The sequence below is a fragment of the Gallinula chloropus genome, assembly GCF_964237585.1.
Source record: "Gallinula chloropus genome assembly, chromosome: 2".
Lineage (NCBI taxonomy): Eukaryota > Metazoa > Chordata > Aves > Gruiformes > Rallidae > Gallinula > Gallinula chloropus.
In genome coordinates this window covers 134,728,466-135,016,823 of record NC_140086.1, presented here as the reverse complement: position 1 = coordinate 135,016,823, position 288,358 = coordinate 134,728,466, and the positions used below count along the sequence as shown (strand labels likewise).

Here is a 288,358-nt window from a genome sequence, read left to right as displayed (position 1 = left end):
TCCAAGTACAACTAACAGATCACTGACTAAATTCAGAAGTAGTGATTACTATACAGTCAGTAAGACTTGATAGGTAATGAGCAAATTTTGGCAAAAGAGAACTGGGGTAAGGCTTTGGATTATGATTTGGGGGACTGCACTGAACTTCAGTACACTGATTATTAGCAACTCCTTACTCAGTGTTGACAGCCAAATAAATAGTTAATTCTCAATTCTTTCTTTTTTCTTTTACTTTTTTTTTTTTCAGTCACAGGTACATAAATTCTCAGCTATTCACCAATAATTATTTACTTTAAAATCTGTGGGGTTTTCACTGCATGGCCAGGCATATGACCATTTGTGAAGCGGGAGTGATACTGAGAAAGACTCTTCTCGAATGTTTAATACGAGTAGCAGCTGCATAAAATCTGAGGAAATGTGAAATAAACCTACATCAAACTGAAAATGGGGAGCTTTGGATTGGTATTAGACTAATTAATTCAGGTATATTTACATGGTCTACAAATTCAGGACCTAATTTACCTTGCTGTACAGATCTTAGAGGATGTGGCATATACTAAGGTATTTGCAAGAGGACATTTATGTCCACAGTCTGAATTGCAACAGTGTGAAGAAGACCAGGTTAAGGAACATAGTCTAGGCCACGTTAGTATGCAGCGTAGGTGTATGTACACCTCACCAGACAGGCTAGTTGGCTGACAGTCAAGCCTTATTAGTTTGGGTGCAATACTACATTGAAGCAAATATCTCACTTTGAACATCCAAATATCTCTGAATCACTCTGTGTACCAGCTCTTCCTGAAATCCACTATGTAGAATGTTTACAAGCCTATTATACCCTCAGAATCTGGAAAAATCTAGATGTGCATCACTTTCCAAGAGCCACAGCCATTAAGCACGTCCTGACATTATGAGATGAAATCAAGTCAGTCCTTGCAAGAAAAAAGAAAAAGTAAATAGCATCAGTGCCCCTTTTTCTTGACACCTTTAATTACTCAATAAGTAGCCCCAAGTTAGAGGATTTAAAGGGTCCAGCTTTAAAGAATTTTTTGTCTCAGGTAACTAGAAATCAGTATAATTTTCTCATAGTACACATTAAGTAAATGATTCTGTACAAGAATTGACTGAAAGACAGAGATTTATTCCGTTCATATTTTCCTTGAGCTTACTAAGTACAAAATGCTTTAAAATTCTGGTAGGACAAAGTTATCAGCTAGTGGCAAAAGATCAATACTCTTTGCTTTGTAGATTATATCAACTCAGTTGGTAGAAAAAGGAACATAGCTAGCAGATCTAACATGAAAACTACTACCCAGTGACAGGTGATCAAACAGGAGGAAAATAACAGAGGACACTGGAAAATTCTTAAAAGCAACAAGAAATGTTCATCAAAGTTGAGAAAGTTGAATGAGTGGATTCATTCATGTATATTAGAATTATCATCACAAATGAGAGAAAGTCTGAAGCAGAAATCAAAACTAGAACTGCTTTTGAGATAGCAGCACTTGTAAAATTCAACAGAACCTGGCAGGAATATCTCAGATGCATCAAAGGTAAAACCCAGAATAATTTCGTATGCCATAGGCCTGAACATACAAGAAACATGGACTCCAGTGGTATGGATCAAATGACACATTCTGGTCTTTACATTTAAATTCCACCAAAGAAGTATATGAATAACGTGCACTTTATATGACTAACAACTCTATTAGAGTGAGTATTTCTGCAATAATTGTATCCCATGCATCTGCTAGCAATTGTAAAAAAGGACAGCAGCTCGGATGGCTTGGCCATGTGAGAGAGCAACAGGCCTTGCAAACACAGCATAGAATCACAGAGTCAGAATCACAGGGGTTGGAAGGGACCTTCAGAGATCATCAGGTCCAACCACTTGCCAAAGCAGTTCCCTAGGACATATTGCACAGGCAGGCATCCAGATGGGTCTTGAGTATCTCCAGAGCTGGAGACTCCATAACCCCCCTGGGCAGCCTGTCCCAGTGCTCTGTCACCCTCACTGTGTAAAAGTTCTTCCGCATGTTGGTGCAGAACTTCCTGTGCTCCAATGCTTCCTACGCACATCAAGGAAAAGACAAAAGGTACAGGAAAAAAGACGCCCCATGACCATACAAAAAAAAACATGTGTTAGGACAAGGAAATTAAAGACAATTGGACAATTTCTCCAGGCTACTAAGAACTACTTCACGGCCAAATAAGAACTTGACAGGAAAATATCTATCATCCTATCAGTCACAAAAAGAGATGGGAATGCTTTTCCATTGAAAGTAGCAGCTGCATGTCTAAATTCCTCTGACTTTAAAGTTTTAACACATTGAAACTGTTTACAAGATCTAGCATATTAAAAATGTACACTCTGGGTAGTTCCACTGGTACTCCATTCTGTGAAGGAGAATTAGGCTTAATGTTTCATCAGTCGTGCTTTTTAAGGTCATGTAAGGTGGTATTGCACCAGCATCAATCATTACTGATTGGATACAAGTGTAAATATTTATTGTGGCTTTTATGCTTTTTTAGATGTGACTTGATAAAAGAGGATGCTAGCACTTCAGGAATCTATTAGAAAATCCCTGTAAATAAGATAACCAGATTTGCATGATTTAGATCTAGTTTTAAATGTGGAGTGAATATATGGACTAAATTCTGTGCTGCATAGATGTATCCTTAATGATGTCAAAGAAAAGTTTCTCACTTGGACCTGCCTTCTTAATTCTACATAGGCATATGGATGACTGCAGCAAAATGTTGAACATAACTCTTATAATTTCTTTGTGTGTGGATTTTAGCACATAAATTAAATCCTAGTGAATTATTCACTGAGTTTATAATGGAATAATTCCACTCAAATCAATACAACTAAACAATATAACCCAATTGGGAATCTATCAAATGGTGTTCCTAGAGTCATTTTAACATGTTTTAGTTAAATAGTATCAAACCTCTTTTTTCCTTTTTTCTATTAGTGCAATGTTATCCTTCTGTTGTAAATCACACCAATTCAAAATGTTAGTTTTACAACATCCTGTTTCTGTGGTAGCAAGATGTTAGCCTTTCTATTGCTTTTTAAAGTTTGAGCATTTAATAGGAATAGAGATTAGCGTGTGTCTTTTCAATAACATGTTTTTGCATCCATCTGGTAGACTACCAGGCCATCTTTCTCCATAATGAGTGAAGCTCCACAGAGCTCTCAGGAGAGATTACTGCATAGCAGGAAGTTACAACCACTAGAACAATTCATCTAGCATGCTTCTTCTCCCCACCTTTCAGAGGATAGTTTGGCAGGTTCTGTGTATTGGTTTGGTTACATGAGGCAGCCTACAGGCAATCCATTAGCCAGGCATCCCATCAGGCCTTCAGGCACAAGGAGGAGAGTACAGTGTACTTTATATATGTACATGTACAATGGATCTGGGGAAGTACTGCAAATCCAACCATACCAGTAAGCACTGGATCTGATACATTTGTGCAGGTGAACTGGAATGTATATTTATCATGGTGAGATGAAGAGGCAGCATTGCTTTCAAGTTGCACTGCATGTCAGACAGCATTCAAACACCATTTAAGACTTTATGATATTTTTAAACCATACAGGAGCGGTCTAGCCTGTTCTCACTAAATTCTTCTGGGTTTTGTCATGCTACTGAGAGTAGAATTTGGCAAAAGGACTAAAACTTTTCTCAACAGTGAGGATAGTTTCCTAGGCTGCTACTGTTCTGTCTAAATTTCTAGTGCTCTGGTGAGTAGTATTCTGAGTCTGCATAAAACATTAGAAGAACAACTCCACCTGACAAGACTTCCCACATAAATAGCTTGAGTAAGTTATTTATGACCTCGCAGACTCCTGTCACGGGTAATGCCAGTGATTAGCTAAAATGATCCCTTGGTACTCTAGCAACAGGTCTGACTGACTAATAGGAAAGCACTCAAACCTATGTCATGGACATTGATTCTGTCACTTCAGAACAAGCTTTCACAGCTTCAAAGTATTCCCCATTGCCGCAGCACTGCCACTTTCTCCAGAAAATTGACTATCTCATGATTTACCCCTCTCAACAATGATCAGTCCCTTTGAGCCTCACCTGGACTGCCATATATATATGAACTTTTAAGATCACATTGTAGAGAAATAAGGAAATGAATGTACAAGCTACTAAATTCCTTTTAGCATTCAACAGGTATCCCAATGCTGGGCAGTCAAAAATCTCTGTTAAATAGAGCTTCCAAAGTTCTGAGACCCAGTATTAAGCTCTCACTACACATTGTCTCATAACCATCCTGCATACAATCTACCTACTATCCACGATGGGAGAAGCTCACATGACTGCAACCATCAATGCATAGAAAACCTGAAAAGGAAAATATAGCTTTAAATAAACAAGGAAATAAGTCATGCAAAACAAAGACTATATTCCCCATTGTTTGTACTGTCACCTGGATACAACTCTACAGCCAAGGGATTTTCATGTAAAATGCTAATGAATTTCCTAGGAACCTAGCTTCAACAAAACTGAAAAGCATCTGCTCAGTTTCAGTGAGACCTGAACACAATGGGTACCCTCTTGAGGACTCATCACTCCTTATACATATTTGGTATGGCTAAAAGAGAAGAAAAGCAAACCTGAAGGCATCAGCTAGACTACTAAATATTTTATGCACCTAGGCTGTTTTAAATCCCAAATTCTTGCTAAGTTATGAAAGAGACAATCTGTTAGTCTGACCTGCACTGAACATTTTCAGAGCTTATTGATATAAACATTCTCAAGAGTTATTGGCATCCACATTGGACCTACTCAGTAACTGGGGAACACTGCACCATAGGAAAGTTTCTCATCATGTCTAATCTATAAAAGTCCACCATCTCATCCCCCAATTAAACATCTGAAAACCACAAAACTACAATTGATAGTAAGAACCTACACATTTCTATTCCTAAAGAAAACATTATTTAGACACAGACCACACAAATAAAGCAGACTGCCAGGAAGTCAGAAAATCCAGCAGTGTATGATCTCAAAGGACCTTGAGCTACTGATGTTTTTGACAATATAAGAGCAGTCAGGTGCCAAGGCTCCACAGGACTAGTCGTATGTTGGATAGGTTCCATCTGGCTCCAAGCAAAAAGGCATTAACACTCAAACATCTGTATGTATAAAAATGAAATAAAGGATTTGCCAATACCCTGAATATGCCCAGTACAAAAATAGATTTAATTCATTTCTAAACAAGCCAGTAAGAGTCTATGCATAAGCCAGAAGACCAAAGGTATTTATGTACCTTCCTTTTTTAATAATGCGTACAAAGGTCCAACAGCTGGACCAAAGGAAAAGCTTTTTCTACATCTTTCTATTCCTCTTAAGGTCAGCCTGAGACATCTTCCATGCATTGTGAGATCGGTTATTTTGTCAAGAAAGTCCAAAGCAGCTACACTATGTCCTAAATATTTCTCAAGGAGAATTTTGACACATGTAGAGCACCACCACAACTGTTCAAAAAATGGGACCTTGTGGCAGGCAGTGTGAGGCAGATGAAATTTACCTCTTTTGAGAAATGCTGGACTGGTGGGGTTTTTTTGGCTTTTGACAGAGGAGGAAAAGCACAGAGCACAACAGGAAGTAAAGGCTCAGCAAGAGCTGGTCTGTGAACACCCTGGCTACAAATGCAAGAGTATAATAGCTTTTGACATCCTACCTACTTAATTTAGTTATGAACTGTACTCTATACAAAGGAGGAGGAAGAATAGTAGTGGTAGATTAGGGTATCGCTCTTCATTTTGGACAATCACAAGAAGCTATTATCTGACATGGAGCATAATATAGCAAACACTATGTCAGTTTATATGACATGACCTTGCAGTAAAAGCTACAAAAGGTAGGTTTTCTTTTCATACCCTGACCAGACAACACACCACTAATTGGGCCAGACAATTATGTTAATAATACAGCATGGGCCCATGATGTTCCAGAGATGTTGAGAGCCAGAGCATATAAAATTATCAGATGATGACTTATACCTAAGTTAAATACATCTAAGTGTAAAGGAAAGTGTCTATATTGTTTGTGAGCAGTTAGCCCAGTAGGACTGACAGGAAGCCCAAAAACAGAGCACATGGCATCCCAAAGAACAACTAAAGAAATTGCATTTGTATACCACAACCTACTTCCAAAGGACCCTGATTAAGAAATTCTTGGAGTTACTCAGGGCAGGGGCAGAAGTAAGTCAGGGGTTTTAGAGAAAGGGCTAAGCCACTGCAGAGATAACCATCTACTAAGTATTTTAATTTTTTCTGTTTCTAAACTTGTCTTTTCAGGTTTATACCTTCAGTGCTGTTACATAAATCTTTATTTTGTTTCAGTGCTAATGCCAGATACTGTTGAGGCAAGAAAATCGCTGTGAAATCATTTAAGCTGAAGGTGCAGTAAATCCACAGACTTGGCACAAACAAAAATATCTGTTCAGACTCCAACAGAACAGAATCCAGGAGCATATATCCGCAAACCAGAAGCTGGAATCTTTTTCCTAACAAACTGAGAGAAGGAAATAGGAAGGCAGCACACACTTTTTTTAGAAAGGGGGTCTTTACATTAACTTGGGTCTCTTCTGAAAGCTAAGTCAGTAGTAAGATGTCATAAGTATCCAGGCAATCCCCCAAGCATCACAGCTAAGAGCTGAGCTTGCACAAGTCTCTGTGAAAATGAGCAAAATGGCATAAAAAATTGAGCCCAAGAAAGCACACACACACACAAACACACACACACACACACACACACACACACACACACACACACACACACACACACACACACACACACACAAAATCACTAGAACAAAACTTTAGAGTGAAATGCAAATAGTTTGAACATTCCCGTTTCAGACAAACGAAACTTGTGCTTTTTCTGTAAGTAAATATGACTGGCTAAAAATTGTCACTATAATTTCTCTACCTAACAAACTATCAAGAGGTCCTGAGTTAGCCATCATAAGATGAAATGGATAGCTAAAGAACATGGTTATTGCGGCTTGTACTACTGCTACTGCTGCTCAGTCATGATTCTGATTCATATGTGCTGTTAACTGTAGACACACACTGAGACAGACAGTTTCTGTTCCCGAAAGATTAACATCTACATTATCTCCAACCTACTAAGGGCTCACTGGTGAAAGGGGCTGTAGAAATATTTTCCAAACCTCATTTCCAATCTGTTTCTTCATCAACAATGATCCCAACAATCAATGTTTCCACACCAGCTGAGCCAACTTTCATGTACTACTAGAAAATGTTTTAGCAACCTGATGGACCGTATTACTTATTTACCTTCAATGAGATTGCAATTAATTTCTGAAAAAAAAGGATACATTTAATAGTGTACTCAACCAGGCTTACAGTCACACAAATTATTAAATTAAGAACAACACAGAACTGCATTTTGGATAATTTCTCCCATTTCTGTAGATAATGCTCAACACAAATACTTAAAGTTAGCTCCCATCAATTCTACCCTCTCAGCCCATCTCCCACCACTGAACAAAGCACTTTTCTCCTAAAACACATCAGTGGTTATCACATCCTAGTACTGAATCAGTGAGAACCTTCCTTACTCCATGCACTCAGTTAAGAACACTTCAGCTTCCCAAACAAGTATATTGTCTTTGCTTCTGCTCACCTGTTCATCCTAGTGATTATAAATGGACAGTAGAAAAATTAAAAGCACAGGTCCCTTTCTCTCCTCACCAAGTGCAGAAGTGCTGCCTGAAACACCCTTAACCTCTAACTCTGTAGGTGCAATAACACACAAAAGACCACAGAGTAAAAAAGGCACTAACACCTCTTTGAGAAAGCACAAATGGGCATGGCCTTTTGGCAGCCAGGCCAGGTTTATTCCTGATTTTTGTGCTGCAGAGGAATGGGAAATACCTAACACTCTACTAGTTCAACTAATTCAGCTAGAAAAAAAGCTTTTATCCTACCACAAGCCCTACAACTCACTATCTTTCTAAAGTTTGTCTTAGACCACTGTCCACTTTATTTTTCATTAAAATATCCATTATGCCACACTTAAAAATGTGTTTTTACAATGATGTTCATAGTAGCTAAATACTATTATTATGCAAAAATTCACCAGCAATTTTTTTTTAATGGAAATACAGTATAAAATAATGGAAATGAAGACCAAAGGGACAGATAATCTTACAACATCTGTACATTGGCATCTTTTGTATCTATTATTTTATTGTACTTCATTTGTTACAGAAAGGAGGTAAATATGATAGGAAAATATTATTATTACAATTACAGTCACACCAAGGATGAGCTCTAATTGAAGCTAGAGTCATAGGCTTTCTGTGTGTGACTTCTATAGGGAAGTCATACAGTCCAAGGCCATTCAACACACATAATGCTGATGTTATTTTAAAATGTTGTTTTAATGTTATCCTTAATATCCCTTAATACATCCACTGGACAATAACAGACAAAGGTGACAAAAATCTTTGTAACAAAGACATTTATTGACACTGAGGCATACAGACTATACAACACTGCAGTCCCTACAGTGTTAATACATGTTTCTTGAAGCAAAAGTTCCTATCAGAAAAAAAACCCACCACCAAAAAATCCCAACCAAAAACCCACACTACTTTTGATTAGAACAGTTTAATCCTAATCCATTTTCTCTGATCTTGGCAGAGGATTTTTAGCAAGTAACTATATTTAAATAACTATCCAGAATTAATCCTTTTGGTTGCTCAAGGCATGAAAGGAAAGCAGTCAGAAACAAAGAATTCAGAAAAGTGTTGCAGCTGTTTCATAGAATTCACTATTTATAATTGAAAAGATTCTTCTTTTCTTCTCTTTTTCTTTTTTTTTTCTTTTTTTTTTTGTGTGTGTGATGTGAGAGTAACCTTCAACTGCCTTACTTGTCCTTTCTTTTTCACAATAGAAAATATCAAGAGAGGGACAGAGTAGATATAAAACATTTTCAGCATGAAGTTAAGTGTTTCTGACAGTTTACAGTGTGCAACATAATGCTGTATATAGAAAGAAGATTCTTTCTTCTGTATAGCTTGGGTTGATTTAATAATACCTGAAAAAAAACCTTTTCCCATTTTTTGTCCCAGCAGTAATTGGCTGAAAGTGCCAAGCTCATTCCTACTTTGTAAAAGTAGTGATTGTGTGTACTAAGAAGGAATTTGATGTGCAGCTCTAGCCCCCCTGACTCTACCTTCCTCTCATAATGCTTGGTGATTTCCAGATTCAAGAACTACCATGATCCATTCAATCTCAAGAACCACATCCAAAGTGTAAGTAAATATTTTTAGATCCATTTTAAAGAGCCAAAAATGGAGCCAAAAAATACAGAATATGCATAAATATGAGTTATGGTGAAATAGCATTATATTAAGTACATAAACTTTAGCATGCAAATGTCTTTGCTGTGTTCAAAGGCTAGGTCCTTATAGTAGGTTTTGAACAGGCAGAGTCCCAGGAAGCTAGTCTCTGTTCGCCAGATCTCTCGATGTGCAGTGTACACTTCTAAACATAGAAAAATACAGTTCAAAACATACAAAATAGAATGAGTAGTGTCGGGAGAAATACTTGGGTAATCCAGCTATACCACTGACTTCCGTGAATGGTATTCTACATAAGGACTTGTTGGCAGGAAAGAGAAGCTAAGGGTTTTTCATAGGTATTACTTTTCCAAGACTATAAAAATACAGCTGATCAAAGACTGGGAAGAAAAAGAATACTGCATAAATTAACTTTCAATTTTTATGCATACATAAATAGTATTTATCCATCCATAGGGTGACCTGCATTGGTACATGTATCCCATGATTACAGCATTTCAACAAATCACCAACAATCACATTTTTACGGTATCACTGCAATAAGGATATGCCTCTGTACATACCAGGAATCAAAAGCTTAAATCCAGAGAAAAGCAAATTGTTCAAGGTAACACAAGGAGTTGGGGACAAAGCAGATTTTTTTTTTTTCTAGCCTTAGATATGAAACGTTCCCTCTTGACCAAATAATACAGAAATCACTACCTTAGCTAAGAATTAATGAAATACAAAAGTTATTAAAAACTATTCTAAAAAATTAAGTGTCTGGAAGAAATACAAGTTCTAACAGCAAGCTCTTATGTCTTGGTTGTTCTCCATGACTTTAATCATGTTTCTTATTTCTACTGTTTTCTTGGTTTTCTGAATGCTGGGCATCAGAATTCTTTTATGATTAAGTTATGGCCTAGTCCTCATGTTCCTTTCCTTGCACACTTACGTAAATATTTAAACTGTGGGTAACACAACCCCCTTCATAAAAGATTCCATTTAATTCTTCCATCAGAATGTTTTCCTAGTCCGTGGGACATATTTCTTACATTTGCATTGTAAATTCCCCTCTCTGTGACAGGTTTTCCATTTTGTTCAATTTTATATCCTTTGTCCTAATTGTATGAGCAAAAGTCCAGATCAAATTCTAAAGCATTTCTTTAATTCAAAAGTAGGTAGTGTTCTCAAATTTCCAAAGTAGTCTCTGTAAGAGCTTGGACAGAGAAGAAGATTGGAAATCTTTAATTATTCTTTGTTTTGAAGCAGGATCTATGACATGCATGAGGGTAGGAAAATACCAGCTGGGAAGCCAGTTGCACTTTTACTTCATGGGCTACCCGATTAGATGGAGCATATAATTCAAAGTAATAACAAAATTGTCCAGGAAAAAAACCACAACCAAACTCATTGTGTGATAAGAAAAAAAATACAAATATTTCAAACATTTTCAATGTAAGCAGCATTTTTCCACTCTTCTGTTTATTATTTATATGTAGAATCTGAAAGCTCCCCCGTCCCTGATACTCCCCCGTTATTCAAATGCCATTTGTACCATCAGTCAGACTTCCAGCAGGTGGCTAAAAGAAGTTCAAGAAACATAGTCAGCAAGCACATGAAGAGGATGCACATGAAGAGGAAAAAAAAAATGTTCTTCCTGAGCCAAGTAGTTACCAAGATCTTGCACTGTTAAATGAAAACACTCTGCTTGTTCAACTGTCACTGCAAGGAAATTACATTATTTGTTTTACACACAATATAATCTTTAGGTCCCACAAAAACAGCAGAAAGAGACCAATGTAACAACTGAATATAGTGATACCTAAAGGAGCAGCTGTGAAAAAATATTTTTAAAAATGAGTAATTGTTAATACAAAGCTGCTAGATGCTTTGCCTGCCTACATTATTTAAATATGTACCATGAGTTTCAATCCATTATAGTTATAATAAAACACTGTCTCTCTACAGTTAAAAATTACACTCAGAAATATTTCTCCTATTTTTTTTTTTGCTTTCTTCAACCATATGACATTGTTAATGCAGGAGAAAAATAAATTCCAGAAACTAAAGTCATGCTTTGTAGTCTATTAAAGCCCAGCTGTCGGCCAGAGTTAAGGAAATGATTGTGCTGTTTGCGCCATTTCTAATTAATAATAACTAAGGATTAATAAAGCAATTTGGAAAAAGAATGTAACAGGTAAGGATTTATAAGGCAGATGAAAGTCATTTTATTGTAAATAATCGTGGATAAAATTAAATGGGAGCAAAGACATTTTATGGTGCAGAAAAAAAATGTTTAACACATTTTTCAAGCTCTGCTTCTCTTAGAAGCATGTTAATGGAGGTGGAGGTACTGAAAAGTTGCAATTTCATCCCTGACAAAAAGATAGTTAGCTCACAGACATCTGCAATGTTTAGCAGTTCTCTGCATTATTGCAAAAAGCATGAAAACTGATCTTATAGAAGAGCATTTCTCTATCTATTGTGTATTAAGCCCCTTAGGTTTCACAGCATGATGGCCAACTTCTAACCACACTGCTGAGAAACGCTTTGGAACTTGTAGGAACCACTCTCAGGAGCTGCCCTCCAGAACTCCTCTTGGCCCACTGCAACGTGTTTATTAGGTCTTCTAGCAAAAAAAAAAAAAAAAAAAAAAAGTACAGGTTACACTGGTACTGAATTCTTCTACCCATAAAAGAAGGAAAGATATATGCCTCCTAAGGCAGGTCAACTCACATATGAGCATGAAAATGTTCGGCTCTAGGGTGATGTGGCACAGCTGCCCTGACTGGAGCCCATCCTGCTCCACAGACCCCCAGGCTGCTGGTTTTCACATCCATACTCTAAACATGGGTCAAAAACCACAGTTTAGTTCTGGCCTGCCAGTCCATATGGCTTACACACAGCATCAGCACAACTTGGCTGCCTAAATTAAACTCACCTCACTTCACTGGCACAGAGCCAGACACTGCTCTCAGGCAACTCACAACTTGGCCTTCATGAGCTGTTTTCTGAGCCACCCTCAGACAGACTGACCTCCGCACCACTGGGCAAACCCAGCAGGCTGCCATAGTAGAGGGCTGAGGGATGCCCCATGTAGGGGGAAGGCCACGAACCACCCAGCTGGCTGCTACACTGGCGCAAGTGCCCCACTGCACTTCAAAACCTCTGAAGAAGCTCCTGCTGCCATTGTGCATGCAGGTGACAAAGAGAGTCAGAGGGGACACAGGTGTAAAGGGAAGCCAATTGGGAAGAGACGGGCTGATGCTGGCTCCAAGTCCCTGCCCTGGAGCAGCAGCCCGCAGCTGGAGGAGCTGCCCTGGCTTCATTGCAGCTGGACACAGGCTGCCCCAGGCCCTGGGAAAGCAGCTTCCCAAGACAGGAGTGATCACTCCAGGAGGGGAGCCAACCCCATCAGGTACAGAAGCTGGGGTCTTCAGGGTTGTGAGAGACTAATATTTCAAGGTCATATAAATTAGGAGCCTATACTGACAATATGTATAATACTCTGAGCCCAGCCACGTGCACAGTCTGTACTATGAACAGAGCATATGGGCAACATCCTTAGGTCACCTTCTTAATCTCTTTTCAACCTCAGAGATAGCACAAATTTGCAGTCCTGCACTCTCCTATCAGACCACAATTTCTTCTCACCCTCTTATGGTCTCTGGTCCACCAGAACAGTTATGGAACAGTGAAGGAGCCAGAACTTCCTTTGTAGTCACTCAAAAACCTGCAAATTTTGTTTGCAAAAGTGTGTAGTAGTTGGTGCCAGTAAGGCCTAGCTGGTAGTGCCCTCTGAAATGACAGGCATATCGTGGCCAGGAGTTCAGCCTGGATGAACTGTTACACTGCATATTTTTCTTAGGTAATATCTTCTTTCATGGCAGATACAGGCTTAATCATGTATTGCACTACTGGAAAAAATTCAGATATGTATTTGATAAGAAAAATACACACCCAACATTGTTTATAGAACAGAGTGCATGACATCACAGAGCTGCCTCAACTTAAAACCTCTGATTTCCTTCAGGATGAATAGTTCTATACCTTTCAGGACATCATGGGTACACACAGCTTTCACACCTTTGCCTAAATGCCACAAAATAGGTTCTAAAATAATTTATGCATTTCTCTGCCACATCTTGGAAATTAGACCATATTTTCCATTCAGTAAAGCTGTTCATTTTTAAACATATCTTCTTTTTTTTTTTTTTTTTTTTAATAATAAAAAAATATCTACTGACCACCAAGGAGGTTTGGGACATTTAATTCTTGTAACAGTCCTAGTTTCTTCAATGGTTTGCTTATATATTTATATACCTATACAAACACACACACGTACAGAATAATAGACCCTCGTAGCTAGGAGACTGCACAGTTCCAGTTTGAATAATAAAAACATAATGCCTCAGGAAGGATTAGCAGAAGAGTTTAGACTGGCTTTATCAGTATCTGTTCATTTGTCCACTGTGTAAAAGTGGGACACAGGTATTTGTTGCTACTAGTGTCAAATTTCTGGAATTACTTTCACCAGGAAGAGAAGCTTTGTATAATTTAAATGTGAATTTTTACACGTGATGAATCTTGGCCATGCACTGATAACAAAGAACCATGATAAATCTGCCAAGCTGTAAAACTTTTTCTTTTTTAACCTTGAAACCTACATTGAGGATATAAATTATTATTTAGGCTATTCCATTTTTCAGGGGTGTTTGTAATTGTGCTATAGTGATTTTTGCATTTTTCTTTTTCCTTGATTTTCATATTCACAAGGTAAATGCTTAGACTGTCAGCTGCTTGAGTTAATTCTTTGCAGGACAATAGGATGAGAATCAAAGCAAACAATTTCTTTCTTTGATTAGCCATATACCAAACACAGCTGTAGTTCTACCTTCTGATTATCTCTCCGCTTCAAATTCATTTGGAGGATAACTTGTGTTAATAACAGAATAGATTGCTTTGTGTAGATGCTACACATTTGGATACATTTTGTCTTTTAGAAACAGCTACTAACTCTTACCATAAAACTATCTAAATATCAGATACATGATTACAGGATGGGTTGGAAGGGAATAGTATGGTCAACTTAAGACTAATATTTGTCTTAGTAAATTTATAACCCTGTACACCGTCTTAAGTATATTTTAAAATGTAGGTCAAGTAAACTGTTTCTTAATCTTTATGTACTGGTTCACGGAACCTCAGAAAGGCAGAATCCAAGGTCGTAAGGGACCTCTGGAGGTCATTTTATGTAATCCCACTGCTTAAGGAGTGGCACCTATATGATCTCTAGATGGCTTTTGAATATCTCCAAGAATTAAGACCTCCAGTGTCTCAGGAAAACCTGTTTCAGTGTTCCATTACCCTGACAATATTTGGAGGTTAGCTCCAATATTTGAATATTGAATATTCAAATACAATATTGAATATTCGATATTGAATATTAACCAACTTCTTTGGGCCCAGCTTCCTTCCATGGCCTTAACCCAAGGAAGTCTTCAGAGAAGGTTGCTAAAGAGGCTAGAGTCTACTCTCTGAAGCCAAAGGTTGTGATCTTGCTTTTTTGCCATAGACTGTCCCCTCAGAATCCTGAACTCTGACATCTCTCTGGTCACTGCAGCCAAGGGTGCCTCCATACTTTTCCAATGATCCCTTCCTTGTCTGTGTGTATAAGATCCAGCACAGCAACTCTCCTCATTTGCTTCTCTATCACTTGGGTCAAGAATTTGTCACTGACTCTCTCCAGGAACCTCCTTCATTGCTTACACCCTGCTGTATCATTCCTTTAGCATAAGGAGCAAAACAGTCTCAACACAGAATAAAGGAAAAAAAAACTCTCTAATTTAATACACTACAGTACATACCCAGTGAAACCAGAGTTGGATAATAACAAGTGCAACCAGATCTTAAAGGACCTTTACCCCACCCATCCCTTCTTATCAGACTTCGCTCTAGTCATGGTTTCTCTCCCTTGGAATTTCTTGCCCCCCATTGTGGCACAGGGAGGGGAAAGGAATGGGGGAATGGGGGTTTTCAGTCAGTTCCTCACAAGTTGTTTTCCTTCTTAGCTGAGTGGGGGCATTCCATACACCCTTCCCCTGCTGCACCCTGGGGTCCCACCCATGGGAGACAGTCGTCCATGAACTACTCCAAAGTGAGTCCCTTCCCATGGGGCTTCAACTCTTCACCAACTGCCCCAGTGTGGGTCACTTCTACGGGGGGAAGTCTTAAAATCATAGAATGTCTCTCAGGCCCAAACTGCTCCAGTGTGGTCCTCCACTGAGTCACAAACTCCCAACACCCCCTCAGCAAACCTACTCCAGTGTGGATCGATATCTCTCTCTCTTGCTCGTCTCTGTGTGTGTCTCTCTGTGGGCTGCAAGTACTGTCAGGGGCTTGGTCCAGCGCAGGTCACAGCATCTTCTGTATGGCTCCACCTAATCCAGCATGGGGTTTCTCCATGGTCTGCAGGGGCATCTTTTCTCAGCACCTGGGGTACATCCTCACACCCTTTCACTGGCCTTGGTGTCTGCAGTTTCTTGTATCTTCTCACTCCCTTCCCTGGTGGCAAAATGCAGCTGTTTGTATTTTTTTTTCTCTCATACACGTGGTTCCCAGAGGTGCTGTGACCACCGCTGATGGGTTCAGCCTTGGTCAGCAAAAACTCTGGTCTTGAGCTGGCTGGTGTTTGCTCTGTTAGGCCTGCAGAGAGCTTCTGGCTGCTTCTTGCAGAAGCCACCCCCACATCCCCCCTTCTCCACCAGAATCCAGCCATGCAAAACCACAACAACTGAAGTTCCCCATGAGGGCCAGGGCCTGTGAAAATAAGCCTAGTCATAAATGTCTGCAGTAGACCTCACCCACTTACTCTCCCTGATTAGGTGGCCTTTAGGAGACACTCAGTATCACCCATATCGGTCTGTTTTTTTTTTCAGCTGGTTCATCATCAAACCTAAGGCAGAGCTCCATGTGTTCCAGACGTTGTACCACACAAAGACTGGCTTCCCCTCTTCTTCCTGGCCTGTCCCTCCTGAACAGTCTGTATCTTTCCCTTACAACACTCCAGTCATATGACCAATCCCACCAATCCTCTGTGATTCCAGCAGCAGGGTAGCCCTGCAACTGCACCCCAGATCCCCTCATGTTTATTCCCTGTACTGTGTGCATTAGTGTATATGCACTTCAGAGAGGCACCCCAGCTTGCTGATTTCCCAGAGAGGGTCTGCTGGTGGGGGTGTCCCCCCAAAAAGAGCACTTTCTTCCTTACATAGTGTCCTGGTTCTAGCCATGATGAAGTTAACCTCCCTAAGCAGCCAGCACAGCTGTGCTGAGCTGTTGGGACTGTTTTCTACACCACTTGACATCACACTTCCTTAAAAGGGGCCAGTGGGTGCAGCTCTGGGGTGGTTGGGTTGGTTGGTATGTTTTGTGGGTGTGGTACTCTGTGTTATTGCCTCTTGAGTTCAGTGCTCAGTGTTATTACTCCATGTGTGTATTCTGTCATGGGGCTCAGCAATTGTTACCCTTTTGAGGTGCTTGTCAGTTACTGTCCTTATCCCCCCACCTGTGGGGCTTTGTGTGTCTCCTCCTGGGGGGTGGGGGGGCACGGTGGGGAGGGCTGAGCAACACATGATGCTTAGCCGCTGTCTGGGTCTGAACCACGACAGTCCTTTTTTGTGACCAATGTGGGCTTGAAGAGTTGGGATGTGGGGTTTGAAGGGTTGGGATAGTGGTAGATTTGACCTGATTGCATTAAAAAAGAAAGCTGTGATAAATATCATATTATTCAAAGAGGTGCTGGTAGCAATGATGTTCTCTTTGAACACCTGGCTCTGGTATGTGAATCCACACCTGCTTTATGCAATCCCTGTTTTGCTTTTTATCACCTTGGGGGGAGGAGTCAGGATTCTAATTCTGTTGTACTGTATGATATCTACTTATGGAAAGGTATCATGGAAAAGCCAAAGGTCGCTCTGCTTAAACTCTGTCTTGTGGATTTAGTGTTCACCTCATTCCAGATCCTTTGCTTGTCTACCCTGACCCTCTTCCTCTCATGGGGCTGCTGTTAGTTCACTTTTGGTTTTCCCACCCTGTGTATATAGAGAAAAAAAAAAAATTTCAAATTACATAGAAAAGTTAAAACTGCCTGGGTTTTTTCTTTCTTTTCCTCATCTTGTTATTTTTTTATAATTCAACTAATTGTAATACAAAGTGTGCTTACCTGTACAGAGTAACTTTTAAAAGCAGTTATTATTTCAGCCTAACTTTGTTTCAGAAATCACCAAGAAAACAAAAATAGTAATAAAAGAAGCATCGTTAGCCAGTCACTTCGCTTACAAAACAGAATTATGGACCAGATGTTCAGATGGGCAAAGCAGAGAACCATTCAATTTATTTTACGTGAATATTTATATCCACGGACAGCAGTAGAGGTCCATGAATTTACAACAACCAAAGACTAGTCTGTTTTTTCCACCCTTTTCCTCCTTAGATCTTTCTTATTCTGCTCTCAGACCATTAAGGCAAATTTTGTCCAGCCCTTTCAAATGGCAATAAAGGTCAGTTGCTGATGGAATAATGACTGGTGCAAGAAAATGGTGAGGGTGCATGGTTTGCTCCATTAGGAAAATCCACAGGCCATGTTCTACCTTGGGGATGATTCTCCACGCAGCAGCAACAGGTAAAGTACTAAGGGTCTCCTGTTCAGTAGGAGCTCAAGGTCACTTTAGCTCAGGACACAGGCTAAAAAAATTCAGGATTTAAAACAGAAAATATATAAAGAAGTTATCCTTATATCATCCCTCCTTTGCTGTGAATGTGAACACTTGTGCAATTACCAATAGATTGATTCCACATGTGTCTATTGTTGACTTCTGCGACGAGGAAATATTACGCTTGGAGGAAGAAAGCAAAAGTCAGTACTTCACTGTGTTTAATAGATACACCAGGCACTGTAGAAATGCAGCTTTTCTTCAAGAATGCCACTTGAACTGCAAATTATACCACAACAAGATCCTTGTTTTAGTGGAAGAGAATACTTTTTGAGAAAGACTAAAGGATCGAGTCAAATACAGAACACATTTTTCTGTAAGAGAACTAGCTCATACCAATACATAGCTAAATAAGGAGCACGTAATAAACTCTCTTCATACAGGATTTTTAGAATTTCACTACAGTTGTTAATTGCTACAAAGATGTGCTTCAGTGTACAGAAGGTACTGTTTGCTGCAAGACATAGGGGAACAGGAATTAGAAATTTGAATCTTAACAGAGTGTGCTTGAAGAAAAATATAAAATTAGGTCTTTGTGATCTTTCCAATCTTGCCTGCATTCAAAATGACCAACTGATTTGAGCAACAGCACTGGGCTTCATTGAAATGTTGACTTGCATAAGATCTATTACATATGACCAATGGAAACAAAATTATCTTCATAATTTGCCAAGTGCATGAGGCCCTGGATAATTTTTGTTATGACTAAATATAGCTCCATAAAGAATGTGATGTAAATTGTTAAAGGTGAATTACTCAAAATGTAAACAAATTTCCAGAGAATCCCTTTGCATTGCGCTACTATACCAAAAGTGGGTTACCAAAAAAATGAATCCTTCCAGGTATTGCACGGCTTGTCTGTGGCATGCAATATGCTCTCAAGATAAGCATTTTTCAGATATAGCATTAGCAGTAAGGTCTGTGCTAAATTTATGCTGTTGGCCCAATTTCCACAAAGGTTTATTTTACAAAAGCTAGAACTCAGGTGCTGCTGTTCTACAATACTTTTATAACATTAATGTGGGTCACTGACATGATGACAGAAAACTATGATTTCATGTCAGCAGGGTTAAAATTTCAGGCTTGAATAAAATGTTTCAGTCAGAAGGGACAATACTGTCAATGAACAAAAAGACGTTTCCATTTATCTTATCTGACAGTAGAAAATACACAGTATAAAAAAGTACTACAGGAGCACTTGCTAGCACCATTACAACTAAAGAGGATGTTCACACCAGGAAATGTTTTAAGTATTTTACTTCTAACATGAATTCATTTCCCTTGCAATTACCTTTAAGGTATTCTGTCATTTTGGCTGCTTCCAGTTAACTGTTCATGCTAATGTAAGCTCTCCACTTCTCTTAGTCTATCTCAAAATTACGTTAAAATATGTGTTTTAGCACCATCAGAGACATTACTTGATGTATTCTGATGTCAGAATTAAGCCTTCACCTGTAAAAAAGTAGCATATAAATAAAAAGTATTTTAACTGGTTTTCCACTCTGAAATATTAAAAAAGCCTGTAGTTATCCTATCTTTGCTGAAGATTCAAAATAGAAACAAATATATACCTGGTAAAATGTGCAGAATTTTCAAACTTTGATCAGGGAAATTACTCCTAAATAAATCTTCATATATTCACCCATAGCAGCAAAATTAATAATATATTTTTACTGTATTACCTCTGTCCCAGTTTGATGGACACTTTTGTGGATGACTCCATTGCTTCTGGTTAAGAGCTGACATAAAGCTTGACTTCCTACTTTGTTACTCCATATTTGTACTCGCAGATTCAGAGTCACATAATAAAAAATAACACCATGAAGAATGAGGCTGGAAAAAAATGCTGGCAAAAATTAGGAACATACACCTTAAACTGTGTTTGCATTTTCCATTTAAATATTGATGGAAAAGTTTCCTAGCAGTCATACATTTGTCTTCCCTCACATATGTATTGTAAGCTGCTAGTTCAGGTAAAACAATTTACTCTAGGCACATTTCTACCCCCAACTAGAAAGTTAGCATGGGTTAACTAATATATGCTATGCTAATAGCATTGCTAACCAAAACCTTCATAAATCATATAAGATTTGGCTTAAAAGTTGTTAGGTTTAAAAAGTATAATGTGTGGACTGATTTTTTCATTCATTATTGGGTTTTGAGAATCAATACAACTTTCCTAAACTTTTTTTATATATTGTCAATTTACCTTTGCAGTGCTTACCATGCTCTCTCCCAAAAGAGGAACTGTTCTTGGCTTTTATGCAGACTGAATCCATGAAAGCAGAGGCACAGCCTACTAAAGTTAGATATTCTGCATTTCTGAGTTCTGTGGGTGTCCTGATTTTGGCTAGGACAGAGTAAATTTTCCCAAGGAGCCAGCACAGGTGAGCAGAGTTGGCCAAGGGTGTGTTCCACACCACATAACATCATGCTCCTTGTGAAAGGGGACTGAGTAGGGAGTGTGGCTTCACAACAGTGGGAGTGCGGACTGAGCATCCAGTCCATCATCTTGGTAAGGTGCTTTGTGTTACCGCTGTTTGTGTATTCTGTCACAGGTCCTGTTGTTGTTGTTGTTTCCCTCTGCCTGTGCCACCCCAGCAAACTGCCCTTACCCCACCCTGCAGTTTGCCTTGTCTGCCCGTTCTCCTCCCTGTCTTGATGGGTGATGGAAAGGGTAGTGAGGGGCATGTGGTGCTCAGCTACCTGCTGGGGCTGGACCAGGACAGTGGGAAAGCTTGGTCCCATTTGCATTACTGCTTTAGGAAAGAATTTAGATCTGAACCCAGCCTTGCAAAAAGCTACAGTAATGGTAATGTTGTTAATTAATGATGCTGGTGATGGTGGAAGGCAGAAGTTACTTGGTCTTCTTTTTTGCAGAGAGGTGACAGTGGCAGGCATGCAAGTTATTTTGGCCAAATGGAAATCGGACATATGACACCTTTCTGTGGGATTCATTAGTAGTACTAGTCCACGACCCATGAGAACAAACGTTAGCACAGAAGGGAAAAGAAAAGCTACAAAAATGGGCAAAAGATAATTTTTCAGCAGATCAGCTTCTGCTGGTAAATTCTTGATCCTGCCTTCACCTACACTTAGAGACATTTCTGTGGAGCTATCAGAGTATGACTGAAAGATATCCATGTTTCAGTACAAGTTCATTTTTGATACCTAGAGTAGGTTACTGGAAATGGTAGGAATGTCTTATTAACACATCTGATAGCTGCCAGGGACACCATTAAATCTCTTATACAAATGAAAAAGTGTGGAATTAATTGCAGAAAGCTCAGGTATGAATGGCAGTGAAGCCATTCAAGCTTGGCTTTAAGCCATGGCAATTTGGGATTCAGCTGCTGGGTAAGTACAAGCAGCCTCTTGCGTCAAGTGTGCTGAAATTTCACTGGTGAATGGAAAAACGCTGTCAAACCATGTCAAAACAACTCATGAAAAATTAGAACATTTCCTTGTGAAATGTTCTCGATTCAGCTGTTCTTAACTTTCTATTAAAGAAACTGTTACAAAATTGAAAAGAATTAAGTTCAAAACAAAGTTCTTGTTGACTTCATATGACCAGGTCTTTTCTAAATGCTTCCAAAACAAAGTATAGCATTGTCTACTGAACAATTTGTAAAAGAAATACCACTTCCATGGCAAACTCTGTATAGTGATTTTTACTACATTGGAGTCACACTTTAACAAATTCTCATTTTATGAAAAAAGTCTTTAGCACATCCCACAGAGCAGGTAAGAGACACGCTCCAGCTGTTCTGACAAGGTTATGTATTCATGAATCGCTGAGTCACTTTCAAAGATAAACCCCAATTCCCTGAAATCTGTAATTGAAGAGCTAACATGAGATCCATAGCAAGTGAGAAAAGACCAATCTGAACAACAAAGAAATAGACTGTAAACCTAATGCCGTTGTATGCAGCATAAATACTCAGATAGTTCAAGACAGTTCAACACCCTTTGGATATATTATGAAGTATATACCTGGTGAAGGTAAAGAGAAACAGTGTAGCTATCAGTGCTGAACAATACGAATTCTGGAGAGCTTGCACCAGCTAAACCACGATCAGCCCATCTGTAGTACCTTTTTTTCATTACTTCACAGAATATCGTCACATTTTAGATTAGCTTCATATTCAGTCCACTAACCATTTATATGCCTGATCATGACTTAGTCACGTTACCTGTCAGAAGTGGATAAATTGAACACATGCACTCCTTTGCTCTGAAAGAAAACTGAAGAAATCTGTAATGGTAATTCTATATTTGTTCTGGTAGAAATATGGTGGAAAATGAGGTGTTATTTTTCTGGTGGAAAATAACATGTCAAGTCCTGTGCTCCGAAATAGAAGAAAACTATTTCAATTTTTTAAATTAGAGATTTTTCAGTAGAAACATGATGAAGATTGCAAACTTTCAGCCATTTCTATTCCTTAAAAAAATCAAGATTCTGGAAAAGGTACATGTTTCAACCACTTGTTTTCTCAACGTGGAAATGCCCTGTGCCTTGGATTACAACGTCTTGGGGCCATGGCCACAAAACATGCTTTCTGATAACTTTGTGCATACTCTGCATGGGACTTCAAACTCAGTTGTCCCGACAGTATTTGGCAGATGAAGGAATGGAGATGGAAGGCTGTGGGAGTGAAAGGTAGTAGTCTTGTCTGAGTGCTCTTCCTGTGTAAGACTTCTACATCTCTTGGGCAAGTCTGATTGCCTCACACAAAACCTGCTTTAAGATGGGGCCACTGACCACTGACAATGCAACAGTAGTCTAAATAACTTTCATGAATCTATACAATTAAAGGATGGACTGCTTAGAGACTACTCATTTGTGACATGACCAATAAGTGGTTCAAAGCTAGCTGGTAGCAATAAATGGATTTTTGAAGGGCTAATATTGTGTTTCGCAGAAGAGCAAACAAGCAGAGAAAGAACTGAAGAGCATATAATTACAAGTGTCATAAAGACAAAATACAAGAGTAAACAAAAATTGAGATCAGATAGGTTTGCAATAAGCGTTGAACTAATCACGGCGCAAAATAAAGGTACAAGAGGTTCAGAGTTGTTTATTCAATAACATTTCTTCTCATGTACTCGAAAGCACAAGCACACAGATTACTTGTAATGTACTCCAGTGCACATGTGCAGAACCACTTTCACTTTGTCACTGCCACAGTACACATCACCCAGCCTCACTGAACCCTGAAAACCCAAATGCACTGGTGAGTCTGCAGAGTGACTCACCAGCACTTTTTAAAACTTTCTTCTCCCATAATTGTGTAAATTCAGACAGCTCAAGTCCTTCATGCATGTTCCTCCCTTATTTTTTTCCTTTATGTATTTTCCTTTGTCATTTATTCTTCAGTTTTCCACATTTCATCCAACACGTTCTGGTATTGCAGCCACCTGTCTTTTTAAAGAAGCAGATTTCCTCCTTACCTCATCTCTTAAAGCTTCCACATCATTCCAGTAAGGGTGATTTCCCTAAAGGCTATGTCAGACTGCAATCTAATTAGTCCAACAGGAACCCTGTCTTTGGGATTTTGACTGGCAGGTACTTTCAGATGTTGAGTTACCTCACTGATAGTCTTATACCAGTCTTATAGGTAACAATTTTCAACAGAAAATCATTGAGTACCTGTGGCAGTAGCAAAGACTAGGCCAGACCTTAGTCTGAGAATGGCCTGTGTGTTTTCTTTCAACACTTCAATATATGAGTCTGTTCTCCTGAGATCTGCAAGGGTGCAGCATATTCAACATACAGCTGTATACAAGGTAGAGAATTTGTATACATAATCCTCCAACCCTTATAAAAATATTTTTATTCCTTCTTTAAGTCTGATATGTTTCCATATTTCTACTTACTCTCATTTTGGTGTGACAATAGGAGACAATATATTAAAAGTTTCAGCTCTCAATTTTTTTCGGCAGGGTTAACCTTTAAAGCAGCTTAGTGACTAAATCCTCACTTTTGAGTGGGCAGAAGCATTAAGTACTAACATCTTATAGAAGATGTTGCTTCTCTTCACACGGGTACAAATCTGTCTACACTTCTGCCAAGTGCAGGAAAAAAGGGGTCTGTTTCATTCGTTTTATACTTGCTGATAGAATTCAATTGTTAGGCCTATACATGGTGGTAGATTTTCTATTTTCAGGGCAAGCACATGCAGTATATGTGCTTTCCATTTAGTAAAATGGATCATTAACAGTTGATGCAAAGTGGCATAACAGATATTACCGTTGTTCTTTTGCATCTAGTGCTGGGTTCAACAGGGGATTAAATCTCCTCATGTCCCACACATTAGTAACTGCTAAGGCTGACATTTATGAGGGTAGCATGAAGGATATTTCAGACTTCCAGATGAATGTCATTTCAGAAGACTGTGGATTGATGTTTACATGATCATATGGCAGCTAATTATTAAAATTAACTTCAATTATTTGTACAGATATCAAACCATTCATGACAAATAATAAGAAGATATGTATAATACATATGGAATAAATATAAAATGTATATAATATCAGTTAGGGTAGGTTTTCAGCAATAAACAAGATATTTCTATACTCTCAAGTGCAAATTCACAGTAGGCAAAATTATTATCTGCTACTTAGTCTAATATTTTTAAAGAACACAATCAATCCCAGTTTCTTCATGCAGAGGGAAAACATCTTTCTGCTTTCATAATGGAATGGAAAGTAATGATGCATTCAAACAAAGGCGTAATTCTTTCTTTTGGTGTTTATGATCAACTTCCATAAATACAGAAAAGCACTAAGCTCAGAGTATAATACATGAATCCTGCAGTAGCAGAGATGGAAGTGATTATATCTAAAGAGATATTAGCAAGTAAAAATGAATTGCCTGTTAAGCTATTGCTTCATGCTATATGGCTATATGTTACAATGATCAACTTGTGCAAAGTTTCTGCTGACATTAGTAATGGTATGTACCTACGTTGCAGACTCTGGGCGAAGTATTGCCACCAGCTCAGTGGACAGAGTTTAAAATTCACTCTTTGTTCTTGTTTGGTTTTCTACTTTCTCTGCTTTTCTAGCATTGGCCTGCCTCCTTGTATTCATCAAGCAGCACTATTGCCTGGTACATTTAATTTTCCTTCCAGCATCCCTGGTTTAGCTACTCAGCAAAAGGAATTTTGATTCCAGAACAGATCATTGTAAGTGATTTAGTTGTAATTCTGATTGTGGATATGCCAAGATGGAGACTGGACCTCCTGAATACTCAAGAGTCCCAGCTCTGTATTACAAAACTTGCAGTGAAGCTGAGCAGCCATGGGTCCATTTTCCGTGCTTAAAGAAGCTAGATTAGAGCTGCCTCTGGTGTAAGACTTCTGCTGATACTTCTTACAGACTGTGAACCTACTTGATGGCAGCTGGGCAGAAGATTGCCCTCATAGGGCAATTCCTTAAATAGGAATTCTTTGACTCACCATAAATAATATCTTTTTTTTTTTTTCATCACTCTTTGCTCGCTTCTTCCTTCTGATATTGTTTAACTCTGGAATAACAAAAGTGATACCCATATGAAGAGTTGTACTGCATTGTTCCTGTCATTTGATCTGGACACAAACCTTGTCATTTCATTATATTCATGTAGAGCAAAACCAGGAAAAAAAAAACCCAAATGTAGTCAGTAAGTTTTATGTATATAATGAGAAGAATATCAATCATGTCTCATGAAAGAAAGGAGGACACATGAGGGTCTGTTTAAGAGTTTGTTTATAAAGAAAGCCACCCAGCATAAATAGTAGACTCTTGACACTCTCCAAGTGACAAATGGACCACTTGTTTAAAAAAGGGCAAACAGAAACTGAAAGATGGCACAGAGAAATATGTTTTGATTTCCATGCTTACACCACCTAAAGTAAACTCTCACTGCTCTAACAACTTAAGAGGTAACACCGAAATTCCGACGAAGATGAGCATAGCTAAAGAGGAAGGAAACTTCAAAAGGACCTACAATTTTTTAAAGTCTTTAAAAACCAACAGTGCCATCTTGAAAATGTTTTGCTGTTATGGGCAGCAAACTTAGAGAATGCTGGCGGGGGTCATGGTATCAGAGTTGCTCAGACAAGTAAACGAACACATTTCTGCATTCCAAGAGGCTGCAGGGAACAGAAAAGCCTGCATAAGCTATTAGAGAATTACAGTAAACATGTCTTTTGATCACAAGGGCACATATTGCTATTGTGAGGTTAAGCACAACAGAAATAAAATCAAGGTGGGTTTTTTAAAACAGGCCAGTTGGGGAAAAATACCATTTTTCTACTAGAGCTGAGGCATTTTTTTCCACGAGAGGAGTTTGGTTGTAAACATTGCTGAAGTTTGGGGGGGGGGGGGCTTGTCTTGGGTTTTTTCCCCCAATAAAATTATTTTTCTAATTAAAACAAAAGGAAGACATAATAATAAATGTACTCAGATTTTACTCAGTCACTCAAAGACTAAACTCAAGTGACCGTAGCCACATCCAGTTTGGTGCAGTATGCTTTCACTACCATATTTTCCTAGCAATATTGTTCTTACAGGTGCCAAGGATGATATGGGCCAGACAATGTGTGGCATATTATGAACTATAAAGATTTCATTGGAAGTGTAGCCACAGGCAGTGGGGTTTTTACAGGTCTAGTGTCTCAATGTGGCCACTGCTGTAAGAGACAACAAGAAACATTTCTATAAATACATTAATAACAAAAGGAGGTGCAGGGAGAATGTCCCACCTTTATTGGATTGGGGGGGATGGGGGGCGGGGCGGGAGGGAGGAGGTGGGGGTGGAACAACCATTGTGATGAGGGACAAAGAAAAGGCTGAGGTGCTTAATTCCTTTTTTGCCTCAGTCTTTAGTAGTAAGACCAGTTGGTCTCCTGATACCCAGACCCCTGAGTGAAAAGATGGGGATGGGAAACAGACTGAAGCCCCCATAATCCAGGAGAATTTGTTAGTGACCTGCTCAGCTGCTTAGATCCGCACAAATCAATGGGTCTGGATAGGATACACCTGAGGGTACTGAGGGAGCTCGTGGTAGTGTTTGCCAAGCCATTCTTCCTCATTTACCAGCAGTCCTGGCTGACCTGGTTTGTCCTGCTTGACTGGAAGTTGACACACGTAACTCCCATCTACAAGAAGGTCCGGACAGGAGACCCAAGGAACTACAGGCCTGTCAGCCTGACTTCAGGGCTGGGGGAGGTGATGGAACAAATCATCTGGAGTACCACCACACAACACATGCAGGTAATCAAGTAATCAGGCCCAGTCAGCATGAGTTTATGAAAGGCAGATCATGCTTGACCAATCTGATCTTCTATGACAAGGTGACTTGCTTAGTGGATAAGGGGAAGGCTGTGGATGTTATCTACTTGGACTTCAGTAAAGCCTTTGACACTGTATGCCACAGCATCCTCCTGGAAAAACTAGTCGCTCATGGATTAGATGGGTATACTCCTCTCTAGGTTGAAAACTGGCTGGATGGCTGGGCCCAGAGGGTTGTGGTGAATGGAGTTAAATCCAGCTGGCAGCAGGTCACAAGTGGTTTTCCCCAGGGTCAGTGCTGGGGCCGGTTCTCTTTAATATCCTTATTAATGGTCTGGATGAGGGTATCAAGGGCAACCTCAGTAAATTTGCAGATGACAAGAAGTTTTGTGGAAGTGTTGATCTGCTGGAAGGCAGGAAGGCTCTACAGAGGGACCCTAGGCAATGTTACAAACTTGGGGCAAAGTGGCTGGAGAGCTCCCTGGAAGAAAAGGACCTGGACAACTGGCTGAACATGAGCCAGCAGTGTGCCAAGGTGGCCAAGGTCAGCAGCACCCTGGCCTGTATCAGGAATGGCGTGACTAGCAGGACTAGGGAAGTGATTGTTCCTTTATACTCAGCTCTGGTGAGGACGCACCTCAAGTACTGTGTCCAGTTTTGGGCCCTCACTACAAAAAGGATGTTGAAATGCTGAAGCACGTCCAGAGAAGGGTAATGAAGCTGGTGAAGGTTTTGGAGCACAGGTCCTGTGAGGATGGCTGAGGGAACTGGGGATTTTTAATCTTAAGAAAAGGAGCCTGAGGGGAGACCTTATTGCTCTCTACAACTACCTGCAAGGAGGGTGTAGAGAGGTGAGAGTCAGTCTCTTCTCTCAGGAAACAAGCAATAGGATAAGAGGAAATTCAATTTGCACCAGGGGAGATTTAGGTTAGATATCAGCAATAATTTCTTTACTGAAAGGGTAGTCAGGTATTGGAACAGGCTGCCCAGGGAGGTGATGGAGTCACTATCCCTGGAGGTATTTAAAAGGCATGTAGATGTTGTGCTTGAGGACATGGTCTAGAGGTGGACTAGGCACAGTTAGTTGTTGATATGACTTGGTGATCTTAAAGGTCTCTTCCAACCCAGGTGATTCTATGATTCTAAATTGTGTGCAGGTTCTAGATTTTTTCTTTGAGAAACAAAATGCTTTTTCCATTCCTTGTGTCTCTAGGGAAGAAAGGGATGTTTATCACAATTTTTACACATTCCTATGATTCTATAAAGGTTGGGATTTGGCTATTCTGTTAATGTATCAGCACAGATAAACCTGCAATCACTATTTGAAAGATATAAAAAAGAAACAGAAATCCTGACAGTTCAGTGGACTTGTTCAGGTTTTCACAGAAAGCCACAGTCTGTCCCTAAACCACAAACCAATCTATAACTCATGGGACTATCTTTACAACTTGAATCATGTTTACTTAGAAAACTAATAAGAATAACTGACGTTGAAAGTAAGGCTTCCAGTAAAAAGTATTTTAAATACAAAATGCTTACAGATACCTATGCAGTGAAACTGAGTCGATAATAACCTGTTGATTCTCAAGCTCAACAAGGGAAATTTAGAAAATCTTGTAGAGGAAAGCTCAGTAACATTTTCCAAGAATTTATGTAATTTTAAAATCTAAAGTATTTATCCTCATTCATCCCAAAACTAAAACAAAGTACTTTCCACTTTTTGAATATTCTCTATTACAGAAGGCATGGAGGAAAGGAAGAGGTCACATTAACAGAGTTTGATTTTTGTTGAGATTTAGAATTTCAGAGAGCTTTGCATTGTTGACATCTACATTTGAAATAGGTGAGGGCAGTTTGTGGAAAATTAGCTTACAGACCATAGCACGCAGATTTATTTTGGAATGCACTCTTTGGAAAACAAAATGAATTGTAACAGAAGCCTGAAAATCTTGCAGAGATTACGCTAAGGTTTTGAAAGTCCCCATGCTAATGAATGTTTGCTAAACCCTCTTTTATCTTCTATCTAAATATCTTTACAAGGAATTGGCTTTGCTTATTACTCCTACCACTACTACTACTGCTGGTAAGTTAGTGAAAGGTATGTTACATTCATCAAGAACTGAAAGGGTTGAATTCAGGAATAAGTGTAGGTTTACATGGCATGTACTTCAGGATTTACAGCACAATTGTCTTTTCAAGAACGGGTCACTTCGCAATACAACAGTTTTTCATTTATCTTGTGCTGAGTTACAATAGAGAGTGGACTCAAAGTTGATTAAAAATTAAACTGCGCTTTATTCAACATAATAGTACAGTGATGCGGCATAAATTGATCTGGCTTTTCCATTTCTCTCATCACAGGCTGCTCTCCAGTTTCTTTTCACATGCTGATATTCTTAAATGCCGGACACTTTCTGAGAATTTAAATGTTAAGGATTAGAAGAGATAATTGCTCCCAGGGCTAATGGCTACTATTACATGGAGCATGACTGGAACATTCTTCTGCTTCATTTGGTTCTCTGATATTCCCTTCCTGTACAGTCAGGAGGTCGCCTGCTGTACTCATATGGTATAGAAATACAGTGAAACTATTTCTTCCTCCATATATTTTGTAGAAATATGTGACAGAAATATATTTATATTGCATAGAAATGGCTGGGGTCTCGGTACATGAAACAGTCCAGAGTTGGACTTCACATTAATTCATCCCTAATGCAAGAAATAAATATATTTGATACAAAAGAAGACCTTCATCATTGCTTAAGCAATCACAGTTGCTTAAGCTACAGCATGCCGTAGATAAATAAGAATGACAATTAAGGCCACTTTCCCCCAGGATTAGGTAACCAGTGCAATTTCTCAGATGTAAACTTCTCAGAAGTCCAGCTGACTTCTTTCTGTCCTGCCCTTGCATTCAGGTTCTTTGATAGTTCTGTTCATTCTAAGCACTAGTTGGCATTTTCACTCACAACACATGTAAAGGTCTAACTCCAGAGACATCTTGTCCTGTTGCATCCTTATCTTCTGGAAATGTGATTGTATTATCTTGAATATGGCTTGTTTGTTCCTTGTCCCCATTTTCCTGAAGTATTGCTAAATATTAACATCAGATCTATTGCCTGTACCATCTTGCTACATAAACCAGCTCCCTGCCAGTGAGAATTTTCATGGGCCTTTGATTTTTTTTTTGAGGGGTTTTTTCATGGTGTGGTATCCATTTCCTGCCTCTTACTAAACAGCATTTCACCATTTTAAGTTTTCTACTTCACATTGTTATTAGGTTTTATATATTCTAATGGAAAATGAAGCTTAACTGATACTAATTTGTTCCTAATGTTTGAGAACAGTATCTTTTCTTCTATAAGAAGCACCTAACAGTATCTCTTCTCCTTATTACTTTCCTCTGCGGCTCTTTATCTCTAGAAATCATGCCACGACACACAGCAATTTCCAGGTAGCAAAGGAAGCAGTTAAAATAGATTACATTAAAGCACCCTAAGGTCCCAGAATATTCATGGTTAGCCCTATTTCTACTTCCCCTTTCCCAAGGCCTTGGATTTCAGGTCAGCTGTGCAACAATTTTTAAGGTCAAAACACTTGTAGCTTATTAAATGGAACCAGCTTCAAAGTGGAAAGGCCTGCAGATCACCCTTCTTCAGCATAACCTCTGCTAAAAAAAATCCCTTATAAAGTCAGAACTTTATAACAGAGCAGAGGAGAGGAGAGAAAGGAAGAATACATGTGACATTGTGACAGATCTCAGTATCCTCACTTAATGCACACAGTAGCGCAGTTGCGAAAATCATTGGCAACCAAAGTGTTGGTAAGTGTAAGTGACAGGATAGAGTAGAATTACATTTGAGTCAGTGGGAAAATGTAGATGGTAAAACAACAAGCAGAACAAAAAAACAACCCCCAAAACAACAATGTAGTTCCTTAAACACTGTAGTCTCTCACATGAACATTATTTTGTGTGATTCTCTGTGACATACTGTGTAGCTGCAGAATCTGTTTTGAGGCTTCTCTACTTCTCATGCTCTTTGCAATGCAGTTCATTTTCTACATGTTTTTCTTACTCCCCCATGCAGCTTCCCATTGTATGTACAATGAATTATGTTCTGGACCAGCCTGTCTTTGTCTGGCCTCTGGGACTCTCTTGGATGGCCTTATTCTGCACCATGCTTAGGCTTCTCAGTCGCTTTGACCTGTTCCTTTTACAGCTTAGTAACCTGTGCCATTTGGAAGGATTTATCTCGTTTATTTGGGGGTATCTGCATGGGAATAAGGTCAGGCATAGAATACTATTCATTTTTTGTATATTTTTATGATTTTGCATGTGGGCCATGGCTCTCCATCTGCCTAATGATTCAATTTTTCTTCCAAAGGCTTCATATAAGGAATTATTTATTTTATCGTCTTTTTAGGATCATCATATTCAGGAAGTCTTTGGCACTGATTATGGTGACTATGCAGAATTTGTGCTGTTCATTTCTTAGCCCTTCTTCTTCTTTCCTCCTTTTGAATAGTAAAGTCTTTGTTTCTTTTTCTCCATCTGTTTTTTCCACTCAATTTTTTCTGTATAATAGTTCACTTCTTTATTGTACCTTTTAAATCAGATTGAAAAATCAGCTTTGTTAGTGACCATTCTTTATTTCCATTTGTCTGGTCTGGATTTAATTCCAAATATGCTTCTGTTTTACATGACATGATCAAGGCCACACAGTCACTGAGCACCTGTCCTCATGAAACTCTGTTATCACTGGGCAAAAACTGCCTCATTGTACATTTGGTCTTGCAGAGGAATGTGGATTCCAACTGCTCTGGGTACCACAGGGTGCAGACATTAGGTAACACATCCCAATTCTGGCTGCAAGAGAAATAGTGATTTACGGTAAAGGAGGTATTTACATCAGGGAGCTGGTATTGGGCACAAATGCTAAGGTTTACCAAACCAGTAAAGAATGAGACAGGGCAAGGAGGGAAAGGAGAACAGAAAAAAATAAGGTTTGAAAAAAAGATCAGAAACTGTAGAAAGAGTCAGGACAGCTATGTGAGACAAACTTATCTGGTGTGTTAAGTCCCCAGAAGAGGAGAATGGGTTTCCCTAAAATAGTCTTCAGGTTGGAGTCTGTCAGTTCTAGAACTATACTGAAGAAACTAAAGGAATTTATTTTTAAGCTCTCCAAACCACGTTAACCTTCCCAAATTAATAAGCATATGTTCACATTTGAAAGCTTCCTAAATAATTCTCTGCCTCGGATAACTTAAACTACAGCACTGTAAAATGGCATTTGCAACGAGATCTGTGAATAGAAGTAACAGTGGAAGACAACATATACTGCATGGAGTGCTGCCATCTTTTGGTTATAACAGATTAGGATTGCTACAAGAGAGCTCTAAATATGTTAAAGCAAGATGAATACAATGTGAAAGCATAATATGTAAGCCAAGTGTTATTAAATACAATTACCGTTATTACTAAAATGACTAAATTTTGTATTAAAGACTCACTCTGAAATGTAAGATCGCTACTTAAAATAACAGTACATTTCATTTAGCCTCTCATTTTATTTATTTTTTAAAACCTTTTGCTCTTTCAAAGATCTGGATAAGGAGAACAGTCAAGGATTTCTTCTCATTTTGTTTCAGGGGAAGTTAAAATACCATTTAAAGCACATAGGAGATTACACTAGTTATTCATCTCTGCAAGTCCCTCTAAAACCAACAGATTGAAAGATAATATTGTAGTACCCGTATCATAAGTAGGCCTAATTTTACTTATATAATTCGCTATTTTTTTCAAGATTTTAAAAACTAGAATCTCTCCTTAAAACCGAGCTTAGAAGTGGATGGGGTGCTTTTTGTTTTTAAATGAGCGATCTATAATTTTATGATCAGTACTCCTTATTTTGATTTTTCTTTCAATTATTTAATGGTTCTTTACAGTTAAGTTTAAGATTCTGGATTCATGGCAAATACTCAAAGTTTAAAAGTGTGACTTGAAACGCAGAAATGTCGACAGCCAAATAAGATTTAAAACCAGGTTATTTTCTCTGAAGACTTTTGAATATTCAGGTTTATAAGTTTAAGATTTTAATCAATTGGAGGTGTATTTATTTTCCCTCAGAGTACTTTGCTTTTTTACTGTAGACTGACAGCTACAATGGGAAAAAAAGAAAAAAAAACAACAAAAAAGCCAAACCCAAACCCCATTGCCTGTTCTAGTGACTTTTTGTGGTGTTTTCCATGAAAAGCAGGTGTTTACTGTGCTAATGCTGATATTTCTCACTCAAAGTGGTTTATTCAGCTATTAAGAGAACCAGTGGAACACCATCTTGGCTTACGCTGTTTCTTCGAGGCATTTTTCAAGTTCCTCACTGATTTAGATTTCTTTTTCTTATATAAGTGTGTTTTCTTGGTGCAAAGACATTGGCATTCACTCTTCCATATTGTGCATGTTTTGTCATTTTCTGGTTCTGCTGATGCAGTGATATGTTTTCTGTCAAAGGCAGCTTGCAGGCACATTACACAACTCCCTGCTTGACAGGAACAGTGAGCTACAAGGATTTCCTGAGGAGAAAGTTCCCAACGCAGCCTGTGAGATTTCTCATCTCCCAACTACATTAATTACATTATCTCTCTGGAAGAACATTCTAAATGAAATCATTCACTGAAAGTCTTACACAGAGTCCGGCTGCCTGGACTTCTCTAATACTTCTGTCATCTATTAATAATTCACAGGAAGCCAACTCGTAGACTGCATACCCATTTTCTGCTCTCTCAATATCTGCCAGTCACGGGTAAGAAAAGATTTTCAACCTGGCAGCACTGGGGAGATAGACATTTACCAATTTCAAGTCTTAAAAAAATCTCAGGTCCAGCTTTAATAGAAAATAAAATTGGCTTTAAAAAAACCCCATGTATTTTAAAATAGATTTGTAGAATATTTTAGCTCTTCTTTATTTTGAAGTTTGCTTAGGTCATAGTTTCACAAGCTTTTTTATAACAAAGATGACAATAGTTTTACTTTGAAAGCAAATAAAAATGTGATTTTTACAGAGTCACACATCTCTGGAAGGTCGAGCTTTCAGAAGAGGAGATAAGAAAAACCATGAGAACTGGAATGAAATCATAAGAATTAACAACACTGATGCAGAAAGTTTCTTGATTTGAAAATACAGAGCAGTCTATTAGAACATAATAATGTAATATTTCCCATAAGAAAAAAGATCATATGTATCACTGCCCTCGATAGTTAAATAATATAGATGAAATTTCATATATACAAACCTCAAGCTATACCAAACAGGACTGGTTATTTTGTTTTATATATGTTTGCTTTCCACATTAATGCTATGAGGAAAAAATTAATTACGTCATCATTAGTAGTATAATTCTAGTCAAAAGACAAAGAGGCTAAACTCAGGTGTGGTGTAGTTGAATTTGTACTTACACTAGTTACAGATTTGGCTTATTATTTGTGTCAAGTGGCAAAAATACTTTTTGACCTTGTGATCAAAAGGAAAAACACCCGCAGTTTCCCTTTGAAAGAGAAAGGGGACTTGCAGCTCTTGGAGTTATCTTTCTTTATAGTTGCATCCTACAAACTTTGATTATTATAATGGGATTTTTGACTGAAGATTATAGTATTGGACCAATCACAGACCTAATTTAGCTTCAAATTGATACAACTCCATTGAAAACAATTCATTGTATCTATTTACACCAGAACTGATTTTGGCTCATTTCCTTTGAGAGACTGTATTTCCCTTTGGTTATTAGAATCGTGTTTCCCAAAGGTAGAGACATTATCATATTATTTGCACAAAGGAACAACATCAAATGCTGCATACATAAGGATGGAAAAATGTTTCAAAAGAGCTTCATGGTTCTTTCTTTAAGGACTCGGAGGAAGAAAGCATGCAACTGTGACCTTATATTCCAGTTTCTATGGGATGCTCCATTGAATGGAGAGTCACAGATTCCACTTAGCACATTTTCTCTCTGCTTCGTGTACTCAGCTAACATCTCTCCACAAATCCTCATTGAAAACAGCTCAAGAGTATAAGACGATAGCACCTGCAATCATAGTAGTACTTCAACGTGTTCTTAAAACTGCTACAGAAAAAAATGTGTTGGTGACTTTTGGAAAAAAACACAGTGTTTACTGTTACCATCATGTCACTGTAGGCATTCTTCTAAATCTTGAACTTGTCTTACAAATCTTTTTCTCTCTTCTTCAATGTCATGTTGCAGGTATTGTTTTCCTGTTTCCTATGGAGCTCAAATGGTTAAAACTCACAAAAGAGACATTAATGAGAGTAAGAGTGAGAATGCTGCAAAAATAGGAGTAATAAAAGGTGAAACTGAGTCCAGAGTAAGCATAAGTAACTTTTTGTTGTATTCCTGAGGATAGAATTGAAGAAAGAAGACTCTTTCTGAGGCTTGACAGGATTAATTTACTAACAAGTATCACCCTTTAGTACCTCAATACTTTTACTAGATAGTCTGAGAACCAGCACTGTTGGTGTTTGAATTAGTGAGCAGTTTCTACATACACAGCAGTCTTTACTGCTTTGGACTCTGGCATAGGAAGTTTGATATCCATTTAAAGTTAAGATTTTAATACGTTCAACTATTAAAAGACTTGCATTTAGACACAAAATGTTGTCCGTATGCCCCCCAAATACTCTTTAAGTGAGCTTTATACTCCTTGGTGCATCCCCTTCAGAATGTAAGGTCAGATTTCTGTGTTTTCTCTCCCCTGACAGTAAGAGTTTCTACTTAAGAAGTCACATGCATGTTCATCAGACATTTGAAAAATAAAGGCCTGGGATTTTTTGCCAAATACTTTTAAAGGATATTTTCAATTTTTTTATTAGGGTTTTAACATTGGGAGAGGGAGGGTTGTAGAGGTGGGGAAAAAAGATTAGTATAACTATGTGTAGTTCATAACCTACTTTAGGCACTGTTGCATTTCATAGCATAAAGAACATTTCAAGTAAAGACTATTTACATACTCTTTCAAACAATTTTTCCTCTCTTCCTTTTTAAAATGTTACTATATGTAAAAGTATTTTTTCTCAAGGTACAAGTCACAACATGTGCATACTGGGCTGGTTGACTAAGAATAAATGGACAGTTTTTGTATTAGCATTGATGGAATTAAGAAGGGTCTGTGCTCTTCAGTAGATTCATAAATTCTGGTGAACAAATGGTGAAATGGTTTAACAATGACATATAATAGACTAACAAACCAACCCAGTCTAGGGAGGACACAGGCTGACAGTGGTGATCATTTCATACTCTATTGCTTTCTATCTAGCTTTCCTCTGTGAAATCTGAAATACAAATTTCTTTCACGTTAACCCTCATAAATTGCATCAGGTCTAGTTCTTTTTTCAAGACTTCAAAGTCTTAATGAACGCAAATACCACTGACTTTATTATTGCAGTATTCAACTCTTTATTGAGTATTATTAGCAAATCATATTGAACCTCAATCCAAGAGCTAACCAGTAGGACAACAGAAAATTTCTCATTCTGCTAAGAATGAACATTTATTCCTGTTCTTTCCTGTCAACAACATCAGAATAATTTCTCCTTTCATCTGATGTTATCAAACATAATGAATGTCTACATGGGGTCTTTTCAGTTTTATTTTCTCTCTCTTCTCTCTCCAATTTCTAAATTAACCTGAATAATTTAATTTACCTCATTCACTTTCTCTGTACGATCTGATTATATTTTCTACTAATTTCTATATTTTCTCCTCTTTCCAAGAGGTTAATATCTCCCATTTTGAGAGCAGCAACAAAAGCTTCTGTCTGTATAGGAGTAAAGGCAACAGACTACATAGGTTGTATGTAGATACATAATACAGTGCACTAACTACAACCAAGAGAGAAAACTGGTTACTGCCAAAGTTGGTTCTATGTTGTTCATCCACTGTGCTGTGTTATGTAAATCCAAGTATGACCCATGAACTCTTGGGAAATGACTTGATGCTACACTTTCTATTGCCGTGTTAATATTCCAACTTAAAATACCAGCACCTGCTGGCCATGTAGACATATTATCTCATGTTAAATTATATTATATTTTGTGAAGTAAAAGCTTTACCAGGCTGTATTTCTTTCCTTTGTAAGACAAAATAAATAAAGGCAATTTATTTAAGTCCTTAACTAAGCAGGGGTTAACAAATATTAGAGAGAGCCTTAGGAGTAGTTTAATCATTTTTTTCTCCTTAGATTCTGAAATGTTTCATGCCTTTCGAATCTCTCCCTCCCTGTGTCTCTTTTTTTCTCCCTTTATCTGATTATTCATTAAGTAGATCTAGTAAAATATAGATTCATAACATTTATACACGTGTATATTTACATCTTTCTCTTTAATTTTTCAACACTGACCTATTCTAGAGATGGATGTTATACAGATCAGGGCCTTTTCTACCAGTGCCTTATTTCCTTTGTTTCTGATTTAGGATGTTTTGAATGACTATGCAATTTCCTTTGCTATATTAAAACTAGCCTTTTTTTTGCTAGCACAACCAAACAAAGGACAGTACAAGGGCATAGAAACCATCACGAAATGCCTTTTATTTCACAGCTCTTTTCATCTGCTCAACAAATAACAGAAACCATGGTTAATCATTGCATACTTCTGGTTCCCTGGGCACTCATGGAGCTCTCCATATGGTCTGTTCAAAATGGAGGCACTTGCATATATCAGATCTAAATTATGCAAAGAAATATGATCATATAGTGGAACAGAGTAATAATAGAAAAGATACCTGCTCAACAAAAACAGAAACCTAGCTAATAATCACTACATTTCCATCTCCCAAGGTGGGAGAACATTGTACTAAATACATAAATCTCCATTCTGACATTAATTTCATAATCTTTAAAACATATTCACTCTTGAGGTTTAAATATTGTTCCTTCATGCAAGAAACCCGGTAGCACAATAATTATTTTGTTTTCTTAATTCCTTTCTTTTTGTCTTATTCACCTTGATACAGCCAAGCTCCTCTAAGTCCTTTTCTTTTTCTTTACCATTTATTTTGCTTCCAATCCTTATTAGTATTTTCTTCATCCATTATTATTTTACCACTTGATTTTAATTAGCATCCCCTAAGATAAGTGAGCTTTCTAAGCAAGTACAGTATAGGATTATTTTCTACAGAGAAAAGTTCAAAATAATTTTGTTCAGTTACTACAGGTGTCACACTGAACAACCTATGGAGACACATGTCACCAGTAAGCAAAAGTGGTTTTGTTTAAACTTTTTTGCTTCAGCAGGTTTTGAGATGGTACATTACTATTATGAACCAGGGGTACTATTAAGCAAGGCAAGCAGGCCAGAGCAAATAAAAGAGTCCATTCCTATTTGGCAGTAGTAGGCCAGACTCTTGGCTGCTCTAAACTAGCATCAGAAAGGTGATCAGATCACTTACAGCTACACACAGGTACCAGGTATTGCTACCAAGGGCAAATAATAGATGCAATAACTGCTGGAGATTATCCTTTATTCCAAAAATATTAAATCTTCACACATACACACTTTGTCTCCCCCACCCCCCACCCCCCCCCCCCCCCAAAAAAAAAAGGTTACACGTTAAAGAATATTCTGACTGAAAATTCAGAAACCAAGAAATGCCAAAACTAAGTTTCCCTGTTAATTCATCCCATACATGTTGTGGGCCTTTGTTAAGGTTAGGTTGGATGGGGCTTTGGGCAACCTGGTCTAGTGAAGGGTGTCCCTGCTCATGGCAAGGGGTTGGAACTAGGCAATCTTTGAGGTCCCTGCCTGTCCTGGTTTTGCTCAGGATGGAGTTAAATTCGTTTGTAGCAGCGGATGGAATGCTGTGTTTGAGAGTTAAAATGAACGCAGTGCTAATAACACCCTGATGTTTTTAGTTGCTGACAGACAGTCAAGGATTTTCCCAGCTCTTCATGAGAAAGGAGGGGCGAAGCCAGGACAGGTGACCCAATTTACCAAAGAGAGTATTCCACGCCAGTTACATCCTGCCCAGGATATCTGGGGGCTGGTGGGAGGAGGAGCAGGGGCGGCTCCGGGACGCGCGGTTCTTGGGGGACAGTCGGGTTCTGGGGCGGCTCTGGGTGGCACGGCCTGAGTTGTGTGGTTTGGTGAGAAACTGCATTGTGTATCAACAGCTTCACATATTTTTGCTCTAAAGTCCTGTTAGTATTGTTATATTTTATTTTTCTGTTATCTTAGTAAACTATCCTCATTCCAACCCACGGGCCTTTTAGTTTCTTGGTTTTGGGGATATTTGCCCCTTCCTTTTCCCCTTCCCTTGCCTCTCACCCCCCCCTTCCCTCTTCCCCTGCTCTTTTCCTTTAAGGAGCAGGCAGCTGCATGGATCTTGGCTCTCAGCCGGGGTAAAACCACGACACTACCAATCCAAACCATTCTGTGATTCCATAACTATCTTCTTGGGTTCATTGCTTGCATATTAGCACATTTAACAAAGTTCAGCAGATCAGATAAAATTTACTATAAAGAAAGTTTGGAGGAGTGAGCTAGTTAAAAACTTTGGGGAGCTATGGGAGTGATGTGAAGTGAAGGTTATTTAGAAGAAAAAAATCCGCAATCTGAGAGACTAGTATTTTCTTGGACCATGGCAAGAGATCCCAAATCATCCATGTAATAATCATTTAGGTAATGACTATTTAGTCTTGAGAGATCACTCTTCACCACTAAATAAAGTTTTTCCTTGACAGCTGCACTATAGTGTTTCTCCAAGGTAACAGGACTTCATTTTCCTCTAGTGGTAGCAGAGAACGTGGGCTATTACACATAATCTGAAATTAGCTAGCTGCATACTATTTTTACATGGGACCTAAGCCTTACTCAGCAGGTAAAATGGGCAGATACCTGGACATGAACAAGAGTTGTGTAATGGGAAGAAGAAAAAGGAGGTGAATACAGCTAAAACTTGTGCCAAACCCAGCAGATCAGCTGGTGCTTTGAGATGTAAAGGTCTAGAATGAGAAAGGAGTTTAATAGTAGTTCTCCAGCTACAAACTTACAGTTCCATACCTACTTTATTCTGACAAAGCAAATGCCAGACCTGGCTGCCAACAAAATTCCTTCTGATATATTTTGAAGAGTTTCGAAGGTGGTAGAGTCTCCTTCACTGGAGATATTCAAGTCTTGTCTGGATGCCTATCTATGTAATATGAGATAGGGAGCCTGCTTTGGCAGGGAGGTTGGACCCAATGATCTCTTGAGGTCCCTTCCAACCCCTACGATTCCGTGATTCTGTGTGATTCTGTGACAGGGCAGACACTGCTGACATGCCAGACTCAGCAAGGTTAGCCTGAGCCACCTTCATCAGCGGGTTAGGCCAACATTGTACTTGAGACAAGGCAAATTCTCTGTGCTTCATTCCTGTAGCTTTGCAGGGAGATGCAAATCACCTGCTGACTGGTAATAATAGTTTAAACAACTCTCTCTACCCACCTGCAAGAACTGAGAAGGAAATTTCTGAAATATTCCTTAATTTATTTTTAATGTTGTTTTAATAGAAAAGCTATACTAAATTTTGTATACTTTTTTGACATTTGTAGAGTTGCTTTTGTTCTTAAAACTCTAATTTTAAAAAATAGACTTTTTTTTTAAAAAAAAAGTTGACTTTGACTTGAAGCTCTAAAACATAGTGCGATTTATTTTCATAACCAGACTTTAATGGAAGATACCAACTATCTGAGGTGACCTTAGCCCTTATCTAAACTAACACCTTTATTCAGGACAGACCCAGATAAACATATTTTTTTCTTAGACAGCTTTCAATGTGAAACTGTTCTTGGTAAAAAAATTAACGTAATTGTATGCTTTAATGCACTGATTGGTGGCTGATGATGTACAGGAGCTAGAATCAATTCTGAAATACTCTCTCGGTATCCCCTCTCCTGCTAGGTAAGGGAAGCCAGTCTTTTATTCTATTCTGGATATATCCTGCAGTTCATTCTCTTACCAGAAAAAAGCATGGCCTTGCCAAGCAGATTCAGTCATCTGGAATACACTTTCACTAGCTACACCTGTATAATGTGTGCCCTGTTTAATGCATCCAAATAATTCTGTACATATTTAATTTTAAGCTTAATTGTCACCAGCACTAAGCACAGGTAAGACAATTTGGCAACAACTCTAAGCATGCAGGGGACTTAACCAGTTTTTACTTTCCATCTGGGTTTGTTTCTGCAGCATTCAAGTGAAGATTTGAATTATGTGTCCTGTACCTGATACGATGTACCTTCCCCACACCCCTGCTCCCCTAGGAAGTGCGGGTGTAACTTTAATTTCAGTTAGATGAAACTTCACTCTTATGAGCATCGCAATAACATTGCCACATTCTTCCTGTCCTAAGAGTGACGTATAAAGAAAAAGCCTGACTGCTACTGCTGCTGGTTCTACCAAGCATAATATTACTAGAGTCTGCTAAAAGGAATTAGTTATCTAGGACAAATGATTGTCATTTAGCTTATCCAGGAGCTAGCCCTTTGCCTTTAAAAAAATGTCTAATTCAACTTAATCCAGTACTTTGTACTTCCCTTTCAATATCACAGTTTGATCGGTGATATATATCAGGCCTATATTCTCTTGAGCATCTGTGCATACACACACACACACACAAAGTCCTTTAGAATAGAAACAAGAATGTAGGATATGAGAGAGGCCATGAACAGAGAGAGACCATGCTACTTCCCAGTACTGCCTCACTCCTCTTGCTGGCTGGAGCTGAAGCCCTCTTACAACACTATCTTTCCTTTTATCTTCCTTCCTTCCCACTTGTAAATCTCTACCTGTTTGAGAGGTTGGGTGCTTCTCAGGCATTTTAGGAAGTTGCTTCTTTTTTCTTTTCAAAAAACTTCCTATATATTGTTTGGTTTTATCAATTTTTCTACTGTACATGGCTAGCAAATTAATATTGTTTTCTACCTGCTTTTAAACCTGTGACACTATTTTAGGGCACCAGATGTTTCTCTGCATGAAAATAGTCTCAGGAGGTCGCTGATTTCCTAGTTACTCTGTGCATTTTGTTTCAAAGTTCAGAGCTGGACTAGGCAATACTCAAAAATCAGCATGGAGTGGAATTCATTAGAGATACGCTGATGTGCACTGACTTGGACCACAATTGCTGTAAAATGACCAGGCATATATTTTAACCACAAATTTATTTAGAAGATGTTTTAATGCGGATCATTTTTAATATTTCACTAATAACACAGGGAAATGAAGCCTAAGCTTTAAGAAAGGCTATGGGTAGGTGGGGAGAAAATACAAAGAACTAACTCAAGGTGAAAAAACTCAGGCATATGGAGCCATATGGAGGATGGCCTAGATAAGAAAAAGAGAAAAATTCAGAGCAATTAGTTGTGAAGCTCTGGGAGAACAGCATGGATATGAATTTATGAATGTTGCTTGTCTCAATCTCAATTTGGATTCAATTTATCCTTTATCCCCTTCTCTTCTTACTTGCTTTAGTAGTACAGAATAATAAAAAGAAATAAATCTTTCTACTCTTTTTCTATTTTGAAAAGGAATTAATCAAATCGACTGGTTGTTCTGCATAATACATTTTGTTGTGACTATACTTTCGCTAACACATCCAGATTTGATGTGCTGCGTGATTACTGTTTCTGTGAATCTCAGACATCTAATCATTTCATTTCTTAAATGTAGTGAAAAGAGGTACAACTCACCTAGAGGCCTAAAAAAGTATGTAAACTTATGCACGTTTGGTGGTGATGCTTCAATATTACACATATGCACCTGTGTACCTACAGCGAGCTGCTTCACTGGGAAAGGGACCTGAAACTACTTGTACTGTTAAACGGATGTCAGGGTAAGCTTTGGTTGAGCTGTATTTGAGAGAGATGTCAAAACTTGCATATGTGTAATCGAAATGTTTCAGTGAATGACTGCCTGCCCTAAGTAGATTGCAATTTTTCATATTGGCTTAAAAAACCCTATACTGATTGGAAAAAAATGAAAGTCTATACAGATTTGTATTAAAACAATGGAATCGGTTTGAATTAATGATCTTTGACATTTACATCATGAGTTTTGGCAATGTAACCATGACAAAAGACAGAATAAAGGAAGTAGAATGCTGAAAAAAAGGGTACAAGTCCAATTTCCAGGTATGTTAGAAATGGACTGTATGGTCTCAAAAATATGGGGAATTGTATGGTACTTTCTCCATCAGTCCCCTGCTAGCACAGACAGCTGCATCACATAGTGCCTCTCATAGACTAGGTGATCATTGCTGCTTGTAGTTTTATCTACCTATACACCTGAATAACTACAAACATGTTAGAAGGTTTCAACAATATTTGAAAATGTTTTGTGATCCGCAGATTATGGATACTAAGGAAGTCCAGAATATTTAGCAGTTGTAATAGTGTTGTATTTATCAGTGTTTTTCTCTTGTACTTTGATCTTCACAGTCACTTTCCATTTCAAAGCAATAAAATACTGAACAATTCCTTCAGATGTGGTTTCTGAATAAGAATTCTCAGTTCTTTCTGAGGCACCCTGCATGACAGCACTGGGATAACAAATGGCCATAGGAGGAATCAGAATTGTATAAATGCAATTAAAAATATGATATCTGATTTCCCTGTTTGCTCTGGATAAAGTCACAGTTTGCATTTCTCCTTACCTGAAATGTAATTTGGCCAGGGGTGTAAAGCTAAAGCTATGCTTAATTGCTTGGCTAATCAAGATCTTATGTATGTACCACCATAGCAGTTAGTAAAGCTGTATAACCACATGCTTACTTTCCCATTGTATTTATTAGTCTTTGCAAGAGCTTAGAATTTATCAAGGACCGCATTGTTTTTGGTTCCCAAACAACAGTTGTGAGCAACTGACTAAAAGACAAAAATGCCACTTAATGTTTCTTGAAAAGGACCCACTCACGTATGTAATGTGGGAAGCATTTGGCCCATAAACACAGACCTTCAGTACCATAACCCCCTATTTTTCCAGGAATGGCTCCACTAACCCACCAAAAAAAAGAAAAAAAAAAAAAAAAAGTTGTATTCAGATCTAATATTCACATGCTACATAATATGTTTGAATATGCTCATTTATAACTGCAGAGATAGCAAAAATGAAGATGCATGTTGTCATAACACAGACAGAATTGGAATGCTTCTCCAGCCCATGCCAATGCCTGTATTAAAATGCAGAGGAGAAATGTCATAAGTACACTTCTTGAAATAGAATAGCACATCAGTAACAGTGTTTAAAGAGACTCTGTTCCAGAAATGAAATGTTCATTTCATTTACACTGAACCTGAGGTGGGTTTTTTTTACAGGAAGGAGGGAGAGAGAAGAGGGAATGTTGCCAACTGAGCGAAGATGAGGATGGCTGCAAAGAAACATTTAGTCAGTAAAACACCATGCTTTCTCATAATGTCATGCATCTCACTCACAATAATTCTTTCTTATTAACTGCTTGGGAACAATTTATTTTCCTCTCAGGCTATGAAGGCAAGTGCAAGTGTAGCAGACTCTGGTTGGAGCTGATAAGCCATCCTATAGAAGCAACACTGCTGGCATGATGAGATTTGTTAAGAGGACAATATCCCATTGGCTCAGACAAACTGTGCTGTATATCAAACCTATCAACAATAATATCTGCAAAATAATGCCTTTATGTATCTGCCAACTGTCACTGAAAGCTCTGTGGTGTTCCTTTGGAAAGGTAGTTTGGGGTTTTTTTCTATTTTGGCTTTTTTTTTCTATTTTTGGGTTGATATATACAATAGTTGAAGGCTCACCTAGTCTCACTTATATTTTCCTGTATTTTTAAACACAGCTTCTAAAAACACTAAGGAGAAAATGGCACTAAAATAAAGCATAAAATGGTTGGTCACTGCTGCAAAAGAAAATTCAGCCTTTTCTTTTTAACACGAACAAAATAAAAGCAATTAACATATTTGCATTGTTAAATTATTACTCTATCACTGTTTAGAATGTCTTAACTGAAGCGTATGATCTTAAAAGAGCATAAAGGAAAAAATTCTAATCTCATGATTTAAAATATATCTCCGTTATCATCATCATTGTTTTTGAAATACCTTTTTTTTTCTTTTCAAGTGATACTGTTTACTATTTATAAAACTGCTTCAGACGTTTAAATACTGAGGGACAAAACCTGTTTAGATATTCTTTTTATATTTTAAAGACATGCTCATCTATTTCTAATGAAAATTTGTGTTGGTCAAGGTCAGGAGGGTTTGATTTATTTTTGGAAAACTACTATCAAAGACAGTAGAAGTTTTATCATAGGAAGTAAATTTGCATCTCAAAGAGTTATAGAAGACAAAAAATAAATGTGAAAGTTATTTAAAACCACAGGCTGAAGCTTACTTTTATGTACTTAATATTCACATACTGGCAGGAAGAATGAAGATCTCATAAAATCTCCGGAAGAGTATTTCCTCTCAAATCTGTTGGCAAGTCTGGAGTTGAACTATTCAATAATGGTTTGAATGGCAATACCATGAACAATTCAGACAAAAATTCTATTTTTCTCTCCACTCATTTAATTACAAATATTTCTGGAAAATCAGTACTTATTTGAGTGGAGTACTTAGCTTAGACCATAAATGCTGGACTCCCTGCAGAGCTTAATTTGTTCAAAAATACCTCTCTTGCTACAAATTTTACAAGCATCTCTCTTTTCAGTGTAAAGCACAGCTTTCGTATCTATAAAATGGGAACACGAGTATTTCTGCACCAAAGGATAGGGAGTGCGGATGTGGGAATTCATGCATTGAATATAAGAAGTATTCCTCTCACCGTTCACCCAGGCAACGTAAAAACGACGTGTGGGCAGATGGAGAGGTGGACAGGCACCACGTAGTGCAGTGAAAATTAACATTTCATTCTTCTTCAGCCACAGTTTTGCTGGGGTGGGCTGAAGCTGTCTGTCCTGCTCATTAGCTCCTGTCTGTTGCTCCTGCTACAGTCTTGACAGTCCTTACTGCTGTGCTGCAGCCCACCAATTCCCAGAGCCCACCTGCCAAATCTGATGAATCAAAGTGAAGCTGCAGTGAGGTGCAGCTATATAAGCAGGGAATGGGAAGGCTGGTATTAACGAAGAAGGACTCAACCCAGTGCTGAGCTGAGGTCCCATGTTGCTGACACAACTATGTCATGTCACCATTCACATATGGAGCCATCTCTGCTCCTGTTCTTTATAACTGCACATGGAGGTTGGCTGCAGTGACAGTGGCTCAACTACACAAGGGCTCAGAGAGTTTGTGTGCCAGCTGCTTCTGTGCCCTGGATGGCACCACACCCATGCACAGGGGCAAAAGGTGGATTAACTCCAGCAGACCCATACTGGCACTGAGGCAATTTTCCTAAAAGAGAAATCCGTTTCTTTTTTCTTTGTTGTTTGGGGTTTTTTTAACTTAAAGAGTGGTAGGCATCTCCATGGTTACAGTTCACTGTCAGCCTTCTACCTTTTGATGCAAAACCATTCAAACACTGGAAGCACCTCTGGTGCTTTCTCCTTATTATCCCTCCAGCTCCACATAAGCAGGGCTGTTTCATACATGGAAGAGCAGTGGACACATATACCTGTGTCTTAGCCTTGCAGAACTCAAAAATAGCTGCTTCCACAGAGTTCACATGCACACAGACTCAAGCAAAATACTTTCTGAGTTTTTTTAGTGGTTCCAGACAATAGATGTTGAGCATAGGTTCAGGTGGACATGATCTATTTAATAATGATGAACAAGGTCTGAGGTTTTCACTTGTAGCCTCATAGTGTGAAAAAGAGAATGTTCCATGAAGTAAAACAGTGATGCTGCTGTTTGAAAGCCTGTTTTGCTTACTTCTCTGCAGATATCCAGCATCCAACACTTAATGGGACATTGAACAGCTCCACATCCTCCCAGTTGGGTCTACCTGTTGGAAACATTTACTGGGGAGCTTTTAGCTCCCCTCAATATTTGGGTTGTGATCAGTCATCCTCTGTTCATGAGCCACTTAGAGGGAAGAGATTTTTTATTTAAACTTAATAAATGAATACAGCTTTTTTCAAAATGACGTTTTACTAATTAGCACTTTTTGATTAATGCAAGCAATTTCAACAAAGCATTTATGCTCATGCCAAACTGTAAATTCATCTTTAGTAAAACATGTTAAGAACATAATTTCCTTACTGTAGAAGATTTGATACCAAGAAGCAAAAGTTTAAAAACACTTCACACTACTATCAATATCAAGCAAACAGTTCATGGGCACGTTGAAATTTGTCTGTATAAAGAGATAACAAAAAAATTTGACTAGCAAAATAATTATTTAACAATCACAGCTTGATACCACTCACTGTGCTGCAACTTAAGTTTTTCAGCTGCACAAAATGTGAAGGAGAGCTACTCTAGAATTTTTGTAGCAGAAACTGTCTCCTGAATTCCCTTCATAAAAATATATCCTCTGCTTTCAGCTTCTGAATAAAATATTCTGTATACTCCTGGGCCTCATAGCTTCTGTTTTACATTTCTTGCAGTCCTTAAGAAGCTTTCATGCTAGCCACAGAATGCCAAATGCCCTTCTGGCAGCTACAGCTCCCAAACTCTTTCTTACTTTTCTCTCCTTGTCTATCGCATCTTTGGCATATATGTTACAAAGTAAAAGTGCAAGAAGACACAGACACTGACATCTTCATGCCGTCATCCAAGCAGTGAGTCTTGCAGAAGAGATCATGTTTAATGTCATGCTCAAGCTGCCCACCCTGAGTGTACCTCCAGTTTTTACCAAGACCTGAAAAACTGCCACATAGCACTGCTGATCGGCACTCTGCCATACTGACAGATGGGTGTGAGTTTACGCAGCCAAGAGACAGAACGTGGTATCTAATGTGCATTTCAATTTTTGCTTTCCCAGCCAGGAATGTCACATCTGTAGCTTGTTCACAATGCTTAAGCCTATGGTTAAGGGGATACACCATCACTAGTTCAGTTCTGAGGTATATTAATTTAGAAAACTAATGTCTGTTCTCTCTGGCATGAGCTGTGGATTCAGAGATTTGGGATTATCTGTCTACAGAGGAGTCCCTTTGTCTTTCACTCTCTACCAACAGCTTCCATTGAATTGGATGGTAAAACCCCAGTATGTCAACAGGGATGGTGAGGAAGGTGTCTACGAGTATTGCAAGATAAGATCAAGTTTTGAAACAACTGTTGTTACTTTTCCATAACACTGAATGAATGTTGCAATGGAAATTCCTTACTATGCCAATATGTACAGAGAATCACACAGAACTATTTATGTTGAAAGGGAACTCTTGAGATCATCTGGTTCAATCCCCCTGCTTCAGCAGAGTCAGCTAGAACAGGTAGCTGAGGACCATGTCCAGACAACTTCCGAATATCTGCACAGATGAATTCTCTACAGCCTGTCTGGGTCTGGACATAGTCTCAGTCTCACAGTGAAAAGTTTTTCTTTGTTCAGATGCAATTTCATGTTTCTTAATTTGTGTCCATTGCTGAGACACTACTGAGAAGTGTCTGGCTCCCTCATCTTCATTCTCTCCCATCAGTTATCTTGCACATTGATAAAATCCCCCTGACTCTTCTCAATGCTAAATAGTCTCAGCTTTCTCACTCTTTTCTGATAGAAGGCATGCTCCTGTCCTTTCATCATCTTCATGGTCCTGGATTCTCTCCAGCATGTTCATGTTTCTCTTGTACTGGGGAGCACAGAAAAGCAACCAGCACTCCAGGTGTGTTTTCACCAGTGCTGAGCAGAGGGGAAGGATCAACTCCCTTAACCTCCTAGCAACATTCCTGCTATTGCAGGCCAGGATGCCTTTGGCCTTCTTTGCCATGAGGGTGCATTGCTGGCTCATTGACAGCTGCTTGTCCTCTGCAGACCTACTTTCCAGCTGGGTGTCCCCAGCAGAAAGTGGTGCACATTCTTCCTCAGATGCAGGAATTTACATTTTTCTTTGTTCCTGCCAGCCCATATGTCCATCCTGCTCTGGTGCCTCTGGATGGCAGCACAACCCTCTGCTGTATCAGCCACTCCTTCCTGTTCTGTATCATCTGCAAACTTGCTGAGTGTGATGTCAGTGTTGTTCCCAGTATGGGTCCCTGTGGTACACCACCAGTGACTAGCCTCCCCAGCCCAGGCCAGGTTTCACATCTAACACTTGAGTATTTCCAATGAAAGTTTTCAGAGGCTGGTTTCTACCCTATATAGAGAAATTTATGTAGTCCTCTTCTTCTAGCTGCATCCCCAGAAGTTAAGCTTTACTACTGAATCCAAGCCTTACTACTGAGAACAAGATGGTGCCAAGATGTATCCTTCTAGAAAGAAGTCATTTCATTCTTAGTTGGTAGTTATGCTAATTGTGGTCTTTCTGTTCATATACAGTTGTGCCAAAGTAGGTGGTGACTGTGTGAGATTTAACATTTAATCCACATATGAGACTAAACCAGAGCAACCAATTTCATCCCAGACAATGTGGATTCAGATGCCAAACACAGAAGGAAAATTGTGAAATGTGATTTGCTAAAACAATTTCAGTAGAAAAAGATTAATAACCTGCAAAATGAAAGTTATGATGGCTCCCACTAATTAAGTATCAACCATAGTGTTATTGTAGGTCCCATTAAATTGTCATCTTTCTTTTTTTTTAAATGAAGTAGACAATTTGGGTGAATTTTAAGATTTAAGATTTTTTTTAACCAGTTGAATCACAGCTTCATTATAAGAATATATGCTCTCAGTTATGCGCCATTCATCACTAATTTTTATGTGAACCATCAAAAGGTAAAATTTACTGTTGCTATTCTGTCCTTTCACTTTCAGTATTTATTTATATATTTTTTTCCTGAAGCTGAATTCATGAATGATCTCTGAAACGGCACTGTTTGTTTTTAACTCTCTACAACTCTGGATCACTAGTTTAATACTCTGTGCTGCTTTAAAAGGAATCCACATCAAAGCAGTAAGCTTCCTTTTGCTACACCAGACAATAGAGTTGCTAAAGGATAACAATGCCCCATGGGAAGGAAGTGGAAATGTATTTCTAAACTCATGTAAGTCAGACCAAAATTGTAACATTCTCTGTATGTAGAGGCAGAATAACATCAAGAAAAAACATCGGAAAGGGACTTGTCAGATAGCAAACACAAAGTGCAAGTTATCAGTATCAGAAAAAGTTTTATTTCTATTTGTTACAATTTCAAAGTAAATAGCTCCACATTGTTAAAAAAAAGGCAGTAACTTGTAAATGGGAGAAGCAGCCGTGTATTTGATGAGTATGGGGTTTTTTATAAATTGTACTCTCAAAAACATTTGTATACACAGAAACATAAACATATCTATTTTTCAAATCATATATATCAAGACAGTCCTTCACATAGATTTATAAAATGATAGCACATCTTAGAGTTATAATATTTATTGAATATAGCAAAAGTGACTTTTGAGTATTTTCTTCCCTGCTACACTTTTTACTGAATGATCAGCTTTTAATATTAAGAATAAAGCCTTACAGAAGACAAAGCTGCAAGACGAGTCATAGATTCCAATAACCCTTTGTCCATCTCTAAGCTTTCAACCCTCTATTTCTTTTATTTCTCAGATGAAATGAAATGCATCAAACCCAGTTCAGTTTCTGCCTTTTAAAATACCGAAGGTGAAAAACATGGAAGCTGTGGATAATGTGGTAAGCAAAAAAAAAAAAAAAGCTCTGTGAGACGGGAACCTTTGTTCTGTATCAGCCATTGTTAGAAAAGAAAAGCAGCTGTTCAAAAAGAGAAATGAGATACTACGTTTTCATTTTAAATATAAGGGATAATAAGTTCTAGAAAATATGTGTGTGATATGTAGATCTTCACTCTAAGAGTTTTATAACAGATAGGGGATAGGGGTGGTGATGGCTATGGTAAGAGAGCAAAGGAAGAAATAATGCACAAGGATAAGCATATGAGTTTCTGTTGATTAGGCAGTAACAAAAAATACTTTACTTCCAAACAACATCTGGGGACAAAAAATTATAGATATTTCACTGAACAGTTAGCAAAAATTAAGTCAATGGCTAGGTTTTTGCTATGATCAGCCCTTCTATGTTTAGCTGCTACACTCATATTTGCATATTGTCTCAAGAAAGTTCCCTCACCAGAGAAGACTTCCTGTCCGAGTCAGGGCATTTGTGCAGCCCCCTCGTCAGCCTAACCTTCAGTTCCTAGTGCTGGAAGCACACATAGAAAAAAAATTATCTATTATTCCCGAGGCCGGCTGAAATTCATATTTCACTGGGGACTTGGCTCTTTAGGCCTTACATGACCTCCTTTACAGACTGACCCTATATTCTTCTGGAATATATTAGGATATTTTCCATCTTGCTGGTCCTTCCCATTTGCTGCTCTTAGATGTTGCCCTGCCCTCTACCCTTCAGTGGTCATGGGATCAAATACCATCATAAGAGGCTTCCTAAAGGCACTTATCAAATCACTCTTCTTTATTTCAGCTGAGCTGTGTTCTGCTTTTGTTACGCATGGATTTGCATAGACTTCCACTTCTTATTAGAAATTTGTCTCTCTGTATGGCCTTAGTGGACACAAAAAAATCATGTCCCTTTTTTTCATGTACTTGTCTGTACTTTTCTTCCCCAGCGAAGAGACCAAGTTCACATTCATATGGAACATCTGGCCTGGTACAACTGAAACAGGGTCTTTCTTAACAGCTAAATAAAGCAATGATTCTCCACAGGCAGAGAAGAATTTGCAGAATCACAAAATCACTAGGTTGGAAAAGACCTCTGAGATCAAATCCAACCATACCCGTCCTCTACTAAACCATATCCCTGAGCACCTCATCTGCCCGTCTTTTAAATACATCCAGGATCAGTGACTCAACCGCCTCCCTGGGCAGCCTGTTCCAATGGTCGATAAACCTTTCAGTGAAGATTTTTTTCCTAATGTCTAATCTGAACCTGCCTTGGCGCAGCTTGAGGCCATTCAAGCTCTTTGTCCATGCCTAAACTCACTTCCTCATCAGTTTTTATTAGTAATGACCCTAGAGAGCAAATTATTGCAGTACTGAAATTGGGGGTTGTAACTGTCTACTTAGGCTTGTCGAAAATCTGGCAACCAGCCATGAAACAAACCAGAAATGTTTTTCCTTGTGCTGCAGCTTTTTAAAAGCCAAAGATACACAACCAAAGCAATTTAATCACTTTATTAACAACTTCCAAATTATTTTTTGTATCTCACAAGTCATTGCAGGGGACCTTATTACCTTTTTCTGAAAATTATATAAAAATATGTCTGTATTCCAGTTATATTTCCTACTTCTCTCAAGAAGTAGCTAAATTTTAATATCTTCTTCTGGAATGCATATTGATTCTACTATGATCTGACTTGTATTGCCTTTGTAGGATGAAGTGGTCAATGTAAAAAGACCTCAGAGGAAGTTTGTTATTGGGCATCAACAGGAACCGAATGCCTTCACACTTCTTACATTTTACACTCCTTTTTTTTCAAATCTCCAAACAAACAAAATGAATGTGTAGAGAGTTGGTTTAAATTCTCCCTTCATGTGTTTAATACTTCAGTGGAATTCAGTGGGTAGTTACCAGAAGCTCTGTTGTTTGAACAGCCCCTTTGCCTCTTGGAACTTGTCAAATTTTGTTCTTCAACAGTGAGCACAACCAATGGTTGTTCACCTTTACTGATCTCTTCATTAAAGCACTCATCAAAATATCTCTCCATCTATCTATAACTGCATTCTGTGTAAATGTGTATTCTATTCATGTGATAATTCCATTCTTGTCCTTTATCAAGCTTTGTTGTTGTTAATATTCTTGCCTCCATACAGTGACATCCTCATAGAATGACCTCACCTTATTAGTATTTCTATCCTGTTCCATCTGCTGTACCAAGCTAGGCAAGTATTGTCATTTGCATTGTTTTATCAGTCTCTTGGCATTTGTTTTATCTTGATCATATTCCTCAGCAGGAGTCTGACTCCCGTTCTGAACACATGCTGTTCTTACACTGCTGGCAGACAGTGTAAATAATTAACCTTTTTACCATTCAGTTTTGCCCACAAAAATGACATCAGAAGGCATTTACTACACCATCCTTTACACTTGCCCAAGGCATAGAAACATTTAGCCTGAGTCTTCCTGTTGCCATTACTGCACAGTGTTACCAGCCACACCAGCACTAACCAGAGTTTCGACCATTCAACCTGATCACAGAGCAGAAGTTATGTGGGATTCATGATGGGAACCAAAATCCAGGTGATTTTGCACCTGAGTTTTATCCCTCTCAATACCTACATTATAATCAGAGAAGCAGCTGACTTACTTTTGGCCAACTGTACCTTTCACAGGTATCCTTCTGTTTAACTACAATGAGCTCTTGAGTACTAATGGCAGGCATTATGCCCTTCATCTGCTCAGATACAGACCTATTAGGTAACATGCCTTTCTGCTCCTCCCCAGCATTTCCAGGTAATTAGATTTTGGAACCGAGGATGCAACATGGCTTTCCCTAAATAGAATGCGATCTTCACCTGGGATATTAAAGCAACACAGCTCTGCTGAAATCACTTCATATCAGCTGAGGATCTGGCCCATTGATTCGTTATTGAGACATGAGTATAATCAGTACCATTAATATCTTGCCAGAAGGCACTAATCCTACTTTTACAGCTTATTGTTTTTTGTAATTTTTTCCATTGTCTTTGATACTGATTGAAAGAGGATGTTTGCATTACTGATTTCAATGAGGCTTAGAGGAATAAGAATGCAAAAAAACAAGGCTTGCATGTGGAGACACTTCTGAATTTATAGTATATTTGTTGGTTCATCTAGACTATATTTGGGAGGGTGAATTGATGCATATTTGTGGCAATTCTATGAGTTATTTTGTGCCATGCATAATTTTACCAGCAGATAAAAATTTTCTATATAATAATAGAAAGCCTCCTGCTCCCCTTCGCTTGTCTGATTTAACAAGCAAAAGTAGGCAATACAGTGAAAAAAATGCAAGTGGAATAATGTTTTTTGAAAAAACGGGGTGTTATTCAATAAACAAGCTAACAAATGAAGAATTATCTGGAAGAATTATCCAAGCACAAATATTGTAGGGCAACAGAAAGATGCTGCTGAATAAAAAAAAAAATAATTGTTTTACAGAAGCAAAGCTGTTTACGTTGTTCTGCGCTTCTCTGTTCCTAATTTCCCTCCTTTCCTTCCCACTTCTTCTCTGGATTTCCCTCTGTATGGGGTGGATAAGCTCAACATTGCTTTATGTTTCTTTTCTTCCTTTTTCACCTATTTCCCTTTTCTTCCAACTACAACTGGATTTATCTCTGTCACATGATCAGTTTTCAAATGTAAGCATTCTCTTAAATGCCTGTTCCATTTCAATGCAGAGGCATTTTCAGTCTCAAATAGGAGTGGCTTCAGTTGCACTACACGGCCCCATTGTGTGAAGAAGGAGGAGAACAAACATGACAAGTCTTAAAAGCAAGTCAGGGAATCCTTCAGCCTTTCAGAGACACTTGCCCTCAAAAGAGGTGAAACAGCTCATCCTAGCTGTATTTCATTAACTTCCCAGTTTGGTGAAATGTGGCAAAAGGCAACAATCCATCTGTCATACCTCTGATGGCTACAAAGGATGCCGCGTGGGACAACAACATTATTGCATGAGTAGCTTTCTTCCCAGACGGCATGGTGCTGAGTGTGTCCAGCTCTGAAACTACAGAAGGCACACATCACCTTCAGGTATGGCTGGGTTTTATTCCCAGCAGTGTCCTGGCAGCGGGACATTGAAGGGCTTCTGGCGAAATGGGTTTTCACAGAGATGCAGTGCGACTCAGCAAAAAGGAAGGTGGTTGCATGTTATCAGCTGAGGTCCCCTGGGAAAGCAGCTACACAGACACCAGACAGAATAAAAAAACCCAAACGTTATATAAAATGTTTAACCATTTTGATAGCCTATCTTGAAATGAGAAAAACAATGAAAGGCAGAGTTTAAGCTGCAACTTAATCTTTAATGTACGTTTTTGTACCTGTCCAGCCATCATTCTCTATGAGTTTGCAGAACAGTATAGGAATGTATATAAACCAATGACAGGTCATATAAATGTGACTGACATTTTCTGGAAAAAAAACCAACCAATCAAAAAATAACCCCACATGGCATTTTAACAAAAGTAGGTAACCAAACCTGATTTTATTACCTCTTTGTGATAGTATAACCAGGTAAAATAAGACCATATTTACTGACCTGATTGTATTTTACAGAAGTATTGGGATTTTTGGATTTTTTTTTTTTTAAGGACTGAATGGTAGGATCTTCAATATATTTTCAGTGCCATTATAAATGAAGTGAGAGAGCTATATATTGATTTATCTCAGATGTTTGTGATGTAAAATCGTGGAGTTTTTTGAAATTACATACACAAATATATATGATACAATAAATGACACCTGCCTAATACAGTTTATAAGTGCTCCACTAGGAACACTGTGTCTTTCTCCTTTGATTTAATGGAAATTTGTTACGTTCAGTGAAGTACAGTGAAGTGGAGACACCAGGTTCTTTCTTAAATGGGGGAAAATACGAGCCCCGTTACCTTTACATTTTATGAGTTGCTTGCTCTTTAGTGTTTGGCAAGACAAATAGAATTACATACTGTGAGTGACTCAGAACAGAACTTCACTATCAATCACCTGCCTGACTCTGCACAAATTCTGTAGGGCATTCAGGACATTTTGCCGCCTATGAATATTTCAGACAAGATGAATCCCTAAAAGCTTCCTGATGGATTAATACTGGAAAGTAGGACTTTTTCTTGTTTTACGGCTGTTTGTCAAAACACTATTGCCACTACCGCTCTGCAGTAGAAGCATATCTCTTTAAATGAAAGAACTTACCCAGGGGAATATTGCTGACTCCCTTTATCACAAGTCATTTGAAAGTAATGATATTTAATATATTAATATTGTATGAACTACAACAGCAGAAAATGGAGAGTTGTATTAGCTTCTAAGCCTTTGATATGGCACTAATGAAAGTGAACTACAATGGATGCTTTAATAAAGCCACATGAACAGCCAAAGTCATCCAAAGGTTCAGGGTATGGGCCTGGGCCTGCTGTAAACCTCCAAAGGTTTCCCAGCAAGTGCAATAGGAGGAGAGTCCCCTGAGCAGTAGAGGCAGATTCTCTAATCCTAATAAAACTGAGTGGCTGTTATCTGTCTTTTTTTAATGACAAGCCACTTTTCTTTAAACCTTTTACAGCCAGAAACTATGAAAAGGGGCTACTCTATATACAGAAATGACTCTGATAGCTCCAACATACGTGTTCATTGCTTCCTAAGTGCATATGAAGGAAAATCACTCTGTGAACATATTTACCTCCCCAAAGACTTCCAGTCACTACTGTAAACAAGGCCTTCAAAATTCTTAAGATGCCTCTATCAATAGTGATATTAAAATAGGGAATTATCTTATTTTTATTTTATTGACATCTTACTATTTGAGAACAAAAATGGCAGGTTTATTGTAAATAAATACTGCTTCTGCTCCTCCATGCATCCTCAAGAGACTGTTCCAAAGCTAATAAAATAGATTTGCTCTGATTTGTGATGCTTTGCTCACATTGGGGAAATCTGAAGTACTGCTTGGCACCTCATTTTTACCAAAACATAATTTTGTTTGCATCTGATTCATTTAATTAATTATCTGTCCATCTAAGTACATAGAAGGTATCCGTTAGTGAAGTATCTATTTCTCTAATCAATCTACAACAAGCTACAGTCATTATAGGCAAGGTATATGGAGTCATGATATAGTCAAGAGCCTTCACCATAATGTCTAACCGTCAATCAACCTTGGACATTACACCTTTGCTACCAAAGTGTCCTCTTGCTTTTAGCTCGTCTCTAGTCATAGACTGCACTTCCATCTCCTGTTAAACAGCTGATACATTCCAGTCCAAGGACAGCTGCATTTCAATTCATGTGAAAGAATTCCTTTATCTCCCATGACTACCTCTCCAGGTTGTTAAAACTATTAATTAAATTTTGCAGAAGGCTTAGAGACATTTGGATGCCTGCAAAGTATTATTAATTACAACCTCACGCTAAAAGTAGATATCTTCAGACTAACACAAGTTCCAAACAAAGTCATATATGCTGAAGCGTTGTTAAACTTTGCAGCAGTTTTCACAGAAAGATGTGAAGTTTGGAGGTCGGGCGTACTTTCAGTCAGAACACAAGCCTTTGGAGCACAGAAAGAAAATGCTCCAACTTTTCTCATTTCAGACTTTGTCAAATGACAGAATATTTTTCTTTATTAGCACAAATATTAAACATGATCTGACTAGTATCACTGCGCTACATCTGTTGTAGTAATGGATATGAATTTGCCAGGCTATTCTCTCATTTTGTTGTAGTAAGAATAAAAAGCCCAGCCCATTAACAAGAGCAGGGTAAATGATCTCACTTCATCATTTTCAAAGGGACTGATGGAATATGAAATGAGTTTCATGGCAGTAAGGCATCACGGTATTACAGAAATAGTTTGAAATTACATAGATAAATGGACAGATAGACAGACTGCTGCAAACCAGTCTCTTAATATTTGTTTTATATATATATTTCTATATGTATATATACACACATTTACATTTAGATTTTAATAAAGAAATAGGATATTATTGTTTAACTTTTATTATTTATACTGATTACATTGTATATTTCCTTACCAGACACATACTAATTCTATGACAAATCAAGTTGGTATAATAACTGTTGTTCAGTCAGTTAAGGATCTGGCACTGCATGGATGTACATATGTATGTGTGTATGTATATAGATGTATGTGCATCTATATCTTCATGCACCAAGCTATATCATAAGGAAACTCACAGTGAGAGCAATTAAAAGTTTTCTTTTTCTGTTATAATGTACTCCATACTCTTTTTATGTCTTCTATCTTCTTTGATGTGACAGGCAAAAATCAGGAAAGCAGAGAGAAAATCAATAGGAAAACATAAATGTCTTTGAAATAACATTAACATTTAGCTGGGAGGTTAATTATTTATTTATTAAACATGGTTAAAATCATGGTTTGTCCTGCAGTGGCTAGATTCCTCAGAAAAATTTTGGCCATCTTCCCAGCAAATGTTCCAAATGTCACCTCATGATTCGCTGTACTAGAGATGCTACAAACTTCTGGACGTTGTACAGTGGACACAAACCCAGGCTTATTATCCTTTAAAAAAAAATTATTTAGATTTAAAGTAATAAAATAGACTTGTTAAGGTTCTGGTTTGTATATCGTGGCTAACACATTCCTTACAAAATACAATGAAATACTAACCTTCCTTGGCACATGATTAAAACTTTGAAACTCACCACAAACGGGTCACAGGTTTAAAGCTCAAAGCCAAATGAAGAAAAATATGTTCACAGAATTCTGTGCAGTCTTTTCTTTAAGAAAACTAAGAAATAACATTAAGTTCTGGTGTAAAAAATATTCTTAACATACGCTTTCTGCTTCTTAATGTAAAAATCTCACTGTGGGTCAATAAATTATACATTATTTTTATATAATAATTGGCTTTCTTCAGCACACAACCTGCTCACACAGGGAAGGGGAATGAGGCTTAGACAATTATGCAACTCAGTGCATCCTAATGTCCGTGAATCCTAGTTTGCAACCTAAATATTTTTTTTGGTTTGGTTTGGTTTGGTTTTGGTTTGGTTTTTTTTTTTTTGTTTCTCATGCTCTTCCATGTTCCACAACATAAATACCTTTCACATGATGACTTGCTTCTGGCTCCTTATCCCTTAGGGTATGGCTGGCCCTTGCTGTGCCCTGACAGAAGGATATTGATAGCTGTAAGACTAGAATGGCCCCCCCTGGCAAAAATCATGCTGAGTTATGAAGGTCATCAAGGAAGAATTATGTTCAGATTCTCCTATTTGTTAATCAAGCAAGAATGCTTTGTATTTAAGCAATAAAATCATTTTACAGTCAAGTCTGCTATCTTTGTTCGCCTAAGATTCCCACAGAATTCAGGAAAAATATGGAAATGTTCAAGAAATAGGGCAAAAAAAAAACCTAAAAAAGAAGTGTTATTAATAGAAAATTATAATCAACCCTTTAATGTTAAAAAACAAACATAAGAAACTTAGTAAACAGCTTCAGATGGATATAAAATAATATTTTAGAAACTTAATTACCAATTTTCATGATGCATATAACCAACTGCCAGGTGTAAAGGTGGAATGATCCCCCATTTTCTAAGAATCCTAACTATTTATCGCAGTATATTTCATGCCACAAAATATGTTTTATAATATTTTGTAAATTAAATGTATGAATAGCTATTCCAAGTTTTCGTGTTGGAGGTGTGAAATTAGTTCCATACTCACATGTATTTTCAATTGTTGGGGATTTAGAACATCCAGAAGCTTAGCTAGGAAAAAAAAATCACTCTGGCTATATGATACTGTAGTTAAATTAATCCATACAGAACAAGAATAAAACCAGAACAGAATATTTATAGAATCCACCATGTAAAATTAGACTGTGATTTTTTTAATACTGTTTTGGAGATTGAAAGGATTTTAAAGAAACCCTCGGTTTAGGCAGTAAACATGGTAGGGTGCCTCATGTCTCATAGCCTCTGAGCCTCCTTCACATTGCAATTATCACAAATTCTCTATAACAACAAGATCATTTTGTTTACAAAATTATAATCTTGCAAAACATTTGCATCACTAATGTAATTAAGTACTTGTGCACATGCTAATATGTTCTACCTAATCTTAGGTTAGCAAATTCTCAATTCTCTGTAAAGGATAGAATTATAATTTCTTCCTTTTAGTAAGTGCTTCAGGGTTTAATGACAAAAATTAACTGGATAGCATTAGTATATTCCAAGAGACAAAGAAATCCAGGCTACAGGAAATTATCCTGCCACAAACAAACAAAAAACTCTTTCCGTGTAAATTTTACATGACTAATGCCAAGTGTTGAGCTTTTAAGAATTTAAATTGCTGTGCTATGTTGAACCATCATTTCATGCTCCAAGCTCAAATAAAGTGAATAACTGCTAATCAAATAGTCCTAATCCAAAACTCATTGATGTCAGTAGAGGACATTGTACTTGTTTGGCAGTCTATTAAAGTGTAACTAGCACTCTAGAAGCAGAGGCTAAAACACAGCTCTGAAATGTTCTGAACTCAGACTAGGTGCTGTCTGTTAAAGCAAATTACTTTTAGGCATCTGTGCTATACCCTAAGGTGGAATACCTACTCATTGATATATTAAAAGCTGGTGATTCCTAAATAGACCTTTCATTAATTACTGCCTTAGAAAACAATTGGCCCGAGCTAGAGAAAAAGCAGAGTAATTATCACTGTCAGAGTGCTCAGTTTCTTGTAGGACTACATCCTCAATATGGCTATATAATACACTGCTAATGAGGCTTCATTAGCAAGCACCCTCTCAGTCAAAATAATTTCTGTCGTCACATTTATTACAAAATAAAATACAGATATGTTTGTTTTTCCAAGTAAGCCCTTTCCCTGTTTTTACCCCTGAAAGTCCTAAATCTGCTTACTTATTTCCCCACACTAGCTTACAAGTAATAGTTAAAATAATTGACGTTCCTCACAGAGTTATTAAGAAGTTGTTTACCAGGCTGTATCTTCTTTGTCTTAGAAGCAAGAGTTTCCAGGGTAGGTACAGAAGTCACGTAAATAAAACATGATAAATGTATTGAGAAAATAGCAGAAGCAAGATGTCATAACTCTTCCAGTATGGTCAAGCTCTAATCTGTGAAAGGAGTGAAGAGAGGTGATTTGAAGGACAATAAATACAAGTTTAAGCCATATCTAGCATTTTCTATTCAATGACCTAATCAGGAATGTGTCCCAGCCAGACTCCTTCCCCAGTGCTTAGCCCAACTGTGCTGGAGACCAAACAGCTGGGTTTATGTGTGCTTTTATCTCCTCAAAATGCTCAGAGTATTTGAGTAGCCATAAGGTAACTCTGAAACCCTTTCTTCTCATGCACCTGAGGTCTCTTATTCATGTAGCTACAGTTCCAATTACTGAAGCATTTACTGTTTCTGAACAATCTTAGCACTGGGTCCTAGGCAAGGGAGCTCCTGCTGGTTTTTGCTTCTGAAGATGAAAAGGTTATCTAACAGTTTGAGATTAAATATTACAAAAACAATATTCATAAGAATTTTTGAAGATTTTAAATATCCTGAACATAACATTTATCTTTCATTAGTCACTAGAAGTGAAGACTTTTTGAATAGCTTCTTCTCCCAGTGTTTCCCTGTCTGAGATTGACATTCTCATGTCATTCATGAACTAAATAGCCTCTTAATTACTGAATACTCATTACCTAAATCTGTTTTCTTTTTTCTCCTGGTTAAAACAATACCTAATTCAGGAGCAGAAGCAGTATCACATTTGCTGACAGATCAGCTAAAATGCAATAATGAATATTAAGTGCTATGAATGAACTGTGTTCAGTTTATTACTAATTGTTTTTTTTATTTCCAGAGACTGCTCAAGCAATAGGTCACAACATCACTGCTCTCAGAAGCACAGATATTGTTAGAAAAGGGGACTACACAATTGCTTAATAAATGACTAACAGCAGCAGGGGTGATAAATTCTGCTCCACACTGGAGTTTCTTCACTTTCGAACACTTGGCTTTATAACCCTAGCACTGTTGTCTTAACATCTCTTTTTTTTCTGTATAGTTTTACAATGAAGATACTTACCGAATATTTAGAGCTGGTCATATCGACTTAGAGTGTACTTAAGTACACTTCAGGCCACAGTGAAGCTATATTCATCAGACACCAGAAGTGGAAGACAAGTAGTCAAGATGCAGCAAAGGCAAGCATTGTAAAACTGCAACTTTTATGAAGTCCATAAAACATTAAAATTAAATATAATTTTTAACTTAATAAAAATGTTTTGATAAAATCTGTATATATAGTTATGAGTTTCATATTAATATATGAAAGTATATCATAAAAGTGTTTAATTCTGAAGTGGAAAACCCTCAAATAAGAAGTCAAAAATATATTACTATGGATTCAGCATCAGGATTTTACAGTTGTGAAAAGCATGGGTCCAATTTCCCACTGATTAGGTCACTGAATAGGAAATACTAGAGATGGCCTAAACTTGTTTTTATGGTCTTCCAAATCCTGTTTCTTCACTCCTTGCATGGATTACAGCTTGACCATACTGGAAGATTTGAGACAACTTGTTTCTGCTACTTTGTCAATACATTTAATGTGCTTTATTTATATGACTTAGGATAAATCCTAGATCTGTGTTTATACAGTGAAATTCAGCATTTCGTTAGTTTTTGTGATGCATGCAGTAAAGAAAGAGTGACAAGTTAAGATAAGCTTCTAACCTTTCTTTTCCATTGATTTCTGGAAGCCAAGTCCCACTGTTTTCTTTCTTACTTTTTGAATCAGACTGAACATTTTTACTGCTTTGCACTACTCACTCTACTAGCAAAAGACGTACCTGAAAAAAATACCATGGAAATTTATAATATTTCCAAAATGAGATTACAGTGTTCAAGTTCATATTTGCTGTTCTCCCTCCTGCAGTTCTCCTTTACGCTTCTCCCTGTCACCAAAGACTTTGGCAACTTGGCCACAGCCCTTGGAAAAGCTTTCATCCTCCTGGATAAAGGAAAGAGCCTTTGATTACACCAGACAGAGTAAAATGGCTGGCTCACAGTGGATCTTGGGCACGGAGAGAGCAGCATACAGGAAGAGGAAGGTTGTGTAGTAAAGTACTCACACAAATGTGGCCCAGGAAACACGTATCTACACTGAGCGTGGAGGGACTCAGATGACTTCTGCACTGACCTTGGATGCTGTGCTTCAACTGGGCGTTAAAAACTGCCACAACTGAAGGGGAAAAAAAAAAAGACAAATCCCACAAATTAATGTAGCTTGCTTATATATTTTTGAGAGATTAATTGTGTTAAAGTTAGGCTTGATTTAGGTCAGATCACTTGATTTACACTTCAGTTGTTAGGTGTGGTTTTCATTGTTCACTGCATTTTACGGTCCCCATAGCAATCCCACCAAGACTTTCTCTTCCTTTTGGAGAAAAGAAAAAGCAATACAAGTTGTAAAAACCCTGGTTATTCAGACATGCATGCAGAAGCTGATTTATTTTTAATAGAACTGCAGTACTTTAGGTTTAAATCATATTAATGTAAAAGCATGTTTCCTAGCCCATTAAAGCTTAAATTGTGCAGATTAATATACTACTGCGACTACTGCTCTATTTTGGAAAGCAACCAAATTGAAAATTCAGTTCAGTCTGAAACAAACATATTTTTATTATTATCTTTGATATAACTGGTCTTGTTACTAACAGTATATATTGCCAGTGTAATTTGAGGCAATTGAAATAAATGAGGGTATAGTCATGCCAGATAAAATATAAGACCATTTCATTTCCTCTGTGAAATGTCAAAGTTTATGATTCTGGTGTCTAGAAAAGAATTGAGTTGAGATAACCACAACCCACACACCAGTTTCATCTGTGGATTGCAGACACTCCTTGATCTGTGCCAATAGATTACAGTAGTATGTTTTAAAAGAGCTCATCATTTATATAAGAAGACAAGAGTTGAAATGAAAATGGGTGGAGGAAAACAGCCCTCATAAAGTGAAAGAAGCCCAAGACAGCTGTAAGGTGACATAACATCTATCAGTGAAATGAAACAGCTGTCTCGGGCAAGACAGATAAAAAGTAAATGACTTCAAAGTGGAGGATAAAAGTCAGGACCAACCCTGAATTCTTCAGTCTGTCTTAAGGGAAGTCCATAATGAAGAAAGGGGCTTTAACATTAAATGCAATAGTTTAAAAAATTCTCCACATCTGCCAGCTGCTGGAGAGGTATTGGAGTAGATGGTACATTGCTGGGATTCAGTATGGTAATTTTTGTCATTCTGCATCGTCTTGGTATGCATATGAAAAATCAGATCTTTTTAGAGAGAACTTAGAAATTCTTGAAGGCATCACTCAATGACATTTCAAAAATTTATGATAGGTATTTTTTCAAAAAGAACCACCTCAGTTAAAGACACAACAATGATGTGGGGAAAAAATCATTATCTGTCTTAAATATAAAAAGTCATTATGAAAGTTGAAAATTACTGCTGAAAGCTGAAAAGTGGAAGTGCTTCGGAGTTGAAAATATTGGCATTCCAATTAAATGAGAATTAGTGCCTGCTTCCTTAAAGTTTCCCTTGAAATTAAGCAAGTGAACAAGAACTAATGCAGTCTAGCCTGGAAAGAAATATAATTTCTAATGCCCTACAGCAGATCAAGCAAAATAATCCTATTTCAAACATTATGTCATTAGAGTTGATCAGGATGACTAGTTTTGATTGGGCAAAAAATAGCCTGACACCAAAGTAAATTATCTGTTCAGATGGAATAATGCAGAGAGCTTTAAAATTGTTGCCGGGTGTTGGGTATTATTTTTATGCAAAGTGAAAATTGTGCACTTATAACCATGCTTTATGTTCCTCATTACCTGAAGTCTCACTTCCTTACATTTGCAAATGAACTTAAATTTCTGGTGGTTCTGAACACCTGTGGATGAACAGGTCCATCATAGTGTATATAAATAAAACTGAAGCTGCTTGAACTATTCATAAAACTTAGACAGACACAATTATAACTGCTGATTCACACTCAGGAGGTGTATGATTGACTGCAAAGTAAAAACACAAGTATTTTTCCTGTCATGATCACTGGAAAAAGTAGTGAAAGGTGAAAAACAAAGACTTAGGGTTTTCTTTTCTTGTATTTGTGATGGAGGTGGTTTTTGCCAATTAAGTTGGCCCACAAGGTATTGATAAATATAAATGTAATTTGCGATATTCTAGTGGTGAGACATATTAATATAAAAGAAATTTACTAAAATAAAGCCAAAGAAATATTCCCATTACAAGCTAATATCAAAATAAATAGTAATAGAATAGCTGTAGTAGTAGAATAGCCCATTTTGCCAAATACCGGGGGGAAAAAAAGCAGTATGCATATGAAGAAATTACTCTTTAAGACAAGATAACAGACATAGAATACTATATATGCAAACTAAACAGATCAGGGCTTTGGACTAGCATGTTAGTGCTGTCTGTTAGCTTGTCAGTGACATCCATAATGCAGCTTTGGTTCAGCACCCTCTAGATATGGTACTGGATTTAACTCAGGCCAGGGCAGCATTACACTAGGTAGTGTGGATGCAGTCAGACTACTCTGAAATGTTAGTTTAGCTGTAAGGATGTGACCTATAACCTGACAGCTGGCTTGAAGTAGTAGAGGTCTTCGTGGTTTGTTTTGCTGTCTGTTACATATTACTAAGAGTTTCAATGATTAGTGATAGATATGGTGTCCTCCAAAGCAAATTCTTCCCTAAGTATCACTGTAAGATAGAGGGGGTGCATGATGTGTCTTCAGATCCATGTACCACTGCAGTACATCAGGCTCAGAGGATAGAGAACAAGAGTGTTAGGACTGTCAAACAGTGGCAATATTACCTTTCCAGAGGCAGACTTAGATGTGTGGGTAACTGCTCTGAAGGATCTCTGCTGCTTCATCTGTGAGACTGGCACCAGACAATTACCCCTTGTGGTGGGCTGACCTTGGGTGGACGCTGAGTGTCCACCAAAGCTGGTCTATTACTCCCTGTCTCGGCTGAAGAGGAGATATAAATATAACAAAAGGCTCACAGGTAGGGATAAGGACAGGAATAGATCACTCATTCATTAGTGTAGCAGCCAAAACAGATTCAACTTGGAGAACTTAATTTAAATTATTCTCCATGAAATCAGAGTTGAATAATGAGAAATAAAACCAAATCTTAAAGCACCACTCTCCACCCCTCCCTTCCTGAGCTCAAAATTACTCCCAATTTTCTCTACCTCCTCCCTCACAGCAGCACAGGGGGATGGGAGTTGGAGCCGTGGCCAGTTCATCACTTGTCTCTGCTGCTCCTTCTCCTCCAGGAGAGGATTCCTCACACGCTTTCCATGCTCCAGCCTGAGGTCCCACTCACAGGAGACAACCCTACATGAATTTCTCCAAAGTGACTCCTCCCCATGGGCTTTAGTTCTTCACAAACTGCTCCAGCTTGGGTCCCTTACACAAAGTCCAGTACTTCAGGACTAGACCGCTCCAATGTGGGTCCCCCATGGGATCTCAAGTCCTGTCAGTAATCATGCTCCAGCATAGGCATCCCACAGGGTCACATCCTCCTTCAGGCATCCACCTGCTCCAGTGTGAGGTGCTCTATGGTCTGCAGGTGGATATCAGTTCTATCACTAATGTCCATGGGCTGCAGGGGAATCTCTGCTCTAGCACCTGGAGCACTGCCTCCCCTCCTTCTTCAGTGTCCTTGGTGTCTGCAGAATTGTTCCTCTCAAATATTCTCACTCCTCTCTCCAGTTGCAGTTGCTCTTGGTGTTGTGCAGGTTTTTTTCCCCCTTCCTATTTTATAACAGAGGCACTACTACTGCTGCTGATGGGCTTGGGCTTGGCCAGCAGTGGGTCCATCTTGGAGCTGGCTGGCATTGGCTGTTGAATATAGGAGAAGCTTCTAGCAGCACCCTGCTACAAAAGCCCTATCACACAAAGCCAATACACCTTTTTTTTCCAGCCTCCATCTTTGAATTGATTTGATTTGACCTTCATTTATCTATGGAAGGTGATAACGGTGATGATGATGATCATGATAACGACAATTGAAGTGTAACTATTCAAAAAGAAGCAGCAGGAGAGCTCACTTTGAAAGACTTACTTCAGGCAGTATGTTTCATAGACCAAGCAGCTGCTCTGCTCCATACAGTCAGCTTACAAACATCCCATTGACAGTCCTGTTGATGCTCCTCCAGCCTTACCATCCTCTGTGAGGTATACTGTCCCCATCAGATAAAACACTATATATTTTCCATCATGTTATTTGCTAATGTCTTTGATATCCTGAAGGACAATTCATTGTTTTAATGCATGGTATGGTGTAATTCATCATGTAGCAAGAACAATACTAATCACCCTTCCAGTTTGCATCAGTCATCACTCTTCAACCCTTATTGTATCTGAATCAATCTATGCTCGTTTATATTAATCATAAGTTGTTTGTATAGAAAAAAAGCCAGCTGAAATTGTGTGCTTAGGTACCATACTGCAGAGAAATAGAGGGACAGTTGAATATTAGAGAAGATAAAAAGAGGAAATGAGAAGGATGTTTTCTTTTTTTAGGTTTATAAAGCAAATAAATAGACTAAACAAACGGCGTATAATCAAAAGCTAGAGAGAAAAAAAAATCAGGAAACCAAATGCAAAAATGCAGATAAGCTCATTCAAAAGAAATTGAAGAAGAACTTTCAAAATATCAGAAGATTTAAAAATTCCCTTCTGATTTGCATTTTGAAGAACTGCAAGCAGAACACTATGAAATCCTAAATATATCTTTTCAATGATACAGTCTCTAAGGTATTGTTCTGTACCAAGTTCAATGCATTTGTACCACGATTAATCAATCTCGTCTCCTAAGCATGCAAACTGGACATTTATTTATTTGCATTTCCATTATTAAGGGTTTCTTACATTATACATCAGCTACTGGGATTAATGTGGTATTCCATTGCTTATAAAAAAGGATTAACTTTGACACTTCAGTTTACAATTAAACCTAAATATAAATGCTTTTTGCATTTATTTGTTGCAAAATGCATATGCCTAATTTTAAATAGAAAAATAATTTTACATCCAAAATAGTAACATTGAAATTAAGTGTGCAATCAGAAGTGAACTATATAGTTAAAAAATTCCCTGACTCATGGCTATTACAGTTTTCCATGGACATAATACGTCATAAACTAGTGTATTTTAAAGATGACAGTACAAAATAACCCTGCATAATATTTCATATGAATATTTCCCAAGGCACAGTATAAAACCAGGGTGTAAAAGGTGCTATACCATTTAGAATTAACTGCATAAAGAATTCTTATTTTTTTCTCTAGCTTTTAATATTTATTAACCTGTCAACTTGGATGCAAGCCAAGGCTGATTTCCATATTTCTACTAATGACAAAGTTTCTAGTCTAAAAACATTACAACGGAATAGCTCATAAACAGCAGTTTCAGTCAACAATAACAGTAATCTAAAAGTACAGTTCGGCTACAACCATTTTTTTACATCATCAATCCCATTTCAAAGGGTCAGTTCCCCCAGAGCATTTGTAAAATCCCTTGTAAGGTTAACATCTGTTAGATATTAAACCAAGGGGAAAATATAAACAATCTTGATATTAAGGCAATATTTATCACTAAACTAGTTTAAAGAACAGCAGAACATTAGCATTAAAATAATCGTGGTGAAGAAGAAAGAAAATGCACTATTTTGAGCCAAGTCATGGATGGGCTGACATTTTGGTGGCCAGATTTGATAGTGGGGCCACTCTAAGTGCCATGAAGATAATTTGGTTCTCTGTAGATGTAATTCACCAAATGCTCACAAGAGACAAGAAGTTATTCAAGTCATACATTTCTACCTGCTAATGCTCAAAATACATGATGCAACTAAGTTAACGACTCAGACTAGGGAACTTATCAGAAACTTTCCACACTGAAAAATTCCTAGCACTGCAAGGCTACTGGTTTTGTGTAACAATTTTTGTGTGTTCGTTTATTTTCAGTAGTTTTTAACACAGAAGGTAAATAGGAAGCTGTGTCATTGCAGTGGTATGTGAGAAGCTGAAAAAAATACATTGGTAGTTGCCCTTAAAATGAGGCCAATGAGGGTGGTACCACTCTGGCAGTGTGACTGCATTAGACTTGGATCTTAGGCTAAAAGTTTCAGGAAAGCAGCAATAAAGGCATTTAAGGCACATCAACAGCCTAAACCTACAGGTTTCCATGCATGACATATGGTATGTATCAGACTGTGAAGAATACTGGGGTTTCTTTTAGGAATAGTAAAAGCAAAATTTCATAAGGGTTCAAATGAAAAAGGCTTGGCCTGAGGAATCATTATTGATAGGAACTGTTGAATGAATAGACAAACCATCAGATTATTACAAGATATAAAAATGTCTTTAAAGGATCCATCCATCTGAAACAGGATTGGGAAAAATATTACTGGAGACATTCTTTTTGAGCTGGACATATGTTCAGCAATGTGATTTATGAAATAGGAATTCCATCATCCTCTCTATTGTTCTTCTAGCTAAAAGGAAGCCTTTGAAATGACAGTTTTGTTCTAAAATTAAGATTTATTGAAGAGATAATCAGAAAGATTAGACTTGTCAATGTCTGCTGGATGCATGGTCTGTGCAACTCATTTTTCATTTTTCCAAACAGTTCTTTGAGCTCATAACAGTTTTTTTCTTAAAAAAAAAAAACACACACCCTTCGTTTCATTAAGTTTATTTCATAAACTTTTTAAAAGACAATAACAAACACACCAGATTTCTAAGATACCAGAAGCAATCCAAGACTCCTAACCATTCTTATGTTGCTTCCAGGAATATAAGGTGGAAAATTTGTGCTTTATTCAGTTTTATTTCTGTTTATTCCCTTGATCAGTAGCTTTATAAAAATGTATAGAAGAAACCTTGATAAAAGCATTTGTATTCCTGAAGTACAAAGAAATTCTACTGGTATAACCACTATTTGATTCATTTTATTAATTAATAAGTCTAGTCACATAGGAGCAGCCCTGAAACATGCCAGGGAAGTAAATTGCTCCATGTAATAAGTGGTAGGGTATTTACACATTTGTCCAATTTTTCCACTGATCTACAAACATATTAGTGCTTTAAAATATTTTTTTATTTTTCAAATTGAACATAATGCTTTTGCCTGAACACCAGATAAAAGCTTAAAGGAAGGCCTGGTGTTTTAAAGGAAGACTTTTCTCACTTAGCAACAATTCATCATCCAAGCCTAGGGCCTCCTGAAAGCAGCTGCAAAGAAAACTGTGGATGTTCTGTTTTTTTCACTTGCTTTCTGCTGTCACTTATTTTATTAGTAAGACTACAGGGGACCGATTATAATAAGAATAAACAAGATATCTATTTGGGATTTTCATTATTTGACTGCTGCAGCTCCTCTTCCTCTGTTAGAGCTTTTGAGTTGAAAACACCCCATGGTTTTGCCTAAAAACAGGATTTGGAAATGTACTTGGAGTAATGGTATTCACTGGTGCAAAATAAACTCAATCATAATGTTGAAATTAAGTCTCTGGGTTTGTTTCTGCCCAACTGCAAGCTTCAGTATGAATTTCAGTCCGGCTGCACCTAACACTACTTTTAAAGGAGTAATTGTAGTGCTGCCCTGTTTCAAAGACTTTGCCAAAAAAGAACAGCTTTAGCCAGTGGTCCCTTGTAGAGCTTTCAGGAGATGTACTTGAATTAAGTAATAGCTGTACCCCTGTGTCTAGGTCAATGCTGTCAAATTTACAACCTCTGTCAAAGGCAAGGCCAAGTCTTGCCATTTTTTGGCCTATATGACTTATTTTGTATATCCCTATGGCTTACAGTATTTGCCCTACTGTACTAACCTTGGAGAAGAAGATTTTGACTGTGCTATAACCGTTTAGCAATGATTCACTAACATATTTAAAACTTAAGTCTGTTGATTGTTTTGAGTCAGCATAGAGGATCTCTGTGGGTTTTAAAAACATTTTAAGATGTTGCACTTAGCCTGCCAAAAAAAGGAGTTTACATCACTATCTACCATCTAGTGGTAACATATGCAAGTATGGGGAAAGAACCATAAAAATGAACTGAAGGTATTTGTTCCTTTAACACACCAAATACAAGGTGAATGCAACCCCAAGGTTTTCCCCTGCCAGAGTTATTTTTGATGATTGTGATTCCAGCCACAATTTTCTACAAAGTCCAAATATTTAACACCACTTCGTCAAGATCTCAGAATAAAGGAAACTATTCATACATCTACTCACACTAATTAACACTTACAAGAACTGTGAGGGTCTCTCTGTAAAACTTTGCATTCTTACTTTAATCTTTGTTTTTGTTTTGTATGAAGTTTTCCTGCCTTTAGTGTATATGCTTCCCAAGTTTCTTTGTCTCACAGCTGCCCTGTGTTTCTGTAAGTCTGTGAAATACTTTCCTTGCAACAGGAAGGAAGGCCAAAACCCACCAACCTACCGATCATCCGAGTATCGAAAACCAATGACAAGATTTGTATCAACTACCAATAATCATGTGAGCAGTAGGATGAGTTACCATCCTTGTTAAATGCCTTGTCTTATCCCTCATATGTATTTTATATAGAATGTAAATTTTCTGGCCAACAGCCCTTCTCTTTGAAAAAAATGATGAATAGTTGTAGCTGCATGTTTTGGATAAAAGTAGAGCAAGGGTAACAGTGAGGATGGTTTCGTGGATGTGGCCTACACATCACAGTTTTTGAGTATAACGTGATGGGTCTGATGGTTTTGTGATACTGTGTATGTTAATCTAGGTGTGTTAAGCCTTATGCATACATGGTTTTACCAGTGAAGGTTGCCAGAATCTGTGCTGAAAATTATACAGAAAGAAGATGGCTTTGGGGTATTTCAGCATATTTAGCTGCTATTTAACTTTGCACTTGCTTGAAAATAGCTGTTTCTTTCCAGCTTATTACAGTACAATAAAAAATACTAGAGTGTTGTACAAGCTTCAATACAAACAAGTGTTTCTATGTTATTTATTTTTGTTAAGTAGACTTCACATTTATATTGCACAGGTATTACACTTGATGAAAAGCATAAAAGAGTGTAATAATTCCATTTCAAATGAACATTAATACAATTTCATTTCCTTAGAGAATGAAGTGCAAAGAAATTTATGAAGTCTGTTCAAGGTTCAGAAAAAATAAAAGATCTCTACTTGGTGAATTTATCAGATCTTTGATGATTAACTGTTGGTGAGATTCTGGCTTAGTGTTGGAGCAGAAGGTAAGAAATAAACTTGATTTCACCCAATATTGCTTGCTATGTTTATGAATGTGATTAGGGAGTTAATAGCAATCTTTGATATCATGACACATGTTTGTGAAACCCTATCCTTCATGACTGACTAAAACTAGTAGAGAAACAGGAACTTCTTATTGATGAGATTGATACTAATGTTTCTCAAGAAGATAAACTGCCAGTCCCACATAAACAAGCAGAAATTTTTACTAAAGAAGTCTTCCCCAGAGATTAACTGTCTCACAAGCTGTTATTCCTTCTTGAACTTGGCAAGAGCATAGAAAGGCAGTCACAAGGTCCCCCTTCACCTATATTTTTATAACACACATTTATGTTGTTTCTTGTAATCTAAGTTTGTAACTTCATAAAAAAATCCAATTATTATAGATATTTATGACTAGTAAATTCTTGCTATTCACATATACAAGATATCTACAAAAATCTAGGCAAGTTGTGCTGTTGACCACAATCAATCTACTACAAGACGTTACAGAAGTAAATAGAAAGACTCATTAATAAGTTCATTCATCACTCTCCAAAAGGCCCAGAGTTTAATATTGTGGAGCTGTTTTTCATCACTGGGATTTGTGCATTGTATATGTTGTATGAGTGTTTCTTATCTTTCTCTTTCAGTGCAACAATGAATCCTAGATATAGCTCTCAGAAATCTTTCCAAGTGTCTTAAAAAAAGAAGCAAGATTAAAATGGCTAAAATAACTTTAAAAAAAATCCCAGAAATATAAGTTAATGCAAAAAATATGTACTATACCCTGAGGATATCATAATGACTGTTGATCAAATCCATTAGACATATGACAAAAACTGGATTCACACCACTAACACTTTACATAGTATGTGACCACCTGGGAGATGACCTCTGCCCAATGAATACCTCACAGTGACCACCTACACATCTGTCACACAGAAACTCTAAAGATGAGCAGAAAGCTGAACTTGATATGGATGACATGTTGCTCAGTTTTGTGCCCCTCAGGAAGGATCAGTTGTTCTAAGTTGTTCTAAGGATTTGGAAGTCAAAGACAGCAAAGGCTGCCATATACTGATGGAAAACTAGGGAAAAGGAAATTATAATCTAGACATAAATACAGTGAATGCTATTTAATTAATATTGATTAATTAGGATATTCAGACCATAAACCTCTCAAGTCCTTTGACTTGATTTTGCCAAGCTTCCTGATCTAAGTTTTTCATTTCCCTGTTATTCTGTTCACTGAATTCCCAGTGCTCTACCTGGAAGCCTATCTGTAGCAGAAGTACTGATTGAGTCCCCCTTGTTTTATTTGATCCTAATTTATTGGCTAAGAAGAAAGTTTCACATGATTCATATAATAAATCCGAAATACTAGACATATAAATTATACTCTTCCACAACTTTTTCAGTGTTTTTTGAAAGAAGGAGATTGGGAGGGTTGAAAGTTCTGTGCTGCCATCAGAATGAGATTTTGCGGTTCATCCTGCAAAACTTGATGATAGATATTTTTTACATTGTACTGACTTTTATACAGAAAATTTTAAAGAAATAACCTGAAAAAAAACCAACAACAATCTCTATTCATAGTTTTGGTAAAGGAATTAAAATATTGAAAATATTTATTATCTCAGTATTGCTTTGACATGGAGCCATCACAAGCAAACAGATAGCATTTTGCTCACGTAAGAACGTTCCCTGATAACTCTTCCAAATTTGTCAGTCTGATGCCTCCTATATGGCAGTAATTAGAACCAGGGGTCTCCAGGAAAATAGCTAATAGATTATGAGCAGTATAATGCTACACCTAATCCTGAAAGCTGAATGGATGACACAAAAGACTTGAACAGTTCCAGGTAAAGGCTCACTGGGGCAGAGAACTCTGTGAAACATTAAGTTATCCTCCAGTAAAGCCAGTTTCACACAGCAATAGGTTCTTAACACTATTCCCACTTTATAATCCAAGCCTAGTAGTCTCTCACCACTGCTGAGAAACATTTTGATATGTTTACAATGCCTAAGAAGTACCATCATGATTGATTAAACTGTGACAAGATAAATAAAAATGATCTAGTAATTGATTATGCCCTTTTTTTCTAATCACTTTTTGGAAGGAGATTAAGGTTACTTATATATAAAAAAAAAAAGACTTTGTTTCTATATCTGCCCATCTCCCCTACCGATATGCAAATCTGTTGACCCACTTTTACAAGACAGAGGACTATGGTTTGAGTTTCTACAATGACTGGATTATCAAAAATTTAATGAAAATTGGACTTGCAAGTAGGAGACCCGTATATGTATCTCTGATGCGAGGAGAGACAGAAATTCAGAAGTTATTGACTGTGGTTGGAATCAGCCAATGGCCATGGAATCATGCACGTGCTCCTCCTGGATCTCATGAAATTATGGAAAACTTGGGCTTACTTTTCTTAGAAGGGTTAGGGGGCAACATTAAAAATCTGTAAGGAATGAGGCGTTAGTAATTCTATTACTCACAGAATATCTTGCTTTTATTTTTTTTTAATTCGCATACTCGATAATTCAAAAATGTTACAGAGATTTTTATTTAAATGTGAATATTTATTCCTAATGTATAGCAAACAAACAAATTGCTGCTGGAATAAGTGGCCCTTAATAGTGCACTTTCAGAATCACAGCAAAAGCAATTTCTGACAGCAAGTAGGGAATTATATTAGAGAAAGGAAGATGTTATTTTCCCAGAAACTAATTCTCCATCTCCTTGCCTTGCTAGAGAGATTCTGACTGTGACCTTTCCCACACCTTCTTCTCCCTAGCTCCTTACAACAATCTTAACATGTTTGACATGCAAATCTTTTGAGAGAAATACTACATTTGAGATAACAAGGAGAAATCTTTTGTGCAGTGATTTGGTTTCTTTGCTATTATTACTACTACTATTACTCTTAGAGCTTCTTCATGCTATTTAAGAGCTAAATAAATAGTAAAATAACTTCTGGGGAGATGCAACAGCTGGAGTGGGACTGAGAAATCTATTTAGCACTGCATATTAAAAGTTTTGGGTTGGGTTTTTTTAAATTATTACACCATTTCTTGTGTGGCTTTAGTGTTAATACATATGGAACATCTATGTACCCAGGAATTCTTCTGCATGCTGCAATTCTGACTTATTTCATTTCTTCCTTCAGAAATGGTGAGATGCCACTGCCTCCCTATTATGTTCCAGTACAATCATCCTCGTTACCAAAACCTGAGGATTTCTGACATAACTGCTAAACTTCCAAGTAGTTGCTTGGCATTTAGAAACACTGCTGTCATTGACTTTAACAAGATTAGGGGAGATTCTATTGCAGGAAAAGTAAAAATTGGTGAAGTGGCTCTGAAAACACAATCTTCATCTTAATGTTACAATGCATTTTTGTGACCTGAGTGGGAAAATGGATAGAGAAAGAGTGTTAATTTTCAGTGTGGCTTAAAAAAAGGAAATAATAACAAAAAGAACAAAGGAGGGGTGAAAAGCCACAGGCGTACAGAAATTAACAAGTAAATGGCAGCCTTTACTCAGAAAACTGAGGGAACAAAGAACTGTAGCCACTAGGAAGTCTGGAGTCAAATATTTTGTGTGAAGGGGGAATGTGAATTGTGCAGCAAGATGCACATGTTTCACTGCGTCACAGAAGGGAGTAATGTGGACTCCAACACACACAGATAGCTCGGAAACATAAAATAGGGCAAATGTCTGCTCACTTCTGCCTGCTTTTGTCTCTAATATCTCTCTCTAATAGCCCATCTGTGGATACCCAAGAAACCTGTATGTATCTGCTGGAAGCCTTCAGAAGTGGAGAACAGGAAGGCTGCTGTGATTTCTCAGTGGAAGAGGGATGTGTATGGCACCAAGGAAACCCCAACTATGGAAGGAGATGTTGTGCTTTTATTTGCTCAGGTGTCTGCTGAAAGTATCACAAGTTTCAAAGTGTTGGTCCTCCAGAAACTTTACACAGGACAGAATTGACTTCTCTGGGACACCAGATGAATCTGATCAAGTGCAGCTTCATGAGCTTCTGAGTGACAGGACTGTGATTTTTCACAAGTGAAGTAGCTGTGAGAAGGTGAGGTCAAAGCAATTTTTCTTGGTCAGCTGCCCAGACATCTGGATGCAGGTTAAGCCTGCATGTTGAGTTATCACCCAAATAAACTCTGTATCCTTTGTTTTCTGTGCAGTCCTAGGAAGGCATCTTACCAACACCAGCTCAAAGTTTCCATACTCAGTAGTCATGCTCACTAGCTTGTAATTCACCACAAATCTCTACCAATACTTGAGGCGCTGCTGACTTGCAGCTGGAATTCATAGAGTGAATGATGGGATTCATGGGCTATATTGTGCATCATGATAAAAGAAAGACTTTTTTTCTGAAATATTCACAATAAATGTGTAGCTGAAACTGTCTGAACAGTAGCTAGACTTAAAAGGTTTCATGTTGTGAGAACATACCAAAGCAAATAACTTGTCTATTGGTGTAAGTGTGCATGTTTTGGTTTCAGAGAGACTAGTCATAGAAGTAAATCTGTGCAGGTTGTTTTACATACATTAAGTTAGATCACATATTTATCTCAATTATCTTATGATTATTTCTTAAATAATACTCCTGACTATGAAGCAGAGAAAAAAGTCACTTTGGACAATGAAGCTCTCCACATGCATTTTTTTAATTCACCTAATTTTAAAGTAGCTGACTTCCTTCCTCCTCTATTTTCAACAGAGAAACAAACAGAAAGTATTGCTCCTGGATTTAAATTTTCCGACATTTTTTATCTTGAGACAATTTTTTTACAAATGAGTTAAAAGGCCCTCAAAGGTCTTCTAAAAAAAGTGCTGATGTAGTTCAGTAAGAGCTTTGGCAGGAGGATGCTTTAATTGGTGCAGATGGATAGCTACAAAACTGTCAGTTTAGCCTCGCAGCAGTCACTAAACAACAGAGTTTATATAGGAACTATAGCGTTTCCTCCTAAGTTACTTTCATTCTGATGTTTATTTCCATTTCTACTCATTTTGTTTCTCACTGATTAAATTATTTCCCAAATCACCTTGTTTTTTCCATCATTCCTTGTAGTTAAGCACTAGTACCAAATTGCTTTTGCTCAATTTCCATATTAAATGCAGTAAAATGCAGAAGTACATGCCTCAGAATGTGGCAACCTGAAAACATGTAATTTTCTGTTATAACGTGGGTTTAAAAACTGTGAAATGTTTCATTTTCTTTTTTCTTGCTAGGCAACTAAATTTGTTCTATTTCTAGTCTGACCTGGTCAGTTCTTAAAGTAATTTCTAAACATTTAGCTCACAGTAAGAGAAGTGCTTCATTTTATAATAACTAAGTTTATATTTTTAAGTTCAAAGTAGGCCATCTTGGCCTAATTAGGCAATTATTCAAAATATTCTGAGTACAAGTCAAATCTACACTAATAGTGCTGATAAAATTGCACTGAAAACAAAGCAGCTATGCCTTGATTTGGTCAGAAACATAAGTGGAAACAGTAGCTTCATTATAGATTTTAACGCAAGCTCTGATTTCAAAGTAAAAATTCCCGATGTTTCAGAGCAAGTTAGCTAATTTAAGTTAATCAAATCTGTATAAAATGAATAAAGATTACAGTCCTTTCCATAGTGTAAGTGCACATGATTTGCTAGAGGCCACTGGGCTCCTTAGGCCATTCATCACCTCATTTTTAGGCTGTTCATTCTCAGTCCTTCTCTACCATGCTTCAAGCCAGAAGGATGTGCCTGCTCCCACTTGGTTATAAACTGTGATACAGGAGCCTTTTAGGGATTTACGGCATCTCTGAGCCTTTTATGCAGACCTTTAACAGCTCACTGATTCCTCTGGATCTATGTTAGGCTTAACAAAAGGAAGCTCTGAGTGTATCTGGGCAGCATAAGCATCAAGCATTTGCTGTGGTTGGCTGTGAAAAGAAATTGTACTGAGACAGAATCAAGATGGAAAAGGATGAGGAGTTGCATTGAGTTCCTTAATAAATTGGCTGATAATCATCAGTTACATTTTAGTACAATGACTTTCTTTTAAAAACCACATTTACCTTTACTATCTATGTTGTGTTGAATCACATTTAAAGCAACACATTTCTGACAATTTTTTAAGCATGTCTGCTAAAGTTATATTAGTTCCTGTTTTGTCTTGTGTGCGGTTGTCATGGTTTAACCCAGCAGGTGGCTGAAACAACCACAAGCCATTCACTTACCCCTTCCTTGCCCCCTGCCACAAGTGGGGTGGGGGACAGAATTGAAAAGAAGAAAAAAACAGTTAAAAAATGTGGGTTGAGATAAAGACAATTTCATAAAACAGAAAAAGAAGACAATAATATTGATAATGACAACACAGGACAATTGCTCACCAACAAAATACATTACTCAGCTAGTTTTTGAGCCTAACTATCTCCCAGACCTCCTCCCTGTTACATACTGAGCATGACATCATATAGTATGGAGTATCTCTTTGGTCAATTTGGGTCAGCTGTCCTGGCTGTGCCCCCTCCCAGCTTCTTGCACACCTCCAGCCTTCTTCCAGGCAAGGTAGTGTGAGAAGCTGAGAAGTCCTTCACTGCCTAGCAGTAACTAAAACATCACTGTTTTATCAATATTATTCTCATCTTAAATTCAAACCACAACACTATACCAGCTCCTAGAAAGAAACCAGGACAATGATGTAAAAAGGAATGCTTTAAAATACCAAAATAAATTGTCAAATTTTTTTTATTCCTTTGAACCAGTGCTCTTAAGTTTATCAGGAAGAAAAAACCCAAAAGCATTGCATAATTAAAATTCAGTATGTGACACCTTGGTGTTTTACTTAAGGGAGTAAAAACTCACCAAGCAGCTTTCGGTTTTTCCATTTCTCTCACAAAGAGAAAGAGTCATCAAAAACCAATTTATCGCATTTTTTTTTCTTCCCCACCTTGGCAGCCACAAGGGATGGAAAACAAGCCCTTAAGTCTGGCCAGGTATCCAACAGCACTTCTTACCCTGCAGTTTCTTAGTTTCCCCTTCTAATAGAGGATAAGGACAATGACTATCTCCATGCAATTATCAAGTTTGGGGATTTCTTACAGTGACTTTGGTTTTATGTACCTTGTGTAAGGTACATAAGGCTAATGGAAAAATAATCAATTTCCTATTTCTGTTGCCCCCTTGACAAATGATTTTCAGCTTTTCCCACAATTTACTAGCTACTCTGGTTTATATCCAGTAGAAGGTACAGATGCAGCAAGAAATGTTTTGAATCTTTTTCTTAGCTTTTAGATTTGAGATTTTTAGATTTTAGATTTTTAGACTTTTACAAACCTTCATATTCATGTGTCCCGTTTTAAAATTTTTCTGCAATAGTAACCACTCAGAAGGAAATGCTCAAATGAAAAATTAAGTTCTTGCTAGTGCTTGAGCACTGTGTGCTGAATTACATATAATAGTTTTCTTTTCCCTCACAGAAGGACTTGCTCAGGATAGGACATAATGGAATGCAGGAAAAGCAATGGGTGTAGACATTAATGTAGTTCTTGATATGGGATGATGCTGTATGGTCAGATATCTCTGGCTAACAAAATGCTTTCTCTCATATGACCTTCCAATTACTAGGTCAAATAATTAAATTTATTTTACAAAGAATTCAACTTTGGCTTCCCTCACTAATTTCCACCACCAGCAGTTAATTCCATTTAATGAGTCAGGGAGACAAGAACTCTAAGTACATGCAAACGTTTCTCTTTAATTATGTGGTTAAGCTTCAGTTTGAGAGACAATGACACCTTTGCAGAGATGTCCATGTTTACTCCGTACTCTACTGGATTTTCAGAGGAATAACCATTTGGAGTGTTAATGGATTCATAAAGAAATTAAATGAGCCATTCTTATCTGAAACTTGATTATGCTTCACAGAATCAGAAAAAAAGCAGGAATGAGGGTCACATCTGGATAAGTCTAAGCACATCTGGACATACTTAGCATCAGGACTCACTTATAGGGTATGTGGGTCTTATGGAGATATGGATGTGTACACACATCAGACAGAGGTATGCAACACATCAAGGCATAGCCTTCACACGAAAGTCCCAGGATCCTAAATAGCATCCCTTTTATTCCTCCACTGGTCTAAAAACTTTGTTCAATATATACGCTATCTGCTGCATTTTGGCTATCTGATAATTCTGAAACTGCTTAAAATCAAGTACAAACCAATAAAATACTTACTGTTTTTTCTCCCTGTCCCCCCATGTCCGTCCATGTGTGTGTGTGTGTCCTTTTTTTCCCCTTCATTTCAACGTGCTGGCGTGTATATAAATCTACTGAATATTTTTTTCCTACTCTTGTTACCCCCAGTGTGGCTGCATTGCTGAGTTTAGAGTTGAGGTATATTTCACAAATGTTTATCAGTTCCAATGTTAAAAAAAAAGATCAACTTGTCTGTTTTCAGCTCTCAGAGTTAAAAAATGAGAATTATAACCAGTGATGCTGTGAACCAGAGATTCAGTGAACTCTAAGCTTTTCTTCAGGCTGAGGAAGCTACACTCATGCTTGTCAAGGAGATTAACGAGAAATCTGATTGAGTCTGGAAGACTATTGCTGCAGTGGATTACAAGTTTGATCTTCTCTTTTTTCAGGGATAAACAACCTCAAGGGCTAGGACACTGGCACAGAAAAGCAGATAATATCACTGGCTGTGAGGAAAAAGTGTGGCCATATGGCAGGCCCAATAAATGAAAATAAATGAAAGTCAAGCAATCCATTCAATGGAAGTATGGCTATGCATTGTTGTACAGAATCGTTAGTTTTATTTTTGTATTTATAGATTAACATGTAGTCTTTCCCAAATCTTTCTATCTGATTTCTTCAGATTGCATATTCTTTGGAAAGGCCAGACTAGTATTAGGAGCAAGCACTGGATCCTGGAGCTATCATAGTGCAAATGTTTAAAATCGAGTCTTTGTGTAATCAGATTGGAATAAACACAAGAATAAAGATTTATAGCTGCTGGTAGAGTGTGGAATTTCTAAAACTGCATAGTACACTAAATAGTAAGGAGGGAAATTCAAGAGAGTTTAGCATCTGACAAAAGAGATGTATCCTCTAACTCTTTGATTTTAAGGCCCACAAGAATATTCAGACAATAATTACGAAATAAAAGATTTTGTGTAAAATAATAGAGATTCTCATAATGGATCACTTCCATCTAGACTGTATGTGTTACTGTTTCTTAAATAGGCCATATCCCTGAATATAAAAAGCAAAAACCACAAACAAACAATGATGAAATAAAGCAGGATTTCAAAGTTCTCCTCTGTAATGTTTTATTCTATTCAAAAACTCTATTGAAAGACAAATCATTGTATGTATTTTATGTATACTCACCAGAAAGAATAGGGCCACCTACCTACCCTAGAATAACACCCAAAAAGCAAATCACAGTAACACCCAAAAGCATTAATTTCATTGATAGAACATCTGCTTCAAATGCAGCTTTCTCACTTCTCGGTGAATGCTTTCTGAGTAAGATCAAGAAAAGGATTCTGATGGGTTTAACTCTATCCTAAAGCAAGATGATCACTGAATCAGATAAACTACTAATCTGTTTAAAGCTTGTTACTCTTATTTTGCCAAGGCTAGGATGCTTTGCAGCAAAAAGCAGCCAGGACACTTACTGCCAAGAATCAGACATCTCATGCATGTTTCATAAATATGCTTCTCTACTGAAAACACAAGGATTAAGCAAACACCAGTTCAGTTTGCAAAAGCTTCCACTAATGATTTTTAAATAACTCCAAAAGAAATCTTGGCTCCATTTAAATCAACAGTAAATTCTCATTGCATTCAATATGTCCAAGATTTTACCTCTAATTTTTAGCCACAATACAAACCCTTTTCAATTTTAAATGAGGGTAACAATGTCATACAAATGCACTGAATATGGTGATGACTATTTTTATTGTACTCATTAAACTTCTAAATAAATAGATGCCTCTTCATTATTAAGTAAAATGTGAAAATTTGGATGGCTGGGTGAATGGATAGATAGATAGATTAGATAGATAGATAGATAGATAGATAGATAGATAGATAGATAGATAGATAGATAGAGAAAGAAAAGAAAAGAAAAGAAAAGAAAAGAAAAGAAAAGAAAAGAAAAGAAAAGAAAAGAAAAGAAAAGAAAAGAAAAGAAAAGAAAAGAAAAGAAAAGAAAAGAAAAGAAAAGAAAAGAAAAGAAAAGAAAAGAAAAGAAAAGAAAAGAAAAGAAAAGAAAAGAAAAGAAAAGAAAAGAAAAGAAAAGAAAAGAAAAGAAAAGAAAAGAAAAGAAAAGAAAAGAAAAGAAAAGAAAAGAAAAGAAAAGAAAGCTAAGCTTATGCCTGTATTAAGGTTTTGTAGTAAATATTGACTGGAAGAAGCCAAGATTTCATATTAAAGCTCTGCCATTTATAACAGCATCACCATACACCAAAATTTTGTGTGAAATAGTTCAGTTCTCAAGGAAGCATCTTTTAAAGCAAGATGAAAGACATTTCAACAAAATAGCAATGCTATATCTAAAAGAGTGTTGATAAAGAGTCCTCCTTTACTTAGAAAAATCACAACTTCATGCAAGAATGGAGAAATAAATTTAAAGACCAGCAAGGTTTGCTTTGCAAGCATGCTGGGATACCAACACAGAATATTAAAACATGCTAAGAAATAGGCTTATTGCCTGGTATGCATTATGAACGTGACCATTTTTCATTTATACTCATTTTCACCCAAATATTCCAACTCTGCACCCAATTTTGACAAATTCAGCCCAACACTTCACATTCTATCACAGAGTATTTTTTTCCTATCACAGAATCTTAGGGGTTGGAAGGGACCTCAAGAGATCATCGGGTCCAACCCCCCTGCCAAAGCAGGCTCCCTATCTCATATTACACAGATAGGCATCCAGACGAGACTTGAATATCTCCAGAGAAGGAGACTCAACCACCTCCCTGGGCAGCCTATTCCACTGCTCCGTCACCCTCACTGTGAAAAAGTTCTTCCGCATGTTGGTGCGGAACTTCCTATGCTCCAGCTTACAGCCATTGCCCCTAGTCCTGTCCCCACAGACCACTGAAAAGGGGCTGGCCAAATCCCCCTGCGTCCCAAGTCTAAGATATTTATAAACACTAATTAGGTCTCCCCTAAGCCTTCTTTTCTCCAGGCTGAACAGACCCAGCTTACTCAGCCTTTCCTCATATGGGAGATGTTCCAGGCCCTTAATCATCTTCGTGGCCCTTCTCTGGACTCTCTCCAGGAGATCCCTGTCTTTTTTATACCATGGAGCCCAGAACTGGACACAGTACTCCAGGTGGGGCCTGACCAACGCAGAGTAGAGGGGGAGGATCACTTCCTTCGACCTGCTGGACATACTCTTCCTGATGCATCCCAGGACCCCATTGGCTCTCTTCGCCACCAGTGCGCACTGCTGGCTCATAGCCAACCTGTCATCAACCAGGACCCCCAGGTCCTTCTCCACAGAGCTCCTTTCCAGCAGGTCATCCCCCAGCCTGTACTGATACAGTCGGTTGTTCCTCCCCAGGTGCAAGACTTTACACTTGCTCTTGTTGAACCTCATCTGGTTTCTCCCAGCCCAGCTCTCCAGCCTGTCAAGGTCTCGCTGGATGGCAGCGCAGTGTTCCTGCGTGTCAGCCAATCCTCCCAGCTTTGTATCATCGGCGTACTTGCTGAGGGTGGATGCTATACCCTCATCAAGATCGTCAATGAAGATATTAAACAGGACTGGACCCAACACCGAGCCCTGGGGAACACCACTAGTCACAGGCCTCCATTCAGATTCTACTCCACTGATCACAACCCTCTGAGCCCGGTCCGACAGCCAGTTCTTGACCCACCTCACTGTCCACTCATCTAACCCTTGTTCCCTCAGCTTCTCTATCAGGATGTCGTGGGAGACAGTGTCGAAAGCTTTGCTAAAGTCAAGGTAGACGACATCCACTGCTCTCCCTCCGTCCACCCAGTTGGTGATGACATCATAGAAGGCTATGAGATTGGTCGAGCACGATTTCCCCTTGGTGAATCCATGCTGACTACTCCTCATAACCTTCTTCTCTTCCAGTTGTTTGGAGATGGCATCCAAAACAAACTGTTCCATCACCTTTCCAGGGACAGAAGTGAGGCTGACTGGCCTGTAGTTACTGGGATCCTCCTTCTTGCCTTTTTTAAAGACTGGAGTCACATTGGCTATTCTCCAATCTTCAGGCACTTCTCCTGTAGTCCAGGACCTATTGAAGATGATAGAGAGTGGCTCCGCAATCACCTCCGCCAGTTCTCTCAGCACACGTGGGTGTATCCCATCTGGACCCATGGATTTGTGTGCATCCAATCCTTTGAGTCGCTCCTGGACTACCCCTACCTCAACTAGAGGTGAGCCGTTCATTCCCCAACCACTGCTACTTTCGTCTAGTATCTGTGGGTCCCGAGAAGCCTTCGGAGTAAAGACCGAGGCAAAGAAGGCATTCAGTATCTCCACCTTCTCATCATCTCCCGTTACCAAGATACCCGCCTCATTTAACAAGGGACCTACATTATCCCTGGTTATCCTTTTACTATTCACATACCTGAAAAAACTCTTTTTATTATCTTTTATGTCCCTTGCCAGCTTAATTTCTAAGCAGGCTTTAGCCCTCCTAGTTGCATCCCTGCAGGCCCTGGCAACATCCTTATATTCATCCCATGATCCCAGACCCTGTTTCCACAGTTTATAGGTCTTCTGCTTCCCTTTGAGTTTACTTAAAAGCTCCCTGCTTATCCACGCAGGTCTTCTACCTCTCCTTCCCGATTTCTTACTCAAAGGGATGCACCTATACTGTGCTTGGAAGAAGTGCTGTTTGAATGTTAGCCAGCTCTCGCAGGCTCCCATTCCTTCAAACAGAGCAGCCCAAGGGATTGCCCCTATTTGATTTCGGAGGAGATCAAAGTTAGCTCTTCCAAAATTCAGGGTAGCTGTCCTACTTTTTGGCTTGCCTCTTCCACTCAGGATCTTGAACTCGATCATTTCATGGTCACTTTGTCCTAAGCTGCCCCCGACCTTCACCTCCCTAACGAGCCCATCCTTGTTAGTGAAAACAAGGTCCAGCACCCGCCCTCTCCTCGTAGGTTCCTGCACCATCTGTATCAGGAAGTTGTCTTCCATATGCTGCAGAAATTGCCTGGACTGCATACGACTGGCCGTATTGCTTGCCCAGCAAATATCTGGGTAAAAAAAAACGTAATCACTATTTTAGCAGCACACACCTGGGAAGCCAGTGGAGAGAAGATAAAGAGAAATTTTCTTTTCCAGGCAGTAAAATGGTAAGAGAACCATTCACGATCAGCAACTGGGTGACTCCAGTAGCCTCCGCTGCTCTAATGATGCACAGATGTCAGTGCAGCTGGAAGGGCTTGGAGGGTTGGCGCAGAACACCATTCCGTGGCGCACTTCCAACCCCCGCGACACGGAGCTCAGGCCTAGAAATATTGCCTGCTGCTTGCGCAACACGACTGCCTCTCTTTCCAGATCCAATTAAGAACTGTCCCCAAACAGATTCAACTGCAAAAGGACACACCATGCTCATGAAGGAGAGAAGAGCATATGCCATTTAGATGAGCGCTCTGTAGTTAGTTGCTCTGTGCATGTTGCCATGTCAATACATAACATATCACCTCAAGTCCAAATATTAAAAATATTTCACGTGTGCGTAGTATGTCTATGACATGTATTATGTGTACATATATGTAAATATACCAAGGCAAGGCTGGATGGCATTTTGGGCAAACTGGTCTAGAGGAGGGTGTCCCTGCTCGTGGCAGGGGTGTTGGAACTAGATGGGCTTTAAGGTAGCCTCCAAGCCAGGCCATTCTCCAATTCTACCTTAGTAGAAAGTATTTTAAATACACAGCTATACAAAATACACTTCTCATTTATAATGCACTTTCTTCATCCTGTTGTTGTTTGTTATTTTTTTTAGTGTGCGAACACCAATAAAAAAGAAATAGCAAGGTTGTTTCTTCTTCCACTCAAAAAAACCCCCTCCAAAGCCATTTAAAAACAATAATCATAGAAACATTCTGAATCCTTCAGTCTTGCCCTTTAAAATCATTAAGCATGTCCTAGTCTGCATAAATCCTCAAGGCAGAGGGCAGTGCTGCACAGCAATAATTCAGATAGCTCTTAACAAGCTGGCCTGGGGACCAGCAGCCATGTCCTTATGGTAGTGTTAGGTAGCTCTGCTAGCCTGGGTAGATGCAGTATGCTATGCTCATGTGGATGGACAGCTAGTAGTGTGGAAAAATAGGCTTGCTTGCCTAAAGTTGTACTTCTGCAGAGTACAGGTTTGTCTTGAATAGGTTTTCTTAAGACTTAGGGCATACTTGAAAGTGAACCATATGGTCCTTTCTCTGACGGCATCAGCCAGAATGTCAAAGCACACCCCTCACCAGCAATCAGAAGTTAATTTTTCTTCTCTGTTGGAAGTTGCATGCGCTAATTAGTCCTAAGAAAATTAATACAGCCAAGATGGATTAAAAAAAGCAGTCTATTTGGCCTAGGAAACAGATCTAAAATCCAAAATAGTATGCATTCCCCAGAATTAATGCCATTGAGTAAAAAAATTGTATTAAACTGCTCTTGTTAAAGTTAAATGTATTTGCAAGCATCTACAAAATAACAAATAATCAAAGTAGCTCTAAAATTCATTTCTGACACTTTGGATTGGTAAAATCTCTACCAAACTGCAAATCCAATCCTAAAGCAAACTGTTGGTCTTGTTCTAAGCAATCACAAAACTCTATTTGACTACAGTGACATGAAAATATCATTGTGAATGCTCCTTCTTCCTCCGTGACTCTAAAATAGTCGATAGACCCTTAATTCAAAGCCTGCTGTAGCTGATGGGGAGCAATCTTTTAATTTCAACAGGTTTTGTGTAAGTCCTTGTACAGTATTACACAAAACTGGTTAGAAGCAAGTCACTCTCTGTACCTCACTTCTTAATTCACAAAGATTTCTACTCAGTATTAAGTCTTTCAGTAGAAAACAAAACAATGCAGATGTCCTGGTTTCAGTCAGGATGGAGTTAACTCCTTTTGTAGCAGCGGATGGAATGCTGTGTTTGAGAGTTAAAATGAAAGCAGTGCTGATAACACCCTGATGTTTTTAGTTGTGTCAGACAGCCAAGGACTTTCTCAGCTCTTAATATTTCTCTATTCATGAGAAAGGAAGGGGCGAAGCCAGGACAGGTGACCCAAACTGGCCAAAGAGAGTATTCCACGCCAGTTACGTCATGCTCAGTATAAAGGGGGGCTGGTGGGAGGAGGAGCGGGCGGCTCCAGGCTGTGCGGTTTTTGGGGGACGGTCGGGTTCTGGGACGGCTCTGGATGGCACAGCCTGAGTTGTGGGTTCGGTGAGAAACTGCATTGTGTATCAACAGTTTCATATATTTTTTGCTCTCAAGTCCTGTTAGCATTGTTATATTTTATCTTTCTGCTATTCTAGTAAACTATCCTTATCCCAACCCACAGGATTTTGGTTATTTGGTTTTGGGGTTGTTATTTGCCCCTTTCTTTTCCTTTCCCTTCCCCCCCACCCCCCCTTCCCCTGCTCTTTTCCTTTAAGGAGCAGGCAGCTGCGTGGATCTCGGCTCTCAGCCGGGGTAAAACCACAACAGCAGAATACAAACACCTTTGTGTCCTTTATAGATACACTTTTAAGTCAATCACATTTTATTATATTTTGTGTGTGTGTGATCTTAACTTTTTTTTAAGGTACGAAATCATAAACCAATACAACCTTCAAACAACTAATAATCTTCTAGCTATGTAATATATAGTGAGTTCTCTTTTTCAGATATTGTTGTGTCCAGGATATTATACCACAGAATCACAGAATCGTAGGGGTTGCAAGGGACCTCGAGAGAACACTGGGTCCAACCCCCTGCCAAAGCAGGTTCCTTAGGACAGGTTGCACAGGTAGACATCCAGATGGGTCTTGAGTATCTCCAGTGAAGGAGACTCCACAACCCCCTGTGCAGCCTGTTGCTGTGCTCTGTTACCCTCACTGTGAAAAAGTTCTTCCACATGTTGGTGTGGAACTTCCGATGCTCCAACTTGAAGCTACTGCCCCTTGTCCTCTCTCCACAAACATGTCTTCTTTTCCAGAGAGGTCAGGCTTCCACCTGTGATTCTCAGTTCGTTGGTAGATTTTTTTGTGCCGAGGGAGTTTTCTATTGCAAATTCTACAAAGTTTTACTTGGATCACTTAACTTTCCTTCTTACTCAGAAAGTTGGTGTCACAGCTGTAATGAGATGTTGATGGGAAAAGGGACTATTTCTTTTTAACACAAAAGTAGCCAGTGATTCTAACATGTCAGGAAATATCATAGCCTAACAGAAGAAAAGCTCTTGACAAGCAGAAGATACACGAGTGGGGAGGATTTCTCAGGCTAGTAAGCAGAAACCCTGGCTATCTAGCTAAGGAAAGGATGAGAGAATAAAGACCGAAGACAAGAAAAACCGAGACCTTAGGCAAGGTATCTATACACATTTATATACTGCTGTCACTGAGCTTTTTTCATTTTCAATAAATGCAACATACAAACAAACAAAAAATCCATCCAATCTTCCATGTCAAAGTTCATGTACAAAAACATTTCCCTGTGACAATAATTTGTAATGGAGGAATTCATTAGGCTTCCACTGCACATTTTACATCCTCTGCTTTCCTATGCCTGAGTGAGTAGGCCACTTGTTTCTGTCTCTCCGTTCCCCTTGCTTTGGATGTAACAAATTTCTCTTTCTGGGGTCTCAAAAAGCTCATTCTTCTTTCCCGTAAAAACTCTCTGCGATGAGTGAGAAACACAGCAAAATTCATCCAAGTAGAATCTCAGATACACTACCGAGCTGTTTATTTTGCGCTTGACGGGCACGCAAGTAGAAAATGGAATATTAAACTTCACCCAGAAGAGCTCCACTGTTTCTGAAGCATACTGTTTAAGCTCCATGAGCCGGTGAAAGCAGCTGCCTGACTCATTTGACTGCTGGGGCAAGCACTGAGGCTTCAGGATTAGGAGGTCTATTGCTATGTAAGATACAAATCATACCTACCCGCCTGACCCATTGCATGCTGCGCTCCATGGTGGAATTATTTCTTTGGAAAGATACTCTAAACTTAAAGATCCTGGTTTAAGTTTGTTCATTGTCCTCTATTCATTATTAGCTCAAGCTCAGGTTCTTAAATTGTGCATTTTGTGAAAATGCGACTAATCTTTATTCTGGCTGCCAGGCCAGCTGTGAAAGATTGGATTTGATATAGGAAACAGGTAAGGATTGAGTCATCTTTTTCATCCTCACCATGTAAATATTGCCTGGCAGCCCGGATCACCTTTAAACACACAGCTATTGTAGCCTGGGCCATTAGTCAACTCCCAACCTTATTCCCCTCTGCCAGGCACAGAATAAAACAAACAATTGCCAGCGCCCTCCATGAAGAGCAGGTCAGGTGCAGGTTCTTCACTGCCTGTTCGTTCATCCATGCACAAGAGTTCTTTCATATTTAGATGCTGTGCCACCAGCATAAAACAGCTCCTGGAAAATTTGTCTCTTCTTACTTTGGGGAGAGTTGTATTGCACTGCTTACTTTGTTGTGTTGCATCACAGGAAAATGGATGGGCTCCCTTCTCCAGCGCTGAATAACAATTTGCTGAACAACTCTTTCCAGTGATGAGGGCGTTTAACTTCCATATGTAAAAATAAAACTAGAATTAAGATGGAAGATCTTCTGACACCCTTTTCCTCTTTAAAGATACAAGACATTTTTGTTCAGGTAAAGAAACATAGGGTAAGATATAAAATACTATGATCTTAAAATATGAACAGTTACTGAAACTTAAATTATTAAAATAAAGCATATCATTAAAATACATACAGTTCGGACAGTCATATATACATTTTACAATATTTGAATGTTTTGGAAATAAATTAATCTCTAAAGGATGCCATTATGAGGTTATATAGAAAGAAGGCTATTTTCAAAATTAATTATAAATGTGTTTTTATTTTTATTTCACACTATTGCTCAAATACAACTTGTCATTAACAGTCTAAATTCAGAACAAGTTGCACCAGAGCTTCTTCTGCAATTATTCTGATACTGATTTCAAGTAATAATTTAAGCCCAATGGAATATAATGCCTTTGGTTTTACTGTCAACCTAATTCTCACTGCATCCTAATAGGCCAAGCAGTCACAGTATGTGTGATGAATAACTTCTGCATTTGTCAAATACATGTAGAAATTGATGAACATAAACAGAGAAAACTCTGTTTTACTCCTGCAGTAAAACCAAGAACTTCCTGTAACTGAAGTAAAAACTGATGCAGCTCAATCTGCCTATTCCATCACATGTCTGTTACTCCTTTTCTTTTTCCGAAATAATTCTTGATCTTTCCTGGGCTTTTATAAATGATTTGCATGTGCAGAAAACCACTTCAGAGGGAAAGAGGGAGGGAGGGAGAGACAGACAGACACACACACTCACCTGCACATCCCTTCCTCCAGCTTCCAAAATACCAGGAAGTTAACTGTGTTCAACATACCATGAACAAAAGAACAACATCCAAACAAACTATCTCCCTGACACTATCAAAATCTCATAGATGAGCATGAGGTGTAAGTGGTACTAGAGTAGGAAGTTTGAAATTGGGATGCAAATCTGTTTTCTTCCTCTTGATAATGAGTTCTGTTTTCCTGCTCTCAATCTAGGAAAAAAAAATTACCAGTGCTGAGGAAACCTTATTAGATTCAACCCTATTTTTAAACAGCTAGGACCAAAGTCTTCAGTCAGACACACTGGTGCCACCCCATTAAATTCCAGCAGTGGCACCACTGGTAGAGAAAGAATGGCACTCAGATTTTTCACCATTAAGTAATCTGTTTTCATTACCTTCTCAGCAGTTTGTTTCATTTGCCTGCAGTAAGGAAACTAAAATTAGAAAACATTTCATGTTCATAGTTAGTTTGCTTCCAATGAGAAAAAACAAGTCTATAAATTTGTCTATTGGGTTATGCCTGGTGCAGTTCTACTAAAAAAGTTGTCTTTACATTATAGTGATGAACTGTAAATGGCATAGTACATTATTTTGTCCAAAGTAATTCAAATTAATGACCCTAGAAATATTATTTGAGGTGTCTAAGTTATAAAGCATTGCCAATAGTCATGAATATTACCAGCAGAATTTCTATTCTTTGTAATGTATGCATTGCCATGTGTTAATAAACTATTTCTCTGATCATCTTCAGGACTTGCTGTCTCTGGCAGGAGTTCCACACGCCACTCTCGTATCCATTCTAGTAGCAAATGAATGTCAGGTAAATGCTGATAGCAAACTATCAAAAGTTTGAAGGCATTGTGCTTGCCTTGACTTGCATACCTAAGTTCTCCTTTCACATTACCTGAAGTGATATTGATTCTGACTAAATAGAAAACAGAAAAAACCCAAACCTGAGCATGTTGAAGTGTGGTAATCTCAAAGGCTTGTCAGCTGGCCACTGCAGAGAATAACCTGATGTAAAAATACTTTTTAGTTTCATTTACATGGAACTTTTAAAAAGGAGGGGAAAAAAAGTAGACTACTTTCCCTGTTTAGATGTTGCCCTGGATGCTAGAAATAGATTGGCTTCTCAAGAATGGTAGGGGTGTCTCTTTTCTTGCATTGTACTGGCTCCTGTTGTTCTTACTGAGAAAGCGTTAAGCCTTACCAACCATAGACAATAATAATTTTAAATGATTAAATAAAAATCCCGAAGTTCATCCAAGCCGGATGGCACCAGAATCAACACACATTTGGGAAACATGCCATCATAGTGGTGTCCAGAGACACTCTTAAGAAGCTTAGAGATCAGAGGAGGAGATGAAATGATTTAGGCTTCATAGAAGCTTCTCAAGACTATATACTGATGCCAAGACTGCTTCTGAGGAAATGTCGATGGATCATGAAATCACAAAAGCATGAAGTCAAACAGCTTCTGGATTTCAAAAGGACTGGAAAGTAATGAAGTAGCATAAAAACCTACTGTGGAAACGATACAAGTGAACACCTAATTTTTGAAGTTCTCATAAATCTGCTGTAGTTCACCCTGGAGAAAGGGTTTTCTAGCTCACAGCTTTCATCATAAGGCTGGCCAATGAGTAGAAGCAGTAACAAGTATGCACTTGCACAAAATTTTTTTTCAAAAACTTGTTTTCTGTTCTAGGTACCTTTTAAAAAGTCCTGTAATAATTTTTGACGTTTCTTTCTGACAATTACAGTCCAATCAGCATTAAACACACATTTCCTTAGTTTTAAAGGTCATTCAATAGTCACACACCTAACTGTATTTAAAGGTAAAGCAGAGCTTGAAAACAGATCTCAAATGTGTTTCCTCAGATGATATTTGGCTGGAGACCCTATGCAAAATTTAAATTATTCTTTTAGTATCAGACACACCCTTCTAATTTCTTGGAACCCACTAGTTATTTTATACTGACGAGGAACTTACTACAGGCAAATAACAGGAATCCTACTTGCCAGCTATACTAAAAATGGAATAAGAGGAAATCTATCACATCATGCTGCACAGACTATGTGTTCATTTGCAGAAATCTATGGAAACCTATATGGAAACTTTTCTATGCCAGTGGGCAGAATTAATATCCAATTTGATCACCTCGTGGGTATTGGGATGACTGATAAGGAGGCATGGACCAACTGTGTTAACAGAAATCTGACAGTGGCAGGCACAATGCTTTACTGGAAGAGTAAGAGCCAGATTTTCCGTACACAGCTCGTTGAGAAGGCACATGGGCCAGGCCTAAAACGATTGTTCCCAGAAATGTCTGCCACAAACTGGAATGTGGCAGCTGAATCCATCTTAGTCGAAATGTAAGACAGCAGAATATCCATCTTCTTCAGGTAACACATGGCATCTGCACAAGTAAAATCTCATGCCAGAGTGTTAATGAAGGATGTCAGTTTTCCTGTTAATGATGGGAATCACTTGTTTCATTAAAGTTAACAGCCTAAGATGAACATTAGAACATAGAGTCCTAAAAATCCAAACCACGGTGTCTCTTCATGGGGTCTCGAGGGAGCATCATTTTTACCTTCAAGAAGAAAAAGGTAGAAGATGGCTTCAAAGAAGCTTTAAAGGTAGAAGCTTTGAAGAAAACGGTTGAATATTTTTAATGCAGATTGAATATTGTCAAGCTGTGAAAGCAGTTCTCTTTCAGAAACAGTACACTACAAAAATGCAAAGAAATGTACTTGGTACGGACAGGCCGCTACCAAAGTTATAAACTGGGGCCCAGCACGTGCTTTGGTTTTACATGGCACAAGCAGTTCCTCTGTCCCCTGAGGAAAACTCAGTGTGGAAAAAGGTAAACAGGAATTTAAGGCCTTGCAGGAGTGGAATCTTAATAAAAACAATATATGAAATAACAATAAAAGAAAGGAACAAGGGGCTAACAAAGTACATTTGTATGTTTAAAAAAACCCTCAAACCATAAAAACACCTCAACAAACTACTAAGGAAGTGGTAACAGATCACAGAACTGAATTACTGGGATAGATCTATCAGCCCAGAATTGCACAATATCAAGCACTGAGGAACTTTTCTTTCAGGGATTTGAAGAACACACATTGTTATACTACTAATAAAGTTGGTAAAATTCAATGCTTCTGTGTCCCAATGCTGAAAATTTAAGCAAGTGCCTAATTTCTGCCCACAGAATAATTTAAGACAGACAGACAGAAGGTATAAATCTGTATAGGTGTAAGTGTTCAACAAGAAGAAAAACATCTGCAGTGAGAAATTCATCCCATGGGGCCAAAAAACCCGCAGTGTGTTTATATGAAAAAAAAAAACCCATGCTATTGGTCAAGGAGGTGAGCCCCAGAAAATACACAGCATGCTTCATCCAACCCAGTTTCTTTTGGAAAATATGTAATGTTTTACAATTACTCAAGACACTGGCCTTTGGAATGAAATATAATGGTTTCAATTTAAAAGACCTCAAGTTTGGTGTGTTTTCAGCAGCAAGTACACAGCTATGAAGAAAGAAGTAGCATTGAATGAATTGTCCTTTTGTTTTCTAAACAATCAGTATTTAAAGCTTTAAATAGCTTAAACCTTGTTAAATATATTTTTAAGTCTATCAAGGGCAGATTATTTTACCTTAACTGCCTTTAATTTAAAAAAAAGAAAAAAAGTCTTACCCTCATCATCTATAACCGAAGGGAAGACCCTTGTCCCACTTTACTGGGAACCAGGTTTATTTCCTGAGTGTTTCTTAACGCTTGGAGAAATGATCTCTATGTGGAGATCACTGCAGCACCAGTACAGTCCAAGAGGACTAGCAACTAGTTAAGTTACAGGAACACTTCCCATTTGTAACACGTGACATACTTTTAAAACTGAAGAACAGTGTTGCAACAGAATGTTCTACTTCCCAAAAATACTTGGATTCAGACAGCAACCAGGCTTCCCAGGGATGCTTGCAAAGTTTGCCCAGCACTATAAACATTGTTGTCATAACACCCCTTTTCTTCTTCAAGCTCCTCTCAAACAAGCAAGCAAGCGAAAACCACAAGTAAATCCACCATAATGAAAAGGAAGATAAATCTGAACTGTTACCAAACAAACCTCACCCAACTGATCTGCAAGGTTTTTCTACGTACAAAACTGCTACTTTGCAGTCAGTGAGTAAAATTTCTTGCTGAGTTGCTTTGAATCTATCATTATTATGTACAACAGCAGCTATAGTTACCTACAGGGTCCACTTTAACTGGACTGAAATCTATCAACACAGGAACAGCTGTACCACCAGTCCAGAATTACATCCCTTCCCAGGGAAGCACCAGATGTTCACAGAAAGGCACCAAGAACCCACGGTAAGGTGGATTTGTGGATACTTTGCCTTTTCAGAGCAAGACTGAACCAAGTACTGAAGTATGAGAATTTGCCCTTGCTGAAGGGCATTTTTGTTCTTACATTATAATCTCACATTTTCATAAAATCCTGTACCCTGTTCAGCTGTGCTTCCCTTTAAAAATGTGATCCCTAGGAAATCTTGAATATGTTCCTAGAATGTTGTATTTTTAAGATATTTGAGATATTTTTGTTAACAAACTGCTTATGACAAAAAAAAAAAACCCTCAAAACCTTTTGCAGAGTTTGGCTTTTCTTTCCTTTTAATTTCCTCCTGTGACAGGTGGCAACATCTGTTTCATCCCCGCTGCTCCCACTGACTGCTACAAAAACTTCTTAAAGTGGTAAAAGCAGTAAAATTCAGGTGCAATTAAAAAAGTATACACACACACATTTTCAAGGTCTTGCAGTTTGGTATGCTGCATGAACATGCAGCTGTTTCTCTAAAGTCAACAGGCCAAGCACTGCCCATCAAGACAACTTCCTTGTTGAGGAAACATGAACTGGCTTTCGCTTGCTATTATTTAAATGACCGTACAACAAACTGTTAACAGGAGGATATTCTCATTCTGCAGAATTAAAAGAGCAGACACTTCAAGTTTCAGACATTTATTAAGCCTCATCAAAACACTTCCAAACACAAGACCGAGTGCAGCGTGAGGTAAGTTTGATTATTTCCTGGATGAGTAAGCATGACAATTGTGCGGACGGCTTCCGGAAGACCTTTCTGTGCAGCTTATGGAGATGAGTGTGTTGTTCAGAAGTCAGGACGATCCTTTTTCAGTTTACTGTAGTCCACATTAACCGAGTAGAACTAGGAAAGACAGGACGAAAAAAGAAGAAACTCGACTATCCATTTTCTATGGTATTTACTGAAAAGCATCCATCATTTGAACTGACATCACAGCTTGACTCTGTACACTACACAATAATAAATTTAAAAAACCCACAACTTTGAAGAGCAGTAACTTGTTAATGTTATCTTCATTCTGCATACAGTATTACAAGCTGCACATTTAAAGCACAGCAGTGCTTGTGTCCACAACTGAAGAAACCCCATAGTATCCCTTCCTTAATGTCCAGAATTAAAAATCCATTCACAGAAGTTCTTGCAGTACTACTGCAAGAGTTTATCCTTTTTGCCCAGAATCTACGTGCTCCTGTATACCAAAGGCCACACCTATCTTACCAGGTGGCACAAAGCAAGGTGTATGTGAACACATATTGTCACAGAGGAACATTTAGAGCAGCACTACAAAAGTTTGGTTGAAGTAGCTGCCTCTAGAACTGCAAGGTGTGAAAAGGACGAAGGCAAGTAGGAACAGATCCTTTCATACTCCCAGTTTGTATCAACAAAGTTGGATCCTGTCACAAGCAATTCAAAGCAGCAGAACCAATAGTCACTGAGGACAATCAATTTCCAGACTAAAAGAGTATTTTGGTATCCCAGTCTGACTTGACATAAAGTATGTGATATTACAGATTTTAAGAAAAACGAAAAAAAAAAAAAAAACAACAAAAAAGAAATTTATCTATTAGCTTGATTATTTCTCTTATGCCTGAATTTCTTTATTTTTAACTTTGTCACAGAAAACAGAACAGCCTACAGCCCATTAAAACTACAGCTTTCTGTGCATCTCCTACAGTTTATACACAGAGAAATCGAAAAAAAGAGAAATAATTTGATCAAAAGCTAAAACTTGTTGCATCTGAGCCTTTTACTAAATGCTCATCCTCAATTTAGTCATCTGCCTTTCCATTTCCCACAGTGCAGATCTGGAAACAAAATAATCCCCAAAGATACACACACCCAAATATGGTAAACCCCGAGGTTGTGTTTGCATGCTAGGACCAAAGGGGAATGCCACACAAGGCATGCACTCTTTAGAAAGAATCTGTGCTGTGCACTGTGCTGAATTTGCTTCTTTTAGATATTTAAGAAACAGCAACATTCCAGAAGCAGCAATGAAAACAAAGTATTATGTTCTTCTTGGACCTTTAAGGGAACCACAACATTTTATTTCAGAGTGTGGGGTTTATTCGCTTATTTCAACAGCTGGAACAGTTAAGCTATGGTCCTGAACAGACACTAGCTTTGGAAACTTAGATTTACTTCTTTAGGAGCTTGACATTAATCTCAAAATATACTTAACAGGAATCTACTAAAATACAACTTTAGTAAAACATGATTAAAACATTACTTCTGTAAACTGCCAAGTATTTTACACACACTTCCTCATTAGTTGAGTAAAATAACTCAAGTTCTACTTAAAGAACCTACCTATTCCATCCAATTACTTACAGACATTTGTTTTTCTTTTCAAACAACAACCTGTAGAACTGAATTAGTGTTTATGTTAAACACTGACATTTTCCTGCTTCAATTCTAGTAAGTAAAGGCCAACAGTTCAGGGCTCAGAAAGCTACAGTTTAGAAGTTAATGAGGTTTTGTCTTTCTCCCTGTAGTTTATTTCTGAGTATTACAGGCTAGCATATTCTTCCTGTCACATCTAATTCCTCTTTTTCTTACAGTGCAATATATTTGAATGGCTCCATAGAGACTCCTGTCACCCCATTATCAACCAACTCTAGGGAAGTTTTTACTCTCTAACTTGGTGCTCTCTGCTCTGAACTCTAGAGACAAACAAGTGTTGCACAGCAGAGGAAATACATCACTCATTCAGCTACCTTCCAATATGCTCAAATACCCTAAAGCAGTAGACTACATCTTTGACATTATGTTTCTTAAAGCTCTGTATTTTTCATTTTACCTTGTACTGGTCACTGGGAGACAGTTTGTTCCAAGGCTCTGGATTATTTTTCTTGTCCCAGCTATTGAGAAAAATGCAAGATATGAGAACATATTAAAAAAAAAATCAATCACACTACCTTCAAAATACTCAAAATTCCTATGTGTAGTGTGGTTATTAGGCCATGGAGGATCACCCATCCGAATAAGATTCCACAAAAATAAGACACAGTCCTTTGTCAACAGTCTCTACATATCATATGATAAACAAACAAATCTCTGTATCAAGGAAAACTCCACAGAGTTGCTTCAATATCACTGGAACTAAGGCATTAATGTCCCCAAAAGCATAAAGAAAAAGTTAAGTTTGCTTTAATACATGCAGCAAGAGAACTGGGTGCTAAGAATTATTTCATACATACCAGACATCAGGGTTGAACATTGCCAAACGCATGAGGTACAGGCCTGCGCCAACCCCTCCAGATCCAATGATCAAAAACAGAGGGATCAACTAGAAGAACAACAAAAAAAGTTAAGTATCATACCAGGATGCAAAAAAAAGAACCGAAAAAGGATTATTACATAGCACTTCTGACTACAGCAATGACAAACCAACAGACAAGCTCGCAGGCTTTGAGCAATAACACATGCCCCTGTAGAACCCTGACATAAGCTCCCTGTGTGCAGGTTATCCCTGGGGTCAGAGAAACTTGCAGGTTAAAACAAGCAGACATGAAAAAAACACCGCTACACGCAGAACAACCAAACGCCTCTTAACAGCGCCTTCCTGGGAAACAAACGGCAGTCCCTCTGCTGCCCCAAACAGCCCCTGTCATCCACACCCCTGAACTCAACCTAAGAAATTAAGAGGGGGAGCTGCGCAGCGCCAAGGATGAGCCTTGCTATGGCAGCGTGAGCCGGGCACACACGCCAAAAGGAAAAAGGGGCCCTGACCCTGCCTCGACGGTCAGCCCTAAGCCGCCCAACCGCCGCCAGCCCCGGCCCACCCGAAGGACCGGGCGGGCAGAGCGAGGGGAGACGGGGCGGCCGGCGGGGCCTGGGGCACCGACCGCCAGCAAGAGAGGACGTAGAGCGGGGGCCGCTGCTGCCGCGCCGCCAGGGCAGCGCCGCCGGGTACTCACGCTGGGGTGCTTCTTGGCGTGGCTGACTATAACGCGAAACATGGCGGCAGCAGGCGCAGATCTCACTCTCTACCAGGCTCCAGATCCCGTCCTCCTTCCTCAGCCGCCGAGGCCCAATGTCACCCGAGGCCCCCGGCACGGCAGGTGCTGACCGCCGCAGCCCGGATGTAGCAGCTCAGGCGTTTGCCTGCTCGCCCTCCGCCGCGCCCCCCCCCGCCGCTGTTCAGCCGCGGCGCCCCGCACAGACACCGCCGAGCGCCCCGGGCCTCGCAGCTCTTGAGCTGGCGTGGCTCTCGGCCGCCTGGGCCGGCAGCGCCGCTCGGGGAGCAGGCACCTGTCCGGGCACCCCGGGCCTGCTCCGTGAGGGGAAACCGAGCAGGCGCCAACGCCGTCTCGCCCCGCCCGTTACCGTGTGGGTAGCGCCTGCGCTGAGGGCGGTGGGTGCCGCGGCGGGAAGGGTATGAGGAGTTGCAGAGGCCGGCTGTTCAGGGCTGCAGTCGGCCTGTGGTTCCTCTCACACCACCCCCGAGCCCCGACCCCGCCAACGGGGGCCAGAAGTCTCAGCTACCTTCCGGCCGGGCGCCTGCCCTCTCCTGCGCACTAGCGGGACCGCGGCGAAGGTGTGCGGTGTCGTGTGGCTGCACAGCGTACGCCCGCGTTCGCCTTCCTGCGAGGCAAGCGGCCTGGCGGAGACCTGTCTTCAGCCATCACCCGGGCCAGGCGTTGAGGGGTCGTTTAAAGGCGAGATGAGAGAGCTCTGGTGTCGTTGCGTTGGGAGTGACGTTCACAGCACAGAGCAGCCAAGTCTGTTCTTCCACTCCGGTCGGGTGGCGAGAGCTGTTTGCACACGCAGTGTTCAGAAAGAGACCTTTGGTTTTCAGATTTGATGCACGCATTATAAGCAGTGAGAAAATACCTTTGGCAGAGAGGTTGAGGGGATGCAAGGGGTTAATAGAAAGACCTTTGTGAAACCAACTGTAGCTAGAATGTAACAAGAGCCCTGAACAAACAACCCACCTTTGATGATTGTTAACATACTAACAGGACAGCTGTGAATAAGGTCTTCAGTGGAAGAAAGACCTTGAGGAGGAAGCTTTGTAGATATATAGAATAGGAATTGGATATAATTGGATGCACAGGTGGAAATTGGGCCATCCATGAACTTTAGTGAGCTGGAGAGTATGATGGGATGGAGTAGCAACCCTTGAGGAAGACAAGAATGAGGAAGAGCACCCCTCAACTCAAACTAGTAGAGAAGCAGAAATAACATAGAAGGAAGAAAGAAGGTGGGACCTCCAATTCTCAGAATAGCTACAAATAAATTTCCCAGAAGTTTTTTGAATATGTATGCAATACTTATATATAAACAAGCTACACCTACAGCATGGTGTGTGGTAGGTGGAATGATCCCCTGTGCACTCAGCACTGCAATAAAGAATACCTGCTTAGCAGTTATATTGGACTCAGACTGTTACGTGAATTACCACATTTCAGGTTTACAGTGAAGTGTTAGGTATTTTGGCCAAGGTTGGCTTGAATTTCCAAGGTTGGTTCGAAGCAGAATAATGACATGAGTGTTGATGGTTTGTGTCACGTATCAAAATGAAATTTTGAAGTAAAAAATAATTTAATGAAATGGTAGGCAGCAAATCTATTTAAGCAAGCAATTCCACTTCCTCCTTCCACAGACTGGTTTCTGCTTATTTTCAAAAATTGTCTCAAATTATTCCTGTCACAATAAATTCTGAAAAAAAAAAAAAATCCTTGCTTATCATTTTACTAATCCAGCTTTTTTTCATTTTGCCAGAGTCATTTTAATCTGGCTAACAGATAAGCATGGAGAAAACATGGAAAATGCTGGCAGTTCACTATATTCTGTAATTTTGACAATTCATTGGATGATACCAGAAGAATTATAGCAATGTTTTCCAAAGAAAACTTTCTTTACTTGTCTCCCTCATTTGTTTCAGAGTTGATAGACAGAAAACTAAACTGTGAAAGTATAGTTTTTTCATTGTAATTTTGGAAAACATGAGTTCATGTTCCTAGAGTGCAAGAATTGCTAAAAATGCAGTCTCTCAATGGCTTGGCTTGGCGAAATGCTGAGTATAAATCAAACCACCTCATGGCATCTTGAGGTTGTATCCATGGTTCCTGGAAATACCTACATAACTGCCATGTTTGTGTACCTGAACTATGCTATAGTTACATGTTATAGTAATGCTGTCAATATATTTGCTATATTAGCAATTTTGTGTTACTCATCAAGAATCCATCCGTTCCCTTAAAGAGAACGAGCACCAGATAAAGGGAAAGAATATTGCCTCTCTGTTCTGTCGCTTAGCTACTCATGCTGAAAGCAAACACATTTATTTCCTCTTAAAGTTTGGTGTCTGTGTTCACACCTGACAAATTTATGATGCCTTAGTTAGACTAGTCACTTCTTTTATTCTGAGTAAAGTTATTTTTGTGTAGGTTTCTGCTTTTTAAATAAATTAATCCATAAATCCTTCAGGTGTTTTGGCAAGGTTTTGTGATGAACCGGTCCATTAACAGCTAAGGGTCTAGATTTGCAGTCCTACACAGCACTGCTGAAAATCAAGTCCTCAGGTTATTCTGGTGCTTTAACATATTTTTCCTCTTTTCTTTTGTTCTGTACAGCCTCACCTCATGCTTTCTGTCTCTCACTTGTCTTTTGATTGCTATTGTATCTTGTTCCTATCCTTAGGCTCATTTACGCTTTTGGTTTCAGAAACTTTTCTTCTATTCCAGATGCTTTATTTTTCCATTCTGTGGCCTTCATGTTTCTAAATCCTTTCCTCCTGAAGTTCACCTGTTATTATGGATCATGTATCCAGAAATTCCTACTCTATTCAAAATCAGTTACAGTGTGCTTTCCTTTCTTATATTAAAAGCAATCTATTTCAGCCATAGATAAAATCATGTCCTATCTCCTGAAGATCAGGAATATGAAGTCATAATAAAATTAGATATTATTTGAAGAACTGCACTCTCAAGGTTTGACAGAATCAGTTGATTAAAAAAATCAACAAAAATAAATCATGACTTTGAAGTTGCATATTTTATCAGAGGAAAATAGGAAAGAAATATTTAAAATCTGGAGATGTTTCAGCTGGTCACAGATCAAGAAGCTAAATTAATTGTGAATTGTCCTACATAATCAAGGATATTTATCTGTTAAACAGAATAATGCCCCAAAAGGAAAAAAGGAACAGCAGCTTTTGCTGCCAGAGAGAGGAGTGAGAAGCTCTGCAGACACCAAGGTCAGTGAAGAACAAGGTGTAGGGATGCTCCAGGTGCTGGAGCAGAGATTCCCCTGCAGCCTGTGCAGAAGACCATGGTGAGGCAGGCTCTGCCCCTGCAGCCCATGGAGGTTGATGGTCGAGCACAGATCCCACCTGTAGCCAGTGGAGGATCCCACACTGGAGCAGCTGGAGGCAACTGGAGGATGCTGTGACCCTGTGGGAGACCCACGCTGGAGCTGTCTCTTCCTGAAGGTCTGCACTCCTTGAAAGGGACCCACACTGGAGCATTTCATGAAGAACTGCAGCTTGTGGGAAGAACTCACGTTGGAGTTCATGGAGGACTGTCTTCTGGGAGAGGGACCCCAGGCTGGAGCAGGGGAAGAATGTGAGGAGTCCTGCCCCTGCAGAGGAAGGAGAGGCAGTGAGGTGTGATGAACTAACCACAACCCCCAGTCATTGTCCTGTGCCACTTGAAGGAAGAGGGAGATAAACTAGGAGTGAAGTTGAGCATGGAAACAGAGAGGGGTGGAGGATGGTGTTTTAAGATTGGATTTTATTTCTCATTACTCAACTCATTTCATTAGCAATAATTTTTATTTTTTTTTAATGTTGAATCTGTTTTTCCCATAGTGGTAACAGGGGATTGATCTCTCCCTGTCCTTATCTCGACCCACGAGCCTTTTATTACATCTTCCCTCCCCTGTCCAGATGAGGCAGGGAGTGATAAACTGGCTTTGGTGGGCATCTGCCCTCTGTCCAGGATCAGCCCACCACAGTGGCTCAATTGAAAGACACATGTAAACAGGACTGGTACCTGGAACTGTTTTTAACTAGGCGCTGTTTCAACTATTTACTGTTGCAGAATGGCTTGAGAAGCAAGGCCATGAGCCTATGGAGCAGTTGTCCAAGCAGTCGCCTGTGTAGCTTCGTTTGATTGTTGACCCTTCTGTTCTCACCAGGCCCCACGCCGTCTTGGTGAGAACAGAAGGGTCAACAATCGGTCAGTGTATTTTTGTGTATCATACAGCATGGTCACAAGATGTGGGAGCAGGAGGTGTGGTAAGGATTCAGTGTTCCTGGGACTGAGAAGAAGACATGATTCCCAGGCTGCAAGATGGGTGGAGTATGTAAATGTAACTTTTAGTTAAGAGCCAATTAGAATACGACAGGTATAACACATGGTAGGAATAGTACAAAAGGAAGTGTGTGCTTGCAATAAAGTTGAAGTGCTTTATCAATCACATTGATTGGCAGCATTCTTCCCTCTCATCACGGCATTTACCAACTTGTTAGAGACAAATTAATGTTGCTTCCGTTTCTAATACCTATAGTTGTCTTAAGGCTTTAATCTTTCATCATAATACAGGAGGTTAAAGGATGCTTTTTAATTTTTGCTATGGAGTAAGGAGAAGCACACTTAAATAATGCTTACATATGCTAAGAAAGAAATAGGTAGTCCTTACAAGTTCTCTCCTCTGATGTTCAAAATTAAGTTAGCTTTTCATTAATCTTCTGTTTGCTTACAGTCTTACCAAAGTTTACTCAAATCTCAGCTGAATTTTTTATACCGGGAGTCTCCACCGACTGAGAGAAGTCACAGATTTCCAGTGCTGGCATGACTGTCAGGTTCACACTACCAAAACCTCCTACATTTCACCAGCTATTGGCTAATTTATAAAAATCTGGTCAGAATTTGTCCTCTGAATAAAGCTGTTCTGCTTTAAAGGAAAAGAATAATGTGGCACTGACAGCCCTTTCCAGGAGATACTGCTGCTTAGGATAAACTCACCCAGCTGCGTCAGGAGTGACTCAGTCTGGGAACAGAGCAAGCTGCTCGTAAGCAGCTTCTGAAATGTAAAAATGCAAAAAGCAAACAAAAACCCAAGTATAACTGACTGTGCAACAGCTGTAAGAATGATATATGAGGCCTTGCATTCTCTATGTATTCCAGACATTAATGAGAACAATATAATGTTAACAAAGAAACATGCAAACAGCATATATTTGCAAAGTATAGGCTTATTGCTGTGGCTTTATCTGCACAAGCTGTGTCAACAAAGGATTACACAGTTAGAAAAGTATAAATAGGTTTTGTATTCTAATTTATTTTTCTGTATTTTTTTTTCTTTAATGGGGAATGTCAGTATTTTAATGGAAACACAATTTACAGAAAGAATAAGGCTCCCAAGTCGAAGAGTTTCAATAAGCCAAAACTTGTTCTCATTTAAGACAGTGATAGAGCCTTTAGAGGACAAGATTAGACATAATTCTGATCAAGCTATTTTCCACAAACCTAGTCTGGAGAAAATCTCATCTGTTTTCCACTAACATGAGTTGTTTGCTTTTGTTTTCTTTATGGAAAGGGTAAAGAGGGATTCTTGCAATTTATGAACAGGAGGACAGATACTGCTATTTTGGAAGTAAGAATGTTATTAATGTACTTTCCAGAGAAAACATTATTTGCCTCTCTATTCTGCTGTAGTTTTTAGAGGAAGGTAAATGTTTGCAATGTAGAAAGGTTTACTGAATAGAAATTGCAAAGGAATATTTTGCAGGTGGTTTAGACATCCAGTATGTGTTATGCATTGCAGCAAGAAAAGACGTGTCAGTCCAGCTGCTAATACCAGATGACAGAACTATTATTGATTACTTTAGGAGTCTTTGAATCATGTTGCAGGTCCTGACACTGTTGGGTTACAGAGAGCCGTCTGAAAAGCATGAATGTGCAGCATGTTTTGCTTTTATGTCCATGAATGTCAGTGCTGTGGGGGCCAATACGTTTCACAGAACTTCAGAAACACAAAATTTAGGGGTTTAGTTTACGCAAACCTGCCTTCTGAAATCAGCAGAAGCATACAGATGGCTCCCAGAGGCAATCTAAAGTAGAGCTAGAATAAATCACTTTCAGGATGTCATCCTTGGCCCATGCCGGCACCCCTGGAGAGACAATCTGATGCACAGGGATAGACTTCAGTTGCATTTCAGAAGATGTTACTGGATAAACCTCATGCTTTCATTACCCTCCAGAGCAAAACCAATATACCCTGGTGTGAACCTGGTAAGACCTGGGCAGCTTGTGCAGAACATCTAATAATACCTGTTTCTTGGTATTCTCACGTAGTTCACACTGTGCAAAAACATTAGTCCTGGGGTTTCTCCTGCAAGGGTTGTGATGTCAGACACTGCAAGGGCCGATGAGATTTGTCAGCAGCCTGATTTTGCAGACAGTGGCATTTATAACAGCGTAAACTATTGCTATCTTGGCACTGGTTTAAACCTTTTTTTGGCTTTGCTGCTTAAAGTACAATTTAGACATCAACAAAATCTGCATGGAAAGGCATAGTGCCAGGTTCTTGTGAAGAAGTAAGTAGTGGATCTCCAAGGCATCACCCTTTTACACTTACATTATCTCCAATTATCACGTTCACTTGAATCGTTAGTGCTTTATGCAGATAATTTCTAGCGTAGCAGAATACACGTTCCAGCCCCAGTTTACCTCCTTTATGGGTATTAGCTGCTAATTTACTCTACTCACTACATGGGAGAAAGGAGATAGACCATGTTTCAGCCTAGATGCAGATGGAGGAACTGCATTGTCCTCTTAACTGCAATCTGCCACAGATTTTGAGAAATTAGATTTTTCATCCTTATATACATTTATCTAAATTAGTACAAAATTCAGGGTTCTTTTTCTAAGAATGCACAGTATCCCATGATCTCTACTAAATCACAAAAGCTTTATGTAAAGGTACATGAAAGAAACGGGTTTGGCTACTCTTGAGTAGGTTTGGGTTTTTTTTAAAAATTTCTGCTCTGTTAAAAACTTTGTGAGGTACCACTTACCAAGAAGTAGTGTTCCCATATCATCCATTCTTTAAATACACTTTTATTTACATGTAGGGAATTCTGTAATTGCATTTATGGGAGAAGGATAATAGCATGTTCTGTGATATGTGGCTGAGTCACTCCTCCTCCTCCTCTGAAGGAGATACACAGTGTATCTCTAAGATTCCCATTGTGTGACTGCATGAAGTGTATGCCTATAATAAGACTTCTAAGCAGAAAATTCTTATTTCCAGTGGAGTCCAGACTGAAGTGAAAATTATGTCAAGGGGAAAACTACAGCATAACTTGATATTTTTCTTATATGTACCAAGACATCAAAAATTTTCTTTGAGAACATACAGAACATGAGAGTTAGCAAATTTAATTCAAAAAGAGTTTCATATATAGTACTTTTTTTTTTTTTCTATGAAATGCTGGTTTTACTTTGCATCACACAAGAAGTCAGAGTAAAGACAACAGAATGTTCCATTTGTTTACCTGCATGTTTTTGAACAACTTCAGTCCAAAAAGGTTGACTCCTGTCTTCTGAAAACCTATTTGTCTAAATCACGAGCTTGTGTACTTTAAGATGTTACTCCATTGATGCTGTCTCTACCCATCTGTTTTTCCTCTTTGGGAGTTGCCCTTCAACACCTCCTCCAGGCTGCCATCCCTATTTAGGAAGACACGAGCAGAACACTAACACTGCTGTGAAAGAGCTGTCTTAACAAACACATGTAGTGCTCCTAAAGTCTTTGGGCATCCCGTACTCTCATCCTTTCCCTGTGCAATGCAGAACAGATGTGGATGAAATAAATACGTTTTAAAATTGATATCTTCTGCAAGCATAATTTTAAATACCAGAGCTCTGAAAAGCAATACCCATGACAAAAATACGTCTCATGGGAGATAAATTTTATGCAACTTCTCCACACTAGAATCATTGCTAACAGAAAAGAAAAAAAAAATCACCTAAGTAGGCCATTCTGGAGATGAACTATTTTTGTTTTTTAAAGTAAAATAAGTATTTAAAAGAAAAATCTACCTCATCAAACTTGGATTCAGTATTTGTTTGTAGGCTAAAATGAGCTTTGATTAAAACTGGGTAAAACTGAAATCATTCATATGCTTTAAGATTAGAAAATTCCAGCACAATTAGTTTTAAAAGAAGTAATCCATGCTGCATCTTCTAAAGAAACACATCAGCTCAGTGGGAGTTTTTCCTCCTTGTCTTTTCCTCTCCACTCCCCTATTTGATCTGGGAAGGGAGGAAATACGATTTTCGAGGTCATAGTTCTTTTAAATCAACTTGCTGGTGTACTGTTTCATGACTCTCGAATCTGGGAGAGAAGAGTCATTTGAGGGGCAACAGAAGAGAGACTGTACTCTGGATTCCACACATTTTTACTTTTTTTTCCTTTGGAGCCATCTTGATCCGCTGAATACAAATAAACAGTAGCGAGAACAGAGAGAGGTATGTTTTTGTTATATGGAACAGTAAAGGATGTAGTGAATCACTAAAGCCAAGGTTACACAGTCATTTTAATTCACAGTAAGTCCAAAGCGCTACTCGGAGAGACAGTTTTATCCATTCTTTGCCCTTGGCTACTCATGTGTCAGCACCATTCACATAAGGCTGTGCAAAAGAGACGAAAGAAAAAGGTTTTCTCTGGATCAATTCCAGCTCATTGGTAATTGGTAAAGGAAGTGGTTGCAAAACACATCCTTGAGAAAGGCAATGGGATCGTACTTTCTCCCCACAGACCTGACTGATTTGACAACGTAGCCACCACAGGGCTTCTTAGTAGGGAAGCTTTCTCTCAGATCAGAAGCTGGCCCACTATGTGGTTAGATAACTGCAAAATTTGACACTGGTATTGCGAGAGGAAGATGTCAGATCTCATGTGAAACTGCACCCTACCATCATTGTGACATCAGTGAGATCAAACTGGTTAGACATTCTCATTTAAAAACACCAGTTATCATCATGTCAGTGTAATTGGAAAACAACTTTTGTTATTTTAATTTTTACAGCATTTCCTGAACCTGAAAAATATTTAAAGCAACCTGGAAATTGATTCTATTGTGCATTTGATAAGAAAAGTCCCAATGGCCTCGTGCTTGGGGGTTTTCGTGTGTCTTTTTTCTCTTTCCAATAGAAGTACTGAAGGGAGAGAGTTTAATCCTGGGTCTTTTATTTATTCCCTTCTCCTCATCTGGGAAGAGGAGGGGAATGAGAAAGCTCAAAAAAATTGCAATCCTTTCACAAATAATCAAAAAAAACCCCTAAGATAAAGCTCTTGAAACATATAAGAACACCAAGAAAGCTACATCTCCAACATCAGAATGTTGTTCCTGCTAAATTTCAGAGATTCTAACAAACAAGAGCTTCTCAAAGCTCCTCTATTATTTTCTAAAATTAGGCTATTATTTGTTACGTAATTTAAATACAGGGTTTCTACAATTTTCCCCTATAATTGTCATGGTGTAATATGTATACTTAATCTATATAAGGTTAAAAATTATTATAGTTATAGGATGATATTTAACATACAAATATCTTCATGGAAGATGGAGTAAAATCTTCTAGCTAGAAGTCTTGCCCTTGTTTGGGACCAGACATGTTTGTCTCTTCAAGAGAGAGGAATCCTCATGCAGTGACCGAGGATTCCCTTCCCACTCACTACCACTAAACTCTGCAAAACTGAGTGCTTACCTCATGCCAAACTAGGTTTTGAATAATGTAGAATTAGAAAGAAAAAGTCAGTGTTCCTCTTTTTTCCCATTCTAAATGTCTGTCTCAGCAATACAACAGTATAGTAGTAAATGTGCTGCTCTTCCAGAGCTCCTACAGCTGCACAATTTAATCCCAGTTCGCTAGAAATACTTGAAATTGAGACTGACCTGTAAAATATTAGATTAGCAGTATTATTTCTTAAACATTTATACCTTGAAGTATTTATTTCACAGTAGCATATAAAATACAATTGCACAGAGACTTCTAAAGGTCCAGCTCTAACAGGAACTGTTCTGGGGGCTCTGTCATCACATAGGAAGGTAAAACATCTTTCCCTGATTTAGAAAATCAGTTCATCTTTCCACATCTGTTTTCAGGAACTTGTGCTTCTTGCCAAGCAACTGATGGTCACAGGCTGTAAGACTGGCCTTCACCGAGGTCTATTTTCTCCCCAGCCACAGAATGAGATCAGATCTGTCAGTTCTTGCTGCACTTTCCAGGCGAGGTGCCAGTGTTTTTGCTGTATGCAGCCAGCAAGGTACCTTAACAAAGACATGTCTTGGCAGCTGTTTTTCTTTTTGGAAAAACAAAGAAAACTCTTTGTTTATGTCTTGAGGAAGTGGAGCTCCAACATAACTGAATGGTTTTTCCTTTGCAATAAAATGCAGCTTAAATTAGCTCAAATCCATAAAATACAAATTTTCAAGAAATACCTGCAAAACCAGATTAAAACCAGATTAGTTTCTATAAAACCTGTGATGATAAAAGACATCTTCTGTGTCTTTGCTACACTTTGTGCTAATCAATGGAATAGTGGTTAGAAAAAGAATTAAGTTGATTCCTAAATGTCACAATTACATTTAACAGAGAACATTAAAAGCAGATATTTCCTTTCTTTATTGCTTACTGGTTTTATTATTTAATTACAATTTTTCATACAAATCCAAACCAGGCCAGCTCAGCTTCTTTTGTTTACAGATAATAACTAAATATAATTTAAAAGGAAGCTATAGAACCCCCTTCAGCACAATTTATTTTGTAGCAATTCACGAAGATATTTGTCTGTTTAGCTGAAGAATCTTTTGTCCTCAGTGAGACCAAAACAAGATTGTATTGGAAAAGCTTTATGTGAGAAGGGTCATTGGCACTCACATTCAAAGTAATTATTCTTGTAAAATTAATTAACTTTTTTTTTTTTTTAAATCCAAGACCTTACAATGCTTCCCATTAGCAGCAGCAAGTCTGTGATTTTTATGTTCGTTGTGGCAGATGTTCCTCACATCCCAGATTTTTTTTTGCAACAACAGAATGGTTTGATGGATGAAAGACTGCATCTGAAAAAAGTGTATCAGTCAGCATCGTTAAAAGCCTGAGCCAGAGCCCACTGAAATCAGTGGGGATCACTGGCTTATGTTCACATTTTTCATATCTTGTTAAGAGGGAGTAAGTCTTGATTATTAAAAAAGAAGGGAATGACATTCTTTACTTGTATTACACATAATTTCTTTCTCCAACAGTAAGGAAGCAAAAGAATGTATTGGTGGCACGATATGTCACTGCATGTGCAGATGGATGGGTTTGTGACCCCCAAGAGGCTTCCCAGCTCGCACAGAGACTACCAGACAGCAAGCGCCCCTTGGGAAGCCTGGATAGTTGCTTCAGAAGTGTTGGGAAGGGGAATCTGATTGTTGTACACCAGTACTACGGACAAAGGAAAGAATGTTTAAGCAAACAAGGAAGCTGAAGACTAAGGTTTCTGTGATAGTATTTTGTAAAATGCGTCCTGTCCTCCTGGGGACCATGGGAAGAGGTTTCCACCTCTTGCAGAAAAGCAGATATTTTACTACCTTGACTGAATAATACAAGTAGGAAGAATACACATTCATCACAAATCAAGAACAGTCTCAGAGTAAAGGCAGTGTTTCATCTGAAATTCACCTGAGTGAGGGGTCAGGGAGCTGCAAGAGGGAGTTGCTTTGTAAGGGATGGTGAAGGGAGGGCATAGTGCCTGGCAGCAAGGCAGGGAGGGCACAGTGCCAAGGCCCAAAGAAAAAGACCAGTGCAGGTCTGGTGATGGTAACCAGGGTCAGTCAGCAGTTTGATGATGGCCAGCCAGGTACATAGCATTGAGGCAGGTCTACAGTCAAGCCAGGATCAGGCAAGATCCTGGTAAGATCAGGCAAGGCAATGCAATGTTGTTCAGGCAGGGACCACAGGTAAGACCCAAGCTGAACACAGCTTCAGAGCTGCAGAGCTCCCCCCCAGCAAGGCTTCTTCAGGCTTTCTCCAGAGTCTGATGCAAGGTCACTGCATCACAGCACACCTGGTCTTGAGCACTGGCAGCCAACCTGCTCTAGGATGGTGAAGAGCCTGTTGGTGCAGGTCCCTAACAAAGAGTGACACTCTGTGATTTTGACACTTAAAATCTAGAAATTCATAACTGAGTCTTTAAACTGGAGACTGTGAAAGAAGCTCATAAATGCCCAAGAACACATTGCTCTACTTCAAAACGGACATACAGAAAATGAAGAGGGTTCTTAGCAAGATACATGAAGGGGTAGTCCAAGGAAGTAAATTTTGATAGACATGTAAGCTACTGGAGAGCCCTATTTTGAAATCACAGCATTAGTGCTTAACACCTATGGAAATGGCAGAGAAAACATAAAAAGGAAGCTTTCCAGCAAAGTCAAGGAGACTACTATAAACAGGAAGGCATCACTCACATTGTATTTAAAACATGAAAATAAAAAGTGTCATAAACTCTAATAGATTAAATGTAAAAAATATGATCAATTAGGCAGAATGAAAAGGAATGTGTGAATCAACATGACAAAAGAAAGAAAATGAATGCAAAGTCATATTTCAAACACTGTGAAAAACATGCCAGTGCTCATTGGGCCAGCAGATGATTTGTATGAAACGTGTGCTTGAGGAGATAAATTATTTCCATCAGTATTTTCTGTGGAAAAGAAATGAAGATGCTGCCATGCTCATCTGTCTGAATTTGAAGTTATTGTGGAAGCAGCTACAGATAAAATATTAAGAAAAAAAAGATAAAATTATCTGATAAAATATTAGAAAACTACTACTATCACAAGTTCTGAAAGAAATCAGCTACAAAACAGTTCAACTACCAGTGCTGCAACTCCTCATTCAACTGGTCACTAAATAAAATAGCAGATGAAATTCAATCTAGATAGATGCAAAGGAAGCTAAATGCCGTGTAGAAATCAAGGCTTCTGAGGAAAAGCAGTCCTAACTTCACAAATAAAATGACAGACTCTGAGTTTACTGTTTCCACTTAGGAAGACCACAAAACCTTGAGATTATGTAAATTTTATGGAAGTGTCAGTTCACCAGTCAGTGCTCACCCTTGTCTCAAGAAAAAAAAAATCTTAAAAAAATACTAAGAAAGAAATAGAGAATAGAGCATAAACCATTATTATTCAATTGAATAAATGCATTATTTGCCTGCATTTCGGTGCTGTACTCTCATTAGAGAAAGGCTGTATATAAGAATTGGAAAAGACTTATGAAAGGAAAACAGGGGTCACTGAAGAAATGGAAGTCCATCTCAGTCACACTATCAGCAGTGGCTGTTGGCTGGGATTCTTCAGCCTGGGAAAGAGAGGACTTGGAAGGTATAGCAGATGATGACAGGAGACATGTTCAAAACAAACAAACCAAAGTTATTTTCACACACAGGGTAGTAGGTCTGCAGGATTCTGTGCCAAATAATGATAAATAAATAACTCCATGTGGGTTAAAAGGGAGAATGGACAAGTTCTTAAAGATTCTTAGAAGAAAGACTCATTACAGGCCACTAAGTGGACAAACCACATAAAAATCAAGAAATTTCCAAAGCTGAAAATAATTGGAAGCTGGGAAATCAGTAGATAACATCATATATACTTGCTCTGTTCCTGCTTTTCTCTGACTGTCCACTAAGGCTAGATAGACTCTTAATCTGAAGCAGTATCACCTCTGTAGTCTAATATTTTCATAATTAGTCTTTATTATTATTACTTTTTTTATACAGTGGCTCAAATTATGCATACTCTACAAACAAAAAGAACATGGCTTGCTTGATGAAGTCACATGCTAAAAACTACTCGTATTTCTTCTATAGCTTTTATGTCCTAGATCTTTAATCACAACTCAAAATTCTGCTAGACTTGAAATAAACCCTAGACAGAAAACCAATACAAAAATAGAAATAGTAAGCCTGCCCCAAATGGACTGCAAATACAAGCACAGAACAAAACCCAGAAACAGCTATGGCAGGGAAGAAAAAGTAAATTGTGAGACAGTGTAAGAGTCAGCATCTGTTAGACCTTACAACATTTTTGGGGACCATGATGGTAGAAGGGTATTCCGAGAGGAAAAATTATCTGAGCTTGTGGGAATTTATACTGGACACATTTTAAGTATGAAGGATACCTGGCAAAAAAATCCACAAACTTTTTAACAGAAGAACAGGAAAACAGGATGCCAATACAACAAATTTGTATAGCAAATGTCATCTCCATAAAAAAATGGCAGATGAAAGAAAGAGTGATCTATGAAAAGCACTGAAATCAAATGCAAGAAATTTATGGCTGATGCAGCAGAGGAGAATTCACTGAGGGTTTGAAAATGGAAAAGGGACATGATAGAAGCTGAGAAGAATCAGGGCCATAGATATGGCCACATCACAGCTGCAATTTTGAAAAGCAGATAACGGAATATCGATGTAAATGAGAAGAGAGATGAGACTAGACAAGAATTTTTATTGAACAGGCAGTCAGGGAAGCTGCATGTAAAGTATCTTTTGCACTGAATCTTTTGGATGCAACTTCAGTGGCAGGTTCCACATCAAGGTCTGCGTTGAGGATGATGTTCATTTGTGCCGGCATGTGTGACAGGGGATGGTCTCATAATGGATGAAAGAGAGGGAGGCAGATAGAGCCAGAGTAAAGGTGGGAAGATCTCTCTTTTCTCAAGCTCTGTCAAACTTGAGCTGACAAAAGTCTACAAAATGACATATTTTTCCTAAGTTAAAATGGTTGTTTGGTTAAGGGGTTGTGGGATTGGAACTTAACATGGAGTTGGGTAGAAAGGGTCTGGAAGGCAGGAGTCTGCTGCTGGTGGATATCTGTACGAGCACAGGTACCTTAGGTACCTTACATGGAACCTGACTGCAACAGAAATACATAGATCCATCTTTCCTAATCCTAATGGGTTTAACAACTGCATCCTGTACCAGCAAGTAAAAGAGGGAGGAGGGAGGGCCCATCTCTACCTAATCCTAAAAAAAAAGACACACATTACTTAGCATGACAATTCAGACAGAACTTAAGATACAGGTAGCCTTGTATCTTACGTTTCTTAAGCTTTGTAATCTTAACATATATCTATCTATCTATCTATCTGTATATTTCTTTTGTTCAGAAAGCTATTCTATTTAAGATATATGCTGTTTGTTACTTTTCCTGGACTCTTTTACAATATTTGTACCATGCAATTAGCACACACACCACCCCCCATAATTAATAGACTGACGCTGCGCGTGGCCTAAGTGCAAGAAATATCTTAATATCTGATGGGAACATTCCCTGGCAGCATTTCACTGCAGCAGACCTTGTAGCTGTCTGCAGTTTATTATTTGAAAGTCTTATTGTTCAGAGACTATTGATAGTGAATTTCCTCCCTTTGTAATTTAAAACAGCAAGGACATCTGACTCAGTCTTTTTATATTTTACCATATTATACTAGACAAAAGAGCAGAGATCACTGAGAGAGGTGCTTGCTGTAATGGCACAGTTAAAGACTGAAATCTGGAACAATTCTTTTTGGAGAGGTATTTGAAGAGGTCAGTCTCCCTACAATAGATGGTGATGTTTTGATGGACAAAGAAGTTTGCTGTTTGGATTGAGACAGGCAGGTCATGGCTTTAACTGCCTGCTCACTGGCAGGGAAAAAAAAAAAAGATATAGGATTTCATACTATTATTTCTCTATTCACAGTTGATGGATGAGTTAAAAACATAGTTACTCTTGAGTTTATTCCCTAGGTGAGGAAATGTTGTATCACTGTATTTCTTTCTTTGAAAACTCGACACTTTCATTAAACTAAGAATGATATTTTTGAGGTAATTTATGTGAGTGTGACTGCATTCTCAGCTGACTTGCTATTGTGTAACTCCTTCTAAAATGTTCTTTACAGAACCACAACAAAGATCCTTTCCTTTTTTTCTTGGGGCAAAAGTACAGTCAGATGATATTATTTTCTCCCTTTCTCCAGCAGTTGAAGAGCAGTACTGAAATGGAGATTCAGACACCTACTCTTGCTACAGGCTGTGCACTGAAGCCTTGACCTGAAGAGAACCACTGGAATGCTGAGATAATTGAAAGACCTGACGTGCTTGACATGACCTGATATACCAGAATATTTCCAGGCATTTTTTTTTCAGTATTATGTTACTGATGGAGCTGCCATGGGATTTTCATACTAGAGGTACTATTTCAGGTCTTCATAATTTTGCTCTTAAAATGACCTTTTCAGATAATTTTTTGGATGTGTATGAGGACAGTACTTTAAGGGGCTAAACTGACAACACTTACAATCTATTTAATGGATATAGCAATGTCAGTACAGTGCCCAGCTCCCAGCAGTGTGCCTGCCAGTAATACCTCATTTCTTCAACCAAAAAGGCAACTGAATATTTCAACACCCTTGATTATCTGCTGAGATTGGCAAAGGACTTGCAGAAATAAGGGGATCAGAAATTCTCTCTGAAGGCTACTTTCATTTGGAGCATCAATTCTCCCTTCTTTCCCCTTATTTGAAATTGCCTGACTACTAAAGGAGGTTAGCATCTACTAAGGGGGTACTTGTCTTTTAATAGATGTTTTAGTAGCCAGAAACTTCCAAAGAATGATGATCAAAAGATAAACTTGTAGTTGTAGTTAATTTCTGTGCTGTATGTTTTATTTTCTTCTAATTGTTAAATTTGGAGGATTTGTTGGGAAGCCGTGTTTGTAATGCCTTGAACTTTAGGGAAAGAGTGAGTATATTTAGGTACTTCACAGTTCTTTTCATTTTATCAATGTGATTGGGTTTTTTTTTAATTTGTGTTGAGGAATGAGGGCAAAGTATGCAAGCTGACTACAGAAGGTGATAAAGAATGTGTGCATGCTATTTTCAGATATAAAAGTAAGCGTGAATATTCCTTCAGAGGTGGAAAAGGAGGAGGAGGAATAAAAAGAAAGATTTGGGGTAAGAAAGAGTTAAGACAGGACTGAGAGGTCTCAAGTCTTGGGACTGAATACAAAGAGGGAGGGAGGAAGAAGCAGTTGGGCAATGTGAGATGCTCATGCGGAGCAGGATCAGGCAGCCAATAACTTCTGATGGATCACCTATTCTTGCCAAAACTATGTAGGTAGAAACTGGAATAATTCTAGCATTGCAGGCTGCCCCAGAGAGCTGAAGCAAAAGCCAAACAGTCCACACATCCGCTTTGTCTTTCATGTTCAAAGGAATCCTAAATTCCTCCACTGCTCTACACGGTGTTCCCCTCCCCTTGCCTGTGTTATATGCTGAAAGCCTTCTTTGAAACCATCTGTGTCTCTCAGTCAGCTCTTCCACATAAAGCTAAAATGGGTCAGTTCTCCTTAGATTTCTTTCCACTTACATGCCATTTGAGTTGTCCTGCCAGTCACGGTGTATGGGACAAGATCAGGGGCTTGTCCATTGGCAGCGAAGGAGTGCTGCAGAGCTGCTTGTTGCACAGGTCAGCATGGATCTGCAGAGTCTCAACAAAGGGATCTGAGCCCTGCTACTTGTCCTATTAAGCCTGAAATTGTGTGTGAAGAGAAAGTAGGATGGGAATGCCAGTGAGAGGGAAAATAACCCTTAAGGAGCAAAAAGCTACAGCATATGCAACTCCTACTGGAACAGGGAAACTGATCAGACTTTTGAAGAAGAGACTGGACTGCATGGGCCGGTAGTGCATTTGGGAAAGGCCGGCACAAACACATTCATTGTGTACTCAGGCTATCTACATAGTAAAAGAACTGGTGGAGGAAACAGGAGGTGCCTGTGTGAATACATCAGATACTGGTGTGATAATGAGCTATTACAAAACCTCAGAAATTAAAGCAGAGAATGAACATAGATTTTGCATTTTACTTCGGAATTTTCTGCCCTTACAAAATACTCAAAATCTGAAAAACAGAAAATTATTATTAAAAGTATTTCAGATGCATAATTATGTTTTACTCTAACTGGCCATCTCTATGCCTTATTTTAAAAAAGACTAATACGCCCATAACTCACTACTTGTCTTTGCAATCCCAAGAAGTGTTTTGGCTCTGGGAAGCCTTGCATGGGTCATACACGCAGACCTGTGCTAAATGTAGCAAAGGCTCTTGTCACAGACTGTGTGTTTGCCAAACTTTACCTTCCCTCCATGTTTCATGGCAGAAATAGTATCACTCTACTTGCATTTTCAATCTTCCAATAACGGTCTGAAAATTCTGATTCAAGCTTTCATGTCTAGTGCGATCTTCAAGCTCTTGAAGTCATACCAGTATGTCAAAGCATCAACGTTTTAAGTTACAGGATACCTACTTAACAGTTACATTGGACTCTGGACTGTTAAGTGAATTACATTTCAATGTCCCTGGTCGTCTAATAACAAGTTTTGGCAAAGAAAAAAACAACTAAACCAGACCTGAATTATTCCCTCATTTTTTGGAAACACCTCGTAAGGGTTTTGTGCAGCTGTCTTGGCTGTCGTGACCAAGGTGGTTTTGGGACTCTCCTGCAAGAGGCAAAGGCCCTGCAACGCTCTCCTTCGTTGTCCCGTCTCTCACCGTCAGGGTTTGCGTTTGGCTCCTGGACTCGCATGATGTGGTCAAACAAAAATCCCTCGGTTTGTTTTCTGGGGTTTTTCTAAAAACCTCTCCCACCCCCCGAAACGCAACGGCTTCCTATTTTCAGGAGCGCAACAACGTGCTTGAGGATGCAACCCAGGTCGTACCCGCCTCAGGCGAGGCGGCAAGTGACTACAAGCAAGTTGGTGCCTCGTTTCCTCGCAGGGGACAGAAGAGGCACCTGAGCTCCAATTCCTTATGAACGGGATCCTGATGCCCCGGGAATTAATGGGTCTGCGCGGAGGCTTTTCGCAGGCTCTCCCGACTCCCGCACCTACCCGTCTCTCCTCACGGGGAGACCTCCAGGGGCGAGCGCAACGCTCGCTGCCCCCACGGCGCAGCGCCGCCGGAGACAGGAAGGGCCGGGCAGAGCACTGGCAGTGCCCCCTCGTCGGCTTCACTTCGCACCGCGCAGGCGCTCTCGGACCGCGCAGGCGCCACGGGAGCGGCGGCGGGAAGGCGCGCAGGCGCAGCAGCGGGACCGGCCGCCGCGGGCGGGCGGGCGCGGGTCTGCATCCGGGTCGCCGCCGTGCCCATTGTCTGGGGAAGGGGCCCGGGGCTCGGCGGCTCCGCACCTGAGGACCCTTGTTCGTGAGCCGTTCACCTGCGCGGGCTTTAGTAAGTGATTCTCAGCGACTCTCCCCGGTCCTGCCGCGGGGAGATGCCGGGGTGCCCGTCTCTCCCAGGCGGGCGCGCATCGCCGTCCCTCGGGCGCCCCGCGGCCCCGGTTGCCCTCTCCCCGTGCCTCTTCGCCGGTGCCGACGGATCACGCCGAGGCGCTGCGGCTGGAGGCGCTGGTGCCTCCGGGGACCTCGGGCAACCCCGGTGTCTGCCCAGTTCCCCTCGAGGTTCCTTCCAGTGCCGGGGGCTGCGAGCAGCCCGCGAGTCGCGGCCGGTGCGGCGACTGAAGGGAGCACTGCTGCTCCGCCGGGCGGGCTGCGCCTGGCTGGCTGTCGGCGGGCAGACCTTCCCCGCTGTGCGTGCCGCCGCTCCCCTCCCTCACCTGCGGGAAGGAATGTCTCCGGACGCCGGTGCCCTCCGCGTCTGCCGGCAGCAACTCGGGTGCTGTGGTGGAGGCTGCCCCTGCCTGTCGCGGCCCTTCTGCTCTTCCTTTGAGTTTCGGTATCTGTAACGATGCTAGATTCTCCTTATGGCACCTAGTAACAATGCCGTATGGTTTGTTGTGGCTGTTTTTTCTTGCAGTGGACCGCAGTTCGAAGAGGAGACAAGTGAAGCCTTTGGCAGCTTCGCTGCTGGAAGCTTTAGATTATGATAGCTCTGATGACAGTGATTTTAAAGTTGGAGATGCTTCAGGTAAATATGTTTCCTCATCTCTTGGGTTCAGAATTACCTGTATCATGTTATGCCTATCATATGGGGACAGAAAGGTATTAGTGACCCATTGGGACTTGGAGCTGCCTGAAGTTCAGTGGCTCATTTGGATAACTGGACGTTCTCGTGCTGTGGCGAAGAAACAGCTGATTAAACAAAACGTCTGTACAATACTTCACTGGATTTTAGTTTTTGTCAATAGAAAACTCATGGTTATTGAACAGGTTTTGGCAGAAGCATTTGAGTAGATTAACTGTATCTATTGCGCTTTTTCTTCTATGTTGAGACAATTTTTGAAACATCAGCTGTGTGTAGTGTTGAAATAAGAATGTTGTGGACTTAAGAACTTGACTTTTTCTCAAAAGTAATTCCAAAAACCTCAAGTAGATAAATAATCTGTATAGGTTTTCATCATTCTTTTGCAATAGACAAACGTCAGGTGTCTGTTCAGATAACTATGCAGAAAGAAAGATGCATTTTGTACTAGAAGAAAGTCCTTGACTCAGAATGTATCTCTTCTACAGTCTGTGTGTGCAGTTTCCCATATCTGCACTGAACATGCACAGAAACTGAAAGTAAACAAAATAAATGAATAAATTCAAGTATATTGGAGGAAAGGAGAAGAAGGGGCAGGACCATTTTGTCAGTAACTGCACATTGGGTGTTCTGTGGCGTATGCTCAGGGAAATAAAGCAGAGAGATGCATTAATGTAAGGGAAGCATTATGGCAGCTTGTCAGATTGCTTCATTTTGTTATTTCTGCACTGGGGATACTGATCTGTGTTTTCATGTGAATGTCTTGCAAAAATATTCTCCATCTCCATATAAAGACTTCTTTTTTTAGCATCTGGCAAGCTCCCTATTAGTGAAATTAAAAATGCTTAATGATCATATCACCAGTGTCAGTTTTAAGATATGCGCTAATGTTCCTCTTTTTTTGCCTTTTTTTTTCTCAAGCTTAGGCATTTTTCTCTTGGTTGGTCTGGTAGAAGCGAGCTGCAGTGATTTAAGAGAGTAAAACTGATGTTGTCTTGCCAATTGCATGCTTTTTGGGGGCTTGCTTCATTTACTTTTTAAAAAAAATTCTTTTGGGGATTTTTTTATCCTGCCTTTTGTAAAGACAATTTGCCGTAAAAGGAAAGAATTTTTAATTCCCAAAGAAAATCTTCCTGTCCTGGAACAGTTGCTTCGTTACTGGATTTAAGGGAAAAAGAGAATTAGAAATGGAACATGGATGGTGGACACATAATTCAGAGCACTATATTATTTGATTAAAAGACAATTATTAGTTAAAAATAAGTAATAAAGGTTCCTGACCCAACTATGTTTAAATCATTTGTAATTGATAGCCTTTTTGACTTACAGGATATAGTATATACACATGGAGGAGGGAGTCAGTATCTAGCCTTGAGTGTATTTCAATTTCATTTTGAGGAAGTTGGATGGGTTTTCCTTTAAGAAAACAATACTGAATTGAAACAAACATGAAGAAAACCCTGAGTTTTACTTATAGATTGCTTTTCTAGTTACTGTTCATATATCTCATATAGTTTTATTGTTAACATTTCAGAACTTGTATCTGTTACTTGTAGAATTCAGTATTCGGTTTAAAATTGAAAATTGAGTGAAACCGCTTTGACACAGCAGGAGACCTTAACGTTTTACACTTTACTTCAATGTGGAAGAAAGTTTTGAGGTCTTGGGAGAAGTTGGGGAATAGAAACATACAACCTCTGAAGTTGAAAGAAAAAAAGAAACATTTCTTATGTGTAATACAAGTTAAAAGAATAGTTACCGGATCTTAGAAACAGAATGTGCTGATTTAAAATGATGTTGTTACAGCTTTAGATTTGGTTGTACTCAGACTGTTTAGATTTGGATGGAAGATGTGCTGAAATAAAGGGACATTTTTGCACATGCACATATATAAATAAACAATTTCAAAGTTAAATATGTGTATGAAATAGTATGTGTGTGTACACACACAAGCAGCTCTGCTAGACAAATTCTGCATTGTTGCTGACTGAAAATGAGGTTTCCTTTTTTTTCACTGTGGCTTTGGACCATAATTTCTGTTTCTTCAGTACAGTCAGGGCTGTTGCTCTTTTTCTTCTTTCAATGACCGTAGAGGTCTCTCCATGTGCAGCCTGTTGCAAATCAATATTTAGTATGTGTTGAATTCAAAATTTCATTGTGTAGTTTGCTTACAAAGGGAAGTAAATGTGACGGAAGAAACAATCTTTCTACATTGAAGATGACTGTAAGTTCTACTCAAGCACTCGGGAAATTCCTGTAAGTATGGTAATTCCACAGCTCTGCAATGTGTATTTATTTGATCTGGAACTGCACACGTAAGTGTTTTTAAAAAAACCCCCAAAACCAAACAAAACATCAGCCCACAAAACAAATTTGGAAGTTAAAGGGCTATTTTAGTACTGAATTAAAAGAATTCTGGAGTTGTTTACTCTGTTGATTATGTTGCATCCATATGTATGAGTTTTAGGATGTTAAGTGATACGTGCTAGTAGATGATACTGTGTAAGCCTAGGAAGACTGAGCCCTAACATTTAAGCTCTTACACATGTTCATTGTTCTGTCAGGTTTCTGTGAATATGAGGTTTCTTTAAGGAAAGAATCAGAATTTCTGAATTTTTGTACTGAGAGTCTGAGTGACTTGGTATTTTTTTTCACTATAGAAGATACTGTAATCACCTAACCTCTGTTTCTACACAAAAAAAAAAATCCACAGGAGATATGGCATTGACTTAACAGTGTAGTTAATTTCTTTTTGATTTAGGTCACAGCAATAGGCATTTACTTTATTTTCCACTTAAAAGATATCATTCTGAAATCAGTTAGGGAAACTGATTTTTAGAATTGTTACAGGCTTGAAAGTTTACTGAATGTAAATAGTTTTCAAGCCTGTGGACTTTTCATTATGTTAATGTTGAATTAAAGAATTTTTTAATGGCTTCTCTGTTTCTACATAATAAAAAGAACAAATGCCATCTTTTAAAGTGCTGTATTTTTCCGTTTTCTTAAAACATCTTGATTTTTTTTTCCTTAAGTAGGAGTGTCTTATGTAGTCTTAATGTGGGATCAGTCAAAAAAATGTCCCTTTGGGGACTCCCCTTTGGAGTCAGTATACAAATACGTGCCTTGAAATGATGTTACTCTAATGTACTGAAGTTTTTGCATAATAATGGTTTACAATACAGATCAGTTATGTTAAGCTTTGGTATTAAGCTTACTAGAACATTTTTTTGGTTGATGTTATTTTTTTATTAATTTATTGAGACCAGCTGGAGATATACTGATGCCAGAAATCGGTGTACAACTGTACAGTAATTCTCAGCAGGATTCCAAAGCCAGGATTTACTACTTTTCTTCTCTCTCATTGGTGAGGTCTGTGAGTTTTCGCAACTCGCATACTGAAACTGAAATGATGCAGAGAAATGTAGTGTGGTCCCTGAACAAGAATGATGTATGAATTTGAGGACTGGATCTCTGCTGTCTCAGTGTAGCTAAGAAGAGTATAGCTGAATGCTGTCTTGAAGAACTGGATTCTGTGACTACTGTTTCTCCAAGTTCCATAGATGCAGATTTTGAGACACATTCGTTGATTTTTTTTCTGGTGTTGAGCATGGAGCCTTAAATATTAAGACTTTGATATTGTGTACTCATAACTGCATTTGAGGTCAGTAGGAACTTTTTTTAAACTTGTAATGACATATATCAGTGTGTAAACTAGGTATTCTCAAAAACCCAGACCTGATCTAGAAATAAAAATTTGCAAATATCTGTATCTTTCTGTAATTAATTTCCTCTTAGAACAATGGAGATCCCACTTCTGCTTTCCTGTGCAGGATATTCAAATAGAAATAAATACTCTAGCGATGAACTACTGAAATGTTAATGAAGAAACTAATACGTTTGCTTTTGAGAATAAACTGAAATGGTGTGCAAGAGAACTTGTAGGGTGCTTCAGTAGACAGTGAAGGTAAGAGAAAATACTGAATAGCTAATCATTAGTAAATTATCATATATTTGCAGAGTCTTAATTGTTACAGTCGTTTCAAGGCTTGACTTTGCAACTGTGGTGTGCAGTCCCTCAGAGTGGAATTCCCAAGGGCTTTTTCCCATTGAGAAAATATGGGCATTATGTTTTCTTGGGCCATCCTCATCCCAAGTGAGATCTTTTATTTATACAGAAGTCTGCCACTTGAAGTAACACTTTGAAGTGACTGACAGGCATTTTGAACTTTTACTCTTTTTGGAAACGCTGAGATTTCTGTTTCACATATTAACTGGCAGCAGAATAATGTAACAGAAACATAGGCTTTCATGACAGTGCCTGGGCAGGGTGGATTTAGTGATGGGGTGACGTTACTTATCTTTGTGTTCCCCCTACTGTGACTCTGTGCCTCATCTGTCTGGTCTGTCTGTCCCTTACAGAACCCTTGCTTGTTGTTTCGGTGTTGTTCTGCTCGTTCAGTCTTAAACAGGATTTTCAGTCTCCTGTTTTAGTACCCTTCTTCCACTTTCTCTTGTAGCTCCTCTTTTTAGCATGTGTGACTATGTCTTGTGTATTTCCTTCCACCTGGAGAAGGTTATTCTGTACTTTATTAATTCCATCTGGGATCACCTGGCTACTGCTGAGGATCTAAACATGCTCAGTAAGGATGGCATGTTCAAATATTTCTTAGACTTAGCATGTCCCAGACGTGTGTTCGGCTGAGTCACAAATGTGACTTCTCTCATGCAAAATGTGAAATTCTTAGCTGTTTCTGGGAAAAAATATCTGTTCTAGCTCATTATTCAGTAATTTGTGTTGGAATCCAATTTTATGGATTATTTAGCACTGTAGCTTTGTTGAGGGAAGTCATGGGGCATGCAGGACTTCACCCCAAACAAGTAAAGCTTGATAATGTCAATAAAGCTCGAGGTCAGTATATGAAACAGGGAAAGGCAAGCAAATTTGGGAGGTAGGGTAACCAATTCCATGTGTAAATAAAGCAGTTTGCAATGACTCAAGTCAAAGTTGGCAATCTTAGTTTTGAGTGCTTTTACAACTTGCATAGACATCTCCCAAAATGTTGTGTGATATAATTACTGCTAACATAGAAGTGAGGAAAGTGCCAGCTGAACAACTTACATTGATATTTCTCTCCCATCCTTTTTTCTATTAAACTAGATACTTGTCCAAAACAGGTGCACTCATGGACCAGTGATCAGTTTGATTTTGTACTCTGTCCAGTCTACTTATTTGTTTAATACAGAGTTTAGATATTTTTTCAAAAACATTATTTGAGAAGTGAGTTTCTGTCCTCAGAGTGCTAGTATATTAATCTGTGTTCCTTTTGTATGTCCTTAATTAAGTTGGAACAGTTAACTTTTTTAACTGCCAGAATTACCAGTGATGAATTGCCGTATAGCTTACCGATGTTTAATCACCATACTTGGCAAAATACCATAGAAAGCCAATGGCATATATGTAACTGATGCTGGATTGTCTTTTTTGAAGTTATGTCGAAAGTGAGGTATAAAGCCTCTTCAGTTGTTGTTTTCAGTATAGTTAGATCAGTCTTAGCCTAATGGACCTCTGTGGCTTTAGTCTGATGGGCAGATGTGGTCAGAAATTTACCACTTCCACAACTCTACCTTTGGCAATTTGAAAGTTAGTATTTTCCATATGTGATCTAGGTTTCCCTGCCTTATTTCTACATCCTGTTATTAGTATCAGAACTTTATAGTTAGCTTAAGCATATCCTACGGTATTTTGGAGTCTTCAAAATTATTTGCAATTTCTAGCTGATATGTATGGCTGCTTTTACGTGTTTAGTGTAGCATATGCACAGCGAAGTTTTTGAGATTGGTGCTGGTCTTGTAAGGAATTTTATGGGCAGTGGCTGTTGTTGATAAACATTTTTTTTTTTCAGTGCTTTCCACTTTCTCCATCTGTCAGGATGCAGGTAACCTGGGTGAAGGATTGTAAATGGTGTCTAACATGTTTTAGCAGAGGTACCTGGGTAATTTCACATCATTGTGTCAATGATTTGTGGTCTGCCTTCTGATAGGGAGAAAGAGGCTAAGGGCCCACGAGGCAGGGTGATGGTGATCAAGTGGCTTTAACCTTATTGTGAATTAACCTCAGGTGAGCTAAGCTCACCTGTAGCCTGTTTTTTGTTACCACCCTCAAAAGGAGGGTATTGTGAAGAATGCTGTGGGCTAGATGATCCCTGTAACTTATTGAATGATATTATGTAGTAGGAATCAATTCAGATGATGTAGCTGCTTTCTGTGTTGCATGCTCAGTTTTCAGATCTTTTGCTCCTTTTCACCATTCAAGGATTGTATTCTTTGTATGTAGCTTTGAGCACCTGGGGAAGACTCAACCAGCCAGGACTGGATGTGCAAAAATAAAAAGGCAAACCAGAAATTTTCAAAATAATTCCAGATTTCCCCTCTGTTATCTGGACTTGATTATGCTTTTTTAGTGGAAGAGGCAAGCCCAAAATTGAGTCTATGACTTCCTTTAACTAGCATATCCTTCTGATTGCACTTTAAAAACGAGGATTGATGCTGCTTTTTACAGAGCTGCTTAAACTAAATACTGTATTGGAGAGTCAACCTGTCTTTTGCAACCAGCTGGCCACAAACTTACCTAGTGTAGCGCTTTCTCTGGGTATTCTGTAACAACAACAGCAAAAAAGAAAATCACAGGCCACCATGCTTAAAGTTGCTTGTAAACTGGTCCTGCAAACTCTTGGGAGGATTTTTTTTTTTAAAAACTGCTGTAGTGACTTCAGTACCTTTCCCCTGAAATCTTGTGCGTGTTATATATTATACAAGACTCCGCAGCTGAAGTGGAGGTTAATAGTTGCTTTTGTTTAGCTTTATTATACCTTTTTTTTTTTTAATGTTAATTCTGGAGCATAATGTTCTGACCTGGAAAATTCCTCAGAATTACCCTCCTTGGATTTGACTGCCACCTGCTGCTGTTCTCAGTAGAACTGAAGATACAAAGTGTACAGAAATAAATGATGCCTTTCTCACAACTGTTATCTCGCGTATTTCTTCTCAGTGGAACTCTATATTCTTCGCTATTTGACAGCATATCTGGCCCCATCTTTCGCTGAGAGTAGCTTGACTTCGCTCCCATAGGGAATGACATGATATGGTTGCCAATTTGAAAGAGTCATTCTTTAAGAATTTCTTTCAAGGAGAAAATTGTATACTACAGCCTCTTCCTAACTGAAAGTGCATCTGACAGAAGAACACCTGCAAAAATAGCTGTTATCACAGAATAGCTCTTTCCAGAAAAGCACCTATCAGAGTGGCTGCATTCAGACAGAAGAGGAGTATCCCTTACTTTAGGTATCTCTGGTGTGTAAGCACATGCAGAAAGGAGGATGCAAAGTGTTATGTGCAGGCAGAAGGCAAAGAAAATTTGAAGGAGAGAAGTGGACGAAACGTTGTGACATTTGTTCTCTGCTTTATATTGTTTGCATGGCATAAAGCAATGAGAGTATTCTTGGTGCTGTGGTATTGATGTACGAGAATCACCTTTGGTAATTCTAAATTCACAAGAAGTCTAATTGTATTTAGAAATGGAACAGCACAGTTAGAGCATCCAAACAAATTACTATCATGGAACCACGGTGGGGAACTAAAACAGGAATTAATACAAGGTAACTTAAAAATCCAGTTAGTTTGTTTAATCATTAAAAGTTTCTTCCTTAATCCAACCTTATGCGATCTTATTCACAGTGAGGCAGGTAGTGCACAGTGTCACTCAGCCTATGAAATGAGACATACTTTGCTTTCAAACATGCATGTAGCATTTAATGTAAAATATAAGTGTCTAGTATGAGAGTCTAGCTTTAGGTGTTACTTTTAAAGTGTTTGTGAGAGCTGGCAAAATACCATAGAGTGGTTTGGGTTGGAAGGAACTTTTAAAGATCATCATCTAGGCCAACTCCCTGCTGTGGGCAGGAGTATCTTTTCACTACATCAGGTTGTGAAAAGCCCCATCCAGATGACCTCACATTTCAAGTGATGGAGCATCCACAACTTCTCTGGGCAACCTGTGCCAAGGTCTCACTACCCTCATCATTAAAATTTTCTTCATTAATCCAATCTATACCTTGCACTCTTTCAGTTTAAAACTGGTCCCCCTTTCCACAGGTTTTGGTAAACAGTCTCCTTCTAAGTCCACTTCATGTATTAAAAGGCTGCAATAAGGTCTCACTGGAGCTTTCTCTTCTCAAGGCTGGACAGCCCCAACTTCTCGGCCTGTCTCTGTAGAATTGTTTCAGACCTCTGGCCATTTTTGTGGCCCTTCTCTGGATCTGCTCTAACAGATCCATGAATGAGTATCCAAACAAAGCTTTTGTAATTAAAAACCTATTTTTTTTAAGATCATGTATTAGTTAATACAGGTTTTTATTTCTTCGTCTTGTCTGAATAGTGTTCTATTTTAAAACTTCACTTAATTATGTTGTACTTCCATTTCTACCATTAAGGCTGGTAGGCATAGGGAAATGACTAAATTACTCTTTTCTCAAGAGACTGTACAATAACTTATGCTACTGAATTATCTTTTTTTTTTTTTTTTCCCCTTCCTCCTCTCCCTGTTCCCCCCTCCCTCCCCCCCGCCTCTCTGAAGGTTAGAAAGTTCACAGGAGACTTTTACTTTGTATTGGCTTCTAAGGAGACTGAAAACATTGTCCCAATCTGTAGTGGTAGTGTGGATGGATTTTTTTTGTTGTTGATAATTACATAATTTCATTATTAAATACTTCCCCATACAAGTATATGGAGAAGATAAAACTGATGATTATATTGATGTAACAACTGAGCTACTGGCTAGTTACAGAGAGTGTTCTGTGGGGTTAAATAAATGCTGTGTGATACATGTAGCACAGTGGCCCCACTGTTTATTTGGTTTTGTGCAGAAGTGGATGTGCACAGAAATTGTCTGTGTAAGGTGATATCAAGTGGTGGGTTTTTTGTGTGTGGTAACTATAACTAAAGTGATGAAGGATTTTGTTTTAATTTGCAAATGTCAATGTGTTTCTTCGTGCATCTGTGTGATAGCGGATCCATATCTTGGTGATGACTCTGAACAAATTGACAACTTTAGCCATTGCTGAACTGGTCCCTAATTAGATCAAGAAACTATATTTTCATGTTAATTTAAAAAAAAAATAAAATTTCTGAGTTTCTTCATTAAAACTAATATTGTAAAAGAAGGGAATGTAAGATGAGTGATAGTCAAGTTGGATGATTTATAAAATTTAACATTCACTTGTCATCTTTTTCAGTATTTTTTAAATGTACTTTAGAGTACATGTGCATTATTTTTCTGATTATTTTTTTTTACTAAAATCCTCTTTCGTTCCTTTCTATTGCACAGATTGGCCTGTGTTAATCATTAGAAATAGTGACTGCACACAGAACAGTACCATATGAGTGGTATAAGGTTAGAATTTATGCATTGTTTTGCAGCTGGAACACCAAATGAGGCATAGGTTGTATGCAATTAATAAGAGAAATAACATTAGAAATTAAAAGCCCCCAAAGCCTGAAAAATAAACCTGTAGTGAAAATTCAGGTGGGGGATTATCCACACTATTGTTCATACTTGTTACCTGAACTCTTAATTCTGTAATTTAAAATCTTTTCTACTGAATAGATATTTTATTTTGAAGATTTAGAAAATGCCTCTAGAAATTAAAAACTGGAATGTTCTTTCTTTAGATGTGACTTCACATGGAAATTATTCTGTGCTACCGTTAATTGCTAATATGAGATGCAGTTTAAAGGAACATTTAATGTTCATTTAATAAATTCTGCCATCTTTTTTTTGCCATCTTAAAACGCAGTCATGTTTAACAGATTCTCAACATACCACTTGAAATAGCAGTATTTGGACACCAGATGAAAAAATAGGTGGAATGCCTTATGAGGGAGGAACATGCATCATTCTTTTGTTTAGCAACTTGCTTCAACAGATTTTATTTTTGGGGGTACATTTGTGTTGGAACTTTTTTTTAAATTTTCATCTGCTCAACAGATTCTGAAGGAAGTGGTCATGGGAGTGAAGATGCCTCAAAGGACAGTGGTGAAGGTTCCTGTACTGAATCAGAAGAAAATATCTTGGAGGAGGAACCGTCAGAAGAGAAAGTAGAAGAGCAACAGCCAAAAAGCTCCATTGAAGAAGAGGTGTCAACAGCAGAGAAAGAGGTAATTAAAACTGAAAAGAAAGAGCAGGAAGATGAAGAAGAAAAGCCAAAAAAGAAGAAAGAGAAGGCAGCTGAACCTGATCCTGTGGCTGATGAGCAAACAAATGAGCCAAAGAAATGGAATTTGCGCAGGAACCGACCTTTACTGGATTTTGTGTCGATGGAAGAACTGAATGACATGGATGACTACGACAGTGAAGATGACAATGACTGGCGGCCTACTGCTGAGAAAAGGAAAGGAAAAAACGCGCTGCGGAAAGAGGGGAGTGATGGAGATAATGAGGATGATGAAGATGATGGGAGTGGCAGTGATGAGGATGACAATGATGAGGAAGGTAATGAAGAAGATAATAGCAGCACAGCTAGTGATGGAGGATCCAAGAAGAAGAAAAGTAAAGTTCTTAACAGGAATAATGCAGATGATGAGGAACTGACAAATGATAGCCTGGCTCTTTCACAAAGCAAGAGTAATGAGGTAGTGCAACCCACTTTCTATAATATATCTCTTGACAAATGGAAACTACTCTCCAGTAGCTATTCTGTAAATTTGGAAAGTTAAACTGATTGGCTGGAATTGTGCTTACAGGAATAAGCAAAGCAGCAAAATTGTGCCAAATAGGCACTGCATATTAAATAGCTTTGCTTGGACTGTTTGGCTAGTCTAATACCCCTGATGTCAATAGAGAGACTTCTCTTGGCTTTAGAGGGTTTGCAATATTTCTATATCAAATAGGAGATTCAGTATGCAAATCAGTCTGTATTAATGAAACAGTTCTGTTTTAGCGTAAATGTTATGTATCTGTAATGTTCTGAAAGGTAAAAGCGTTTATGACATTCATAGAATAGCTAAATGATAGGTTATTGTTTATCATAGCCCCCCTTTGTGACAAACTTCAAAGCGAACACTAAGGTGACTGATAGCATTCTAAATGAAGAAATGTGTACACTGGATTTAAAGTCAAATAGGTGAATCATAACTTATGCCTGGTTTGCTTATAATGCTCACAAATAAAATAATTCCTTGCAGTACTAAAAAGCTTCTGGGAATTATATATTAAATATCTTCTGATTGAGAACATAAAAATTGTTTGTTAAATGTTTAGTAATGCACATCTTTTTTTCCAAGGCACAATTACAATTGCATTAAAGGTGGTGTCTGTGGAAAAATGAAGATACTAGGTTGTATGGATGGTTGATTTCATGTCCTGTAGCAGCAAAATTTTGAATCAATTAAAAAGTTACCGTAAAATCTACATTCACTTTTCAGGAAATACTTGCATTGTCAACATAACATTTGATGAATTATAATGGTATGATGCTATTTAAAGCTCTGCTGTTCCATTTAATATTTATTTTGATGTATAAAATGACAGGGAGCTAAACATAGTATTTGGAAGAATCTCTTGTCTCCATTTCAGATATTTTGTTATGTATTTTTATACATATGTGTCTGTGCAGGAGTTGTGCTGTTTTAATTACTAGTAATAATTGTGATTGAAAAAAAAAAAACTATCATAATTCTGTGGGGTTTCTACTTTTTGTAGACTTCATTGTCTAGCTCTATAATTGTAGTGTTGTGCCCTGTGTTCTCTTGACTCTGGAGCTGAATGTGCTCTTATCAATACCGAGGATGAGAACTTCGAATAGTGATGGGCAACTTGTTTTCAGAGTTGTTTCCTGTATCAAAATGGAGTTTACGTTCTTAGGGATATATTCGTGAATATTCCCATCGTTTCAAAAGGCCCATTTCAGAAAGCCAGAGCTGTCCCTGATGTATCTTTTGCAGAGCTTCTTAATATGCATGGACCTCGGAGTCTGTTCTTGCCTTAGATTTAAGGCATTAATCAAAAGAAAAAAAATAAAATTTGGAGTTTAAATTATTGTTTTGTAACCGATAATTATTTTTTTTTTTACTGCATGTAAAGCAAAATACTGTTTATGACTAGATTTTTAACAATAAATCTTGCAGCAGCGAGTATCTGTAGGCTGGATTATAGACTGTAATTTTTAGGTTGATGCACAGCTCTATTACAACAGTATACTTTCCACTAAGTCAATATTTTAAGATAGTAAAAAATAAAATAAAATCCTGTCTAGCGGGCAAGTCTGGCAAAATCTCATTACACTGTAGAAGCTAAGTTCTTAGAAAAACAGATATCTGAATGCATAATTAATTTATGAAAGAATGTTCAGGTAATTAACTCTGAACATGTAGTAGTGTCCTTAATATGCATTCTTCCTTTGCTGCTTTTTTGGGGTGGGTGTTGGAGGGGGTGTTCTGGGTCTGTTGTTTGGCTTTTGTTTCTCTGATTTTTGTTTTATTTTGTCTACATTTTACCAAAGTATTTTGAGGTCTGGATATACATTGTTTTAACCAGTGCTGTAATGAAACACTGTGTGCTCTTCTACCATATTGAGCACTTCTTTTCTGGGGTCAAGCATCATTAGTAGATAAATGGCGCTTTACTGTTTCTGTAACTGCTGCCACGTTATGGGATTCTGTTATTCCCAGTGAAGTGGTTATTTTTTATTCCTCTGAAGTTAGAGGTATATAGCCTCTAATGCTTGCTTTCTTCATTAACACCACAGAAGTGGGTATTACATAGTGATTCAGCTGAGATCCTTTCTTTGGCTTAGATAGGGAACAGGACTTGTTCAGGAGCTGGCAGCATTTGCCGTCTCTACATAAAAATTCCCATGCTTTAGACAAGTAGCATCAGCTTCAGGGGCCTTTCAGGTGCTTACATGGGCCAAGCAGTGTGGAGAGAGCAACACACTCCCTCTCCATGTTTGCATAGGAAATTAACTTACTCTGCAGCTCTGTTTGACCTGTTGGCTGTATTCACATGAACCACAATGGATGGGGACCCTACTATTGCAGCCAAATATGATGCCCTTCCATCGTTGCTTGTCTCTTCTCTTTTTTTGGCCCCTGTTTGTGTGTGTTCTCACTGCCTAAACAGCGAGTGTTATTTCAGTGTTTGTACAGTGCAGTTCATTTATAGTTTGGGGCTTTTTATTCTTTTGGGTGTGGTTTTTGGGGTTTTTTTTGATAACCTGGCCTTATGCTTCTGTAACGGTAGAGGCTGAATTTCCTTTAAATGGAGGCAGGTAACAGTTTGGGTTGAAGGTACTCTCAGAAAAAGCTTATCCCTGTAGAGTTGAGATGTGCCCGAGAAGCCTGTGTTGTTGCACAACTGATCTGCCAAAGCAAGGGGTATCTATTACTTTTTTCTGTCTGTAATGCAAATGTGAATGATAAACCTAAATGTGGGTATTTGAGTAGTGATGGGATACAGTACTTGGTTTTTTGGGGTTTTTTTTGTGGGGGGGGATCCAAATAGTTTTAAAAAAAACCCTTTGGTTTTTACCTTTAGATGGGGGGAGGTTATAGGTCGTTTTCTTATGTTGTTTAGAGAAAATGGATGGGAGGTCCAGAAGCCTTTCCCAACTGGTAGAAATATGTGATCTACACCAAAAACATTGTAACAAGCCACTTCTGTTACGTGAGCCCAGCTTTAGGTGGTAAAGTTACTGTACCTTTTAATCTTTCTTTAAAAGTAAACAAAGATTACTTCCCTTATCTCCTTAATACTTGTCCAGATAAACCTAAAGTACAAAGAGACTTAGCTATGAAATAATTGTGTAGATTAGTGGCAGAAATAAAAATACTTGAGGAAGAGCACCTACTTCAGGTAGCAGTCATGATAGTTTTTACCTGTTTAGGCTAAACAGGCAGTGTTGGTGGTATGTTTTGTATCAGAATCCTGTGTTTGGAATGAAAGATATTTCAAAGGGCATCTTCTACCATAATTATTTACTGTTTATTTTTTTTCCTGGTAGGATATCATAGCAGTTATGGAATATTTTCAGATCTCTACTGTTTTGAATGGATGCCACTTAAGATTGAATTGTCAGCCTTGGCTCTGAAACTAATACTTTGTCCTGCAATGATTAGGTTTTTTTTACTAGTGTGCCTAATTTTCCACTTCCCTGTACGCCTTCATATCACCAGTAGAAGTAGTTAGTATGAAAAATAAAAGAAAATTTATGGAAGCTGTGAAACTTTGAAGAAGAGACGGTCTTAAAAAAAATTAAACTCAACATACAGCTTTGTTTGGTTTGTGAAATACGTCTCTGCGTTTCCTTAGAGAAATTAATAGCAAATGCCACATTAATTTCAAGTTCACAGTGAAGGTTGCCGAAACAGAGCAAGTCCTTACTCCTGTATATAATAAGAAGAAAATAAGTATTTATAGTTTTAATAAATCATACAGTTTTGCACAGAGACGCATATATTTGCATTACAACGAAATGGAACTGATTTGGTAATTTATTTTACATAACTGAAGACTTGGCAGGCTTGTCATAGCTGTTTATTTTCAGATTTTTCAGATCCATGTGACTATTTTTTTGAAGGTGCAACTTTTGACGAAGTGGTACGACCTTTCTGAATATTGGGACACTTGAAGGTCACCATTGGCCTTGGTATTTTTGTTTTTTGGTTTGAGGGGTTTTTTGCTTTTAAATGTTTTCTTAGATGTGTGTATTTCTTCCTCTTTGTAGAAATAATATTGGTAGAATAAATGGTTTAGAGACATACATGTTTCTGTATGAGGTAATAAGAACCTCCTCTGGCCTTTGGATCTTAACAGATCTCTGGGTATGTTGAGATCAGCTTGTATCCATCCTTTTTCCCAGCTCTTATATTTGTGGGTGAAGTGTTTGAATATTTTGAAAACTAATAAGTCTTATTATTATGAAAATATTTTTCCTTTTTTTGTTTTAAATTGAGCAAATAACAGATCTTTTGTTCTAAATAAAATTCAAGTTTCTGATGTAATCTGTTTTTCTTCATTTTTCAATATTAGGACTCCTTGATCCTTGAGAAGTCTCAAAATTGGAGTTCCCAGAAAATGGACCATATTTTGATTTGTTGCGTTTGTCTTGGAGATAACAGTGAAGATGCCGATGAAATAATCCAGTGTGACAACTGTGGAATAACAGTGCATGAAGGTAATACAACCCTTCATTCTTGTTGTGGGAAGAAAGCATATTCTTTGCCTTTATTAATATTTTTACTTGCTTTCCAAAAAAATGAAGTCTTTGAACTCTGGCAGGAAATCTTTTGTAGTCCTACTTGGATCCTTTCTGGTGGTGAAACAGCCGCCTTCGACTTCAGCGAAGCAAATACAGCGAAGTAACTACAGGCTAGGGTGTCATCTACAGATACCTCTATGATGAATCATAGTGTGCAAATACTGGAGCTATAGATTGTATTTTCAGCGCTTCAGGATATTAAATTATTTTTTTGTCTTAACCTCTTTCTCAGTATATGAATTTGATGGCATAACTGTGGTATAAGATCACAAGAGTAAAAGGTCTATTTTTGCTGTACCAAAAAGGCAGAGAGATGGGGATGAGGAGGGAAAGGAATTGTCCATGGCTTTTACTTACAAGTTGGTTTCTTTTTAGGATTTCACCTTTTTAAGGTTTCTTAGAGAAATGAAATAGGCTACATCAGTCCTTGAAATTAAATGAAGGTAGACTTCTTCAAAAGCATAAAAAGCATATATTCAACTTCTGTAACTCCTCTAGTTCAATATTTTTGAGCTGTTCAGAATGCCAGGTAAAAAGTGTTTTTCTTAATCCTCTACACCCCTTTTGTTTTCCCATACTAGGTTAAAAATTCTTTCAAAATTGTTTTCGTGGTTTTGGGGGGTGGGTTGGTGGTGTTTGTTTTCCACACATTAAGCTGTGGTTGAATTCTTTGCTTACCATTAATTAGGAAACTGAGGATGTAATTTGTGTGCTGAGGTTCAAGTGTCTCTTGTTAAGTGTCAGCATGTACTGTAACTCCTGAACTCCTGCTGTGGTCCTTTGAAGAGGTAATCAGTACTGCCAGTGGAGTTTAGACAGCAGTTTAATTGAGCTAATTTATGATGAGCTGAATCATACTCTAGGTGTGTTTGAGGGCATTAAGTCTTCATTGAATATAACCAGTGTTAGGCTCCTAAATTTAGGTGTCTTGGTGTGTTTGTAGAATTCCTCTTTCTGAAGTTTTTGGAAAGTAATGTGCATAATATATTTGATTTGAGATGTACTAAGAGTTAGTTTTATAGGATCTTAATAGATTTTTCTCCCCTCCCCATGCACAGTCTGATATTAACTCATGAGAAATGAAAAATAGTATGCAAGTGTCTTTTGATGATAATTATGTATGGCTATTTGAGGATTCCCCAAACGTTTTATAGAGTTGGTATGCTTACACCATAAAGCCATGGAGCTCCCTGAAAATTCTTCTGAAAGATGTCATGTTAAAGTGCAGAATGATTGTGACACAAAAATTATCTTCTGCCTTTATAGAATAAAATGATGGCAAATTTCTTTTTTATTCCAGAGAGGTGCCTTAAAAATTCCCAAAAGATCACTTTCTCATTTTGTTTAATTTACTAAACCTTTGTCCCTACAAAAGGTAAGCTTATAGCTGGCTTCCCTCCACAGGAAAATAGTTCCATAGTTCAAAAGTTGCTTGAATTTTAGTAGTTCAAAATCTGTCTAAAAGTAATTTCTGTCATTCTTTGTAAAGTATTATAGCAAAGATTCCCTATAGCCCCACTGATACAAAACCTATAATGTCTATATGTTTCTTTTCTTGTTACTGCAACAAAGTGAAAAATTAAACTTGCTAGTTATGGTAAGTTCTACAGTCTCTAAATGCTAATTGACTAAGGATGTTGGTTAATTTTTCACACTTAAGGTTGAAAGTTTAGCTATTTACAACTTATTCTAATAATACATATTGTTTAAAGTATTTAAAGCAGTTGCAAGGTTCTGTTTGAATAGGTAAAGTCTTAAATAAGCAGTCTGGGTAGGTAGAAGTAACTGACTGATAAAAGTGATAAATTTCCTGGGCAACAAGCTGAACTTCAAAACTGTTGGATGCAGTTGGATGTTTATGTGACATTTTATGTGTATGTTTCATTGCTAGATATGTATGTATATCAATTTGTAAATACAGTAACATTGTATTAAGTGGAAATAAACATTTATTTTGGTGCATTTTTTCTGAACTTTGATATTTTATAATGATAAGTAAGAGTAGGTCCTGCTTTTAAATCAGAGCTTTTCTAAGTAATTTGTTTAACTTCTTGCAGCAAATCAAAGGGCTTTTTTTTTAGAATATTTGGAACATTTTAGGCTTTAGTTTGATTCAGTGATCTTAGACATACATATATGTTCTGTAACTTGGAGATTTCTGTACTCCTGCCCAGTGGTCACTGGGTCATTGTATTACTTTTGAATTCATGAATAATAAATGAAGACACAGACTAGCATAAAGAAGTTGCAGTAAAAAACAAAATGCAATGCAACAATTACTTTCTGTTCCTGTTGGCTTAATCGTTCAACTCAGTTGAGTAGTAGTTGAAGAAATACTTACTATCTAATTGTATAAACATTGCTTGCAACCGTGAGACCTTTTCTTAAATCCTAATAAAGGCAAGGCTTAACCTTAATGTCATTTGCTTTAATCTGTACCTCATGACTGTGTGCCCAGATCATGGACATGAGCTGTGTTCCAAGGGGTCCTTTGTACTTCTGTGCACAGCTGCTTTGTAGTTTGAAAGATGTGTTCCAGTAATAAGGGAGCCTATTTTGTGAGTACATTGGAATCCAAGATTTTTTTCTTATTTTTGCAGGTTTCTTTTAGTAGGTAGATTGCTGTGGCTGCAGACACCATGCTGTGTCCTTAAATTTGTTCTAATATTTGAGCTTTTGTGTGCATTTTCTGAAAAACTCTATTGAATGAAGAGGCTGCTATGTATGAATTGGATAGAAATCGATGCAGTGTTGTTTACCTGTGTTTGCCTGCAATTGGGAAGAATATGCCTATTTCCTGTGAACTGATTTTGATACTTAGCAGCTGTCTTTTCGCTGGAATCTCAAATGCAAGATGCCTGTTATCCATAAATGTCCAAACAAAGCTGCTGGAATACCCCATGGTTTTTCTTCATAGGTTTTTTTTTTTATACAATTTCAAGTTGTATTATAAATTGATATGTTTTCTCTACTTTTCTATAGCGCTGTAGATATTTGTTTGGAAAGAAGGGCATTTATTTCACACCCTACTGTTGTCCCACCCAGGGGCCCCCATAATGATGATATTGGTGATTTGATTATTCTTTCCCTGACGACCTTATTTTTTCTCTTTGTTGACTATTACAGAAATGGTTTTACTTCATAGGGAGGGATCTTATACTCTTGGCTTGTGCCTTTTTGTTCTGCTGAAGTTGAAATTTCTGTCTCATACAGAACCTTTCAGATGTCTGTAAAAGGTTTTTCTATGGTGGCCACCTCTGTATTTAATCTGAAGTTACTCAATAGCTGTGAAAATACTGGCCTTGAGTTGAGCCTGCTTCTCCTGGACACCAGGGCTCCCTTCCTTCACAGGGCAGGGTGTCAGGAGGTAGGTTGGGGGGGGTGGTGGTGGTTGGGGCTCTTAGTTTCCTTGTAGCTACTGGTCAAAGGACAGGTCCCATGTGATACATGATCCTTCCAGTGGTGATCCCTAAGTACAGCAGGTAATTAATTGCTGCCTTGTGCTTTAAGTCAGGCAGGGTCTGGATCTCCATTCTCCTTTGTTCCAGCTGTGTGCCTGGGTACTTTGTACTGGTGCCTCTTCCTTTTGAGTACCTGGTACAGTGACTGTCTGTTCTGTCATGACTTGTATTCATTTTGGTTTGCTCACTTGTGTTACTCAACTATTACATGAGGTCCTCTGTTGGATGAGAGGGGTCATAACTCATCTGGGAATAGCTCTGCTAGCACTCATGTGGAACACAGCAATGTGGCCAGGAGTTACAGGGGAAATCTGTTTCAGGCCTAGAGTCACAGACTCATAGTAAATACTTACACTTGCCTTACTGACATGTTTTGAGGTTCTTAGAAGTTTAGTTTTCATTCCAATGCATCTGGTTGCTATGTGATGTTCATATCACCTGCATGACTTGCAACACTTGTCCAAAAGCTATCTTTGCTCTGCAGATACATGTCCTTGTCTATGAACTTTGTGGAGTAACTGGTTCAGAATTACAGAAACCTGTTACTGCCTTTAAAAATGCCTAAGTTAAGACTTAATTTAATACCCACTTTTATACTTTGCCTTCATCTTTTATGTCTAAACAGCCTGTAATTCATTAATAAGTCCATCAGTTACAAATATGATCTCATTTCATATGTCAACCTATTAATCTCCCCCACGCTCCCCCCCAAAAAAATGTTAAAATGTTTACATTGCTAAGGTTAAAAGTCTTTCTTACTGAATTTGTGGCAGTACAGTTACATTTTGGAGTATTTACTTCTGTCTGGAGAAAATTCTCATTTCTTTTTATAAAAATCTTTAGACGCTAATCTGTCATTTTGGATAAATGCTTTGTGGCAAGATCTTGTAATAGCAGGACACCCCCAACTGTGCAGTCAGTTTTTTTGACATATTGATTGCAGCATGTCTGAAGATGATGTCTGGTGCGTATCACTGCATGTGCCATAACTGTAGGTAGTACACTTGCCAGCTATTGCCCTTGGGTTAGTTGCTGTGAACTAAATGAGAGAAGTTCTATGTTTTATCCAGCTGTTTCTTTTCCATCCTCTCGATTTGTTTCTTTCTTCACTGTGATGTGTATACCAGGGAATAAAATTTCTTTTGCTAAAAGCAATAGCGTAGTTGCCATATGCTTTACAGTGTAGCAGAATTTTTTTTGCATTTTAATTTTGTCACCTTCATCTGCTGTTGTCTGGTATAAAAATTAATTTTGAAAAATCCTATACTTTAATACCATTTATTAAATAAAAAATACTGCTCTGAAGTTATGATGCATGAATTGATTAATGTCTTTAAAGTAGACAGTTGAGCCAATTAAGGATTGAATGTAATATATTTTAAATACTGCAATCTCACAGCAACACTTTACCTTAAAGTTCATGTTTTCATGATTTTTATAATAAGATTATGTTTTAGAATAGATGTAGTTAGCTAGCGCACACTGAGTTAGTATCCTCCCAGAGAGACAGAGGAACAGATGCAGCCAAGGCAAGAATTAGGTCTCTCTTCCCATTTCCTTGTGTTGTATCCATTTCAGAGCAATAGTTTTAATGGTAGCATTTTGAAGTATTTGCAGTTTGATTTTAATGACAATCACATAAACAATAAGCTATTGACAAAGTACAAGGACTTTAAAATCAGGAAATAACCCCCCCATATTTTCTGTATAAAATGGAAGGGCATCCTTTCCTCTGTTGTCCTTTCAATCCTTAGGTAGTCACACCATCTATACAACCGCAGTGCTTTTAGAAAGAACCTAAAGATTACCTCCTGATGTTGCTTGGGATGTTTGCTTGTACCCAGCCTTTACATTGTTTTCTGTTTGAATGCCAGCAATTTATACAGGAAAGTTGGATTGTACAACTTTTTCTGGCTCATCAGCTTAACTCTTTAATACTAAATGGGATGATTTATCAAGTGCCCGCTTTGTGTCTGCTTGTCGGTGCGTTTTAGAGTCATAAAAGTCATGCTTTTAAAAATTTTTCAAGGGGACCAAAATAATTCTTTGAACATAAGGAAAGAAGGCAGACTGCAATAAGTTGAACCTTTCTTGTAGTCAGCAGTTTGAAGGATCCTAAAGTTATGTATTTATAGAGGTAATTGTGTGTTACAGATAAAAGAATATTACAATGGGGAAAATAGAAAAATACAGCTGTTTTCAAAAACTCTTAACTTGGTCTATATATTGTAACTTTTCAGACAGATTTGGACAAAGAATGCATTTAGATCTTTTTACCGAGTGTATTTTGTATCTTAGGTCTGATTTCATGCACAAAAACTCAAGTATAGACGTACAGTAGAAATACATTTTTTTCCCCAGTTTCAACTTAAGGGAAATATGAATCCCTTAGCATGTCATATTACTTGACATTGGGAAGTAAAAGCTGCTGAAAGTGTTGCCTAGAACTGCAAGTTCGAATTTTTTAATAGTGTTTGTTATTGGATCTGCTTGCTTAAATCTGTTTGGTAATCTGTTTATCCACAGTTCTAAATTTTGTCTATGTATAGCATTATGTATTTTTAAAAATGCGATGCTAACCTGATCAAACTAGCTTTTCAGTTGGCAGTTAGAATCACAACTTGTGATAGCAAGAGAAAAAAATAAGGTCAGCATATTGAGAAATTTAAAAAAATTCTATTTTTTAATTTGACATTACAGACATCTCCTAGGTGGGCAGCATTCCTTAGCTTTCCCAGGGTTTTCATTATAGTTGCTAGCTAATAACAAAACAGTTAATATTTCTTGACAAGCTGTAAAGTACTGAGGTTTTTTGTTTCTCAGTATGTTGTAGCAATTTTGATCTATTGCAATTAGGCTGCAGAATTAGTAAACATCTAGTACAATAAATACCCTAATGCTATGTAGAATTTGAGCAGCTCACAGAAGAGACTAATGTATTTATTCTAGAATAACTACCACACGTGATCACAGTACTGTTTGTGGGAGAACAGTTTAATATCCTTGCTCTGGTTTGGATGAAGCAGACTTCAGACTTTCACATCCCAGGTGAACTCTGCAGTGATCTTAGCTTTTCTTGTTTCAAATATGCTTACTTGAAATGTAAGGTTTTAGCAAAATTGATACATTTCTGTATTAAGATTTGGTTCTGAAACTGGTTTTGCCTTCATATCTCAATTGAAATGAAGTGTTTTTTCGTGTTCCCTGGACATTTAAAAAACGCCCATTACATTTGTTACTGTACACATCTGGCATCTAATATTAAATTACATCAATCAGAACAAATACATTTTGTCACTGATTATTTTTTTGAGTTATTTTGCTGGTTTTGACCCATGAAAGTTTTATTATTTAAAAATTGAGCTGCTAGTGATTTTTTGCTTTGCTGTATATTTTTGGCCTGCAAGGAACTTTTGCTGGTAGGTTTTTTTTTAAAAAGGAATTTAATTATTTTCATATACATATTCATACATATTTTGTGAGTGCAGCTGTTTCACAAGTTTGTATTATCCATATGGATACTACACTGATGAAACTTGACCTGCCCTTTAGTTTCTGTTATCAGTGAATAACCCCAAAGCATCAAATGACTGTGGGTTAAAATACAGAATCACAGAGTTGCTAGGTTGGAAAAGTCCTTTGAGATCATCAAGTCCAACTGTACCTGTCCTCTACTAAACCACATCCCAGAGCACCTCATCTACCTGTGTTTTAAATATATCCAGGGTTGGTGACTTCCTGGGCAGCCTGTAATACATGCATATCCTTAATAAAAATACAGTTTAACAAGTGGTTTCTAATTAATTTTGGGACTCAGCTCTTTGTTTGTGCTAAGTTGTTACTTGATCAAATTTAAACTTCTTCTGTTGGCTCCCAGGACTTGAGTAGAAATTCTTTATGGTGCATTACCTAATCACATATTTAAAAGTATTGTTCATAAACCTGAGTTTTGTTCCACTATTTATATACCTTAGTCCAGACACCTCCTAGAAAGTAAACTCTCCAGGCATGTTATGTAGGTTTCAGACTGACTTTGGAGTGTGCTGAAGTTGGTCCACGCCACTACTCAGTCAAGAACAAAGTACCTTCTCTGAAACCATGCACAGAAGGTGTTTTTCCTCGTAGTCACAGGTAATGACCTGATGTGTGTGGGCATAAAAAGCTACCACTGAGTGCAGCCTTTTTGTTGCTTGTAGCAAACAAGGTTTTGTATTGCAGCTTTGATTCTGTAGTTTTATTTGGCAGTGTACACCAGGCTGATGGCAGTCTTAAGGGGTGAATTTCCCTTTCAGTTCTGTTGTGTTCAAGTCTGCTTCTGTGCATCTATCAGCAGTGATTAATGGTAATCTAGTCTATTTTCTCCAGCTAATGACCGCTCCTTTTGCTGGTTTTAACAGTTTGGTGCTTAGCTTTTGCTAAATGGCAGTTAGGAAAAGAGTAAATGCCTCCTTGTGTGTTAGAGATCTTAAACCTTTAAAGGTGTCTCTAAGACTACTGTACAGATTGATACAAAAAATTGGACTTAAAATATCCAGACAATTTTTTTATCTATTTGAAAAAAAGAACTAGATTTGTATTGTTATAGAAACCATGTTTAATGTCAATACATGCAGTAAGGATGGAAATAATTACAGCATGTGTGTCATTTTCTAGGGGGAAGGATAAGAAAATAATTGGATATAAATGACTGATAAGTATAATAAGGCAGCTGTTTCAGAATGAAGGTGAAACAGTTTGGGGAAATCATCATTCTACTTTTAGTGGACTGATGGCTCTTCAGTTAGAGAAGCAAATGTAACTAATGTCAAATGGTGATGAAGCATCAGTGTTTGAAGGAAGCTCATTTTATTTTGCTATATGGATTGACTGACAGTATTGCTGCTTCTATAGTTAAGTAATTTTTAATAAGTACAATTAGGAAACTGTTAATCTGATAAAAACTCTGTAGGAGTGATAAAAAGCTCAATTATTCATAAACTCTGATACAAGTGGGCTGTGTGTGCATTAATGTAGTAGCTTAAAGGTAGCTTCACTGGTGTATATTAAAGATTGTGTTACTAGAGCTTAAAAAATTACTTTGTGGAATACTACTTAAAGCTTATGCCACATTATAAAGAAGGTGGAGTTATGTGTGAGCTATATGATCTTTTATATACCTAATGAAACTTGTTTGTGAAAGAACTCCTGCACATTACTTGTCGTTTGATTCTGGGATCCTTTTATAATGAAAAGAAATGTTCTGGCTTCTTATTTTAATTCTTATTGATGAACCTCTTTCTGTAATTAAAGACTGTATTTCTTAAACTGTTCCTACAGTGTTATTGCTTGTTTCCTGAATGTAGCTTTAGTCTATTACGCAGACCTGTCACAAGGGGAGTTACAGCAGACGCTATTTTATTACAGTGAGTGGGTAATGAACCAAAGTAACAAATCATGTTGCTATTTAATTGCAGAATTCAATAATTTAACTGTTCTGCAAGCGCAAACGTTGACTTGATCAGTGTATTTGACAAATAGCTAAATTTAATCTCTTAATGAAGTCTCTACTGTGATTTAAGTCTTGATGATGAAATAATATTTTTGTCTTATGGAATAACAAAATTCAAAATATAGCATATGCAGAAATAGTTTTGTGTTGGTAGGCTTTTAAGATTTTCCTTTTTGTCATTTGCAGCAGTGATAATACTACAATAATACTTATGCAAAATAACAAGCTTCTAAATTACTTTAAAGATAATTTTTCCTAAATTTGTAGGGATTAACAATCATAAAGGCGATATACCAAAGAGGAATGGAGAAAGTAAATGATTTAGTCATACAAAACCAGGTAAAAATGAATTTTTAATGCTTAAAAAAACCAAACAACTTTCAGGCACCTATGTGATGTGTCACAACTGTCAATCTCTGCTCTGCAAACTATCGTTTGGTTTTGAAGTTATGGAAGATCTTTAAAGCCAAGTCCTACAATGCCTCAGATACGCAAATAGAGGTTCTTTTTTATTTCATGTGTATACTCTCTTGTAATTCCTTTAGCTGCAGAATGTGTGTAGAGAGTTTATTTGTTGACTGGATACTACTTGCATAATCAACCTCTAAAAAAAGCCCCAAAAACCTCTACCATGCCCTCCCCCAGTAACGTTAATTTGTAGGGATAAGTATAGTGATAGGGTATCCCAGAGAAGCCTGCAGATGCTCGCAAATTCCTTAGCTTGTAACATTTAACTTGAAGTACATTTCTTTATTTGAAAAAATGCATCGGGGTTTTTCTATGTCTTTGGTCTTGAAGTTTTGGTTTTTCACTTTTCTTAATGGATAGTCTGGAAGAAGACCAAGTGTTGCTGCAAGAATAAAGTAAACCAGCTTTTTTCTTGTTTTTCAGTTGTAATCTAAGGCAGTCATGTGAAATAAATCACTTCTGACAATTAGCATCTCTTCAAAATACAAATTTTGCATTAAATATAATCTTTGTAAAAATATTGTAAGCTTTCTTGAGATTCAGTATCATTCCTCTGAAGGTATATAACGTCTGATTCCTGCTGAAATCATAACTGACAAGTGTCTACTTCTACCATTGTCTCTTCTTATATCAGTCTTCCATTTTTTTTGTAGGTTGCTATGGTGTTGATGGAGAGAGTGACTCTATCATGAGCTCAGCTTCAGAGAATTCCACAGAACCTTGGTTTTGTGATGCGTGCAAATGTGGTGTCACACCTAGTTGTGAATTATGTCCTAACCAGGATGGGATCTTCAAGGAGACTGATGCAGGCAGGTAAGACTGAAGGAGTGATGTTTTGAATTTGATGTCATCGTGCATTTAAAAGATTGAGTTTTGCCCTAGTCTGTGCATCTAAGTGACACTTTGTTGTTGATATCCTCTCTTTCTCACTTCAGTTGCGACTTGGGTACTCTTTGGATAGTCAGTCAACTAATTTTTTGTATGCTCCTAATATTCTTCGTGCCCATTATTATATGAGAAAGATGTTGTCTTGCGATGAATTTGAGTGTGAAGATTTATGGACCAGTGAGCAAAAGTGAACCTTTTGTTCCAGATTTATAGACCTACATGAAACAGAGATCACCATTTACTTCAGGGACTATAAATCCTGTTCTTCAGTACAAAGTCACCATGTATTGCTATATGTATGTAGCTGTCTTATGGGATAAACTGAAGACCTTTCTTTGTTTCCTTGAACTACTTGTGCTGCATCTTTTTTAATAAAAAAAAAAGCTATTGAAGCTGATGGGAATGCTGAAAAAAGCCCTTTTGTTTATTTGCATCAGGAATGCATTTAAACAAAAAGGTTCCATTTGTAGAGGGAGTTAATACTCTTACTCAGTATTCAGCCATCTGCACAGATAATGACATGAAAGACTTCTCCGGCTTTACCAATGGCTTGAACTATTGACAGCAGAGCCTAGGGATCAGAAACTTAAGAAAAAACTGTATTTGTTGTGGGTTTACTTAAGCTTGGAGGTTGCAGTGTGCAGAGCTGGGTTTGTGTCCTCTGAGCCTCTAGAAAGGACAGGTGGCGTTGCTGGTCACAGTGATTCTCTGAGAGTGACTGAGCTTGAGTTCAGTATCTGCCATCAGTCACTGTAGAATTTGAGCATGTGTTCTGCTAGTCCAATTTAATCAGCTACCAGAAAGGTGTATTTTATGCCTTAATAGTATTGTTCTTCTTTCATAGTTAATGCTGAAGAGCAGCAAAACACTGAAGTTCTCTTTTTCAGTAAATGGCACAAAAAAAGAACAATTAAATCTGCAGCAGATGGGGAAAACACTTTCCAGACAACTTGTATTGGATTGAGAGAAGTGTGTGGCTGTTGGGAGAACCAAAGCATGCACTCCATTGAAAGGAAGGAAAATGAGACTTTGTCCTTGCTGTAGTATTCATCGTTGTGCAAGGTAGTGCCACTGCAACCTTGCACAAACTCTGCTCAAGTCTATTGACTTTCAAGTAAGATGGAAGTGGGAGGACAACTCCATGCTTCTTTTTAGGAGAGGGATAAGGACTGGGTGTTGCCCCTTGGACAAGGGGCAACGGGTAAAAGTTGGAGCATATGAAGTTCCATGTGAATATAAGGAGGAATTTTTTCACTGTGGGGGTGACGGAGCACTGGAACAGGCTGCCCAGAGAGGTTGTGGAGTCTCCTTCTGTGGAGACATTCAAAACCCACCTGGATGTGTTCCTGTGTGATTTAGTCTAGGTGGTCCTGCTCAGGCAGGGGGATTGGGTTAGATGATCTTTCAAGGTCCCTTTCAACTCCTGATGTTTTTTGTGATTCTGTGATTCTGTTGCTGATGTTAGGTAAAGGAAAAGAAGTAAAAAATGTATTGAAGTTGTGCTAAAGGTATTCAGACAGACCTAGTATATTAAGATTATTTTGAATGCTGAGAACTATATGGTTGATTTTTAAGAGTATGCCTCACTTGTGACATGTTCCTAGCTTTTTCAGGATAGAGTTCAGGTCTGATTTGGGAAATAAGCAGATTAATTCTCATGTGATGTCTTCCGTTCCTGTCATATTTGGAAAATAAATTAAGATGTAGATGTTAAGGATAAGTAATTTTCTATAATAAGGAACAGGGCAGGAATATCAGTGATGTCCGATTCATGGCTAGTGTTACTTCACTGTTTGGGTTTTGGGTTTCGTTTTTTTGTTGGTTTTTTTTTTTTGTGGTGGTGGTTGGATTTTTTCCTTTCCCCCCCATTTTACAGTTATGTTACCACACCTGCAATTTATATTTGAAGTTCTCAGATGCTGGGCCTGTCATAAGCTTTTCACTGATGATGTTAACATGGGAAGGCAATAATTATTTGGTAAGACTGTTCAGAAGAAAGATAAGCTTCCATAATCCTGTTTGAATGTATCTGTTTGAGATACAGGAATATAAAAGTCTGTGGACATATTTTATTGGTGATGATGGATGAGTTGGAAAGTACCCAGTTATATATTCAGTATTAGTACAAATTCTTTTAAATACAATAAAATTCAGTAATGTCAAGATGTGTTACTGTAAAATCTTTTGGGTTTTAATATGAACTCATAGACACATTACTGTTTACACTTATCTATGTGTTGTAGAAACAACCTCTTTTGTACTAGCAAATTGCAAAACATAACCATGTCCTTGCTTCTTCACTGACGGGTTTGAGGTGGTCTTCATGTTTTTTCCTGCTCATGGTGAAGAGTTCCCTAGTTAGACTTGCACAAATGTGAGTGAATTAAAATTAAGCAACAGTTTAATCTTGCTCATCTGTGTTAGTAAGTTTTTGTGTATATATTACAACTGAAGTGTACAGCTGCCTTGTAATGTGTGCATAAGCATATCCATGTCTCCCCCCTCCTCCCACCCCTTTCTCCCCCCAATTCTTTGGTGTTTGCTGTATACTTTTTATAAACTTCTGATCTATACAGACTTTACTGTTGCTGATACTGTAATGATCTGGTCCCACCATCATTAAAAGCATAGCACAGCTCAGGGTGCTGTTTTGGAAAGCTTTTTTTGAAATGCTGTGTTGTCTTTCTTCAGGAAAGTAAATACGATATTAAAATGTCATAAATTGATTCAGGTTTTGTGGATTAAATCGTTACATGCCCTTGGATTTCTCCCTTAGTTTGTCTTTTTTCCTGATAGCAAAAACAATTTGAGTTTGTGTCGGGAATGAAGAGATAACGAGGGTATTAGTAACACTGAACTTTGACCACTGGATGCAGATGCTAGCAATAATCTTTGGAGGCATCTACCTTTTTCCACTGAATATACATTGAGCTTCAGTCTCAATTTGTAGCTGAGATGCATTTTAAAGATTATATACAGCATATAATTTTTTTCCCCCTTCATTTCTTCTACATGCATCTTAGAAAGGGGTGCCTTAGGAAGGGGAAACATTGAAACTAGAAGAAAATACTGTGCTATTAAAAAAAAGAAATTAAAATTGCACAAGTGAGTCAGAATTTATAACGAATAATTTTTACCACATAGAACCGTTTGTAGTTCTTAAATACTTATGGGGTTTGGATCCACAGTTTCTGATCTCTCCTAGGTCAATATCACCTGCCAAATTTTAATTCAATGTTTTTATTCCTGTGTTCTGCAAGACACTTTAAGCACTATATATGTAATTTCCCATGTAACTCTAATAGAAACGACAATTCATTTTAAAAATTGCTTGAACTTCTTGTAAAATGGTAGTACACTTTTGGTTACTGTGGAACTGTCTTCTCTAATCCTGGTTCACTGTGCAGAAACGCATGCCTGCTTTGACGACTGTGGGCATTAACACCATAATTTATTACTGTTGTTATTGTATTTTTTACCTGCTAAGTAATGTGATATTGCTAATGTGAGTAAGTTTATTCTCCCAGATGAATAGAGCTTCTGTTCTACAGAAACGAATACTGCCTACAATTTGAAAATTCTTGTGCTCTCTTCCTGTCTGTCACATAGTTACAAATTTGAATTCTGAAGGATAATGGGGCACTACAGGCAAAGTGTAGGCTCTTGGGGCACTCTCCGTTCTTTTCATTGTTCCTGGTAAACTACAACCTGATTTGGTTCTTCTCTTGAAATAGTAGCATAGAGAGAATACTAAGTAACAGAATCCTTTAATTCACCATTTTGCCTTCTTCCCCTTAAAAGAAATTTTTCATAGGCATCGGTGTTGGAAATTACACAAAAAGGCAAGATCAAATCTATTCAGTTTGTCTTCATAGTCAAGTTGGAAAAAAATCTTTGTTCTTGTGTGAAAGGTGAATCGTTATAATAATGAGGTACTTAATTTCTCAGCTGAAGCCTTTTCACATTAACCTCTCAGTTTCAAAAGCATAAATGTGAATTTATGGAACTTTATTTCTCAAAATGCTGTCTGTAATTCTTTCCTTGTTTTGGTATGGAGTTTTCTTCTTCCCTAATCAACATCTGTCATTGTTGCTCCAAGCTAAATGGATGGTAAAGTAACAAGGAAGATTATTCTTCTTTGATTACCCAATTTGTCTTAATTACAAGCTTCTAAAACATGTGCAGCTAAACAAATGAGCAGGAAAATATTTAGAACTGGTATTAAAAGCAGCTGAAATTGCTTCAGCTGTGAACTTGACTGACTTGTGTACGTTTTTTATTAAAGATTCAGGTCTGAGTTCACGTATAGGTGGTTAAAGAAATGAGGCACTTGTGTGCCAATCACACTGAAATGGCAGTTTAAATCTGTAATACTGTAATACTTGGGTGACATGTACTAAAACATTTTGAGAAGGTCAGTGTGAAGCAAGCAGCCAGCTGTTGGGTTTATCATAGATAAACTCCTACAGAGTGCAGCAGCATTTAATACACCAGTGGAGCATGAAAAAACTGTGCAAATTAAATTGAGAAGCAGCTGCTTGTAGAAGATGTGTATCTTTATATTGAACTTTGGAGGGTACATTTAGGAATCTCTATTAAAACTTGCTATCAGAAATCTCCAACCAGACCCTTGGATTTTTATTAAGAATAGTAATTGGGGAGATGTGCAACTTCTGTTTATACAGATTTGTTCCATATAACATATCTTAAATTGACGGAAGGATATGGAAAAGAAGCCCTACAGAATTCAGATGGTTTTTATTTGCAAACAAGTGGTCCCTGTATCTCAAGGTTATGGGTTTCATTCTGCATGTGGTATTTTGCTTTTTAAAAATAATATTTAGATTCCTTTTTAAAACAAGTAGAGTATGCTTATTTAAATGAAGTAATTATTTTAGCAAATGTGTAATATTTACCAAAACACACATTTATGCACACACACATGCTTTTCTGTAGGACATTATTTCCTAAAGGTATGATAGTGATTTAGGCCAAACTACTGCCAGTTCTGGATACAGTGTGGAATGACAGAGATGGTACCAGGTGCTCCATAGCTCTGCTGAACAAATACCTTGAGCCTCCATTGCCTTTTTGGGGAGGCAAACAGAAGATGGACTTTTTGTATAAGGACAGGAATCCTATTTTTGCTTGTAGCATTGTGTTAAGTTAGAGGTTTGTGCTGGCATGCTGGAGTGTTTGTCCTGTAACAAAAACAGTGATGAGCTTTACTCCCTATCTGAGCAGCCAGAAGTTTGGCAGATCGCTTGAGTATCTCAGCTTGTTCTGTGGCAGTTGGCATGCTGTCATATTTGCACCATACTATTTAAAGACAAGGTTGTAATACATCTTTAAACTTGAGATTTTCTTTGAGTAGTGAATAGTGCTGTGACCAAACTGTTTTATGGATGTGGAGAACCCTAGTCAAATCTATAAAGACAGAGAAGTGCTGTTGTTGCACTTAAATGTGTATTTTGATAGACATTCTTCTCTTTAAATTGTCATGTTTTAAGGGAATTTACCATTTAGCATCTCAGACCTGAGTGATTTAACAATAGAGTAAAAACTCGTTTACAAATACATAGGTAAAAAGAGTGGTCAGATCCGGATCAGTCAGTGCTGTGACTTATGTTGAATTTACTGAGAGTTTTCTTATAAAGTGAATTAATAGCCTTTTAAGTAGTTTCTTTCTGTTTCTGGGATTTTTCTGCTATCCAGTTATTATCATGGACTATTTTTTTTTTTTTTGGAAATGCCATGTAAAGAGTCTGTCCACCATTTTTGTACATTGCAAGATTTTTGTTTTGTAAAGAGTTAAATGTATATTTTTGAGCTTGCTACCTTTAATATCTTGCTGTTTTGGAATTTCTGCTTGGGTATATGTCACCTGAAGTTAACATGAAAATTAATAATTGTTTATCTAGAATCTTTATCCTTAATAATTTTATTAAATGCTGATTCGGGAAGGATGGCCTACTTGTAGCTCTTGATCAGTATAACCACCAGCTTTATTACTTCTCTTATCTGTAGACAGTCAGTTAATAACAGGTTAATAAACATCCTGCATAAGTGCAGCTAAAACAAGGATCTCATTACTCTGTTTCCAGTTGAATTTTTTTTTTATTGGCACACAAAGCAAAGAGGATGGAGATAGGCTAAACAGTGGTAGAAGACTGGAAAAAAAGAGCACAGCAGCATTGATGGAAATTTAAGTAGGTCTGTGCTGAACCCCTGGTATTTATGTGGGTAATGAAAAAGCCAGGGAAAAAAGTGGTTCTGGCATCATCATGAGTCGTCTTGAATACCAGGGAGTAGAGGACTGCCTATGAAAACAGAAGTTTTAGTCTTCAGTAGTGATATATTTACTGTTAAATGTTAATGACTGGGAAGACATAAAGTACTGAATTAATGTACTTGCTAAGGTTCAAACACAGGGTATTTCAGCTCAGTTATGTCTGAAGTCCCTAGCTGTATCCCATGTCAACTGGGAGCTTGTAGGTTGCAAGTGGTAGCTACACACCTCTGTAATTGTAAGGCTGTTTTCTTCAGTGTTTTAACAAAGAGTAGCAATCTTGACCTTCTGTCTATGACAGTTTGCTCCTACCTAGTGAGTTAGCAAGGAGTGGCAAGTAGTTTCTGGAGTTTTGATAGAAACTGGTTGTTTTGGAGAAAAGCACTTTGTTTTTTAGTCTGTCTTAGTTGATTTGAGTTGTGCATGCTGTGTAGAACAGATTTTGTCACTAACTGATGGTTTGTGACCGTAAGAGTTGGATCTTTTAGAAAGTGTTTATTACCAAAGAAGAAAATGTCTTCTGCTGTAAGGCTGTCTTTTGGTAATCAAGAGTTTGAGGAGGTTATGAAGGCAAATTTGATGCTGAAGCCTTTACCGTTGTGTTGCATTTAATTACTAGACTTGGAGGTTCAGTTTCTTGCTGTCTCATTTTATGCCTCGCAGGGCTGAAGCTTTAGTCTTATTACCCTCCAGTTTGTTTATGGGTGGTGAAGAAGAGTACAGCTGGGTAACAGTCAGTTCATCTGAGCTTCAGCTAGGCATTTCTGTAATATGACTCAGGTATGTTTATAACTGAGTGCAGATCCTGTCTGTGTTGCTTAAGGCCAATTAGTTTTGGTGATCCCAACCGGTGTAACTGTAGCAGTATTGTAGGTACGTCATGGCTATAGGCCAAGAGCTCAGTGTTGCTGTGACAGCCTGTATAATTTGTTCCTCCTCTTCCCACCCCATCATGAAAGTACCTGTCTGCTTTAGCTTTTGAAGTAATACCAAAATCTTCATTATACATTCCATGTTGCATAAAAAGTGTGGAGCCCCACGTAAGAGCCATCTGAACGAAAACATGATGGTAACCCAGCCCTTGATCCAGACAGGCCAAGCAGTCCCAGTGGCTTAGAAAAGCTTTGCTGTATGGTTTGATGTGTGAGTTGCTTAGATCCACATACGCGTTCACTCCCTATTTCTAACGCACTTTCTCTCAAAAATATTTCTTCTAGTATCTGTAACATTTATGATCCACTTCGAAATCTGCAAATGGTGAGTATAATACAGTAACCAAATGTTGATAACAGCAAACTAATTTTATCTCCTGTTTTAGGTGGGTCCATATTGTTTGTGCCCTCTATGTTCCAGGGGTGGCATTTGGAGATATTGACAAACTGCGGCCGGTAACGCTCACAGAAATGAATTATTCAAAGTACGGTGCAAAGGTAAGTTTAGAAAGGATGTAATGCCAATGAGTAGCTTTATTTTCCAGTTTTTTATATAAAATCGTAGAATATCCTGAGTTGGAAGGGACCCATTAGGATCATCATGTCCAACTCCTGGCTCCACACAGAGCTCCACACAGAGCCAGCCAAGTCAGAGCATGTGACTACAGCAGTTTGTTTGTGGTTGTTATACTGCTGCTGTTCCCTCCCTTTTTCTTTGTTTTCCTTATCACAGTTCTTTCTAGTTTCTGTTAATGTTTGTATCCTAATTTCCCTTATTTTTTACACAGGTGTCAGTTAGTTTATTTTTAAGTCAGTTGGTGGCAAAGTGCCAAAATGCGAATGGAAAATGAAGAGGATTTATGTGATATGCAATGGAGAACTGGAAAGTTAGGTTGATTAAGAAAGCAACAGATGTACATTCAGTGAGAATTGCTTTAGGGCCTATGTAATTATAAGATAGAATGTGTACAGAAAGGGCCTTGCGAGGCAGTATTTAAAAAAAACAAACCACCACAAACCACCACAATGTCGGGCCCTCAACTTGAACAGAAAAACAGCTGTAAAACTAGAATGGTTTTAATGTCAGTGTTTTTAATCCAGATCAAAATTGATCGTGTACAAATGGTACAGAAAATCATCATGTAGGGCGGAGGACAGCGCTCAGTAATTTGCTAAATACAGTTTCTGTAGCTGGTGGGAGAAGCCATATCTCTCAGGCTAATGTGAGGGAAGGTACTTGTATTTCTGCCACGTTAATGCTCCATGTCTGAGTAGTTTCATTTCCTGGAATGTCCCATTTGTGAAGTTGAATACTAAAAGGAAAAAATACAGTACACTATTTTAAAATACACATATAAAATAAATTAAAACACTTTGGATTGCCCATGCGCAGTATGCTTGTATCAGGAGCTTGCCTAGCATGGGCCTGCTGAGGTATTTGGCATTGTTTACAAATGTTTCTACTACAGTTGGAGCAAGCTTTCGGAGCCCTATGAACTTTGTTGTGAAGAACCATGCATTTTTAATTTTATTTTTTTTTAATTAATATGAGGGATGTAGAGGAGCAGGGCTAAGATTTTGGGTGTATTTTATTACGGTGTCTAAGGTGAAATTGAACTGCACAGATGAGGACTCTATACTCTCACAGAGCTGTAAACACAGTTTGTTATATCAAATATTAAAATTACATCTTATTTAGCTAAATTTGCACCTGAAAAACCAGAAGAATGTTCTTTTTCACTTAATTTCTTACCTACGGCATGTTGCTGTTGCACACCGAAAGGGTGCTCTTTTTGAGATAGTGTCTGCAGTGTTTTGAAATATTTCAATCTGAGTCTACTTTTCTATTCCTTTCTGGTATTGTTTCACTTTCTGCATTGAGAGATTTTCTTTGCTCTATATTTGGCATGGGAGAGATTAAGAAATACATGTCTATTTGTTTTTTAATACAAGATGTAAATTATCAAATATGAGACAAAACACTCCTGAAGTTCTTAATGTGTCGTTTCCTCTCTTTATAAAGGAATGCAGTTTTTGCGAAGATCCTCGTTTTGCCAGAACTGGTGTGTGCATTAGTTGTGATGCTGGGATGTGCAGAGCTTATTTCCATGTGACCTGTGCTCAGAAGGAAGGCCTTCTCTCAGAAGCTGCAGCAGAAGAGGTAGCTATGGAAAGGATAGAATAGAAGAGTTAAATTGAACGCCTGTGAAGACAACCTTAAATTGTGCATTTTGTGCTCACTAACCCTGAGCAAAGTTTTTGTAAACTGGTAGCAAGTCATAGGCTGAGTAAAGAGACTGTCCAAGGGAGGGCTTTTTGTTCACCAAATTGTCCAACCTTTTGAAATGGTCTGGAAAAAGGGGTAGAGAAGGTTAACACAGAAGTTGGCTTAATAGACTATAGGTCAAGGCAGACGTGAATTTTATTTCTGATTCTTGAACTTCACGTAGGATGACATACTTATCTACCTGTTTGCAATCTGTTTCTTACCAAATAGGACTGTGTTAAGAAATGAACTACATTTCTAATGCCATTTTTTCATGCATGTTTCCCAGTATTTTCTTCAAATTGCAGTACAGACCTATGACTTTCCTTGTGGTAACATTAGACTTGGAGTCAGAATTAAAAGCAAATGTTTATAACCTAGTGATAACTTTTAAATATCTGTCCTTACCAGTTTTCTTACTGTAATATGACTAAAGCAATTGAGATTTGAAGCTCCTACTTCTCAATTAATTCCTATGGTATAAGTAGGTTGCCAAATTTCATCCTGATATGTATAATTTTGATTAGGCCTTTCATGTTCATAGCTACATAACTAACTTCATATTGCTTTAAGGAAGTACTGCAGGTAACTCACAAACAAACATTATTTACACTATAGGCACCAACAATTTTGTTTCTGAAAAAAGCAGACCACTCCATGATTCTTAAAGAATACTTCTGTGAGATTGATGAAAAATAAGATAATTACCTCATTGATGTCTCCCTTATTATATATAATGTTGCTTTCAAGGTTTGCAAGTGCTGTAAGTTGCTCTAAATTTATGGCCATGATAATGTGAAGATCTGATGGAGCAAAGAGTGAAAAATAGAGAAAAAAATATTATGAAATACGATAAGTCATGTTGGTGTATAGCCACCAAAACCCTTTGGAAAATCATTTGTGGAAAAAATATATTACATTTTGTATTAATTAGAGTTGTTAATCCCTTGTAGGATATAATGCAGAAGGTCACTCAGTGAAGCAACATGAAGTTGACAATAGATGTGTTAAATGATGATCACAGATCACAGACTGGTTTGGGCTGAAAGGAACCTCAAAGATCATCTAGCTCCAACCCCCCTGCCATGAGCCGGGATTCTCACTAGACCAGGTTGCCCAAAGCCCTATCCAAACAAGCCTTACTAATTTCTTCTAGGAACTAGAAAATAGAGATTGAACGCTAGAGACTTCAATAATTAATACATTTAACTTTTAGGGTCAAACAATGAAAACAATGGAAAAATGCTTTATATGGTAAATTACATCCAACATGACAAAATTGATGTAGACACATACATATTAGTTGTTTTTAAAAGCATGAATGTGTGAACTGATTACCAGAATGTTTCTGCTGTTCAGAGCCTTTTTGGCCTTGTGTGTCTTACTTTATTTTCGTTCCTTCCCCTTTGTTTTCTCTGAAACAGGACATAGCTGACCCTTTTTTTGCTTATTGTAAACAGCATGCGGACAGGTTAGACAGAAAATGGAAACGAAAGAACTACTTGGCATTACAGTCTTACTGTAAAATGTCCTTGCAGGAAAGAGAAAAACAGCTCTCACCAGAAGCTCAGGTATTGTATTCACGACATAAATCTGACTGCATTAATCTTCCATGTTAAACAAGAAAGAAATGAAAAATATGGGAAATTGTTATTATAGTAGGAAATGAAATGTGAAATATATTGATAGTGCATGGCCATTTAACAAGGTAGTGAACTATTTGTAGGTTTTGGTCTTTAAGAACAATTCTCAATAAACTAATTACCAAACAGGGATACCTATGCATGTATGAGTTGAAGAATCTTTGTTTGGTTTTGTGGCAAAAAGTTAGTTATTACATTTTCATTGTAATTCACAGTTGGTTTAACATTTTCTTCAAGATTCTTAACAAAATAAGACGGCCAGACAATAAATTAGACATAATTCTACATCCAAGATCCGTAAAATCCCCCCCCCTTTTTTTTTTCTTAATGCTATCTTGAACTTGGCAGAAGAGTTCAGTTTGCTTGAAGTTTTTTTCTTATTAGATCCTTTTTCACTTTTTGTAGGCCTAAGTAGAATACGACTTGCTGAGTTCTTTTCATAGGAAAGATTTTCTAGGAAAACAAAAAATTATGTAGGGACAGAAACCGAGTCTGTGCTGCTGAGGGGGCAAAGTCTGCATCCCTTTGTAGTGGTGGATCCATGTACAACTGTTAGTTACTGCATAAGCTCAAGCAGTGAATGTCTTGTTGATAGAATTTAATCCTTCTGAGGGAATCTGTGTACTTTGATATGTTTTAATGTGTACTTCATTATTTTTTCTGGTTCTGAGGAATTTGTAGCATGCTTTGCATTGATTGCTTAGGCTGAACTGCATTCTCTGGAAAAATAATACCTATGTAGAGAAGCAGGTCATCTGAACAAATCCTGCCTAATTTGTTGCACAGTGTAGTAGATGCTGTAAATAATGGAAGGCAGTTATGGGAGAGAAGTAACAGCTTTTTTTTTTTCTGAAGGGAGAACTATAGTGTAATGACCAGAAAATAAATCTTCATATCATCAGACTTTTTACTTTAAAAAATCATGCCTTTTGAGTTCTTCCGAGATCTTTGAATAGAAGAAGAGAATATTAATTAAAAATGACCTATGCATGTGAGAAGAAATAGGGGCAAACTTTATCATAGAAGAATTTTGAATAAAGTATTTCTATGGGGTATGTATTGAGCTTTGTGTAGCTTGAAAAACTGGTTGCATAATTCTTGCTGAATACATTCAGCGCTCAATTATGTTAAATGAATGTATGTAGTGGAGAAACCATAGTAACGTGAATACTTCCCAACATAATGGTACATGCTGGTGGTGCAAAATCAGATTGGGTCCAACAGGGCTTATTAGTTCTGTTTTCAGGCATTTGTTATGTGGTGCTGATAAGTTCCCAGCATTTCCCCCTCCTCCTTTTTGCTCCCCAAAACCAAGATGTTTCTTTTTTAAAAAAATCTTTAATTTTTTGGATGTAATGTTTAGAAACTGAAAGAAAAAATGCTGAAAATTGCAGGTGGAGTTGCTTAACATGGTGCCATTAGCATCTTGATAGGAATTTTATAACTTGTGTACGTTTTGTAAAACCACATGATTTCCCTATTGATGGCTCTGCTGTTACATGAGTTTCCTTTAGTATTGTGGGTGTGTCTGAGTTTACATGGATGGAAATAGATTGGATACTTAAAAAATATGTTTCCATGTCTTGTATGTATTGGGATTTTTTGAAATGAGTGAATGGTGTCTGTGTCTTTTTAGAAATGCAGAACTGTAAGGTATACTTAAAACATACTAGAAATGACTGATTGGGGAGTTGACACAAAGTATGCATAAATTCACTCCTTACCTTAGCATGTGTTGTTGGCATGAAGAAGTTAAAATCCCATCAACCACCTCTTTTAAATTAGGAATTTGTCTAATTAAAAATGAAAACATTAAAAAACCACACATGTGTGCTCTCGCACGCACACTCACTCCCAGGGAAGTTTGCAGGCTTAAATAAGGTTCAAAGAAGGTAAATCCCTTTAAAGAATGTCATATATAAAGTTGTCTAGGACTGTTGTGATTGTTGGAAGATGTTTTACATTGAAATATTTTTTTATATCAGTAAAGGAAACATACATTCCTTGAGTAAAACATATACTTAAGTTCAGGATTCCATTTAGACATTTGTCATTTTAATCTGTCATTTATTTCTGGAATAAAGCTCTGGGTGTATAGTATAGCATATTAAATGACCTCAAGGGTTTTAGAACTGAGCATGTAATCAGTGAAGAAGTGTTTTTGCTGAGGAAGCTGTAAACCATCCTTAGTCCTTCCAGCAGCGGTTAAGGCAAGGTGGTGACTTTCAGTGGATCTGTTCCTTGCTGCAGTGTGTCCAGCAAAAAACCCCTTGGGGTTAGAGCTGGCCTGCAAGCCACATTTGACATGTTTGTTTGTGATTTATGTCCAAGATGCAGTAAGGTATTGTGTGTTAAACTGTCTGTAATGTTACCTTCAGCGATGCTGTTTGTCATCAGGGATGTTCCTTAACTGTAGTGTGTATGTCTATGCACACTTTTTTGCTTTTGTCTCAGGAGTATCTCGTACCATATGGTGGGGCAGTTGGATTAGTTTAGTTTCTTCTTTCTGCAGGCAAGTAAACAACTTCTAACTGATAGTCAGCTGGGGTTTTGCCTCTGAAGGTTTGTATGTTGATGTCATTTTCTGCTAGAATTGCCACGGCATCGCATTCCCACAAGACAGTGTTTTCCAACTGTCAGTAACAACTTGATCTTCTGGGGTTGATCTCCCCAGATGGCCACAAATATACAGATGTCATCAACAATATATACTGTGAGCTTCTCTTACCTACTTCACTTCTGTTTGGGTTGTGATTTTGGAGCATTATAATGAGCTTTTCTAACATTTAGGAGATGTGGCATTGAGAAAGGAGTTCTGGCAGAAGGATGTCAAATATGGAAGATGTGCTATTCATCCACTTTTACTGCTCATATTGATACCAATTTAAAGTGTATCTAAATGTATTTTTGATAAGCCAGCCAAGGCTTTCCCAGTCATGAGTTTTCAGAGTCCCTACAAATTGTTATTAGAAGGGATTGTCTGAAAGCCAGCAACTGTATGCATTACTGTTGTTGTTGGGGAAATCAAGAAACCTGTGAATACCTCCAAAACCTAGAGAAATGATGATGTTTGTGTATATGTTTTGCAGTAAGATCAAATGTCTGAATCAGTAGCAGTTTCTTGAGTTGTAGAGTGAAAATAACATCATGTGGCTTTTAAAATGCCAGTAAATTACAGACGTGTTCCAAAAATGATAAAACTCAAAGTTTTGAAGTGTTCCTTTATATTTTAATGATGGAATTCTTTATTGCAGGCTCGAATCAATGCCAGGCTGCAGCAGTATCGTGCCAAGGCAGAGCTGGCACGCACCACAAGGCCTCAGGCCTGGGTTCCCAGGGAGAAGCTGCCACGACCTCTTACTAGCAGTGCTTCTGCCATACGTAAGCTTATGCGCAAAGCTGAGCTAATGGGAATTAGCACAGATATTTTTCCAGTGGATACTTCAGATACTAGTTCCAGTGTGGATGGAAGAAGAAAACATAAACAACCAGCTCTCACTGCTGATTTTGTTAATTATTACCTTGGTAAGAATGAAAATTGCATACTTTCCTCCTTGAAGAATTACCGCTTTGCTGTATCTGCAGTGTACTGATTCATTGTTTTTAAATTTTATTTTACTTGTTTTTCCTGTTTTTAATAGATAAATATGAATTATGATTTAATGTTAGATCAGATGTGTTATTGCTTGGTATCCGTATTTACACAGAAAGTTAGGGATTTTTTTAAATGGACATTTCAGAAAAGAAATTTTGAAGTATAAACAGGAGGCAGCGTCTTTGCGAAGCAGGGAGTGGAAGCTTAGCTTTTCTGTGTGAAATAGCTCGATTTTTATCTTTAGGACAGGGATTGATCAAAGCTCACTATTTAAATATACTAGTTACACAGCAGAAAGTAAATGTTATGACTGTTCATTCGACTCTGTGCAATAAACCTGTCGGCTACAGTTCTGTGTTTTTGTGTCGTTAGTTTTATGCTTTTCATTGCTTCACTCTTTTCAGTGCATAAAACTTGAAAATAGAGCCAAGGATAGGAAATAATGCAATTTTCTTTTAACTAGAGAGAAATATGCGCATGATTCAAATCCAGGAGAATATGGCTGAGCAGAAGAATATCAAGGATAAATTAGAAAACGAGCAAGAAAAGCTTCATGTGGAATATAATAAGGTGAAGAAAAAGAGGATAATAAACTGTTGTATTGTTTTAGTATTGCTGCTATTAACTTTGATAGCATTTTGCTTTCCAAACAAAATAACTTGGAAAGAAAGAAGCAAACCATTCTTTCTGTAAATGTAGTATTTAAAAATACATTTTTTTCTTGTAAAAATACTTTCTGGTCTGACCCTCCTCATGCAAGCAGAATCAACTTGTAAAATACTGTGCTGGGTGCAGTTATTTAGCTGACTGCACTGAGAGCTCCAGTAATAAATTGCACATAGACAGACAGGTCCCTCTCATGAGTGAACTGTGTTGTCTTTTTTCATTCTCTGTATGCTTTTCATTTGAGACTTTGAGATGACAGTTTGACTCCTATCCTGCCTCCCCTCTCTCTCAGTACTGCTTTGCATGGGTGTGGTTCTACGTTCTTTTTGAACCTGCTTGGTTCTCTGCTTGGAACCCTACCTGATAATTGGCAATCTAGGATTGGCACAGTGTTGTTTGTTTATTTATGTCAACTCCAACTCTAATTGTGTTCATCCTCGATTTAATGACTTGGCTAATTTTTCAGGCTGAAATAATCAGTATTTGCATGTTCATAGTGTCCTCTGAGTGGATTTGTTTGAGTATAGGAACTGCCATCAATCATGGCATTGTTCCCACAAAATGCTGCTAATAGACTTTTTTATTAGTTCATCATCATGGTTAGAAAAACATACTGTGTTTTAATTGCATTTTTACTAAATAATTGTTTCTTTATTTTAATTTTTAAATATTTTAAATTGAATATAGAAATAATTGCATTTTTACTAGACTGTTGTCTCTTTTAATCTTTAAATATTTTCAAATGGAATATAGAAATACTGTATCTTTTGTGACAGACGACATGCTATAATTCTTGCTGAAGTCATCTATCAAGTGATGGTTAATGATATCAAAAAATAGTGGTGTTCTTAATTCTTAAAGTGTTGGATGTGTGTTTTTAAATGAGAAAATATGGAAATGAAGCAGCATGTCCTTGTGAACTGCCCAAAGATGATAGAGAGGAAGGAGATTGTTCATGGGGTTTTTAACCAGCTTAATAGGTTGTATATGCTGTGCAGTAATGAACAGTTACTTCCAGAAGAAAAAAAAATCCACTTTTTCATCCTTTAATAAATTACACATCTTTCTATGAGAGTGAGTTAATGTTTTTTTATTAATGCAATACAAAGCTTGAATTCATTTAAGTGGTTACTTGTTACAGTCTCATCACTTAAATAGTATGGACAACACATAGAAGATGTTGCTGTTTTTTAGTTTTACTAACTGACTTCATGAAACCTTGTTTTCATGCTCAATTGCTTCACACCTTTATAAAACAGGTGGCTGCCCAGTTTTTCATCTTAGTTCCATTGAATTGCTGAATGATTGCACTGGTCTCATCTATATTGATATGAGCTCCATTGTTTTTTAATCTCACAATAACGTAATGCACCCTAGATAGGTAAGAGGTCGAATAATTTTCTTAACTCTTAATGGATTTTTATTCCTGTTGATTCCCCCCCCCCCCCCCTTTTAACTTTTCAGCTGTGTGAGTCCTTGGAAGAGCTACAAAATATGAACGGAAAACTGCGAAATGAAGGGCAAAGCATTTGGGCTCTGCTGGGTAGAATCATTGGACAGGTTGGTTGGGTTTTTTCCCCCCTCTTTATAGTTCATGGGCAGACCTGGTTTTCCAAGAATAGCCCTTTTTTTAGTTCTGTCACTTTTATGCCCAAATAAATCGATTTGATCAGACCCAGGCTTTACTCTGGGGATAATGGTTCCTGATTGAAATATTTAGACTTCTGCAAACCACCTACTGGGAACCTGTAGCTTAATTTTGTTGTTGTAATAGTGAATGTGTTTGCAAAATTCTTTCATTCGGTATAACTGATTGACCTGTCATTTGTGATGAACCATAACATGAAGCATGAGCTAATCCTACCATTTCTGTCTCCACATTGTCTTTAGTTACTGTAGGCTTCGAATGATATGGTAACTCTTTAGGGCTCTTACAAGATAGAAATCTTTAAAACTGCAGTATGTATGTGAGGCATTTTAACTGGGCAGAGCAGAATGTTTTTGGTCAAATGAATATAAATATCTAGGAGAAAAGAAGATTTGGATTACTACTGTTGCCAGCAGTAATCTTTGTTCTTATTGATACACTGGGGAAAAGACAGAAACAGTGTCTCAATATGTTTTGGCATTTGTGATATGTCAGGGGTATTAAATGGCAATGGACATGATTTTAGCTGTCAGAGAGACTGAAATAATTTCCAATTACAATTTTAAGAAAGATTGAAGAAAATATTGTGAAAATGCAGACATACAATTAGGTCACAATTTTGTTACGCCCTTTGGTACTGCTGAGTGTGTGCTGTTTACCTTTTATTTATGCAATAGTAGTTCTAAAGGTATGCTAGTTTTTATGGGTTCTGTTTGTCCACCTATCTTTTCTGCTTGGGAAGAAGGATTCTCACATAATCTCTTTAAGGAATCAAGATTATGGGGTTTTTTCCCTCCTTTTTAAGATGGCTTTCAGTAAATATTCAGAAAGATATTTCCTGGTGCAAATATTACTAATTTAAAAAAAAAAAAAAAAAAAAAAAGAAGAAAAGTTAAATAGGATTCATTTGCACAGCTTGTGTGACACTTTTTTTTCCAGTTGGTTGAACAGATGCAGACCCACGGGGCTGCTGAGAAATGACTTTGATAGATGGTTGCTGTCTGAGAAGCTAGCGTACTGCAGATTAGTAGAAACCCGAGGAGAATCTCATCTGCTTTGTGGAGGGCTTGGTCCAATAAGATAATTTTTCTAATTAACCTATCGAGCACCACTGTAGCAGGGATGTTGGAGAAAATAAACTGCCTCAGTCATGTCAATTTTGTGAATTTGCCTTTACTTGTTTCAGCTGCCTAGACAAATGCATCTTTGTCCATCACTTTATTTAAAGCTTGAAGAAAAAATGTAAAAGCTAATCCTTCAATGTGTTTTTTATTAATTGAAGTGAAAAAAGGATTATAATGTGACTTTATCCCAGTATGATTTTGTAATATAAACATCTGTAGTTGCTTTTGTCTGCAAAATGGCTAGCTAAGCAATTTCCCACTCATTATTTGAGTCTTGTTCTTCATGCACTGAGATTGGTGTTCTCTTAAAGAAAAGTCTCAAGACTCATCTATGCTGCATTTGTTCAAATCCAATAGAAACTGAACATACCAGCAATTTTACGTGCTCCTAAGGAAAGGAAACCAAGTAAAAAGGAAGGAGGAGCGCAAAAGACATCTACACTTCCAGCTGTACTTTATAGGCAAGTAATGAAGTCTTGACTGAATAGATAAAATAATAAGTTATAGTTTCACCAAAGTATTAAGAGAAAATTGCTTCAGTTTTGATTAACAAAATGCTTCAGAGCTGTCTATAAGTTTTACTTACCTTTCAAGGCTAAATTGAATAGTAGTCAGTTCTTCACCTTAGCGCACATAAGTAAGGTTTGGAGTTCTTTTACTAATTTGATAGCAGTGCTGTAAGGACAAAGGTACCTCTTTACAGCTGAAATAGGAGGGTCCTTTGTGCGATGTGAAAAATTCTAACTCATCATCTTGTCTTTTGAAGGCAATAATCTGTGTTGATGGTTTTGTGAACAGTACTGCTGCTGGATTAGTCGGAGTGGCTGGGTGCATAAGACTCATCAGTTTTTCCTTTTTGTTTGTGGATTGTCAAATGCACTGGGATATCATGTGTTTTAAATTTCCCTACATCTACTTAATTCCCAAGAAAATAAAATCCATTTAGTTACTCTGTCATTGATCCACCTTTACTCCTCTTCTGCAAGTTGTGAAGCTACTGATTAGGTTTTAATTAAGCCTGACAGTGGAACATGCATATTCTGGGAACCCAGATCATGACTGTGCAAAATAAATGTACCATCTTGGATCATCTTTTCTGGCCACCAGCCAAGAAGTGGCAAAGTCTGATTCTTATCCAGAGAGCAGCAGCCAGGCCTCCAGCCTCAGCAAGTGGGCAGTATCTTAGTATCTTGCCCAGCTAGCAGGCTAAATTAGGAAGATGGATTACATGAGCAAAAGCTAATTCTAGTGCTGTGAGAAATAGAAATCTTCACATGGCAGTGGGCTGACAATTCTGGCAATTTAGGTGTATACATAAACAAATAATAGTAGTGATGCTTTACTTGACTGTTTCATGCAAATCCGGTCACTTCTGTCCTGTTATATAATGGAATCAGTGAACACCAGATATGTTTGAAATAGCTAAATTTTAATTCTAGTAAAATAGTAAAAAGTAAAAGTAATCTCTTACGAGTTATGTTGCCCAACATAATATCAGCACAGACCTATTTCAGGGTGTTTGTATTATCAAAATAAGCATATGATTGCTAAGACTGGTAATAGCAGCATAATTTTCTACTTAGATGTTTGATTGGCAGAGGTAGTATTTGTTTCATTTGCCATGGGTATGTTTTGTTGAAGTATCCAGTGACTGTACTGGTTAGAAGTCCTCAAATAATTAGACTGAAAGCTATTTTATTGTTAACTGTATTAGGTGTCTTTCATGCTTTTCTGTGTCTAAGGAGCTCCTTAAAAATTAATGATACACTTAAATGATGTATTGAAATTGAAGTTGCCATATATTTCTGTTGGAACTGGGGAGTGTGCTGGGATGTGTCACTTATTCTGTATGATTTCAAATGTAATTTTGTTTTTTTCCTGCTGTCTACATTAAAAGTTGTGGAATTTGCAAGAAGAACCATGATCAACACCTACTGCTGTTGTGTGATACTTGTAAACTCCACTATCATCTTGGTTGCCTGGATCCACCTCTTACAAGGATGCCAAGGAAGACCAAGAACAGTTACTGGTAAGTTAATGTGTTGTCTTGTGCTATCAGTACTTAAAGTAGGACATAAATGTGTACAGATTTACAAACTCTTAAGTGTTTTAGAGTGCTATAATCCAATCAGAACTAGCAGTGATATTTCATGGTTTTCTCATTATTAACAACTGTGTAGAAATAGGTAATAGCTTTAATGTTCTTAGCTTTTGAGTTCATTTTTGACTATTAATGCTACCATATTAGAGGTAGGAAACTATACGCTGCCTTCAGGAAATGAAAGATTGGGTCTTTTGTTTGAGACCCAGATATGCAACTTTATATCCGTGTCTTTAGCATAATACTACTTGTAAATTCTTAAAAATAAGCTTTAAGTATTGGTTTATTGTAGTGTGGGAAATCAGTTTGGTTTACTTATGTCTTAGAACTCAGATCTGCAATGGGAGAAGCATATGCATAACTCTACATGCTACAGTTATGTTTCCGTGAATTAAAGTTCTTCTTGTGCCAGTGGAGCAGAACAAAGGCTAAGTAGTACAATGGAAACCTGATAATGTGGTAAAGGTGCTGATTTCCAAACTGTCATAAAATGACTCTGCTGCTTTACTTTGTTAGTGTTCTGCATGTTTCTAAACTGCTCTAAAATGTGCGAAAGAGGTTATTCTGAATAAGATCTTGCCTTGCAAGAAGTTAGTGGGTAGCATCTCCAGGAATCATCGTCACCTTGTCTGAATGTTAAGGTATCGAATCAGAATAGTATAAGAATTCCTTCTAAAAAAAGAATTTATTTTATTGAGAAAACTCAGTTTCTATTTGTCTTCATTTTTTTTTTTTTAAACTTCCATAAAACACTTAATTGGGTGCTTTTGGTGATTGTGAGCAGAGCAGGATGGCCAGTACATTAAATGGGAGGAATGTCTTTTTTTTTTTTTTTTTTGTAATATGTCTTATGACAAATCCTGGATTTTCCACAGTAAATTAAAAGTCAAAAAGGTTTTCACCATCAGTAATATTTTTCTCATCTAAATTTCCCTTTAATTATTTAATCTAGACTGTGATTTTGGACTTTCCATTATTTTGAGGGCATTCTTTTTTTTTTTTTTCTTTTTTTTGGTATCTTCTGCATTGAACAGGAGGTTCTTGATTTTTGTTCTGCTCTTTAACCAAGTTGAAAAGGCTTACTAAAAGCCATCAGTCCAAAAGATGTAAGACTATGATTCTCAGTAGTTGTTAAAAGGCAGCATAGGCCGGTTTAGGAAGTAACGCTTTTATTTCAAAGCTATAAGTTATTTGTTATGAGTTTCATGGTTCAATTCTATCTCAGATCACAAACTTTGCTTTTGCTTCTAATTAGCTAAGGCATATTCTGGGGGTGTGAGATTATAGGAGACAAATTGAGCTGTATTGATTTTATTCTTTTAATCATTGGACATGCCTTTATGCATTCTTTTCAGGATATAGAACAGCATATAGAACGGACCCCTAATCTTAAATTCAGCAAGTTTCCCCCCCCCCGCTGTTCCAAATACAATTTTAGGCTTTTGATTAAGCTATGAAGAAAAGTGGTTGCTTGGGTCTTTGGGTTGGTTTTTTTAATGCAGGTGCCATGCACTTTTCTGTTTGTGTACAATATAATGGGAACTTATACAAAAAGATAAAGTAAGAAAATGGGTATAGTGGGAAATACTTTTAAACATTAGCCGTGTGGAAAGACTTTAAAATGGGTATAATTATTGACTTTAGTCCTCTTTTAAAATACTAAGCAGGAAACAAAAATATTTGTTTCTTAAATTTTACTTTCTATTCTGTTTTTCCTGCTAATTATATACTCATAATTGCTAACTTGAGCCTTTTCAAAAGGTTTGATGATTGGTCACATAGTTTATCAATACATGTTTATTTAAATATTGAGTTTATTCCATACGCTTCATATTTTTACTGTTTGATGATGCAAAATGATTCAGCATATTTATGTGATGCTATGTAGAGGAGTTAATAGTTACACTTTTGACTGTTTCATGCTCAGAATTTAGTAGAAATTTAAATGACAATATACAGAGAAGGTTTTTGAAATTGCTCGACTAAATCCACTGTAACATTTAATGGTAAGGAAAAAATTTTTATATTTAAAAGTTAATTTGTTAAAGCAAAAGTGATAGTTATCTCAATTTTTCTAAACACTAAAAGGATGTAATAATCTTAGTCTTAGCAAAATCATAGTAGAGGTTAGACTTGGTGAGCACCAGTGTCTCAGCTTGCAAGTACTTAAAACTAAGAATTTCCCCAGCTTAGATGGCTGACAGTTCTCTCCAAGGTAAGATTTTTACATTTTTGAATATTTTAGAGAGAAATTACAACATAGTAAGTTCAAAGCCTGTCCTCATTTCAAATAGATTTATTTTGAGAGGAAGAGCATAACAACTATTTTACGTAATGTAACATGAAAGCATTAATTTCTATCTGTTTTGATGTGCCACTTTCAAAGTAGACAAGCAGTTCTAATCAGAGACAAAGATGCTGTGGCATACTTTTTATTTAAACATTTGGAAGTTTTCAGTTTCTTAGAAAACCTGTTGATTAAGCACTAGAATATTCTTTTGATTCATGTGTTATCATTCTTGTCATTCTCCCTGACAACTTGTGTGCTTTTCTGCTCCTGCCTATTCTGGATGGACCAGGAACTGTTTGTTTTCCTTGTGGAGGATGATCTGAACTGATACAAAAGCAGTGCACAAGTGTTGACAGACAATACAGTGATTGTAAAATATTGACATTTTCATTAAGAAAATAGGTGGCAGCTACCAACAGGGACTGTTTTTTTTCTATTGAAATGAGATTGCTGAAAAGCAGCATTAACTTCTGGTAGCTTATGAAATGCTGAGGACAGAGGTGAAAAAAACAAGGACTAGTGAATATGTTAGGCTTGGTGGCTTTTATTTTTGTTCTGGAAGGCAAAGTTATTTTAGTGGCAACTCTGCTGTGTGCTGTATTGCCCTCAGGACAGAATGAGCCGTAGAGTTCCTGACTAGAAGTTGCATTCAGTGTCTGGGTGTTTATTCATATTCTTCATCCCACTCATTCAGTACTGATCCAACACATCTTGATTATTTTTTCATCCTTAGGTATTGGATAATAATTTACATACATATTTTTATGTATTTGTCACTTGTTGTTATAATTGAAGGATGTTTGGTTCATGGCAAATAGCAAATTTTCAGTACCTTTACTGCCTGGAAGATGCTCTTCAAAGCTCTTTGACAGACTATTTTCGGTTCATATATATGCTGTCTTTTATCTTTAAAATAAGAGCATTTTTCTTTTTTCCACTTCCCATATGTCATTAAACATGTGTGATTTGTTCAACTTACCAGAGCACTGGCGCCATCTTAAAGCAGTAGTCTGCATTTTTCAGGTTCAAAGCAGTTTAATTCTTTACTAACATGCAAGAACGATTTATCACAGAACATGTCTATGTGACCGCTTTCCTCCTAATTAAAAACAAGCCAAACTCTAGCTAGCAGCTGTACAGTTTTCCTCTTTAAACACTGAAGACAGAACTGTTTTCCTCTGGAAGCACTGTAGTGGTGTTCACTCAGCACAGATTTAGCTTTACTCTCTTCACAGTAAGCACTGTGTGAGGAGAATGCTAGTTTCTTCCATATCCTCTTCCAGCCTAATGCCCAGTTGTGTTTCTAAGAGCAACTTTCTTGTTCCGATTGAGTCCTTTGTATTTTCATCACTCTGGGCACTCTGAAACTATGTACCATGACACAGTTAAGACAGTCTAATTCATTTATAATGTGGTAATTGAAAAAAACCTCCATTTTTTTCCTAAGTGTGTTAGCAGTATGTTAGCATTGAGCCCTGTTTCTGACATCAACTTCATGGCTTTTAATTTATAAAGGAGTGGGGGTCAGTGTTTGTTCAGCTTTTCTCATCATCATTTCACAAATGTCCCAAATTTTTTACTTCTCTACGTTGTTAATGCTTAGTCAGAGACTTTCTGTATGATGAAAAGGCTTCAAATCTTCACTGAGACCTCTTGATGCATCAAACATTTCCAGTGATTTTTAGTAGCAGATATATTGTCTACTACTGACTTTTCTCTGCGAGGCAAAATTAGGCAAGCCTGGACTGAAAGCAAAACAAAACCTGTGTACAGAAGCCTAATCTCTGGAACCATTTCTTCAGTTAATTTGCTTGTGCTACATGGCAATGCTTGCTAATTTAGAGGAAGTCAAAGATTGTTGGAACAGTTGGAAAAGTGACTTCTTGTGGTTGGTTCTTTATTTGCTGATTGTCCTTGAAGAGGTGAAATTAAATGAGCGTGACTTTAACCTAGCCAAAAGGAAGAGGAGTCATATGGCTGCTCTCAACAAACGTGTTGGGATTAAACCACAGAGTGGGAAAAGCGTTCTTTAAATTCAAGAACCGTGTTGAAATAAAGCATAATAGGAGCTGAAAGTTAGGAGATTGTTTCCAAGTCAGAGGAGCGTGTGTCTGTAATAGCTTTTCTGTGGGCCCTATGGGAACTAACAATCAAAGTACTTTATAGTTGAAGCTTGAGTGTTGTGTAATAGGGTTGATAAGATGTGATTGCCTGTGATAGTAGAGGCTATTCCAGTAAATCAAGAGGTTGCTTTTAAGTTCATGTTTATAACTTTCCTTTTTTTCCCTTTACCTTTGGTGCATTTGTGAAGTTTTCTTCTGTGATTAACACATACTATTATTTTGCAGCTTTCTTTCTGTACATCTATCTTTTTACTAATTTTTGTTGCTCTAACGCTTGCACCATGTATTTTAGAGCAAGTCAATCATGAAAATGGAATTTCAGAAACTTGAGTGCAGTACCTCATCTGTAGATGGAGATGTTTCTTGTCTTCCTCACTAACATCAAAGTTAGAATACTTTATTTGTGTTTAATTAGGGCCCTAATGAAACTGAAGTGCTTTACTGGTCTACATAGTTAGATCCTGTATGTCTGTCTGAACTTATATACTAGAAAAACAGTATCTTTTCATTTTAACTGTGCAGAGCTGAAGAATGGGAGTGATTTAAATCAGTGCTCTGCAGAGGCCTAGAGATGTTAACAGGTACTGTGTCTGTAGCAAACTGAGGTTTGTAAAGAGGAGCAAGTGTGCTGGCTCAAATCTGTTTGTGAAGTATAAAAACCGCATAAACTGAATTCCTTGTGTTTTTGCTACTAATAACATCTCTACAGGAGGAGGGAAGACACTCTTATCTTTCCTACAGTATACCCTGCAAATACTTCTAGCACTGGCACATGCCCTCTTTCCAGTGGTCTTAAGTGCTTTGGAGATAAGAAATGATTAATTTTCATAACGTTATCATGTAGGCACAATTATCTTAATTTTACATACAGAAAAATTGAAGTAGAAAGATTTTGACTTATCCAAGGTTACACTGATAATAGTTACCCAATCCAGGATTAGATTTTGACTTGGTAGCTGCTGGTCTGTCTAGCAGACCATGATGACTGCTGTGGTTTGTCTTCTGTTATAGCCAGGAGAGCTGTGAGATTTCACTGCTTGGATTAGTTTGAAAGAATTAAAACATGGAAAGTTGATGGAGTTAATATTGTATTAGCCCTTACTGAAGTTCATAGGAGAAAAATGGGCTCAGGCACAACATTATGTACCTGATTTTGTATGCTTTTATATGGATACAGAACGAGTATGTCCTCTTATCACAAGTGTGTATTAACATTTAACTTCAAATAATTAAATGCATGGGTTTTGTCTCTTCCAAAACAAATTTGCTTCTTCGTTCAGATAACATATCTGTATATGTGTATCCCTGTTAATGCCAATTAATAGCAGAACACAATGCTGTTTGGTTTTTTACTTATAAAAATAATGTTTTAAATATGAAAATAGTAATGAATTGCAATTTGTCGGGAAGGACTTACAGGTTTTTGAATTGGAAGTGTAAGAGGGAATTAAAGAGATGGTTCTTATCAATGGGTGTAACTCTTAAATTTTCATTGACATATTTTAGTTAAATTCCACGTTTATGACTTTGCATAAAATGAGTATTTTCTGCAGATCTAGATGACTTCCTATCTTGTTAATTCTGTCATGGAGCTTTTTAATAGCATTATCTTAGCCACTGTTCACATGAAGTTCTGAATATGGTTTTGTACATTTTTCCAAAAGCTCAACAGTATTTTTGTCATCTCAGTGGCCAGTTTGGTAGTAAATGTCTTTGGCTTCTATAATTGTCTCTTAAATTTTGGTTCAAATTTAAAACTCATTCCTTTAATAAATAGGTATTAACATTGATTTTTCATAACAGACAGTTCTAAATCCCTGCCACTAAAAGGCTTCTCAGCAGCAGTTACAGTACTGAATAGATTACAGATCAATGGGGGACCATTAAAAATGGGCTTATGCTAGGATATAAATGGCTAAATAGGGGCATATTTCTTGCAGATTAAATCCTTCTTTCACAATCTTGGTTTTTAAAGTTTAAATACTGTCAGGAAAAAAAAAAATCAAAGCCAGCAATAAGAAAGTCTTGCTTGTTTTCTGAGTGGTTGCTTAAAATGAAAGTTTGAGGGACTTCTTTAGGTGTCCATTTGGTTTCTTAACTTTTGAATTTATTTTAAACCCAGATGGTTCAAAATGTTTCTTTTTCTACTTTTGAGGCTGCAGTTTTAAATAGAAAATCTTGCACTTTGCAGGCAATGCTCAGAGTGTGACCAGGCAGGTAGCAGTGACATGGAGGCTGATATTGCCATGGAAACCTTACCAGATGGGACCAAACGATCAAGGAGGCAGATCAAGGAACCAGTGAAATTTGTTCCTCAGGATGTGCCACCAGAACCGAAGAAAATTCCAATCAGAAACACGGTAAATGATGATTGAGGAGTTGTTATGCAGCTCATATTCATAATAATTTTGTTTAACATGACTCATGATTTGGACATTTGATTGATGTTCTCTTTTTGTTATAAATTCCCTTCCCTCTGTTTCATGCTTTATTACTTATGTTGAGTATGTAGTTTTGCTGCAGTAAAAAGCTGTGAAAGACAATACTTGACTGAAGAGCTGTGCAAGCTTCTCCCTTTACTTGAGTTACAAAGACCTCTGTTAAATTGCAGAAAAATGCCTTTTGCACTTTAAATTGAAACTTTATGGCTACTCTTCACCTTAGTATTAAGGATACTTTGCTCTTGCATGCTAAAACATCAAATTATCAATTACATCTGTAAAATTATTGTGATTTCCTTATATACAGGCAACCTAATGACTAACTGCACGCTTTGTGGCCATCACAACGCGCTCTCATTTGCTTAGCTTCCGAAATTTACTAGTCACTGTGTAGATAGATTTTAGGGAAGGAAGCAAAACCTCTTGCCTACTGTACTAATGATACTTAATAACTTTCTTTCATTTGAAAGAATAATTTCTTTATTGGCTGAAGGGTTGGGCCCAGAAGGTGATAGTGAATGGGGTTATATCTGGCTGGCAGCCAATAACTAGTGGTGTTCCCCAGGGTTCCATTTTAAGTCACATCACCTCTAAGATGTGCAAAAAGTATCAAAGGGCTCATTTTAGGGAATGAGTACTGTTCCCATGACACTTTGGACAAGAGTAGTAATTATTTATAAAAACTTGTCATTGGTCTTCCAGTATGCTTTTTGTCATAGAATCCTGGAATGTGTTAGATTGGAAGGGACATTCAAGGGTCATGTAGTCCAGTCCCCCTGCAGTAAGCAAGGACACCTTTAACTAGATCAGAAATTTAAAAAATAGATCATCTCTTTTTTTTTATTATTAGGAAATACTTAAACCCTCTCATGTTATGGTTAGACATACTTCATCTCTCCAGCAACACAAGTTTATTTTCCTGACAATGCTTTCCACAATTTTTATGCTTGTACTAGCAGATATGATATTTAATTCTTTGGTTTTTTGGGTTTTTTTGAGTATATACTGATAGGATTAAAGAATTGTTTTGCTGATCTAACCTTAAATATTTGCTTTAATTACTTTTATTTGGAATGTTTGGGCTGCAGCTTTGATTTACCTAATGGCTTCCTGGTCTTGTGACTAAGAATCACAGAATCACTAGCTTGGAAAAGACCTCTGAGGTGGAGTCCAACCACAAAACTATATCCCATACCACCTCATCTACCCATCTTTTAAATACATCCAGGGTCGGTGACTCAACCACTTCCCTGGGCAGCCTGTTCCAGTGCCCAATAACTTTTGGTGCAGAACTTTTACTTTACTTTTACTTTACTTTTACTTTACTTTTACTTTACTTTTACTTTACTTTTACTTTACTTTTACTTTACTTTTACTTTACTTTTACTTTACTTTTACTTTACTTTTACTTTACTTTTACTTTACTTTTACTTTACTTTTACTTTACTTTTACTTTACTTTTACTTTACTTTTGAAGGTTCACACACTTGACTGCCACTAGATTTCTCTCTGAACTAGGCTGAATTCCTTCAACTCTCATGATCTTGGTTGCACTTATGCTGTGTAAAAAAGTGAAGATAACAGACCTCTGAAGACTTTAATAGATAATTCCTGGTGGTAGAGTATTTGTCCCATTCACCTTTGCTGTAGGAAAGTTGGTGTTAGTTTTGGTTGCTTTTTTGTTATGTTTTGAGTTTTTTTTTTTAAAGGGTATTTTTTTAACTCATTAGGTGTGGGGCTGTCTGTTTGAGGTTAAAAAAGACCTGACCTTTTGAATTGATATGAGAAGTTTACTTGAGGCTGGCTACATACAGAACATCTATGTGGTACATTTCAACAATGTTGACTAGATGCTTATTCTGTTTTTTGTCTATACTCTGCTCAAATCCTTTAAAATAATTTAAAATAAAGAAAAAAATTAACAATTTTGAAAGTCCATGTATTTCACAAACCTCTCTTCTTAGCGCACTTTGTATCTCTATGCATGTTTAATTTGATCTAGGTTTGTTTTGGAAGGAATTGGCAAGCCTGCGTAAATAACCCTGTGTAATCAGCCTTGCCTACAGTTACAATCAACAAGTGCAATTACAAGACAGTTGAATTGTGTATCTGTTGCTCTTAAGGGAATTTCCATTTGTTTTGCATGAATTTATCTTGAACTGATATAATTGAGAGAAAGGGTTGTTTGGGATTTTTTTTCCACATTCCTAAACGAAAAGAATGCATCTCATACACTTGGATTTCATTTTAGGAGTCTATCATAGTTACTTTACTTACTCTTCATTATTTTATTAATAGAAGTTGTGGGTACACCGTAATATTTTCATTGAAAAAGTTGCATTAGGTGTAGCTGATGACAAAAATAGCTGGTATGTCTCAAACACTATAGAAATGTATATGATTAAGCTGAAATGCTAACTATATGAAAAAATATTTAATGTTAAATTGTACTTTCAGTTGATATTCTGTCCTCCAGCTTCTGTTTGGAAATGATAAAGGATATCCTCTTTCCTGAAAATTGGGGTTTTTTTCTTATTTATAATATTATTTTTTCTCTAATTTCTGTCTGCTTGGGGTATACCATGAAGAGTAAAAGATCCTTTTAGAAGTATTCACAATTTTACCATTGTTGCTCATCCAGTTTAAATATGAATGTAATCTGAAGTCCTGCAATTCTTATTTTTATTTTTTAAATCCTTCAAAACACCTGAGTTCATTGATGTTGTATATCTTCTTTTCCAGAGCTAAATTGCTTTTTAAAGAAACTAGTGGTGGGTTTTTTCTGCTTTTTATGTAGCCTTAAAATTTCCTTTTGTTTTACATTATTACAGAAAAAAAGGACATCTAACTTTGCCTTCTACAGCCTGTACTATTTCTTTTCCTCCTTTTCCTCCTTTTCCTTTATGAACTTAACAGGTGTTTTTCAGGTTTTACTCATCTATGTCTCTTAAGTTCTTACCTTTGCAATCTGTGTGAGGGTACTCTTCACTGGGGGTTAGAGTGGGATGTGACACTCTGCATTAGATTGAACGAGTTGACTTTTCTTCCTGTCTTCAGTCCATTTGTGTCAAAGGTTTGGCTCATAACTAATTACTGTCTGGGAAAAGCTGTGAGACATACTCGTTTTCCGATTCATTGAGAGGAAGGTGAGATTGTTTGATGAAAACTCAAGTTTTCTTCTGGGGGCTACGTTGTTCAAACCCTAATTCAGTCTAATCTTACATCAGATCAGTGATGCCCAGGTATCTATGGCAGTTGGAGTGAACACTAGTGTTCACAGCTTCTGCATGATCTTGGAGACTCAGTTTCCTTCTATAATTGGGAAGTGTGAGAGAAGTAAGACTTGAAGCAGGATATTTGGAGTCAGTACAGTGCTTTTCCATTGTACAGTTCTCTACATTAATGTGTTAGGGCAGTGTTTTGCATCCTAATGCTATATAAGCATTTTAAAATACCCTGTGAATGCTCTTTCCATCTCCTAGCTTTCAAACATGTTGGAGGATGCTTACATCAAGAAGAGCAGCTGTTTCAGAGAAAATGAGAGGACAGGGAGAAACTCCATCCATTTGGACTACCTTGTTTTAGAGAGAGCTCCAATCATATTGTACATTAAAATGTAACTAAAGTTTACAAGAAGACCTTTCTGGTGTTAAACTTCGTAAGAAAGACCATGTAAGAGAACACACCTAAATGCACAAGGGTGAATTTAAACATACAAGAATTCTACTCTGAGTCAGGGTCTGTACAAACTATAAATGAATGTAAATACATAGTCCTTCATACATCAGTCGGTTGTGTGAGGGCTGTTTTTGTAGACAGAATTTACTTCATTGTTTATGCTTCTACAATTCAAGTCCTATTCAGTGATCTTTTAAACAATTTTCTGAATTTCAGTGCATAACTCTTGAAATTAACTCTACAGATTTTGAATAAACTTTCTGATTCAAATTTCATACCTGTATAAGCTTCACAAATCGCTATTTCTGCTACTAGTTAATTTTGGAGAATTAATAGCTAATTATTAGTTAATAGAAAGCAGTTGCTAAACTGAGTAAACAATAGATTTCTTGAAATATTTTTTTAAGTTTATTAAAAACCTGAAGATGTATTTTAACATTTTCTTTTTAGAACTGTAGAATTTGTATACATTGAATATTTTTATTAGAAAGATAAGTGTACAATAGTTTATTTGGAAAAAACCTTTAAAGAGATGCAGGTAGTGCTTCACAGCAGTAAATTGAGAGATTAATGCTTTTCATCTACTCAACTGTGTATCTTCAGTTTTTCAGAGTGTTTATGAGATGATCTGTCTTTACAAAACCCTTTAGAAAATGCAGACTTCCTTTGTTATCCTTGAATGTACAAGAATACACAGGTTCTAGTTCGTATAAGATGACACTGCTAAAATAATTTTGTTAGTCTGCTGTCATATTTCTTCAAAATAAGTACTTTCCTTCTGTCCCTTGGAAAAAAAAAAATCCCTTAAGTATATTTCAACAAATTTCTTTACGTTAAAATTTCATAAAGTGTGCTTTACCTGTGTACACTTCCCTTGCTGTGTGCTGTCATCTGTAAGCGTAACTGGAGTTTCTGTAAGAAATGTCACATTCATGCATATCATCTGCAACTGTGTTGTACAACTGGGGCTGTAAGAGGTGGTAGGGGATGCATCTTCCTGTAATTCTGGTGCATCCTTTGAAATTAAGTAATCTTTGTGGTGTTGAATGTTCCATCCTCCAACAAAGGCTGTACCAAATCCTGGTACTTTTAATGAACATGTTGGAGGCTAGGGTGAGGTGGGGGTGTTTGGTGGAAATCCCATTTTTGGTTCCTTTTTACTGAAAAGGATGTGTCTATCCAGTGTCATAAAGGTGAAAAAGGCTTTCTGTGATGGCATTTTGGGAACTGAATAGTTTAGGGATTTAAATAAAATCTTCTGGTCTTCTGATACCAAACTTATTTTTGTTACCCAAAACCTGAAAATCTGATAGCTTTTTTTTTTCTTTTCTGTAATTACATTGTATAAAATCCAAATGAACAAAGACTGATTTTTCTGTTTAGTGTGTGTTTTGGGGAAAGAATTATTAGCCAACAGTATGCTGTTCATTCTTTGGAATGTGGAAGAAAACAAATCTGTGCCTGAGGGTCTGTGGTCTAAGTAGATTAGTTTTGGGGGGCAGAAAAATACTGACAAAGCAGCTACAAACTGGTTTTAGCACAGGGAGTTGTGTATACTGCTTTTGTTTTGCAAATAAATGCTATTATTTAGAATAAGTTATTATTTCTTCCTTTTGTTTCAAATAGGAAGAGATAGCAGAGGAGTGATTATTTTTTTCCTACCAAGTATATTAAAAGATAAACAGGACTGTTATCTTGTAGTTAGCTGAGGTGTTTCCACCAAAGTGGTTTCCAAACATCTATTGTGTAACTTAATTATGTGATGTCATAGATACAGGTTTTGAATAAAAGATGTCTACAGGAGGAAACCAGAACATAAATTCCAGTTTGAGTGTAGGTATCAGTGCTTCGTAAAACCAGCAAATAATTTCAAAATACTTATCTATACTTATCAGTCATAATTTTAATTAACACTGTCAGTGTCTGGCCAACTCATTTCAATATGACTTCTAAATAAATACCTGCACAATCTTTTCTGGCAGCTAACAGTAGTCATTTTGATATCTTCAACCTGTTGTCAGTCGAACATTAATGCTGTAGAACAAAACAATCAGGAGTTACTCAGCTTTTTGAAACTTAAGCTTTTCATTGTAAAGGACAGTGTAAATTTTTTTTTTCTTCAACACTGAATGTAAAAGTTCAGCTGAGTCTATGACATGTCAATACAAACACAAAAGCTAGATCAGTCAGCCTCACAAATACCTGGATGCATGATAGCATAGCACTCTTTTGACTTCAGGTCAATGCTTGAAGCGAGTCGAGTATATCAGAGTTTTGTGTTTGGTTTATGTTTGGGTTTGTTTGTTTGTTTGCAGGTTGTTTTGTTTGCTTTTTAAGAAAGCAGGGGAAAAGCCATGCATGAAAGAACGCTTCTTTTTAATGTAATAAAGGCATGAAGAGATGGACATATTCCAAGTGGTATTCCAATGTTGTAAATAGTTGATACCTCTAAGTAAAGGTTGTAAATATAGGTGTAACTTCTGCAAATAAGTGCATTTAAATTCAGTTTTCCAGAAAAGGTTCACTTCTTAACAACATTTGCAGATTGACTTATTCTGATGGTTTTGGCCTTCTGCTTCTGTTTTGGTTTTCCAAATGTGTGTCCTTTGGAGGAAATTAGTGTTAGAAAAAGATAGAAAACAATCCTGCTAGTTCCCAAATTCTGTTGCATGGTTAAGCCTTATGAACACTCGTTTTAAGTTCATTGCCAGATTTAGTGATAAGATAGCTCCTGTTTTGCAGAAATGTTGCCTTTCTATACAAGAGAAGTTCTCTAAGAGAATGAAAACTAAAAGTGAAGGGGGGGGGAGTGGGGTGGAATTCTAATTCTATGTAATTAAGCTTCATGGTTGACTTGTTTCTATTTATAATCGTATTTTGATTTACTGCTGTTTCTTTTTGTCTGGCAGTTCCCTTTTTATTACTGCCGGCTTTCTGGAAAAATTAAATAATTATTTCAGAGATATATTTTGAATAGCAGTGATATGTACTGTTTAAGGTATTGACTTTGATCTGTATTGAGCGAGTGTGCCATCTGGTGTCTATATAGCTGTCCTTTCCTCTAAAATAATTTTACACCTTTGTGGTGTCATCAATAGAATATTTTTTTCTGCCTTTTAACAGAAAAGAGGAAGTTTATTCATTTGTTGTTTTTTTTTTTCTTTTGTCTTATACACAACCTTTAACAGGTACTTGTTAGAGTGAGGGTTAGTGTTAGGAAGTTTTTGACGTGTGGTATGTATTGATGAACTTTGGCACAAGGTAAAACTGGAAGTAATTAATATCCATGTGCCAACTGTAAGGGGACATAAGGTGAAAATGAGCAAAGCATGTAGTTAGGTAACAGAATTAAAACATAGTTGTACTCTTATGCTGGCCCCCTTGGCTTTGTGTTTCCTGTAGCTGTGTGTCTTTCTAGAGCAGTCACTGTAGCTGCAGGTCACTCAGGAGAGCAAAAATCAACTCTGTGCTATTTCGGCAAAGACATAGGAGATTTACAGAACTGCAAAAATCAAAACATCTTAAATTCTTCACATTTGGCCCTCTAATAATTGCAATACACAATGTCTGTAGACTTCTTGCACACTAGAGACCATATCACAGTGCCAGTGACCAAAGTCACGTGTGTCTCTAGTAATTTAATCAAATTTGTGACTGGTTTTGAATGATTTACATGAAATTGACAAATGAAAAGGCACACCTTCCTAATGATATCATGTGCCCCCCAAAGTACAGGAGTATTTGAGTACCAGCTGAATTTCTAGTGCTCACCTTTATAAAAAGAAGTACTACTTCACAGTGCCAGCACTCTTTAGTGATATCAGAAACTCAGTGCCAAAGATAAATGCCCTGTGTGTATGACAGTATTGTTTCTGTGACGTCCAAGAGGTATAGAAGCACCAGCATAGTAAGAATCATCTTTCCTGTCTACTAGCAGCAGCAGTGCATGCTAACGTAGGGGAACTAGGGAATTCACACAGATACAAGAGCATAAGCAGATGTGCTGGGCATCTTTTCTGCCTTTGTGTGTGTCTGCAAATAATTAAAATACATTTAACCAGTCAATATGTTAAACAAAGGAGTAACTGGGACCAGTGCTTTCTACTGTGATGTTTGAAATAGTTGGCAGAATTAATATGGCTTATTCAAATAACTGGGAATCTCTGAAGTTCTGTTACATGTCATTGTGCTCCAACCTCCCTTGGATTTAAATGCGCATTCTCAAATAAATTCTTGAAATTGCCATTCGGAAATCACCATTGATTTTCTGAAAAACAGTGACTGAGCAGATCAATTCCATAACCATTCTAGTTCACTTTATGTGGGCCGGACTTGAATGGTTTCCACTGACCACAGATGCTTTCAGTTATTCATATTCTTTCCCATTGCTTTCTAATTCTCATAACTCCTGTGTATCTTCCGGTGTAGAAGAAGAAATGAAATAGGCAACAGTATAAATCTGTCCTTTGAGAGGGCTTCAGTACATGTTCAGTATTTAAGAGGAGTATGTACTTGCAACTCTCAGGGAATTGCCTCCCCCATTTTGGTGAGTTAACACGTTTTGGATCGTGTTGATTTTTTTCTTTCCAGCTGACAAAGCAAAACTGTTCCAAGAGGACATTCAGTCTTCTGCTGTGGTCTGGATGGCCTTATATGAAGCATGTCTCTTCCAGAGGCATAATAATGTGGCTTGGTGACAGTCACGGTGGTTTTGTGTCATGTGGGCACCCATTGCCTGAAAGAAACCCATTTTTCATTTGTCTTTCTCCTAGCTATGGAAGTGCCTGCCCCAGTTCTATTTATTTCTTCCTTTTTTTTCTTTTTTTTGAGGCATTTTCTAACATTATTTCTTAACTGTTTTATTAGAGTAAACATTATAAAATACTACCTATTCTATGGAATTATTTAATAACTCAGCTTAGATAATTACACATAAAAATGGATAGGGATAAATGGGATTTTTTCTAATTCTCTCTTTTTTTCCAGGATTGATATCTGTTTGTGTGCCATATCCATTGCTGTTTCTCTGTAGGAAGTCTTGTAATGTTTTTGTAAACTGTTGGAGAGGCAAGAGGTAGGGTAGTAGTGTTTTTTCACACATTTTGAATGTGAAGTCAGAAGGTAATGGAAAAAAAACTCAGAAGAAAGGCCTATGCTTTAAAACTGTGTGATGTTTCTCCAACTTCCACAGATAAGTTTTGAGGTAAAAGACCAAAATAGATGTTTTTAATCTTCGGGTTTTATCTGCCAAGAGCATTACTCTTTTCTGAGGGAGGGCATTAATATTGCTGTGATGGGTAGATCTTAGGAAGATACTCTTTCACCTCAGTGTTTTCATTGAATCAAACAGCTCAGTCTCTTTACCTGAGGAACATAATTTTTGGAGATTTTAATGAGTTTAGTTAGAATTTGGTTTGATATAGAGGTGGTTCCCCCATCCCCCCAATGTTATGCTAAAAATTACTCACAGGAAGAATTTAATTTTTAATTTCTTATTTTAAAATTTTCATCAGTTTTGTTGTTGTTCAAAAATACTTTTTTACACTTGCATTTTTCTTGACCTGCTCAGGTTACTTTGGGGTGTATTGCTAATGAAATAAGACACTTTTATCTATAATTTCTGTTCAGTGTAATGTATGCTCTTTGTCACACAGCAGCTAAATCTTTTGACTGTTTCATCATTTCAAAAAAGAATTGCCTTTAACTTGATTTTCTAACAGAAATACGCTATGCAGTTGCCTACCATTCTAAGAGCATTGGCTCTAGTAACATGTCTGACCCATTATTGCAAGATTTGGGCTTGATTCTCCTTTGTATTTAGTCTTTCACTGTCCAGTGTAGGACAGATTAAGAAGGCACTAGAGATGGGGAGGAATAGGAATATTACGGTATAAAATGGGGAAGTAAAATGCAACTAATTTGACTGGTTTTATAATCTGTTTAATATTATTATTTAAGGACCTTAATTGTGAAAGAGTATGAAATGAGAAATAGTATCTGCTTTGTGTGTGATGATTATGACCTTGGCATGTTTGCCTGAAATTCTGTGTAGTTAAAATTAGATAGCTGTGAGCTATAGCCACACGCATATATATATATATATATATATAGGCATATAATTTGTTTTCTAACAGAAATATGTTGCCTATCTAGTAACAAGAATGTAGGTACCTTACTGCGATTCTTTTGATTCAATGAGGTCTAAAGCTCAGCAGCTGGAATCTTCCTGTTAATAGTAAGGAAGTGTCTGAGTATGTAGCACACTTAATCCCTTACTTGAGTACACACTGAATAAATGTCCATGTTGTGCAAGTACAGAATTTAGTATGAGACACAACCAAAGACCTTCCAATCAGCTGTATTAAATGTTAACATTTGAAATAATTTTTACGGAAACCTTTATGTAGAAAAATGTATCGTTACATGCTATGAACCACGTTCCACTGTTTTTTGGGTTTTTTTTAATTCTTGTTCTAAAGTGTCATCCTGTGCCAGTTACGTTGAATGGGTTGCATCTGTCCAATCAAGATCTAGCTGTGTTTTGTTCTGGACTAAGTTGTCCATTCGAAATGGTGAACTTTTTAGACAATACCTATGCTGTGGAGTGAATTAAAAAAACCCCTGCTGGGATAGCACTGGCATTAATGGGAATTTTGCTTGGGTGCTTGCAATATGAGTTTTTGCTTTCCTGACTTAATGTTTGAGCACTTCAGAAATGCAGGGACAGATGTCACAAAACTATTTGGCTCAGTTTTAGGATATCAAAAAGTCCTCAGTTGAAGATACCGTTATAGTATTGAATTGCCAAATGTTTTGATTTTAAAAAATCACTGCCTTTATATATGTCTTACCCTGGATTAACATTTCTGTTTCCAAATAAATTCTGAATGTGAATAAGCTTCTCATTTGTATTTTCTGTTGGATGTATATAATAATATTGTTCCTGTAAGCTTTTATAAGAAATCTTGGATTTTAAAGTGTTTGTGGTAAGTATATGCGGCTCTAATATTTGATGTTTATAATCTCTGATTCTGAGCCCACTAATGACAGAAATTACTCAGAGCTTTTTAAAATGCAAATGTAGTACTTTGAGGCAATAAAAAATGCTGAACCTGTAAGGTAACTTTAGTGAAAACGTGTAAAATGTGAAATCCCTAATTACAGTAAGGCTGTTTTTGAAAATCACAGAATATGCAATTTTCAGTTGTGAATTTGGTGCTGCTTTCCACTGCGAAGGCTGGCACCAATATAATGATTCTGAGCGGAAGTTAGCATTGAAAATATGTTTAAAGTGTGGAAGTCAGTTTGGAAAAAGATCAATGTAAAATTCTGTGACTTTTAAAGCATGTAAAATATCCTACAAATGTGTATGTCAGGTGTTGATTTTAATGTTTGTTTTTCTAGTGATTGTCAAACAGATTCAAGTAGGTATGATGGTTTAAAATCTAATGGAAGCATAACGCGAGTGTAATTCAGTGTGACATTTCTCCTCATATACACCACGCGTTATATAGCACAGATGAAACCCAATGTTTTCATGACAGAAGTGACTTAAATTATTTATAAATCTTGTATCTCCATTTTACTAAACTTAAATATGATTCATCACTTATAATTATTAGGGTAAAAATAATTTCATTGTTTACCTCTATTTCCAGATTACGTATTATTTTCAAGGTGGCATTACTCTGTTCAAAGCATGCGGTACTGTCTCTGGCTGCTCGAACACTGTGAATGAGGACCATAACGTTGCATATATTGCCACGCACTTTTACATGGGCTCTGTTTCAATATCTCTGCTGCTGCATTCAGCAGGGCCTACATTGCTTAAAATTGTCAAAGTTTCTAAGTGCTCTTAGGACTAATGCCAGAGATTGAAAATAGTAGAATTGGCAGTTAATATGTTGATGTCTAATCAAACATTTTTTGGTCTAGCTTTAGTTTACAGTGAGTTTTCGTTGTGTAAGATGTAGTTGACATGTAGCCCATGTTACATTAATGCCTCTAATACTACATTGATGGATTCAGTTACCTGTCATAAATCGGTTCTTCCATATTTGGACACTTAGGTATTTACTGTGTGGCTTGTGGAAGGTAGAACACCTCAATAGTGACTGTATTATTAAATGTATAGTAAAGACTGATATGTATTAGATAAGGTTTTAACCCTTTTTTATAAATTGTCCTTAGGGAAATGGGAGAATGTCAATGGCAATTAAAGTATTCTAATGAAGCTCAAAATAGACTAGTGGTTTCCATTTTATTACATTCCTTTATACTACAGAATTAACTTTTGCCTAAACAAAACCAACTTTCCCCACAAAATTTGTTATTAAGAAGAGCAAATCAAAATCTCCATGTGAAGAATGGTATAGATGTCTGGAAGAGATAAGTTTATTTACAGTATACAGATATTTAAGTGAAGTGTCCTAATTCAAAACTAGTATAACTCACCTTCAAAGAGGACACCTAAAAGGAGAGATACGATATTAGTAGTGTCTCTGGGACTGGATTTATGACTGCTTCTGATTGGCAACTGGCTTAAGATTTTTTTTTATCAGTTTTTACTGTTTCTGAGATGAATGCTAGCTGCTTCAAAAAATTTTAAGTAGTCATAAAGTAGGCAGTGCAGTTTGTTTTTGTCATACAACAAAATGACTTCTAAGATGATGGCTTCTTTCCAGGCACACAGGCATTTTAAATTTCGATACTTTATTTATTTTAGTGGTGTCAAAGTATCAGACATTGTGGGGTAATGGAATAGTCTCTGATGTTTGTAATTTCCTTCTGATTTTCCTTCCTTGTTAAACAAGGAGGAGAGAGTATGATGTTGCGAGCTTGTGGCAGTTCTTTAATGCATGCAGGTTACTGTGCTGCAGTTTCAGAGATAAAAACTTAGTTGCTGAAATTGAACTCATGTGAGTTGCATGTAGGGACTTCAAGCTGATTGTAAACCTTTGGTGTTTGCTGTTAGAGTCTGTGCAAACCTCTTTTTCTCCACACTGTTGGTAGTTCAATTTTTTTGGCCAACTGTAATGCTGAAATAATTTCTATTTTCTGTTACCTATTGCACACATTGTGTACCAGTCACGTGTTGGTTGGTATATGGTACAGCTTCAGTTTGAAAGTTTTAATTCTTACTTGCTCCACAAAAACTGTAAGAGTTATCTTCTATTTCCATTTGGGGTTTTTTTATGTTCCTTTTTAAAATCTAATCACTTCCAAGTGCTCAAGGAATTTACTGTGATATATTGTTCATATCAATTTTCAAATTATGCATTTTACTAGTGGGAAGTCTGTGCAAAGTCTGTAAGAGATTTGCAGTTCTGGCGACAGTCTTTTTTTAGTCTAAGAATCCACATGCTCATGTCAACAAACATATTTATATTTACTTTTTGACTTGTTCTGTAGATTTATATCTAGAATCTGAAGCTGTTGTTCAAACATTGCTTATTGTGGTTGGCTTGCAGTGGGTCTGTGGTTAATGCTTTAAATTATTTCCTGCAGTTTGTTTTTGTTATTGTTATGAATAATAGATAAGTAGCAAAAAACATTCCGTTACCTAATATTAAATTTTAAATATATTTTCTTCTAGAGAACTAGAGGACGAAAACGAAGCTTTGTGCCTGAAGAAGAAAAACCTGAGGTTGGAATATAGTGTTTTGTTTGTTGTTTGTTGTTTTAAACAGTTTCACAAAAAAATTAAACTTTGGGCTGAAATGTTACTTTCAGTGCTATAATTGAAAATATTTACTTTCCTTCCCTCCTTTCCCCTTGTTCCTTTCTTTTGCCTTCTGCTATGACAGGAACGGATTCCCAGAGAAAGACGACAACGACAGTCTGTTCTACAAAAGAAGCCCAAGTCAGAGGATTTAAGGACTGAGTGTGCTACCTGCAAAGGGACTGGAGACAATGAAAATCTTGTCAGGTAGGTTTGATGCTCTGACCTTATGATGAATTAAAGTTCCATCTACATCACTTCATCATTGTGCTTATAACAAAGAAAATGTCTACTTCAAAAACAAACAGAAAGCCAAAATCAAACAACCCCCCCCCCCCAAACTTATTTAGGGGAAACATTACATCAGAAATATTGACTTCATTCACTTATTGACCTGCCAAACACATTTACACTGTGGATTAAGATGTAAATAACCAAGATAATCTGTTTTTCCAACACAAGTGCTTTAATTTTCTCTTGTCAGGGTGAATTGTCAGTGTGTTAGAGTAGGTCAGAAAGATAAACAAACCAGTAATTTAAAGATATTAAACCTACAGGAGCATACTCAAAGTAATTAAAGTAGTAACATTAACAATTTCATGAGCTGAAATGTGGATTATGAGGATTTTGTATTTAAAAAAGGTATTAATGCTACCTGCATTAATACCGATCATGAAAGGGTTTGATAATCATCTTTGTTATCTGAAGCAAGTTGGAAAAAAAAAATCTGTTGAATGGTGTTTTAGTAGGTGCAGAAATCTAATTAAAGTGTGGAAGAGCTGCCATTGAATAGCTCCTGTTGACCACAACTTCTGCTGATTTTAACTTTGCAGCTGGCATTGTGGCCTCTTCGCAAAGCTGTAGAAACTGCCCACAGTTCTTGAAAGAAGAATAACGGAGCTTAGCAACCAGAAAGTGGATTTTAATTGAGTCTACTGAGCTTTCATTTAAATGATCTCATAATAAGTTCAGATGAAAAAAAGTGTTGCTTTTAGGTCCTGTACACTTCAGCTAGATTTTTCTCAAAAAGATTTCCTCTTCAGCACAGATATAGTTGTAGTTTTAAACAGGAAGGTTTATTCCAAAATACATCTTTTGTTTTTTTACAAGGAATCAGAGTAAAGAGAAGTCAGAATCAGATACAAGCGACACATAAAATGAAAATCCGGATGTGTCCCAGGTACAGATGTCTTGTAGTCAGAATAGCTGATTTTAATATCAATCACAATATATGATTCACTGTAAAGTTGATACAGTTTCATGGGCTGTGTGCCAGATTTGGAGGCAGAGTGCTTCTAGGAGCTCATCAGTAAGTCTATGACTCTCTCATACAGACAAGCTACTTCTGCTGGTTACTCCTACATCCTTGCTCAGTACCAGGCTGTGAAATAGAGCCAGGATCTTGCAGTGATTACCAACACTGTTATACTGATGAGAACTGATGGCAACAGTTTTTAACTGTCCACAAGAAGATAAAGGGCTTTCAGGCTTCAGCCCTATTATTTCTAAGAAATAAAAGGTGCAGAAAGACCATTTTGGGAACAACAGGTACTGTGCTTTACTGCAAAAAAAGTGGTGAATTAGGTTTTTTTTCTTCAGGCTTTTTCTCTAAGTGTTAAATACTGCATTTCAGCACATAGAAGATGAGAAAATACCATGAAGAACTGTGTATTTAAGTTGCAGTTAAAAATATGGTAGAAAATCAGTGGTATGTCTGTTTAGTACATGACAAGATTTTAGTAACAATGTATATGGGCCAAAAATTAGTATGCTACATAACAAAGCCCAGCAAATTCTCTTGTAAACCATCCTCATAATTAGGCTTGGAAACAGTGTCATAATCCTACATGGGAAGAGAAAAAGAGATTCTTAGGCTCTAACCCTTTGTTCATAACTCGGAAAACTGTTTTCTTAAATTTGTCTTATTTTCTGTCGTAGTTTTTAGCAGACATTATAAATTTAAAACTTGCTTTTCTTCAGATAATTCCTATAAATAGGTGCAATTTTATCCAAGTTTGGTGACCACTGCTTCTAAAGTGCTGGGGAGGCTTATTTTTTATAATTACTAAATAATGGTAAAGTATTTAGAATTTATTATACATTCCTAAAGCTGTATTTCTTTTGATGAGAGTAAATTCAGGGACTCTAAGGAGCTAGTTATCAGATAAACTTTTCTGCTATGCGTGGTGTGAGCCACGGACTGTTGCTTTGGATCCTTTCTTCTCTTGCATTGTCACAGAGAGAAGTGACCTTCTCTCTGCACTGCTTCTTTCTCCTGCTTGTACCATCATGCAGGACTCCTTTTTTGCTAGTGAAAATAGTATGTTATTTCAAATGCAAGTTGGTAGGGCTCCTTGTAAGCAGGAGATGATTAGGAGGTAAAACAGAAGTATTTTTTTCAATACCTGTTTGTTTGGCACTGTGTTATTAAAGCCAAAACTTTCTGAGAAAACTAGTGAACTTTGCCATCATCTTCGCTCTTCTCTCAACAAATGTTTTGTAACTACGGAATTTCTTTTCTCACCCTTTCCCTACCCATCTGCAACTGAGAGGGGAGGTTTGTGAGGGTGTTAAGGAAGAGATTTTCCTGAATGTGTGGAGGTTGATCACTAAGTTTGATGGAAATATGCAACTGCTAAAATTGCAGATTAAAGAAATAATGGCCTTCTAGCTTTTCCTGCTAACCTCAAACAGAGCTTGTTGTGTGGCTCTTGGAACAATCTGCTTTTAAAAATTGTAGTGTTTTTAAAAATTATGTGTTTCACTTCGGGATTGCTAATTGAGTAAGGATTAGAAGATAAACAATCATTTCTGATTTCAAAGAATGCAGTGGAGTATAATAGTACTGAATCGGGAGTAGAAGATATGAAGTTGTTTACTTAGTTATTAGTTTGACTAATGAAGACTCATTTTCCTTAATCTCCATTTCAGGTGTTTGTGTGTAGCAGTGGATGTCTGAGGGTTTATTTGTTATATGTGCAGTGTCTTTATTTAACCTGTTTTTTATGTGGTTTAAAATGATAATGGTTCTTTGATTGGCTGAAGTTTACCATAGTGACTATAGCTTTGTACCCAAAAAATTGATTCAAGTTATAATATCCATAATTATTACTTTTTGTCTAAAACATATTGACAAGTTCCCTACTTTTCTGTATGTTAATAGTTACCATATGTATATGTTACAGGCATGCCAAGACAATGCATTCTAATCACTGATGTCAGATTATATAAATAGACCATTACAGTATAGTAGGAAGCATGAGAACTGGCAGCTTAGATTTTGTGGTTTTGTCCCCAGAAAAGGATCAGTCTTGTGATTAGCTAGTGATTACTTTTTTTTGTTTTGTTGTTGTTTTAGAATTTATGGTGAATTTATTTTATAAATTCTTTTATATACATCTGTGCAAGTTTCATTGAACTAAATATTTTTTGCAATCTATGTTTTTCAAGATTCGTAAGTGGTACAGTCAAAATATGCGGATTAACAGTGAAAAGCTAATTGAAATAATTTACTCAAATGAGGCAAGTCTGTTATGCACCATCATAAATGACAGTAAGGAAGCTATATCTGTAATTAGAGAAAAGTATGCATCCTAAATACATTTTTACTCAAATTCTAATTGAGTTTTGGGAGGAATAGTAGTAAAGCATTTTTTATTTGATGCAGATAGGTTTGATATAAAGCATAGAGCCACAGCACTTTTTTGAGAGATAAGAAGTCAGTGAAAGAGGAGTTGTAATGTGCACGAGAAACTGAAGTATTATGAAACCAGAGGGTACCTATAACAAGAAACCAGAGGGTACCTGTAACAATGTACTGGTCAATCTTAAGGAGTAATCAAATACTGAAAATACTTGCTTGAAATGGAAGACATATTTTGAAATACAGACATATTTTTAAGTAAAGCTTGGTGTGAAAGATAAATTTTTTAACAAATATTTGTTTTTAGAGGTGACCTCTACTGTTTGATTCAGAAAACATTTATGTAATGCTTTTTTCTCCTCTTTTTTAATCTGTTGAAGTAGTAAATAGTTTAAACATAGTAGATCTGTAAAAATAGGTCTTTAGTTACCTTTAGAACATAGTTAATAGAAATGTGAATGAGGAAACATATTTCAGGTGGCTTAATATGTAATAGGTAAATTTGCCTTCCATCTTGCACTATGCTCTGGAGTGTGTGTCGCATTACAGACAAAATGCTTTTAGGACAGTATTAATGTCTATTCCCTTTCAGTAAAAGAAAAAAATTAATAATAAATTGTGTATTTTGTTAAAATATGTAGAACTCTTAAAGAAAAAAAAAATACATGGACTAATATAGTTTAAAATCTTCCAAGGAAAGACTTCTAAATGAATTCAATTCTAAAGGAGTGGCCTCCCATAAAAATAAGCAGCCAGCTCTCAATTAGCACTATTAAAAAATAAAATATTATAGCTGCAGTTACTGGCTTTCAGATGTGCTTGGATAACATTTAGGAGTATAGTGTATTAGATAAAATTTGTCTGAATACATTTGAGAAAAACAGAATACAATTACAATATTTTTTTATGTATGGGGCAAAATCATATTTGGTCAGGTTAAAGAAATACCTGAAAAAGCATTAAACTTCTTCATCCCACATTTTAGAGCAAGCATAGAATAATACACTTGTTTACATATTTGTGTATTGAACTTGTATGCTTTATTGTCAATTAAGTTAGAATTTTCCATTTAATTTGATTTGCAGCAATGGAGGAAAAATTATTACTTCAGCATTAGCGAGGCTAAAATAGACTATATTGACTATAAAATAGACTATATATGACTATATAGTCATATATTTGAAAGAATATAGAATAGAATTGTTTGAAAACATGGATTTGAATGTTGGTTATAAAGTATTCAAATAGTGTAAAGCTGCAAACCAAATTACTAAACAGTATGTAATATTTATTTTTAATAATGTAGAAGTTTACTGGGAAATAAGTAATTGTGAAAGTATTTTTTCCCCCACTATACAAAGTCTTGTGTGTGAAGCAAGTGTAATGTTCTGCGTGTGTATTTAGGGGAAAGGGAATGGTGAGGAATAGGACGGGAGAAAGAAGAAAACATGCAGTGTTACTTACTAGAGTAAAAACCTTGAGTAAAATTGACTATAATATTTGTCATAACGTTGAGTCATTATATCATACTATAACTGTTTAAAAAATGTGCATCATCTGTAGTTCTGGTGCTATGGATGTGTGTATCATGAAGATGACCAGAGTGCTGAGTCATCTCTACTATGAAGACAGGCTGGGAGAGATGAGGCTGCTCAGCCTGGAGAAGAAAATGCTCCAGGAATACCTTAGAGCAACCTTCCAGTACCTGAACGGGGCCTACAGGAACCTGTGGCTGCCCCCTCCCTAGCAGTGTTTAAGGCCAGGTTGGATGGAGCTTTGGGCAGCCTTGTCTAGTGGAGGCTGGTGGCAGGTGGGGTTGGAACTAGATGGGCTTTGAGGCCCCTTCCAACCCAAACTGTTCTATGATTCTGTGAAATTTAGGATAATAATTTATACTGTATGAAGGATTGAGTCTTTAGTTGCACAAAGTGACCTAATTAAATTCTAGTTTTGAAAGGAAGTATGTTCTAGACAGGCTCTTCAGAATCCTGTGGAAATTCTCCCTCTGAAGCTGTTGCTTGCCATGTTTCCTTAATTTGATTTGTCGTGTACAGGTTTATCTTCGCGGTTTCTGTTTCTTACATTTCCATTCAGAGGAGTATGCCAGCCTCGAAGCTAAGGATTTCTTCCCTGTTAGCTGCTAGTTTTGAAGCTCTGCATGAACTGAAGTTTATTACAAAACAAGCATATAAATTATTAATTACTTTAAATGCACTGCAACAAAATTAACAATCCATCATAGTAATTGAAAGCCTATGACTTAGAGTAGTTTTAGAAGTTTAAGCCTGCTAATGTAGAGATTAATCACAAGGAAAATGTTAGTTAATTCAGCTGCAATTTGCAAAAATCTTATGTTTTACAGAGGATTACAAATGCATTATTTTATTAGAATGAACTACTTGAATGAAGGGAAACTTAACATTTAGTTGTGTAGTTTATTTCTGCTGTGTAATTTACAAGAATTAATTCTGCATATTGACTTTTTTAATTGCTTAAGTTACCTGTTTGATCATTTTTTCTGTCATTTACCTTATCTTATTGCCTTCCAAAAAGTGTTTCTTTTTATGCTACATAGCAGGATAATACAGTGACAAACACCCGTTTCTGTTCACAGAGAACTTGATTCAAACTGAATTACCTATGCTGCATTGCATTTTACCCTAAAATGCCACAGATTTTTCATTATCAATAAATTCATGTGCCTAGCGCAGACAGTTCTGAAAACGCTGTAGTCATTGTCAAGCTCTCTTGCAAAGTGCCTAGAAGTCAGGCATAGGTTTGGTAGCAAGGCTCATACTGCTGTAATTCACAGCTTCTCTAGAAGCAGAGTGCTGGACACATTTGCATTTGGGCTACCCAGCTACCTAAAGCTGAACGTGCTTGGAACATTTGCAGAGTCCATGGCAGGTTCCTGTTAATTAGGAACCCGTCTATTTACCTGGTACCTAAAGGTAAAGGTTCTTTAGTGCATTTGTTTGTTACTTTTCTGAAATGAGACAGCAGAATCTGAATTGAAGCCTAGATTTACCTTTTTTTTTTTTTTTTTTCCCATTGGCTGTTTTGCTGGTTAACTCTTAATGGAATTTTAAGCCACTTAAAAATAGACGCTCAGGTCTTTAAGATACTGACTTCATGTACCATCTCTGGTTTGATTCTTGATACTGCATGATCGTGAAGGACCTATCATAGAGGTGTTCTCTGTAGGAGTGATCCAGACCTGAAATTTTTGAGATATTGCCATGATTAAAAGACTTGTTCCCATTCAATTTTGCATTATTAGAATTGGGAAAGCCAGGTTGGAAAATAAGCACAGGGCCATCTAATGTTATTGTTCTGTATTGGTTAGCATTGCATCTTCATTTTGAAAGAGCAAAATGGCATGAAAGGTTATTCTGCCTACTTGTGCCTTATGATCAAGTGAGATACAGCAAACGATAGTCCTTTTCCCTCCTCCCTTCTCCCCCAGGAAAAAGGTAGAATTAATCTCAATTTATTTTATTTTCTTTATATATAAATATATATATGCACATACACATATTTACAGTAGAGGAAAAAATGCATGTTTGTTTCTCTTCAGTGTTATGAAAGTTCTAAAATACTGTTTGAGTATTATTGTGGTATTTAGCAAGGTTTATTAGTGTTCGTCTGACCAGGTGATTTGAGGGGAGTGGTGTGTACCTCTCCCAAATATTTTTCTTTACATTATTTCCTGGACTGTTTAGTCTTCTGTCAGTCAAACCCCTTTGAAATTCAACATTACATTTTTTACAGTTGTAGACCAGTGATTCCCATGCCTTTAATCTGCAGAACCTTTTATAAACAGGAGAAGTTCATAAACTCTTCAGGTACAAGTTTGGTTCAGGTGTTTGATTGTCAGAAGTTCTTAGTATTGATATTTAAAGGCCGATGATGTGAAAAGCTTGTGTGCCAGTGTCATAAACTTTAGAAGTCTGTAACAACATAACTATAACCACTTGTCAATACACGTTTCAAGTATTTTTTCTATAGAGTTACTTTGTTTTCTGTTTTCTACCAACAGTAAATTTTTCAAACTGTAGCTATCCTTTTCTCTTCTTCATTTATAGCTGCTTGATCAAGTCTGTGCTGCAATCACAGATTTGTACATTACACCTTGAAATCATATTTGGCAGTTATCATCTGTTCCCAAAACAGCCATGTATTATTTTTCTGGTTGCCTTAGGAAATAAATGCATCAGGGACCTTTGAACCTTTTTGTCTTCTCTAACTCCTAGAATGCAGAACAATTTATAAAATAAAAAATACAGTGCCAAGGATGTCTTAATTGTTTTTGCTGTAAATAATGAGTGATAAAGCAATCATTGAGTGAGGTGCCTCTACAGAAGATTAAAATCACTTTAATGAAACAAGATGCAGAGAATATGAGATAATATTACCCGCAACAACAGAGAAGAGGCTGATGTCATCAAATTGTTTCCCAGTCTGGTTACCAATAGCAGGTTATTGCTGCAAAAATACGTTTGTGGTAGGTTCATTAGCTTCTTTTTTTTGTGCGCATTCTTAAAGATTTTATTTTACAGCATCAAAGGTGCATCAATTAATTCAGTTTCTTTGGCATTTGAATGTGTCGGATGCTCCATCATTCTGGCCAAACTGCTCCAGTCACTTTCAGTGCAGCAAGGTTATCACATCAGAGCAATTCCTAGGATAGGATTCTCAGAAAACAAATGTCAAATTCTTTATCAGTTCAGTTGGTTTGCATTGTTAAGCTGAGCTGTTGCAACAAAAGCCCTGTAACTGAAATCTGTACTTAGAAAATTTATAACCTGAGAATGTTTGTGTTCAGGTGTTAAAATAATGTGCCAGAAGTCCACTGCAGGAGACAATAACCATTTAAATGCTGTGATGCAGCGTCAATTTTGACTGGTCACAATTACTGTCAAGCAAGCATCTGTGCAGTCAGTTTTCTGAAGTAAATGTCTATCCACAGATCAGTAATGTAAATTTTCAACTGAGTAAGAAATTTTACTATGCAAAATAGTGTTTCTTACTGTTACACACTTAGATTTTTCTCATTTTTTTTGCTCCTGCATAATACTTTTACACATCTTTTATATGTAGTTAGTTAATTTCTGTGTGGTTTTGAGGTTTTGATAGTAGGAGGCCTGAGGTTTGAATGCAAAAACTCACCTGCACCATTCAAATCGAATTTCATCTTGGAGTAATGTGAGAGTATGATTTACACTACCAAAGAAGTCCATAAAAGAAAAGCAGGGAGCTTAAGGATTTGGAGTCACTTTTCTCATCATTAACCAGTTTTTCACATGATTAGAATGGCATGTAGCACAATTTTTCATTTATAAATCAATGGTGTAAAGTTGCATGCAATTGGTTGCTAATTTGGGTCTAAAACAAGAATTTTATGTATAGTACTATTATGTGAGAGACTGTAGATAATCTGTTTGTATATGGGGTATTATTGTTCTTTTTAGCTCAATAATTCTAGAGCCTGAGATATTTCAGAGCTACTTACTGGAGAGCATACCTTAAAAACATATAAACCAAAAAAATGTTGTCATAATGCCTCTTCAGCATTATGATCTATTTGGTAAAGATTGCTTTTTTTTGCTGTGTATATTGCAGGAGAAATTCAGTTTCATTATTGAAATTAATTTGGAGGTAGCTGGAATATTTTACATATAATATCATCTAAATTGATTATTTTAGTATGGTGACAGTATTTTTATAGAGTGTCTGGGGTCTTGGGGGAAAGCAATAGAGCTGTGGGTTGTTAGTTGGTCCTGTAGTTCAGCAGTCTTGGTGTTCGCAAGATTTTTCCTTTGTCTACTGTGACTTGTCTTTCTCTAGTTCCTTGTTGGTGTCGCCATTGAAATTATAGTTTGGATAATTAGGCTAAAGTATCTTAGGAATTTGTAAAATAGAATTGCATGTTTATAATTTTTTCTGCCATATACTTAATTTTGGTATCTTCTTTAGCATGAATTTAACATTTTTATTTTATTTTGATTAATTTCTGGTTTTAAATGTTTGTCATCTGCACCATATCCAAGGCTAGATTCAAATTTTGCTTAGCATTAGAATTAAAACTGGCTGCTGCCAGTTATTCCTTTATCTCAATGAATTAAATATTTGTACCTGATTTTCTTCAGACCATTTAAAATGCCAAAGACAAGAACCCATATTAAGGCAGGAATTCAGCATCACTTAATGTTTCAGGTAGCACTTCATTACCGTATAACCTCCTCATTCTTCTCTAGGTTTTGGGGCTTTTTTTAAACATTTACCCTTGAATGGATTTTTTCAATACTTGTTCTTTGCCTTAAAGCTTCATTTTTATTTTTTTTTTCTCTTAACTTTTTTATGTTGTCATTTGAATAAAGGTTCTTTGGATATTGTTGTCTTGCAGGGATGAGAAATCTGCAATTTAAGAATTTTGCCATTCTGTTTTGAACAAGGTTTCAGCTAAATTTTTAAGAGTGCCTTTGATTTCATCTTGAGGAAGGCCTAGCAGCTTCACTCGGTTTTGAGAAGAAAGGCTCTGGAAAGGCTGTGCAAGGAAAAAAAAAAAGCCTGTGTTTTCTTCAGTAATGTCTAAAAGCTATTAGCAGAGACTAATATGGGTCTGTTCCCTTTTTCGTCGCACTGGTTGAAATAATGCATGGGTCAAGTGTAAATTAATTTGCAGTTCTTTGATTAACCAGCCGAACTGATTCCCTCCCCCGAATGGTTAAACAAAGTACAGTTGTGCTATTGTATTGCATGTGTACTTACTGTTAGGAACAGGAACAATAAATCCCTCTATTTCTGACTTTGGAGGTCTGATATGATGCCGTATTAGGGAAATATGCAGTAAAGTATAAGCTGACATTGGAATATGGTGGAGTAACTGACTTTTACCATTGCACATAAACAGAGTAATTATTCTAAATCACAGCATCACTTTCAGCTGGATAACCACTAAAATCACTGCACTGTGGTTTCCTGAAAATGCCACAATCCTTCAACTGCCAAATTAAGCCCAAGGAGAACAACCATCAGTAGTGCCTGCACAGTTATGTAGAGGGATGAGCCCTGAACCAAGTGAAAAGATGTTCTGGAAGAACAGTAACCTTTCCCATGATGTGCACATTTTCCATTACATTTCTGACACAAAAAGCTGTGAAATGATTTAATGGTGACATTTTGTTTTGCTGACTTTTCCTTTTCTTATTAAAAGAAACAAAAGTTAGGTTAGGAAAGTAGAGGAAGAGTGGCCAAGCATTTGAATTCTATTACAGAAATATCTATTCTCTTTTAAAGACAAAAACAAAAGCATTCTATAGATGTACATTCTTTCTGATGGTGGTTTTTACTGGTTTGGGGGGAAGAGAAATATACCTATCTCCAGCATCAATACTGAACACCGTGTTCTGTAAGGATAATTCATGATGTTGCGTTGTATTAATTGCATATCAAATATGATAATTCAGTATCGTTTCTAATTAGCAACCACAGAGACCTTACCCATCAGCTATACAGCTCAGCACGTGCCATACACTTATTTCTGCTTGTCATTTTTGATGTATATTACTAGAAACGATTGTAGAAGGGAGCAAAGCTTGAGCAGACATAGTACACTGAAAGGTCAGCACTTGTCACTTGGAAAAGGATACATTTTTATGGAGTGAGAAAACAGAAAGCTACTACCCATTGATGTCGTACAGGAGTTTGTCTGCATCAAAGTAATACATATAAGAATGCTTGGACAGAAAAATTACTTGTCTAAAGTGTGGTTCGTGCATCCTTTGGCAGCTTTCGATTTCCTGCTTCAGACCTGATGAAAAGCCCTGCTTGTTTTTAGCTCAGTATACAGTTTTATCTTTGAAAAACACAGCTTTTGCTTTTGTTTTCCTAAGGATGTATGAAGTTTTATTGGCACCTCATTTATTTTATCCTTCTTCCATCCAGTTTTAATGTGTTGGATGATGGTTACTGTCATTGTAAGTCAGTCTGTTTCCCCCAGGGGGCATCTAAATATGAATAAAATATTTTAGTTTGGAGACACTGGAAATAAACATAGAGCTTCACTTGTACAGTAACTTCAGAGAAAAAAATATTTATATGTTGGAACATGCTTGCTGTCACGCTATTTATTTGTTGGCCAAGAAGGCATGCTGGCTTTGACAAATTCCAAATAATCTTGAGTTCTGGGCAGAGAACCCCAGTCTGTTCAGTTGAAGTCTAAACCTAAAATCACATCTGTAAATTAAATACTTTTAGCTAAAAGTGAACACAGACAGCTAACTCCCTACTTTTCCTGAAAGCTAATGTGTGCAGTTGGGTTGTAAGGGGTAGGATGTGTCTTACGAAACCTGAGTGGCAACTCATAGCACCTTTAGAACTTGTTGAAAACCTCAGCATCTGACATATGCTTGTTTTAATGAATTATTTCTGGTTTTGAGAGGGAGCTGAAATGGTAGCAATAGGTGAAGGTGAGTACAGTACCAGTACTTAAAACTTGAGGCATCACTCAGTTTTAGCTTGAGTAGGTAGAAGTAAATAGAAGTATAATTCGGTGATAGCAGTGGACTGACGGCTAGCTTAGTAAACTCTAAAAAATAATGTTCTAATAAAGGCTAAAAGAATTGTAAAAATCCTAATGGCAGTAACCTAAACGATACAATTTGTTGACATTTATTTGACCATAATACGTAAACAATAATTTCAGAGCTGTTTTCCTACAAAAGGCTATTAAAAATTAAATAGATGTGATGAAACTGTTTTGGCAGCCTTTAGCTGTTTGCTAACAATTTAATACAGCAATAAAAGCTAGCAATAGCAGCACCAAAATTGCATAGCAGAACCTTGATTATAATTTGGTAAGAAAATATTGTATGAATAAAAGTGCACACTTCAGTGTAAACTACAGCCAAGGTTTATCCTTGGGTTTAAAAATCTCATAAATTTGAAAAGCTTTCTAAAGTGTTCTTGTTTCTAAAAGTCAGAGACAAATTATGCCTGGTGCTGATGTTGCTACCTAGGGAAATAGAGGAGAGGAGTTAAATCTTCAATTCTATAAGTAGGACTGTATTAAGGCTTCCCAGCCCTCAAAATGGAAGTCTCTTTGGACTTTGTGATGTGGACTGCTTATTTAAGTATCCCCATCTCTGCTCAGTGATCTCAGCAAATAAAACGTAAAAGAGAATGGATGAGACTGCTGCCTGTGTTTTTGTGTTCAATGGAGACCATGCTGATTAGCACTGTCTGGGGTTCATGCCTCGTGAAAGGGAATTAATCTTTAGGCCTTGTCTTTAGGAAATTGTGAAATCCATTGAAATTGCGAATTTGACTGTTGTTTCCTTTCTAGGGCCATTTTTGAGGTCTTGGTGTCTATATGCATTTCTGAATTGGTTGTCCTTTAATTTCTCTATAGAAAATCAGGCTACGTGAGGAGGTGTGTGGAAGAGTTTTCTGGAAATGCAGTGTGCTTTACTATAAATGCTTATTGAACTAGACAGTAAGTAGGTGCAACAGGACACGAAGTTGGTTTAATTGCCAAGAATCAGCACATGCCTGGAGCAATTTTTATTTAAGGATGTCAAATGTTTTTTAGATATTTAAGAAATTTGAATTCTATTTCTATTTAAATTAATTATTTTTGAAGTATTTTAAGGAAAGAAGGAAAATATGGAAATGTTGCTCAAGAGGAGCTTCTGGGAAACTGTAAAAAGAAAAGGAGGCAGAAGATGAGAGTAAGTGGGCAGAGAGGAATATAAATAAACAATGAATAGAGGAGAAATCAGAGATCTTAAACTTCACATGGAGGCTAGAAGGAATCCAGTCTAGAAACTTGGGGACATAAACTCCTGACATTGTATATATTGTGTTATCACTTGATTTAGATATTGAGAACAAGAAAGATCAAGTTACGTGAGGATGGTACAAAATGGGATAAAAATCAGCACTGAAAAGGAATAGTTGATTTTTGAAGATGTGCAGAAAGAATAACAAACAGGAGGCAGTAACAGCATGAGGAATTGGGTAGGGGATGACCTTATCTGTAAAGCTGTTTGCTTCAGTATTGAAGACGGTTTTGTAATAAGCAACAGGGAAAGAGGGCAACTTTAGGTTTTTCTGGCTCGATGAGGACTATTTGCAATTGCCATATGTATGAGTCCTTGGAGGGGTGTTAAGAAAAGCATATGAGGAAAAAATACTTAAAATATCCTTTTCTGAAAGCTAGTATATATCTGTTAAGATTTTAGGTTTGCTTGAATAAAAACAATAGAGCTAGTGTTAGTAGTCCAGTTGCGTGATGTAAATCAATCCAGTAATTTATAATTGAAGATTTTGTACATTTTGGAGAGATTATACAAGTACTGGTATGTAAAATTGGCAAAGCAGCATTTTAGTATCTTAAAATGCAGAGCAGATGAGAAGAAAAAGAAAAAGTGTTACTTTATAACCAGTCTTAGTAAAAATTGTTTAAATTTACATAAAAACAGCCTGTCGTCTTCTGGTACCTTCTGACAGTTCTTTTAATAACACTTGCTGTGAAAAAGAGATAAGAAAACCAGCGGGCTTTAAAAACTTCAATGGTAATCTTATTTTTTCACATTAAAGAACAATAAGTAAACTGCAGGACTTTAATTTTCTTTAATTCTGAAAGCCTTGTCTAACCCATTCCTGCTTTTTATTAAAAGCAGAATCACGGAGTAGTTGAGATTGGAAGAGACCAGAGCTGGCCTAGTCCCCAGCCCCCTTGTTCAGAACAAGGTCAGATAGAGTATGTTCCTCAGGGCAGTATCGAAGTTAGGCTTTGAAAATGTCTGGGGATGGAGTCTCTGCAACCTCCCTTGGCAGCTTGTTCTGTTGTTTGTCCCCCCTCTGATAAAAAAAAAAAAAAGGGTTCTTCTTGTGTTTAAACAAAATTTCCTTTATTTCAGTTTGTGCCTGTTGCGTCTTGTCCTTTCACTGGACACCACTAAGAATTCTGGCTCTTTCCTCCCCCGTCAGTTATTTATACACACTGCAAAGATTCCCAGTGACCCTTCCCCAGACTAAACAATCCTATCCCTCTCAGCCTCTCCTTTTATGATAGATAAGCCAGTCCCTTAGTCAACTTCACAGTCCCTTTGTTGGACTGGGGAGTCCAGAATTGATCACAGTGCTCCAAATGTGTTTTCACCAGTGCTGAGTGAAGGTACAGAACATGTTTATTGTTCATAAAGGTAAACAACAATAATAATAAACTCTATTGTATGTAACAGGAAGAAGTTTCTTATAAAAAAAAATTTCCTGAGGTCAGTATACTGAGCCATTAAGGAAGCTCATGCTTATTAAATCCATGTCTTAGGAACACTGTGTTGTAGTTTAAAGGGTTACTTCATTGAGGAACATACTGGAGAACTACCTGTGCTAATGCCCTTAGCTTTCCATTGAAAGGTTTATCGCTTGAGGGCGCCCTCCATCCCCATCAGTCGTGTCAGTGTACAGTAAGACAAGCCATCCACAAATCAAAACCCCTCCTCTGCTTTCTTTGAAAAGTGCCTTTTCCAAATGCATTTTGGAATTCAGGGCATTAGAGTGTCATCCTACCCAACCATAGCTTTCAGTGAGCATGCATCAAATTCCATTACAAGAGCTGTATCACCTAATACAGCAGTGGACTGGAGTTTGCTAATTCCTTTCAACTCAAGAAAAAAATAACACTGTATCTTTTGTCTTAACTACAAAGTGGTAGCAGAGAGGGTCTAGCAGAGTTACTGGAGTGCAAATGTCCCTTCCTTTCCTGAGGGATGGAGAACATGAAGACAGGAGGATTCTCAGCATGTAAGTTATCCTTTGCATCCCCTCTGATGGGTAATGGGGTACCCCACAGTGTGGGCTAGTGAGTGCAGTTTTTGCAGATGCTAAGAGTTAAGGTCTTCCACTTCATTACAAACAAAAGTGGAAATACACGTCCAGGCTTTCTGTGGAGTGACAGAATATTACTTACAGGGTTTTTTTAATCTAATACAGATCCTAGTCCCTTGAAGACTTGATCTGAACAGTTTAGGTAGTTCAGCATTAATTTCTAAACCATACCAAAACCATCATGGTCTTTTTTTCCACCTCGTAGGTTATAGCTCATTTTGCATATAATCTGAGTGCACACGTGTGTGTACAATATTGGGCATGTCCTACGTTCCTGTTTACTGCCATTTGCTCCAGATTCTTCTCTGAAAGAAAATAAAACCTTAAAAAACCCCAAATAAAATCATTAGCCTGTGCTGGCTCATTTGATTGCTGTGTATTTATAAAAATGTATGTGTTTCATTTTGTAGGAATAAAAAAGTGGATTAAGTTTGCAGTATATAATACTTGGTACTTAAATATTTTTTTCTTTTTTCAGTTGGTTGTTCTTACTATAGAAAACATGCAAGATTGTATTTTTTGAAAGACCTTGATTTTGAAACTTCAGTTAATAGTGTCTGCACTTCTACTTAAATATCTTGTGGTCCCATTCCAATTATGAAAACGTCTTAATATTTCATTGAAAATTTGTTTTGCTGTTCCATGAGATACTTCAGAAAAATGCCATGCTCCCTTCATCTTTGCATTTAAATTTTATATTAAGCCATGTGTATGAGATGATAATTGACTTTTCAGTAATGAAGATTGATAAAATTCTGAAATTAAGCAGCACAATATTTTCAGGATAGTTTAATCCATCTTATACATTTTTGAAGATGTTTTCTTCAACAAATATGTGTAGAAGTGTTTGTGTGAAGCCGGTGGGTTCTATAAGTTAAAGTGATAAGGTTCAAAACATAACTCCTATCACCTTAAGCAAAAAATACCAATCAAAAGTGAGTTTAACACATACATTTAGCAAGTCCCTTGAAGAAAAGGTTAAATACGGCTTCAGTTGGGTTTTTTTAGTACCTTGAATGTGTTCTCTGCCAGGTCCAGAAGTGGGAATGTTTTTAGTGTCTTTTTTGTTTTGCGATTTTGTAAGACTTAGGTAACATTTTCATTATTCAGACAGAAAAGAATAGCTTCTGTCGTGGGGATCAGAGCTTTGGGAAAAATAGTATTCAGCTTCTGTTGGTCATTGTAGTTGAGGTTTTCTCTGTGTCTTATTATCAACAAGGAAATATTTTTCTGTCTGGAATTCATTACTGAAGTCATCGCTGAATGAGCTGAAAGTTACTGTTTAATTACATTTTTCAGAAGCATTTTCTTATGGAAATTTAGTTCTTCCTTAGACTGTTGGTTTCAATTTATTTCAAATTCATACTATTCTGTTTCTGAAATGTGAAAACTAACCACCCCATCGAGAATCATGAATGATGTGTTTTCTGTACAGTGACTGTATTATGAAGTGCTGATTTTCAGGCAGTGAAAGGAGAAATGATGAAATGATCAAAGTGTCCGTGATGGAAATCTAGCAAAGTTTGCTCTCTGAAAGTTTTTAACTGGCATGAGTACAGATGAAAGTTAGATATGCTGGGCAGTGGTGTTAGTTGTAGTACCAGGCCCCACTTTCAGTTTCTTATTCTTTTTAAAACTTTAATCACTTGGACTCAAAATTCTCCTTGTGTATCTTCATTAGGCTGGATGTTTTCAGGCAAAATTGTTAATCTGAGATTTGGGCAGGTGTAGTGTCTTGTCCAGGTGTGTCATTCGCCCCATGCACACAGAGGCCTTTGAGAAGAAAAGTGAACTGAAGTCTTTGATCAGTAAATTGAATTTCAGAGAAGACCTCCCTTTCTTTCCCAAGGACAGAGAAATATATCCATGTAAATTTGATGCATACTGAAAAATTGGAAACCTTTAAGAATATTGAGAGAGCAATACTTTCCTCGTACCAAGCAGAGATGTGGTACAGCTGTTTTGTCATCTGTGCTTGGAGCTTGCTGTGGGGCAGCTGAGCACACTTATCCCCACAATTACATGGATAAGCTGCTACAGGACTTGAAAGAAATGTGGATTGAGATCAGAGGGCTTGATAGTGCCAGTGGTCACTCGAAGTCTGTTAGATTCTGATGTAGAGTGCACAAGTGCCACACCAGATGAGGAGAATAAAATGGGGTAGTGAATATGGGCAGATGTGTAACTTTCCTTCTGGGTCACTTTAGTTATCTCAGCATATGCAGAGAGCTGCAAGCAGGATACATGTAACTAAAAAATATACAGCAGTTACTCATGGTGAGGACTAGTATGTCGCTAGGCTAAGATTTATCACACATACAGCAGATGTCTGATGAATCTTTGCTGGTCAGCAGTCATTGCTAAGGTGAAGATGTTTCAGCCTCTATTATTCCTCGGACCACACTGATCCTTATCTTGCTGATTGCCATCTTCCCATTCTGCACTGTATTTTCAGTTGGGTTTTGGTTGGGGGTTTTTTTGCCTTTAAGTCACCACCATTGTGTACCATTTCAAATCATTAGTCACAATGCAAATCTATACTTATCTAGCGGAGTTTGGCTTTTGTACTGTTCCATCTTGTTTCCTCAGTAAAGCTAAGCCAAAATTCATGTAGATGTACTGTATGAAACAGGGCCTTGGATTATAGGCAGATAAACTGCTTGAGCTGTGGTTGTCTGGGCAAAAAGACTGGTCCACACAACCAAGTATGGAGATTGCAGTGGGACTGGGGTGGGTGGGCTGGGGAAGGACCTGAGTTTAGATGATAAATGCGCAGAAACAATTGAGAAGCAGTGGTAAGCTGATCTGGAGAGGCAGAAAAATCCGGATTTTTTAAGCTCCAGGACTTGAAAGAAGGAAGTTGGGTTGGTTAGGGAAAGATTCTAGAACAAGAAAACTGTGTGGGTGGTAGTTGAAGGAGGGGAGATACTGAAACTATTTTTAGAGGAAGCTGTGGGTAGGAAGCCTGTATGGAAAGTAGAGTTTTGTTTTGGTCAAGTCAGTGAAGCTGAGATGGGTGTATTGAACACGAAAATATTTTTTTTTTTTTTAATTATGTACAGAAACCATTAGTGAAAAGATAGTGCTACACAATAATTAGCATTGGTTATGTAATTATAGTTACGTTGTATTCAGTTTGCATACTTAGACACACTATTTTAAATGCAGGAAGATGTTTGGTATATGACTTAACTAATCAAATACATGCTGAATAGTAATCCTCTGTAAATAAGGGAATTTTGGCTGAAATTCAGTGTTTTAAGTTTTTGTATAGTTTCTTTGATATTACATGCTATATTTCACTTATCTTGACCAATTAATTAAAAAATAGATAAAATAGTCAAGGCCTCATTTGGAATATTTTAGTTTTCCTCTGTTCTTAAAAAATAAGTGTGAAAGGAGAGATTCCAAAATCAGTTAATTGCAGTCACAAATTCAAGCACTATTTTCTTGAAATAAAGTAACTTCTTTGTATCCATAATTTTTACCTTTTGTTAAGTCCATCACTCCAGTTGGTCAGTGAATTTATATTCTGTATTGTTTTCTTGAGAGAAAAAAAAAAGTAGTGAAAGGGAAGTAGCGGGGTACAAGGCCATTTCAGAATGACCATGACCATTAATAAACTTAAAGGCTACGTCTACTCTCTGTTGTTCCAAAGTCATGCAGAATGACATAATTTTTTTTTAACTTCCTGTTTTTCTCCCCAAATTCATGTTCTGAAGATAGAAGTTCATTTAGGTATGTTGTTGGAAATGCATTTAAGTCTGTTACTAATTGCTTTTAAAAGCAGTTTCATTTCTGCCTGGACTAAATGCGGAGTTTGATGGGTTGCGGAGGGAAGTGGACTGTGGAACAGATCTGGCTGAAAGTGCCCAACAGCAGCATTAACAAAAATTTAGGAGACTGGTAAAACTGGAAAAAATTATTTGATTCACCCAGCATGGCACAGGGTGAAGCGTCAGTTCAACCTACTGGTTTGTTTTCCTTTGGATTTGTTTTATATAGATTTTACTGCCAAGATGTAATTTAATGAGAACATACGTTACAAACAATGTATTTTCCTATCGAAAAAAGTTACATCTTTTGATTCAGTTGAAACCAAACTGCACTTCATGCCTTACCTACGCTATATCATTGACGTACCTGCTGAATGCACTTACGTGGTACTGACATTGCTGAAAGTCTGCGGACACTCACTTCACTTCCATTTTTGTCATAATGAATTCATTTTGTTGAGACCCCTTTTTATAGTGTTTAAGAAAAATCTTAAAGATGTTACAATGTACATCATGGTATTATTTCACTGATTTATTTTTTTAGTTCTCTTGAAAATGATTTATATAATAAGTAGCACAGAGTTCCACAAATAGAACATAATCTTAATAGAGTTTTATTAAACTTCTGGCATTATCCTAAATACTATAACAGATTTTGTTTATAATACGACTAATCTGTGCCACTGCTTTTAAGATATATTTATGATACTTGAATTTTAAGTGATTTTGGAGAAGTGCTGTATGATGATTTTTGTATATAGCTTGTTTATTATGTAAATGTTTAACTGTTGTTTATGTATATTGGCTAACTTCTGGCTTCAGTTGGAAGAATTGTTACTAAATATTTGCATATTCCAAAACTAATCTGAGGAAACCATAATTCCTGGTTTTGTGTATTTCATATTTATTCTATTCTTGGTCCTTTTTTACTTAGAGATCTGTCATTTTTGTTTTAGAAAGTTTAAAATTAAGACTGAAAATTAATTATGAAATTACAATGTAATCTATGATGTGTACATAATGGGCAAGTGAATGCATTACATTTACCATGTTTTTCTGACTGACTTTATATTTTGTTTATAAATGCATCTGGGAACTTTTTAATTAAGCCATTTCAAGTGTAAAGGTTTTATTGTGGAGTTGTAAATATACACGAATATTAATGTAGGGGGGTTGGTTTGGGTTGTTTGTTTTGGTTTTTTTTAAATTGTGATGACTACAGCTGTACATTTACAGTTGTAAAACTTGTGACGTAACCTTTCTTGGGTTTTACTTGGTGAAATGTCCATAGTATCTAAGTTATATTCTTGATATCTAGAATATAAAATCACCTTTCAGTTGAAGAAAAAGGCCTTTATTATGACAAATACAATTGAATTTCAGGATGGTGTCAGTGGCACAATATTTTACTACTACTGTGCAACTAGACTGATTGCACATCAGTCTTGGACACTTCTTAAAAATCTAGCGTTGGCATGAGGACAGCGGATGCTGTCTGTAAGTGGAGGGATTAGTAAATTTTTTTATTATTCCTTGTAACTGACAGAAATCCTTTGCTGATCCAGACACTGAGCATCACAGGTTTGGTTTGTTTTCCAACATAGCTGCTTCCTATCCTGATTGTAGATGTCAGCGATACTTAATGTTTGATGTAGGGATTACTTTTCCAATACCTGAAAAGAAAACTTTTTTAATATCTTGAACAAATTATCATGATTTCTTCCTTGACCATTCTCATACTAAAGACTCCTAAGGACCCTTAGAGCTTGCTGCACAGCTCCTCTCAATGAAAAAACTTCTGCTGGTGTCTGCTCTGAAGCTCCCAATCTACAGGTTGTTGCTCCGAACCCATGTGATGTCATTGATCATTAATGAGGGAAGTTTGGCTGCACTGTCTCTGTAACTTGGCCTTCAGGCTGTTGTGGGTTGCAGCTCATTCTTTCTACCTTGCTCCTTGACATCCTCTTTTCCAATGTTAAGAAGGCCAGCTCCCTCAGCCTTTCCTTGTAGGTTGTACGCTGCAACCTCTCTGCCATCTTTGCGGTTGTTAATTGGACTCTGTTTTCTCTCTTAAATTGGATGGCCCAAAACTGGAAATGGCATTTTAGGTGCAGTCTTGTTAGTTCAAAGTGGAGAGGAATGGTAACCTCCCTTGATTTGCTGGTCCTGGTTCAGTCATAGCGGGTTTGACACTCTTTTAACCCTCAGGTCCTTTTAGCAGGGCCAAGAGCAACTTGGCAAGTTGTTTCTTAGTCTACATTGAGTGCATGGAGTTAATCCCCTTTTCATGCATTCTCCTTCTTGATGAACTTCATGATTATGTGCTGGTCTAGTCCTTAAGATTTTTCAATCAGATTCTGGATTGGAGCTTTGCTGTTCAAGTTGTCAACCACCCTTGCTAACTTACTGCCATTTATAAAGCTGCAGAGGGTGAATTTTGTCTTATTATGATGATTTTTAATTTTTTTAGTGAACTCCTTTAGCCCCCAAGTCACCCTTTGTGGTACTGTGTCTGTTATTGGACACCATCGAAATCTCAAGCTATTACCTGCTGCTTTTTGAGACCATCAGTCCAGCTGGCTTCCAGCCCATTCATCCAGCCTTGTACTTAATTTAGTAATGAAAATGCTCTTCAGAGGCTCTATGAAAAACCTTATGCCAACTACACGATGGTATGTTTACCGCCACTGTTCTTCATTCATCATAGAGAGCAATAAATAAGGTTGTTCAAACATAACTGACCCATTTATCCTTGATAAATCTTTGCTGAGTGCTCTGGGTTATTTTCTTCCCTTCACATGTTTGAAAATTGATCCCATGAGAATGTGGTCTTTGACCTTTACTAGGGCAGAGGTGAGGCTGACCAGCCTGTGATTTCAGAGGTCTCTGTTACTACATTTTTTTTTAAATGGCATGTCTTAGCTGTGTAGATGGACATGTCTTGGCGTTCTTCAGTTATCAGAGACCTGCCTTGGCATCAAAGGCATCAAGTACATCAGACCCTTCTGTGTTACCAGTTGAAATCCAATACATATTTTGTCTGAACTTCCTTTTCCTACTAACATTCTTGTAGAACTCCTCCCTTTCTCTTTGGAACCATTCGGGCTTTTGCCTTTTTAATTTTATCCGTAAATGCTCAAGCATCCTTTCATATTCTTCCTGTGTAACTTGTACTTGTTTCCATTTATGGGTTACTGACACTCATTTTGCATATTTAGTGGAGTAAGAATCCTCTTGCTTAAGCACACAGAACTGCTGGATTTCCTCATCTCTTGTACAAGGGGATGATGGGTCTCTGTGAATTCTGAGTACATTTCCATTTAAAAATCATTCCTGTCACTTGATAACCTCCCTCCTCATGACAGCCACCTGCAGGGCTCTGCCTAGCAGTTCCTTTGACAAGCCACTGTTTCTTCTTCAAGGCCACAATACAGCTTTTTGTAGCATTTCTGATGAAGAAGTAGTAAATTCTGCAATTTTTAAACTCTGACAATGATAAGAGACTGTACTTAGACCTCCCTTTGTTTTCTGGACACGATGCTCTGATAAGCGACTTTCAGTAGTGCTATTAATCTTTTCAATCTAAACTATAAATAAAACCTGATCTTAAGTTATCTCTGTGTTTCTCAGTCATAGCAAGAAATGCATCACAGATTTTAAGCCGGGCTATGATATACATCAGTTTGGTAAAGAGGTTCCATGTGATGCTGTGGAGATGTGAGTGGCTCACAGTAGAACTGCTACAGCTTTAGGCTTCCTAAGTGGGAGAGTTTTGGGAGGGGAGAAAACCCAACTTACAAATGTCTTGAAGAAGAAATTACTTCAAAAAGGATGAAACAATACCCATCTGTTAGCCCTGAATCTGTGTTTTAGACTGAACAGACAAAAATGGTTACGTGAAGCCTCTTACCTACAGTGGGACAGCTCACGTTTCTTATTAGACATATGCTTAATGCAACAGCTGGGTGGGAAGACAGAATTCCTACTTTGGCTTGTTTTGCAGTACTCTGATAGTTGTGCTTAGATTTTAACATAGCGAAGTCACAAAGGAGGTTCTAAATGCTTCACAAACATCAATTAACTACTAAAAACTGATGGTGATATTACTGGCTTAGGCCTGCATTTTCATTAACATCAGGATGGAAATAGTGCAGTCCAGTGGCTTTGCAGTTGGGTCACCTGCAGTGTATTTGAGTGTTAAAACTTAGACACTGCAATGAAATTTAGGTTTTCTTTTCAAAAGACAACTGCCCCCAGTGATAGAGCCAACTCACAAAAATATTTCCAAAAAAGTATTTTTAAAATTATATTACTTAAAAATCAACATAGTAACATCTAAAGTATTATTATGATTAATGATCTACTTTTACTTGTTACTTAAGTAGTCCTATGTTAATATGTTTATATAGTATTTAAGAAAGAATACACTGTTCTTACAATAACTACTTATAATAAAAAGAAATTTTGTAATAGATGAAATATAAATATTTTTGAGTTTATGCTGTTGAATTTAGTGATCAAGTCCTAATTAAACACAGTTAATGCAAGAGAGAATTTTTCTGGGAAGTTACGCTGTGACTATTATGATCAGGAAATCTGAAGCCTGCTCTGGGATCAGGTGGAGTGGTTGATGCTAAAGGGTGGGATTGTAGGTTCTCTTTGCAAATGTTTCTATGGGCATGTCTGGGACACACACTCCATCAGAGCAGTCCTGAATGCTCCTGCCACTACATATACCTTAAAACTCTTAAAACTTTTAAAATATATAAATCAGACATAAAAACTGAATTATAGCAGAACTTATATCGTCTTTAAAAAGCTGGGAAGGCACTGAAGGGTTAGCAGTGGACTCCTAGCCCCATTTGCATTGCCAGTTAGGTTTTCAGGAGAAAGCTCACAATTTTTTGTTTTAATTCAGTTAGCCAGTGTTCAGTGGGTCAAGCAGGTTTTGTGTGCACAGACAGCCTAAGACAAGCTGGGTGAGTAAAGACCAACTTAGTTCAGCAGTAAAAGTACTTTCCTAATTTTCTGTTTTAGTTTATTCAACCTTCAGGAACTAAAAACAAAAACAAGGGGGCAATAAACCCCTGTCTCTGCGAGGAAATACCAGATGGCTTTCTTGTAAAGCAAAAATTTCCTTTTCAAATCATACGTGTACTTACGTAGGGGATCAGAAATGTTTTGAAAATTATGTTTCAATTGTTTAGAAGTACAGAGTTTTATTTTAGAAGACCAACTTTCACAGAATTCAAAATTAAAGCATCCTGTCCTTACATTGATGTGTACTTCTGTAGATAGAATAGCTTTTTTAATTTCTACTCTTGTATTGCCTTTGCCTTTTTCTTTTGTTGCTTTGACATTTTTGCATGTTCAATCTATCTTGTTGGGTGAAATAATTAAACACGATGTGTAACTTTGCTGTCAGGATAGATATGCATTTAATAAGACTTCCCATCTGTTTGCTTTCAAAACCAAGAAGGCTGAGGAAAAACTGAGTATGTGGTAAAGGCATTACATTGGAGATAGTGCACTAAGCTGCTGAGCTCCACTGTTTTATGTCAATTTTAGTTGTATTTTACCTTACTGACTTTATAACATAAGTTTATTTGTACCAATGTGCCATTGATAAATTTACCCTGCATCGCAGTGTGTTACAGAAGCTGACTTTTAGTCATTTAAAGAGTGAAAAGCAGTTTAGAATATTAAAATAGTTTTTAACATAAAAGTCTGTTGTATGTTAAAACTGAAGACTGCATTTCTTTTTGGAATCTTGATGAAAGGCTTCTTTTTCAAACCACACCTTTTTTCCAGGCAGTAATTAGGCTTAACATTTAGAATTTATATTCCAGCTATTAGTCATTTATTGATTAAACTGAGAGAACTTTCATGACATTCTGTTATATAACTTAAAGTTGACCTGCCAACTGCATCTTGCTGGCAACATCTGTTTCTGTATCCTTCTTCAGATACAGCTTTATTGTCATATAGTGATGATTATGTCATTCATCAATATTCAGTTATGCAGGTATCTGAAAAAAAGATCGCTTCCCAGACGAGAGACAAAATGACTCAAGTCAAAAAAGTTGTAATGAATTTTGGAGAAAAATCTTTATTAAAGAATATGCTGATAAGTGTGAAACTGAGTCCCAGGTGTGTATCGGTGTTCCCCCTGTATCCTGATGAAATGTAAACAAGGTGTCTGGAGCTAAGCGGTGCAGCAACCTACATGAGCAGGATCTCTGGATAGTGGCCCACTCATTTCTCCTCAAGACTGCTAACTCTTCATCTGCACCACTTCTTTTTTTTCTTTAAGATTTATGCTTAATTTTAATAGTGAAGTTCCTACTGCTACAGCTCTCTTCTGTTAAAACTTGTAAACCAAACTTGTATGGGAAGATATGATTTAATACATATCATATCCATGCTTAGAAATGATTATGCTAATGCCTCTGTGTACTAAACTGAAAATATGTACACCCTGTTAAAGTGTAGATGATATGATCTTGTGCAGTTGGGATTGAGAATTAGTTTTGTGCTGTCATATGACCTCGTGCTATGCAAGCCTTAACTCAGTATTTTGGTTAATAATATACTATGTTCTACAACCTGTTTTTCTAACTACATAATGAGTATGCTAGCAGCCACAAGATTGGGTTGTATTAATGGATTGGTATTCATCTGAGGTTGTTTTTTTTTTTCTTACAGTTAGTACAAAGATTAAACTTGAAAATGCTCTCCTCGTGTGCTCATTCAAAAGACTAGCAGGAGGAAAGAAGAGTTTGGCTTTAAGTGGAAAGGGATAGTCACTCCTTGCACTTGCACGCTGAATCAGATAGAGACAGCTGCAGAGGGAAGATATGCATTGCAAAAACCAGATCAATTGGATTCAGTCACATCCAAATGAAATTACATCAGTCAATAACCTTCCTTTCAAGTTACTGAAATCTTCCTGGCCCAAATTTCTCTTGTCAGGTTACTGAGTTTTGCCAGTGATTAAAGTATCTTGAAATTGCTTCGATAACATCAAGGACCTTGTTGTGACAAGGTCTATAAATGCAGTCTCTTAAAAGAGAAAGCTGGGTTTCATGTAGAGTATTGAGTGTATTGACTGAATATTTTCTGTGGGTTCTCAGAAGCCTGTATTCACAAAGACAGTGCAGAATGAAGGAAAATGACACTTTTATTACAAAATGAAACCAATTCACATACGTGATACCAATATTTTATTTAATCTTTTATGTAGGGTATGTTGTTTCTTCTAGTCTTCGAAATAGTTTCGAAAATGTGTTCTTGTATTGAAGTGGGCTAAGCAGTACTGGAAGAACAGAATTCTGTGAATCAGGACCAGGGTTAGTCTTATCTGTTTACCTCAGTCAACGTGTTTGTGCAGTGACCACCTCAAAATGTCACTTTATGCTCCAACGTGTCAGTTATTAAAACGAGGCAGAGCTTTTCTGTGCCAGTGGTACCTGAGATTCTGCGACATTCTGTCTTGTAGATAACTTTTTTATGGCCTATTTGATGTCTATATTAGCAAATGGAAATCTGTGACTGTTCAGGAAGTGTTTATTAATATTTATAACTTGGTCAATACTGAGAAGAATTAAAGTCATTAACAGTGTGTCTACAAGACACATTGCTCATCATTGTTCTGGGGTATGGGTTTGGGGGTTTGGTGGTTTTTTTATTGTTCCCCCTCCTCCAACTTAAAAGGCTCTTTAACTCTCATCCACTTAATGGAGTTGTGGTGGGTACATATTAATTCCTGGCATCAAGAGGTGCACCTGAATTTTAAAAATGCATATTACTTTTATCACCTTCCTTGGTGGTTGCTGCAGATACGGTTCCTTGCCTTCTAAAATTGGTCTTTGTCAGCATTCCTCCATAATTGAATAGCTGTATTTCCCCCCCCCCCCCCCCCCCCTTTCATTACCATCTTAGCTCATTAAACTTTTTCCCAAATAACCCAAATCCCTCTCTAGGCTTGATGACTGTCTTGGTGAGAGAGTACTAATAATGTAAGCTATGCAGTTTCCTGTTTTCAGACCTTTGAAGAGAAGTTGAGCTTACATTACTGTTGCAAACAGATTTCACTTGTGCCCAGTTAGCAGCCACAAACATCGTTCTCACAGCAGGTTTTTAACCTGATGAAAGCCAGTATTAAAATGGCTAAAAAAAGAACAAGGATCAAAACTACTAACATGAACATTATATTTGTTTTTAATTTTCACTTTTCAGTAACTTACACGAAAGAAGAGACCTTTTAGCAATTGCAGTAGAAAGCATTGAAAGAATTTGTGGGGTTTCTTGTGCTGTAAATTCCTTTTAAAAGGAAATGTGCACCTACTCATAGACCACCTCACCCCACTGCATAATATTTACTTAAATGAGGATGCAGATTCCAGTCATGCCTGGGTGTTTCAGGAGAGTGAGGGAGGTTGAAGTTTGTCTGCCTTTGTACCAAAACTTGAAGGAAAGTGCTTTCATAGGTATTTTAGTTCTAGAATGAAGGAGAGCTGGGAGAGAACAGTTCTTCTAAAGGATTAAATATGCAATTGAGAACCTCCCCACTGAAAAGCATCTATTACATCATTACCTGCAATGCTTTTTTCTATCTCTTATTTGTTCTATCTGTTGGTGAGAAAGGAAGGCTGTTTGATTTTGTTCACTGTCTTTGTGTTCAGTAAATCCTTTTCCCAACTATAAGGCAGAAAATGCAAGTACAGATATTGTAGGCAGCTCAGGCTGCTGTAGTCAGAAATGAGAGTGGATGCTTAGTTGCCTCAAAGCAGTATAAAACCTCTATACTGCATTTCATCACATTTGAGTAAGTGTCAGGACTGTGTATATAGAAGGGGAGCAGCCCTTTGGATGAGAGCAGTTTGGGAGATGGTATATAGTGGTGAGAGAAAAGCAAAAGCAGAGGATGGAATATGAGAGATGTCATCAATGCGACAATGTGTCATCAGTGGGGTTGAATAAAAAGTGTTTCCCAAGTAGTTCATCAAAATCAGTAGTCAGTTATCAGATGAGTTTGTAGGTTACAAGCTTAACAAAGGTATTACATTTACCCATTTATATTCCTTTGTCTTTTACCAGTGTGATGCTGGTTAGAACTGTGTGTAAACAGTAGTGACTGCTTAACTAAATAATACTTTGGAAATGTGAAGTGAAGGTAACCCTCAATCATGTAAAAGAAATGATGTGAAATCAAATTTTAAAAGCAGTAGTAGTGGCAAAAATGTCCAACCATTTAAAAAGTAAGTTCCCTTTAACCTATCAGTAAATATGATACTCTTTAAAATCACTTGATATGTCGTTATCAATAACAATGAAAGACAAATACCATAGGAGTTGCTAGTGCAGGTACAAGTTAGTTACCTTTCCTGCTTGATGACTGTGTTCTTACAGCCTTACCTAAAATACTACAAAACATGAGGATCTTGGCCTTATAGTTACAAGTTTCCTCTGAGCCGTGTTTGTCTTTATTACTTTGAGCTTATTGTTAAAATTTAACTTACTATTTTATTAGTACAACTATGAAGTTTGTTTCATTTGTAAATGGATTTTTACCTAAATATAATTTTAAAATAATGTAGAAATACAAATTTGTTTATACATAAATACAGTTATAAGTATACATGTATAAGTATACAGTGTCCGTATACATGGACACAAACTCAATTTGAGAAACAGAAACAAAGCCTTGTTTTTATTTGCTGAATTCATGTCCATACCTTGCTAGCCCGGGTAGGGCATAGCCCATCACACTCTGATGGCCTGACCCCAGTGGCACAGTTGCAGCTACTCATGCTGTTGCTGAGAGGATAGACGTGGCACAAAGGCCTTGAGCTTATCTTGAATTGTTTGCTGATATTACCCTTCGTGTTTCTGCACTTGAATATACACCCCAGTCAAGCACACCCACTCTGAAGTGATCAGAACAAACCCAGTTGCTCTCACTAAGCGTAGGGGGTTGTAATAAGATCACAATGAAAGGTGTTTTAATTATCTAGCTCAATTTCAGTTATAAGAAGTTCAAAATTGGGCTGTGGTATTGCAGTTCAGGACACGTGATTGAAAATTGTAATTCTGTCCTGAGTAAGAGATGAAATGTGACTTGAAATGGATTTACATATACTGCTTCCTTGCTGTCCCTCTAATTCTTAGGCTCAAAATCCTTAGTAGAAAAAAAAATGCTGTAGACACTTTATATAGATCTTTGAAAATGTATGTGCATTATATGCCAGTACAGCTTAAAGACAACATGGATATTTGTTTTCCTACTTAAAATCTTGCAATGCTATCAGTTACATTAATTTGCTGTATTGCAAAGAACTTTAAAGAGTTTAAATGTGGAGAGGCAGCACTTTAAAATTATATATATTTGGGGAAAAAAAAAGCATCCTTGAGATGTACATATGTCCTGGGAGTGTTAAAAGGCAGGAAGAACAGATAGCAAAAAAAAGACTGTTAAAACTTTTGAATTAGTGCCTCAAAGACATTGTTTCAGAAGTGACTAAAGCACTGCATTATTACATTGCATTGTGAAAGAAATCCTCCCTTACTTTTCCTAGGAATTAAATTCTTTCAAATGCTACTCTATAAAACAAGCCATTTTAAGGTTGCAGTGCAGTGCCATCTTGTTTGTGCTTGTTGTGTAGTCAATCCCATAGCCTTATTTGTGTGGGTTTCAAATCTCAGGAAAATTCTAGCTTTAGCATGAAGTCTCCTTGTATTAAATTGTTGCTTTTATGATTAAAAAAAAGAGAGAAGAAAGAAAATTGTCTTCTTTGTCTTACGATGGACTGCCTTTGTTCTTTGAGCTGTATTGAGCAAAAGTAAGAAGGATGCTATACTGAATTCAGTTTAATGTTGTGACACTCAGACTCTTGTAAGTTTGGTATGAGTGTCTTAAACTGCTTGGATCTGAGCATACGCATTGCTTGAATTTAGTGTGTTGTTAAAATGTTTCATAAGACAGAGCAGAGCTGCTATGATCTTTCAATGTTAATGTTTTTTTCTTATCACTTTACTGTGTAGATACCCTTCATGAGACACAACTCTGCCACAACTCATCCTCGGAGGCAATCGTGGAAACCTCTTTTATAAAATGATTTTTAAATGCGGATAAAGCTCTCAATAGAGTACCTAAAGTAAAGGAGAACAACTACCTTGTCTCTGCTATAAGCTTATTATGACAAAACTTGAGTTTGCTTGTCAGGCTTGGATAGAATGTAATTGATTGGTTTGTTCTTTGGACTGACAAGGTAGTTAATTTGCCTGCATTTTTTTGCACTAATCAGGAACATTTCATATGTGCATTGTTGAAAAATCCCGGATAAATGTCTTGTCAGAATTGTCCTATTAAGTAATGTCTTTCTCCCCTGTGCTTCCTTGGCAAATGATGTTATACAATGCTTGGATTCACTGAAGAGTGACAGAAGCCTGTGGGACTTAAATATTGTGTGTTCCTCTATGGTGATACCCAATGAAATGAGCAGTGGTTTGCCACCCGCCTGCCACTCTGCTTATAAGCAGTTTGATAAGAACATTTCTATATGGAACACCATGTTGTACATAGACCTTACTGTAAAAAGGATTGTTTCCTAAAAAAGGAGAGAAAAATGTTCAGTGATAATGAGACCTGTAAAACACTTGAGACTTGCTATTCTCTAGGAATAGATTTGCCACGGAAAAAAATATTTTATGCTTATTAGTATGAACTAATTGTTTCTGACTTGAGACACTTGAGCAAATAGACCTATACCTATATGGCTTTCTGAAAGATTTTAAAGGAAAAAGTGGAGTATATGCAGACGTTTGTTTTATTTGGCTTACTTCTCTGGCAGTGTTCAGGACAAGCTTACCTCCTCACAATACATATAAGAAATTGTTGTGTAAGTTGGGGAAGGAATGAAGAACTGATCACACAGCATGACAGCTGAGATCTTCGTCTTCGTCCATATATATCCTGGTAGATGCAGACATAGTATTTTGATCTACAAATGGTACCGATCCAGTTCTTAAATCTACAGTAGCAGTGTGTTGACATCCTTCATCGTTTTCATCTTGAACTTGCTCTGAAAAATTCTGCTCAAATGCAATTGCACTTGTAACTTTGATATATAATCTTTGAATTTCTTGAGATATGGTGGTTTTTGTCATCTATTAAGGCGCGTTTTCATTTGAAGATATTTTTTAAACTTAAAGAATTTAAATGCTGTAATAAGTAATAGGAAAAATATACCAATTTGTGTATACTTATCTACCAGTCATATCTTACCAGGGCATTTCATGTTTGGATATTATATTAAATAAAATTAACCTGATGTCTAACACGTCGTTTTGTTTTACGAGGGGGTGTGGGATGGTAATGGAGTAAGAGTTTTGTCTGAACTGTCAGAAATGCTTATCATTCTGTCTTGGTAATACACACAAAGACACCTTTAAAATAAAGAAGCTTGCACTGGGAAATAGACATTAAATGCAGGAATTTGATCTTCAAAAATCCATTAATCCATTTTAGGAAGAAAAGACCAAGTTTAGTTCCACTTGTCCAGAATTCTGGAAGTAAAAAGTTATATTCATACGCTGTGCTGGTGAGGGGGAAGTGGGGAGTAGGTGTTTGCCTTTGTATCATGCCAAGCGTAGGGGAAAATAAAGAAAGAAAAAGTGGTTCCTGTGATTTATGATCAGTTCTTTAACACAGTCTAGGTATTGTAAGTAGGAGAGAATGATAAATGTAGCGTATCTTGGATTTAGTAAGACTTTTAAAATACTTTTGTGTGTGACATTCTGCTAAATAAGCTAGATAAATATTCTGTTGTTAAAGCTGCAATAAAATATGCAGCTGATGAGAAAACTATACTGGTTACCGTGGACTCACTGTCAAATTGGAATGGTATTCTGCTCACTGGGTTCCAGTCAGGACTCTCCTGGATTCAGAATTAATATTTTTTGTTAATTTTTGCTTTAGTATAATAGGTGCTAGAATAAAGCATTTGGTTACCTGTGTAGGTGATGCCAGAATGATGTGAGGGACTACAGTGTTAGAATTAAAAATAAAATTTTAAGGAAAAATCCGGCAGTGCGGTAAAGACAAGCCTCTGTTTGCACATGATTAGGACACAAAGGGATAGAAGAGGTAGGCCTTCAAAAAGAAAGTACACAGAAATACAAACTGATTGTGAATCAAGCTGATCATACCTGAGATGTACTCCTACACATTCAGAAGACTCACCCTTGGGGAAGCCTCAGGTAGCCTATACTATGCACTTTGGCACGGCAAGAAAATATGTAGAGCTAGACTAAATTGAATGATGAGAAGACTACAGGAGATGTAAATGAATAAAAAAAAGCTTACTATAGTTGGATGTGGTTAATTTAGAGAAGACCGGAGAATCTGTTTGCAAACTGCCTAAATTAATACAAAGGTGATGAAGAGAAAAATTGCTGCAAAGAATGGAAAACAGAAGTTGTTCTTCAAATCCGGCCAGACCAAAAAATAAGTTAAATTGTAGCAAGATGATTTGAAATAGGCAGTAGAAAGTTTTTCTCTATGAGTAAATGCACTAAAAAACTTTGTTAGGGAAGTTGAGTAGTCTCTGCTGTTAGAGGATTTTGAGGACAGACTCACGTGTGTTAAAAACTGGTTTGAGTAATTTTGGTACTCTTGGTACTCCCCTGGCCATGCCTGATACCCCCAGTACAGATTCTCTGTAGCACTGTATTTTGACAGCAGGTGTTAGTTCAGTTTTCAGTCTCTCATTTGTATGAATCGTTCTGTCACTTGTCTCTTTCTGCAGAGCCAGATGTTAACACTTGATATTTCACCCTTTGAAAGGAGTTTGATGGCAGTAGGCAAAACTATAATGGAATTCTCAAGTAGTTCACCAAAAATACACCATTCAGTATAGTTATTAGTTTGCATACCCAAGAATGGCAGCATAGATGCAGTTCTGTATTGCAATTAGAAGGTGCTTTAGAAAAACTGATACAATGTTTGTTAAGATCTTTTCAAAATTTTATACTCCTTGGTTTAAGCCTGATTCTTTCAGAACGTCCTGGTTTTCCCAATAAAGAAAATACTTTGGATATTTTTGGAGGCTGTATTTGTGTAGTATTATCTTAATACGTGCCTTGTAGGCATTGTCTTCACAAAAATACTTAATCGACTTAAATACTGCACTCAGAAGTTCTATCCAATAGCTGTATAATATTAACAAAACCAAACACGTTTGATGCAATGTCTTTATATCGATGTATTCCCTTTGTTATGTGACCCATAATGAACTTTTCAAAATAATTTTTCAAAGTCATGTGTTTTATAGCTTTGAAGGAAGCTGTTCACGTACAGGTATAGTAAATAAAGTTTCTTTATAGTGTTCTTATAATTCATTATGCACATGCAAACTAAGTGTCATGAAACAGATGACTTGTGGACCATTCCAACAAAATCTGGATTACATTGGGAATGTCACGTAATGATAAACAATTCAGATTCTTCCTTACCCATACATAAATAGTGTTAGATTTTTGGATGTAGGGGCTTGTTCATTTTAGTATTAAAAAGCATGAATTAAATCAGGTAGGAGAGGTGGCAGTTTTAGGTTTAGCACAAGAAATTTAGGTATACAAATGTTTGTCAGATTAATACTTTTTTTTTCTTCTTCTCATTTGTGGCGTAACTGATTGACCCTATTTGTCAGGTCTGGTGAAATGAAGTATTTGGTGGTTAGGTTGCAGGATGATAATCATATAGGGGGTGGGGAGTAGAAGCTACATAGAATTGTTTCATTACCTTTTGAATTTAAAGGCAGAATGTTTTGTTTATCTTTTTTGTTTTAAAGTAGAACTTCATAGAGGTCAAAGCCATAGAAATTCATGCCATTGTGTGTCATAAATACTGCTAAATACAGGATTTTAAAAAACTTACTTCATGTACCAGCATCTGAGAAGTGTAGTGTAGATTCTCTGAGTGAAGGTTTTTCCACCAGATTATTATACACTAAAGAGAAAAAAAAATAGTCATCTTATGCCCTCAAGTTTGGATAGAAATTTGAGTAGTTTAAAGATTGAACAGTTTCCCACATCCGAAACCATACAGGTGTTATTTGTGAAACTACTGTTGCTGAAAACCAGTAAACTCATCCTGTTCTGTCAGGCTGTGTGTCCATCTTGCCCATACATTGTCTTCATAAGTAGTAGGTAAAAACCAAAAGATAATAAACATCCTGCATGTGGTGTATTCTCTCATCTTTCATCCGTAGCCATGCCCCTCTTGCTTCCAGGCATGACAGAAGAGACTAAGAGTCTACTGACTCCTCTAACATTATAAACCATGGAATTCTGGGACTTTCTTTTGCATGCTTGCATTGTATCAGGCATAAAAGGAATTTGAATGTGGCTTTTAATTACTTTGTATAATACTATAAGCATTAATCCTTCCAGAAAGGTATTTCATTTACTTGAAACTATGAAGATACTAGAATATGGAAAGATTCAGGTGGGAAGGAGCTTCTGGAGGATGTTTGTTCCAGCCACCCACTCAAAGCAGGACTGAATGCAAAGTTAGACTAACTTGGAAATAAGGTTATGTTCCTAGAGTTATACATGGTTGAATTTTGAGCATCTGTGGAGATAGAGAGCCTTTCAGGATAACTAGTACCTGTGTTTGATAAGACTATATAATTGGGCTGCATCTTCATTTATATTTGATATTGTGTGTATGTGCAGTCACATAAGAATTTTGGTGTTGGTATCTCTCACACTCCTGGTGGTGAAATCACCTAAAGCTTAGCTGACCTATGTGAAAAGACTTCTAAATTATCCCGGTGTTAATACTTTATTAAAACTGTTCTGTGAAACAGAAACTGCAAGACGACTTGACTATCCATTTTTAGTTGTTATGCCTATTACAGGCAAGGGGAAAATTGTAGAAATCAAGAAAAGGAAAAGCAGCTTTTTCCATTTTAATGGTTTTAATGGTAGTCTGTCTAAAACCAAAAGAGTTGCTAAGGATCAAGACTTTATATTTTAAATTAGAGTCTAAATACAGCACTGCATCACTTTCGTGCTTGGCTCTATGACATACTGCAGTAAAATGGAAGCAATTTCTGTTGGAATCCATTAGACTGAATTGAAAATTTAAGGTGTAGAATGACAGGGTAAGATATGAAGACTTAACTTCACTTATCTTCATTTTGTTTCAAGAGATACCAGAAGAGAAAGCTGAAAAGAAAGTTTTTCACATGTTCCATTAATAACAATGCAGTAAACAGTTACTTCACGATTATATCTTTAATTAATTTTCTAATTTAAGTAGGGGCACAGGAAAGTGGCATCTTGGACATTAAATGTAAGAATTACTGATGTAACCCATCCCATAGTATTCATTCCTATTACCCAGAATTTATCACATCTGTGGTGTGGTTACAGTTCTGGTATCAAAAGAGCGCTCCTGGCTTGCTCCAGGCCAGAGTCGGTCATCTTGGTTCTACCATTTCAATTCACTTGGCTTACCTCAGTGTACCCTGGTTTTTGAGGGAATGCTCACATGCCCCTTTCCGTTGGATGTGTCATACAGCTGCTAACAATAAAGAAAATGGGGACGGTGCCTTAAACTGTCATAGCCGGCTTGAAGTTGTTCATCTGACCCCAGCAATGTGCTGCAGTTTAAAATGAAGCCCATGTGCATGTCTCCAGCTGTTTGCAGTTTCGAGGGGCCCAGCACTTGGGCACTGAGGATTAAAGGAGAGAGGGATAAGTGCCTGAGAAGAAACTTCTGTTCCTCGGGTGTTAAGAACCTTTAGGCAGAAATGGGGTCTAGAACAACCCAACAAAGAAAGATGTGTATTGGTGGTTAAATCCAGGAGTGCCAGAACAGTGCTGGTGTTGCATCCCCCAGCAAGGAATGCCCACCTGTCCCACTGCCGTTCTCAGAGGGTTTACAAACTCTGGATTAGATTACTTCTAATTTTGTTCTCATTAATTCTAAGTTTGCCAGAGGAAGTCTTAGGTGACGGGTTCTCTGATTTTCATGGTGATGATGGTTTGTCAATATGTATAAAAGTTTTACGTCTTTTTTCTATTAAAGTAAATCTTTCTAAGCTGTTGTTCTGCATGGGGACTAGTATATGTATTTTGCAATTTTGTATTTTGTTCAACATGGTGCCTTTTGGCATGACGCTGCAGACGGTGTGCAGTGATGTGTACGTAAGTGAGAGATTTTCTGTAGTCTCTGAAGCATATTTGGAAAGTTGTATTTAAAGATTAGTTTATTAATGTTGTGTTTCAGGGACATGTAGGTAATTACTTTTACCGCTATAGATGGGTGATGCTGTCTTGTGAATGCAAAATAGGTTTCTTCACTCTGGCTGAATCAGCTCTTTGTGGTTTTCGATGATATTAACCAGTGACTTGCAAACGTGCCAGTGATGGGCAGGTTTTGCATTTGCTGTTCCTCTGTAAAACCACAGGTCTTTTTCCCCAGTGCTCACAGGAAGACTTCTGCAGGCCAACTGATAAGACTCCCTCCTGTGCAGGTAGATGCAACATAATGAAATTGGATGTGTGTGCTGGGCATTGTAAATAAAATGAGATTGACCCCAGCCATTATCTCATTTATCTCATTTACATTGTAAAATCAGTATCTACACTATTGATTAGAGCATAATTAGTTAATTATGAACAGGAAAATGCAGAGTTATGTGGGGCTTGAGCACAGCCAGCTGTACTGCTAAAAAGCTAAGAAAAACAATCCAAGGGCATGAGCAGATGGAGATCACTTTATTAAAGAACAAAGCAGACGTGTTTCAGGTATGGAAATGCCTAATCAAGCTTTCTTACTGGGAAGATGTAGCTGACCTGTATTCTATATTTTCACAAGTGAAAAATGTTTTCTTTTAGTATTCTTTAATTTCCTACCCTAACTCCTTCAGAATCCACCTTTCTTCTTCATACCCCATTTTCTGGCAATATAATGGGCATATATCTATCCTCATTAATTGCCAGAATGAGGTACACAGCGATTTCTAATTTTGATGCATAAAGTAATTTCAGCCTTGTTAAAAAATTGATAGTAAGCAATTACCTGTCAGTTAGAGGTAATTTAGGAGGTTAGGTCAGCTCATCTTTGTGTGGAGCTCGGTTTATATTTTCACAGAGTTTTCGGTACAACTGCTAGCCAGACAGTGTGCACTTAATCGCATTTGTAAACCACATACTTAACCAGCAAAAGAATTAGCCATAAATAATAGCAAGGTCTAATATTTGCTCGTCTTGAAGATGTGACCTTGAATCCACAAGGACAAAAATTTTACCTGAACTTTTAAAATGGAGGAAGTGTTAACTTTCCTGTTTTCACCCCTAGCCCCAATAGTTTAACTTGTAGTATTAAGCCATCTTCAGGATGGAAGTGGATGATATTTGTAAATGACAGTGCAGCGTGGCTCCTTTGCTCTGTAAATGTCCGTACTGTGATTGATCTGTGAGTGCATTTATTGAAAGGCTACGAGACTGTCAGCATGACATCTTTTGTGACCCGACAATTTCATTCTCTAATTAAGTTGAAAGTACTCCTTATTTTGTGCCTCTTCCTCATTTTCTGAGTCTGACAGTGGATTTTTCTATCATCTTATGTTGCTAGACAAAAGAACACAAGCAATAGTACACACTTCAGAGCTTAATCTCATGTTACTAGTGCCCTTTCAACCTAGTTATAAGGTTTTCTCTCATAATTAAGAATTCCAGTTTTGTTGTCCATACTGTGATGTGTGTAAGCTTTACGTTTTGTTCCAAATCAGTCTCAGCAGACAAGAGAGCTGCCAGACAGCTAAGACATCATCTTTAACCAAGGTACAGTGTATATTCATCCATTTACCCAGCATCATGCTCTGAGAACTTCAGAATCAGTGGATTTGTGTTCCATGGTACAGAATTTGTATTCCAATAAAAAGCCATGTGAAGGAAGTGTTGAAAAATATTTGGTACAGTCTCATTTTTATCACCATGCCGTTTTTATGTTTTGATACATAAAAATATGGTGGTTTGTTTTTTTTATAATGTGCATTTTCTGAGCTGTGTGGATGCAGATAGAAGCTCTTAGTGTCTGAAAGCTTTCATACAGCTATTTTAACTCATTCTGGGAAAATGCAATTTTTCTTCTGCCAAACTAAACAGCTTTGAAGTGATAAAAATTGCTAACAATAAATTAAAGCCATTCGGCTTTAGAATGACACCTCCAGATTTGTATTTAATTTGGTAATGTTCTGGTTGTTTCAACCCAGCCTTGCTAACTCCCTCAGCATACTTCAGAAAAGTGGCCAAAGTACTGCATTCCAGATACAAAATGGGAAAGATGTAAGAAGAAATGGCGAAGCATATTTTTAAAGGGGAGATGTTTTCCTTTGAACGTGTAAGCGTGTGTGTTCCTGGACAAACACTTCAGAAAAAAATGTAAATAATGTTTGAATTCAGACTTAGGTTTTAAGATTAAGCACTGAGTGTACCCTGAATGGGTCAGAAATAGTGTGATGCTTTATTTTGTGTTACTTCGAGGATCCCAGTCTACAAGAAGGGAATTCTGATAAGCGCGGCTCAAATGCAAGCACTTATGTGAATAAGATTCTAGATAGAGAAATAGGTTAGTAAAAATATATTCCCTTACAGATGAGAACATTGAGGCTCAAAGAAGGCTTAATCTTTTGCTGAAGGTCACACACTGTTGGGATGTAGGAGTGTAACCTATCTCATCTGCCACTCTCAACCTTTTTATTATTTTAATATGCCTTTCACAAGACATAAAGCCACACATATTCCTGGTTGTAATTAATATATTTCTGCAGTAGAACTCTCGTGTCTTTAAAAAAAAAGAGAATGGTTTTCTTTTTAAAGTGTTTTCTTTGGCCTGGAATTAAATAGGAGTTATTGCTAAGCAATCTTAAGGACATAGATTGTAATAGGGTGTATCCCTTTTTTTTCAAAATACGAGAATTATGTCAGTCCAGTGTTGCATACTGTGAACAGGTAGATTATTGCTTTTCATTTCTATTTAGGAGAACACAGTACATGCCATACTCTTAGCAGTGCTCATGTCTTTAAGGAAAAAAAAATATTTCGGTTAAACAATCATGAGAAAACATTTACTTCTTTTTGTTTGGAGACAAATCCCCGAAGAAAAGTCATGTGAACATTTTCTGTGGTTGAATCCCCTTTCTGTGATGCACTGTGTCTTCTCTTGATAAATTACATCCCTCTGTCTTTGATCTGATGATGCCTGTGCCATGCTATTATTGCAGTTTTTGGAAATCTTTGTGTTTGCATGTTTTGTACAGGAAAAAATGAGTGGCCAGGGAAGAAGAGAAAGAAAGTAGAGGATTTCTTAGAAAATTTTATTTTTAAACATTTATTCTGTGTCTTATTTTTGGATGATTTGTATTGGCTTTAATTCAGAGTTTAAGGATGTTTACCAAAGAGAATATTGAAAAGTAAATTTGAAAAAAAGCTTTCTTATTCACACAAAAGAATATTGGGAATATGTAAATAAAGCCAAGTTCAGTAGGAAATGTAAAAATCTCTATTTGCTTTTAAAAGTCTTTTTCTCATTTTGAGCATAGTATCGTACTGATTTCATGATGCATGTATTACACTGTAGCATTTATTTGATGCTGGTACATTGAGAACAGGTGAACAATAGCTGTGCTGTATGTGACCACATGTATCACAAAACACTAATGAAATGTTTATTAAAGAAGAACATAAAATTACTGGGTGTACATAAGGCAGTTTTATAAGTGAATGATCAGAGTGAATTCCTTTTAAATTAACGTCCCTTTCTAGACAAGCAAAGCAAATTAGAAAATATTTTGTGTTTACTTATCAACAACATGGTCCTGGTGTAAAAAATATAAATCATACCTGTAATTTATACTGAAGTTGTTGAATAAATCAGCAAATGTTTCGCAGAGTTTTCCTTGAAAAGAGCAGATGTGTAAAATAGTGTCTTAAAACTATGGAAAATCAATATTGACATTGTCTGAAAAGAAATCCCATATTTCTGAAGATAAACTGAAGTTTTAAATTTTTTTCTTTATTTGTAAGTTGCTGAAATGTCATTTACGTAAGATAATAACAAAGGTGATGTATGAGTGCCTGCATCAGAATATTCCAGATTAAGCAGAACCTCCTTGAAGTGAATGTGCTTGACAATACCCCTTGCATCACGATAAAGAAAACCTGTGCAGAGAAACTCAATGTAAAACAGTAAAAGACGTATCATTTATATATAACTATCTATTTTGTTTTTCTGTTGCAGGTGTGATGAATGCAGGCTTTGCTACCATTTTGGCTGTCTAGACCCTCCCTTGAAAAAGTCTCCTAAGCAAACTGGCTATGGGTGGATTTGTCAGGAATGTGATTCTACATCCTCCAAAGTAAGTTCATTCATCCTGTGAAATAGTTGAAGAATTCTCATTTTAGCAGCCTTAGCTGCTAAAAGGTTTTTAAAATACATTGGTCTGCTCTGAAAACCAGTAGAAGGTCATAAAATAATGATTTCAGATTTTCTGTAAATCAGGTAAAAATGAGGATGTATGCAAAATGGAAATATTCTTAATCAATAAAGAGAATTTTATTATCCTAGTTAAATCCTTTATTTTCACATTATGTTCTCTCTGAGAAAGGAGCAAGCATGGGTACTGTATCAGGATTGGTAACATTGACAAGTGAAAGTATTTCAGGAGTAGAACAGAATGCAAACCTCTAAAGACAAAGATAGAAAAATACATGTTTTTCTAAATAAATGAAGATGATTTGGATTACTAAACTTTTTTTTTTTCCCCCTGCACTGGAAAAATGTGTGGAGGTTGTTAATAGTTTGTATTGATTGGTATGCCTTGATCAAATACAACAATTTCAAACTCAAACTAAAATTTGGACATGAATCAACTGTCTTTAATAATATTGGCAGTAATACGATGCTTCTGCAACTTTTCAAAAAATAAAGATTTCTATTTTTTTTTGTCTGCACAGAAGCTTCTGTAGTACTGGCATTCTTTTCTATCTTCACCATAACCTCTAAAGAGACACTTAGCAATTGATTTTCAAAATTGGATTTATAAATGCATGTGATACCTCAGTGCTAAAATAAAAGAGCATCCAAAAAGCCTCTAAAATTTTAGAGGCCTTTCTACCACTCTATTTTTATATTTTTCAGAATTTTTTGACTAGTAAGGAAGTGACTCAGTATTTGGATGCACAGGGGCACAACTGTGCAGAGATGTTATCGTAAGTTGCCTGTTAGGGTACTTGGATACTTACAGTCTTTCATTATGTTAACTTTGAGAATGGAAGACACTAGATGTTCAGAGAGAGATATAATTTTTTTGGCTTGCTAGTGTCCCTTTCCTACTGGAAAAATCTGGTATTCAGTTTGAACCCGTGGGGTTAATCAAATTGTTCTTCTGTAAGAAGATATGAAGACAGACATCGGAAATTAGCTGTCCACTACAGTTTGGACATCAAGCAATCTTTCTTGAATACCACTTACATGCAACGGATGTTCCAAGAGTGAATTAAAATTGTTATTGAATTTCTGTCACCTGCTTAAACTAAAAGGGGTTCTTGATAAGGTTAGTTAAAATCTTCCATCTCCTGTTTTCTTCTCTTCTTCTGAGGAAACAAAAAAAAAAAAAACCCACCCAAAACCCCCAGGGTTTTTTAATTTCTTAATGTGTTTGCCAGGAGATTAGCACACTATGTACCAGAGGAAATTTTAAAATTACTCTATCATGTAAATTAAGTATGATTGATTTCACTTAGCACAAGACGTGTTAGTTTTGAGGTGCGTGTTGGAAAATACAATGTTCTGAAGAATAAACAAAGTTCACCTGTAGAATGATGGTATATATTGTGTTATCTTAATGAGTATTCCAAATTTTAAAAAAATGCTAGTTATTGTATCTAATTTTCTTTTTCATTCAGAGTGATTTTTAATGAGTAAATTTAAATAAAGTCTTTTGCACTTTCAAGCACAGGCAATTTGAATTGTGTATGAGTGAAAAATATAATGAACATGAAAGATACTGAAAAATTGTCTTATGGGGACTCCTTGTGGTTTTGTTTAGTTACTTTGTCGTAGCTTTTCCACAGAGCTGTGCAGGGAAATTTCTCTGAAAAAGCTGTATTGCTCTCTATGCTTTTAAAGAGGGTTTTTTAATATAGCTTTTTTTGTTGTTGCTTTATTCTGTGCTGCTTAGCAAATTCAAACAACATGGTGTTGAGTTAAACTCCTTACAGACCTTCCTTAATGGGAATGCATTGTGCAAAGGATTAGGGCTTTGTTTATGTATTTAATCATTCTCAAATCCAATATTCTGTATGACTTTAGGATGGTTTATTATATATCCATGATTTTGCACAGATTTTTTCAGCCAGGAGGAGCTGATGTGATAAAGGCTTTTTCTACCCCTTACTTTGAGGGCAGTCCCTCAAATGTGTACTTGGGGCTGGGAAGAGGAAAACCTTAGAGAAAGTTATGTTGTTTGCTGCACTCTGCCTGACCTGTAGATGAATTGCAAGCCTGAGCTACCAGCAATTTCAATCTCTCAGTCACTCGCTAAATCCAATTTTTGGTGTGTCACAGTGAAATTTTGTGTACGGATTATAGCAGCAAAACGGGATTGAATTTCCAGCTTTAGCCAAGGAGACTGTTGTTTAGTTTTCATTCCTTCAACTCTGTTCACCCAGTTTGATCCAATTTACATCACTGTTAACAGTATACGTTTTTAAATTCCCTGACAGTGTCTTCTGCCGCAGTGTTGGGCCTTGGAAACAGTTGGTCAGTAAATTACACTGTTTCAGTGACAAGAGAGATTATAGTGCGCAGCATAAAATGGTCCAGTTAGTTTTTTATTTCTAATTATGAATTTCAGTTTTAGATGTTCAGGAACAGTTGCACACTGCTGACAACGAAGAATGTGATTTTATTTTCAGATTTTGCTAAACCCTCGCGGGTGTCAGCAGTACGAGGGATTTAATTTAGTGGTAATAAATATACACTTTAAATTGTTGTCTGTCAGAAGCGTTGGACATGCCACTTCCATTTTGCTCCTACTATTCACAGGACTCTCCAGCAATTGTGTCGTTTTTTTCCACCAGCGTAACATATTCCCATATTACCCTGCCTGTCAAGTAACAGACAGACAGTGACTGTGCTGTAGGGCACGAGGGCAACAGCTTCTCTGCTGGTAATACTCGCTGTCACTTTTATGGAATGGGTGATGCTCACTACTAAGGTCTGACAAGCTCTCTCATCTCAAAAACATTGTAGATTTTGTTGCATCACATGAAAGCTGAAGTAAACCTATAAGCTCTCCGTTTCTATAACATTATCCACCTACCCTGCCAAAGGATTACGGTGTGCTTTCAGGATTGCCAAACGACACTCTAAATCATAAATTTCCTCATAGTTTCACACAGTGATATTCAGAAGGAACACAGAACTGTATTTTAGTTGAATTTAATTTTAAAAATATATCAAATTATTCAATATTATGATGTGGCAATATTCAGTAGGAGTAAATGTGGCCTGACCATTTGTTCATTATGTGTCATATGAGGTCTCATTAATTACTAGATGCGGATTTCCATTTAGAAAGTATTCTCTAAAGTATCTCTTCCAATTTAATTTAATTTTGCAAAGGACCAAGGCAGCAAAAGAGTTTAAGCATATATCATGGTTGTTACAACGGCCTTGCTAGTTAGGTTTCTATCTGCTCATCTTTGTGTACAATCTATTTTGCAAAACGCTGTGGAGTGTACATGTCAGGTCATTATTTGAGTGCTGCAAGATCAGCTGCCTTGTCTCTGGACTTCTGTTTAGCTGGCTTTTATTTCATCTTTTTACTGTATTTCATTTTTTCAGTGGAAATAAATTGCCAGTATATATGCATACAATTCTCAGCTAAGCCCATCAGGAAATATTTTCTGGATCTATAAACTGTACCAACCCCAGCAAGTAATATTTTTTGTACACTTGTTGTGTTGGAAAGCAATTATGGATGATTTTACTTCTCGGGCAAATAGAAGCTTTTCTTAGGGTATATCTTGCTTTCACATAGTGAATAAGCAAATATAATTGGACACTATAATATTAAAATATTTAATATAATGTTGGAAATAATATTTTAAATTTAAAATATTTTAGACTGTAAAATTTAAAACCTCTAATTTGAGCAGATGCAAAAAAAAGCAATTCAATTTAGTCCATGGAATTTTATTCTAATAAAAAATTAAGTTGGTGGTTAAGAAGGCCTATGAGGAGTGTAAAAGTTTCTGATCTACTAATGAGTTTTGCAGGTGATGGTCTCAATATGGTTTATGGAATTTAATCTTTTTCATCGTGCCTTTTTTTAAATTCATCATTTCCTCACACATGTAGTTTCATACGAGAATGTTAAAAAAATAATCAATGAAACAAAACCCCCAAACCTTGATGTCAACCTCTCAAATACCAAAATTAAGGTGACGTGCAGTGCTTTGAGCCCTTTTGTGGCTATGCATGAATTTGCAGCCTTTAATCATTCATGCTGTGGTAGTGTTACTTTTTTCCTATAGGATCCCTGCCTTCCCTGATTTACCTGTCAGAGGTCACTAAAGGCAATAATTTAGGTCAAGTATTAGGAAGAAATACTGTCCTGCTTGTGCAAGGTACGAGAACTGAAGTGATTTCAGGAACAGAAAAAAGAAGCAGCTTCACCTTATGTTTGAAGTGGTTGAGTTGTGACCAGAAAATTGGATTTTACCTGTGTCTCACCCCAGAGCTCCTGTGAGTGCTAGGCAAATAAAAATTTTCAAATGCTTAGTAATTTTTTTCTCTATATTTGCTGTTGCCCACCTTGGATCCCTTGGTCCAATATGCAAAACTGTTGAATCCTCAGAGTGGGGACGGGTGATGGTGTGAGCTGTGTTTGGAATGCACCGAGTCTCCATAACGATGTGGGCTGGACTGTTGCAAATTGACTAACTAATTCCATACAAATTTTAATTCTCCCTGGGTTTTGGCTTCTGTTTTGCAAAACGTCAGCACTGCTCCCTTATTTGAGACATTTTCCTTAGATTTGGATGAAATGTTCTCTGGTGCTGCCTTTTCCTCTCCACTGACTGTAGGAGGGAGCTGAGGCAGTTACTTTAGATTAGCAAGGGTTATCGTTTAGGTAGGATTCTCCTTGCTTGAGTACACACAGAAGATGATTGAATCAGCCTTGCATGGACAGACCTTATCTGGGCATTTACCAAATGTTTGCAACAACCTTTTTTTCAATATAGCAAATATCTTTAACGTTTTATATATAGAAGAAAATCATATTTGAATATAATATATGATGTTGGCATACAGTGCCAGTATATATGCATGCTTAATTATGTCTTAAATGTTTTTTATAGATGATATATTTTATCATTGAATACACTATCATTTTAAGTATTTACATATAAAATGCATCTTTCAAAAACTAAACCAAAAAAATCCTTCAAGGTCTTTTTGTGTTAATTTAAACTTGTTTCATTTGCATACTCTGACAAAGGGTGACTGCAATTGTAAAGAAACTGTGACCCTAATTTAGTCAGCTTACATCAGACTGACTGTTGCATCAGATCACCTTCTTTTGAGAACACAACATACAAGCAAATGTACTGCCACCATGGCAAACAGCATTGCAGCTGAAAAATGATAGAAGAATACTGCTATTAAGTCTGCTTGCTGATACAAGCAGAACATAATATAATGGAAAAAAGTTCCATTTTTATGCAACATTTTTCACCCAGAAGTTAAGAGTATTTCAAAGTGGTTTACAGAATAAAAAATTGCATACTGTAATTCACTGACTGCGTTTGTAAAGGTAAAAACTGTTGTCACTCTTACCAGGGGTGGTTATTACGATCTATTTTCTTATATGCTCAATGAGAATGATAGATGTAAACATTTTTGTGTGTATCCATATACTTTAAAGTTGGTCAAGGAGAATTGAATTATGCTACTTAAATCAGACTGGGACTTGGGTTTCTTGTGTGACATGGAACAAAAGATGTTTTTTATATAGTAACTGGCAAATGTGTGTTTATTTTGAAATTATTGTCTTCCTAGGTTTGTGTTTGTCAAACACTGCCACTGAAACGGTTTTCCTTAAAATCTAGCAAGAAAAAATCATCCAAATCTGTAAGATTATGTGAAGATTTAACAGAAGTCCTTGCACTACTTATGCCCTGGTGTAAGAACTTCAGTAATGCCAAACCTTGGCACAGAAATTAATTTCCCTATCAGCATAATTATTTTTTTTATTTTTTTTTTTTAAAAAAGAGTGAAATTGCAGTGTCCAGTAATTCTTATCAGTTGGCTGAAATATTGCCAACTGTGTTTTAATATTTGCTCCCCAGGTATCATATTTTAAAAAAATTGCTTGGCACAGCCCCTGTTATTTTCTGGCAAACAGGTATAATAGATCTATGTAATGAATAATTTATACCACAAAATGTTCCAAAAATAATCAGCCTTGAAATTAACTTAAGATGGGACTTGATTTATGAATAGCGGATAAGCTCAGTATAAAGTTAGTTGGTATTAAATCCCCAAATTAATCCAAATAATCAGATACACTTAGTTGGCGTAAGAACATTCCCATAGTGTAAGTGGGAAGCTTAGGTTTTAATGAAAAAAAAGGTTAAGCACTGTAAAATATTTTTGGAGCGGATGCTTATTTTAAATACTTTAATTCTTCTCCACATCAAAATCAGTTCTACTGGTTCCAATACTCCCGCTTACTGACTGCCAGGTGCATCACCAGTGCTCGTACTTTTTCGTAGGTGCAGCTTATCTGCATCAAAAAAGTATAGTAAAACATGGCCAGTACAGTACGGCACTGTCTTGCCCATAACCTGGTTTGAAAAAGTCTCATTTTGACTGGTTACTCAGATGATGGTATATCTAATACCAGACAGAAATTGCAGTACCAGGGGTCTTTCTCTTAATGAGGTGTTGTTGTTCCAAATGCAAAAATGGATTTCTGATTTTGAATCATAACACTGGGAAAGGCCAAAGAGTATTAATTAAAATGTTGTAAAAAATGAAGTACCAATTAGGAGTGCAAAGTGGAATAGATGACTTTTTTTTTTTACATTAAACTTTGTCAAAAAAAGCGGTCATAATAAGCCTGGTAAAAGTCTGTTTTCCCAGCGCAGATTTAAACTGTGTGTAGCAGTTTTACATGTGTATTCTTGTCAAAACCCCATCATTTTAATGGCAACCAGACCAAAAATTCTTCAGTGTGCAAGATTAATTTTCTTCTTCTCCATATCACTGGTCACAAGTGGTGTTCCCCAGGGCTCAGTCCTGGGTCCAGTTCTGTTCAGTGTCTTTATCAATGACCTGGATGAAGGGATTAATGTTCCCTTAGTAAGTCTGCAAACAACACTAAATTGGGAGGAAATGTCAGTCTGCCTGAAGGTAGGGAGGTTCTTCAGAGGGATCTGAACAGGATGGATTGATGGCCAGAGATCAGTGGGTTGAGGTTTAACAAGGCCAATTGCAGAGTCCTTCACTTGGGACATAACAAGCTGGTGCAGCACTACAGGCTTGGGTAAGAGTGTCTAGAAAGCTGTCAGGCAGAGAAAGACCTGGAGGTGTTGGCTGACTGCCGACTGAATATGAGCCATCAGTGTGCCCAGGTGGCCAAGAAGGCTATGGCATCCTGGCTTGTATCGGAAATAGCATGGTCAGCAGGTCCAGGGAACTGATTGTGCCCCTGCACTCAGCATTGGTGAGGCTGCACCTCAAGTACTGTGTTCAGTTTTGGGCCCCTCATTACAAGAAAGACATAGAGGTCCTGGAGCGTGCCCAGAGAAGGGCAACCAGGCTGGTGAAGGGGCTGGAGAACAAATCATATGAGGAGTGGCTGAGGGAACTGGGGTTGTTTAGACTGGAGGAAGCTGAGGGTGGACCTTATCACTGTGTACAGTTACCTAATAGGAGGTAGTAGAGAGATGGGTGTTGGTCTCTTTGCCCAAGTGACAGGTAATAGGACAAGAGTGAATGGCCTCAAGCTGCACCAGGGCAGGTTCAGGTTAGACATTCGGAAAAATTCTTCACCAAAAAGGTTACTGGGAATTGGAACAAGCTGGCCAGGGAAGTGGTTCAGTCACTGACCCTGGATGTATTTAAAAGATAGGTACGGTTGGACTCGATGATCTCAAAGGTCTTTTCCAACCCAGTGATTCTGTGATATTTCTTCTGATCTAGGAGACTGAAGAAATCACTTGCTGCTTACCTTCATTCAGTCTTCCATAAACAATGCAAGGACACAGTTTTTTTTCAAAAGCTGAAACTTCACACACTGTTATTGGTTCTTTTTCTTAGAGGGAGAGCACCAGTATCATATAATGCTTTCCATAATGCTGAATGTGTTATGACAAAAGCAGGAGGAAAAAAGTATTTTGAACTACTGAAAAGAGTGATTCATTCTGATGTGATTATACACGCGTACCTTATGCTGCCTTTAAAATGAAGCTACTTATTTTTTCAAGAGGCTTCGTGTCTCACAAATCAAATTATTACTGAGGTAGTCCTGCTTTTCATAAGTTGTCTTGACAGTTTTGCTTTTTTTGCAACTAAAGACATGTTACTGAAGCAAAAACAAACAAGGCTGGCTGAAATTAGAAATAAGCTTGGTCATTAATTATCCCTTGCCTTAAAAAAACACACCCATGTCTAATTTCCATTGGAACCTGATTAATCAAGTACTAGACTTAAAAAAAATTAAATCACAAATGCAGCATAGTGATTATACATTTTTTATTGCATCTAATCTGAATATGCACAATCTTGTACTTAAGTGACCACACCTCTTGTTTAGATGATATTTAGTTTAGATAAAAGAAACACTACCCACTGGAAGTTGCTGGTCAAGGAAACAAAATCTCTTTGTTGGCAGCTGTTAGAAACACCACTGCTAGTCCTTACTTTCTTTAGGTTATGCTTCTAACAAAATCTGCTTACAATTACGGTTTATCTGGGAAATAGCTCTTCTACTGAATTATGACTTACACTTCCGAAGTCATGACAAAATGAATTTACAGCCTTCGTTGCTGGCTCCTGTAGTGCTGAGTGGCAAGGAATCTCTGCTGGGATCTGTCTGCGGTTGGGAACAATTCAAAAAGCAGCCAGCATCATGCTTGAAGTAAAGCCACTAAACCTGGCTTTATGCTAATGCAGTGTGAGAGAATAAAAACCGAGAGTGGTTTTTCAGCCCTGAGCAGCACCCCACAACGAGAAGGCTTTATACCTCAGGTATGCAGCTACGTGCTGCTCACAAAGGGTAAGAGAAGGCTGATAGGGGAGAGGGTACCCAGGAAGGACACGGAAGAAGGCTTACTTCTTAAAGAACTGGAGGCTTTCTCTTTCTTCCCTCAGAAAATCAGTTTCTAGAGACTTACAATGTTGAGCAGCATTGTGACAGTGAATTTTACCTATTTAAAATGGCTGTATGAAATGCAAAGACAAGGAGATAGTAGTTTTAGCCCAAGTTTTCTCCATTTTACATGCATGAAAGTCACCAAATTGTAGCTGCCACAGCATCGTTGCCTAGACCACTGATGCACATTCACATCTACTTCATCAGCCCAGTTGTCTTGCTACTTCTAGAGTTCCTGAAATAATGGGCCTTTTGAATATTGATGATGAGGGGCTTCGTGCTGACAGTGGAGTCATAAACAAATTTGCCAATAAATTGTAATTGACCGTTTCTACTTTCTATTGTCAACCCTATTTGAAATTTTTATTGTTCTTTACTTAATTAGAAGATATGTTGATTTTGAAAGTGCCTGAAAACAGTTTGAGTGAGAAGCTTGTAACCAGCTTTGGAATTTTTTAACCTTTTGAGCTTTGATTCAATTCTTGGTTCACATGACATAAGCTGCCAGGTGAGCAGTATTAAAAAACATACCCATTGTGCATATTTTTTTCTAATTTGAATATTATGGAAGAATTAAAGAGTCAGCGGAAAATAGCATAAGGTATGTATGTGCTTTGCAGTGACAAACGGAATCTGGAGAGGTGCAGGGGTATATCTGGAGTCTGGTGGCATCCCATGCCACTCTTAATTTTGCAAAGTAGTGCTCTTTTTTTACCAAATTCCTGAGATAAATTTTCTTTACCTAGAAATATATTTCTTGCCCTATGTTTTAAATAGAACTAGTAGGTAAGTAATTAAAGAAGAATTATATATCTTAATTCCTCACTAGTCCAACTTCATTACCTTGCAAATTATCTTAGCACATCACCTGTAATCATATTCTACATGACGGAGAAAGAATTAGATCTTTAATTGTTAGTCTCTGGATAAGATCTGAACACATAATCATAGTTGCCTAATTACCTGCTCATGTTTACTCTCAAGGTTGATTTTATTTTTAAGTCTTTCAAAGAAATGTGGCCGTACATGTTTCTCCTGTGTCTTATATATGCTGCTTGGGCAAAATCTAATCATATCGAACCAAGAGAGAGAAAGGAGTGGTGTGGGGGGGAAAGAAACCAAAAAAGTGCTGTTTTGTGGAGTGCTAAGCAAGTAATGAATTTCCAGAGAGTCAAGATTTGCTTTTCGTCGTAGTGTTAGATAGTGGTAGTGAGGTTTAGTCGCCGTTCTCCAACAGCGTTTCTCTTAGTGCCAGCCACATTTAATCACATTTTGCAGAAGACAGCTGGGCATTGCCGGCTTGTGCTGCCTCAGCTACTTTCTGTGCAAAGGAGTGTCTCATCGCTTGGATTTTAGCATTCTGTAGCAAAAAAGTTCCCGCTTCCTAAAATTGGCTCAGCAAATAGCTTGTGTGAGAATGTAAGAGCAATACAATCAGGTCTACCAAGAAAAAGCACAAATATTATGTGGAATTTTAAGGTGGCTTTTGAAAAGATTTTCACAAAACCTTTAAAATGTATAATGCATTGTTAAATTCTGGTAGCAATTAAGTTTATCTCAGACTTTTTATTGAATGTCTCTTTGGTAACATTTGAAAATTATTACCTGGTTCAGCGGTTTGAAACACCTTTGGGCACGTTTGAAAAGTCTTAAGTATATTTCAGCTGTATCAAACTGTGCCAAAAGATTTCATATGTGGCAAGCCTTGGAATCTGTAGATACCAAGATTTTCTCTACCTCGTAATCTCATGAAGATGGAAGGGCAGATGGCATCCTTTCAGATGTGATATAAATAGCCAAAGAAAAGAAGTTTCAAAAAGAAAATAGCAAGATAACTTAGTATTTATGGAAGGTACACACAAGTGTACTTAGAGTGGGTTAATCACATCACATTTATTTTTGGAAATAGAAGAGCATCAGCAGATTCATGCAGCCATTGACATAATGAATATTAAATGAACCAATTCTGTGCAATAAGTAAGGATACATATCAGGTAGTAATATTTGCAACTTTATCGTGTATTACACGCATATGCAGTTCTTCCTACTGTTTTCTAGTGCCAAATATCTCCCCTGCTTGTCTAGATTGAAAGTATTCCAGAAAGCAGAGGAAGTTGAGAGCAAAATGATAGCCTACTTTTTTTTTTTTTTTTAATTGCTGGTGGTAAGGAACTTTTAAAGGGTATTATAAGATGTCTGTATTCATGCAAGGACAGTTTCAAGAATCTTACACTTAAAAGGTAATTATGAGAAAATACAAAATGTTTGAGATTAGGGAGATGGGATTTAGTAATCTGTAATTAAGTCTCTCACAGGAATGACCAGAAGACCTGTTGTTGCTTATGTGCTGAGTACAGCATAGACAGAGATGGAAAAGCTCCAAAATATAAAATAGTAGAATATTCAGAAGACAATTTCTACCCTTCCTCAGTTACCCTGGTTAATGTGCATTCTAGCCAGTGCATTGTTCTTCCATGCAAAGCAACCTGCTTCAGGTAAAGAATAGTAAAATAAAGCAATCCCTTTGGAAATGTGGTTTCAAACTCTTTTAAGGAGAGGAAGGGGGAACTGAACCAGGATCTTCCTTATGATGATTCAGTGTGATCGCCAGTTAATTTGGGGCACCAGTCAATCCATCATCTAAAAATAAGGCATTTAGTGGGGCTGGCTTTTTTTTTTCATTTTACTATTTCAAAAAAAAAGGGGGAGGGGGAGCTATTAGACCCCTGAGAACTTTCAGAGCAGTGAATCTCTGGAGGAAGGGAACTGCTGATATATCCAGGGTAACACTACCAAACTGAATAAAACTGGTATTTAAAATGCCCTGTTATTTTCAGCATTTCCTATTGATTAGCTTAAATAGTTCTACATTCTGGTATGCTCATTTTCATGGATCTTAATCTTAGGTATCTTAGTGTGTGTTTATCTTAGTGTTTCATTTAAGATTGGGAATGCATTTTTGAAAGAAGTCACCCAGTTGCCATCACTTGGTACACTTCGGTTTGCATTATAGAGTGGTCTCAAGAGCATGCAAATGAGGTTCATGGTGAGGGACACTAAAGCTGAGGATGTATTCTGACTGTTAAGAGGCATGCCAGCTCTGTAACCAGACTAGTCCTATCTCTGAAATGTATAGCACGTCTGGCTGATCCTCAGCACCAGCTGCTTTGCTCTACAGAGCTGTTCCTGTTGCACCATGATAGTTACTGGTGTGAAGTGAGTCTTAAAACCACTCTTATGTTGACTGTATCAAAGGCATATTTGTGATTAGTTTCACTGGCTACAAAAGTTATTTCATTCCTATTTTGATAAGAGATGAACTTCACATATCAGTACTCTCAAGGTCAAAAGCTTAAAAATGAATACATGGGGATATATATATATTTCAGTATTAAAGTTTATAATTTGTGTATTTATATAAGCACTCTATGCGTATGCTTTTCACTGAAAGAATCTGGTCTACCATGTTATTAAGCAGCTGTATTTAAGAGTAAGGGACTTGGTGCGTGTTTTATATTACAGATGAGAAACATAAAAAGGAATTTTGTCTGGTAGATAAAACCTTTAAAAAAAACCCCCAAAAGACAGTGTTAATATTCATGTCTCCTAAAGCAGGGCAATGAAGTTGACTTCTAGACTGAATTTAGCCTAATCATTCCATACATGATTTACAGTGTTCTTAATTAGGGAAGAATAAGGAATTTCCAGGCCTTTCTGAAGATGCTTTAAAGTAGTTGCACTAGTGGCCTTTCCATTACTGTGGGCTCAGCAAAAGATGGCTGATTAATGTCACATCTTAAACTGTGCCAACTGGGCTGTTCATTGCCTTTTTAGTAAACAGCTCATTGCCACTTTATCTCAGTTCGACAAAATAAAAATATCCTTATATTCTAGCTGGTTACTTTATATTAAGAGTATGTGTCTATATATAGTAGTATAAAGATATATGGAAATATTTTGTAATTATTCTAGTGACTAGCGTGAATGAATGTCAGAGGCACCCAAAAATTTTAGGGTTCCTAAAATTGGTTTGAAGCTTCTTGAAAGATGTCTTAAGAGATTTTTTGATTTGGCACATTCTAATGGGGGTATAAGAAAAAAAAAATATAAAAAGCTTTTCCATAGAGTCATTCTTCAAAAATATTTTTGGATTAATGTCCACTTTATTTTTAATTGATGTTTTATTTTTCTGCTTTATTAGTTGAAAATGAACTGTGGTACTTTTAAGAGGAGAGGGAGGGAGGGAAAGAAAAGCAAGATGGGAAAAATAGTGGGACCTCAGGAAGTGCCCGTGGCATAGAAGGGGAAATGTTAGCACACACACATTCATAAGAATGAGAAAAATCCACTTGGAGAAATAGACAGAAACTTTTACCAGGCAGAATGGGGTGAATTAAGAAACAGGGTCATGGCAAAGTGGAAACAAGGATGTGGAGGGCACAGAGAGAGCCTTACCCTAGAGCTGGATAGAGTGTTTATAGAAAATCTCTGAAGCACAGGCAGATACATGCCATATAGAGAAGGTTTAGGGACCCATAAAACTTGCATAATAAACTTAGGCTGCAAAAAAATGTTGTACTGTGCAATACCTTTATTTAATCTTGTTACTGGAAAAAAAATGGATGTGAGGAGAGATGAAAACCAGTCTTGATTTAATAAGTAGCCTTTGACGTTTTTGTGATGCTTTTGGTGATCACACATTTTAATATCATTCTGGTTTGCATTATGCTGGAAAAATATGGACTTCAAGGAGTTGAAAAGCAAGAATCAGTGCTGATTAAAATGTAAGGAGCTAAATAAATATTACTTAAAGGATTTCTCAAAAGGGGAAAGAAAAAACCAAAAACTAACCCTATGAATGTGCTGACCCTGTCTTGAGAATTAAGTTAGATGGTACAATTTAAAGCTTTGTTCCAACATCTGACAGACACGCTCTGCATGCTGATGCATAATATCTGAAGATTGTGTGCTTGAAAGAAAGCCTTTTCTGAGTTACATTCTATTTTTGTTAGAATAAAGCAGCTGCTTTTTGGAGCAGAGATCTTCTCAAGTACTCAATCTTCTAGTTCAAGTTAAGTATTAGCCAAGTATTGTGAGCAAATTTTACTCCAGCAGCTTCTCCCAAGCTGCTGGAGTAAAACAAAGTACTTTAACCATAAATTCTTGCAGCTTGACCCTGAGAGGTGGAAGTAAGTTTGGTGCTGTACTGTACTCCCAAACTGTATCCCTAATGTATAGTCACTGCCTCAGCATGGTAGGTCTGGGGCAATTCAAACATGACTTAAAAAGAAATAAAGATGGAGTGAAACTATCTTTGAGAGAGACTATGTGAATACGTTTCCATGATCTGCCCCATATAATTTCTGAAGGAAAACCGCATTGCTTAAGGAAGCAAAGTGCAAGCCCAAATGAAGCCTTGCAAATAGAACAATTATAGCTGCAGTGCTGCCTTCCACAAGTAATAGAAGATGGCTTTGTACATTTGGTGTTCAGGAAAACTTGTTTAAATCTTAGGTTTAAGTTGTTGCTGCTATCATTCTGTAAATACACTGAAGTCAGCAATTGGAAACTATAAGCAACCTACGTACAGCACCACGGTCAGTGCCACACTTCCCGTGGCCGTAGGTGCTTGTGACGTGGTTGAGAAATTTTTTTGCGACTTTTGGTCTTTTTTTCTTTGGGGGCAGGAGGGAAAGGAAGGATCAGTGAGATCAGGGCTGTACAAAATGGGCAGAAGGAAGAAGAAATACCCTGATCTGTCAGTAATAAATTATGTGTGTATTGTCTTAAAGATCTTTTAAAACTTTGTAAAATAACTTTTAAAACTCCATAAAATGTAAAATCAGGACAAATACTGCTTTCTAGGGTATAGTACATGCAGGTAACCAAATTTATAAAGAAAAAAAATAACGAGATATAGGAAGAAAGTGGTGTGGACAAAAGAAGGAAAAAACTATTGACTTACTATTATATGCAGTGATAATAACATAGTACAGCAGCCTTGCTGGTATATTAATATCCTGCAAAAGGATATTCATATAAAATCTGTTGCTCTGGTGCACCAGATAATTGCCAAATTAAACAAGACATAGGAGATTTAGCACAAAAAGGATAGATACTGGCTTTTTCCCTTAATTGGGGAAATTCTAAAGATTTCTAGGGATTATGTTCATGTTCATACAGTTTTAGCCAATAATTTGACAGTTTCTGCCAATAGTTTGAGCCATGCTGTTCCTGCAATCAATGACTTCTTTAATCCATAACAGTAACAAGAAAGCCATGTTCTTTTGCATTATACATATCAGATTAGTGTGGTGAATCTGTATTTTGAAGTTTAATTCCAGGTTTTGTGTTGTAATGTGTTTTTATTGGTTACAGTGTTTTAAGAACTGCTTTTAGTACAGTTCAGAGAATTCTGAGGTCAGAAAAAGCAGCTATTGAAAAGAGTAACTAACTAACAGAACAGCTTTTGTATGTTGGGAAATATTGATGAGAAAGTAAGAGCAAAATTCAATAATCTAGGAGAATTTGATTTGAAAGGTGGAGAATTCAGTCCGAAGAGAGGTAGGATTAGTACACTAAGTAATGGAAATGTACAGAAGACCTGGGTTAGAAAGGAGAGGCTGATTCAGGTTCCAGAGTTCAGTGAATGATAATACCTTCACATGGTAAAATTTCCTCCCGTTTGCTGTTTCTGTTTGCACGTGATAAAGTTGGAAGAATAGACATGAAAAGCCTTATTTTGAGTGCTCCTTCTAGCTTTAAATATATGTATTTTTTTCCATTTGAAGTAGGCATCCAGAGAAAATGCATGACCCTGTTTTCTTACATACTTTGTTCAAACACTTCTAGCAGAATATTAGCAGTTATAGCATCTGTATTTTAAAACAACTCTAAAAGTGGAAATTTACCCTTTGACACTTGGAAACGTAGGTAGATTTCAAAGATGCAAACTTGCTTTGTCAGTGCTGAAGTTTATTGAAGGATAGAGGGATAATAAATTGGAACAGATGGGTATTTATTGAAAACTTGTCACTTTATTAGTTCCTTCATATTGCAGAGTGTGTTTGAAGAAAAAAAACCAACAGTGTGAGGCTAAGAATGTAATTTAAGTTTCTATATTTGGAAAACAGAGAATTAGAAAAGGTTTTACTTATGTTTCTGTCTTTAAAAGAAGGCAGAGGTTTTAGAGATAGGCTGAGGTTTATTACCTGAACCAAGGTAGTTTCAGAGTCAGCTGAGAATGAGACCCTGTTGTGTTAACAGTGTATAAACACAGAAGTCATCGTCCCCTTCTCAAGAGAGAGAAAAAATAGCCAAGGACAGAACAATGGCATTGTCTCTGTGACTAGCAGCATCGGAGGTTAGTGCGTGTGCGTTAAGGGTTGCATTTGTCATCTCCTATCTTTGGAGAGGGCAGAGGAAGAGAGGAGCTTGTCAGATGTTAAAGAAATTCAGCATGAGGAGAGTGACAAAGGCAGAATAGAAAGAGGAAGGGAAATTTTACAGCTGTGGAGCATGACTTAAAAGGTTTAAAGCCCATGTTCTTCCTTCATTAAGTAATGCAGGGTAAAATCCTAGGAATGGCAAAGTGATTGATCTCACTTGTCTAAGTAGATTGAGATAAACTCCACGTTTCTCCTGGAAATTTACTTTGGGTGGCTGTGAACTGTGGAGAACTACAGATATCTCATCGCCTACCAAATTCCAGCTAAGATGTCATGAATGCTTTAGAAGTATGGCCCCTGGGGTGTAATAGAGAATGAGGATGGGTAGAAGCAGTTGGTGGGCTGAGGGAGGGATGTTCAGTGGTCTGGGCTAGAGAGGCACCTGAGGTCTGACCCAGGAAAGCTTTTCCTGTGCAGCACTAAATACATCCTCGGTCAGGCTACAAGCACTGTGGCACTTCAATACAATGTGCTAATTTCTTCCCATCGTCCTTCAGCCTTAAGAAGATGGCTTCTAGTTTCAGAAAGGGTTTTGTCAGGTGTTTTTCCCCCCTCTTTTTTAAGTCTAAAGGGGGATAAATATTTCTACTTTGTTACTGTTAAAAGTCTTTGTTAGTAACTTTGGATTTCAATTCATTACTGCAGTCATGTTTTCAGAGCCTGGTGTGAGAGATAAACCCTTGGCAAATGAAGACAGCATCCATTTGCTTTCTACCTCAGGCCACACAGAATTGATTGGGGTAATAAAATGACAGTACCATGTAATATACTGACGGCTCTTTAATTTGAAAACTAGTTCCAGGCTGATTCAAAACTTGTTTAAAGCTAATTTATGACTTGCATAATTTTCAACTGGACCAAGGTAAAGGATGATATATGAAAACCGATGCAGAGTTAACATAATATATTCAAACCTGTCAGCTTGAAATAATCTGTAAAGAGTTTGTGAGTTGTTTCATTTCAATTCTTCTTCAGTTTTTTTTGTTTTGTTTGTTTTGTTTTAAAGCAGCAATGGCAGATACAGTAGTGGTTGCTTGGCTGCTGTTAATACTATTGTAAGACACTATTTTTCAATCATCATATTTCAAATGCAGCTTATGCTTTCTAGCAAAGTATTTTATGCATACTTTTTATAAATATCAGTTCTCCATTTTCTTCAAAATCAGCAGCTGTGTGGGATTTCTGGTTTGTATGAGTTAACATCTGTGCTGATGGTTGCATGGATTGGTGAAGAATTGCAGTATTTTGTTACCATGTAGTTCACTGTGAACATCCCCTGTGAATATGCATGTCTCTGTATAGATATCTGTATCATATTTACATACACATGTATCCGTACAGTATCTTGTATTTAATGGTTTGCTTTGTTTTTAAAATAAAAATAGGGAAGTTTTCAAATTAAGACACAAGACCAGCATAGCATAAAGTGTAAATATTTTCATTTGAAATCTTAGCATTTTTATGCAGCTCACAAGTGAAATCCACATCTGTTCTGGATGTACTATTGCATTTTCAGCACACTGTAGTGAAGTGATGCTTCTGTACAGCAAAGGACAAAACTAAAAGAACAATACTTGCTTCTATTACAGTACATGGAAATAGCAAATATGACAAATAGTATGAAGGGAAGGAAAGAACTGAATGCTCGGAGGGAATTACAACAGTTGGATGCTCCTTTCACTTTTGATTTCTCACCTCTTACCAGTCATTGCCACCTTTGATCTCTGCTGACCTGAATTTAAAATTAAAAAACAAAAGCTGGATGTCCAAGACTCAGAATTTAACCAGCTACACTTTTGTGTCTGCTGCCAAGACTAGGAAGCGAGTTCTGTTCGGGACTAGAATATCCTATTTGTTATGTATTTGCATCAACATGTAATTCAAATACCTTTTTTTTTTCAGAAATGTGATTGATTCAAGCCAATGTTGTTGTAGTATCTTAAACTGTGTGAACATCTAGGTCATATGAAAAGAGTCATAGTTCAGAGAAGGGCTGTCTTTCTTGCATAAACACAGTAGAATGTTGACACATTTCATGTTTCCTCTTCAAGGTTTTGTAAGTCCAAGAAGGATGATGTTCTGAGGAGCTTTGATCAAAATCAGCATTTAGCAGGAAAAATGTAATTACTGAACATTCTGCATTTATTTTTTTATGACACACTCTTATTTTTACAAAGAATTTTTATATTTTCCTGAAACTGGAAGTATCACTAAATAATGGTTTTACCCCATAATTTGTTAATTAATACAACTAAATATTGTGATCCATTAGAAAACTGTGTCTGTATCTTTCCAACTCGAAAATGCAGATACATGAGCTTTCATATGTAGGTTGGAAAACATAATAATATTTTAATTAAGTACAAAGGGCTTGAGTGCTAGAAAAGTTGTGTGCCGAATTACTTACTGTGTAGGTTATGTGTCCATGAACAGTCATGTCCATCACTGCTACAGCTGAGGCTCACAGGTCAATGAGAAGTGCCATTGACATGGCTTTCATCATACAAGTCCTTGAAAAAATAAGTTACTTTTTGCAAAGTCACTCCAGTATATTGTGATACAAATAACAACTAGGAAGGACCAACAAAAAAACTTAATTTTTTTAAAATACATTTTTCCTTTTAACACGTCATCAATAAAGATGTGGGCTTAGGTCAGAGATACAGAATTTTTGTTTTTCTTTACGAAAGTAAACAACACTAATACTTTTTTCAGGTTGTTTGATTTGCTGACTGTAAGTCAATATACTAGGATTTGTCACCAGAATTGTTGCTTCTTTGGCCATGTTCTCATAACACACTGAGAAGAAACGTTATTAAAGTTCTCACTTGCATCTTGCAGCATTTTTATCATTGTACCTGACATGACAGGATCACATTCCACTTTCTGAATGTGTTTATTTCTGAAAGCTGTTCTTCACATGCTGCGGAACTAGTTCAGGGCAACATAGACTTTCTTACATATGTTCCATGAAGTTTTTCTAGGAAGTGACAGCAGTGCGAGACGAGATAATAAAACCAATGTAATTGGAAAGGGAGACACATTTTCTCAGCTTGGTTTCTGAATAATAAAGTAAGTTTGATTTCCATCCATCCTCTTAAAAATTGAAGTACTGTATTAGCTAGCTGGTTCATTAGAAAATGATTGAGAAGGATGACCTAGCTGTTTGGAAGAAGGAATTTGAGACTTGTGGGGGAAGAGATTCGATGACATGCTGGTCCTTTTGAGGCAGGAGGACCCTGAACAGGAATGTGGGTTTACCAAATTGCATTGTCTCAGGCCGTATTTGAAAATCATAATTTATTACCTTCAGAAATCATAAGTAACCAAAAACTGTTGCAGCCATTACCTGACCACATGATGTAGGAACATCATAAAAGTTATTTCAGACACAGAAGACAGGCAGAATTCAAGGAGAGAAATCACTGAACCAGAGAATTTCAACAAGGACTTAATTTTCGTCTAGCAGATGTGGCTGTTACTTTTGTTTTTGTAAGTAGCTTAGAAGAGCTTCTGAAAACATATTGAGCTAATAAACTGCATAGTGAAGATTTACTTTCCAATTCTCGAGGAGAAAGCAATAGTACTGTTCAGTACTCAGAATTTGTTTATGGCTAAATGGGTCAACAAGAAGAGATGGTTTCGTTGTCGTAGTTTACCAGGTACCAAACTGAGGATTCCTTTGAGAGAGAGAGACGATGTTTGCCTTTGCAAGTCTAGATCTGCTAGGGAGAATGGCAAGCTGTCAGGTTGGACACAATGCAAAGAATATTTTGATGACCTATAGAGCATGGGGATTTTGTATGGTCAGCAGAGAAGAATCAGATTTTTATTATTGAAATGAGATGCTTCTAGACATGTTCCTCCTTGAAGTTCGTCGTGCTTAGCCATGGTTTTGATATTATTTTGAGAAACTGAGAAAGCTGATAAACGGTGTTTCATTATTCCTGTTGTGGAATTATTTGGGATGGTAGTTCTACTAAGGTATCTCATTTTGCCTTTTGTTTCACAGATCCAGTGCTTATGCCCATTAAACAGTTCAGTGATATATGACTGTTGGACTTGATTGTTAACATTTTAACCAATGGTTTTCTTTAGGCATGACTGAAAGCTCATTTCTCCTAAAATATCTTCCTCATACCAAATCTTAAATGCAAAGTGGTAGGCCACAGAATGGGGCAGAATATCCATTCTCTAAGTCACAGAGAGGTGGTGGAAAAGAAAGGCATAAAAACTTTCTTTGAAATATTTAAACTCAGAAGCTATTTTAAAGGTATTCATAGAATCATAGAATGGCATGGGTTGGAAGGGACCCCAAGGATCATAGAGTTCCAACCCCCCTGCCACAGGCAGGGCCACCAACCTCCAGCCTGGATCTACACCTGAAAAGGAACATGAAATAGAGGTATAGAGTATTCCCCCTCCAGGCCCAAAGAGATTTTTTTTTTTTTTTCCAATATCTGGTCTTATTTGTGATTCTCCGTGTGCTTCGGTAATGGTTGTTGGACCATAGTGTTCACTTTTTCCCTTCCAACAGACAAACATACATTAGGCTAAACTGCAAATGAAGAATATTATCACTATGAAATTTTAATTTACTTCTTAGAGATTGTTATGTTGGAAAACTTAGTAATGAGCTTTGCAGTTTCCCGAAGTATTATCTTGATTTCCTTGCAATTAATGACTGTAGAGGGAAAGTGATATATCAAAAGCACATATTCTGCTTGCTAAGCGATGACATCTAAAATATTTTCTGTAATGAGCATTACAACAAGCATAGAAGAGATGGTACTGATTAGTGGATATTTTTCTCTGAAGTAAAATATCTCAATCTATGCAGTTATCAAAACCACTGTGAAGCATTGAAGGTATTAAAGTGGGTTTTGTTTTGACTGATCTAATCATGTTACATTGCAAAGTCAAGGAAATTTGGAAAGTAGAATGTAAACTACTTAAGAATTTTTATTTTCCTTATATAAAATTTTATTTTGTTTATTTTATGCTAGTTACTAACAGACAGACAACTCTACTAATTTTTTAATTTTACCGGGTTTGGCTATATTGATTTGCAGAGATTGATAAAAGACTTTTGTGGGGGGCTGTTCTAGTGTGTTCCCAGCTGTTTTGCAGAAACCTCCATCTTGATAAGGGGATGAAATGTGATAATCCCTTCCTTGCAGTTCAGGAGCAGGGGTAGGTATGGGCAAAACAAGCATGCTTCTTCAGGACTTCACAATTCTGAAATGCTATATAGCTATGTAATAAGTCCCATGAAGAAAGTATGACAGATACTTTTGCTTCTGTGGTAAAAGAAATTGCCCGGGGTAAAAAGAGTAGTGTTTTAGACCTCAAGTATTTTTCATTTCTCTGTCTATGCTTGGAGCGCAGTTCCTCTGAAAAGTCTCATTTTCTTGGCGTGCCACGTCAACACGCTGCTGAGGGGTCTATTTGTCTCTGTTGCTCTCAGGACTCCGAGCCGTCAAATGAGGTGGTCTCAGAGGCCCCAGGTAATGTGGTACCCTCTACCTCAAGAAGTAGCTCTGAAGAGCTGGTATCGGTGGCACAGAAACATCCAGAAGAGGTAGGACATTCTGTGTCTATTCTTTTCCAAGATTAACTGTCGGGGGATACACGTTTGCCTCTGTTTCTCATGCCTAGTATTGTTTTACGCAGAGCAGAGACTTTTTAAAGCTTAAGTTCAATCTTACCCTCCCATACCAACAACATGCAAGACCAAGGTGCATCTCAAGTCCTTGGTTAATGGTACCTATAAGCCAGAGGTATTCCATCTACTACATTTTAATAGTTTCTTATTACCAGTGACTGTGAAAGTATTTTTTCTTCTTCCTGTTTTTCACACCATGACAGTAACATTATCACTAAATTCTGGCAAATTAAAGCTTGTGACACTGAAGAGTCAGAAGTAAAATTTTTACATAGGTATCTAGGTGGATGTAAAGCTTTTGTCATCCTTCACTAAATTTAGATAAAAATAACTGATGGGTTGTGCAAAGGAAAGAACCTTGCTAATACAATGGGGTTTTTTGTTGCCTTATTTATAAAAAAATCAATTATACTAGATGCTAATGATGTAGTGTGATCATAAGCCCGTTATAAGCTGTTATAAGAAAAGGTGCTATTAAAGTAGTTCCATAAAGTAACCAATGACTTGGGGGGGTTACTTTTCCTGCAAGGCCTACTTGTCACAGTACACCATAGCTGCAAGAGAGGTTGTCTGCATAATTCGGACTCACAGCTTCATTTTACGGTGGCAGTCATCCTTTTAAGAGACCATTACTATCCTTAAATTTACCCTTCCTGTGAGAAAGAAGTCCTTCATCTGGACTGGCCTTAACATTATTAATCTTAGCTTCCTCAAACAGTTTAGTTATTAAATATATTCCACATATAAAGACTAGCCATTCCTGGTGTTTTTTCTGAGTTTTTGGGCTATAATCTTACCAGTAGAGTATGAAATACTACCCAAAGGAAATACATGACCATTTATTAGTTTCTTAGTACAGCCTTTAGATAATTATCAAATATCTTGAATTTCTCCTTTTCTCTGATAGCCTTGTCAGTTTGAAGAAGAGGGAATTCTTAACAATGTTTTCTACATTAAGACCAAATAGGTACTTCACTTATTTTGGAGTATAACAACATATTCTAAGACAGAAAGTCAGGTTATCACATCTAAGCAGTCCTGAGGACAGAGTAATATAAGCTATTAGTAATACTTTTCTATATATTCTCCAGTAGCAAAGGGGCCTCTAGTATATGGAGGGCCATTGGTTCTGCCTCGTAAGTCTCAGCTTTGCCAACTTATCTCACTCCACTGGATGAATTAAAATCGAGAGCACAGATGCTATTGAAAAATAAAAATAGAGGGAGAGCGCTGCAGGAAGAGGAATGAAACATGGTTAGTTAGTAGAAGGTTACCAAGAGGAGTACACAGTTTTTGCCTTTGTAGAACAAAACCCAGCTAAACTGGGAGGGGAGAGGAAACTTTAGAGAATTGAAAGATGGAAGTATACATTTTGAATTCTACTAAATATCTCAGGAGTAGTTAAGGCCGAAGCTGTTTTACTAAGTGTGGGGTCATAAAGTATTATATGTGTTTTATAAGGGAATGAGACTTTCTCCAATCATATTTACTGCAGTTAATATAAAAACAGAGAGAGGTGAGTGAGAAAGAGTTTTGTGGTTGGATTTGCAGGGAACCTTGAGAGGGGAGCACCAGTATAATGAATTTCCAAATTCAGAACCCACCATGAAACAACCCATCTAAGTTACATGTGGGTAAGTCAGCACGGTAAACAAACATTTGTGAATTACACCCTAAAAAACAGGACCAAAAAAAGAGTATTTGCCGACCATTACTTCAACTAATGCTATTTTTATTTCTTATTTTATTTGAAATCTTCTGATTGCCTTATATTATTTCAGTTCTGCTTGATGAGTTAATATTTGGAATTTGTTACAGCTGATAACTGATACAGTATTTGTCTAATAATTTATGTCTCACCTGAATTCAACCCATCAGTACTGGTGAGAACAGTTATTAAGGAAAAGCTCCAGTGCAGCCATGGAAAAGATAAATATTTAAAGAGGGCAAAATGGCTAACAGCTAAGGGTTTCAGAAAGGCAGAGGAGAATTGAGAAGGATGTGGAAAGTGATGTTCAAAAAGAGTCTCAGACATGCAAATGTTTGGAGAGATAGCTTCCAGAAGGAGGAAGTAAGGAAAGTCCTATGAGTTGCCACATCAGTTTGTATAAAACATAGTTTTTACCCTCTTACAATCCGTTTTCCTCTTAGGCCAGTATGAATCTGACAGTTATTTGTGTCATCAGATTTAACTTTGTGGGATGTCATCTGATCACTCCAATGAGGCTTTCTGTTGCCTGTCCAGTTGTTTCTCCTAGTACAAGCTGTGGTTGGATTATGAGTCCTACTCAGTAGGAGGACAGGATGGCATCCACTCCTCTTGCTGCCCCCCTTCTTCCCAGGTTCTTTGCATGCTCTGAAATCAGATTTAATTCTGCGTGGGATAGGGGTAGTGTCCAGCTATTTGGCATTTGAAAAAAACTGCTGCAGACGTTATTAGCTTGTCGGGTGTTTAGATTTAGATACCTGTGAAATTTTTGTATCTCTCAAGGATTCAGGAAAGTGTGTGTGTGTTCATCAATGTATTTCAAATGCAGAAACTCTTTGGGATATAAAATAATCAAACCATGTTTAAAGTTAGAAAGATACTATATTCTGTGTTTAGGAAAGCTGTGCCATCACCAATAGAATTTAAGTTGTATAGATTTGAGTACTTGAATGATTTTACATAGTATCCATACTAAAATAAGGAAGCTTCTTGTGTGTTTGATGAGTTAATATTGTATATATTTATTGTCTTTTTTAAGAATTGGAGCTAAAAAGTGGAATTGAAAGAATACAATGCATTTGAAAGGGGACAGGTGTTCAGTGTTGTTTCATTAGACCTTTTAAGTGGTTTGTTAGGAAACTATAAACACTGCTTTTCATAGAATGTTGTACTACGTTATATAGTTTTAGTGGTTTCCCTCCAACAGTAATGCTTAAATGAGGAGTTTTTGTCCATACAACCATTTCAGAATCCCAAATAGCATTGTTGTTAGTATGCCCTGAGTTGGTACATTGAATTATATCTGTGGTATCACGCATTCTTTACCATGAAGTGGGTAAAGAAAATTCTCAGGAGGTATTAATTACGTAAGATTCAGAGCTTTTAAAATGTTTTAAATATGTTTGAATAACACTGCAATGATTTGATAAAAATTGAATGACCGATGAGTTAGATTTCACGACCCTTACTCTGTTTTCTGTGGTCACTGTCACTGTGCATCTGACAGTAGCAGTATGTTTAGCAAATGTATTTATACGGATTTTTAGACAAAAATGCAGTGAGGTTAAGGAAAGTGAAGGCTTGTTGTTAAAGTAGTTTTGTTTTCTCTTTTTCATATAGTGGCTAAAGAGTGAGATGGGTGGGCTGTATCTTGATATTATTTCTCATGAGCAGCACTTTAATCCACAGGGAGTGATGATGGTAGTGGTTGGTTATCAAAGTAAGAAGAGACTGGTTTTGACAGTTCCCTTAAACCTGAGGCTCATAAGAGGCATGTCCTTGTCTTTAATTAGAAGTAAAATAGAAATACATGAGTTATGTGTATTAATTTACTTTGCCGATCCTGTGGCAGATCAATTAATCATGTTTTAATAGTGTAAGCCCAGAGGCTAACAGGGCTGTTCTTTCTGAATGACTGCATTGCCAGAGCAGGGCAGATGAAATGCTGTGCTGTTATCTGTCTTGGATAAAAAAAAAAAAATGAATTCAACAGTAAACCAATCTCTGCAAACAAAAATATGTATATATGTTCCGAAGCATTTAAGGTAAAATATGAACAATGTGATGGTAGCATACGAACATTACTAGCTTATGAATCTGTGGTGCTTTGTGAGCACTGTTCGAAGTATAAAAGCTGTGCAAAGCATTGTGAATCTCAGCAAAAGACAGATTAAGATAGGTACCCATTAATCTGTTTCTGAACTATTAGACGTTCAGTGCTTGCAGTTTATCTGAATAGAGCACAGACTTTTTTCCATTAGTAATGCACAGCTGAGGTATAGTGTTTTGTTTTATAGGAAAAGATGTGTCCTGCATTTAAGTCACCTGCCATTAGTCATAAGTATGGTACAAGCAGCTTAAAAGGATTATAGAATTTACTGTTAAAATCATAGCATTATTCTTGGAAATTCTGGAAAATTCTCGTATATAAGGAAAGAGAAAGTTTCTTAATTTTTATGAACACAGTTGTTGGCAGCTGATACTATCTGTTGTTTCTTAAGTTATCTTCTTTCCTTGATCTCGGGATAGAACCTCTCCCAAGAAGTCCCTCCAATTGATCTTCAAGTTAGTACCAAACGATTTTTTTTTAAAACCCAAAGCTATAAACTTCATCAAGCAGAGCATCCGACCCATCTTTACATTTTATTACACAGGTGTTTGTTTTTTAAACAAAGTACAATGTTCTGAAAAAAATTTTAAAAAAAGTAATTCCATGGCAAAACTTGTAATAACGCTCATTTGGTTATTTTCTCCATTTACTAGTATTAGAAGACTCCTAAATAACTGGCTTCCCATCACCAGCATCTTTCATTTGGGAAAATAACTCAGTCATCCTGTAGAATAAGCAGGAACCAGAAAGATGATTTGCACTCCTAGACAACACAAGAAAATGCACATTTGTATATCTATCTATATGAATAAATGCAAAACTTGTATGCTTGTGAAAAGGCTGTGCATTCTTTTGTAAACTTCATAGGCATAGAATATTTTCCCTTTGTTTTGTGTAGCTGCTAATTTGAACTCATTTAACAGCAGAATTGTATCAGATTGTTGTTGCTATAAATAGGTTGCTCTTCCTGGCATGCTGTTAACTGAAAAAAAAAGTAATATAGTTACCTACATAGGGTGGGTTGGACTGTTTATTTACTCTAGAATACTACATTTTGTTGTTTAACTTCTAAAGATCTTTCCTGCTCAGAAAATGCACTGGTGATTGTGTGATTGTGTGACATTTCTGTGATATTCTCCTAGTTTTCTTGTGTCATCATGTCCTGGTTTTAGCTAGGACAGAGTTAATTTCCACAAGGAGCCAGCTCAGGTGAGCCAAGAAGGCCAAGGATGTTCTCCATACCATGTGATATCATGCCCCCATAAAAGAGGGCTATGTGAGGAGGGACAGGTCTGCATGGGTCCTGGATGGCACCTCTGAGTGTGGCCTTAGCATCCTGTCTGTAGTGAGGTCATCAAAGTGCTTTGTGTGATCACCATTTGTGTATCCTGTCACAGGTCTTATTGTTGTTGTTTCCCTCCCCCTGTACAGCCCCAGCAAACTGCCCTTACCCCACCCCATGGTTTGTCTTGTCTTCTGCCCATTATCCTCTCTGTCCTGATGGGTGATGGAGGGGGGTGCCAGTCGTGGGTGGTGCTCAGCTGCTCAATGGGGCTCGACCATAACACATAGATAAATAATTGCCCTTTATACTAGAACTTGTATATATGTAGTTAGAATTTGTATATCAGGACTGTGATTTTGAAACAGAGGTTGAGCTGAACCTGCCGCTACACTGAGATCAGGGTGTTCATATTGTGCAGCACCACAAACACTACATGGCATACTTTAAAAAAGAGAAGGAAACATATTAGGCCATCTTTGTCATCCGTCCCCTAGTAGACATAGGATTGATCCCTCCAGTGCATTTGTTAGTACTTTATTCTGGCTTTAAAACTACTGAATAATGACAGTTTCCACATTTTCAGAGCCTTTTCCATTGCACTCCTGTGCAGAACACCATACAGAACATTTATTGTGCCCCTTCTCTTTGTTGTCTTTGAGTGACAACAAAGACTTGCAACAGATTACTGATCTGGAAATGTGGTGCATCTGACCTAAGCCAGATTTATTGTAGAGAAGACTGAAACTTGGTTACTTTGGTGAAATTTGGTAATTTGGCCCACAGTCCCAGCTCCTCATGACAGAATGTAGCTTCCAACCATCATTTATCAAAACAGAGGATCTGGGTCACCTATTCAGATCATTTGGCACTCAGATGATCAGGTTTATTTGACTTTTTTTTGATTCTACAAGTCATTATTACGATTACCATGGTTCCCATTAATACTCCATAACGAAAGTGCTAAGCCACACGCCTAAAAAGCCCGAGAGTCTGACTGCACTACAAGTGAATTAATAATGAACAGAGAAGGGAACTTAATACCTTTGACTACTGAAGTGATTCCTCTGTAAAATAAACTGGGAAATACAGTAAGCGTGCAAATGCTCTGTAGTTAGGAATTCATAGTTTCCGTCTAATCTCTTCACATGACTGTTTTATGTAATCTTCTTAATAACAATACATAAAGGTCGCAAGATGGCTGGAAAATGCTGCCATGCAGTTCTGCTTTTGAAGTCAAAATTTATTTATGTATATTTAAGCCATAAATGGCCTTATGGAATAAGGGTCCTCTTAGAAGAACATTATTAATTTAAAAAATGAATTAGGTCTTTTTAAAATTTCCACAATTCCAAGACATTTTTCTTTATTTAACCTTTTCACAGTCTCTGCTCTTCTTTAAAGTACATTCAGTCCTATATCATCTGTTACTCAGGAAGGTATTTAATACATGACTTGGCATCATTTGCATTATACAAGAAGATTAACTTTACAAGCTCTGCTATTAATCTGAGTAGCTCTACATATTGACCTATGAAAGAACATAATTAAGTTAGCTTAATTAAGTTAATTAATTGTTACACTCTGATGAACTTACTATTGAGAGGAAATTAAAGGCAAATAGAAAATGGCATGCATTGGTTGGAAATCATATTTTAAAGGATTTTACAAAGATACATTATATTTAGATGACTAAAATATCTATTGTGTAATAACCAAAGCAGAGGCAATTAAAAATGTCAAAAGCTAAGAATCTATGCAGTATTCTCTCTTACTGCCTGACATTCAGCCATATTTCTAGAAGCAATAAAAAAGCCTGCTAGAAATTTAGAAAATAATTGTTCCAGGGCTTTTTTCCCAATACCCAAATAATTGAAATCAGAAATTGACACCTCTGTCTACTCATGGACTACAGAGAAAAGCACGCTATAGAAGGTGGATAGGTGTTGCAATCTGATATCGGACTCTCCTTTGGGGAGAGAAATTGGGGGGGAAGGATTGAAAGACAGCACAGGGCAGCAAGCAGTACCCCATCAAAAGTGCATAGTTGCACGTCAGCCTAAGAATGTCTTTCTCATGCAGTGATGGAGGGGGAAGGAGATGCTCCTGGAATTTCTTCTGTCAGCTCCATTTCTATTGTCAGGAGTCCCTGCAAGTTCGCCGCAGGAAAACAGCCAGGGTTACAGCACAGGTCCCGTGCATGGACAGACCCTCCGCATGACTCTAACACCTGGGGCGCGTTCATCAGTCTTCATACTCGCTGATGTGTACCCTGGAGATCAATTCCAAGTAGCCATAATTAATAAAAAGCAAAGAAAAATGGTGAAACATGCACAAACGTGCCACAATAACTTCTGCCAAATGAGCAGTTTATTAATCTGTGAGATTCATTAAATTTACCATGGTTTTAGGTTGAAATTAATTTGCCTGAACAATTATTAGTTCTCTACTAATTTTTTTTTCCCCAGATATCCAGATTTTCTGTATGGTATCCTCAGTGATTTTAGAATTTCATGCTTGCTTTCAGTTGTAAAAAGGATTATTTTAACTCAAGTGAAAACAGTGTTTTTCCTGAGATACTAATCCTTGGCATTTCCAGATCACAGGAAAGGGCCATTGATCTGTGGATACATTCCCTGGAAAAATATCAGCATTGGAAACAGGAAGCCAGTGGCATTTAAAATCACTTCTGTACAAATTTGCATTCACATTCTGAATACTGATAAGTGGGAATTTCAGTCCTTCAAAGAAGAAAAAAAATATCTTCCCTTGAATGTTACTAGTTTCCTTTTTTATTTGGAAAAAAAGAAATCTGAAACATACTTTAAAATGAGTAGGTTCAGAAGAAACAATTAGATTACAGCTACTGTATATTTAGTAAGACATGCTGTTTCTAACGTGTCAGCAAAAGAAAAAAAGTTTTAATTTTTGTAAATTCAGTTTGAAATGAACATGCTGTTATATTTGGCCACTTCAAAATGTTATGGAGCATTAAACAACCAGTTACATGCCAAGAAGAAAGGTCAGCTTTGGTTTCAGCTTGAACTACGTGCTTTAAATCTTTTTCTTTTTTCCTTTTTTTTTTTTTTTTAAGAGGAAGAGTGTGGAAACAGGAATGACAAAGTAGAATTAAGCAAGCCTTAGCTGGGAAAATAGCAGCAAGTTGTACAAGTTGAATACTATTTCCTATCTCCTGTATATTTTGTGCATTATCTGGCCAACTACGACTGGATTGTTTTGAGTTATTCATGCCATGGTGTGGTATGATGTCATGTAGGCTGCTGTTGTTTGCTCTGTGGCACATGTGATACACAATGGAAATTCATTTCTGGAAGAAAACTAAATGTAACTCCTTTCTTCAGTATGTGATGTATACATTCTTTGTCTTACTTTGTCTTTATTGTCTGAGGGATTTACCATCTTCTATCTTACCTGTAATGAATGAAAAATTAAACAAATACTTTCTCATTGTCTGCACTATAAATATTAGACTTCACATTGAGCTGTGTGAATGAACAAAGTGACGATCCTTTTTCTCAGTGATAAATAATGACAGAAATTTTCTCTTTTATTTTAATATGACAGGTTGAAAATATCATCAGAACCCTTTTAAGTTATTATAGTCTAGATTTCGGATAATGAGGCTTGAGCAGTGCTGAAAATTTCAATGTCATCTTTAAGGTAGTGAAGATAAGCAGAGGTCAGTCAGTAGTCATTAATAACGTAGGTTATATAGATTTTTTCCCTACCCAGTTGTTCCAGGTTTATCTCTGAACTGCAGTGCAATCCCAGTAGTGTTGCAATGCTGCTTCATCAAAGTATTGTTTCTTTAAATTTCTCTCACTGTTAAGCAGACACTGAAGAGTTTGTTACCTAAATGTTTTAGCACAGTAGGATCAGTGGTGTGTTATCTGTTAGAATATCTCTTTTTGCTATTCGTATGTATTTTTGCGATAGTCATATATACATTAATTTATCCTAATTAACAGTAAATTAAAACTAAACTTACATTAACTCCAACTATGTCTTTTCTGAAGACCATGAAGTAGATTAACACACACCATTATCATTCATAGCCCTCACTGACTTGCTAAATCCTTCTTAAGTGAAGTTTTCCTACAATTATTTTTTTACATTTTTAGAGGGGCTATGGAGCTAGTTTAGATTGCTAGAACCTCTAGATTACCTGGAATACCCAGAACTACTACTTCTATGCTCCAGTTATGGGCATTGTTTTATTTACAAACTGTGAAAATGTTACTCAAAGTACAGTTAAATTTAGAGAGACTGAGACTATGATGAGGAGTGCTATTTTTGGGAAGTTATCCATTATCCAGTCCTGATGTATTTTACTCTGGTGAGATTCTTGTTTAAATTGATTGAAGTCCTCACAGGAAATTGAAGATAAGTAGCTGAAATTAGCCAACCTTCTGCCAATAAAGATCCATTTCTGTCCTCTCATAAGGGACTGCTTTGGTATTATTCTGTATTCTCTATATACACAAAAAGAGGTGGGCATAGGCCTATTGCACAACTTAGCTGGACAGAATTATTTGTCTCGACCTCCATATATTGTGTCCCTCTGCACTGAGAAAGATGCTTGCAAAGGGCTTTTCAGAGCACCCAGAGTAGTCTTTAACCTGGGGGAAAGTGTTTCATCGCTGGCTAAGATAGGGGCCTGGAGATGCTCTGCAGTTCAGTGGCTAGTAGAGCAAACCCTCAGTCAGTTTAGAGGAACCGAAGCCCATGCTGCTGCCAAAAAGGTGGTCTGTTCCCGCAGCCCACCTGCTGCTCTTGCTGGACCAGAAGATGAGTGAGCTGGTCCGGTAGACCACAGGGTGACATCCACAGAGGGTGGGGGCATTGCCTAGCTGTGGGCCATGACTTGCCTCTTCAGTGGCAGCCTACAGTGAAAAGATCCAGGACTGACAGTGAGATTGCACTGTAATTTCAATGCTGTAGAAAAATTAAGATAACTCTCAAAATATCCATTAGTGTTTCTCACTTTAGTGTATTCCTGTATTATTTAGGTATTTAGTGACCAATTCCTCTGTATTTATCCATTAAAAAAAGCACTTTTTCTTCTTTTTACAGCTTTCCCCTCTGTTTAGCCCACAAGAGTAGGCTTGTCATATTCGGGTTGTTGAAGAGATTGACTGCAATTAAGAGCTACTGCTTAATGTTGTAACTAATGAAATCCTGCTCTTCTTTCTGCAAATTAGGATCAATTACTAATTGAAGATTTTCAGACAGGTGATTAGTTACACAAAATCTAGACTGTGATTTGTAATTGAGAACCACAGGCACTGGAAGAATGGGAAGCGGTAAATGTGTGCTTGCATCCTTGCGGCGGTTTTTGGGGATCTTTATCAGATGAAATCTTTTCAGACTCTTGTTAGTGCATGGAGGCATATCCACACCTAGCTTATTGGAAAACTATTCACTGTTGGCTTGGATTCAATAAAATGCAGGTGAACCATGTTCAAATCTAGGACTCTAATCTGAGCATCCTCTCTCCAAACACAGAGTAAATTTAACTAGGAGGTTCTAATTTGGGGTAGGTTTACAACCAAAAATCCAGCATGAGCAGTCATTGTAGAAAATTGCCTTAAATCTGTACAACTGAATGACAATAGAATTGTTCCCTGTGTGTTTTCCAAAGCTTTGATTGTACTTGACTCCAGTTTTCTCCAAATTATCAATAGACCTTTTGAATGTAGGCACTCAGTATAGGTAAACTCAGTTAATCCAATATTCATCACACAGAAGATAAATATCCATAGTTTAGGAGGACAAAGACAGGCCTTTAGAAAATGCCTTCCTAGAGAAGTGTAGAAAATTAAACAGAAAATAAAGAATAAGAGCACATTTGTTCTGAATCTGGGGCGGGGGTGGGATATAATACACAAAATGAAAGAAAAGATATGGAAAAGTAGGAGGCATGGGGAAAAAAAAGAACATAAAGGAGTGGAGATTTTTTCCTGCATTTTAGATGCTTATTTTTGTTCTCATTTTCTGACAGTCTTTGTTTATATAGTTAGCTCTGGGAGGAAGATCTAAGTAAGTCAGAAGTTAAAAATGGAGACACCCATAGAATATAATTTTTGTGTGTGCATGCTGTGCAAAATTTGAGATGTTTGTTTCTGCAAAATGTTTCTTGTTTTATCATCCTCTTTATAGTTTCAATGGTGATTTTTGAAATGGGGATAGAGGCAAAAATGGTGCAGTGTCATTCAAAGCCTGTAGAAAATCCAAAAGGCACCATTGTTCATATTTCAGACTGACAAGCAGCAGAGTAAAAATAACCCAGTTTTTAAGTTGGGTTGCTACTTGAGAAAGCATTCAGTATCTGCAGAAGCACCAATACTCAAAAAGGGGAAACACATAAAATCTTAGAAAAAGCCAAACCCGATCCCAGTTCCTATAAGAAAGATTGAGCAGGGGAAACATCTTTCTTCACCACAAGCAAGACACCCTGCAAAATCTCTCCTTGTGCCATGAAGGGAAATGCATTTTATTCCTTCATCCATTCCTTGTCATCTCATGTAGAAAGACTGAACACTTAGAGAAAATTTGAAAAGAAATTTTTAATTGAATGGTTTTATGTGAGATTGAAGGGTAGAAGAATCTATATTAATGTTTAAAAGAAAATTAACATTTTCTAAATTGCTTCTATATTATTAAGTATTTCAAGTGAGTTTTCTTTATCTCAAAGGCTATTGTATTTAGTAATAACATTTAATTTGGTAAACTAATAAGAATAAATTTGCTCTTGCCTTTGTCTTGCAGTTTTCCCTGGGTGTTTCCCTGGGGCCATTGAAGGTGGCAGGAAATAGGACTAGGGAAATGTCTTGTAATACCCCACACTTCTCCGTACTCCTTTATGCCAAAAGTTAACCTGCCAGAGTCCAGGTGGAGTGATGAAGCCAAAATATGGTGTAAAAAATTAAAATTTTTCAGATGCAATATTGCATACAGAGTGTTGTTTCTGATTTTTTTTTCTGCTAAATTATTATTTATGTTTCTATTTCACTGTTTAATAGAGCTGTAGGAAATAAGAGTTTTCCAGAGTATTATAACTTTAGGACTTCCTGATTTTTATTTACTGAATTACTGCTAGGTTAATTTAACTCAATATGCATTTTAATTTGAATTTAATAGACAAGGGGTCTTTATGTTAGAGTCTGTTCACAAATTAGTGAATAGTTCTGTGCAATTATATATGATACTTTCTTCGTGGCAATCTTACCCCGAGAGCATGTTATTTTGAGTTTTTATTTTTAACTCCATAATTTGTATTGTGAGTACATTTAAATTTTGCAGTCAGGACTATATGGATAAACGCATTGAATCAAAAAAAAAAACCCTCATGATCTTTACCTCAAAGAGCCTCCATTACTGGTATAAAACCAGACATTGTTGTATAAAACCAGTTTATAATAGCCTCTACTTCTCAGTGTGATAAAGAAACTTAAGCTGGTAACAGAAACAAGGTTAAAGACAGGTCGCTAAAAGGAACAAATAGATTCCTAGTCTTATTAATTGGTAAGCTCAAGCTAAAGTATTACATGTATAAACTGGGAAAATGGAAGGCTGTTTGCATAAATATTTTTCCACTGTTAAAGCACATCATTAATAGACTTTATCAAATCAGACCGAGGGTCTGTATCAAGCAGCTTCATCATCCATGTAGTCATGAAGTGAGTGTCATCAGAAATCACTGGGCTTAAACACTTATCAGCTGAATATGATAAAACGACTGCATTTTTATTTACACAATAATCTCAAATCCTCATATTAAAAAAAGGCATTTTTTTTTGCCCTTTGCTGTTTTAAGTGTGACACATGTAACAATTATTCATCATTCCATAATGGATCATTTTTATCAGAGTCCTGTGTCTCTTCTGTATATATAGAATAAATATTTATGTTTTCTTATTTTTCTGAACTAGAAGATACTGATAGAATAGGTTTGGAGTGTCAACTATAATTCATTGCCTGCAAAGAAAAGCTTTATACTGATACTGTGTGAAAGAAAAAGAATATCTAAATCATTTCAGCACCAAGCTTATAACCAAGATAATATCAGCATTTTCCTTCTTGAAAATATATCTGCCATAAATTAAAAGAGGTCTTCAGTATTTTATTAAAATGCTTCTGACAAGTTTAACCCCATCTTCATCAGGAATGTATGTATGAATACAAAACCCTTTTTTTAAAAAACAAAAGTGAAGGTCAAGTGAAAGGTAGAACAAGTTTGCACTAACCTCATACTAATTCTGCAAGTATTTTGTTTAGAACACTTTAACAAATGTTTATTTGGTGTCAATTTAAAGGTACACATTTTATTGTAACAGAGAACTTAAACACTTAAGCTGTTTTGTACAGTAGTAATACAGTTTGCAAAAAAGCCCAGAAATAACATGTAGACTGAGCATAGTTCAATGAACTCTTAATTTAGTTAGAGTTAGCCTTAGCAGTAAACATAGTACAGGATAGGTGCAGCATATAATTAATGTAAAATATGTTTAGATATATACATAGTGAAGTAATTAGGTTGGTAAGAATATAATCAGAATTCCAAATATGTTTGTTAATTTCACATTTTATACACAAATACCATGATTCAGTATCTCAACACATTTTCAACTGTGCTTCCAGTTTCTTTAATAAGAAAATGCAGGGAAGTGTCGCTACTGCTTGTAATGAAGTAACGGTACAAGATGTGTGTGTAACGAGACCCAGCACCTGTCTCACAGTATTCATAGCTGTCCCTTTATTATGTTTTAAAACCATTTGATTTGCAGTACTTTAAAGGGTCGTATAGCGGGAGAAATGTACCTGGGTCCCTTTCTACCCTCTTAGCAAGTGACTGTGTCGTGTTTTTTGTGAGTGCCCCTTCCCCAAGGCCTGAGTTGCAGCAGCAGCTCCCACATTTACAGCCACCTGCTCTGTAATTCCAGCTGCAGCTAGAGAGTGCGCCTCTCCCAAGAGAAGTGCTCTCCCAGAAGAGACATTTCTTTTCTGGAGTCTAGCCCATTCACAAAAGACCCAAAGCATCCATGGACAGCTGTTTGCAAATAGGTAGAATGCTGAAACGAAGTCTTGGTATTTCTGATGTCTATGAGAATTTTACTTTGAGCTCCAAGTGGGGGTTTTGTGCAACAAACTTAATCACTCATCAGTATCACATCACAATGTCAAAACAAGATGGAATTTTTTGTAAGGTCATGTATTTAATAGGAAACTAAGGAAAATATAATTTTATGAGGTATAGCCAGCATTTCCAGTTAGAACTGCTGCCTAGAAACTTGGTAACTGTTTTCTTTAGTCTAAAAGTAAAAGACAATGTGAGAATGAATTCTTCCTTTCCAAAAATACAGAAGCAGTCCTTCATTTTGAAAGCAATTAGTGTGTCAGGAAGGTCATTATTGTAAAGCTATGCATTTGTGCCTGCTAGTGACATGCATAAGCTAAGTGATCTTATGGTATTTGCTGTTGTCAAATTGCATTAGCATCTTAGGCATGATAAGAATGTCATTAATGTGAAGCAAAAATTAATTACTATGATAAGGCAATAAAACTTGTTTTAATACTGCATGATGAGTAGCTTGAAAGAAACTTGCCATTTCAGTTTTAATTCCTTCTGTAAATATTTCCAGTTCCTACAGACTCTGAAACTTTAGCTTTTGTGATTATTTACAGACAGATTGGAAATTGCTCTTGGATGGGTGTTCTGTAGAAATAGTGTTAAGAGTGACTGTGTTTGCTCACCTGCTGCCCTTCGTGTAATGTTTTCAGCATATGTATTAGGGAATCTTTGCACTACCCCATCCTAAAATCAATGCAGAAGATAAGGGTGATGAGTGATGTTCTGTACATTCCTACTGTCCTTTGAGTGCATCTTGTGTACACAAATTGTTTTAACTTTCAGACACCTGCAAACAGGAAGGATAGATCTGAATCATTGTCCTGGTTTCAGCTGAGGGAGAGTTAATTTTCTTTCTAGTAGCTGGTATAAAGCTGTGTTTTGGATTTAGGGTAAGAATAACGTTGATAACACACTGATGTTTTTAGGTGTTGGTCAGAATTAAAGTCATATTGCTTTTTTCATAGAATCATAGAATAGAATCACCTGGTTTGGAAGAGACCCTTCAGCTCATCGAGTCCAACCATAGCCTAACCCTAGGTAGTCCACCTCTAGATCATGTCCTTAAGCACTTAATCTACACACCTTTTAAACTTTTCTAACAGTGTTCCAGCTGGTTGTAAGTGCTTGGCTTAGAAATTTCTGCCAGTCAGCCAATCTTGTGTTTGAAAATGGTATTTCAGTGCAGGCGGTCAGGGGGACTATACCTAGGGCTTTCCAAAGTGCTTGTTTCTTAGACCACATAGCCTGAGCGTGCCTCTCAGAGACTATGAAAAAAATTAACTGTGGCTTATCTACTCTTTGATTTTGTAGGGCTTGATAGATGACTGGTTCATAAATGTTAGTGTAGAAAGCAGGAGAATGTTGCACAAGCCGAGCTATTGAGGAGATCTGGCCTTTCATATGTTTGGACAGGCATGACATTTTATTGTCAGCTGATTCTTCTTTTCCTTTTCTGCCCTGGGTTATGATATCATACGCCCTGAAGACGGGAAATTCAATTATACATTTAACATTTGTGGATTAGTGGGGGAATATGTATCTGGTGTGGTGAAAGCAGGATGGTCTTATCTATGAAAGTTAGTTACAAAAATTATCTCATTTGATATAAATATGATTACAACCTGCTGTATTCCTCAGAAAATCTGCAACACTTGAGACAAAAGCTGCTAGTGCCATTGTTAGAATCTAAATATCTGTTTTTTTTTCAAAGAGATGAAACATTAATGTGATAGCAACTCTAAAACATTAAAAAGTTTGGCTTATGAAAGCGATCACAGAAATCTGTCACTGTGTCCAAACAGGATTTAGGAGCAACAGCTGATGTAACAGCTTACCAGTACAGCTCTACTTAGGTACTCCACCTCAACCACACGTTTTGACAGTTTCTTTTTCAAGAAAAGACTGCAAACTGACTTTTCTAGGTACAGAATAAAAATCAATAAAACTCTGGAAAAGAATAGTGACTAAGTGCTGCTAAGCAAGGGTTAATGGTTTAGTTGTGGGCTGGTTCTCTTCCTCAAGGAGAGAATAAGGACTGAAGTCTGGCAACTGCTTGTTGCAGAATAGACAGGTGGGCTGTCATTTAAAATGAACAAACAAAAAAGCTGAAAGCATGGTTGAAAAATTAATTCCTGTGATGTGTCCTTTAATCTAAAATGTTTAATTTTTAGTCTTCCAGTCATTCTTGGTGGATAAAGTACGTTGCTTAGTGGTATAAACCTCTGGTTAGCTATCACTTCATATATCGCTACCAGAAAACAGGACTTCTGGCTTAAGGTCTTCATCACACATTAATGAGATGAAAATTACATTTATCAGGGGAATTTTCAATGCTTGTGTCAGCCATTACAAAATGGATATTATAGGTGGTGGTTTTCTGGTTGGAACACGTTGCTGTAGTTCCCAAACGTTTCTAATTTTTTTCAGTGGAACTGGCACCTGTTTCAGTTTTTTTCTTCTGAATTCCTTTAAATGCCAGATTAAAGGAAAAATTATGATTCAGAATTTTAAAAGAGTGAAACAACTGCCAGATCCTGCCTTTCTAGAAAAATCTCCTCAGTTCCCCCATCTTGAATGTATCTGTAAGTGGTAAACTGTTATTTCTGCCTTATCTTTATATGAAGAGAATATGTTATTTTAAGCAAGTAGACAGAGAATAGCAACAGCAGACAGCTTGTGTCTAAAGGAAAGGGCACCAAGTAGATTTTAAATGTTATCCTAAAGATCTTCAGAAACCTTCCTGGCTAAAATGATCAGAATTTTGGGAAGCAGACTGTGAAAGCCTGAAGATGTTGAAACATCCACCAAAGCATGAAGTTCTTAGACATGTTGAGAAGGCAGCAAAGGGAAATAGTTTGGGGAAGAAGGTGGAATGGCCTTGAGACATGTTATTTTCACCTGCTTTTGTCTAAAGCTATCAGCTCAAAACAGAACAACCAAATGGGCATGGAGAAAATTCCTTTTTATTCATTGTATCAATGGATAAGGCCTCAAAATGAAAAAATATATTTGGGTCTTTATCCAAAGAGTAAGGGAGGGCTGTGTTGCATTTAATGAAACTATTCAGGAAAAATAAAAATCTTAGCTGTCACCTCAATCATTCAATGAAACAACAGGAAAAAGAGAATCAGAGATAGAGCCTGTATTTTTGCATAGGCCAGGAATGCAAATCCTTTTCATTAAGCAAGACTACTAGCTTATTGCTGAGAGCCAGTGCACACAAAGTGCAGTTCAAATCACCTTGGAAAGAATATTGCCAGGAAATGTATTTTCCATTTTCTTGGGTCCTCTGCTGCCTTCCTGCAGAATTCTGTGCTTCTACCAGCTTAACTTTGAAAAGGTCCTGTATAAATTAAATCCTTAGATACTGTGAGAACTTGTAGAAATTATTAATGAACAATTTACTTGAACAATTTACCTTCCTGTGAGGTGTGTACAACTGACAAGTTTAGTTATGCCAAAGAAATTTCATTAAGAAATGTTTACTTCGTGGATAGTAAAAAATCCCTTTTCCTGTTTGCCAGCAGTGGCCAGTTGAGAGCTTAGCATGGATCCCCAGAGTACAGAATTAACTCGAATTACCTACCCTTGGTTTACACAGGCTGTGATTTCCCACTGTGAAGGGATGTAGGAGAGTTACAGCCATTGAGGTCTGGCACCCGATTCACCTGTGTTGTGGTTTCTGCAGGTGCTGAGTTGCAGGACTTTAATGCATCAGTCTATCAAAAACCAAATTGGGTAGGCCTTCCTCCTGTGCTCAAGACCTGAGTTAAAGACAGAGACCTCTATGAATAAATACTAGTTTGCCAAGGATCACTGAATATTGTGATGGGAATACTGTCATCGTGTTATGTTGCTTAGAGTTTGTTGAGGTTTTATTTTTTATTTAAAAACCTAGTGAATCTCACTCTGTGGTATCCACAAGCACTGAGCAGCAACATTGTGTTGCCTTGAGTCATCAGTGGACCCAGAGCTTCTGCAAGGGAGAAGTGATGACACCAGTTTCCTGGCCCTGCTTTGCCAGGACACATGGATGGCAAGCTGCTGGAGTCCTCAAGTCTGTTTTTTTCAGGATGTTGTCCAAGTTGTTACCTGTGGATAGTCAATCTAAGAAAGAGAAAGCAAAATAGCAGTGTTCATTGACTAGGAAATTACAGTTTTCCATGGCAGTAAAATATGAATAAGAGTTTCCTGAGCAGGCTCATGTCTTTTGTGGGTGGCTGTTTAAGGTACACATCAGTGCATTTGTCTGTAGCAAAGAGGAAATAATACCTGTTAATCAGGAAACTCTTGCTGAATAGGGTACATGGGCTGTACCAGCAAAGTGCCTAATGCCATAATAACCTACAAATCCAAGCTATTCAAGTTGGGATAAGTGCTACAATCAATTATTGTAGCTTTCAGTCAAGTGCCTGTTCCTCTTCTTTTTGTCAGAGTCTTACCTGCCTTGCTGTGTCATATCTTGATGTGTGATAATTATGTCCAGTCATAGCTAATGCTGAATGCTGGTTTGTGTGAAGCTATCTGTGGTTAAACTTCTCAGTTAATGAGGAGCTGATTCGGCGGGATTGGATCACCGCCTGGATTAGATTTCTAACACAATTAATTTCCAGGCATCCTCTTTCAGTTTTTTCACTACACTTTAGTCTATATTAAGGTGGAAATTGGATTAAAAGGACAAGGCGTGAAGTCATTTGCTGAAGCAAATGGAGAGCTGGTGCCAAATGTTGTATAAAAGGATGCTGCTGAAAGGACTGCGGGTCTCTCTTCTAATCCGCAGAGAATCCTTCTGCCTCTGAGTTTAAGGACTTCATTTCCAAATACAATGCACAGGGGGTACATAAAACCCTGTTAAACAGTTCATTTTGTGCATTCATCTCTTGTTTGTTTATGGTATTAAAAATGTTGTTTTCAGCCCGGAACAATCACATTCATGCAGAAATCACTTTGTAAATGTAAATACTGTGTTAGTGACAGCTCTGTTCAGCAGAAGTGTTTTAACCTGTTGGGCAGTATCAGTTGCTCTCCTCCTCTAATTAATGTTTTAAATATATAAATGAAATTTCTGTCTTATTTTTCTCAGTGAAATATAGATTTTTCAAGACAGGCAATGCTCACTGTATCTGAAAATGCTGTGTTGACGGGACAAATGAGTTATTGCTGTTCTTGGATGAAGGCAAAAAATTCCACTCTCCACTGAGTAAGCAGCAAAGTTTGAATTGTAAACACAAGACAGGACACGAGCAACACATTTTAAAAATCCAAAATCAGAAACTAAATGTCCAAAAGTATGTACACCCAAAGGTGTAAGTCTTAAAATTTGCCATCACCTGATGCAAAACAGCCTAAATATGAAAGCATATTTGCATAGACAAAAATGATCTAGCTCAAGCTGACCACTGCAGCTTTCAGAGAATGGATATTGACTACACTTAAATAATATTCGGATGTGGGCTTCCTTGGAGAGCAGGTACTTGTCTTTCGGAAAAAGAGGAATAGTCACATCCATTTCATTTCATCCTGCTGGCTGATGTACTAGCGCTGACTTGGTAGTTACTTCCTTATTTCATTATGTTTTAAAAATTGTCTCCACTCCCTTTTCATCATTCCAAACCAGACACCTTTTTCATGCATTGCCTTCTGATTGCTCTCAGAGCATCTTTCCAATTAAATAATTTCCTGATGAAAAACAAGTTTATATAAAGTAGAACTGTTCTTCATATGCTTTATAGCTTGCCGCATATTATACCGCGTCATGTATCATAAAATTCCTGCTATTAATGGTTATTTACTTTTCCCAGAGACAAAAAATATGCAACAGAATTTAGAACCAGACAAATTTCTTGCAATAACTGCACTAATTTTATGTCTTCTTTGCTGGTTTCAGAAGAACAGGTGATGTTCTCCAGTGGAAAAGTTAATGCTTTTAAAACCTTCTGTACTTTCTGAGTGTAATAACAATGACAGCGCTTAGCACTTATATAAATCTTTTCATGCATAGAGCTCCATCCTGACATTGAAAGTATTATCATTCACATTTTACAGATAAGTTCTTTAATGTAACACTGAGTTCAATTTCCACACCCTCCAGGCCAAATACATATTCTAGTAGGGGGACAAATGTCAGAGATCTTACCTGAGAAATTCCTCATCTGAGTCTCAGACCTTGCTTTACTAATGGACACATGCATTAACATTATCCCAGTGTCTGTTACTGACCCCCTTCTAGGTTATAAATCCTGTTACATACCACCACTCCATTTCTTCCTCTAATGACATTTTCCAGATCACTGTCCAGAGCTTTTAGACTCACAAAATCACAGGATGGTTTGGGTTAGAAGGGACCTCAAAGCCCATCTAGTTCCAGCCCCTCTGCCATGGGCAGGGACCCGCCACTGGACCGGATTGCCCAAAGCCCCATCCAGCCTGGCCTTGAACACTGACAGGGGGAGGGCGCAGTTACAGCTGCTCTGGGCAACCTGTGCCAATGCCTTACCACTGTCATAGTGAAGAACTTCTTCCTAATGTCTAATCTGAGTCTACCCTCTTTTAGTTTAAACCCATTCTCCCTTGTCCTATCACTAGCTGCCATTGTAACCACTCCCTATACAGCTTTCCTGTAGGTCCCTTTAGGTACTGGAAGGCTAAACAAGACCAACTGACTGGGGACCCTGGAGCTGGTCACAGTACTCCAGACAAGATCTCACAAGAGGAGAATAGAGGGGGAGAATCGTTTGCCTTGACCTGCTAGACGCACTGTTTTTGATGCAGTTCATGTTATCTTTGGCTTTCTGGGCTACAGGCATACATTGCTGGGTCATGTTGAGTTTCTTCTCCAGCAGCACCCTAAGTCCTTCTCCTCAGTGCTGCTCTCAATCTATTCTCCACCCAACCTGTAGTTGTGCTTGGGATTGCCCCAGCTCATGTGCAGCACTGCTGGACTTCATGAGGTTCACACAGACCCACCTCTCAAGCCTGTCTAGGTCCCTCTGGATGGCATCCCTTCCCTCCAGCCTGTCAACCACACTGCACAGCTCAGTGTCATTGGCAAACTTGCTGAGGGTACACTCAATCCCACTGACAATGTCACTGACAAAGATGTTAAATAGTGCCAGTCCCAGTACTGACCCCTGGGGAGAACACCACTTATCACTGGTTTTGAGTTGGACATTGAGCCATTGGCCACAACTCCTTGAGTACAACTGTCCAGCCGAATCCTTATTCACCAAGTGGTCCATCTGTCAAATCCACATCTCTCCAATTTAGCCAATTTAGAGACAAGGATATTGTGTGGGACAGTGTCAAATGCTTGAAAGCAGCTAGAGACCTTTCTATATCTAGGTCTTAAACCCCATCATTTTGGGCAAGAAAAGCAACAGCTGACAAAGTTTTCATATTTTCCTTTCTTGAGAACTTACCTCCTGAAAGATTTCTTTGAATTTAAATGAATTGAAAGTACTTCAATCCACTTCCAATCACAAATGATTAATTCCAATAACTGTCACTGACAAGAGGGCTGACAAAGGCAACCATTGATCAATATAGGAAGAATAAGATCCCTTATTTCTCGTCTCCCAAAATAAACAGCATTTGCTGTATTTTCTTCATAGTCTTCATATTCTCAGTAATCGTATTTTAAAATTACATTGACAGATTAAGTACAATATTAATTGACAAATGTTTGTTTTAATTGAACATGTTTGTTTTTTTAAATTTCCATGCTGATATTAATGGGAGTGCTTGTGTAGTTCTCAAGGTATTGTATTGTCTAAGATGCATCTAGATGCAGGCAAAATCAATTGTATGCAGTACTAGGTAATATTTGCCACAGGAGAACATAAGCTTGTTTCTTCTACATAACTTTTTTTTTTTTTTAATGACTTGTCCTGTGTTGTGAGTAAAGTTGTCTTAAATCATCAATAAGGAGAAAATAATGAAATGTTTACTGGCTGTTAACGAGTCATGATATCCAATTCCTGGAGCTACTGCATGTGCAGAAAGAGAAAAGCCAATTAATAAAGATGCACAAATAGGTCAGAATTAAGTAAAAAGAAGGAATATGTAAACTTCTGTTTGATATTGTTGGGTAACATGGACAGTTACAAGAGCAGCTGTTGTATAAGATAAGAGAGCAGCAACTACTGAACATTGCTGCGGGGCCTACGTAAGGTGCTGGGCAGCTGACTGGCAGCACTAGGATTTCAGGAAAAAAATAGCCTTCTGAAAATAGCCTGAACTTCCTCTTAAATACCCATAATGTAACTGCCATGCGTGGTCCTGGGGCTGTTAAAATTCAGTACTCCATTCCAAAGAAACCTGGTGCTACAGTGTATTTCACACATAACCCCGGTAAATAGTCCTGCTCAGTTCAGTGATCAGATGAGTTGAATGTAACGATGCATGTGTATGTTTGCAAGCTGTGGGCCTTAATGGTTCTGAAGAACATTATGTCTTGGAAGCACTGTCCTATAACGTGATGGGAGACAAAAAAACCTTCTGAGTAGCCTTCTGAGGAACGGAGTTCAGTGAGGTTCAAAAGGAATTTCAGCAAGGGTTGTTAAGTGGCTTCAGTGTTTTAACGAAGAAGTCGGTAAATAATGATTTATAATGTGAGCTCTGTAATGAGCTCTTCTATCGTAAATATGCAAAACACTAATTAGTGATAGCCAAATTTCCCTAGCTTTGGGAATCTTTTAGAATATAGCTTTTCAGTAATTGAATCACATCAAAGCAGTTTTTCTCTCATTCTTCTAACAAAGTTATGTGTGATTTGTTGGAGGGCGGGCAGAGATAGGAAGCAAACTGTTGAGAAACCATAAGATGGCTTTGATGTAGTACAGTGAAACAGTAACTTCTACATTTATCAGAAAGAAATGCACCATGAACCTGTAAGGAAACTCCCTGCATCAACATGATATCTGACAATTAATTTGATTCTTAGCTTCTGAAATGTGGGGTTGGTTGTTTGTTGGGGTTTTTTTGTTTGATTGGTTTTGGTTTTAGTTTTTTATACAAATTGAATAGATACTGTTATAGAAAAAAACAAAATTTTGGAAGGATATCAGGCTGTGTTCAGAGGGAGATGCTGCTTTTTCAGGGCAGGTTTTTGCAAAGTTCCTTTTGATGATAGTATTACCTTAAATGGCTGGACATTGCATTATTTCCAGTTGGAAGAGTTTCATCAGATTCTGACTTCAAATAATTACAGTGAAGCAACATTGCTATCATAACAAATTACGAAAACATCCTTCAGCGTACCCACTGAATTAAAGAACATTTGGCTTTAGAACCTCACTTTTTTTCATTTAGAAGCTGATCATCTTGAAACTATTAAAGTCTTGGTGTATTGAATGTTACTATTTTGACTCAGAATTGACTATGTGTTTATTATCAATACACCCTTGATGCTTTAAATGCAGCTGAGTTGATCTATTGTATGAAACAGGACTGTTCAGGCATCATGACCAGATCAGAGCAGTAAGTGCTACATTCAGGTACATAAATAATGTCAAAATATAAACCCAGACAAATCTACAGGCCTTCCTTTGCCATCAAACCAACTGAATTCCAACTTCTAAAGCCATAGATGTCTTGGTTGGTTTGATTTCAGGTACATAGCCAAATGTTTGGGTTATGTTGCCAAATTAAATTTATGTTTATACAGGTTGAAAAGAAATAATTTTGATTTCTGGGTAGCTCTGTAGTGCTAGTGTTAATTTAGATTAAATGAATGATAACAGTAGGTGGTGAGATCTTCCATGAGAGATTGTACCTGAGTTAGCATAAAGATCTGGAGCCTGGAATGCTCTTTTGTATGTTTTGTTTAATGGATGTTAAATTCATTGCATCTGTCTAGATAGTTGTTAGATTCTAAATTTAAATGTTAGTATGTGTTTTGGGGGACCTACTGAAAGGAATTATGTTTGTTTTTTAAATTAAAATTCTTGTTTCTTCATCAGTGGCATAGGTTCTATCTGCTGTCATAGTCTATCCTCCATCTGCTTCTACAGCTTTGTTCATTTCTTTCAGTTTTGTTTGCAACGTGGTGGACTGTGACTAAATCCAGGCATTCAGTATTGCAACAAATATTAAGCCATTTTTACAGAGTTTGCTTATATCACAGTTTGGAAAATAGGTGACTAAAGTAAAGTCCTTTGCTGTGTTGTTTGGACTCTGGACTCCTATGTTATCGTATTAACTCCATTGAAAAGATCCATCTTCTATGCTGCAAGCCTGAACAGAATTTCATGGCTATACTCAGGTGAAATGTTCTCATGAAATATAAAAGAAAGTAGAAAAAAAAAGGTTTCTGAATTGTTAGCAGTCACATTATAGCAATATTTTCATTAATTCTGAAGTTATTAACTTTATAATACTGCAGTAGACTTTTTCTAATTAAATGTGCATTTTCTTTTGTAATAAGGAACGAAAAAACTTTGGTTATGCCTTTTACAGTAATTTAATTAAGCATTTCCTGTAAGTTCATTTCAGTATGTATCATGGCTCACTAAAGTTGGAATTCAGTATAGAATAGTAGATTAATTGCCCTTTGTCTTAGATGAAATAAGAATCCTAAATATGCAGAGTCATGAAATTTAATTGTGTTCCTCAATTGCTTATTCAATGCTTTGGAAACCTGAATCAAGAAAGACTGAAGAAGAGGGCCAAAGGTTGTTAAATGTAGCAAGTAACACAGATTTTGAACTTTACTTAATGAACCGAGTGTTTATTACTATGAAATAAATGCACCATTTAAAGAATTATGGTGAAAATGTAAAACATTAAAACTCTAATTAATTTTGGTCAGAAGCATGCAATGCACTCATTTTTTCCTAAAACATTTTCATTAGGGTCTACATTTTCTCTATTATTGAGATAAGTTCATTCCTTTCATATGGTAGCGTTATCTTTTTCCATTAAAAACATGTACTTCAGTGATGTGTTTGGAGTGATGTCTTTCAGCTGCCTTCAACTGTAGGCAGCATGTCTTGACTGTAGCTTACAGAACCATTTTCTCTGTAACTCTGTTGTGCCTCCTTTTGTTTAATGTTAATCATTTTGAAAACAAGGAATGTTTCAGATAAAAGGCTGTTTATAGCCAGAGTTATTTGTGAAAACAGTTAAAGCACGAAAAGAAATGTTCACCTGTCATTTAGTAACTACCAAGATACATGTATAGCCTAACAACTGAGCAGTTAAAAATTGCCCCCCTTTTTTTAAATTAAACAGTACTTAGAAATAAAATTGTTTAAAAGAGTCATTAATTCCTTAGTGTTGGCCTCAGCACCTTTTTTTCTCATGTAGTTATTGTAAGAAGAAGCTATTTTATTCTTAGTATCAAGAATACAAACGTGAAGAAGTTTTGCTTCTTATAATTTAGTACATGTATAGTGTAAATATGGTGGGAGTGTAACCATTAATATGTAAAATAGTCTCGATTTGATTAGAATATGCATTACTAGACTATGGAATATTATTCTGTAGTAATATTATGAGTATATGTGAAGTGGAACTTTCTGCTTTAATTTATAATTCATAAAAATAATTATTTTTATATAAGTATTATAATTGAGTGAAAGGTTTGCTTTAGAAAGGATCTTAATCAGGACAGTGTCACAACTGAAGGCTTGAAAATGAATGCAGGTGTCTAATGTGGAACTAAAGCAGGCCCATCCCAAAGGGACACAGTCCAATCCTATTAAAGTTGCTTTTCATCTGTTTCTTAGTTGATGTTTCAGGTCTATGATATCTGAGCATTTATAGATGAAGTCTAAAGTTCATAAACCTTTAAAGACTGTTAAAGAGGAAACATTTTCCTCTACTTTCTTCAAGGAGAGCCAGCTGAACTTGTAAAACAATGGTTGGGTTTCAAGCACCACCTGCCCTGAAGAGCATCCCAAATGTGGTGGCAGCCAGCCAAAAGGGCCACTCAGTAGAATGGTTGCCTCCTAAAAAAGGAGAGAAACAGATGGAAGATTTGGAATCTGGCATGAAATTCCACTTCTGTACCAAGCGTTAAATGAAATTTGACTGTAAGGGCTCTTGCAATGGCACATTTATCTGTATAATCAGAATTAGAAACAAGGAAATAGAAAATACAGAACACTGACAAACATTTCAAAAAGACTTAAAAGTTCTTGTACCAGTGCAAGTGAAAGGAAAGAGTTTGTGATAAACATGCAGCTGCTTGTAGCTTCTCAAGAGCTTCCGTGTAAAACAAGTTCTTTCTCCTGGCCTTGCATTGCCACCTAGAGCACGATGCCTTGTACTGCGTCCGGGACAGAACACGACACATAAACGTCGCTCTTTTTACTGAGTAAAACAGGGTGGAGACCTGCTTCCAGTTAATTGATGTCATGTTTACTTACATTAAAATGGTTAGTTCGTTCATAGCCTCCGTTTTTTTAATGCGCCAGATCAGCAGAGATTTCTTTGTAGGAGTTTGGTGGGCTTTGGCAGTGAGAATTAACAGAGACACGTATTAAAAGGTACGACTGTCAGCTTGCCAGTGGTCCCAGAGGGGGCATTTTCTTGATGGCTGCTTCAGAATACTTCATGAAGCAAATGTCAAACTTGTCAAGGCTGTCACTATGAAAATGATCCATGTAGCAAGGGTCTCCTTTTCTTGGGAAACAAACAGCTGCCTTATCACTGCAGAGCTACGGTGACAGAAAGCTGTCATCTTTCATGAGAAATTTATATTTGCTTCTAATATCCATTGGTAAAGAACTGTTCCAGTTGTACTCTGTATTTTTGCACTGCTCTTTGTTTTAAGTGTGTCAGTAATACATTTGAAAAAGACAGCGTAGGCTTTGAAAGAAAAATAACTTCTGAATTTTAGTTCTGGATGTGCATCTTTTGCTGTTTTAACAGAGAAACTGATTTAACTCTTAGTTTCTGCCTGAAATTAATTTTCCCCCAAAATTTAGCCTATGACATTGGGAAGATAGACTTTAACATACATGAAGGAAAACGCTCATCGTTTCCAAAGTCCCTTTTTCCTGATGTATTTTTGAAGAACACTGAAAGTATTTTAACCTACTTCCAAGTGGTGTTTTGCTAGCTAGAATCTGTGAGGCAGGACATGAAATACCAGCTGGACACCCTCACTGGAGCTCAGCATATTCGTCATATTACAGCTCTTTTGGGTTAAGATACTATGAAAAGTAGTAGTATCTGAATTTGGTTCCAAGTGGTTTGGAGATGATATTCCTAGATTATATGAGAGCATATTGAGGTCTTTAGTCAGTCCTCGTCATAGGAGGATATTTTTTGTGTTTACATACTTTCTTATTATTCAGAAGTTTGTTTACATCATCCTGTAAAAGGTAGCTCTTTATTAAGTTTAGAATATGGGTTGCATTTCCATAGAATGCATCAGCAAGTTTATTTTATTAAGTATACCTTTGTAATGTAACTGTAGAAATTACAGGGTGTTGCAATGCATGTATTTGTGAATTGGTACATTTCCAATTGAGGTATGATCTGTTCTCATACAGAGTAGTGTCAGCTTCCCACTAGAGTTAAGAATTGTATCATTTACTGTCATCTTCTAGATTTTGTATCATTAATGAATGGAATAAAAATAAATTCTTAGGTATTTTGAGTGAAATTGGTTAGAGGGGAAAAAAGAGAAAGGATCACCCAAAACCAGTTTCTAGGCTAAAGGCATCTAATCTCAAAGTATTCATGTTAACTTTGTCAGACCTATTATTGAATGCTCAATACTTCAATAATAATTCACAAATCTTATTTAAGTTGCAGATTGTAGGGTCTCAGTTTTAAATTCTTGGCCTTTTTCTGTTACTGTGACCTATACATGCTCAGCTACCAAGTGTAGGCTAGGTACTTTAAAGAAAGAGATGTCCACAGGACACTTGAAGACATCCATAGAGCATCCAAAGGACCCCTTTGTCCAATAGCTTGTTTCCATCAGGGAAAGGATATAGGAAAAAAATGATGCGGCAGGTTCATCAGACCGTTAGCATCATCAGGACTTGACATTTCAATTCAGGGTGTTTGGTTTAACAGAACTTTATAAAGCTCTTTGCACTTTCTCTTATCACTGTTGGTTTTGTAAATCTGAAAGAATGACAATTTCAGACTAGGAAGCTTCATTAATTTCAACAGGAAAATATACTTTGAGCTGTTAAATGCCCCTTTTTCAGTAAGAGTAGTAATATTTTCTCATGGTATTCTCTTCCCTTTGCTACTCTTACAAGTCACCAGATCTGTTCTGAGACGTCCTTTAAGTGAGCATGTTCAAAATTCGCTGTATAATGTTCAGGTCTGTGGTTGTCTGTAGTCAGAAGAGCTACAGAGAGAAGCTCAGTTTGTGACATTTGCTAGATGTTTGAACATTTTAACATCAAAATGACTATCCTCTGATTCAGAATTTTTAAGACAGAAAGCACTAGACAGTACAGTCATAGGCAGATGGAAGCAAAATAAATAACACAAAGTAGAGCCATTAAGAGAAACAATGTGTGAACTGAATTTATGTGAAACAGAAGCTGGAATTCAGTATTTGATCTGAATAAAACTTTACACACTACATCTTGAACTGCTTTTGAATAGATAACATGAAAATAAAAGGGTTTCTGTTGCTGTCAGAATTAAAAGCATTATAATGATGATAATGATAGGTGGTAATTAGTAAAACAAATATATTAAATATGTTTAATCTGCAGTCTGTTTGGCACAATCTCTTGATAATTAGGCTATGTAGGCTATTTAGCTGAAAATTCAAATATTATTAATGACATTAGAAACTCCAGCCAATTCAGTATTCTACGTGCAATCATTGAGATGTCTCTTGGGCTATTAAAAAAAAGATCCTTGAAATTTTGCAATGTCAGCAAACTGAAAGAATAGTGAGTCTTCACATCTTGGTGTATAGTTAATATGTGTGCTCTAAATTGCCAGTTCAAATCTTTCCCAAGTATACTGTCAGTGATACTGCACTTCTTACAACTTATAGGAATTCTCGTCTCAAAAATTTTGTATAATTTTTTCATTCTCAGACCACTGCTGTCACTTTTTTTCTGGCAGAAAGCTGCATGAGTGCCAGAACTGGTGGTTTATAGTTTCCAGTGTCCCCTATCAATCATTTCTGCCATCTCCTTTGTGCTGGCACTGTTCATGTGGCTGCGCACAGGTCTGGGAACTGATCTGGCTGAAGACATAAGTGACAAAGAGAATTTTTCTCCCCATAATAATTCATACTATGAGAAAGATCGACCATCATGACTCTGTGTTGTGCACAGTGGTCACTCATGTCCAGAGATGCTAACCTTAGATTTCTGTTTCAAAATGTAACATCTCTGTTCTTGGAAAACAGAGATGGAGTAAAAGCACCTCTACAAAATTATGATGTCCTATGTGGAACATGGTTTAATACAATACAATGCAGACAGCTTTTGTGCATAAAAATATAAAATAATTAAAAAATAACAAGATACCAATAAAGGACGTGGATGACTTGTGTGCCAGGATCTGCCCACATAAGTCTGGTTTATACTCTGCTGGCAGGTGTTACGTGTTTCAGTGTGTTTTACCTGGTTGAAGCAAGAGGACATGAACAACACGTAAAGAGTATTGGTACTGCAAATTTCCCAAAATGGATGCTTCCACCTTGAGTATTCACACAGAGCAAATACTGGACTTGCCGTAGCCACTCAGCCATCATTTGTGCATCTCAGAAAACACTGATTACTGCAGCTGCTGCTGTAACCTAGGAAATCTGCCAGAGAGCAAGCATGACCTTACGAGCACAGAATTAAAACATTTTTGAGTCTATACAGAGCCAGAAGATTCTGTTACAAAACCTCTTTCACTGGATAAAACTTTTTTTGTCCACAAAAAGTAGACTCAGGAAGCTGATGTTTTGTATTGAGCCTAATATCCCTTTACCCTGTTGTAGTCCTCAGTGATGATATGGCCCTGTAGTCTCTGAAATCTGTGCATGCACTCTCTGTTAGGAGCGGAAGCCCTAAGCAATGTCAAGTGTGTTGGGAAAAGAATGATTGTGTAAGGTTTACATTCCCTGTGTGAGGGAGTGCAGGTCAGGACATTGGAATAATGGGAGGTTGTGTGCTAGGGAGGTGGATTAGTTGGAATTGCAGTCAGTAGAGGTACAACTTCTGTAGGTAAGGACCTTCAGAAACATGCAGATTTGCTGTTCATTTATTAACACGTCCTTCACAAGAGAGCCTATTTTTCTATAGCAGCCAAAAGTTTCTTTGGGTGGCTCTTTCATTCAGTGATGATATTCTTTGTACATCTAAGCTTGGTTACACACTGCTCCTTTGTTGTTTCCATTCTGCCTTGCCTTTATTTTCTTTAAAAGTTTGACCTTTGTATCCATACTATATATTACAGTCTCTTGAATATGTGCTGCACTTGTAATTTCAAGGAATAAACAATCTTTGGTTTCACACACATGCAGAGACATGTTTCCTCACCTGTACTAAAAGAGGCTTACTATATGTTTTAAAGGTAATTGAAGAGATGACAGTCCAGAAAGATAAGGAAAAAAGCATTTAACCTTTAGTGGTCAGTCATGTAAATATTTCTCAATGCCTAGCCTATCCCCAGAAGGGGGGAGGATTTAGAAGCAGAATGGTTTGGAGTACATCTTTCTTTACTAGAACAACTACCTTTTCAATTTTATTTTAGTACCATGTAACATTTTTTTAGTACCATGTAATAATTTTTTTTTCAAATGAGATTTTCCATTGCTGTTCTATTTTGTGCTGCCTGTGTGATCTTACAAAATATGTACTTCTTCCTCTTTATGATAAATATCCTTACAAAACACCCTCTGATAGTGAAAGGAGGACTGGGAAACATAAAGTTACCTTCCTAAAAGAATGAAGGTGCTGTTCTAAAGCAGAAAACTGTACCCTGGGTTCCTGGGACTCACCTAATGTCTCTGACATTATTTTTCTCTCGGCTGTTGACTTGTGATGGGGGGGTGTTACAGCAGCCAGGACGCTTCTTCAGTTCCAAATGTCTATTTGCTTCTTTTCCTTTGTGCTTTTGGAATGAGGAAGATTGTCTGTATATTGAATTAAAACGCAGGCTGGAAAACTGGCCATACTTTGAACGAGTGATAAGGACTGTTCATGATACAAAGGGTTGCAAGTTTTCATAGTCTTCCATAATTTATGCTTTGGAGGTCACGGTTTTATACTGGACACAAAATAGTATCCATTCCTATGGAAACGGGCATTATGATGTCACTTCATTTTTTCAGTAAGATCCAGAGGAACCCGTAGTGAATTATGAGCCCTACTCTTGGAGCTGAAGCTGTAGAATATTGTAAGCGTGCTGCTGCCTGACATGCTCATGTTTCCTATTTTAGACCTGACTGATCTTCAGATAACATATGGTGGTACAAGTAATTGGAAAATTGGCAGACCTGTCAAGAAAATATGCTAGATGGGACAAAAATACGATGCTGCAGCACATAAAGTGTCTCTGAAGTTAAATTTATTGTCTTTTATCAAATGGTGAAGTAAACGTATCTGGTCTCAAAAAAATGAAACATTTTTCAATGGCAGATGCTTTTCAAAAGTAATTTTTAGAACAATGATGAAAGTTCTTGCATTTGAAAGTAATTTAGTGGAAACCTCTGGTCAAGAACAAAGGAAAGGTGTGTAATGCTGTCTGCTGCAGACATTTGAATATCTTGTCATCTGTGTGTGGTTGAGTAATTTCTTTATGCAACCATCCAGTAAATTGGTCAGTGAAATATTTATTTAATTCAATTACTCTTCTACTATAAATGTAGGCGATTAGATTTGTTTAAATTTATTATCATTTTTATTTCAACTCTAGAGCAAAATCAAATGCTGCTTGAATAAATTACTTGGTTTTGCTTATTTTTATGCTTATTGGTCAGGTAAATGATGGCAAAAGTCAGTACAGAATTCTATACATATGCATAAGTACAAAAAGTGTACTTCTTCAATAAGTTGATTAATGTTCAGGTTTTCATTTTCTTTTACAGGAAGATGAAAATGAAGCTGAGGCAGAAAATCCATCTCAGGAGCTGAATTTGGAACAGAAAAAATCAAAAAAATAGGAGGTTGCTGTCTTGTTTGAAATATTTGCAAGTTGTGTAACAGTGATTATAGTTTCTCATTGTAAAATTAACAAAAAAAGTTCTCAATAAAGTCATTGAAAATTAAATTCATGCTGCACTGGGGAATTAATTAAGTAGCTCCTGGTGATATTCTTGATTGCATTAAAAGCTGAATTATCAGAACTGAGCACCGTACCAATAAAATTCTAAAAGCTTTTTGAACACAGTATAGAAAGCTGATGGGTTATTCATCACTAATAGCATTTACTAAGCAAACAGGTCAATTTCTTTTTTTACTCTACAAAGTAATGTTATCCTTAAAGGATGGTTATAACTCAGACATGTTTTGGTATTTCTGAGCAAGAGCTTTGATTCTCAAAAGTTAGATAATTGTGTTCTACTAAATGAGTTCTGAAATTTCTTCTGATCAGTGATCAAAATAAATGTTTCCGAGGACTTGGTAGAGGCAAAGATTTTTTGGTATGTACAGTATGTTTTCATAAGTAATGAGTTTTATGTTTGTATCTTGTGATTTTTAATTGGTTTCATGTTGCATTATAATTTTCTTCCACGTAGGCCATACACGCGATCATTGTCTTTTAATGAATGTCAATGTTTTGTCTTATCAGACCATCCTACCTGGGTCTAATTCCTTCATACTGATCTTTCCATTGTAATAAAATAAAATAACTTACTACTGTGTCATTAGACCTTTAAGTGAGTATTGAAAAATCAAAAATAAAAAACTTTTCTTCCTATAGTCATCTTTTGTATTTCCAATTTACCTCTGTTTTTTAGCCTGTGCAGGTCAGCAAATTGAAAGGTTAGTACAAGAAACTCAGATGTAGATTTATAACCCAATAGTTTCACAGATTGCTATGAAGGAACCAGAAATCTTTCTGATTCTGTTCTAGGATTAGAACAATACTTGCTGAAGTCCCTTGAGTGAAGTTTTTCTTGCTCTAGGAGAAATGAATCGTCTTCAATTGAAAAAGTTCACCTCTTCTCCCACTCTTCTATATTTTTAAGTTACTCTGTGTATTGAGTGTTAAATCAGATTGTAAATAGTATTCATCCTCAATTTTATTCTGTCTGTATTAATTGTAGTTTCAGATATTTTAAAAACAACATGCCTGTGCTTAAGCAGTATCTTTTATAAATTCTTTTCTGGTTCATGAGGTTCAAATATGTGTAGCTTGTGGACAAATTTCAATCACAATTACTCTACAGGAGTTTAATAACACTAGATCTTATTTTAACGAATGCAGCTATCATGTAAATGAGCGTATAAAATAAATTCAGCATTGGTCCATTTGGTGCAGATCAACCACTGTAGCCATCACAGAAAGGAGGGGGGAGTAGGGTTTTGACTTCGCTGCAGTGGAAGAGACAGATTCAGGAAAGACAGAAGCAGAAATTTACCACACAGGGCCGTATGGACCATTCTCTGTGCAGCAGTGTGTAGAATCACAGAGTGGATGAGAACAAAATGAATGTTTTGCCTTTTTTTCAGGCTAACCCAGAAAGCCAGAGTCAGTTCTCAGAGCTTAGTACTCACAAGGATCTGAAGAAGGTGCAGGGTTGCCACTGGAAAGGACTGAAAGGCGTCTCAGTGTTGAAGGACAGAACAAGTAACTTTTAAGAAGAGGTGAGAGAATGAGGTTTCACATGGGGCCAACACAAAAGTAGGATGATGGCAGGGGGAGTTACTTCCTAGGATGCACTATGGCTGTCTCTTGGCATCTGTGCCTGCCCTCATCCCCAGTGCACTTGATGTTTGGGTTTATCCACCCAAATTATCTTGTCTGAAATTAGCAGATAGGGTCTCATTTCTACAGAATAATCTTATTTCCATTCAGTCCATGGCATCAGGTTTGTCCTTTTGCTGTGACTCTAAACGCTGTGACACCCCAGGACTGTACAGTTACGTAAGGTGGTTATTCAGTGTTCAGTATTTGCATGAAAATATATTACTTGGTTCTCAAGCACCTAAGTAAGAAAAATGGTTCAGAGTAGAAAGACACAGAAGCTTCCATTTGATGCATAATACTGATGAGCTTAAAAGGTATATTTCTGTATCATTCCTAGATTCTTAACAATTTTGTGTGAAAGTATGATTACTTAAATCAGACTTTTATGTATCTCCTTTTTTCTGAAATCCAGCTAATTCACCAGAAGTCTATATGTAGTCAGGATTCTTAAATAGAAACCGGTCTCTTGGTTATTTAATTCAAAATTCAAATTGCAATATAGAGATTTTCACTGCAAAATAATAATAACCAGCACTGGTTATCTTAATCAGCTGGGTTTGAGATTGAGACAAGTATGACAGATTGAAAATGTGCTCCTAACTTCATCCCTCACAGAAAGATGGAGGAGACCTATTTACTGACTCGCGTGTAGACGTTTTTAGTAAATAGAGGGGATTATAACTGATAAAGACTCTACAAAATAGCTGACTTTATTTCCTTTATCTTTATTCTGTTTAATTAAAATTTGCAGAGGAATCGATGTTTTTTGTATTACTGAGTTTTCAGACTACCAGTATGAATTTCATTTTCATCATATATGTTTTTCTCAATGTCCGGTGGTTTTTTGGATACGACAGACTGGGTAAAGCAGATGGCTGCAACAGCCCTACATGACTATGACATGAGTGTTGTTATTTATCAGAATGAAGTTGAAAATCTGAGGCAGAATATTGTTGCTTTTATGAAAGGTATTTCTCCGCTGCTGTCAAACACAAGCCAGCTTGGATACTGAAAAAAGCCTAGCTCCTGCAGGATTAAGCTCAAACCTTGCCTGAATATGGTCAGACTGAGAGATAGGATCAGCAAAAGTTTAGACACATTTAATTCAGATGATCCAGTCCCTGAAGGGAGCATACAAACAGAAGGGGAATCAACTTTTAAAAAGGGTAGACAATGGCAGGACAAGAAGGAATGGATTGAAGCTAAAGGAGGGAAGGTTTAGATTAGATATTAGGGGGGAAGTTTTTTACAGAGAGTGGTGAGGTGCTGGAACAGGCTGTCCTAAGAGGTGGTGGATGCCTCATCCCTGGAGGTGTTCAAGGCCAGGTTGGATGGGGCCCTGAGCAACCTTGTGTAGATCCATGCCTGGAGGCTGGTGGCCCTGCCTGTGGCAGGGGGGTTGGAACTCTCTGATCCTTGGGGTCCCTTCCAACCCAGACCATTCTATGATTCTATGTATACACAGAGACACCTGTGTATGTGTGCCTGAGCATCCAGTTACAATGTCCTTTTGATTTTATTCTCCCACTCTGCAGTTACTTGATAGTAACAGTCACTTGCTGCTCTGAAAGTCTGGGTGGAGAGCTATTTGATTCCCAGCCCACTCCCCTCATGCATGCCAGTGGTGATGCTCCCCCAGTTGGGAATTGCAGTTTCCTGGTTTGCACCAGCGACAGCTATTCTAGGATGGCTTAGGGGATAATTATGGTTTCCATGCTTGTAGAGAAAATGTCATTTTCCTCATATCCTCATATTCAAGTAAATTTACTGCTTTTTGTGCAGTTCATGATGTATTTCTGTTGGGTTTTGTTCAGTCCACCATGTTTGTTCTTTCCCCCAGTGGAGCAGTGGGCTATTGAGAATTTTGTGGTCTCACATACTGTTTTGTATTGCAGACAGTCACTCCACTCTCAGAGAAGAGCAAATTTGTCTATTACTATATTTTTTGTTCTTAGAAAATAATACCTGACCTTTCTACTCCCTCTCATGGGGACAAGCAGTTTGAGGTGTGGAAGTTCTTGTCAGTCACCCAGAGAGTAACATTTCTGATTTGTGAAAGTATGGTTTGTATTGTATCATAGATATATCATAAATATATGTGCAATCGTGTTCTGCTAGATGAATTTCCTTAGTACAGTACCTAATTTTCATTGCCATGCAAGGATTCCTATTTGGAATGCTGCATTCTCAGCTGAAAGATAGGACTCAAAATGATGGGCATGAGCTAAAAAAGAGAAGGTACTTTTGACACAGATGCTGTTAATCTCCTATTTGTAGCTCCACAGGCATTGAAATAGTTGGATGCAAAATGTTGCACAATCATTAAGATTCTTCACACACTAAATGTACCTTGGTATTTTAATCAGAGTGTATATGTAAATTTTACACACATATGCACATTTCTATGTAACTTCCTAATGCTGGAAATGAGAATTCACGTTACTTTGTTACTGATACATTGTAATGTATTGCTACTCTGGCCATTTGGTGCTTACTTGTTTTCTCTCCTGAACAGCTCTAGTCATAGTGTATTATATGCATGAAATGTGACATACAACATGGCTAATCCTAACACAATATTAATTTTCTGCTCATTAGAAAGGATTTTCATACCTTTAAATTAAGAAAATGAGTTAAACATGATTATTCCTCTCAGGAGCTTCAGTATTTGCGCAGTCAGAATTTTTAAATGGAAAAAAAAAACCCCACACTAACAGAGAAGTGTATCCCTTCTGTGCTGCTTTGGTATTGCAGTCCTGTAAGCTGTGTACCTCTTGGTTGGCTGCTCTGCATCACACTACAGAAACTAACTCTCCCTGACATTAGGCTGGATAGGTTTTACTCTGCGAAAAGTGAAGGTTGATTAGAAACTGACTCTATTTCACATGACCTAAAGAAAACAATTTCTACATAGCAATGAGTAACCGGCTTCTATCACCTATCTACGGCTACAGTGCAGGTAATAAATGTTTCCCCACGGTGAATTCAATGTGGATTCTGCAGCGATGTTATCTGGAGAAGGAAGTGAAATGCTAAAGGCAACAGCATGAAAATGCATGCAGCTATGGCATAATTCTGATTTGTTTTGGAAGAACTATTAATTTCCTTGTTACAAAGCCAAGTAAGAGCAACCCTTTAAAACTGTTGAACCATGAAAACCATTTCCTTAAGGGTTTTAAATTTGGGAACAGACTCATGAAATTTATAGCTTTGATGAGATATTCTTTGCCTGCAGTCAGAATGAGAGCTAGATCATTGGTTTCCCAGCATGACACCTATGTATTCTTGTGTGCACTAGATATCATTAGGCTCATAATAACACAGCTATCATCACATTAACGTCTGAAAGGTTCAGTTTTGATGCTTGGTTTAAGTCTCTCATTTATACCTACAGCATACTAAACAGCTGAATAAAAACAAAAGCTATACCATACCTATATTGTGCTATTGTTCTGCTCTTTAGCAAAAAACACAGTCATTTTATGCCTGATCAAATTTTTGTTAAATTTTTCTTCTTGCCAAGTCATGTTGTTTTGAAAGAGCAACGATGAACCATGAATACAGTAACAGATAATGGTACAGAGAGATCGTTTCTTTCTGGTTCGTGCAGTAAGGACAGTAGTGAACATCATATACATACTGAGCTAATAATTATAAGTTATAGTATATTATTGAAAGTTTATGTAGTATGTGTGCCATCTTATGGTAGAAGAGTATCAGAACAAGCTGATAGTAGCCTAACTGCCTATATTCTTTCAGGTAAAGACAGGCAGTCTGTAGCATTCTAGCAAATAGAAGTCATACAAAGTAGGAATTACATCTGAAAGCAATTAACATCACCCCTCTGCTAAATAGTTCTGGTAGTTTCTGTTGGAAAAATAAAGTACATCCCTTTACAGCATACAGTTGCCACGAAGTTTGACAGTGAATATCTTAGTATTTGTACCAAATTATATTTGCAGAGAGAGATAGGAAGAAAGATCAGTTTTTACACTGCCATGTGACTAAACAGGTGGGTAGAGTTTGGGAGAGACATCCTCGTTCTCATAATGGAGAGCAGCATGCCATGGTGTGTCTGTCTGTTGTGTCAGCAAGTTTGTCCTTCCAAAAGAGTGAGTATATGGGCACCAGGGTGGTTGGTAAGGGGCAACTGGTGTAATGCAGCCTGCTGATCTGTGTACAACTCAGTCCTTCTGCCAGAGTTTGACCAAGGCTGGAGCAAGAGTGAATTGGCTATACCGAAACAAGACGGAGATGTTGATGAAGTTGGCAGAAGTAATCAGAAGACATCAGCTGAGAAGTTGGCAGAAGTAATAGAGTGAATAAACAGGTTTTTCCATTTCTGTCTGACAACTAGGTCTTTAGATCCACGTTTTCTGGTAATCTCAACATTCCATCCACGCCTGGTTAGGATGTAACCTTGTTTGATGTAGGCATCAGGCCTGCTATCTTTCTGCTTTTCCTCAAGGCCAGAATTCTAACTAATGTCAGTCCCCAAAACTGATTGGGAGTCTCAAGTCAAGGTAATGTCTCACTAAAGAAGGAAAAATACACAAAGCTCTCATTCTTGTCCTACTTGGTCTTTGGTATCAATTTAAATACAAATTTATGACCAACCACCCTGCTTCTGCCCTGTAACCCAGGACTGGCCTTTTTTTCAAAGATTTCCTCTTGCCTGGGCATGCTGCCACCACTGAAACGCAGACTCACTTGATTTAGGTTTCCTACCACAACAGACAGCAGTTCCAAGTGTTTTTTGAGAGGACAAGAAAGCTGATTTAATTTCCCCACCTTCTTACCATCCAGTGCTTGTTAACCTCTGACAGAGGTTAATCTCTGTTAGATTGTTAATCTCTGGAAGAGAGCAGCAGAGTTTTGCAGTAGGGCAAGCCCCATTTTTGTTAGGCCTTGAGAGAAGCCTTAAGTTATAACCCTTATAACAATGAAAATAACTGTTTTGTTGGAATGATTAATTACTAAGTAATTTTTCAAGTGTAAACAATCAATTTATATTCTTGCTTGAATAGTTAGTCTTGAGTAGAACTTTTTTTGATTATTTTAAGACTTAATATTTGTTATACATAAATAAAGAGCCTGGTTGCTGACTTGCATGCAGATTCATGGTCTATTCGCTTTACTGCTTCATTCACAATGAGTAAGACCTTTTTATAATATCTGTTTGCCATTATTGTAGAGTTTTTATTAATTACAGCAATACCTCATCAACCCACAGACCAAATTTTTAGGGACAATAAAAAGGAATGAGAGTAAATCAGTGTCCATTCTATTCTGAATTAAAACTAAATGCACCTAGTGAGGTTTTGGCTCTAACCTGTATGCTTTTTTCTGATGGTATGGTTAGATTTCTTTCTTTGGTGGAAGTACCTTACAAAGCCTTAGAAATATTCATAATTACCTCTAAATAGGAGGATTGAACAAACCCTACAGGGTGAGGAAGGAACCCCAGGCTGCATCAGGGGAAAAGTGTGAGATCTCCCCCTGAGGAGGAAGGAGATGCAGAGACAACGTGTGATGAACTGACCACAATTCCATTCCCTGTCCCCCTGTGCTGTTTGAGGGGAGGAGGTAGAGAATTTGGGAGTACATTTAAGCCTGGGAAGAAGGGAAGTGTGAGGGGAGGTGTTTTTAAGATTTGGTTTTGTTTCTCATTTCTCAACTCATTTCATTGATAATAATTTAAATTAATTTTCCCAAGCTGCGTCTGTTTAGCCCGTGACAGTAATTG

The 288,358-nt window shown here is 37.3% G+C and overlaps 2 protein-coding genes across 2 annotated transcripts; one reads left to right on the top strand and one right to left on the bottom strand.

Moving 5' to 3' along the window:
• Positions 1-96,089: 96,089 nt before the first annotated feature.
• On the bottom strand, positions 96,090-99,545 carry NDUFA4 (NDUFA4 mitochondrial complex associated). Its single transcript, XM_084280324.1, has 4 exons — positions 99,388-99,545; positions 98,668-98,756; positions 98,268-98,328; positions 96,090-96,310 (listed from the first exon to the last, which is right to left on the bottom strand). The coding sequence occupies exons 1-4, from the start codon at positions 99,427-99,429 to the stop codon at positions 96,254-96,256; spliced, it is 249 nt and encodes an 82-aa protein (XP_084136450.1). The 5' UTR covers positions 99,430-99,545; the 3' UTR covers positions 96,090-96,253.
• Positions 99,546-118,620: 19,075 nt separating this feature from the next.
• PHF14 (PHD finger protein 14) lies at positions 118,621-281,611 on the top strand. Its single transcript, XM_084260183.1, has 18 exons — positions 118,621-118,748; positions 119,334-119,444; positions 129,541-130,184; positions 134,581-134,725; positions 144,880-145,039; positions 152,722-152,833; positions 154,359-154,496; positions 156,026-156,172; positions 159,499-159,769; positions 160,303-160,409; positions 161,970-162,065; positions 163,635-163,738; positions 165,175-165,306; positions 171,983-172,151; positions 185,506-185,556; positions 185,717-185,838; positions 226,262-226,379; positions 280,787-281,611. Coding segments are annotated over exons 1-18 (2,703 nt in total). The 5' UTR covers positions 118,621-118,747; the 3' UTR covers positions 280,862-281,611.
• The last annotated feature ends 6,747 nt before the right edge of the window (positions 281,612-288,358 follow it).

What these genes read in the sequence shown, in the direction of transcription:
- NDUFA4 (XM_084280324.1), bottom strand. Translation starts at nt 99,429, where the DNA reads ATGTTTCGCGTTATAGTCAGCCACGCCAAGAAGCACCCCAGC. An exon ending in ACGCCAAGAAGCACCCCAGC is followed by an intron (nt 98,757 to 99,387) that starts GTGAGTACCCGG and finishes TTGTTCTTCTAG; the next exon opens with TTGATCCCTCTGTTTTTGAT. An exon ending in CTCCCAGTGACCAGTACAAG is followed by an intron (nt 96,311 to 98,267) that starts GTAAAATGAAAA and finishes TGTCTTTCCTAG; the next exon opens with TTCTACTCGGTTAATGTGGA.
- PHF14 (XM_084260183.1), top strand. An exon ending in CAGAAGCTGCAGCAGAAGAG is followed by an intron (nt 154,497 to 156,025) that starts GTAGCTATGGAA and finishes TCTCTGAAACAG; the next exon opens with GACATAGCTGACCCTTTTTT. An exon ending in TTTTGTTAATTATTACCTTG is followed by an intron (nt 159,770 to 160,302) that starts GTAAGAATGAAA and finishes TCTTTTAACTAG; the next exon opens with AGAGAAATATGCGCATGATT.